This window comes from Bubalus bubalis, chromosome 13 (assembly GCF_019923935.1).
Source record: "Bubalus bubalis isolate 160015118507 breed Murrah chromosome 13, NDDB_SH_1, whole genome shotgun sequence".
Taxonomy (NCBI): Eukaryota; Metazoa; Chordata; class Mammalia; order Artiodactyla; family Bovidae; genus Bubalus; species Bubalus bubalis.
This window is the reverse complement of record NC_059169.1, coordinates 72,739,080-73,019,759: the sequence shown is the minus strand read 5'-3', so window position 1 is coordinate 73,019,759 and position 280,680 is coordinate 72,739,080. Positions and strand designations below refer to the sequence as shown.

The 280,680-nt window shown below is 42.4% G+C and overlaps 1 protein-coding gene and 1 long non-coding RNA gene across 4 annotated transcripts; one reads left to right on the top strand and one right to left on the bottom strand.

Annotated features, from left to right (window-relative positions):
* Window positions 1-26,013: 26,013 nt before the first annotated feature.
* On the bottom strand, window positions 26,014-30,628 carry LOC123328836. Its single transcript, XR_006543824.1, has 2 exons — window positions 30,517-30,628; window positions 26,014-26,164 (listed from the first exon to the last, which is right to left on the bottom strand). It is a non-coding gene; the product is annotated as an uncharacterized LOC123328836 (long non-coding RNA).
* Window positions 30,629-62,638: 32,010 nt separating this feature from the next.
* On the top strand, window positions 62,639-278,552 carry LRCH1 (leucine rich repeats and calponin homology domain containing 1). Of its 3 annotated transcripts, XM_025263001.3 has the most exons (20): window positions 62,639-63,166; window positions 170,466-170,610; window positions 195,314-195,440; window positions 207,081-207,186; window positions 212,648-212,784; window positions 213,585-213,712; window positions 215,240-215,303; window positions 218,474-218,576; window positions 221,089-221,216; window positions 225,216-225,283; window positions 226,862-226,948; window positions 231,701-231,790; window positions 231,890-231,926; window positions 236,359-236,412; window positions 237,157-237,229; window positions 240,040-240,144; window positions 249,193-249,302; window positions 253,524-253,661; window positions 256,873-256,950; window positions 267,484-269,394. In XM_025263001.3, exons 1-20 carry the CDS (start codon window positions 62,872-62,874, stop codon window positions 267,688-267,690), a joined length of 2,280 nt encoding a protein of 759 aa, XP_025118786.3. In that variant the 5' UTR covers window positions 62,639-62,871; the 3' UTR covers window positions 267,691-269,394. The 3 variants fall into 3 exon arrangements, with proteins under 3 accessions (XP_025118786.3, XP_044782741.2, XP_025118784.3); XM_025262999.3 differs by lacking the exons at window positions 240,040-240,144; window positions 267,484-269,394 and adding an exon at window positions 276,250-278,552 and having other exon boundaries at window positions 62,644-63,166; XM_044926806.2 differs by lacking the exons at window positions 240,040-240,144; window positions 256,873-256,950; window positions 267,484-269,394 and adding an exon at window positions 276,250-278,552 and having other exon boundaries at window positions 62,643-63,166.
* The last annotated feature ends 2,128 nt before the right edge of the window (window positions 278,553-280,680 follow it).

The window sequence follows — 280,680 nt, the reverse complement described above, 5'->3', positions numbered from 1 at the left end:
GCAAGAACACTGGAGTGGGTTTCCATTTCCTTCTCCAATGCATGAAAGTGAAAAGTGAGAGTGAAGTCGCTCAGTCGTGTCCGACTCTTATCGACCCCAAGGATTGCAGCCTAACAGGATCCTCCGTCCATGGGATTTTCCAAGCAAGAGTACTGGAGTGGGGTGCCATTGCCTTCTCCAATGCATGAAAGTGAAAATTGAAAGTGAAGTCACTCCCAGAGGATCCTAAATAATAAAGCCCTATTTGTCAATTAATTATTAGTTCACTTGATAAACTAACTCCTACCATTTGTTGCTGTTCCTCTTCCTGTGCTGAATTATAGACAAATGAATTCTAATGTAAGAGGAGATTGGTGTTTACCGTTGAATGAAAAGGAATACTCAAACTAAGTTAAATGTACATTTTAAATTCTGCTTATAAGTGATATCATTCAGGATTTGTCTTTGTCTGATTTATTTCACTTAGCATAATTCCCTCCAAATTCATCCATGTTGCTGCAAATAGCAAAATTTCATTCTTTTTTATGACTGACTATTCCATTGTCTAAATATACCACATCTTCTTTAATGGTTACCAACGGGAAAGTGGGGAGGGGCAATTCAGGGGTTATAATGGGAGTGGGAGGTACAAGCTATTGGGTGTAAGAGAGGCTTGATGATACATTATACAACATGGGGGAATATAGCCAATATTTTGGAATAGCTGCAAATGGAAAATAACCTTTGTATAAAAATTTTAAAATCTTTTTAAAAAGCAATACAAAGCTTTTGATATTTGGCAAAACTAATACAATTATGTAAAGTTTAAAAATAAAATAAAATTTTAAAAAATAATAAAAAAAATAAAAATAAAAATAAAATAAATAAAAAAATAAAAACAACCTAACAAATGTAAACTCTTCCTATAAATTCTAAACATACCTAGCTCTTCCTTTTATTTTCAAAGGTGAGGTGTCGATTGATTTTCTTTCATCAAAACTCTTTTTCTGGCATCACCCAGCTTTGCCATGAGCCCCAGCCCCACTCTCTGCCTCATGCCAGCCCCTCGTACCCACCACCCCCAGCTGTGAACTCTCCCTGGCCCTCTGGGGATGGGCTTATGAGAAACTTTCTGCTCACTGCCAGTCTCATTTTAATCACAGTCTCTTATTGATAGAGCAGCTGAGGTTGAGAATAACTGACTATAAAACCCTATCACTGCAAACATCTCTTTATCCTTATCCAAAACACTCAAAGGAAGCCATATACCCAGCTACACTACTTTTGAACTTATACAGTGCTATAGAATTCAAATAATCTTTCATTCAGTAATAACAACAAAAAAAGTTGTCCTACATTATGGTGGAGTGGGATGTGCATGGACTAGATTTTATCCAGGGCAAGTGGAAATGAAGAGGAACTTTGGGGGAGGGATGAGAAGGAGGCAGGAGGAGGGGAAGGACATCTAATCACTTTGTGCTGGGATTTTTCTTTTGTTAATCTGATGGCAGCCAAGGAGAGGACAGAGAGAACACAACTCCCAGCCCCGCTTGGGTGTGTTCCTAGGTTGCACAGGTAAAATCAGCTCTGAAATTAAACTCTCAGCGCTGATGGTTTTTTTTTTTTTTTTTGACATGGACCATTTTTAAAGTCTTTATTCAATTTGTTACAATATTGCTTCTGTTTTATGGTTTGGTCTTTTGGCCTGGAGGCATGTGGGGTCTTAGCTTCTCAGTCAGGGATTGAACTCAAACTCCCTGCATTGGAAGGAGGCTTCCCTGCATTGGAAGGAGGCTTCCCTGGTGGCTCAGACAGTAAAGTGTCTGTCTGCAATGCAGGTGACCTGGTTCGATCCCTGGGTTGGGAAGATCCCCTGAAGAAGGAAATGGCAGCCCACTCTAGTATTCTTGCCTGGAAAATCCCATGGACGGAGAAGCATGGTAGGCTGCAGTCCATGGGGTCGCAAAGAGTCGGACACAACTGAGCAACTTCACTTTCACTTTTCTTAACCACTGGACCACCAGGGAAGTCCAAGCACTGACTCTCTGAGGGTTGTTCTTGTTCAGTTGCATTCAACTCTTTGCCATGGTCTGTAGCCCTCCAGGCTCCTCTGTCCACGAGATTTTTCAGTAAGAGTACTTGAGTGGCTTGCCATTTCCTTCTCCAAGGGATCTTCCCAGACCAGGGATGGAACTCAAGTCTCCTGCGTTGGCAGGCAGATTCCTTACCACTGAGCCACCAGGGAAGCCCTATTGAAGGGTATTTTTACATTAAATTCTGCTGTATGAAGTTTCCAGAAGTCACAGGATCCCACTTCCATGGCTAACGCAGACAACTTCAGTTGCTTTTTGCAGTCACCCAATGTCCCTCTGCATGGAGCCACCCGATGTCTTTGCTTCAGGAACTTGAAGTCTGTCTGAAAACAAGAAGTCATCATAAACTTCATGTTTCGTTTCCTCTTTTTTCCTGTATTTGATAGCCCACAAAAGGGTATGTGAAAGTTAATCTCACCCCTTCCTTATCTTATTGGTAAGAGAATTTTCAGCTGTGCAAGGAAACCAGGGCGTGTGGGTATGCCTGGGAATGCGGTGCTGCAGGTTCGTATTCCTGAAAGTCAAGAGTATTTGGGGGCTTTTCTGGCAGTCCAGTGGCTAAGACTCCATGCTCCCAATGCTGAGGGCTGGGGTTCGATCCCTGGGCAGGGAACTAGATCCCACATGCTGCAACTCAGGGTTTGCATACTGCAACTGAAGATTCCGAGTGCTGCAACTGAGACCTGGTGCAGCCAAATAAATTTAGAAGAAGAAGTAGGGAAAAAAAAGAGTGTTTTGCTAAGATTGCACAGTCAGACCCTTCTTCAGACCTCAGCAGCTGGGAGCTTGGGTAAGAAATAGAACCTGCTGATGCAGACCTTTGTAACCACCACACTCTGGCCCAGGCTGCCCCAGTGCAGAGCATGAATGAGCTTGGAGCAGTGGGTGCATTTATGCAACAGTTTCTCCAAACCACAATGGAAGTATCTGACTTGATTGCCAATATAAGAGGTTTTTAATTTTTCATTTTATTTTTTTCATTCTCTGCCTCAAAATGACCACACTCAGTTTAAGTCAGTTCTGAGTGACATCACTGATACAGAAAGCTGTCTGGAGCAACGACAAGAGGCGAAACTTTCATGACTCATGGCAACAGAGAACACACTTGGGTCCTATTGATAAAATTGTGTGACATAAATATAGCTGCACAGCAGGCTTCCCAAAAGTTTCAGCTTGAACCAAACACTCGCTCACATCACTACTTTCAAAAAGTTGTTATAATCTAGAATTATACAATCTCAATATTCTTTAAGCGATACAAATATACTCTAGAATTGGGGTACTTCAAAATGTGTTAGTGTGTACCCTTTTAAAGCCCTAGAGAAAAGCTTTTCTTCGTAAAAGATTGTTAGTTGCTCCAGGTTGGTGGTTATTAATCCAAGATTAGTCAACTCATCAATATCCTTTTCCAACCTCAGGAAAATGGCCTGAAGAATTCTCTTTCATTGTCTATAGAATAAGAGCTTGTATATTTACATGTGTGTGTGAGGCAATGGCACCCTACTCCAGTACTCTTGCCTGGAAAATCCCATGGACGGAGGAACCTGGTAGGCTGCAGTCCATGGGGTCGCTACAAGTCGGACACGACTGAGTGACTTCACTTTGACTTTTCACTTTCATGCATTGGAGGAGGAAATGGCAACCCACTCCAGAATTCTTGCCTGGAGAATCCCAGGGACAGGGGAGCCTGGTGGGCTGCCGTCTATGGGGTCGCACAGAGTCAGACACGACTGAAGCGACTTAGCAGCAGCAGCAGCAGTAGCACGCTTAGTCACTCAGTCGTATTGACTCCTTGTTGTCCCATGGACTGTAGCCTGCCAGCTTCCTCTCTCCATGGGATTCTCCAGGCAGGAATACTGGAGTGGATTGCTATTTCCTCCTCCAGGGATCTTCCTGACCCAAGGATCAGATCCATGTCTCCTGCATTGCAGATGGATTCTTTACCATCTGAGCTACCAGGGAAGCCCTGTATATTTACATACTAGATACCAATGCAAGTCATTGGGCACTATTCCAAATTCGAAGATGCAGAGATAACAAAGCAGCTTACAGGGGACTTCCCAGGTGGTCCAGTGGTCGACTCCCTGCTTCCAATGCAAAGGGCATAGGTTCCATTCCTGATTGGGGAACTAAGATCCCACATGGCTCATGGTGTAGCCAAAAAAAAAAAAAAAGCCAGAAAGCATCTAATGTTCTTTGTTTGGTTGAAGGGATGGGTAGTAGGCAGCTAGTGGGGATTTAGAGTCTGTGTGACTATCAAGCAATCTGGAAAATAGCAATCAACTCCACCTGTAAACTGCAAGTCACATTTCAAGGTAAACCTGGACTGACAGAATGGTGAAATCAGCAATAGTGTTTCTTGCCAGATCAGATCCTGATACTACAGGCAGAACGGCAAAAAAGGAGAATGTGTTTTAAGAACGACAACAATTTTTCTGTCTTGGAAAAGATAATTACCATCAAAGAAGTAGACATGAAAAATACATGTGTTTTGTTTAAATTTATATGACATTCAAAGTAGACAAAACTAAACTTCAGTTTTTTGAGATATATACATAAGTGGTACAGCTATAAAGGAAAATGAAGAAATAGAAAAGTCAGGGGGTGGTTCCTGGTAGGACTTGGGATAGGGACAGGTTGTGACTAGGCAGAAGCATCAGTGGGTTCCTTGATTGCTGGTCATGTTCTAGGTTTTAATCTGGGTGGTAGCCATATGGGTGTTTACTATATAATTATTATTAAATGCCACATATGTGCTTTATACATTTTTTTCTGAGTGCATGTTTTATTTCACAATTTTTAAAAGAATATGAAACAAATGGCTACTTTAATCATCCCTGTGGATACTTGCTCCTTGGAAGAAAGTTATGACAAACCTAAACAGCATATTAAAAAGCAAAGACATCACTTTTCTGACAAAAGTCTGTATAGCTAAAAGTATGGTTTTTCTGGTAATCATGTATGGATGTGAGAGTTGGGCCATAAATAAGGCTGAGCACCAAAGAACTGATGCTTTCAAACTGTGGTGCTGGAGAAGACTCTTGAGAGTCTCTTGGACAGCAAGGAGATAAAACCAGTCAACCCTAAAGGAAATCAACTATGAATATTCATTACAAGGTCTGATGCTGAAGTTGAAGCTCTAATACTTAGGCCACCTGATGCAAAGAACCGACTCATTGGAAAAGATCCTGATGCTGGGAAAGATTGAGCAGGAGCAGAAGGGGACGACAGAGGATGAGATGGTTGGATGGCATCACTGAGTCAATGCACATGAGTTTGAGCAAACTCCGGGAGGTAGTGATGGACAGGCAGCCTGGCTTGCTATAGTCCATAGGGTCGTAAAGAGTCAGACACGACTTAGTGACTGAACAACAACAAGGATGAAATTTGAACACTATTGACTATCCAGTGACTGGCAAACTCTGGGTTGCATCTGAGGGAAGCTCTCATTTGGAGACCTCTGAAAGCCCTTCATATTTAGGACTAGAAACTGAGAGTGACATTGACCTTGATGCTGTCTTCTCCATGGCTGTCCTGGGACCACAAGCAGCCAGGGCAGGTGCTGTAATGAGGAGGGTTGGCCAAATGGTGGGAGATTAAGATAAGGCAGCTCTGAGAAGAGCTGACTCATTTGAAAAGACTCTGATGCTGGGAAAGATTGAGGGCAAGGAGAAAGGGACGACAGAGGATGGGATGGTTGGATGGCATCACTGACTCAATGGACATGGGTTTGGGTGAACTCTGGGAGTTGGTGATGGACAGGAAGGCCTGGCGTGCCGCGGTTCATGGGGTCACAAAGAGTTGGACATGACTGAGTGACTGAACTAAACTGAAGATAAGCCAAGCAGATGGCACAGTGCAGCCAGGAGACCCAAGGTCACAGAGAAGTTGAGGGTCCAGTAGGTAGAGCTATTGGTGGTAAGAACAGTCTATACAGGCAAGCATAGGTCTGGACATGTATGAATGCTGGCAGATTTTCAGAATGTAAACTTAGTGCTCAGGAGATGAGATGTGGAGTCTCCTGACACTTGGCCAACTGAGCTGGGGAAGGAGAGAGGTGGGAACTGGAAATTACACACACCTATTGTGATGGCTAGAGCACGGCATGGCAACCCACTCCAGTATTCTTGCCTGGAGAATCCCATGGACAGAGGAGCCTGGTGGGCTACCATCCATGGGGTCACAGTCGGATGCGACTGAGTGACTTGAGCACGCACACAGGCTCTCTGTTCCAGTCCTGACCCTGTGGACAGGGTCCCAGTCAGAGTGCCCCATCCATCTTCTGCCGCAAAGCCATGCATCCCAAGCTTGGCCAATCAGAGTCCTTCCTCAGAGGTTTTCCAAACTGGAGTTCAAGCAACTTTTATATTCTCTATAGTTTATGCTGCTGCTGCTAAGTCGCGTCAGTCGTGTCCGACTCTGTGCGACCCCATAGACGGCAGCCCACCAGGCTCCCCCGTCCCTGGGATTCTCCAGGCAAGAACACTGGAGTGGGTTGCCATTTCCTTCTCCAATGCATGAAAGTGAAAACTGAAAGTGAAGTCACTCAGTCGTGTCCGACTCTTCGCGACCCCATGGACTGCAGCCCACCAGGCTCCTCCGTCCATGGGATTTTCCAGGCAAGAGTACTGGAGTGGGGTGCCATTGCCTTCTCCGTCTCTATAGTTTATAGGTGGAGCTTTAATTGTGTCTCCTAACTATGTAACCATTCACCCTAAGGTATGGAGAAGCCGAAAAGAAAACAGCTGATGCCCAACGAAGTAGCAGCTGTGGAATTACAGCTTCGTGCCCATTCTGATTCCATTTAACCCGTAAGGGTAGTTCTACTCCTGTCTCCACTCAAACATTATGCCCTTATCTCACAGTTCTATATGATTTTTTTTCTCCTCACAAAGCTGCTTGCAGGTACAAGGAAATAGAGTGACATACACATTTAAGAAATGTGAGTTATATGTTGTTGGCCCAAAGGGAGGGCACACAGTTTAAATAGCCAGGAAAATCATTCATCTGACCTGAGGAACAAGCAGAGCTGGAGTTCATTAGTCAGCTCTTCCACACATAGCTCACTGGTGATTTATGAAAGCGACACTTCCCCTTTGTAGGGAGCAATGAGAAGCATTCCCTAAGCCAGTCTGAGGTTGTCTGATATGCCTTTCCTCCACCCAAGCCCTCAGGCTTTACTGATCTGGTTCTCGCTTCCGCTCTGACCGCAGTGGCACGCGCACTCACAGACTCAAGATGTTCTGTGCTAAAACTGGGTCAGTCCCCACAACCTGGGGCAGACGGTCGGGCACCCCATCTGATTCTCGTTCTGTCTCGTCTCTCCTGTCCAGCCTCCATGTTTGTCATCTGTGTGGGTGTGCCCTGTTGAAAAGGATGAGGACACACGGGATGTATTTATAGCTTGGTGAAAGGACTGTGAGGAACTTCAGCTGATTTTTTTATCCAACCTTCATACTTAGATACTGTTCAAGAAGCAATGTGGCCTTATGATTTGGTAAAATTAAAAAAGAGGTATTTTGCCCTCTAAGTCCCCACCTAACTACCATACTGTGAACTGGGCAAATAATAAACTTTAAACCGTTGTAATGCAGATGGAGAGGGGACCTATTTTGAGTATATCCAGGACTTTCGCATGGACTTGGAGCATGCCCTTATAACCCAAAGTCTCTGAAAACAGCCTCTATTCCTTGTCTCCTCCCTCTGTTGTCTTGTTTATACGTCCACAGTTAAAACACAGATGTTTTCTGAAGGTTATCAGAACATTTGATCATCAGAGTTCATGAAGAACACATATAAGAATGGCTGGAAGTTAAAAAGCCTGTTGTACGAAGTGCTGGCAAGGATGTGAAGGAACTTGAATTCTCAGACACTGCTGGTGGGAAGGAAAAATGGTACAATCGGTTTGTAAAACAGTTTAGCAGTTTCTGAAAAAGTTAAGTATAGCAGTTTTTGAAAAAGTTAAATATACACATACCCGTATAAGCCAGCCTAAGTATTTACCCAAGAGAAAAGAAAGCGTGTGTTCACACAAAAACATGAATGTGAATATTCAAAACAGCTTTATTTGTATTAACTGCAAACTGGAAACAACTCAAGTGTCCACTAATAGGAGGATGGCTCAGCAGAGATAGGGACTTTCCTGGCAATCCAGTGGTTAGGACGCCAAGCTTCCACTCCAGAGGCCTGGGTTCAATCCCTGGTTAGGGAACAAAGATCCTGCACGTGGCACAGTGTGGCAAAACAAAAATAAATAAAAACAAACTGGGATATAAACATTAAAAAAAAAAAACATTTAAAAAGCACCAAAGATATATCCAGATATCCATGGTATATCTACAATGGAAGACCACTCAGCAAAAAGAAAGACAGACAGGACCAGAAGGCAGGGGAGAGAGCGAGGGCTGGAGAAAGACAGAGAGCTATCTGATAGATGCTTCAACAAGAATGAGTCTCAATCTCAAAATAATTAGGCCAATTCTCAAAATAAGGAAACCAGATTTTAAAAAGAGTTATGATTTTATTTATATAAACCTGTATGATTTCATTTATATAAAACTCTAGAAAATCTAAACTAGTTTACGTGGGTCTCTATGGAGGACAGATAGGAGAGGGTGGGGAGGAGGGGTTACAAAGAAGCAGAGGGAAATCTGGGGGGTGATGGATGTGCTCATTAGCTTCATTGAGGTGAGGGTTTTAGGGTGTGTGTACATATGTGAGAACCATCTATATGCTTTATTTTTTCTTAATTAAAAATATTTCATTACTAAAAATGCTATTATCTGACAACACAAATCATCAATTACCACAAGTCATTAATTTATAAAAACCACAATATCTGTGATACACAATAAAGTGAGCTATGCCTGTATTCCAAAACGGTTTCTAAACAAGAATAGTTCTACAGGGGATGATTAAGTCTATTCTCAGAGAAGAGCGATTCCTTCATTTGTTTTATAAATATGAATAACTCTTTATAGATGAAAAAAGTCTTGAGATATAACATAATAATCCTGAGACCTAATGTATCAGGAATTATACCAAGAATATCAAGAAAAGAGATTCAGTAAGAAAGGGATCAAGTTTAGATATCGATATTTTTATAAAACCCCATTTGAAAATCACTGGCCTAGAAGATGACAGATGTACATAATGTAAAAGTTGAATAATAAATGAAATTAGGACTGATAGCCCTGTACCACCAGAATTTTGATAAATACAGGAAAACTTTTAAACTATGTGCTTTAAATATGTATGTCTTACTCCAGGTCAGTACTTCAATAAAGTTGTTTCTAAAAGCCCCACGCACTTACCAGTCCTATAGCAACTTATCTAGATAAGTTGGTCCTATACTGACTTATCCAGAGTATTTGGGGAGTCTGACAATGTTATTCTCTTCCAAATGCTTCCCTTTCCAGGCTCCCCTGATCACTTCCTGCCACCCCACACATGCAGGGAGAGGCTACAACAGTAGCTGTATAGATGAGGCCAGGGTCTGGCCTGCTGACTTTCAACATATAGGCCTATTTTTCTGCCATCATTTTGAGCAGCCACAATAGTCAAAGAAAAGCAGTGGAACTTCCAATAAACCTGCAAATCCAAATGACTCAGTAAACACTTTTGTATTTTCTGGCTGCTGTACATCAGCAAGGAGGATGTGGGTGAGTGTGTTTAGGGGATACTTGGTATTTTTCATCATGTGTAAATGACTACATTAAATTTTATAAAAAGCTAAGATCATGGCATCCGGTCCCATCACTTCATGGCAAACAGAAGGGTAAAAAGTGGAAGCAGTGACAGATTTTCTTTTCTTGGGCTCCATAATCACTGTGGACAATGACTGTACCAATGAAATTAAAAGACGCTTTTGCTCCTTGGAAGGAAAGCTATGACAAACCTAGACAGGGTATTAAAAAGCAGAGGCATCACTTTGTCAACAAAGGTCCATATAGTCAAAGCTATGGTTTTTCCCATAGTCATGTACAGATGTGAAATTGGTCTATAAAGAAGGATTAAAAAAAAAAAAAAAAAAGAAGGTTGAGTGCCAAAGAACTGATGCTTTTAAACTGTCATGCTGGGGAAGATTCTTTGAGAGTTCCGTGGACTGCAAGGGGATCAAACCAGTCAATCCTAAAGGAAATCAACCCTGAATATTCATTGGAAGGACTGATGCTGAAGCTGAAACTCCAATACTCTGGCCACCTGATGTGAAGACAAGACCCTGATGCTGGGAAAGATTGAAGGCGAAAGGAGAAGAGGGTGGCAGAGGATGAGATGGTTAGATAGCATCACCAACTCAATGGACATGAATCTGAGCAAGCTCTGGGAGACGGTGAAGGACAGAGGAGCCTGGCGTGCTGCAGTTCATGGAGTCGCAGAGTCGGACATGACGTAGCGACTGAACAACAACAACAAAACAAGTTACTAAGAGTCAAGAACAGGCTCCCAATTAATCCAACAGCCTTCCAACATACTTCTCAGAGCTGCAGAGGGCAGAAGTTTCAGCACACTTGCCTGGATGAGCTTTCTGGGTTTTCATCCATCGCTCCAGTAAATCTGGTGCAGAGCGTGGGGCCTGGCTGGGCTCCATCTTTCTTAGAGGCAGCAGACACAGCCCTGCCTGGACCTCCACACCCTCCTCTTCACCCACCCAGGAAGAGAAAAGCAACTTTTTCAGTCTTCATCCACCCTGCAGCTGCTCACATCGAGGATTTCAAGAAGTGGCAAATGGCCGTGCTTTCAAAAGCCACCCTACATTACCAGACGATGGAGTAACTATCAGGAGATCTGCTGCCAACCTTCTCGTTTGCCCAATAGTTACCCGGATATGTTATGACAAATGCTTCTTTAATAAGTCACTACATGTGGTTTGAATTTAAGAGAAGAAGTCTACCAGATTGTGGGGCTGCAGTTTAACCAGGACACTGGAGTGCAAAGTCAGGAAATATCAGCCCAAGTTTCTGTCTACACACTTCTGGTCACAGTTCTAGGGCTCCTTATAGGAGTCACGTGCTTAGGTACTGACAGGCGCCTGTTTTGAGATTCCTCTGTTTTATTAAATTCAAGGTTGTCATGGGTAACAGTCAAGTCTGTTTAGTCCCACACTTCATTTTTTCATTTTTTTCTAGGAAACTTTCGGCAGCATTCCACTTTAAAGTGGTGTCTTAAGGGTAGATGTTCTTAAGACTTAGTTCAAAGATCTCACCGCAAATCCATTTGTTGACTTCTTCCAGATAAAAGATTTAATCCCGTGCTCTGGGAGAGAGACATTCTTTTCACTTTCTGGGGCGAAAACGCACACTGTCTGATGGAACCAATGTCTGATGGGAGATTGCGTGTGTTAAGATAAAGGAGGTCTGCTGCATCCAACAGTGAAAGGGAGACTCTGGGAGGTCAGGGAGCTGTGATTGCTAGCGGGCGTTTTTGGATACAGAAGTCAGCTGGCCAGAAGGCACTATTAGTTCTGTGATTCATCAAGGGCCATTTGTATCACGAATCGGTATTAAAGGAGACGACAGGTCACAGCGATGGAGCCATTTTCAGGGAAATAAAAATAATCAAATAATGCCCCAAGACCCAACTTCCCTTTGGGGGTGAGTCTGAATAGAGAACAGCTGCCTCTGGGAGGCAAATAGGCAAGGCTTTCTTTTTCTGTATTGAAAGAGTCTTAGCCAGTTCTTTAAAGAGTGTCTTACCTTAAGCTCCTGAACCTTGGAAACAGGATGGACGGAAGAGTACAGAAGGGCTTACCCTACATGAAATGATGGTATTGAAACTGTTTCTTAACTTTGAAATCAAAAGAGAGAGACAGAGAAAGAGAGGGACCAGATGGTTCTGCTGCTGTATATAGCACAGTAGGTAAAATAACTGTGTGTGTGCACACACGCCTGTGTGCTCAAATATGCTTTCTTTAAAGAAATCACCCATCAAAGACTATAGCCAATACAAAGAAACATTTTAAATTGCGCAGTGAGTTTCAGCAATGTGGACAGTCTGGAAAAAAAAAAGTCAATTCTTTAAATAATAGCAATAATAGCTAAAATTGATCAAATACTTGACTACATACCAGAACTCACCGAACTCTCTCCACACACACAGTTTTTAATTTATTTTATGTATGAAGAAGTGAAGGCAGAGAAGAATCAATTGCCAAGGCCCACAAACAGGTAAATGGCAAAGCACAGATCCAAATGCAGGCCCAGGGAGCCTAGATTCCTCCATCATATTCCTGATATTCTGCTGATCCTCTAGGAATGTGCTCTTCCTTGGTGGGGCTGTTTCGTTTACTTTAGTTGGGGGTGGGACTGCCTGGGCAGTGAGAGTTGCCTGTGGTATCTAACAGTATCTTAATGTTTACTGAGCTATTGTGTGTCTGTGGTACACAGACAGTCGAAATTTCCAGATCAGTAGTAGAGCCCCCCTGCCAGGAGGAGGCCCTGCACGACACAGCGAATTGAGTGGGGAATTGGGCATCCGGGGCCCACGTTCCGGTCCTGGCTCCATCACTCAAAAGCCACATGACGTAGGTCAAGCACAACCTCTGAGCCTGTGTTCTTTACCAGTGCTTCAAGTCCTGCCCTCCTCACATATTAGTATTACAGGAAAAACACAGTGCTTACTAGCTCTCTTTAACCTTTATTTGCCTCAAGAGTTTGGCTTGACTCAATGCTTTCCAAAGTGCAGAGAGAGGCGATGGAAAATGGACATTTTCCTCCCTTGTGAGGCCAAGGGGATCTGCCGGCAAGTGATGCTGCCTTTTTAGAGTCTCTACCAACAGCTGGGTTAGTGAGATCAAAAGGAAGGGGAACTGGGAAGCCCTTGGAGACAAATACAGAGAAGCCCAGGTGGCACAGTGGTAAAGAATCAGCCTGCCGATGTTGAAGACCCGAGACATGGGTTTGATCTCTGGGTCAGGAAGATACCCTGGAGAAGGGAATGGCAACCCCCTCCAGTATTCTTGCCTGGGGACTCCCATGGACAGAGGAGCCTGGTCAGCGCCAGTCCATAGGGTTGCAAAGAGTTGGACACAATTGAATTGCACACATCACACCGGGACAACTATTAGTTTTTGCCTGTTTTTTGCTTCCATTAGAACTTTCTGCCTTGATCTTCAATTTACAGTAATTCAACCAACATTAATTGCATCTCTGTGCTAAACACTGGGTAAATGGGCATGAGCAGATGCCTCATCTCAAGACATAAAGTCTGCACTGAAGGACAACAACCCTTAAAGAAGGACTCAGATAAACATAGCACAGCAGCACAGTGGTTGCTGGCCATCACTGAAGGTCGGAGTGGGTGAAGCACCAAGAAAAAAATAGACACTTGTTGTTCACCTAGAAAATGTTTTAACAAGGAAATGGCACTTCAGTGGTCTTGCAAGATGAGCCGCTGGTTTTCTGAGGGTTGAGAGGCATGAGGATGGGGACAGACTGGAAGCAAGACGTGGGTTGGATCATGATGGTCCTCGTATGATACCTGGGCTTGACCTGTCAGAATTTTGGAATCATCTCATTTAAGTACTGTCTCACTGTGTCTCACTGTATCTCACCATTCGCTGAACCCAGGGCAGGCAAGGCGAGGGCAGGGGAAGCTGGAAGAAGATGCGAGGAGCTGTAGGAACTGCAGACATTCTTTATTTACCATAGCAAGACAGAGATGCTTTACTCTCTAATGGTTAACAACAACGACTACAAGACTTGACCTCCTACAGGAGATTTTCTGGTGGTGCTTACATGGGACCACACCAGGATTCGCATGCACAATGCCGCAAATGACCCCAGCTGTAGGATGTGAGTGGAGTGGGGTGAGAGAGCCTGACCACCGCCACCTAGCCAATTGGTCTCTCCCTACCAGTACATTCTCTTTCTTTACAGAAACTCCCTTGGAGAAGGAAATGGCAACCCACTCCAGTATTCTTGCCTGGAAAAGTCCATGGACAGAGGAACCTGGCAGGCTACAGTCCATGAGGTTATATGACTGAGCACGTGTGCATGAGGGTGGAGGATGAGGGTTGGTAGCAATAAACTGGTAGAACTAAAAAAAAAAAAAAAGAAAAGAAACTCCCTAGGACCTCAAAGTATCTGCTCTAGCTGTTGTTGTCCGTTCAGTCACTCAGTCATGTCTAACTCTTTGCAACCCCATAGACTGCAGCACACCATGCTTCCCTGTCCTTCAGCATCTCCCGGAGTTTACTCAAACTCATGTCCATTGAGCCAATGATGCCATCCAACCATCTCATCTTCTGTCATCCCCCTTCTCCTCCTGCCCTCAATCTTTCCCAGCATCAGGGCCTTTTCAAATGAGTCAGCTCTTTGCATCAGGTGGCCAAAATATTGGAGCTTCAGCTTCAGCATCAGTCCTTCCATTGAACACCCAGGACTGTTCTCCTTTAGGATGGACTAGTTGGATCTCCTTGCAGTCCAAGGGACTCTCAAGAGTCTTCTCCAACACCACGGTTAAAAAGCATCAATTCTTCAGTGCTCAGATTTCTTCATAGTCCAACTCTCACATCCATACATGATCGCTGGAAAAATCATCTAGTCAAAAGCCTTGACTAGACAGACCTTTGTTGGCAAAGTAATGTCTCTGCTTTTTAATATGCTGCCTAGGTTGGTTGCAGCTTTTCTTCCAAGGAGCAAGCGTCTTTGAATTTCATGGCTGCAGTCACCATCTGCAGTGATTTTGGAGCCCTTGGCTACTAACAGAAAAGTCCCAACCAGTATTACTACATCTTTGGTGGGTAGCATATGCCTATCTGAAGTTGTTGAGAGACACGGCTAGCAGTAGAAGCAATGATTCTTGCTCAAGGAAGCCATCTTCCTCCAGAGAGACGCCAGATGCGATTTGCTGTTGCTGTTGCTAAGTCGATTCAGTCGTGTCCAACTCTGTGCGACCCCACAGATGGCAGCCCACCAGGCTCCCCCGTCCCTGGGATTCTCCAGGCAAGAACACTGGAGTGGGTTGCCATTTCCTTCTCCAATGCATGAAAGTGAAAAGTGAAAGTGAAGTCGCTCAGTCATGTCCGACTCTTAGCGACCCCATGGACTGCAGCCTACCAGGCTCCTCCGTCCATGGGATTTTCCAGGCAAGAGTACTGGAGTGGGGTGCCATTGCCCATTTAGTGGAATAAAAATTTCCTAGCACAACAAAATGAAAGGCCACAAGAGGGCACCAGACTTCACTTTTCTAGATGAAGAAACCACGTGGGCAATGCAAGGTACAAATGCAGGTCACAGTGGAAGGGAATTAGCTCCTCTTACTTAACATGTATTTTTATTCTCTCATAAAATTAGAAATATAAAATATTCATAGCGTTTTGCATAAGTGTGAGTTTGGGCTGAGTGGTTTTATTTCTTACAGTTTTGGGGTCAGGGTGCCAAGCATGGTTGGGTTCCAGTGAAGACTTGCTTGCGAGTTGCAGATGACTGCTTTCTCCAGGGTCCTTGCTTGGCAGAAAGAGAAGGAGATAACTCTCTGGGGTCTTTTCTTATAAGGGCACTAATTCCATTTGTGAGGGTGGCGCCCTCATGACCCCATCACCTCCCAAAGGCCCACCTCCTAACACCCGCACACTGGGGGACTAGGATCTCAACAGAGGAATTGGCGGGGACACAAACATTCAGCTCACAGCATCTCCTAACCCGAAAGAGTGGCAACACGAGAGGCCAGCAGTAAAACGGGCCGTGTGTCCAGGGAGTTTCGAACCTGAATACTCCATTCATGCCATTTTATCAGAGACCAGAAAGCCAAGCATGGGAAATGTGGTCTTAATTACAACCATGTGGAATTGCTCAGTGATGTGGTCGTGAGGAATTAGATTTCTGAGAGAAGGAGAAAAATCAAAGCCAGTTTGTTCGAAGAATTTTATTTCTTACTCAAAGGTAGACGAGGCACATAGGTGACCCACTGGCAAAAAGCACTGCTGCTGGAAACCAGACAAGGAATATATTGACTCAGAGAGCATTTGCCAAACCTACAGTAAAATAATATGGTTCTATTTGCAGAGTGCCTCAGCTGTGTGACTTTCTTGGAGGTTTGCAGTTGCTTAAATCCCCACTCGGCCGGAAAACTTTCTGGAGGGAAAGAGTGAAATGGCAGAACTGGGGTCTGGGCACAGTTCACTGCGAGGCTAAAAGAATTCCACATTAAAAATAAAGGGCATCACTGGTACAAAGCTCCCCTTTCCCCCTAATTGAAACAGACGGCTAACATAGGATTTCATATTAGTGCATTCTCAATGCCTTGAGCCTAAGATAAATCAGGTTGGTTGAATAGAAAACAGATGGCAAGTCTTTTGCCCTCATTCCCGGAAGCCTGGTTTTGTGGGTCGGCTGCAGGAATATTGTGGGGGTTAGGTGGGCAGGCCCTGGAATCAGACTGCCTGGTTTAAACCCTGGTCCAACCTTTCCAAGATGTATAGCCTATAAGCTAAAGTCCCCAAGCTTCCATTTTTTATAAGGTGGAATCATAATGATATCCTAGGGTTATGAGAATTACATTAAATGATAAATGTCAACTCCCAGCACAGTGGTATTGTTGGTTATCACTATTACTACTAAATGGCTTTGTGATTGGATCTGTTTTCTCTTATTCTTAAGCAGATACAATAAGGTAGCATGCAATAGAAAAATCCAACAGCCTTGCCATTACCTGACCTTGGAGAAATCGTTAAATCACTAATCTCAAAGCTTAGTGCGATCATCTGTATAATGATGAAGAAGCAGATACCAATTGACTCCATAACCTGGGGTGCACTAGATACTAATCTTTTGTTTTTCTAAAGCCAAGTTTACTCTGACCTTGACCCTATCTGGGAGGGAGGAAATTTAGTCTCAGTCTTGTTAATAGGCTCCTCTGTCCCCAACCAACACCGGAGAAAGGGCCTTCTGTGTTTAGTCCAAGAGTTGCATTGGTGGTCTGTCCTTTGTCCAAGCCTTTTGAAGACGGGTCACTCTGCTCCTTCTCAGCCAAACCAGCAGAGGGTGCTGGCTGGGTATGGGAGCCGCCATGTAGGCTGCCCACCCAACGTTGCTGTTCCCACCCTTTGAAAGCCTGGTCACCCCCTCGTGATGCTGCAAAGGATGGAGGTTCAGGCCATCATTACTGCACCCCATCCACTTTCCAGGCTCCGGAGAAGCCTTCTCCCCACCCTGTTAGCACAGCTTCTACCACTTACTTCCACAAAGGCATTCGCTCCTCTCCTCCCTCTCCAGGAAGATACTTTAGGCTTTTAAGAGCAAATGCCAGGAAGGTAGTGGTTTTAGAGGAGTTGTGTCTAAGACACCTGTGCTTTGGGTCTCGAAATACAAGAATATAAGGCCCCAGCCATCTTCTAGAATCAAAAGAGAAGGTTAGAATCCAAGGAAAATAGGACACAAATTAACCTTTCAATGAATAGTATCACTTCAAGGTAATGATACCATTTTAAGGAGAGGTTGAACTAGGGGAGGTTCTCAATTCTGTCTCCCCAAGAATTCCTTCCATTACTTAATTTTGTCCCTAAATATCAGTTATTAAATGCATACTTTCAATGAATACCATTGTACCCATGTTTAACACGACAAATGTATTTGTTTCTTTTCCGTTAACTAAGTTGACTGGGCTTCCCAGGTGGCTCAGTGGTAAAGAATCGTCTGCCAATGCAGGAGACGTGGGTTTGAGCCCTGGGTCAGGAAGACCCCCTGGAGGAGGAAATGGCAACCCACTGCAGTATTCTTGCCTGGAGAAACCCACGGACAGGGGAGCCTGGTGGGCTACAGTCTGTGGTGTCACAAAAGAGTTGGACACAACTGAGCAACTAAACGATGACAACAAATGGGGACCTACCCCACAAACCAGCCGCCAGCTCACGCTGGATCCCACTCGCAAAAGGAGTTTGACAACATCCCAACTGGGCCACGCCCTGCTCAGTAAGACGAGTCTGGTGACCAAACATTTGCATTTCACAGCAATACTAAAGCCCGACAAGTTTCTAAATGCTTCCTGTCCATTTCTAGAGCTATCTTGGGTGGGCTGGTAGCAGTTCTGCCACTGGGAGAACCACACTTTGAGTAACACTGCTCCGCAAGCACTTCACCTAGGCTCTCTGTGGCTCTCTATAAACTAACAGAAAGGGATGTGAACTCCTCTGACCTCTTTCTCCTCCTCTGGAAGAGTTCTGTATTTTCATCCATAGGCAACTTCTTCCTTCCAGTTAGTTATTCAATAGGGAGACAGTTATTCTCTCTCCCCTGCCTCATACGGGTTCTACAGGTGTATTATCTGAATGAATGTGTTGCTCTGAGTTCACTTACAGAGTTTCAGGTAACCCTTTGAGAGTTAAACTATTAAATAGTAAAAATGGACATGAGTTTGGGCGAACTCTGGGAGATGGTGAGGGACAGGGAAGGTTGACGTGCTGCAGTCCGTGGGGTCGCGAAGACTCAGACAATGACTGAGCGACTGAACAAATTGACAAAGCAAAATTGTTTTCTATGTCCTCTTCCATATTCCTTTCTCTCCAGTCTCCTCTGTCGATTCCTCCTCCTCAGACAACACACAAGGGTTAGCATCTGACTCCTACTTGTTATTACTCTCCATTTTTAGGGATATTTTCTATTTCCAGGGCTTTCGATCACCACGTGTATGCTTGTAAGTCTCAGATCTATGTTTTTGACTCAGGTTTTGTCTCAATTCTCTTCCAGTACTTTGGACTTAATCACCTTTTTGTCTTTCTTGCATTTTGCAGGTCAGGAATTCAGGAAGGGCTCATCTGAACGGTTAGTATGTATCTCTGTAGCATTAGCTGAGTCACTGGGGCTGGAGGAGCCACTTCACGATGGCCTCTTCACTTCCATTTCTCCATCTGGGATGGGATGATGGCAGTTTCGGCTGAGTCTTGAGTCAGAGCCCAGCTGAGTCTGTCAATCAGAGCATCTACCATGGTCCCTCCATAGGACCTGGGTTTCTTATAGCATGGGTACAATAATGTTTAATTTTTAGGTGGCTCAGTGGTAAAGAATCCTCCTGCCAATGCAGGAGACCCAGGTTCGATCCCTGGGTGGGGAAGATCCCCTGGAGAAGGGAATGGCTACCCACTCCAGTATTCGTGCCCAGGAAATCCCACAGAGAAACCTGGGCGGGCTACAGTCCATGGGGTCACAAAAGAGTTGGACACAACTGAGCGATTCAACAACAAATCAAATTCATCACATTTTGCCTCACAGTTTATGTTTTCAAGATGCATTCTGAAATCCCTCGCCACTTCATGTCACAAAGTAGGGGGCAAAGCGTAAGTGGGCAGCCACATGCCCCAGAAGAATGAAGAATGCATTTTTGCAGACACTTTTATGGGGTTACATGTGGATTTCAAGGTGATATTGGATCCTTAAGTGATTGTTCAGCAGCAGAACTGCCCAGCCAACCTGATTATTCACTCAGAAATTATTACATGTGCTAGAAATGAGCTTCTAGATTCTTTAGGGGGATGCATTTTTAAGTCTCTTTGCTACAGCAGATTAACCTAACACATACATCCATCTTACAGACAAGGGAATGAAGTTCGGAGGACTCATACACCTTCCCCTGGTTTCCACAGCTAGAATGCAAGCTGCCAGGTAATTCAACTCCAGGTATCAGAGACTGTTTTTCCCTCCTGAATTGGTTTTGCTCTGCTATCTCGTCTCAGAACTTCAAATCTTTCCATTTGCTTCCTTATGAGTTTTACTGCTCACTGAAGGCAATTCATAAAAACTCGAAGTCAATATATGGTTTACACTCTGAAAGGTGAGGTGCTATTAATAAACAAAATATCAAACATTGTTTCTTTTAAAGGACCTCTTTCTTATCTGAATGTTACTTATTGGGTAAACTTTGGAGAGAGTCACAGTTAGCTTCCATCTGCTGAAAGGTCTAGTCTTAGTGATGGTGAGAGCCCCTAGAGAAAACAAGTTCAGTTCAGTCGCTCAGTCAAGTCCAAGGAACCGCAGCACGCCAGGCCTCCCCGTCCATCACCAACTCCCGGAGTCCACCCAAACCCATGTCCATCGACTCGGTGATGCCATCCAACCATTTCATCTTCTGTCGTCCCCTTCTCCTCCAGCCCTCAATCTTTCCCAGCATCAGGGTCTTTTCCAATGAGTCAGCTCTTCACATCAGGTGGCCAAAGTACTGGAGTTTCAGCTTCAACATCAGTACTTCCAATGAGCACCCAGGACTGATCTCCTTTAGGATGGACTGGTTGGATCTCCTTACAGTCTAAGGGACTCTCAAGAGTCTTCTCCAACACCACAGTTCAAAAGCATCAATTCTTCCGCACTCAGCTTTCTTTATAGTCCAACTCTCACATCCATACATGACCACTGGAAAAACCATAGCCTTGACTAGACGAAACTTTGTTGGCAAAGTAATGTCTCTGCTTTTGAATATGCTATCTAGGTTGGTCAGAACTTTCCTTCCAAGGAGTAAGCATCTTTTAATTTCATGGCTGCAATCACCATCTGCAGTGATTTTGGAGCCCAGAAAACTAAAGTCAGCCACTGTTTCCACTGTTTCCCCATCTATCTGCCATGAAGTGATGGGACTGGATGCCATGATCTTAGTTTGAGACAGCAAAGCTGATGGACTATTGAAGAAAAATTTAAGTTAGACATCAAAAAGGACTCTCATCCTATACAGTCAGATGAAAATACATATATTCGTATGAAAAATTCTTACAAAAAATCTGGAGAACTTGATGTGTTGGGTTTTAGCTATTATGACATCTGGGAAATAAGTACGTTTTGTAATAATTTTAACACTCTTTACTCCCACAGTCCTCCTGTGAGGTAGAACACTGTAACAATGTAAGATACGAAGTAACTGAAAAGTTCAAACAACTCTGCAAGGTGTAGTCACTCCTAGGTACACCTCCAGGAGTTGTTTGGCTATTAGGTCATCAGTGATCAAACCTGCCTCTCTGATGGGTGTAATTAGTTAAGCTATAATGGATCTAAATCAACAAGACCCCGCCTGAACTGGAATAAAATCCAGTTCTCTTAGTCAGCCATGAAATCTAATGAATGGGCATGTGCTCAGGTCTATGAAGAAGGTAAGAAAAGAACCCTGACATACAAGTGAGACAGATCTAAATTCTCCTCAGAACACTTTATGGTAACTCATGGGTCTATTTCCTACAGTTAATTTTTCTTTTTTCAATCTGGAGAGCATATGAAAAGTGAACATAGTTAAGAAGCAGAAAAAGACATTGCTAATGGAAATCGGAGCTAATTAAATTCATAGATGCATTTTATAAGCATCAACCTAAGAAGGATTGGAGATAGAGAAGCAGAGAGCTTATCTGCAAGTGTGCAAATAAGCTTCAGGGACTGGGCTGACCATGGTAAATTCCTCACCATTGTAAGCAGCACCCAGTTCTCCAAGGGGGCTTAGCAAATTGGCGCTATCTATGGAGCCAATGGCACCCCACTCCAGTACTCTTGCCTGGAAAATCCTATGGATGGGGAAGCCTGGTGGGCTGCAGTCCATGGGGTTGCTAAGAATCAGATATGACTGAGTGACTTCACTTTCACTTTTCACTTTCATGCATTGGAGAAGGAAATGGCAACCCACTCCAGTGTTCTTGCCTGGAGAATCCCAGGGATGGGGGAGCCTGGTGGGTGCCGTCTATGTGGTCCCACAGAGTCAGACATGACTGAAGCAACTTAGCAGCAGCAGCATGGTCTCCAGATTGTATACACTTGGAGATTGTATACTCTTTGATTTTGCTTTAAATTAGAAAGGAACTGGTGCTGGCCAGCAGCTTTACATTCTTAGAAAGCTGAGCTTTGTTTACTTAAGGAGAACCTTCAAATGCTGATCAAGAACAGTCCTTCTGATTACCGGTACTAAAAACCAGTTACGAGAATACTTGGAGATAGTTACACACAGCTTCATTTTGTCACTTACATGTAAAACATTCCAGGAATCCAAAACATTGAAACCTAAGTCAGCAGGTACCCAGGCCCTAATCATTTGCCTGGAGACTCGTGAGGCCTTTGCAGTTCCCACATTTGTAGGACAGAGTAGTAGGTGGGTTTTCAGATTTAGACTTAAACACAGGGTACAAGATTCGATTCAATGACCAGAACCAGAGTGTTGACTGCAATGGGTCTCAGGATCAAAACACAAGCTCAGGTCTCAGAATGGGAAGAGTGGCCTGAAGTTAGACCAGTGATGAAGGCAAGCTGATAACTTTGGCTAAGGACATAGTTCTTGAGCATTTTAAATCCTTAAGTTCAAAGTCAGAGTAGATGCTGGAACTTCCCTGGTGGTCCAGTGGCTAAGACTCTGAGCTCCCAATGCAGGGGGTTGGGGTTCAATCCCTGGTCAGGGAACTAGATCCCACATGCTGCTACTAAGACCTGGTGCACCCAAATAAATAAATATTAAAAAAAAATTCAGGGTAGATCTTTCAGGTTAGGGCAATGGTGAATCTATCATTGCAGGCCTAATTGCCTGATTAGTGAAAAAGAGGGACAAAAGGCTTAGGATCCCAAGCAGGGCCAGCCACATGAGGTTTACTCTCATTCACTGTGGGAAGACAGTTTCAACTCTAGAGATCTGAATTCTGGTATGATGGATTTATATTGAAAAATAAATCTTTGCAAACCTCGTTTTTCTCTGGGGGCTAGGTCTCAAATGTGAATCAACATATTGTTTAAGTCTATCTTTATTCCTCCATCTAGCAGAAAGCCAAAACATCCTTTAGAGCAACAGTCTCTAAACTTTTTTTGAAAAATTGTGTACAACCATCAGTAAAAAGCTTTTGAGTACCTTCACTTACATTAATTTATCCATGTATAAGTAATATATGTGTACATTTTCCCTAAAATATTATGTATATTTAAAAACAAAAATAGAAACTTAAAAAAGATGAAATAAAGAATGCACAGGGCTTCCCTGGGGGCTCAGTGTAAAGTATCTGCCCGCCAAAGCAGAAGAGGTGGGTTCCATCCCTGATCTGGGAAGGTGCCACATACGGCAGAGCAACTAAGCCCATGCACCACAACCGAGCCTGTGCTCTAGAGCCTGAGAACCGACTACTGAGCCCTCGTGTCATAACTACTGAAGCCTGAGCTCTGCAGCAAGAGAAGTCACAGAAATGAGAAGCCTGTGCACCACAACTAGAGAGTAGCCCCCACTTGTCACAAGAAAAGCCTGCACAAAAACACCCAAGACATCCAGATAAATAAATCAATTAAAATAAAAAAAGCATAGAAATTCTCATATGATGTTGTTGTATCGCAGTAAATCTTCCTGCCTCACTTTGAGGGGGACACCTTCCATTTTGGAGATCTCTCCTTCGGAATATTAATGGTGAATTACATGGTCTGAATGGCATGACTGAGTTTTCAAACTACTCACACCAGGTCTGGAAACATGGTTTTTATTCCTCCCATTCATTAATTTGACAGGGTAGGCCTTACAGAGCTCTATCTTCGGTATTCTGAGTTATTCTGATTAATGGCAGACAGGGCTGGCCTCAGATGGCAACAGTATTCTGCCCTGATCATCACAGCAAACCTAGAGGCACTGATTCATTTTCTGCACAAAGAATGTTAGGCTCCAGCTGCTGAGGTCAAAGGCCAAATGAAACGTCACCAGATGCTGAATCCAGGAATTCTCCTAACACCTGGGGCTCAGGTTTGATCTCTTCCCTGGAGATCAGGGGCCCTGGGATCTGAGGACAAGCACAGCTGGGCCCACATAGGCTGCTAGAGCAAATCCCAGAGGGGTCACCTGGGGCTGCAGTGTCGTGCCCGCTACCACACCTTAGGTCCTTAAACCTGTGAGCCTGAGCCTTGAGTCCCAGTAGAGTCTCTGCTGAACCCCAGACTTGCTGAGGAGTTCACAAAATCATCTTGTTACCCACCTCTCCATAGACTTTTAAATAACACCTTTATGAGATATAATTCACATTTCATCACATTCACCCATGTAAACCAAATGATTTTTAAGATATTCACAGATATATGCAAGCATCACCACAGTCAATTTTGAAACAGTTTCATCATTCCAGAAAGAAATTCATTGGCAGTCACCTCCCAGCTTTCCTCAACAACCCTTCCCTCCTTCTCTCCAGCCCAGGGCAACCACTAAGCTACTTCCTGTCTCTATAGATTTGCCTGATCTGAACTTTCAATATAAATGGAACCTCAGAATATGAGGTCTTCTGTGACTGGTTTCTTTTACTCAGCATAATGTTTTCAAAGTTTATCCATGCTGTGGAAACCCACTCGTGTTCTAGCCTGCAGAATCCCAGGGACAGCGGAGCCTGGTGGGCTGCCGTCTATGGGGTCACACAGAGTCAGACACAACTGAAGTGACTTAGCAGCAGCAGCAGCAGCAGCATGTATCAGTATTGAAACTTTTTATTTTCAAGTAATTCTGCATTGTATAGATATACTACATTTTATTTGTCTATTTTTCAGTTGATGGCTATTTGCACTATTGATTTTTGGCTATTATGAATTATTCTGCTATGACTATTCACGCACAATTTTCTGTACGGACATACTTTTTCATTTCTCTTGGGTATATGTCTAAAAGGAGAATTTCAGGGTCCTGAGGTAGGTAGCTCTAAGTTTACCCTTTTGCAGAACTGTCAGGTCGTTTTCCAAAGCGCCTACATCATAGTATGTTCTTACTGTGAACAATGTGGAGAGTTCCAACCTTTCTACCTCCTAGCCAACAACTGTTATTAGTTGTCTTCTTGATTATATCATCCTGGTGGGTACTAAGTGAATATCATTGTTGATTTGATTTGTATTTCCCTGAGAATTAATGATGTTGAGCATCTTTTTATATGCTTCTTGGCTATTTGTGCATCTTCATATACAAATGGGGAATGTCTACTCAAATTTTTTGCCCATTTTTAATTGAGTCATCTTTTTATTATTGGGTTGTATGAGTTTTTCCATATATTCTAGATGCAAGTACTTTATTGGATATGATTTACCAAAAATTTTCATTCTGAAGGTTGTCTTTTCACTTTTTTGATGGTGCCTTTTGAAGCACAAATGTTTTTAATTTTAATGATGTCTAGTTTTTTTCTTTTCTTGCCTGTGCTTTTGATATTATGTTTAAGAAACTCATTCAAAACTATGTATGAATATTTACATCCAAGTTTACTTATAAGAGTTCTATAGTTTTAATGCTTATATATAGGTCTTTGATCAATATGAGTTGATTTTTCTATATGGTTGGAGGGAGGCATGCAATTTCATTCTTTTGCATATAGATAATCATTTATCACAGAACCATTTGTTGAAAAGACTGATCTTTTCCCCCACTGAATTGTCTTGGCATCATTGTTGAAAATTAATTGATCATAAAGATGAGGGTTTATTTCTGGACTCTTCATCTTTGTGCTTCACAGATCTACATAGCCCTTCTACTATTTACTTAGTAAAACTTAATTAGGTTTTTAGGAATGCTTCTAATTGAAGCCCAAGAAGAAATTAACAATCAATAAATTATATTTTACCTATGTAATGGAATGTTATGAAACCATTAAAAAGTGTTAAAAGTTCTGTACCAATTGATATGGAAAGATAACCACAATACATTTTTTGACCAAAATCAAATCAAAACCAAACCAAAAAAACTCTGACCCATATTATAAAACAGTAAATGGCCCCTATATATGTATATACTTCTATATACTTTTACATAGGTCACATTTTATAAATAATGGACAGAGTGTATGTATGGAGGGAGGATTTACCTTGTAATTTATTTTTTCATTTTATTATTTGTGATGAAATAAATATGTTAACATTGAAATTTTAAAAGAAATTAATGATCCAGCTTTCAGAAGGCAGAAAGGAAGACAACACCAAGAAGTCAACAGCATTGCTTTCAAGTTCTGCTGAATCAGCTCAGAGGATTCCCCAATCTTTGTGAGATGTCTTCCCTTAAAGTCCATTATAACTGAGGACACAGTTGCACAGAACAGACATTGTTCCTGGGGGCCCACTTTTCTGTTGTGAACCACACAAAGACGACACATTCAACACCTGGGCCACTGAAGTGCCATCTTAACTTGTCTCCCTGTCTCCAGTCTTCATTAACTGGAAGAGAATGAAGAACTAAGCCCCACAGAAAGTGATGTGAGTGACATTTCTCAGTTCTTCCAAGTCCATGAAGTGAAAGTCACTCAGTCATGTCCAACTCTTTGCGACCCCATTGACTATACAGTCCATGGAATTCTCTAGGCCAGAATACTGGAGTGGGTAGCCATTCCCTTCTCCAGGGGATCTTCCCAACCTAGGTCTCCCACATTGCAGGCGGATTCTTTACCAGCTGAGCCACCAGGGAAGCCCAAGAATACTCCAAGTCCATAGCTAGTTCCATTCTAGATACATAAGAGAGAAGTTGATTTATTAAAAATACATCAGATGCCTTAAGGCATTAAGGATTAATGTTATGGGGGAACCCCAGCTTAAAAGGGCTGGTAGACTTCAAGGAAGTTAGCTGTCTAAGCAGGCGCTGTTGGCTGGTGGGTGTCCAGGAGTAGTATCTCCAGCCCCATCCCCACCCTCACTCACATAGGTATATCCACATGCACGCATGTGGGTGTGCTTTGCATACACAAGCAAAAAGGGAGACCTGGAGCTAGATGGAACCAGACTTTCACATCCCAACAGCAAGCAACATTTCATAAACTATATAATCCTATATAAATTGCATAATCCTACTTGTATTTATAGTACCAGAGTGCAATAATAGAAGTTCTGGATATTTCCATGAAAATAAAAGAAAGCAGCAGTTTACCTGATTAAAACCCTCTCAGCAGATCATCACTATTTGCAGGATAACATTTAAACTTCCTGACAAACCTAGATAGCATATTAAAAAGCAGAAACATTAGTTTGCCAACAAAGGTCCGTCCAGTCAAGGCTATGGTTTTTCCAGTGGTCATGTATGGATGTGAGAGTTGGACTATAAAGAAAGCTGAGTGCTGAAGAATTGATGCTTTTGAACTGTGGTGTTGGAGAAGACTCTTGAGAGTCCCTTGGACTGCAAGGAGATCCAACCAATCCATCCTAAAGGAGATCAGTCCTGGGTATTCATTGGAAGGACTGATGTTGAAGTTGAAACTCCAGTAGCTTGGCCACCTGATGCAAAGAGCCGACTCATTTGAAAAGACCCTGATGCTGAGAAAGATTGAGGGCAGGAGGAGAAGGGGACGACAGAGGATGAGATGGCTGGATGGCATCACTGACTCGATGGACATGAGCTTGGGTAAACTCTGGGAGTTGGTGATGGACAGGGAGGCTTGGTGTGCTGCGGTCCATGGGATCACAAAGAGTCGGACACAACTGAGCGGCTGAACTGAACTGCACTGACCTAGCCCACCCAACAGTCACCCTGCCCTCTTCCTTCCCTCCCCTACACCCATAGCCTAAACTCATACATACCTTAAACCCATGGCCTTCTCACTCTTCTTTCTTTGCCCAGGCTACCTGTCTTCCTCTTACTTGTCCTTCAAAACCCTGCTTTAATGACACCTCTACTATGAAGCTTCCCAATCCATCTCTTCTCCTTCCCACAAAACTAGCATGTCTCTATTCCCCTCCCCGGGTTTCCCAGATGGCTCATTGGTAGAGAATCTGCCCGCTAATGCTAGAGATGTGGGTTGGCTCTCTGTGCAGGAAAGATCCCCTGGAGAAGGAAATGGCAATCCACTCCAGTACTCTTGCCTGGAGAATCCCATGCACAGAGGAGCCTGGTGGGCTATAGTGTATGGGGTTACAAAAGAGTCGGACACAACTGAGCGACTAAAACAACAGTTTCACGCCCACTTGGCCCTTTCTACATCATTCTGTTACATCACTCTCACGCTACTTTCATCACTATATATCTGTTTCCTGCCAAGAACATGTATTTCCCAAGAGCAAGACTCTCTCCACCCCAAGCATAATCTGTGTTCATCATACATGTCAAGGAATGTTATTGATTGAATGTGTGTAAAGAAAATGCACTGATCATTTTTCTGTTAGGTGGAAGTCCACCAGTTATCTCCAGCAATCAAATACAAAGGGTATGTTTACCTCCATTATGAAAAACCCAAAGGATTTTCCCAGAAACCTTTTCATAAAAGTATCATCACCCTACAACAAATACTCTGTTAAATCAGGAGAAATGACTTTCACCTGAGCTACTCAAGTAACTGAGGGTGAAGGATGGTCAACTAAGAGAAACTATTCAGATTAGTCTTTTTATTCCTGAATTTCACTAAAAAAAAAAAAAAAATGCCAGCATTACTTCCTGCTGCACAAAATCTCTGCAGGAAGGCTAAAGGGCTGATGGTCAAGTTTTTTTTTTTTCTTTGTCAAAAAGAGGAGAAAAATGAATATTGTTATAATTTGAGAGAAAACAGGAGGAACCACAAGTGATTTGCCTGGTTAGCGACACTTTATTTCTCAGCACAAAATGTCACATGAATCCTATATCCTGTTCAGTGCAAGGAATTGCTATTCATCACACACAGGGCAGCATTTGGAATTCATTTATCTGAGTTTCCTAGCCTTGGGTTCATAATACCTATAGCTGGGGGCTCTGATTTCATTCTCCAGAGCAATGAAGGGACCTCACAGACAGCGATCTGCATGCATTAGATTTAATACAAGAGTCAAGATTTGGTCTCAAGAGGAGGACAAATAAAACACACACACACAACAAAGCTAAAAGGAAGAGGGGAAAAAAAAAAAAACAAACCAGCAACCTATTAATCGAGGAAGAAAACACATACCATCATTTTCATGATTAGAACTCCCTTGTTTTTCACCCTCAATCGATGCAGCCAACATGTTTCCTTTCCCATTTAATTCCCAAGGCACATTTTTGGGGTGTCCAGGAAAAACGCCAAATTAAATGGTTCAGAAAATCTATTGACTCCGAGTAGAAATACTACACAGGAGACCATTTTTGTTCTTGCTCTCATTTTCCTCCTTCTCTTATTTCCTATAGGGATCGGCATGAAAAACCCAAAACTGAAGGCTTGCGTGCCACATCCAGGAACTACAGAGAATGGAGACCAGAGCAGTCACATCCTATTCCCCATCCTGCTGTGGAGGGAGAAGCGTGCTGGGGGCTGGGAGGAAGTGTGAAGAGAGGATGGGAAGGAGTGCCCGGGCCTGCTCCCTAGAGGAGCAACACTGCAGAGCTGACCTGACCCCACTCAAACCTGGGCTTCCCAGGTGGCGCGAGTGGTAAAGAAGCTGCCTGCCAATGCAGGAGACATAAGAGAGGCGGGCTGGATCCCTGGGTCAGGAAGACCCCCTGGAGGAGGGCATGGCAACCCACTCCAGTATTCTTGCCTGAAGAATCCCATGGACAGAGGAGCCTGGCAGGCTATGGTCCATGGCGTCGCAAAGAGTCGGACCTGGCTGAAGTGACGGAGCATGCGTGCACTTAAACTTACAGGTTTCAGGAGGGCTTTGTCCTGTAGTTTATTCACAAATTTAGAGGAACAACCACTTACTCCTGCACTGTAGCTCCAGGTCAATCATATGTTTCCTAGTTGGTTCATTTTGCAATTCATTTCCTAAACTTCAGACTCATATAACTAAATCCCCATAAGATGCCTGGCTCAGCCTGGGCAATGCTAAACTCCTCCTCCTCTTTCCTAAACGTCCGTTTCTGACTATCTCCTCTGTCCTCTTTCTGGTATTGGTACCACCCCAACCCTACCCACACAGGCTAAAAATTGAGAGACCATCTCATCCCTACACTCTCCTTCAATCCCACCCCCAACCCCAGCACAATGTCACCAGTTACTAAATTCTGGCTAATTTATCTCCTAACTCATTCTCAGTTCCTCCCACCAGCCTTCTCTCCTTTTCCATTGCTAGTTCAGCATTTCTTCCTGTAGAGCAGTCTTAAGACACCCTTATCAATCCTTGTTATTGCCTGAATTAAAAAGGATCTTCCTGTCTGTTTACTATGGGGTAAATGACAACCACATTCTTTTACAGTTGAGCTGAAAAGGGAAAATAGAACAGGATTTCAGGAGATGTCTGAGAGGAAGGCATGATCAAAGGGGATATAACCCAAATTTCCTCTGCTCTCCTCAGCCTCTCATTGAAATACTTCAAAGTTGATCCTCTGCCCTGTCTTTTTTTATTTTTTCCTGACACTCAGAACTTTATTGGTGAGGAACCGAGGTCTGAGAAAGAGGGGGCTGGGATGGACAGGACTAGCTCCCATTCTCGGCTCCCTGGACATCGGGCGGTCCTCCATGCACGTTTAGAGGAGGACGGATAACAGATAAAATCCTAACAGATAAACTCCCCAGGGAGCAGCCCTGTGACTGCTAGGCAACAGGGCTAGGAGGGGTGCCCTGGGCACAGCGGGGCCCCGGGGAAGCGGGCCTTCTGTATCGATATCAATGTCTAGGGTCAGAAAGCGGCGGCTGTACCTGCGCAAGGGCCCACCAGGAGGTTCCTGGAAGCTCCAGGCGAAGTCCCTGAGGCACACCGGACACCAGGGGATGAACCTGGGATCCTTCACGAGGGCCGTGGCAGCGTCACTAGGCATGCGCAGGGCCTCGCCAAGGCCGGCAAAAAGCCTGTGCGCCTGCGCGCGCCGGGGTCGCCCGGGGCTGTAGGCAAGCAGAAAAGGCCACGTGGAGAGACGGGAGAGCCACGGGCTAGAGAGCCCCTCTGCCCTGACAAGGCTTTGACAGCTAGGCTCAGCCTTGCAGTAGTATCCAGAGATCCTAATAATCTGTAGGCGGTTGTTTGGTCGCTCAACATGTCCGATTTTTTGCGGCCTCAGGAACTGTAGCCCGCCAGGCTCCCCTGTCCATGGGATTCCCCAGGTAAGAATACTAGAGTGGGTTGCCATTTCCTTCTCCAGGGGACTCTTCCTGACTCAGGGATCGAACCCAGGTCTCCTGCGTTGGGAGGAGGATTCTTGATCACTGAGCCTCCTGGGAAGCCCAGTCTCTGGGTTACAAGAGTGCTTGTCCAGAAGGGCAATTGCCTGGAATCTCATTGAAATGCAGACTCTAATTCAGGAGGTTTGGGTGCAGCCTGAGCTTCCCAAGTTCCTGGTGATGCCTAGGCCGCTGGGTGGCAAAAGCTTAGATAATCTGTTTCGGAGTAAAATTTCATGACCACAAACCAGAACTCTGTCGTGATTGAAGCATAAAACTAGCTCTAGGCTCTGCAAGAGCCAGGTTATACGGTGTCAGAGCAGGTCAGAAAAGGGCGGGAAATGGATAGGGGCTGGTTAGTGGAGAACTTAAGCAGCTCATCAGTTCTTAGAATAAAAGCTTCAAACTGGATTGTGAGTTCTCATCCTCTTTGTAGAGATGTGTGACTGTTTTAAAACAGATCATCCATAAGGACAGAGTGGGGATAAGGTCACTCTTGACTGGCCTCTTGGACACCCTGACCTCCAGGAAGCAAACAGTAGGTGGGGTGGCCATCTCAGGATAGTTCCCTCCCTGCCTGCTTTGGCTGCAGACACTACACAGAGAATCTGACCTCCAACTCCCACTTCACCTGACAAGTCTTTTAAAGGGCAAGTATATATGGTTCAGACACTATTCTAAATATTAGAAACGGTGCTGGGTTTTCCAAGTAAATTCCTGCTTTCTTTTCCAAGGAGCACTTTCATATCTAAGAAAATATAAATAGGAGTGAATGATTTCCACACACTAAGACCTACTCCATATGTGTTGTAAACTCAAGGAAGAAACCAGGGCAAACTAATTATTGGAAAACACAGAGGACGTTTGGATCACAATGTTAAGCCTTCGAGTTCATCCTCCACAAAGCCATAGAATGCAAACTGCTGAGGCTTGGACCATCCAGCTTAAAAGGAAAAAGGATTTCTCTGACCTCATTGCCTCAGAAAAGCTCAATAGGTCACATTTCCGGCTTGGGCCACCAAGCCCTCCTTTGGCTTTTCCTTCCTATGCACAAAATTTCAGAAGTCACTGTGTTGCTGAATTTCCTTTGGTAACAGAAAAAACAGCCATTATTGTTGAATGCAAGGAACTGATCTGACCTGGAGTCAATGATTTCTTCCTGCAAGTGACAAAGCCTGTTTCCTCCAGCTGATAATGAAACCCTGGAAAGGCCTGCATTTTCAGAAGCAAATCATCCCATACAAGGGTGCAGTCCTGGACCCTTTTCAATCAAAATTTGAAGAATCTAACTATTCCAGGAAAACATACATAACATAAATTGACCATTTAAACCATTTTAAAGTGTGTAATTCAGTGGCATTATGCACATTAAGAATCATGTTTTTAAAATAAATATAAATAGGTCCCTAAGTCTCTCTGAAGAAATATACTCAATAAAGGCAACCAAAAAAGAGCTACAGTTTTTATTCTAGAGAAGGATGGAAAAGTGTGATATTTTCATATGAGTAATTTACAGGCCTAGAGCAAGGGGAAAAAATCCCATATCATTCTTTTCATGGTAGGGAAGGTGAGCTAGGGTATTAAGGGGATCTCCACTCACCTCTCAGCTTCAGGCAAGGTTCCTCCAATATTTTCTGAGCGTACTGGGTGCCTGACGAGCAGGCCAGTCCTGGGCTTATACCATTTGAAGATTCACTGATAGAAAGTACATCTTCCTATGTGTGAAGTCTCTTCAGTCATTCCCCCATCCGACATAAAGGAGTATGGATTAGGGTAAAACTGTACTATGTCCTCTAAGACCTAGGCTTTGCAGTCAGAAAAATCTGAGCATCAGCTCTATTGCTTCTGTTGTTGTTGCAAGTTACTTAAGGTCTTTGCTACAAAATGAGGATTAATATTAGTATCTACTTCTTAGGTTGGTTATAAGGCTAAAATGACAGTTTTCTTTTTTTGAATTCAATTAAAAAATTTTTTTTGGCCACAGTGTGTCTTGTGGGATCTTAGTTCCCCCACCAGGGATCAAACCTGGGCCCTTCGCAGTGGAAAGCTCAGAGTTCTAACCACTGGACCACCAGGGAATTCCCAAGACTTAAATTAGATAAGAGGATTAGTCAGGATATTATAGGTTCTGCTGCAGTAACAAATGAACCCCAATATTTGAGTGGCTCTACCTGAAAATCTTTACTTCTTTTACAGTCTGAGGGGTGGGCAGGTGGCTTTCCTTCAAAGGTAATCAAGGCCCTGGGCTGCTTCCAGATAGCATCTCTGACGTCTTGAAGGTCTTTGCTTCCCAGTGAATGTAGGCCCTGCATTAGCTCTTTACATCCTTGGTCTCAAAGTAACTATGTCCTTTCTGCTTGTAGTCCTTTGGAAATAAGCATGTGGATCAGTCATAATTGGAGTAAAAAGTAAACATCCTGTGGAGGGCCACTTATTGAATGGGTTATTTACAAAACTGTAAGCAGGGTTAAGGGAATTACCTGGTGAATCAGTAGTAAAGAATCCACGTGCCAATGCAGGAAACATAGAGATGTGAGTTCGATCCCTGGGTCAGGAAGATCCCCTGAAGGAGGGCATGGTAACCCACTCCATTATTCTTGCCTGGAGAATCTCTATGGACAGAGGAGCCTGGCGGGCTACAGACCGTAGGGTCACAGAGAGTCGCACACAAGTAGTGATTGAACATGAGCACGCAAAGCGGGGTTAAAAGAAACCACAAGAGATGATGAAACCTACCAAGGCTGCCAACAACTCAGTGGAGGTCTTGGATTTTCAGTAGCTGCCACTCAGGGAGCAGATGTGAGATGGGAGACTGGGAACAAATAGCCTAACTTCTCTGTCCTCCCATCCTTCTGACTCTTGCTGTTGCCCCTCAATGGTCAAACTACAAACCAGAAGACATTGGAGCTTAGAGGATGCCATCCACATGAGGTCAGCTTCCTGGGGCTCAGAGCAGGGTTTGAAAATCTATCTGGAGCAGCATGTGGAGAATCCCCAGCACAAAACATAGAAGGCTTAGCAGTGTGCTGAGCACATAGTCGACACAGAAAAATAAAGAAGAGTGAGTGGTCGGGGGAGCTAGTTAGGGAGTTTGGATTGACATGTACACACTGCTATCTTTAAAATAGATAAGCAACAAGGACCTATTGTATAGCACAGGGAACTCTGCTCAATAACAGACTAATAAACAGTCTAAATATAACAAACTAAATGGGAAAAGAATTTGAAAAAGAATAGATACATGTATGTGTATACCTAAGTCACTTTGCTGTACCCCTGAGACTAACACAGCATTGTTAAGCAACTCTACTCCAGTATAAAATAAAAAGTAAAAAAAAAAAAAGATACAAATTTCTAATTATAAGATAAATAAGTATGAGGGATGTAATGTGCTATGTCACTAATATAATTACACTGCTGTGTGTTATATACAAAATTTGTTAAGAGAGTAAATCCTAAGAGTTCCTTTCACATGGGAAATTTTTTTCTTTTCCTTTTATTTTGTATCATATCAGATAATGGATATTCACTAAATTTATTGTGGTGATAATTTATTAACGTGTGTAAGTGAAGTCATAATGTTGTTCACTGTAAATTTATACAGCACTGTATGTCAATAAGGAAATGGCAACCCACTCCAGTACTCTTGCCTGGAGAATTCCATGGACAGAGGAGCCTGGTGGGCTGCTGTCCATGGGGTCACACAGAGTCAGACACGACTGAAGCGACTTCTCATGCATTCATGCATTGGAGAAGGAAATGGCAACCCACTCCACTATTCTTGCCTGGAGAATCCCAGAGACAGGGGAGCCTGGTGAGCTGCCGTCTATGGGGTCGCACAGAGTCAGACACGACTGAAGCGACTTAGCAGCAGCAGCAGCAGTGTGTCAATTACATCTCAATAAAACTGGGAGGAAAAAAGGAGTGAAAGAATTTAAGAAAACGTGAAGAAAAATATTTAAAGAAAACTTATGTTTCTTGAAGTCTTCACAGTTCACTTTACTTCTGACAAAGAGAAATTCACATTTTCCAAAGAGAATTTTTCTCTTCACAACACTGATTTTTCAACAAGGGCTCTGTGTCCAAAGCTGGGCTGTCCTTTCTCTCTCCTAAAAGCAAGTTTGATGGAAAGAATGGCATTTTGTTTGCAAAGTGAGAGACATTGATAGCTCCACCCCAAAGAACTTTATCTGGGCAGCCAGTAATTACAGCCTAAGTGAGGCTGAATGGCACAGCTACCCTGATAACCGCTATTACTGTTTTCAGTCTTTCACTTGCCAACAAGATCCTCTGGTCCCTTATCTTGTTCTGGGGCCAACCCAACAAGAGCGGGAGAAGCTGAAATTCTGACACTTTAAAGCACAGGACATTGTGAACATGCTGGTGAGTTGTTTGTGTTAGGCTTTGCTTAGTAATAGTCTGGGTTCGGAGCCAGTAAAAAGCTTTGGAGAGTCGCGTTTGATGTTTATTCATATGGAGTTTCTCATTCTGCACGTAAATGAAATGATCTTTTTCCAAGAATCAAGTTTAGTTCTTGCTGCTTTCCTCCAATTGAATATTGATGTCAGAAACTCGGGGAGGGGGCTGTTGAGGACTTCCCTGGTGGTCTAGTGGCTAAGACTGAGCTCCCAGTGTGAGAGACCTGGGTTCAATCCCTGCTCAGAGAACTAGATCCTGAATACTAAAACCTGGCATAGCCAAATAAGTACATAAATTAATTAAAAATTAAGAAAAAGGAACTCAGGGGAGTTTTGAATTTGAGGGACATTTAGAAATCATTTTGCCCAACCTCCTTACACACCATCAATGCTTTGGAGGGACTGGGGTTCAGCCTGTCCCTGATGAGAAGCTTACCTGATATCAGCAGCTCCTGTGTGTGTGCTCTGAGCCAGGTATGGAGCTTTGGTGCACAGGCTTAGCTGCCCCAAGGCACGTGGGATCCTAGTTCTGGGACCAGGGATCAAACCATATCCCCTGGACTGGCAGGAGGCTTCTCAACCATGGGGTCATCAGGGAAGTCCCCTATGCTCTTTTCATTACGCCATGCTAGTGACAGCAGAAGATGAAGAAAGGAGGTATCACTCTTGCCCTGGGTTCCAGACTGCTTCCTGTATTGTACTGATGCACTGCAGCTTTCTGAATTGCATTTCTATTGCATTTAAGAGGTTTGGTCTGTCTAATAGATCTGCCCCACATCTGCTGGTTAGATCTAAATCCAGTGAAAAATTGTCTCCATTGACTTTACTACCTGACCTTAACCCAAGCTAATATCTGCCCTTGCTTTGTCAACAGTGTTTGTGGGACCATATCTTATGGACAGTGGGCAGATCAGACAGAAAGCAGTCTAGACCCACAGTGGTACAATGATGCTTCTATTTGGTCCACAGGTTGCCAAACAGCTGCTTCTAAGTATCCAGATGTTTGGCATCATGGACAACAAAACTTTGATTCTTTGGCCAAATAGTCCATTGTCATCTAAATAATCAACATATGCTCCAGTGTTTTGTCATTCTGCAGACTCGTTGTTTGCTTAGAAGTGATTAGATTTTAATATTTCAGCTTCCCCAAAGTAGCCCACAACAAAAGGCCCCCACACACTCTATTTTCCAGTACATCGATCGTCTTTCCTTGTTGCTTGCCAATCTGACAAAGAGAAAAAGGTCCCGCACATTTTACAAACTCTTTAATCAGCTAAACACATCTGCATCAAAGGCCAGTTTGTTCTTCTGTTGAGAAAAAAAATGAAATCTTGGTTTTCCCCAGTGTGGTGAAGCCCAAACTGATGTAAACAAGACACGTTAAACCTCCTTGACTCTGTCTTTGAGTTTATTTAATTTAATTTATTCTTTATTTAGGATTAATTGACATGTTACATGATACTAGTTTCAGGGGGTACAATGTGATGATTTGATATTTGTATATATTATAAAATGATCACTGCAGTAAGTCTAGTTAACATCTGTCACCATACATAGTTTCAAGACTTTTTTTTCTTGTGATGAGAACTTTTAAGATTTATTTGCTCTCTTAGCAATTTTCAAGTGTCTTTGGGTTTATATATTTTACATAAACTATTCAATGAAACTTATCTCACTGTTTTTCCTAATAGTTTTTCTCTTGCACGGCTACCTGGAAACACATTTCCAGACAATTTGCAAGGTGGACAGGAAATGATGTCCGGTGACCAAGATTTCTAAACTTTCTCTACAGAAGTGGTGATAGTTTTCTCCTCCTTGGGAGATCCGTGTTATTGTTTGGTCACTGAGTCACATCTGACTGTTTTGCAACCCCATGGTCTGTAGCCCACCAGGCTCTTCTGTCCATGGGATTTCCCAGGCAAGAATATTGGAGTGAGTTGCCATTTCCTCCTCCAGGGAATCTTCCTGACCCAGGGATCAAACCCAGGTCTTTTTCATTGGCAGGCAGATTCTTTACCACTGAGCCACCTGGGAAGCCCTGCGAGATCCTTAGATATACCCTCAGTGTCTTTACTCCCTTTTGGAGCCATCAACCTACTGCTACTCAAAGGACTAATAGGATCTACTTTGTATTAAGCAATCAGTACAGTTGTCAGATTCTGTGCTAAGTGCTTTCAAAACACGACTCATTTATTTAATTCTCTCAAGAAGCCTTTGTGCTATATACCACGAAGAGCACCAATTTGCAAATGAGAAAGCTACTGCTTAGAGAGGATCATCAGTTTATTCAAGGTCACACAGCTACTGGCATCAGAGCTGGGACTCTGAACCCCAGCCTAGCTGCCCACAGACCCCATGTGCTTAACCTCTTACTCTTCTGCCTTCAAAGAAATCATCCTCAAACACAGGATGGAGTCTATCAGCCCAGAGCAAAGCCCAGCACAGGATGGCTCTTCCTTGACTTTCTGCTTCCTGTCCTTCTGTTTCCCTGAGGGCTCCTGTTCCTCCTGCATCCTGAGGTTCATCCCCACAGGCTGCAAGTCTTCCCCCAAACACCACACTTTATTCTCCTCCGTTCATTCACATACCCTGCTCTCCCCACATGGAGCATTGTACACACCCAAACTCAGTGTCTACATGCCCAGCGTCTTTCATCAGAAAACCCCACTCATCCAGCAAAGATTGCTCAAAAGTTAATGCCTTGGGACCTCCCTGGTAGAGTTCAGTGGTTAAAAATCTTCCTTTCAATGCAGCAGACTTTGGTTCAATCCCTGATCCAGAAAGTAAGATCCCACATGCCTTGGAGCCCACTACGAGAGCATCTGAGTGCCACAAGGAAAGATCTAGAGCACCTGCTACAACTAAGACCCGATGCAGCCAGATAAATAAATAAATTTTTAAAAAGACCTTATTTTTTAAAAAACGTTAACACCTTCTTGAAGTTCATCTGACCCCATGCTGGGCCCCTCTTCTTCCATAATCGTACCTTCCTTGGTTATAGTACCTAACACATTTATTGTCCTTAGGGAGCTGGTCACGTGTATTGAAATAATTTGTTTGCCTGCCAGGCTCTCTCATCAGCCTTGAGGAAGAAGCTGATTTCATCTCTGTGTCTCCAGGGCCTGGAGTGGTCAGTTCTCAGTCGGTGTTTATTGACTAGAGGATGAACTAAATGTACGCAAGTTTTGATGATGTGTGAGTGATTACTAACATTTATTTAACTCCTTCTTGAAATTAAAACTGCTCAAAACTTGTGTTTTTATAGGTTTCTTTAGAGCTGGACTCAATTTTTGTCTTCCCAATCCTCTGAGCAGAGAGTTTCTGCTTTTGCTTTCAGTAGGACTGTAAAATTAGTTTTTAGTGAGCAAGAGAAAAAAGGAGGTGGGGGAGGGGGGTATCTTTTTCTCTGCATCTCAATCCCAAAGTCTCAAGATAGATTTGAATAACTCAATCCTGACACTAGAACGATCAGCACCAATAATTATATTATTCTAACACGACCGTTTCCTTAATAACCATGTCACTGGGAGGGAGAGGCAATTCCATTACGTGAGAGTAGGGGTAGGGTATGGAGCAAAGAAAACAGCAGATGTCTGGTAGCCCATGCACATCAAGGACTGGAAAACAATCTCTTGCTACGTTTAGCAAAACCTTGTTTATGCAGTCATCCCTGTCAATGTTTTGGAGATTTTAATAAGGGCCTCTTAAAGACCAAAAGGTCACCCAAGCTCAGAGAAATGCCTTTCTAATAGAGGCATTGCAGGAGGCCTGATGGATGGGATATTTAGGAGCATAAAAGACTTCTCAGAGTCTTCAAATTACCCCATATAGGGGGCTGTGAGGTCCTTTCATAAAACCAGAGAGCTCTGCTTATTGACAGGGATACTTGTGTCACGGGTAAGAAGTTATTGGGCAGTTAGGTTCTAAAAGTAAAGCTCTTCCAGAACCAACATCTGCAAAGCAAATGGAGTCTTGAGCCCTGGAAGCGCAGGGCTCAAGTCAACACCCAAGGCCTCTAGGCTCTGTATTCAAAAACAGGTAACTTCATCTCTCAGAGTCTTTCTTTCTTCAGCTGTGAAAAGGAAATGAATAACAAAGTCATCTTCACGGAGTTGCTGGAAGCCTCAGGCGAAACAAAGTGTAGAACTCCTAGTTATACAAACGTTATTTACTTGTGTTATTTTATGGAGAAACGGAGAATAATGGAAGTACTCATTTTGTATACTGACTCATGAAAGTTTTTGCATTGATTTAACTGGAAACCAGGAGAAGGCAATGGCAACCCACTCCAGAACTCTTGCCTGGAAAATCCCATGGGTGCAGGAGCCTGGTAGGCTGTAGTCCATGGGGTCTCGAAGAGTTGGACACGACTGAGCGACTTCACTTTCACTTTTCACTTTCATGCACTGGAGAAGGAAATGGCAACCCACTCCAATGTTCTTGCCTGGAGAATCCCAGGGACGGCGGAGCCTGGTGGACTGCCGTCTATGGGGTCGCACAGAGTTGGACACGACTGAAGCGACTTAGCAGTAGCAGCAGCAACTGGAAACCATGGGGAAATGACTGTGATACAAGTTGAATGAAGACGATTCATGTCACGTTTTTCTACTTTAACAAAATTTTATCTTACGTATTTTTTTATGGCTGCACTGGGTCTTCGTCGCTTTGTTCGGTCAGGTTTTCCCTAGTTGTGGAGAGCGGGTTGCTCTCTCATTGCAGTGGCTTCTCTTGTTGCAGAGGATTGGCTCATTATTTGCAGCTTCCTGGCCCTAGAACTCAGGCTCATTTACCATAATTTTATAAACAATATGGATGCGTATGAAAAAGAACTAAAAAGGGAGTTCAGATAAAAACTATTTGGTATTTTGGAGGACGTAGAATGGCAGCCCACTCCAGTGTTCTTGCCTGGAGAATCCCAGGGACGGGGAGCCTGGTGGGCTGCCGTCTATGGGGTCGCAGAGTCGAACACGACTGAAGTGACTTAGCAGCAGCAGCAGAGTTGGCTGAATTTTTTTTTCTTCTTCTACCTCAATTTCTGTTAGTGTTGTCTGTGTTTGAAATGATACTTTTTAAAATTTTTCCTTAAAATGAAAAAGAGTGTTGTTTTGTCCCTCATCACTCATACAGGTGACACTTTATGGCAGCCGTGGGATTCTTGTCCCTTTGCTTGAATCCTAAGGAATTCTGTTAGTCTTTATGGAGTCCTGCACCCAGTGAAGATACTTCAAAGTCGAATTGTCCAAGTGTTGAAGTGGATTAAGAAGAATAGCACCAGGGACTTCTATGGTGGTCCAGTGGTTAAGACCCCATGTTTCCAGTGCAGGGTGCATGGATTTGATCCCTGGTAGGGGAACTGGATAATTAAGATCCCCACATGCCGCCTCATGGCCAGAAAAAAGGCAGCATCTTAAGCAGAGGTGGAGCATGAAGGTAGGGCACACACGGGCAGATGACACGGTTCCCAATTGTTTTTCTGCTCACAGTCCATCTGCCCTTCTGGTGTCTGCACCCAGCCTTCCTCTGAGACACCACCCGCCTCCAACACCTCTGTCAACATGTTCCAAGGGCAGATGCGCTAGAGCAGATTATTGAGGTCCCTAAGGTGATTTAACTTCACAATGTTTATTCTCCAGACTCTTGGGGAAAAAATGGGGTTGTTTAATGAATCATTTATTGATTCATTTCATCCAGGGTTTTGCAGGGGTTTTAAGAACTTAAAACTATTGTCACACAGTTGTGTTGTTCCTTAGACTAGATTAAGCCCGCTGGGTAAAACGTTTCTTTCTGTTATAAGTGCTATTCGCCCATACACATCTTTCCTCTTCCTGAAATAAAAATAGGACCAAAAAAAGAGAGGGGAGAGAGAAATTTTCAAGATAAAAATCTGTTTGGATTTTCTCATGCTATTTTAAGTTCATAATCCTGTCCATTTGATATTCATTTTGCATGGCTGGCTTTCATCACAATGATTACCATTTAATTACATTTTAGCTGAAACAGCCAGATAGCATTTCAGTGAGATTGAGGGAAGACTGAGCCTTACTTTTTTCCACAGCCTTATGTCTCTGTGTTAACTTCAGAGGCTGCTTTTTATAATACAAGGGCTACGATGTAGATAATTCGTTTTCTGAGGATGTCAGGTACATTAAAAATTGGCTTGATTTCATCTCCATTCCACACTCAGTTTTTCCCCCATTAGAAGCTTCTTCTCATGGAACCCAAAGTCCATCTGCCAGGGGACCAATCAGCCAAGAAAGAAAGAAATGAATGAATGAAACCTAAGTCACGATAGAGTAGGATTTCTTTTCATTCTTGAGCAGCGCTCTGCCTCCTTGGCTGTAGAGTACAAATTCCGGGACACTCCCGGAGATGCTGAGGAACTCACCCAGCCCTTCAGCCCTCTTCGAGAAGAGCTGGGAGGAAACATTCTAGCTGGTTCCTCCCCATGGTGGAGAGACCCATGGGAATAATGAGACCAGGACTCTGGCTCTTATCTGCCAACAAGCAGAGATCTCCTCCCTCCCTCCTCCTCTTATTCCGTCAGCCCAACAGAGAGCTTTCCGACCCTGAGTCCTGGGTCATTCAGTCTGTGACTGGTGCATTGGTCAGAGAGAATAATGCTAGGGAGGGACAAAGTAGGTAATTGAAGAGTTTATCCCTCTAGGGGGTTGTTAGTAAAGAAGAAAGTTTGGGAGATCCCTGGAAGTTAATGATCACTCAAGAAAGAAGGTTTGCTTAACCACAAAACCAGGCAGACTTGCTTAGCAACCAAAGCACGCAACAGAAGCACGAGGCATGCCCCAAAACAATAAAATAATGGTGGCATGAGACCCACATCCTGCCCAGTGAGCTCAGTGAGTTAGTGATCCCTAGACATGCTCTCGGCACCCATATAAAAATGATACTTTATGGAAAGGTGACATTTTAAAGTGAGAGAAGATGTACTTCCAGTAGACCTTGAGCCTCCATTTACGCTCATTTTAATACGTTAGCATATGCTAAATGACAGACCCACCAGGTTCATGACTATTCTGAGGCTGACTATAAAATGCCAAAAAGTGGGTGGTGGCCCAGTTCCTGGAAACCACTGCCCCTTCCCCCCAGTGATTGGAATAATCCCCCCACTCATTAGCCTATGAAATTACCCAGTCCATAAAGACTAACCATGCCAGGGACTTCCCTGGTGGTCCAGTAGTTAAGAATCCACCCGCCAGTGCAGGGGACATGAGTTCGATCCCTGGTCCGGAGGATCTCACCTGTCGTGGGTGGCTCACTAAGCCCGTGGGTCACAACTACTGAGCTCAGGCTCTGTAGCCCAAGTGCTGCAACTACTGAAGCCTTCGTACCCGGAGCCTGCGGTCTGCAACAAGGGAGGCCACTGCCGTGAGAGACCCGTGCAGCCAAAAATAAATTAAACAATGAATAAACAAAAATTTAAAAATGAACCACACCGTATTTCAGGATTCTCTCGCCTTCTGAAATGGTCCACACTCTGTGGAGTATTTCTCTCTAAATAAATTCACTTCTTCCTTTCACTTTGTCTCCAAAGCAAGAGCCTCAGATTCACTGGGAATGCTCTGACAATCTCTTTTTTTATTATTTCTTGGTGATGGCAACATCTAAGAACAGTCATCCAAATTAATGACAGTGCTGTTCACTTGTGTCATCGGAGCCACAAGATTCTCATCTCTAGTGATGGCCCAATAGGTTCTGAATGTTACAGGAAGGATAAAGGAATTATGTACCATGATTGGAGCAGCTTACCACCTTGCTTTCACATCCTGAAATTAAATTTTGCTGCCTGCATTTTGAGCCCAGGACTACAAGGTGACATAAAAAACTTCTACTCTGTGTATAGTGTTTTCCGCAGTTGAAAAAAACATTCCTTTCAAGCATATATGTTCCTTTAATAGCTATAGATTATTAATGTTTTTTTGTTTGTTTGTTTGACTTCCCTGGTGGCTCCGAGGGTAAAAGCGTCTGCCTACAATGCAGAAGACCAGGGTTCGATCCCTGGGTGGGGAAGAGCCCCTGGAGAAGGAAATGGCAAACCACTCCAGTACTCTTGTCTGGAAAATCCCATGGACGGAGAAGCCTGGTAGGGGTCACAAAGAGTCGGACATAACTGAGTGACTTCACTTCACTATTAACTCTTTTAAAAAACAAGACTGTGCTTGAGACTGCCCTTGTGCTCCAGTGGCTAAGATTCTGTGCTCCCAATGCAAGGTACCTGGGTTCGATTTCTGGTCAAGGAACTAGGTCCCATGTGTTGCTACTAAAGATCCCACATCCACAGCTAAGACCTAGCACAGCCAAATAGATAAGGAAATAAATAAATGTATTTTTTAAAATGACTGTGCTTAAAGGATAAAATTGAAATAATAGAAGTGTGTGTATGTTAGTCACTCAGTCATGTCCGACTCTTTGCAACCACATGGACTGTAGCCTGCCAGGCTCCTCTGTTCATGGGATTTCCCAGGCAAGAATACTGGAGTGGGTTGCCATTTTCTTCTCCAGGGAATCTTCCCAGCCCAGGGATTGAACCTGGGTCTCCTGTATTGCAGGCAGATTCCTTGCTGTCTGAACTACCAAGGATAATAGAAGTAGTTATGTTAACAGTGACTATCAGTCCTGAGGTCTTAGGACTCAGTAGGTACCAGGAATGTTATAAAAGCATTTAGCAGACAGTGTGGCAGGACACTGACCAATGAGAACTGATATTGTCCTTAATCCTGCCCTAGGATAGCTGGGGTCTGTTGCCATGCGGGGCACTGACCTGTAGTTACTGGGTCCTGAGGAAGTGTGAGGAATCTCAGGGGGAGGGTGTCTGTGGTGGGGAGCACGTGCGCAGAGAAGGCATTTGCTGAAGGGTAAGGAAGTGATCCATATTTGAATAATGGTCCAGATGCACCAAGTATGCCTGCTGAATATCAGAACTGCCACGCCCTGTGCCCACCACGGCTCTGTGAGGGAAGATCCTACATTTATATCCCTTTTACACAGAAGGAAGTGAGACCACAGGGTTTAAAGGTCTTGCCCAAGATCACACACTCAGTACAAGGTAATAATTAATTTTTAAACAGTTAATAGATTTTGAAGGGAGCAGTTTTAGGTTGACAGAGAAGTTGAGTGAAAGGCGCAGCGAGTGCGCACTCACGGCCTCACCTGTGCGCTTCCGTGTATCCCTTAACATCTCGCACTAGTGTAGTACATGTGATATTTGATAAGCTGGCATCGACACATTATTATCACCTGAAGTCCATAGTTTGCATTGTAGTTCACTCTGTTGTTTTTTAACTTTTTCTTTTATATTATAGTCGATTAACAATGTTGTGACAGTTTCAGGTGGACAGCAAAGGGACTCGACCAGACATATACATGTATCCATTCTCCCCCACATTCCCCTTAGAGTTCCTCTTAGTGTGTACCTCCTATGAGTTTTGAAAAATGTATAATGATGTGAACCCAGCATGAAAATAGCACATAGCAGAGTTTCAACGCCCTTAAAATCCCCTGTACTCCTATTGATCCCTCCCTCCCTTCTCACAACCCCTGGAAACCACTGATCTTTTAATTATCTCCATATTTTTGCCTTTTTCAGAATGCCATATAACTGGAATTATACTCTATGTAACCTTTTCAGATTGGTTTCTTTCACTTACCAGTATGCATTTAAGCTTCCTCTGTGACTTTCTGTGGCTTGATAGCTCATTTCTTTTCATCACTGAATAATATCCCATTGTGTGGATATACCTCCATTTATTTTTCAGTTGAAGGACATCTTAGTAGTTTTCCAAGTTTTGACAGTTATGAACAAAGCTGCCACCTACATTCCTGTGAAGCTTTGTGTGTGGACATAACTTTTCAGCTCATTTGGCTGAATACTGATGAGCATGATTGCTATATCATATGTAAGAGTGTGTTTAGTTTTACAAAATTGCCAAACTGTCTTCCAAAGGACTATATAATTTTCTACTCCCATCAGCAAATAATGAGAAATAACTAAGCTTTTATATATGATTTTTGTAATTTACAGAGCACTGTTACCTCTATTTCTGGATTCCAGAAAGACACATTTCTTCAACAATAAAGCCATATTATCTCTTTGGTATGCTATGGACTTTTCTGTGTAATTATTACTGCCAAATAAAGGCAGTAATAATAAAGGCACTTTTTCAGAACTATCTGGTGAATGGCATTCATTTCTTTATACGTTTACTTTATTTAGCCCTAATAACAACTCTGAAATGTAGGGATTGTCATCCCCCATTTCTCAGTCTCATCCCCCTGAGACTCAGAGGAGTCAAGTATATTGCTCAAAATAACAAAGGAATTCAAACCCAGGGCTGCCTATGGCCATGTCCTGGGTTCCTTATGTTCTACAGCATTACAGCCCTTCAGTGTAAATTGGCAGGAAAAATTGTGAAAGACTTGGAAGGAATTAAAAAAAAGAAAAAAGATTACTGAATGTTCTGTCCAGTGCATTTTTTCTGAGTTATCTCCCTTTTTTTTCTGCCTCAGAGCTATTTTACAACTCTGTAAATTGTAGGAAACCAGTAATAATGAAAATGATTCTTGTCCACAGAATTGCAAATCAGTTGTATCTGGTGGAGGGCAATTGACAATTGCTCTGTGGATAGACTACTTTTCTACTTATGCATTCACTTCAGCATTCCTTATCTGTATCTATATATGTGTATTAATTTTTAGAATATTTATTCATTTATTTTATTTGGCTATGCTGGATCTAATTTGCAGCATCTGGGATCTTTAGGTATGCCATGCGAACTCTTAGTTGAGTGGCATGGCTCTTAGTTGAGGCATGTGGGATCTAGTTCCCTGACCAGGGTTCAAACCTCGGCCTCCTGAATTCAAAACAGAGTCTTAGCCCCTGGACCATCAGGGAGGTCCCTAATTTGAATTCACCTCCAAAGCAGCTGAAATATGATTCATTAATGAGTTAAATTCCTTGATGTGTTTATTTTATGTACGGATGACACTCATGATTTTACACATAAAAGTTATTTTAATAGAATTTATTTTGTGTACATGCATCAATATAATCAGAAACAATGTCAGCGTTATTTCACTATCATGGTTCCTTCTTCATAACTTAGGTGCCCACAACATTAACATATCAAGCCGTATGAAAATTCTGGACTTTCCTTAAACTCACTCAACTGGCTAGCTTTTGAGATTGACGTTGAGATGGTCTTTCCCTCAGTTTCTTCTGCAGTGCTAACATTGCATCCTTTTATTTCCTTCTGAAATGGATTTTGTTTTCTGCAACATTAAGATTCCTTGCTTACTGCTTCCAGAGAAACAACACAGTATTTAAAGGGGGAAGACTCAGTGATTCCCTGGTGGTCCAGTGGGTAAGACTCTGTGTTCCTATTCAGGGGGCCAGGGTTTGATCCCTGGCCTAGGAACTAGATCCCACATGTCACAGCTGAATAGCCCACATGCAGCAAGTAAGACCTGGCACAGCCAAATAGATAAATAAATATTCAAAAAAGTAAATAAAAGGGAAAGATCCAATAATAGTCTAATTATGATGAATCTTAGAATTAAATTTTCCTGCAATACTTCATACTCCTCATTGTATGACAGATGATTACGTGTTTCCTGGCTTATTCAAGATACTAGTTTCTCCTTCTGCCAGTCTTAGGCTCCTCGTTGTCATGAGGACTCTTTAGTCATGTTGCTTCAGTCATGTCTAACTCTTTGCGACACTATGGACTGCAGCCAACCAGGCTCCTATGTCTGTGGGATTTTCCGGGCAAGAATATTGGAGTGGGTTTCCATTTCCTCAGGCTTCTCATTAGCCATTCCTAATTTTACCCTACTCTGTTCACTGCAGCACTATTTACGATAGCCAGGACGTGGAAGCAATCCACAGATGAATAGATAAAGAAGTCGTGGTACATATATATATAATGGAATATTAGCTATAAAAAGGAATGAATCTGAGTCAGTTCTAGTGAGGTGGATGAACCCAGAGCCTGTTACACAGAGTGAAGAAGAAAACAAATATCATATATTAATGCATATAAATGGAATTTAGAAAAATGGTACCGATGAACCTATCTGCAGGGGGAAATAAAGATGCAGACATAGAGAACAGACTTGTGCACACAATGGAGAAAAAAGAGGATGGGATGAATTGAGAGAGTAGCACTGAAATACATACATTACCATATGTAAAATAGCCAATGGGAAACTGCTGTATAGCAAAGGGAATGCAACTGGATGACCTGTGACAACCTATAGGGGTGGGATGGGCTGGGTGGTGGGAGGGAGGATCAAGAGGGAAGGGACAGATGCATGCTTATGGCTGATTCATCTTGTTGCATGGCAGAAACCAAAATAACATTGTAAAGCAATTATCTTCCAGTTAAAAAAAAAATCAAATAGAACTAAAAAAAAAAAAAAAAGAAATGTGTCTTTTTCTAGATAAGTAGTACTATCAAAATACTTTTGGTAGTACAGAAACTTGAAATAATTGATTAAACTATACTTTTGAGAATAATGACATTTTAGAGAAAAAGGATCTTAGGTATGCACTGTGCAATCCCTTCATTTGACATAGCAGACACTGAATTCCAGAGAAATTAAATGACTTGGTCACAGTGACACAGCTCACTGTGGGCTTTGCTAGGAAGAGGGCTGCCCCCTCATTTTCAGTTTAGTTCTCTTTCCATGACACACAGCGTTTCAATAACCTTGGCCTTCAAGAATTCTGTTTAGTTCAGTAGTTAATAACTGAACTATATAACTATAACACACATTATTTTCCTGAACTTCTCTGATCTTCCAAAATCATGCAATTTAAAAAAGCTTATTGTTTTAGGTACTTGAAGGAAAAATCAAGGGCAAGGTCAATGGCAGCAAATTTGCATTTCAATGACGACTTGCAAAAATAAATTTTAAGTGAACACCAGATTTTCACTGTTGTTGTGAGAACAACAACAAAAATAAATTTTAAGTGAACACCAGATTTTCACTGTTATCGTGAGAACAACTAACTGGACTAGATCTTATGACTGTCACACATTCCACCTTCCTCCATGTTACAAAGGCCTTCTGGATTTTTCCTGGGCTTGCTGAAGTTAGACCAGATTGGCCAATGGATACTGACCACACATTTGTTTGCCTACTGAAGTCAACAGTTCAAGAAAATGGCCCATTATGAAGAGTCTTGCATTTAATACCGCTCATTTGCATTCAAATAATTATTTAGTTGAAAAGGAAGCTTGGGCCAGGGGAAGTGAAGGAAAGCCAGGCTTTATTTTCTGAAAACCTTAAGCCTAGAGGATCTCTTGGATTTTCAAGAATGATAAAAGGAAACAGCTAAGACTTAATGCAGTCATGTGGACCCAAATGGTTCTGTTCTATAGGAAGAGGCTCATGTAATTAGAAAGAGCCAATGGAGGACAGCATAGCCTAATCAAGGACCTGGAAGAAGTGTGTTTCTCCCCTGTCTGATCACGAGGCTACCATAAACCTGCACTTTTCGATTCCCCTATTCTGTTTACACATAGAAGCGCCAGTCACACAAGGTAACCAACACACTTAACAGTTTTCCCGTCTGATGAAGAAAGTACCTGCTTCTGTTACAGATATCTAGTATGTTTTTAACATCAGGCTTGAAAAGTGCGTTTCCTCTCAGTCATAATTCACTGCATGACCTGAGTAATCTGGAACCCCTTGGGGAGGGTGTTGGATGTTTACCATAGCATCTACTGAGCTCAATAATAAAGTGTTTGCCTCTTGATTTTTTGGGGGGTGGAGGGGATGCTTTCTAGGTGGTGGAGAAGGCAATGGCACCCCACTCCAGTATTCTTGCCTGGAAAATCCCATGGACGGAGGAGCCTGGTAGGCTGCAGTCCATGGGGTTGCGAAGAGTCGGACACGACTGAGCGACTTCCCTTTCACTTTTCACTTTCATGCATTAGAGAAGGAAATGGCAACCCACTCCTGTTCTTGCCTGGAGAATCCCGGGGACGGCGGAGCCTGGTGGGCTGCCATCTATGGGGTCACACAGAGTTGGACACGACTGAAGCGACTTAGCAGCAGCAGCAGCAGCAGTGGTAAAGAACGCGATCTCCAATGCAGGAGACTCAAGAGACAGGTTTGAATCCTGGGTCGGGAAGATTCCCTGGAGGAGGGCATGGCAACCCACTCCAGTATTCTTGCCTGGAGAATCCCCATGGACAGAGGAGACTCGTGGGCTACGGCTCATGGGGTCGTAAAGAGTCAGGCACAACTGAAATGACTTTAGCATGCACCCACTTCTGATTTTTAACCTTGCAGGGGTAATGGGTTGCTTAGTTAGATAATCTCTGGGCCTATATGGGAAGCAGCTCCGGGTAAATGGAAGGTGATGGATGACTTGAAGGGAACGCAAACACATCTATGCCATCTACCACCACCTCAGTTCAGTGTGGGAGGAAGCTCCGTCATCTGTGTCCTAGGTGCAGACTCACGTAACAGAAATGCCTTGTACCAGTGGGGAGTGAGCCACACACTGGGAAGCCATGCTGTTCACAAGGGCAGGTCTGCGCCCCAACCCACAGGCGGGGACCCATATCCTGCTGCTGACATATGGCGCCCCGTCATTAGCCAGATGGCAGCAATGCTGGGAAAGGCCTGAGCACACATGAATAATCTAATCTGGGCTGTGGGAGGCAATTAGGACCGGCTGGGTGGGGATCAAAGCCGGTGCGGGGCTGGAGAAGCTTGAGCAGGTGTTGAAGGTGTTAAAAATGGGGGTGCTGGGGGAGTCTTCAGCATCAGCCTTACCTCAGCTATCCCCTCTTCTACTTCTGAGTGGGAAGACAATTCCAACGTCACCCAGTCCCCCTGTGCCCAAAAGAAAGGTCAGGGGTTCGGGACAAGAAAAACTTGTTGCACATAAAAAGTAGAATCTTCTTTGAGATTGCATAATGGAACAGACTGCTTGAGAATTTTTTTTTCAATGAAGGCTTGGTCAGAGTTGAATAGTGATGCTTGATCTGCCCTAGATGATTCAGAAAGCCTCAAATACCTTTGAAATTGTGTCCAAAGAACCTCGAAAGATCCATGACTCCAAAATATTTTGTAGCCACGGGAATAAAGGTCAGAAGAGCTCAACTTTTCTTTAATTTTTTGAACTCAGCCTTTCTGATCATAACAGAAAGAATCCTGGAGGGTCACTGCACACGAAGTGGATGTGGGATGATTCATGGTCTTGTATTTCACCTGGTCCCTGGGTACCTCCATCTTCATCACCCTTCAACTGGCCCAGGGTGACCTGCCTGTGCCAGAGTCAAGTAGCTAGACCATCTCAGGCCCCTCCAACCAGATCCCAACACAGCTCTTGTCCAGCATCACCCCTGTGAGCTAGTGCCCTAGATGACACCCCTATAATAAGGTTGCACTCAGGCAGAAAGCAAATGATCCATCATGATGGGAGGACAAGAGCAGACCTTCCAGCAGGGTAGATCATGGCAGGCAGTTAACTTCCAGTCTCACGAGGGACAAGGAGAACACAGCGGACAGGAAATGGATGCCCGAGTCCTGGTCCACATGTCTGCACCGGCCAGCACGCAGCACTGGGCAAGTCACCCTCACGTGTCTATTTCAGTTTCTTAGTCTGTAGAATGGGGAAGTTGGACTGGATTCCTGAGGCCTCCATGGCTGAGGACGTGACAGGCTGTGGACAAGCTTTGTGGTGTGGCCCTGCCTGTGGGAGGCATTCAGAAAGGAATGGGTCTTTTATTAGGAGCCCGTTTATTCTTCCATCTTAAACACCAAGCTACGTGTTTTAAGTCATGTTGGATTTTGTGATTAGGGAAGGATTATAAGAAAATATATGAGTCCAGGAGGAAACACATCACTTGAGCACACCACCAAGGTTTCAGTGATGGGTCAATGTGCTCGTTAGATCCGAGAGTCACAGATCAAATATTTCTGATTATACTGTGTGTTTTCTGATTTGGAAATATTGTTCACACATCTCCCTTCCCGCCTCCAACCTCCAGTTCTGTTCTTAGCAGATCATATACATTTAGATTCTAAACGGTTCATCGTATAAGCCCTAAGTGCTCTGAACCAATACTTTGGCATATCAGGTGTACTCAGGTCTCTTGACTTTTTCACTCCAGGCTCAAGGGGGGGGCTCTGCGTCCTCTATTCTCTCCTGGACTCCACCCTTCTCATCTCCACCCCCTTTATGGATGTCCCACTTCTAACCCTCCGCCCCACACTCATGCTGCTTTCTCCTATGGGGGCTCCAATCTTGCCTTCCCCACCGGCTTTCCATTCTCTTCCCAGGTCTTCTCAGATCTTCCTTATCTTAAACATTAAACCAGTTTCTCTGTTCTGTTTGCCTTTTTGTACATGCACGCATACTTGGTGCACCTCAGTCGTGTCTGACTGTGACCCCATGGACCGAAGCCCGCCAGGCTCCTCAGTCCGTGGGATTCTCCAGGCAAGAAAACTGGAGTGGATTGCCATGCCCTCCCCTAACGGATCTTCCTGACCCAGGGATTGAACCTGCATCTCATGCATTATAGGCAGATTCTTTTCCACTGGGGAAGCCTACTTGTCTTTTTAGCCACTTTTCAAACTTTTTCCTTCTCCCAACCCCCTAATCCTTCGAGTTAATAGCTGTGTGCTTGAGTGCTCAGTTGCTTCAGTCGCGTCCAACTCTTTGCAACTCCATGGACCCGCCAGGCTCCTCTGTCCATGGGCTTCTCCAGACAAGAATGCTGGAATGAGCTGCCATATCCTCCTCCAGGGAACCTTCCTGACCCAGGAATCGAACCTGTTTCTCTTATGTCTTGTCTTCTGCATTGGCAGATGGGTTCTTTACCATTATCACCACTTGGGAAGCCCAGTAAATAGTTTATACCTCCTGTTTCTGCTTCCCTTGTCTTCTTTCAGTGTCTGCAGTCTGGATGTTCATAAGCTGCTCTGTATTTGCTCTCTCCAAGCAGGGCTTTCTACATCTCCTCTTTGCCTCTGGCATCTGATATAAATGCAGGGTATAGATAGGATGTCCCTCCATTCACGTCCAGTGCCTAGCATTGACCTGACTTAGCAGAGGCTCACGGAGAAGGCAATGGCACCCCACTCCAGTACTCTTGCCTGGGAAATCCCATGGACGGAGAAGCCTGGAAGGCTGCAGTCCATGGGGTCGCTGAGGGTCGGACATGACTGAGCGGCTTCACTTTCACTTTTCACTTTTCAGCATTGGAGAAGGAAATGGCACCCCACTCCAGTGTTCTTGCCTGGAGAATCCCAGGGATGGCAGAGCCTGGTGGGCTGCCTTCTATGGGGTCGCACAGAGTCGGACACGACTGAAGCAACTTAGCAGTAGCAGCAGCAGCTGTGACTCAGCAAACCTTGGCTGAAAACTGAGGCTCTGTCGCCTCTTCCAGGTATTTCCCATCCTGTGTCTCCTTGCAATCCAAGCCCTTCTCTTCTCACCCCCCTTTCACTGCAGCAATATTCTGGCTCACTTCTTCACTTCTGATTTATTCCATAGAGCACTGTTCCTCAGGACTCACCAACAGTTCCCCAGGGACTATTGACCCAAGCTCCATCTTCTCAATGGGTATTTTAAAAAATGTAATTAATTGCTTGAAAAAAAGAGTTCTGGAGTGGGTTGCCATTTCCAAGGGATCTTCCCGACCCAGGAATCAAACCCGAGTCTCCTGTGGCTCCTGTAACAGCAGGCACCTTCTTTACTGTCTGAGCCACCAGGGAAGCCCATGGATGCACAAATGAAACATTTAAACTGAACAAAAGGTACCAGAGAAAGATAAAATCTCTCTTTTCTACCCTTCTCTGAGTTTTCCTTCCAGGAGCAATCACTGTTAGCAGTTTCTTATACATCCTTGCCCATCTTTGCAGAGATGGTTCGTGGATGCAGTTCGTGGATGCTTCCTGATTGGCCTGCAGCTCACCATCGGGCCTGGGGCTCCATCTTCCAACCACTGGGTTGGGGAGCCCGTTTGCCTCCTGGACACTTCTCCCAGAGCTGGGCTCTAAGGACACACTCCTTGCAGCTTGCTTCAAGCTGCAGACCTGAAACTATCCTTGTTCTCTCTTGATTGTCTGGGGCTGCCGGTGTCTGGGAGGGACCTTCAGACCACATGCCCCCTGTGGCTCCTGTGAGGGATTCTAGCACTGCTCACCCTCCCTGGAGTGAAGCTCCTTTCTGGTCAGGGGTCCAGTCTGAATCCCACTAATCCTGACTTGGCTCTTTTTGCACGAGAAACTGCCGGAAGTTCTAACTGGTTTTGCTTCTAAACCCACTGTAGGTTGCGCTCCCCATTGATATGGTTGCCAGGAGATAAGCCTGGGATGATACTGTTCTGTTTTTGCAATGTCACTTCATCAGGAGGCCTTATTCCTGGGTCCAGGTCTGACCCCTCTTCAAATGATGCATTGGAATGATCTGAGATACAGCTCGGAATGTCCTCAGAGCCAGAGTGCATTTCCTACTAAATTGGGGAAGAGCAGCCACTCTGGGACGCCACCCCCCAACCCAGTTCTGCATCTGACAAGGCAGTAATGATAGCCTTGGCTTTGGAAAATAGCCCTGTAATGACATCAAGAGTCTTAAAGCTGTCTCGAGGGAACATATAAATTACTGTTTTAGTTAGATGCAAAGTACCTTAAGTATAAATAGGAAGACTTTTTAGTTCCTTTAAAATCCACCTAATGAACAATAGGCCTGGAACGGTATTTACTGGAGGTGTTGCGTTAGTGACACTTGGCCTATTTAAAATATTGATTTGGTGGTAAATTCTTATTTATTATATACATAGTTATGCTATATACATGTGTTATTTATTAGGTATGTTGCTGCTGCTGTGTGTGTGTTCTAGTCGTGTCTGATTCTTTGTGATCCCATGGACTGTAGCCACCCAGGCTCCTCTGTCCATGGAATTTTCCAGGCAAGAATACTGGAGTGGGTTGCCATTTCCTAATCCAGGAGATCTTCCCAACCCAGAGATCAAACTCGCATCTCTTGCATCTCCTGCATTGGCAGACGGATTCTTTACCACTAGCGCCACCTTGGAAGCCTCATTATGATTGTTACACATATGCTAACATATATAACTAAGCACATGTTAGATATGTTAATGTTATATATATTGAGTCAGCCAAAAGTTCGTTCGGGTTTTTTGTTTACAGCTCACTAGAAAAACCCAAATGAACTCTTTGGCCAATCCTATGTATTTATACATGTAAGTCATGTCCGACTCTTTTGAGACCCATGGACTGTAGCCTGCCAGGCTCTTCTGTCCATGTGATTTCCCAGGCAAGAATACTGGAGTGGGTTGCCATTTCCTTCTCCAGGGGATCTTCTTGACCCAGGGATTAAACTGCTGCATAGCTGGCACCCCAGAGATGTACACCCTCTCTCCCTCTTGCATATTCACAATGCATGTTAGCATATCAAAGGCTCTGAGAGGTCCTAGAGTAAAATAACTTCTAAACCTTTTGAATTCAAACTTATTTGGCAATTAAGCCCTTTATGCACAATTCCTGAGTGTTAGTTTCCCAGTTGTGTCCGACTCTTTGCAACCCCATGGACTGTAACCCGCCAGGCTCCTCTGTCCACGGGATTCTCCAGGCAAGAATACTGGAGTGGGTTGCCATCCTCCTCCAGGGGATCTTCAGAGGTACATATAAAGGATAGTGCTGCTTCAGTTTCTGCATGCAATTTAAGCAGTTTATTTGTAAACGAACAGCTGGTTCCCTTAAATATTTCATACATACATTACACTACACACCAATAACATAATATGCATTATGTATACACCAACAAGCTAATATAAAGAATAGGTGAATTTTTGGAAAAATAAATCACAGTAAAGCTATTATCTATTCCTACATATGACCTAACATTTATACAGTCACATCTTTAAAAAGTCAGTACGTAAAATACATTTCTTTATAAATCAAAGTCCAGTTAGCTGGGCCCCTTCTGTCCTTACTGTCCCGTGATTTTTTCCCTAGTAGCCACTTAACAAACTTCCAGCAGGAACCAGAGGGTCCGCTGTTGGTCACTGACATTTTTTTCCTTAAGGAGATATCAACCTCATTAAGCCAAAGAAAGTCTTCTTATTACATTTTCTCACCTGAGTGATCCAAACTATATTTTCCTCATAGTTTCTTTCCAAATGCTATATGTCTCATAAGTACTAGGTCAGAATGCTATCTTTCTGCTACACAATTGGCTATATCATATATACATGTACTTTTAAAAATATTATTTAAAAATAATAAAAGTCATGCAAAATTGGCATTCTATCCTAAGCCCAAGTATGTTTATGAACTAGCACACAGATTAAAGCCCATAAAACCACTCATTCACAGATGGCTCCTCTCTGGTCATTCAGAGAGCCTCTTAGAGACTGCTATCTCGATGGCCCGGATTTTGTGGTTTTTCCATTTAATAGAAGTTGCCGTGGAAAGGAAGCCGTAACTAAAGATTCCCTGGTCAAGGAGCTAGAGCTCTGCTTTATCTTGGAGAGAACCGGAAGAAACAGCTGAGCGGGGCCTGGCCACTGGAGTCACTTCTAAGGCTTTCTCGTTGAGAAGTGAAAATAAGCCCCTGTGAGGGGACTGAGGATTTTTATTGGGAGGTTGGAGTAGAAAGAAAGTTTTGATCTGAACAATAGTCATCTGTGAAATATTTTTAAAATCCAATGGCAGACAATATTTTCTTTTGAGACTTAATGATAAACCCTGGAACGAGAATGCCTAGAAAATACATTAGATTACAGTTGGTGTGAGCAAAGCTTGAGAAAAAGCTTGAAAGCAGGTAGCTGGAGTGCAGTATGACTAACTCTCTTTTAAGAAAACCAAGAATCTATTAAAATGGAATACCAGCAAGGTCCTGCTGTATAGCATAAGGAACTCTGCTCAAAGTTATGTGGCAGTCTGGGTGGGAGGGGAGTTTGGGGAGAATGGGCACATGTATATGTATGGCTGAGTCCTTTGACTGTTTACCTGAAACTATCACAATGCTGTTAACTGGCTATACTCCAATACAAAATAAAAAGTTTATTAAAAAAAAAAAAAAGAAAACCAAGAATCTAAGCAAGTGGTTTATAGACTTTTTGATTTCAAGGATAAAGAAAAAAATTCAATTAAAAATATTGATTTTGAAAGCCAACTCTAGTAGCCCATTTTTCTTTTTTTCCCGAATAAGGATAGACTAATTTGGCAAGAATTTATTATTACCATTGTTTTATTTTTTCCACTAGGAAAAAAAATAGGAAACCATGATGTCATATTTACATACACAGTTGAACATTTATATACAATTCTTAAAACTGAATGCATTTGGCTTTAATGAAAAACTCTGGACATTGTTCTAATTTTTCTCACGTAAGTTCGCTTTGTTAGATTAGTGTTTTGGAATGCAAAATAGAATAAAATAAAATCTCCTAAACATGCCAAGGAAGTAATGATTATCTTCAGAGAAATTCACATTGGTATTATTAGTTGCCTTATAATATAAAAATATCTCAAACATTATTTATTGAATTTCTTAGGGAAAAAAAGAACTGAGCTCTGCATTTGATGTACTTAAAAGTTAATGAATGTACTTGAAAGTTAATGATGTACTTGAAAGTTAATGAATATAACCTACATACCCTGATCATTTACAGATAAATATTTACTGATAAATATTTACAGATACAGTACAAAGAGAAAACTTTAGTACTGAAAGCCTGTGGAGGGAGTAAAAAAGGTGGTATTAATCAGGAAATATTCTTGGTTCTTTTTTAGGAAGGAGGGAGAAAACTGAAGCTGAGAGACTAAAGAATAATATGAAGCAGGATAAAAGAGCTTCCCTGGTGGCTCAGACGGTAAAGAATCTGCCTGCAGTGCGGGAGACCTGGGTTTGCTACATGGGTTGGGAAGATCCCCTGAGGAGGGCATGGCAATCCACTAGAATATTCTTGCCTGGAGAATCCCCATGGACAGAGCAGCTTGGCAGGCTGCAGTCCATGGGGTCACAAAGAGTGGGACATGACTGAAGCAACTTAGCACACACAGCACAGCCCTGATGTGCTGCCTTTGGAGTCAAAAGCTTTTTGTTATTTGCCTATAGTTTTGGAGTGCTTTTCCTTCACTTTTCAGGAGAGTTTGATGGATGCACTTATCTACCTGTGGTTGCAGGGGACAGTCGGGACTATGACAGACACAACTGTCTTGGCATATATCCAGAGAAAATTCCAATTTGAAAAGACACCCACACCTCAAAGTTCATAGAAGAATTATTTATTAACACAATAGCCAAGACATGGTAGCAACCTAACTATTCCTTGACAAATGAATGGATGAAGATGATGTACACATATATATATAATGTGTACATCACATTATATATTATATTATATAATATATAATATATTATTATATATTATATATATTATGACTGAATATTAGTCATAAAAAAGAATGAAATAAGGCCATTTGCAGCAACATGGATGGACCTAGAGATTATCATACTAAGTGAAGTAAGTCAGACAGAAAGACAAATATCATATGACATCACTTATATGTGGAATCTAAAACAGAAGGATATAAATGAACTTATTTACAAAATCAGATCACCTTACCTGCCTCCTGAGAAATCTGTATGCAGGTCAAGAAGCAACAGTTAGAACTGGACATGGAACAACAGACTGGTTCCAAAACGCCAAAAGAGTACGTCAAAGCTGTATATTGTCACCATCCTTATTTAATTTATGTGCAGAGTACATCACACGAAATGCTGGGCTGGATGAAGTACAAGCTGGAATCAAGATTGCCGGGAGAAATATCAGTAACCTCAGATGAAGCCACCCTCATGGCAGAAATCGAAGAACTAAAGAGCCTCTTGATGAAAGTGAAAGAAGAGAGTGAAAAAGTTGGCTTAAAACTCAACATTAAGAAAATTAAGATCATGGCATCTGGTCCCATCACTTCATGGCAAATAGATGGGCAAACAAGGGAAACAGTGGCAGACTTTATTTTGGGGGGCTCCAAAATCACTGCAGATGGTGACTGCAGCCATGAAATTAAAAGACGCTTGCTTCTTGGAAGAAAAGCTATGACCTACCTAAACAGCATATTAAAAAGCAGAGACACTACTTTGCTCACCAAGGTCTGTCTAGTCAAAGCTATGGTTTTTCCAGCAGTCATGTACGTATGTGAGAGTTGGACTATAAAGAAAGCTGAACGCCGAAGAATTGATGCTTTTAAACTGTGGTGTTGGAGAACTCTTGAGAGTCCCTTGGACTGCAAGGAGATCAAGCCACTCAATCCTAAAGGAAATCAGTCCTGAATATTCATTGGAAAGACTGGTGCTGAAGCTGAAACTCCAATACTTTGGCCATGTGATGCAAAGAACCAACTCATTGGAAAAGACCCTGCTGCTGGGAAAGATTGAAGGCAGGAGCAGAAGGGGACGACAGAGGATGAGATGGTTGGATGGCATCACTGACTCAATAGACATGAGTTTGAGCAAGCTCTGGGAGCTGGCGATGGACAGGGAGGCCTGGCGTGCTGCAATCCATGGGGTGGCAAAGAGTCAGATACAACTGAGCAACTGAACTGAACTGAACTGATTTACAAAACAGAAATAGATTCACAGACATAAAAAACAAATTTATGGTTACCAGTGGGGAAAGATGGGGGGTGGGGAGGTAAATTAGAAGTTTGGGATTAATATATACACACTACTATATATAAAACAGATAAACTACAAAGACCTACTGTATAGCAGAGGAAACTATATTCAGTATCTTGTAATAACCTATAATGGAAAGGAATCTGAAAAAGAATATATAAATCTCTCTGTATATCTATATAGCTGAATCATTTTGCTGTACATCTGAAACACAATATTGTACATCAACTATAATTTAATTAAATAAATAAAAATAAAATTTAAAAATCTAGAATACTACACTTTCAAAAAAAGAGATACCCCTAGATGGCCATGCTATCGGCCATTCTTAATAAGCTAGATTTTTACAACTTGCCCGCAACTCCATTTTCAGGTGAGAGTAAAAGAGCTGGGTCTTACACATGGAAGACTCTGTATGATCTGGTATGTTCACTGAGGACAAAAATTAAAAAAATAGGTTCTAAATTTTTTTTGATTTGTTGATGAAACTGATCGATTTCCTTCTAATGGTCATATTATTTTAGCAGGGGGCATTTCTATTTCCCCAGTTTTCTTAAGCATTTGAATTCTATTAACTTTGTGAAATGATTGGAAAGTACTAAAGACCAAGCCTGGTAAAAGGTTAGCTGCCATCATCCAAATAGTTGGTACAAGATTATTTGTGGACCATCCCCAAATGAGGCTATATTAGAAAACAAGGGGGAATAAAGACTAAGATAAAAGACTAAATATTTAGAACCTTTGGTTGCACTGACAGAAAAACCAAATGAAACTGACATACATAAACAGCACAATGTATTATCAACACACCACTGGCTATCTCATAGAAACTAAAGATGTGACTTAGGAACAGGCAGAATCTAGGGTTTGAACAGTCAGCATCCTCTGATTCTCTGGATGTTCCGGCATTTGGTCAGAAGTCCCCTTCCAAAATAACCAAGATGGTTAACTGGGTTGATGTGATAACACAGCAGTTATCAGAAGACTATGTGCATGGATGGTGTGGAGAGAGTAGAACAGGAAGAAGATTCTGTTTTCAGAAGAGATTTGTATCAAATAAATCAGAGATGTCCACCTGATTGAAAAAATAGTGAAGAAGCTAGACAGCAAGAAAAAATGGCTTGTCAAGTTTCTTGACTCTTTATAAATAACCAAGATTAGTTTCAAGGGTAAAGTAACACCCCCTCTCCGCCCATTTAAAGAAAAATTTTCTTCATTTAAGGACATCCTTTGAAAGATGTACCAACAAATAGCAACCTGTAAGGCACTTGGCCTATTGTGCAATGCTTAATTACCAATCTTCATTGCGCACTCATCATATGCAAAGAACTTTTCTGGATTTTGAGCTATGGGAAAGAAGTTGCAAACATGACTAGGTCCCTCCTTCAAGGAGTTTACACTTTAGAAATCTGGAGAAGGAAAAGTTTAAAGCAAGCTATCATAATTAAGTCAACCTAACATAAGGACAGATTGCTATATCCCATATTTTCCTCTAAAAAAAAAAAAGAATTTGTGGTCTTAAAATATTAGATGATGCACCACGATTCACAGCCTGAACTACATTTGAAGTCAGTCAGAAGGTGTCCTCAACCATACCCTGCAGACTGATCACACACATTACTAAGTCGCTTCAGTCGTGTCTGACTCTGTGTGACCCCATAGACGGCAGCCCAACAGGCTCCTCCGTCCCTGGGATTTTCCAGGCAAGAACACTGGAGTGGGTTGCTATTTCCTTCTCCAATGCATGAAAGTGAAAAGTGAAAGTGAAGTCGCTCAGTCGTGTCCGACTCCCAGCAACCCCATGGACTGCAGCCCACCAGGCTCCTCTGCCCATGAGATTTTCCAGGCAAGAGTACTGGAGTGGGTTGCCATTGCCTTCTCCATCACACACACTATCACCTGGATTTAGCTGAAGATTTTCAAATGCATCTTTTTCTGTGTCTCTGTTTCTCACTGGCTTTTTGGAAAAATACCAGAGAGGAAAGGAAACCGTAGGTTATTTTTATAAGTGTGCTTGCACATTTACCATCATCATTATCATCCACAAGCCTGGCTTTTAAAAGCCTGGGACTTCCCTGCAGGTCCAATGGCTAAAACTCCAAGTTCCCAATACAGGGGTCCCAGGTTCAATCCCTGGTTAGGGAACTAGATCCCACATGCCCTCAACTAAGACCTGGCACAACCAAATACATAAATATTAAAAAAAAAAAAAAGTCTGAGGGGCAGAGGGGCGAAAAAGGAGCCGGTGAGAGGAGGTTTTGGCGGAGGATACCAGCAGGTGGCGCTTGTCTCGTCCTCCGAGGTTAGAACTTTGAACTCACCCTAGAATCCCGTAGGAATCAAGGGCTACTTACTCAGCGCCCAATCAGTGCAAATGACATCGATCATGCTGTACTTTAGATTCATCACCTTTCCGCATCACCACTTAAAACACCATCTCCCCCTCCACCAAGGGTTGAATTATTTTCTTATTTGACCTGCATCCTCTTCCCCTAGCTAAGTCCCTCACAAGGTCGCTGCTCAAGATTGGGTATAGAGCCTTAGAGAGTTGGAACCGAAACTTCAGAAAGGAGGGGGACTTTATTAACCTTCCACCTGTTCTACTCTTATGCTGTCAGAAGTTCTGATGCCCCTGTTGTTGGTCTGGGCAGAAGGTGATTTCAACTGCAGACGGGGACGTCAGCTCCCATGCCCCACAGGGGCTATTAGAAGCTCACAAGGTCACCTTGACGAACACCTGTGCGCAGGCTCCAACCGGGACCGAGTTATTTTATAGTTGGGGTCACTGCCTTTCTGATCCATCCAACTCCACCCAATTCCGGGCTCAGCCAGCCACAGCCAGCCCCTCTTCCTCACACGACAATGGGTTCTATCCACCATAGAAACGACCTGCATCTTGAAAACTCCTTCCTTTCTGTGCCTGTAGTTTTCTGCCATCGCTCAGAAAACGCTCTGCTCCACTCCTAAGCTGTTCGCAGCGGCGTCCAGCCCTGGCGTTTACAGAAGGAGCGCAACCCTCGAGTCCGAAGGCTCTCCTTTCAAACCCAGCTCCGCCTCTGACTGCCTGGGTGACCTCAGACGGGTTTCTTCACTTCCTCTGTGGGCTCAGGGAAACAATTTTTCCGCTCACGGGGTCCCCTAGATTCCTGAGATCAAGAACGCCAACAACAGAGACCAGCGTCTGGCCCACTGGAGGTGCCCAAATGCTAGGGGCGGGGGTCGTCTGTTAGCCTGATCCTACCGTGAAACACTGCCTCTGGGGGTTGGGAAGGGACTCGAGGTCAAAGAATCCGAATACTTCGCAGAATTGAGATAGCCTCTCGCCTACCCCGTGATCTCCCCGCGTCCAGCCCCAAGCGAGTACCGGGGCAGCCCGGCGCCGGCGCGCGGCAGCAGCCGGGGCCCGCGCCCGAGGCGGCGGAGGCAGGCTCGGGGCTGGACTGACGGCTCCGCGGGAAGGCGGAGCAGAGAGCGGGCGGCGGAGGAGGGGAGAGCCGCCGGGAGGAGGGCGCAGGGGCGGGAGGAGACACATGCGCGCTGCCCGCCGCCGCCGCCGCCGCAGTCCTTAGCTTCCCGGGGACAGGAAACCTTCGAGACCGCGCTGCCACGGCCGCCTCCGCCTCTCGGCTCCCGGTTCCGCGCGCCTGCCACACCCTCCGCCCCTCCTCCGGCATCTCTCGGCGGAGCGCCGCGGGGACTCGGCCCCGGGCTGTCGTCTCCCGTTCCGGGGGAGGAAAGGTGTGACCTCCCCCCGCAGGAGCGGCGCGGCGGGGCGGGGGGGCCCGGGAGAAGATGGCGACGCCGGGAAGCGAACCCCAACCTTTCGTGCCTGCCCTGTCGGTGGCTACGCTGCACCCCCATCATCATCCCCACCACCACCACGGCGGAACCGGAGCCAGCGGCGGGGCCGCGGGAGGCGGCGGCGGCGGCGGCGGCGGGGGCTTCAACCTGCCCTTGAACCGGGGGCTAGAGCGCGCGCTGGAGGAAGCGGCCAACTCCGGGGGCTTGAACCTCAGTGCCAGGAAACTGAAGGAATTTCCCAGGACCGCGGCCCCCGCTCATGACCTCTCGGACACGGTGCAGGCAGGTGAGAGAGGGCCGAGGGCGGGCGGTGGGTGTGGGTGTTTGGCGGGCTGTCGTGCCTTCCCCGACGCGGTGGCCAGTCTGAGATCTGGCCTGACCTGGGGGTCCAGCGGCCCGTGCTGTTCCGAGGCAGGGACCCGCGTGGGCGGTCGGGCCCGAGGAGAGGGGGGCTGCTCCGGGCCGCCGAGCCCGCGGGCGCGTGGGTCCCCCCCGCCGCTGCTGCGCCGGGGAAGTGGCCGCTGGACTGGGACTTGCGGGCGCGCCGCGTGCGCGCAGTGGAAGTGGGAGGTTTCGGGCGGCTGCGGCCGCTTCCTGGGCCCGGCGCAGGGGCTGGGGACCCGGGCGCCGCGTCTGCGCCTCCAACCCGGGCAAAGCCCTCTTTGCGCCGAGGCGCCGCCCGTCCGGGTTGGGAAGCCTCTAGACAAAGGTGGCGCGCCCTCCGCCGACCCGAGGGCACCGGCGCGGTTCCGCCGGGCCCCCCTCGGCGACACCACCGAGCGATCAGGCAACTTGTGCCCGCGGCTTCCTCTTCCTGCGTCTGTGTGAGGGAGCGGCGGCTCTGGTCGCGAAACCAAATCGCAGCCGCTTCGCCGGGCTGTCCGCTCGCTGGTTCTTTGCCTCCAGCTCACCGCCCACGCGGTTTGGTCCTGCCACCGAAGCTACCTCGTACTCAGTAATCCGATCTTTGCGGGGGCCCTGGAAGAGACGGCAGGGTATATTTAAAAAAAAAAAAAAAGTAATTAAAGTGCGCCGGTTTCCACCCGTGAGCCCGACAAGTTGTAACTCGCGCCAATGAGCATACAGCGTTTTCAAGTTATGTCGTGTGTTGACATATTTCTGAGAGGTCGGCTTTCCCTTTGGTAGTTGGAGTTACTGGAGCAGGATCTATAAACAGGAAGGAGGCTGGTGGAATGTGATTCGGGCCTTGGGATCCAGGTAGAACTGCCTGGGTTCCCCACCGTCTGGTTTCAGTTCTCTGGAGGAGGGTTTGTATCTTGCCTCCCAGCATTTTCCAGAGCAGTGGGTACCCCATTTGGGAACCACCGACCAGACCTCCTGGCTGTCATTGCGTCACAGGCCGAGTGTCAGACCCCTGGGATCCTGGATGGCTTGATGTCAGCTCCAGATCCGTTTCCTCCGCTGCGGGAGGGTGGGAGTGGGGAGAGGGGACAGACAGTGGCCTTTTGGAGCTAGATTCCAGCGCTCCCCTCTTTAATTCAATGCACGTTTATTAAGAGTCCTAATGAATATTCAGACAAGACTTCTGAGTTCACTAGAGGCAGAAAGCACTCTTTGGGGTCATTAAACTTTGCAATTTGGATCTAGGGATAGTCAGGAATGGGCAAAAAGGAGGGAATTTCCAGAGTTGAGTTGTCAACAGCTGGGGAGGTTCTTGATTGGACCACTTAGATGCAGTTTCTCAAGTGGAAGTTATTCCAAGAATTGCCTGAATCATTAACTTAGAAAAAAAGTCCGTTGTTAAGTTGGACTTCCCTTTTGTGGCAGATTGTAAGGTGAGCTATGGCAGGATTGGATATGACTGCTGAAAATGTAGCTGGCAGGATATTCATTTCATTGGATATGAACATGGAGCTTGCAGGACCAATAATAATCTGTGTCTGTAAGTTCAGAAGGAGGCACTGAATAGTGTTCCTCTACTTCTGAGGTTTATTTCACAGTTGGGTGAACTTGATGTGTTTGCCCAACTGGTGTTTCTTGGAGAAGACCGGTGCTTTTAAAAGCAGAGACCACCTCTTTCAGTTCAGACCTAACCGTGTGAAGCATGGTGGTGTTTAAAACACGGTTTCCGTTGTCCTTTCTTTGCTTGTTTGTGGTGAGCTTTGGTTGTGAGTTCTGCAAGATTTTAATTCGAAACCTCACTTGCACATGTTCTATGTGCAGAAAATTCTAACTAGTTAAATCTTGGAGGCTTAACCTTAGTCACAGTGAACTGAAAATGTTAGTTCCTCAGTCGTGTGTGACTCTTTGAGACCCCATGGACTGGGCCCACCAGGCTCCTCTGTCCATGGAGCTCTCCAGGCAAGAATACTGGAGTGGATAGCCATTCCCTTTCCCAGGGAGGGATCGAACCTGGGTCTCCTGCATTGCAGATAGTCTTTACCATCTGAACCATCAGGGTTAACTCCCTACGGACAAAGGCAATGTTAATTATGGGAAGAGGAATGTCACTGGAGTTTGTAGGAAGTTAGGAAAACTCATGAAGTAAAGAGTATTCAATGTAGACAGCTCGTTTACATGAAATTTCATTACCCAAATGTGTTAAAGAGTTGCTTTTGCAAAAACATTTTTGCCTCAGGTCAAAGCTGGGTGTAAACCAATTGTGTTCTGCCCTTTGCTCTGTTTACCCAGAACACTGTTCCTTATTTGGAAGAGCAAAACTCGAAATAAAGCAAGAGTTAAAATTACCTCCAGTGCGCACAGTGCTGACATTTCCTGCATATAAAGAGTTTTAGAAGAGTGGAGTGTCTGAGGAGTAACATATACAATAAAGACAGTGGATTCTCTGGGGTTCATATTTAGTTTACAGAACATCTCTTAAATTCAGAAGGACACACAAAGATCCTTGAAGACCTGAGATGTAAAGTGGACTTTTTCATAAATTTTGTAAGACAGGGAGTGACAGAGAAAGCTTTATCTCCCCATTCAGTTGTATAATTCAGGCCATTTGGTTTATGCCTTGTAAAAGTAACTCTTCTGGCAGCCACCCTAAGCAGAACTGCCCTCTTGGGTAATGTAGCTTATCTGGCCAGGAGTTGAAAACCCAGATGTAAACATAGAAATATAGAAGCCCAGGGCTGCTCAATAGATGTTTAAGCTCTGTTAATCAAATGCATACATCCCTTTCATAGGAAAAAAACCCAATACTCTTAGGCCTTCCCCCTTTCTTTGAGCCAATCAATTTACTCATATTTGAGTGCAAATAGTTTGGTCGTCAGGATCTAGACTTCTGGCTGGTGAGCTGGGGAAAGAAGGGCTGTGTGTTGGCACAGGTGACCCTGGCTGAATGGAAGAAGAGCCACTATGAGCTCTCGGACTGGGCTTTGCATCTCCCTGCTGGGTCCTTGTGAAAAGCACGTTCAGATCCTCCTGTACAGCTGGGGAGAGTTGAGTAATACATGCTCAAGGTCATCGCTCTACTTAGATGCTAAACCAGGGATGGAACCCTGATGAGTTCACTCTAGTGTGTGTGTTCTTGACCATGGTGCTAGTGGTAAAGAATCTGCCTGCCAGTTTAGGAGACATAAGAGATATGAGTTCGATCTCTGGAGGAGGAAACAGCAACCCACTCTAGTGTTCTTGACTGGGAAATCCCATGGACAGAGGAGCCTGGGAAGGCCTACAGTCCATAGGGTTGCAAAGAGTTGCACACGACTGAAGCGACTTGGCACATATGCACACAGGGAAGGGGTGGAGAGGAGTAAAAACCAGGAGGGTACCTGGAGACTCATTCAACCAACATTTGTTCTGCAAGTACCCACCAAGCACTGCTCAGTGCCAGGCACTGTTCTAGGTACCAAGGATACAGCAGAGTCCAACAGAGACTCCCTTGACCCCTTCTGATGGAGTTTTCATTCTCCTTGTCAGTGAGGGTGGAGATAATTTAAGAAATAGATTTTGAAGGATGAACTGGGAAGACTAATAGGAGATGTACGCTATCCTGGTTTAGAAATATACACTCTGCCTTGTATTAAAGGTGACTTGCAGTAGCTTGTAAAATAGCACAAACGGTAGTAATAAATATGAACTGAAGCAGAAAGTCAGGTCTGAGAAAAAAGTACACAAATACGTTCATTGGGAAAGCAAACTTGTTGTTGTTGTTGTTCTAGTGCTGATTTATTCAATAGTGTCATTTGGGGATAAGGAAGTTCCAAAGGGTGTTTGTATGACTGAAATGAAGTGACTTGAAAAGAGGAGTAAGAAAAGAGTCTGTCTCAGGCTGATTGCTGGAGGTCCTGGAAAATGAAAAGGAAAATCTTGGATCCGATGTACAGAGCAGTTGTTGAAAGTTGGTCACATTAAGGAGAGAGTTGGGTGTGTTATTGCTGATATCTCTTTTGGGGGTGGCTGGAAGCAGGAAAGGCGATATGGGAAATGCAGGGCTCGCCCAGGCAGGAATACAGATGAGAAAAGTACTCAGCGAGGTCCTGTAAGTGCCAGTGCTGGTCCTGGAGGAAGTGCGGAGAGTAAGGCACAACAGGAGCGCCCGTGAGATGCCAAGTGACCTTTTTTTAAAATAAAATCCCTGCATCTTCTTTAAATATATATGTGTGTATATATATATAATTTTTTATTTATATGTTTATTTACTTTTGCCTGTGCTGGGTCTTGGCTGCTGCACGGGCTCTTCTCTAGTTGCAGCAAGTGGGGGCTCCTCTCCAGTTGCTGTGCGGGGGCTTCTCGTTGGCGGTGGCCTCTCTCGTGGCAGAGCACAGGCTCGAGGTCATGCGGGCTCCATTGTTTCGGCTCCCGGGCTCTAGAGCGCAGGCTCAACAGTTGTGACCCACCGGCTTAGTTGTTCCAAGGCATGTGGGATCGTCCCAGATCAGGGATCAAACCTGTATCTCCGTCATTGGCAGGTGGATTTTTTTTTTTTTTTTTTTACCACTGAGCCACCAGGGATGCCCCCTTTATTTTGCATCCTTTAATTTCAAAACAAAACACGAAAAACACCATACACAGCCTTCAACTCCCCCTGTCAAATGTGGAAAGTAACAGGGTTTGAGGCCCTGGTATCCTGCCTTAGACAGAAGGATGGAAATAAAACCACTGGACATCAGCAGAGGGGAGCAGGTGGGCCAGGCCGCTGGGGCTGCTGCTGCTGGGGCGGCCACGGGAACTGGGAAGCCGTGGGGACCTCAAGGTGCGACGCCAGTGGCACAGATAGACATTGTCTGCAAAATTCAGAAAAAAAGGTCATTTTAGTTAAACTGGCTTGGAAAGACTCTGCTAACCTGAGGTTTGGGTCAGGTTTTGTAGGCTGGCTCGGTTTTGGATGGAAGTCCGCATGCACATTCTGTGGTTGGAAAGATGGTGTGAACGTGGGGTGTGCCTGACAGTCTGAGATCTGCTGTGCGTACAAGTGAGACGGGTGTTCAGGCCGGGAACGTTCAGGCCGTCACCGTGCAATGGGGTGACGCGGCACAGGGCTCTTAGGACCCTGTAGGGCACTGCGGATTACTGGGGCCTGGGATATGTCAGCCTGTGGGACTAAGGCCCTGGTCTGTCTGCGATACCTCTCTCAAATATCTACAGAGGCAAAGACTCTTGTCTGAGATTTGTGGCTTCTCTGTTGAAGCCTGAGTCCCCCTGCCCCACTCCCATTCTGTCTCAACTGAAGCCTTGGGATATTAGCTTCCTTTAGTCACTGGGATGCACCCAAGACTTGATGAAATCTATCTGGTCTCAAAAACTATTCCATAATTTTGGCCGTAAAGATTTTTCATTATGAATGTAATGAAACTTGAAATCACACGTGTTTTTGTAGAACATGATGTTCTTTGTAGTTATGCTTTGTTTCAAATTATGTTTCTGCTATTGAATTGATTAGTCACTGTGCTATAACGATCATTTATAGTGATAGTCACTCTCATTTAAATGGCTATATTCATCACATATATTTTGACTATTAATACTTCAAAAACAAGGAGTCACAGCTTTTCCTCCCTTTTATTATTGTTGTTGATCAGTTTCACTGTTGTTGTTTAATCACTAAGTTGTATCTGACTCTTTGCAACCCCATGGACTGTAGCCTGCCAGGCTCCTCTGTCCGTGGGATTCTCCAGGCAAGAATACTGGAGTGGGTTGCCATTTCCTTCTCCAGGGGATCTTCCAGGACCAGGGACTGACCCCATGTCTCCTGCATTGACAGGCGGATTCTTTACCGCTGAGCCACCGGGGAAGACCAGGTTTCACTGTGGTTTAGTCGCTCAATCATGTCCAATTCTTTGTGACCTAATGGACTGTAGCTGCCCGGCTCCTCTGTCCGTGGGATTTCCCAGGCCAGAACACTGGAGTGGGTTGCCATTTAGAGGACTGAGCGCTGCCAGGCTTCCGTGTGCGCGGTGGCTCTGCACCACAGCCACGCGTGCTGTCCCACGTTTCTGTGTGTGGCAGAAACAGTCTCCACAAACACACCTGCATTCTCGTTGCTTGCATCATGGGCCGCTCCTTATTGAAAAGGCAAGAACACGATAATCATGTTTCCAGAATAACAGCATGCAACCATAGGCCACAAAACCTCTGGGAATTTCTGAGCTGTGCCAGTTTATAAAGGTCAGCCCAGGGTTTGACCATCATTGAAAGTATTCCACTGGCTAATTTGTTAGTCACTGCGACATCTTATTTGTTTTTTTGGTGAGTGTCAGTTATTAGGCAAAATTTTGGCATAACCCCACTATTTAAAGATTTTAACTTCAATTGTTGACTAAGAATTTTTTTTTTTGAGTTCTGTTGCAACTTAAAATTTTCATGTTGTGGTTTAGCGGTTCTTTGGTTTTAGCATAAAGGGTAGGTAAGCATTTAAAATGTAAACACTAACATTTGAAATCCATGTTAGTGTTGATTGGTGCAGAGGTTAATTACCTTTGCTCTTGCTGTCCTGCTGGTGTGAACAAAGGCTTAGAAGTTGTTAGTCAACTTCGTCATTACTTATCAGTATTTAAACACAAGTTGCTTCCTTCTTTTGCATGCACTTTTCTGTTATTCCCCTTTTTCATATGTACCTATCTATATCTATTGACCTATATCCATAGATATAACTATTTACTTATACCTATAGGTGTATTTATATACCTGTATTAATTGGTATATATCGATATACTTGGATGTACTGGTGCTCAGATGGTAAAGAATCTCTCTGCAGTGTGGGAGACTTGGGTTCGATCCCTGGGTTGAGAAGATCCCCTGGAGAAAGGAATGGCAACCCACTCCAGTATTCTTGACTGGGAAATCCCATGGACAGAGGAGCCTAGTGGGCTACAGTCCATGGGGTTGCAAACAGTCAGACATGGCTGAGCAACTAACACACACACACACACACACACACACACACAGAGATCTATATATTTATATCTATATACATTTATATGTGTGTGACTTGCTTAGCCAAAAAAGAAAGCCCAACTATATTTACATATCCGATGCCTTTATTTATGTACATTTTATAAGTTGTGTGGAGGCATTTACTATTGCTACAAACTTCTTGTTGTATGAAAGTTCTGTGGCACCCAATTTTTCATTTGCTATATAAAGTTCTTTGGCTAGAGATAATAGGTATAAAGACTTATTATATTTATGCTGGGCAGCATTTACTTTCTCTTAATATCTTCCCAAAGTCATCTCCTCCCGGCGCTGTGTTGAGTCTGCTTTTCCAGAGACTTGGCGATTTAAATGGCAGAAATGCTATGAACTCTGCTTAAGGTGCTTATGGGGTCGTTGGTTGGGTCACATGACTTGAACTTTTGTCCGTGCCTCATAGAATTCTGTTTGTGATGCTACTTGCCAGATCTGGCTTAGCTTTTTGGAAAATTAGACTTCTGCCTTTGAAAGGCATTGGGGAAAACTGGCCTGGGCTTAGGTCTGGTACTGCCACCACGATTACCATTTGTGAGCTCTTTCAGTGATGGTGTCACTTGTTGGAATTCAGGTGATTTGGAGTTAACTGTGATGTTTATTTCAAATATAAAATTATGTGTGTGCTCAGTTGTGTCTGACTCTTTGTGGCCCCATGACTGTAGCCCGCCAGGCTCCTCTGTCCATGGGAGGATTTTCCAGGCAGGAATACTGGAGTGAGTTGCCATGTCCTTCTCCAGGGGATCTTCCCGACCTAGGGATTGAACCCTTGTCTCTTGTACCCTGGCAGATTCTTTACCAATAGCACCCCCTAGGAAGTCCCTATCGTAAAAGGCTTAAGGATGTAAGACCCAAAACCCAACTATATTTACATAGCTGATGTATAATTTATAGAAAGTCAAGAGGCTTCTGTTTTATTGCTACTATTTTTCGTGAGTGGCGTGGAAGGGTTTTTGCAGCAGAATTTTCAGTTGCTATGATATTTCAGAGAAGTTTTTGTGTGTATGTGGTGTGAATTGTTTAACCAAAAAAAGAAAAAAGGCAAGAGAGAAAAGAAAGAAAAAAAAATAAGAATGGTGAGGATTCCATGTAAGCCTTAGGCCTGCCAATAGAGACGCAGGCCTGAAGCGTGTCTGTGTTCTCTTCATCTTAATTTCAGAGTTCAGTAGTATTGCTTCCATATACTGTAGTAAGAAGTCGTACATTTGGAAACCATCTGTTCCCACAAAGTAATTCAAAAATCGAGTGAGATTGTTTACATGGATAGAAAGTCGAAGAACTGTGAGAATTTGGCTTCTCTTGCTTTTACTGCAAGCAAGTAGAAGTGAGATGCCTTTCTCAAAGTCAGATTCCTGGGTGTGCTCCTACTTTTTCCTATCTGGGTCCTCCACTGGTCATAAAGGAGGGATACTGGGACCAAAAAAAAAAAAAAAAATTGGAGACAAGCAGTGTTTGGTTTGCATCATAGAAACGTTTTAATTTGGGGTTGCTGAGAAATTATTGCTCCTATGTTCATAGGAGATTGATACTGAGCCAGGCTAATTTATGGTACCTGGAACCCTTCCAGGATGTTCCGGGGTCAGGCTTTATAACTTTGGAAATCTTCTTTGATATTTGCTTTCTTCCTTCTGCTGTGCTTCCTCAGTCTCTTTGCTGGAGGGGCCCTAAGACCTTGTGACTCGAAACACAGTCCGTATCTCTCTGGCCCAGTGAGCCTTGAGGTTCCCCTTGACTGTTCTCCCCAGAGGGGCAGAGGGAAGCCCTATCTTGGTTTTCTTAATCCTCTGGCTTCTCATGTGGTCTTGCTTTTGACAGCTGACCTCTGCAGCTCTGGCCATGGAGTTTTGCCACCCAAGGTATTCCTCCGATGTTCCTTTTTTTAAAATATTCTATGTATTTATTTTATTGGAGTGTAACTGCTTTACAGTGTTGTGCTGGTTTCTGCTGTACCACAGTGTGAGTCAGGTCTGTGGGTGCATGTGTCCCCTCCCCCTTGAGCCTCCCTCCCACCCCCATCCCAGCCCTCTAGGTCCTCAGGGAGCACTGAGCTGAGCCCCCGTGCGATATAGCAGCTTCCCACTCGCTGTCTGGTGTATATGCCAGTGCTGCTCTCCCAGTGCATCCCCACGCCCTTTGCCTCCTGTGCCCACATGTCCATTCTCTACACCCTCCAATGTTCTTCCCTATTTTTTGATGTTGATGCTGCACAGCCTTACAAGTAGCGTCAGTACATCTGACCTGGTTCCATCAGCCTGGCTCTGATTTACTGCATTTTCTCTCTGCAGGCAACTGCGATGAGTTCAAAGATAGCATCTCCCCTTGCAGACTGCCTGACTTGGCCTTCCTTCCCATTGCCCGCATTTCCCTTTTCCAGGTTATTTCCCTTGCTTCACCCCTTCACCTCCCCACCTTCTGCCCTGGAAAAGCATGAAAGTGAAGTTGCTCAGTTGTGTCTGACTCTTTGTGACCCCACGAACTGTAGTCTACCAGGCTTCTCCATCCATGGGATTTTCCAGGCAAGAGTACTGGAGTGGGTTGCCATTTCCTTCTCCAGGGGATCTTCCTAACGTAGGGATCGAACCCAGGTCTGCTGCACTGGAGGCAGACACTTTACTGCCTGAGCCATCAGGGAAGCCCTTCTGCCTTGGACGAGTCTACTTAACCTCGCTCCCATTTGGCCAGTCCCCAGCCTCCTCAAGACAGGGGGCTCCCTGGCAGCCCTTCCATGTAGATCTGAGCACAGAATCAGGCGCAGCTTTAAGACACTTTGGCATTATTTCCTTATGGTGCTTTTTTGTGAATTATTGCCTTCCTCTCTGGTATTTTCCCCATGCTTAAACTCTTTCCTCCTTTGCTGGCCCGTGAGGTCTGGCTCGGCAGGGATTTTCCCTTAGTTTCGTGTGTGCCCTCCATACAAGGGACAGAAAGTGCTAGATTAATATCAATGCGCAGCTCCTCTCCTCTTTCCTACTCGCAGCCGTCTCTTAGTCCCTGCACTTTCAGTCCGTCATCTTGGATCTGCCACGACGCACGGTTTGCTGATCTGATGCCGTTTTTTTTGGTCCTCACCTTTTTTTTTTTCCCCACACTGCATCTTTTTGCTTCTCAGCCATCACCCCACTCTACTAGTTGGCTCAGGCTGCCGTAACAAAATACCACAGACTGGGTGTCTTAACAGAAATTTATTTTCTCACTGTTCTAGAGGCTTAGAGTCCAAAGTCAAGGTGTCGGCGGGGCTGGTTTCTCCCGAGGCGTCTCTCCTTGGCTTGTTGGTGGCCAGCCTGCCCCTGTGCTCCTGTGGCCTTTCCTCTGTCCTTGAGCGTCCCTGCTGTGTCCTTGTGGGTCCATGTTTCCTCTTCTTATGAAGACACCGGTCACACTGAATTAGTGCCTGCCCATAACCCACTCGTATAACCTTATGAGCGGTTATACAACTTGAGAGGCCTGATCTCCAAATAGATCGTGTTCTGAGGAACTGGGGCTTCAGTGCACGAATCTAGGGGAACTTGATTCAGCCCAGCACACACTCCTCCTGGCCTGGATAAAGTGACTGTGCTGTGTAAGCCTGCCCTCCCAGGATGCCTGGGCCAGGCCTGTCTTATTCCCCACAGTAAATGTTTCTGAGTACCTGATGTCCTGTAAAAGGAAGGGGCCACATACACACTTAAAAATGGGTGACTCTGACTAAAGTCTGGGTCCCCCTTCTCCCCACCACCTCGCTCAAATTTAGAATCTTGTTTTTGGTGGTTGGTGGGTCCCTAGAGTTATTCTTTCTCAACAGGTAAGATTACTTTCTTCGACGTTTGCCAAGTGTTTGATAAGCCAGATTACATCCAGAGGTCGAGTTGTCATGACTTCTGAGAGGGACAGGTGGGAGTTTTATTGTATCAAATGTCGCTTGAAGTTAACAGTTGAAGTGAGTAAACAGGTTTTGAGCACTTAGCAAGGGTAGCAGCTGTGGATGAGGAAAAAAAAATAGAGATATAGTTGTCCCTGTAGATTTTGCAGAATTGGGTAAGGACTCAAGTAACGTATTTGGAAGCACTGTTGTTCTGTTGCTGATGTGTCTGCTTCTTTTGCGACCCAGTGGACTGCAGCCCACCAGGCTCCTCTGTCCATGGGACTTTCCAGGCAAGAATACTGGAGTGGCTTGGCATTTCTTTCTCCAGGGCATCTTCCTGGCTCCTGAATTGCAGGTGGATTCTTTACCACTGAGCCATCTGGGAAGCCCCGAAAGTACTGTATTCTCAGTAACTTAAGTGTCATTTTCAGAAAAAGCCTTTTAGTCCTTAAGGGACTGTCTTCCCCGTTGTGTAGCTTAGAGGTTAAAAATCAGCTCTCTTGAGCCTCAAAGACCAGGGTCCAAATCTTGGTATTGTCGATTATTAACTGTGTCACTCTGACCAGATAACTTAAACTCGGAGTATCAGGTTCCTGTGACCTGATGTCTTACCTGTAAAATGGGAACAATGGATACTGAGTCGTGTTGTGAGGACAATGCTTATAACAATGATAACAACACTATCAAGTTCTTTCCTGTGTCAGGCATTGTTCCATGTCCTTTATATGTAAACAGATATATTAAATCTATGTAATATATACATTTCCTCATTTAATTCTTGCTGAGTGTTGTGTTTTAACTGTAGTAGGAGCTCAGTATCTCCTTACCTTCCCAACTGCCAGCTGGGTTCCACCCAACTTCCGATATCCAGTTGAAATCCACCTGCCTCTGAAATGCCTTTCTTGACCACTGTAGCCTGAAGAGGGAGTTTCTCCATAACTAGAAATCACCCCTTCACATCTCTCCCTCGTTTAATGGCTGAGGACACTGAGGCTCAGAGAGCTTAAGCCACTTGCCCAAGGTCACACAGCAGGGTGGTGGACACCTCCCAGCCAGGAAGCTCCCTCCCTCCTTAGACTTCTCAGGTCAGCCCCACCCAGACCATCCAGGAGGAGCCCCACCCAGACCATCCAGAGGACGGACTCTAAAAGAAAAAAAAAATACCGTGAAACCTTTAATAACATGTGGTCCAAAGCTGGGGAGAAAAAGATAGGAAACGAAGCGCGGTTACAGATTAAACGTGTTAGTTCAGGATTTTACAGCATGTGGTTTGGAGGACATGCTTGGGCTCCATGTAAATTGGATCCCAAAGTACTGACAGACGCGTGGGGCAGTCCCACCCAGACTCAGGCCTGGAGGTCCACCGCTGCCTGTCAGAGCAAGACTTTTCTCAGCACTTGGAATCCATTTTCCTGTGGAAATAAAGTAGTAAGTGGTGGTTTGGTTCCCCCGCCAACCCTCCCTTTAACCCTGGCAGAGCTGGGCCTTTGTGTTGACAGCGTTTCTTTGGAAAAATGCAGACTCCCTTCTGACATGGAATTCTGCACCAGGATGTGAAACTCTTGCCTCTTGGCGATTGCTCTCTTCCCTGAGGCCGTTCTGACCCAATGTCAGAAAGCCCACCTCCCTCCCAGGCCCCTTGGTCAGGGGGCCCAGCAGACTGGGTGTCCCTTCCACCCGGTTGCGGGGAGCCAGCTGTTGTGCTGTGCGTGTGTACTCAGTCATGTCCCACTCTTTGCGACCCCGTGAATCGTAGCCCCCTAGGCTCCTCTGTCCATGGAATTTCCCAGGCAAGAATACTAGAGCGGGTTGTCATTTCCTTCTCCAGGATATCTTCCTGACTCAGGGATTGAACCCGCATCTCATGTGTCTCCTGCACTGGTAGATGGATTCTTTACCCCTGAGCAACCGAGGAACCTCAGGTGGGCATAAGTCAGGGGTCAGCTCTGGGGCTCAGTGAGGCATCCAGACCTGAGACGAGTTGGTCTGGGAAATGCCCCATGCTGGAGACGGGCAGGGATGGAAACGCTTCTCTGCCTAGTTGGTGTATTTTTTACATATTATTCCCCCAGATTATTAATTTTAGAATTTGAAGCAAATTACTGAGTCTGGCTGAACTTCAGGTGGGTAATTTGTTTTGTTTTAATATTTATTTATTCAGGTGCGTAGGGTCTTAGTTGTGCCACGCAGGATCTTTAGTTTTGACGTGTGGGATCTAGTTCCCCGACTAGGAATCGAACCCAGACCCCTGGCACTGGGAGTATGGAGTCTTAGCCACTGGACCACCAGGCAAGTCCCCAGGTTTGTAATTTGTTGATGGTGAAAATACTCTTTTCCAGATGCTCAACATCACTCATTATCAGAGAAATGCAAATCAAAACCACAATGAGGTACCATCTCACTCCGGTTAGAATGGCTGCTATCAAAAAGTCTACAAGCAATAAATGCTGGAGAGGGTGTGGAGAAAAGGGAACCGTCTTACACTGTTGGTAGGAATGCAAACTAGTACAGCCACTATGGAGAACAGCGTGAAGATTCCTTAAAAAACTGGAAATAGAGCTGCCATATGACCCAGCAGTCCCACTGCTGGGCATACACACCGAGGAAACCAGAATTGAAAGAGACACGTGTACCCCAATGTTCATTGCAGCACTGTTTACAATAGGACATGGAAGCAACCTAGATGTCCATCTGCAGGTGAATGGATGAGAAAGCTGTGGTACATATACACAGTGGAATATTACTCAGCTATTAAAGAGAATGCATTTGAATCAGTTTTAATGAGGTGGATGAAACTGGAGTCTATTATGCAGAGTGAAGTAAGTCAGAAAGAAAGACACCAATACAGTATATTAATACATATATATGGAATTTAGAAAGATGGCAACGATGACCTTACATGCGAGGCAGCAAAAGAGACACAGATGTAAAGAACAGGCTTTTGGACTCTGTGGGAGAAGGTGAGGGTGGGATGATTTGAGAGAACAGCATTGAAGCATGTATATTACCATATGTGAAACAGATCCCCAGTCCAAGTTCAATGCATGGAACAGGGCACTCAAAGCCGGTGCACTGGGCCAACCCAGGGGGATGGGATGGGGAGGGGGATGAGAGGCGGGGTTCAGGATGGGGGACACATGTACACCCATGGCTGATTCATGTCAATGTACAGCAGAAACCACCACAATATTGCAAAGTAATTAGCCTCCAATTAAATAAATTAATTAAAAAAAATACTCTTTTACCTTCAGGGCTGTTGTGAGGAGGTGAGATACAGTCCCCAGAGCAGAATTTGGGTTTGGCTTAAGTGAGTGATCAGTAGATGTCACTTGCTTTTCTAGATTCCCAAGGGTTGACGTGTCATAGTTTGTCTTCAGTAAGATAAATAACTGGGTGTCATCAGCCTGTCATTGGCATAGTGGCTAAGGGCACACATGGCTGGCTCTCAGTCCTGGTTTCACAAGAACACGGCTAGTGCTTAATTTCCCTGAGCCTCAGTTTCCTTGTCTTGCAATGAGGGATCATAATCCTAGGATTATTGTGCAGAGGCAATGAATGAATATATGTGTAAAGTGCTCAGATCAATGCTTGGCACTGACATTTGCCATTATTATTATCATAGTCCGTTATTTTTAGAAAAGAGATTCAGTCTTCTAAGGCACAGAAAGACTAAATTCCTAGAAATATTGTGACATTAATAAAATGACTGTGATATCCAGAAAGCTTCAGTATACCTGGTGGCACTGTGTGTAAGCATTATTTATATTCTTTTGACAGTCTTTGGAAGTTGGTAGAGTAGGTACTGGCTCAGACAGAGAAGAATCTGCCTGCAGTGCAGGAAACCTGGGTTCAATTCTTGGGTTGGGAAGATCCCCTGGGGAAGGGAATGGCTGCTCACTCCAGCATTCCTGCCTGGGAAATCCCCTGGACAGAGGAGCCTGGCGGGCTATGGTCCATGGGGAGGCAAAGAGTCGGACATGACTGAGCAACTTAGCACACAGAGAGTAGGTATTATTTATTCTTCCAGAGCTAAATATTCAGATCTTAGGTGTAAGGAAACCCGGATTAGATGGTGAAATGGTTTTCCTTGGGTTGTGTTACCAAGTGGTTGAGCCAAGACTATATCTTCTGAGTTTTTATGTGTTTTCCATTCATTCCACAAATACTTCTCCAAGGAGTGAGAACATGTCTGTGAGGATGCAGAGATTAAAGAATAAATATGTAGATTTCAACATGTGATTGCTTTTCTTACTTTCCTGGTGTCCAGCATTTGGTTTGAACTTTAATCAGAAGGCGTTACATCCAAGGCCTGCTGAGTGGTTCAGTATCACCCCAAAGTTACTGATAAGGGAACCAAAAGGGGAGATGGTCGGGGTCCAGGGTCCTTCAGGCTATTTCCTCTTTCAGTCCCCCCAACGGCCTTGCAAGGCAGGTAGTCTCCTTGCAGCCCAGAAGGAAACATCAGTTATGCAAATCTGAGTACGTTTGCAGAGCAGTAGAGCCAGAGCTGAAGCTGGAATCAGAACTCGGGTTGAAGAAGTGCTGGAGTCTCTTGCCATTAGTAGGAGCTGAATCTGCCACCCCCAGAATAGGCCACTTTGGGATATTGATTATTTTGAACTTTGCTGTTGTTGTTCGGTTGCTAAGTCATGCCTGACTCTTTGTGATCCCCATGGACTGGTAGCCCACCAGGCTTCTAGGTCCATGGGATTCTCCAGGCTAGAATACTGGAGTGGGTTGCCATTCCTTTCTCCAAGGGATCTTCCTGATTCAGAGCTTGAACCCAGGTCTCCTACATTGCAGCCAGATTCTTTACTTTCTGAGCCACCGTTTGCTCAAATTCATGTGCATGGAGTCCGTGACACTATCTAACCATCTCATCCTCTGCCGCCCACTTATCCTTTTGCCTTCTGTCTTTCTCAGCATCAGGATCTTTCCAATGAAGTGGCTCTTCGCATCAGGTGGTCAAAGTATTAGAGCCTCAGCTTCAGCATCAGTTCTTCCCATGAATATTCAGAGTTGATTTCCTTTAGGATTGACTGGTTTGATCTCCTTACACTCCAAGGAACTCGCAAGAGTCTTCTCCAGCACCACAGTTTTTAACTAAAGTTACTTTAAAAACATCCTGGCCTCCTTAGTCTCCCTGAAAACTGGAACTAAATACCTCGTGTGGCAGAGAGACCAAAAGAGACACAGGGATACCCTCCATACCAAAGAGGGAGGGTGGAGATGGCTGTGTAAATAAACTTTACTTCTTCACTCATTTCCTACCCCAAGTCCATACTCATTTGTCTTGTCAATTTTTAGGAGGTTTACTGGTTTTTTTTTTTTTTTTTTTGGTCTAAAATATATATAAAAGCTGTCTGTTTTAGTTACTTCTTTCAATATCTTATATTTATGAGCTCCTATATGTATGAAATTAGTTTTTTCCCCATTGTTGGATAGCAATTTAGTTACTAGGCCAACCAAGAACCTCGAAGGGAAGAAGGAATTAAGTTTTCGTATCCTATACTGTGCTCTCGTGTAGTGTCACTACATATTTAGAGCTGGAGCTATGGATCCATAGACGAGAGTTTGTGATGAGAATCAAGCCCAGAGCATTTTGATAGGTAGTCCCTGGGGTGACTCAGAGACTGATGAGTTAGATTCAACTCCAGACTCATGTCTCCCATTAAAACGAGTGGATACAGAGGATCCAGATGGATGCCTGGGGAGTTCTAGTCCTGATATTCACGAGTTTCCAGTGGCTAATTACCAGCTCCATTTCTAAGAACTGTGCTTTCCAGCAAGCACCAATACTCAAAAAAAATCCTCCAACATTTCTGTTATTTAAAAATTTAAGTACACCTTCAGATTTTTGGTTTTGTTATGAAATTTTGTTAGACTTTGTAGTCCGTAACTTAATCGAACAGCCTATTTAAAATTTACTTGATTTTATTCCCTCCAGTGAGAAATGAATGAATAGTCATTGAGTGAGTCATTAAGTAATATACTTTCTAGAGTGTTCCCTCTACAGTAGGAGTACGTACATTCTCAATGTTGTTGTTGTTTTTTTTTTAATAACAATCGTTGAGTTGATTTCTAAACATGCATTTTATTTTGTAATGAACATCCTTCAATGCATTAATTAGTTGCTTTTATAATCTTATAAATGAAATAACACAGCAGCCCATTTTGACTAAAATGGCAGCACAATGTATGGCTAAATAACCAAAATTTTTTGTTAATGCAAATCGATCTAATTCAAAGGAATCTGATTGTGCAATTGAAGGCAAACAGATCTTTTCTTTGTTCAGTTCCCTTAGAGGTGAGGATGATAATCTCTGCATGCAATTTAAGGCAATTATGTGTAGTTTTCAGTCTTTAGAAAGCCTGGATAAATCAAAGTTAATTTTAGTTGTACCAGTCCTTCCAGTGGCTATCGTCTTGTAATAAACTTTCTGCCGTGGTTTGTTCAGATATTTGCAATGAATGCTTTCTTGCATCCGTGCCGTACTTTGAAGGGCACCATGCCGTAACTTTATGAGTGCTAATGTGCCAAAGTCTGATCTATTTTATGAAATTCACTTGGCAGCTGTGAAGACTTGCTGTTGCTCCCCCTCGCCCCCCTAACCCCTAAAGTCCTTGGAATCAGTATGTTAATGAAGACTTGATTTCTCAATATGAAATTTACACAGTGGGAGTTCCAAGGTAATGTGCCTCGGCAGTGCCCTTAATGTCTGCGTTTTTAGAGAGTGAATGACAAAGACAGGCTAGCCCAGCTCAGTTTTCACCATTAGGCTGCCAGGGTCTTTCTAAGGTTGGTTCATATTTTCAGTGTGCACACCCTCTGGTCTCAGTGGCCTCAGAGGTTCTCTTAGAACCCTCCTCTTCTCTATCAGCCAGGTCTCCTTGTTTGTGATCTCTTAACACAATTGGGTTGGATAAGCCCCATCACCTTTTTTTTTTTTTAATTGAATGAAAGATGCTTTAAATTCTGTAGTGCTTTACACTTTTCAAAAGTTTCATACCCTTGACTTCATATAATTCCATAATAACCCTTTTCTTCCCTACCCCTATATTCCCTCTCCCCAATGGGACTCTGCTTCTTTTTTGTTTTATTCACTAGTTGGTTGTATTTTTTAGATTCTCCATGTGATATCATGTAGTGTTTGTCTTTCTCTGACTTATTTCACTTAGCATAATGCCCTTCAAGTCCATCTGTGTTGCTGCAAATGGCAAAATTCCATTCTTTTTTATGGCTGAGTAGTCTGTTGGTGACTTCCCTGGTGACTCAGTGGTAAAGAATCCTCCTGCCAATGCAGGAGCCTCTAATTTGATTCCTGGCTTGGGAAGATCCCCCGGGGAACTAAATGGCAACCCACTCCAGTACTCTTGCCTGGGAAATCCCATGGACAGAGGAGCCTGGTGGGCTATAGTCCGTGGGATCACAGAGTCAGACATGACTTAGCCACTAAACAACAACAGTATTCTATTGTATATATATACACCACATCTTCTTTATCCTTTCATCTATTGATGGACACTTAGGTTGCTTCCATACTTGGGCAGTTGTAAATAATGCCACTGTAAACATTGGGAACCCCATCACCTTAGGACAAAAGACTTCAGCTTTCAAACATATCACTTTGTATAGTTCTGTGCAACACTCGTTTCTCAAGAGAGCCTTAGGTCACTGTGGACATCACAAGAGGTGCTCTTATGGAACGCTCCTAAGTATCCTATAGACCAGGTTTTCTGGGGTCAGTCTGGTTGATACCATTTGCCCTGGCTTAATGTATAAAGACTGCTGAGTCGCTTCACTCGTGTCAGAGTCTGCGACCCTATGGACTGTAGCCTGCCAGGCTCCTCTGTCCATGGGATTGTCCAGGCATGAATACTGGAGTGGGTTGCCATGCCCTTCTCCAGGGGATCTTCCCAACCCAGGGATTACATCTCCTTCATTGGCAGGTGGGCTCTTCCCTACTAGCGACACCTGGAAGCCCCTTAATGTATAATAGCACCTCCTTATAATGCATCCTGATTTGGATGATAAATTACGTGATCTCATTACTCATGGAACCATAGGCACCGTGTATTAAGATAAACTGAAAATGGAGATGAGGTAAGTGACTTTCTCAGGCCCTCTGGTCACTGAGTTCAGATCAGGTTTAGGATCTGAGCGATTTATTCTGGTCATCTCCATCACCTGCCCAGACTGCTGCCCTTTGATGGGGAATGACAATGCTTGGCTGGTTTCTCTTTTTTTTTTTTTTTAAGATTTTTTTTTTTAATGTGGGCCATTAAAAAAAAGTCTTTATTGAATTTGTTACCTAATTGCCTTCTCTGTTTATGTTTTTTTTGGTTTTTTGACCACGAGGCACGAGAGATCCCAGCTCCCTGAACAGGGATCAAACCCTCACCGTCGAATTGCAACGCCAAGTCCCAACCACTGGACCGCCAGGGAAGTCCCTGGTTTCTCTTTTTAACTTTCACACCAAGGAACCCTCACAGGAAGGTCTTTGGCATTTGTCATTAATTTTAGTGGGCAAATACACCACTCATTTTAAAATCATGAAATACAGCATACATAGAAGAGTCTATACAAAATGTAAGCATGGCTTCAATGATGATAGTGAAATTGTCTTAGGGACAGACAGCAGGTAGGACGCTGGGACTGGGGTGGGGACGTGATGACCTGGGGAGGTACAAGGGCTGATGCAAACAGTTTCTGTCTTGGGTTAGTGGTGAATGCACAGGTAAGTATGCATTTGTCAGAACTCATCACACTCTACACGTAAAAAGATTGCGTTTTGTTATATACTAATTGTACCTCAATAAGGTAGACTAAAAATGCTTCTGTGTGCTCTTATCCAACTTGAGAAGTAGAACAACCAATTCCTCTTTAGCTCTCTGCTTGCTGCACTATCCCTGAATAACAAGCTGTTTCATTATTATTATTTTTTTAACTTTTCAACATTTTTACTTCTTTTTTTTTTTTTAATGTGGAACATTTTAAGTCTTTAATGGGCTTCCCTTGGGGCTCAGCTGGTAAAAAATCTGCCTGCAGTGTGGAGACCTGTGTTTGATCCCTGGTTTGGGAAGATCCCCTGGAGAAGAGAAAGGCTACCCACTCCAGTATTCATGCCTGGAGAATTCCATAAGCTATATAGTCCATGGGGTTGCAAAGAGTCCGACATGACTGGTCAACTTTCACTTTCACTTTGATTAAATTTGTTACAACGCTGTTTCTGTTTTATGTTTTGGTTTTTTGGCCAAGAGGTGCCTGGGATCTTAGCTAACCTACCAGGGATCGATCTTGCACCCCCTGCGCTGGAAGGCAAAGCCTTAACCACTGGGCCACCAGGGCAGTCCAAACAAGCCGTTTTAAACACAGAATAACTGGAGCTTTATGGCTGAATTCTTGCCTACTATTTGAAGACTGACATTTCTCTGTTCTTTGACCTTGATTTTCTTTATTTTGAAACAGCTTATTAACTGTCTATGTGCTGTGCTGTGCTTAGTCGCTCAGTTGTGTCTGACTCTTTGCGACCCCATGGACTGTAGCCTGCCAGGCTCCTCTGTCCATGGAATTCTCCAGGCAAGAATACTGGACTGGGTAGCCTATCCCTTTTCCAGGGAATCTTCTTGACTCAGGAATAGAACCGGGGTCTCTTGCATTGCAGGCAGACTCTTTACCGTCTGAGCCACCAGGGAAGCCCGAGAATACTGGAGTGGGTAGCCTATCCCTTCTCCAGGGATATCTTCTCCACTCTCCTGCATTGCAGGTGGATTCTTTACCAGCTGAGCTATCAGGGAAGCGCAACTGTCCACATAGTCACACTAAATAAAATATTCTAATTCTCTTTATGAGTGGCATTTTAGTTTATTGATAGAAAAACTGAAACTGAGCCAACCTTCCGGGCGTCCTCAGGATCGTGCTGTTTAACGAACTCCAGGATCTGAGAGCACTGCTGTGTACCTGTTGGGTGCCAGACACCCTGCAGACCTGATCTCATTCTTCCCCTTGACCTGGGAAAGGTGTTTACCTTGCATTTTGTGGAGCGCAGATACCAATACCCAGAGATGCTCAGCAGCTTGCCCAGGATTCTAGAAGCCAGGGTGTAACCCGTCCACCAGACTCTAAAAGTGTTTGCCATTCCCACCAAGCACACTATCATTAGAAAGAACTGCCTTTTGCTGGGGAAAGCGGGGCCTTTTGGCGGACTCCCTGCTTGTACCCTGGAGCCTAGGACCCTGTGATGACGTATCACCTGCAGCCTTCCCTTGTGACAGCCCTGAGCAGGCTTGCTCCCCACCCCGCCTCCTTCGAGGCTCTCTCCTTGCAGAGCTCCCATGTCATCTGCCTCTGGGATCCAGCGTGCCCCTCCTTACCCACTGGGTTTCCCCTCACCCTCCTCACCAGTCTTTGTGGCTTCAGCTGCCTCTGTCTCAGTCCCCATATGTTCCAGGTTTAGCACCTCTATTTTGCCTTTGATCTTTTCTTCCCTTTACTCCTGGAGAAGGAAATGGCAGCCCAGTCCAGTATTCTTGCCCGGAGAAACCCATGGACAGAGGAGCCTGGCAGGCTACAGTCCATGGGGTTGCAGAGTCAGACATAATTGATCGACTGTCACTCACTCCCTCCCTTTCCTCTCTGTATGTGCCAAACAAAACACAACAGAAAACAGAACAATCAAAAAATCAGATTCCGAATTTCCAGTCCCTGTCAGTCACCCCACGATCTTAACACCTGCCTCTTCTGTGATGTCCCCAACCACGGCTTCCCTCTCCCCACTCACCCCTGGCTTTTCTGCACTTTAGGATTTTGGTACAAGTGATTGAATTGATCCTTAATTGTTCTTTAACTTCATGTCCTTTCTCTCCGGTTATTGATAACAACAAGAAGAATGATAATAGCTTTTTTTTTTTGAGTCAGATATTGTATTAAGTATTTCTCTCATTTAATCCCCCAAGTAATCTTAGGATGTAAATACATGCATTCTCCCTGTTTCACAGATTAGAAAATGGAGGCCCAGAAAAAATAGCCGCCCATAGCTACTTAAGTGGAGAAAAGTGAAAAAAAGGGTTAGTTGCTCAGCTGTGTCTGACTCCTTGTGACCCCATGGACTGTAGTCCACCAGGCTCCTCTGTCCATGGAATTTCCCAGTATACTGGTGTGGGTGGCCTTTCCCTTCTCCAAGGGATCTGCCAGACCCAGGGATCGAACCCGAGTCGCCTGCATTACAGGCTGATTCTTTACCATCTGAGCCACTAGGGAAGCCCAGAAACTGGGATTCAAATCCAGTTTGACTTGTGTGGTCCCATCTCACCCTTTAGTGACCCCTCGAAAATTCCTTGACGAGCATAGAAAAGAGAAAAAATGGAGGACTCTTATTGTGCCTCTAATATGGCATGTCCTAGAGGTGGCTTACTGTATTATTCTCATGCTAAAAATGAGATATTGTGGTCTCCAAAAACTGAGGCTCAGTTTAAATAATTTCCTCAAGGTCAAGGAGCTAATAAATGAGACATCAAAATTAAAGCAGGTCTTTGGTCCCCTAGAAATACCACCTCTGTGCATGATGAACTCCTACTGGATGTCCCGTTTTTTATTCTCTGCAGGATGTTAGTGAAATTTTTTGATTAGATTGATTGACCGAAAGCAGCGTTTCCTTTTATTCTGTTAGAAGGGAGCATGTGAGAAATAGCCCACTGGGGAAGAGTAGAACCTGCAAGGAATGTTAGTTTTAGAGAAGGGACAGTGTAATAACAAAGGTGAGGTGGAATAGCTTCTCAGATGGCATGGTGCAACTGTAGAATTTTGTTTATCTCGAGAGACTGATTTTAGACCTTCCTGAATTTTACCCTAGTGGAGCAGGGTTGTCTGAAATTAAAGGACGGGAGAGAATGATTTCGTATTTCTGTTCTGATTTTTTTTTTCTTTTTTAAAAACAGGTTTATTTGAAATATAACTCACATTCCATACAATTCCGCTCATTTAAAGAGCGTAATCAGTGGTATTTGGCATATTGAGAGTTGTGAAGCCATGAGCACAATGTTCGAATATCTTGATCACCCTCGAAGAAACCCTGTCTCCACTAGCAGTCACTCCCCGTTCCTCCCAAGTCCGTCCCCACCAGCCCGAGGCAACCCACCACTAGTCTGTGATAGTGAATTTTGCCTCTTCTGGACATTTCAGAAAATGGAATCACATGGTACGTGTTGTTTTGTGACTGACTTCTTGCACTGAGCATCACGTTTTCAAGGTCATCCATGCTGTCGCACATAATCAGCGCATCGTTCCTTTTTATTGTGGAATAATATTCTATTATGTGCATACCCCACACGGATAACATTCTTCAACTGATGGATACTCCACTTGTCTCCCACCCCTTGCTATTGTGAGTAACACTGCTGTGAACAGTTGTGCACAAGGTTTTGTTCGGAAGATCCTGTGTTGTTAGCTTTCTCTAATCAGCTGACTTCCTGCCCTTCTCAAGTACAGAATTAAACGCTAGTGGCCAGTTACCCTGGTTTCTTTCACTGGTAGATTCGGAGACTATTGAAATTCTCCCTAGAGCTCACCTTTCAAATTAATTAACAATTAAAAAACTAAACAAGAAAGGATCCATTTATGTTCTAAAAATATGTTACGATATGTTAGAATTTTGTTGATCAAAACAGGCATCCTCTGACTACCCAATACATCTTGTGGTTAGTTCTTGTTTTTTTTTTGGGCTTCCCTGGTGGCTCAGATGGCAAAGAATCTGCCTGCAATGTGGGAGACCTGGGTTCGATCCCTCGGTTGGGAAGATCCCCTGCAGAGGGGAATGGCTAAAGCACATCGGTTCTTGGTGTTAATATAAGTAAGCCAGCGTGCAGAGGACGGGTCTGCAGCAGACGCAGCTCCTGGGTCTTGGAGTTTGTTTTTGTCAGCAGTGTTTCTGCTTTCTGCGGACTGTGCTGCATGCCAGGGCGCAGTTGGGGGTGGTATTCGCAGAGATGTGTGCTAGCCTGAGGGACAGAGGACACTCAAGTGTGGACTCTTGAGCGATGGGCACCCGATCTGCCCTCCACACATGGCCCTTTGTACTCTCAGTAACTGGAGAAATGCTGGCCATGTCGCTGGGTTTTCTCCAAGCCTGCTAGGGGTGGCATCTCCCAGGGCTGGATGTGAGCTTCTTAGCTTTGTATGTGGTGGGCGAGCTCTTCCGTAATGAACTGCCAAGGGCTCACATCACCATGTCTTTGTCACTGGCTTCCATCTCTTGCTTGCTGTGACCATGCATGAGGATTAAAACGATTATGGCTGTTTAGGCAAAGATCAAGGTCAAATCTCTGCTCTGTCAGTTACTAGTTGGGTGACTTGGGGCCAGTTCTGAGTTCTGACTTTTTATCTATCAAGGGAAAATACTAAAACTTATCTCCTGGGGTTGCTGTGATGATTCAAAGAACAAATTCTCAACATGTGGTACTTGGCGTGTGTGTGTGTGTGTGTGTGTGTGTGTGTGGCATTAGTAGTAGCCGTGTTTTGAACTGTGGTGGCCCCACTAGAGGAGCTATTTTTAGAGAAGAGTGATCTGCTCACTGCCTCCAGCCCACATCTGAGCTGGGGACCTGCATCTGTCTCTGTCACTAGTCTGGGAACATACCTCGTGGCCGATACAGCCTCCCTTCTGCCAGTCCTCCGAGTCATCTTTGCACCCGCAACCCAGGCAGTGCCTGGGGACTCCCTGCTGTACACAGGGTGTCAGTGGTCCTGCCCAGCCTGGTGCTGGCCGCCTATTGATGGAAGGTCTTGGACTGTCTTGCACTTGGCTGCCTGGGTAGCTGCAGCTCCTCTGAGGCTGTGGTTCCCTAACCACATACGTTTATCATCTTTTACGAGCCATCTGGGGACTCCTGTAAGCTCTGTGACTTTAATTTGAGAACCAGCGTGTGATGTGGTGTGGTGTCTTAGCTCTTGGTAAAGGTAAAATGGGAGGGAAAGAGAAAGGGAAAGAGTGAGTGAGAGAGAGAGAGAGGGTGACGTAAAGGCCAATTCTGCTTAGAAATATGAACATCTTAGGGTGAAGATGCTTGATCTGCAGGGATATAGTTTGGAAAATACATTTATGACCATTATTTTCATTACATCGACTAAAGGAAAAGAGTAAAATCTTTCCAACCTTTGGGGGAGTACAGGAGGCTGAGTGAGAAAAATATATTTATGACCATTATTTTCATTATATTGACTAAAGGAAAAGAGTAAAATCTTTCCAGCCTTAGGGGTAGTACAAGAGGCCGAATGAGAAGGCGGTGTACTGGGATGCTGAGTGTCTCAGTGATCTGAGGGTGAACTGAGGCAGTAAAACTTCGCAAGGACTTTAAAAGGCTTTTTAAGTTTTTTTGTTTATTTTGCTGGGCCAAACAGCATTATGAGATCTTAGTTCTGGGACCAGGGAACGAGCCTGTATCCCCCGCACTGAATGCATGGAGTCTTAACCTTTATAAAGTAAGAAATGCTGTGCTATTTTCTTCATTCATTCATCCAGCAAGTGTTTATTATCCAGCACATGTGGGCTGCAGAGGACACGTGGGCTGTGGAGGGGCTGGTCCCTTCCTTCTGCTCATGTCCCTGTGTGATGAGAACCGTGACCCACACCATGACTTGAACCTCACGGCCACGTTGAGGTTCCTGCTCTTCCACTTCCTGGTCTGGTGACCTCAGGCAAATTTTATAATCCCTCTCTGCCCCGGTTTCCTCATCTATAACTAGAAATGATAATAGCACCTATTTCCGAGGGAGTGGAACATGTAAGTACCTAGAGCAGTGCCTGGCATGAGCAACAATCACTTTTAGCTATTATTTGATTCTTCTTTATTTATTCCCTTCTTTCTTATCATTCCCTCACTCTGTCATCAGATGCAGGGAGAGACTTTGTTTTTCTTTTCCTGTTGTAACTAGTGTCCCTAGTTCCCAGGATCCCTGAAGTGAAGTGAAAGTGTTTGCGACCCCATGGACTGTTGCCCGCCAGCCTCCTCTGTCCATGGAATTCTCCAGGCAAGAATACTGGAGTGCATTGCCATTTCCTTCTCTAGGGGATCTTCCCGACCCAGGGATCAAACCCTGGGTCCTCCTGCATTGTGGGCAGATTCTTTTCCAACTGAGGCACAAGGGAAGCCCCATATAACTATATATTGCAAGCAGTTGGAATTTATTGTGGCTACAGGTCCATGGGATTCCCCAGGCAAAAACACTGGAGTGGGTTGCCCATGGTAGGAGCTTAGTAAATATTCGAGCTCAAGCAATGAGTGAATGGATGAATGAATGAACACTGGGCTGGGCTGGATGTTCCATCTACACTGGTGACCCACATGTGGTGCTGGCCTTCATGGAGCTGGGGTTAGTATAGTGAAAGGGAAATTGGAGTGTATAATAACAGATGGTGACAGGGGGCATGCAGGCTGAGGCCCAGGTGGACTATTTTGGATTATGTGGTCAGGGAGGAAGTAGCATCTTCAGACTGTGTTGTGTGTGGCTCAGTGGTAAAGAATACACCTGTGATGCAGGAGACCCGGGTTCGATCTCTGGGTCCGGAAGATCCCCTGGAGGAGGGCATGGCAACCTGCTCCAGTATTCTTGCCTAGGAAATCCCATGGACAGAGGAGTCTGGTGGGCTTCAGACACGACTTAGGGACTGAGCACGCACGCACGCACGCACGCATGGTTGATTAATAAATGGAACCTCTTTTTCCCTTTCTCCATTTGGAAACCTAAAATGATCATTTGTGGCTTCCTTTCCTGACTTTTAAAGCATTTCTACTCAATTATTCCCTCTCTTCAAACAGATAAACTATTATCTGCATGTTCTAAAGTTTTTAAAAGGACGACAAACAAGCTTTTATGATTTAAGAGATTTTAAAAGTCAACCCATGTAACTGAAAACTGATTATGAAACACTCACTCACTTGTTTACTTTTGGTTGCTTGGAATTAGTTTTTTTTTCTTTTTTTTTTCTATTTTGGTATACAGGATATTTGTTGGTTTTCCTTCATCTTTCTCTTGTCTGTTTGGATAAATTCAGCTAGCAAAATTCTTTCTGGGTGCAGTAATAATAAAGATTTTGCTTAGTCTTAGGGTGAAGTTTACATTAGATATTTACAAGTACATTCTTTTTTTTTTTTTTTTAGAATTTAAAAATTTTTATTTATTTTTGGCTGCATTGGGTCTTCGTCGCTGTTCCACCTTTTTCTCTAGTTGTGGTGTGTGGGGGCTACTCTCTAGTTGCGGTGAGTGGGCCTCTCATTGCGGTGGCTTCTCTTGTCGTGGAGCACCAGCTTTAGGCTTGCCGGCTTTGGTAGTTGTGGTGCCTGGATTTACTTGCCCCGCAGCATGTGGAATCTTCCCAGACCAGGGATCAAACCCATGTCCCCTGCACTGGCAGGTGGATTCTTGGCCACTGGACCACTAGGAAAGCCCACAAGTACATTCTTGAATGTTAGCATTAAAGGTTCTTTTGGCCAGTGGATAGTGAGACAATTGAAAAACATTAAACCAAAATATGCCTGATGGGCAGGAACCATCTTCTTTTATTAGATGGGGGTCCTCATTAGGGTGGACTCTTGCATTCCTGTCCTACCTTGGGAATGACTGACGGTGGGCAGCAGAGAGTCGGTAGAAGCACAGACTCCGCGCTGCGTCTCCATCACCGCCAGCGAGAAGGACAGAATTCTCTGCTGCAGCCAGTACTCTTGTAGGTATGGAGGCTAGCTTCAGCTCTGCACCCCAAACTTTGGTGAAGACTGACCATTGTATGGCTTAGCTTCTCGCAAGCAGGAGACGTGTGTGCGGTTAGCTAAAGAAAGAACCATGCTGGGGAGGGCTTTTCATTCATCTGCTCTGCACACAGAAGGTTCTCTCTCCAAGCTGGAGGAGACATTGCTCTGTAGCACAGACCTGCAGAACAGAAAGCTGTGCGTGTGTATGTTTGGCAGATGGGTACAGAGCCGTCTCAGTCCTGTGTGTAAAAATCATCAGGCAGGGATTTTCAAAGTTTTGCCCAGGGCTGGTGATTTTCAGCTTCTAGTGTTGACTATCAGCATAGTTTCTTGAACCCTGCCCTATGCCTTGGGACAGTTGCAGATCTCTTTGTGCTCAGGGAGTCCATTTAAATTGAATTCAAAGATTGAATCCATTTAAATGGAAAGATACAGAAACCATTGCCCGGTCTATATTTAGGTAAATTTATATTTAGGTATTTATATTTTCTTTCTCTCTCTATTTACATTTTTCTTGAAATGCCTGCAGGAACCCCTTCTGGCTGAAATTAGAGAATGAAGCTGACTACTAAGCCCTTGAGCTCATGCCTCTGGTGAGATAGCAGGAAATCTGCAGGGGAGTTCAGAGGGCGCGAGGATAATTAGCAGAAGTTGAAGGAGGAAAACCCCTGTGATACAGAACAGTAAGACATCGAAAGTAACGAATATTTGACTTGGGAATGCGTTTTTATTTTTGGCAGTGGATTTACCTCCCATGTTCAGCCTGGACAAAGATTGGAATTAGTCCGCATTCCTGAAGCACATGCTGATTGCGTGCTCAGTCGCTCAGTTGTGTCTGACTTTTTGCAACCCTATGGACTATAGGCTGCCAGACCCCTCTGTCCATGGGATTCTCCAGGCAAGAATACTGGAGTGGGTTGTCACACGTTCCTCCAGGGGGTCTTCCTGACTCAGGGATTGAACCCCCCGTCTCCTGTGTCGCAGGCAGATTCTTTACCACTGCCCGCATGCTGATTTTGGCTGAAGTCTGAGGCATGCCAGCGACCAGGGGAAGGCCATCTGGGTTTTAGACATTTACCATGGACTTTGTGTTCATGTCTTTGCGTTAGGGCTTCCCTGGTAGCTCAGATGGTAAAGCGTCTGCCTGTAATACGGAAGACCTGGGTTCAATTCCTGGGTCAGGAAGATCCCCTGGAGAAGGAAATGGCAATCCACTCCAGCAGTATTGCCTAGAAAATCCCATGGACGGAGGAGCCTGATAGGCTACAGTCCATGGGGTCGCAAAGTGTTGGACACGAGGAAAATCCCATGGATGGAGGAGCCTGATAGGCTACAGTCCATGGGGTCGCAAAGAGTCGGACACAACTGAGTGACTTCACTTTCACTTTCACTTTGTGTTCATGTAACTTCTCCTTAAGCTGGAGAAATGAGAACTGAAAGGCATTTTCAGCGAGGTTCTCATGCACAACAGCCTGTTTTAATAATAGTGCTTCCTTAGTGTCAGCTTTAAATGAGAACATTGTTTTTCTTCTTCTGTAGGATTCAGGTTGTCAGTGTAAAACTTGTTAGAATTCCCCAGTGATCAGTCAGTTCAGTCGCTCAGTCGTGTTTGACTTTGCAACCCCATGAACTGTAGCACGCCAGGCCTCCGTGTCCATCACCAACTCCCAGAGTCCACCCAAACCCATGTCCATTGAGTCGGTGATGCCATCCAACCATCTCATCCTCTGTCATCCCCTTCTCCTGTCCTCAGTCTTTCCCAGCATCAGGGTCTTTTCAAATGAGTCAGCTCTTTGTATCAGGTGGCCAAAGTATTGGATTTTCAGCTTCAACATCAGTCCTTCCAATGAACACCCAGGACTGATCTCCTTTAGGATGGACTGGTTGGATCTCCTTGCAGTCCAAGGGACTCTCAAGAGTCTTCTCCAACACCACAGTTCAAAAGCATCAATTCTTCGGCGTTCAGCCTTCTTTATAGTCCAACTCTCATATCCATACATGACCACTGGAAAAACCATAGCCTTGACTAGATGGACCTTTGTTGGCCAAGTAATGTCTCTGCTTTTTAATATGCTGTCTAGGTTGGTCATAACTTTCCTTCCAAGGAATAGGCGTCTTTTAATTTCATGGCTGCAATCACCATTTGCAGTGATTTTGGAGCCCAGAAAAATAAAATCAGCCACTGTTTTCCCATCTGTTTGCCATGAATTGATGAGACCGGATGCCATGATCTTAGTTTTCTGAATGTTGAGCTCCCCAGTGATAGGTTACTTTAAATGCCCTTCTGATAACCTGGAAGTTGTAGTGGGTGTTGAACTCGACAGGAATCATTGTATTCTTTTATGCATATTCTATATATTTTGAGACCCAAGAGGGTTTTCGCTACATGGTCACAAGGCTGCTGTTGGTTAGAGCTCTGAGTTTTAAAAGATTGTCAAGCTTCCCAGGTCACTCAGATGGTAAAGAATCTGCCTGTAATGTAGGAGACCTGGGTTTGATCCCTGGGTCAGGAAGATCCCCTGGAGGAGGGCATGGCAACCCACTACAGTATTCTTGCCTGGAGAATCCCATGACAGAGAAACCTGGTTGACCACAGCCCATGGGGTCGCAAAGAGTCAAACACGACTGAGTAACTAACACTTTTACTTTAAAGTTTGGAAAAGTTGGGAGCAGCCTGCTTGTTCTCTACTTTCCCAAACCAGAATGATAGGCTCCTTCACTGGTCCCATTGAGTTCTGTGCTTACCCTTTATCATATATATAAATATACATGCCTCTCTTTGTTCCCCTTCTCTGTTTCTTTGTCCCAACACCCCAGCCGAGGGCCAGGCCCACATGGGCATTTGTGTCGGTTTTCTATTGCTTCATAAGAATTTGTCACAAAAGCGTAGTGGCTGAAAACAGCATGGATTTATTATCTCACAGCCTCCCTGAGTCAGGAGTAAGGGCATGTTTTGCAAGGTCCTCTGCTCAGGGTCCAGTAAGACTGTAATCAAGGTATCGGCTGAGGCTGCTCTCATCTGAGTCTCCGACTCGTCTTCCAGGTTTGTGAGATTATTGGCAGAATTCAGTTCCTTGAGGTTGCAGAACTATAGAACTCATGGTGGCTTTTTTTTTTTTTTTTAAAGAGAGGCACTTCTCTGGTGGTCCAGTGAGTAATATTCCATGCTCCCAATATGAGGGTCCTGGTTTGTTCCCTAGTTGCGGAACTAGATTACACATGCCACAACTAAGAATTTGCATGCCACAATTAAAAAAGACCCCATGTGCAGCAATGAAGATTGAAGACCCCACATGCTGCAACTAAGACCTGGCCCAGATGAAGAAATAAATACAGATAAATAAATAAGTAAATATTAGGGGAAAAAAAGGGTCCAAGTCTCTGTTTTAAAGGCATCACCTGATTAGGGCTAAATAAAAATAAATAAATAAATATTAGGGGGAAAAAAAGGGTCCAAGTCCCTGTTTTAAAGGTGTCACCTGTTTAGGACAGGCCACTCCAGATTACCTTCCAGTCGATGAATTCAAAAGAACCCACCTGCCACAGTGCAGGAGACAGAAGAGACATGAGTTTGATCCCTGGGTTGGGAAGATCTCCTGGAGGAGGGCATGGCAACCCATTCTAGTATTCTTGCCTAGAGAATCTCGGACATGACTCAAGCGACTTCACGCACGCATGTGAATCTTTCTCTGATCCCCTCTAACCACGTGCACATGCTCTTCTTGTTGTTTAGTCGCTAAGTTGTGTCCAACTCTTTTGCGACCCATGGATTGTAGCCTGCCAGATTCCTCCACCCATGGAATTTTCTAGATAAGAATACTGGAGTGGGTTGCCATTTCCTCCTCCAGGAAATCTTCCCGAGCCAGGGATCGAACCTGCATCTCCTGCATTGACAGGCAGATACTTTATCATCTGAGCAACGGGGGAAGGCCATGCACATGCTGTATCCCCTTGGAATCCCTGGGCTGTGAGATGCATTAGGTGTGGAAAGAAAGCCTTCCCTTCAGATCTCCTGGCTTCATTTCAGATCAGTTGGCTGTAAGAAATCACACTGAACTGGGGTCGTCTGTGTTTAATTTGGAGGAGCACGGATTTGTGCTGTGTGGTGCCCACATGGTATAAGAGTCTCCATGATCTAATACCGCTCTGCCCAGCCTTAGAAGCTTCCTCTGCAGACAATGGCCCTGCTTCCCTGACAGTTCCCAGGCGTGGGTGCCACCTTGTGTAAACATGGCTGCTTTTAGTGCCTGCAGAAGCTAAAGGATGACACATTAGTAACAGCTGGAGGATCTCATTCAAATTCGGAGGAAAATATATGAAGGCTAGAGTCTGGTAACATCCAAACATAAGAGAGTCTTTGTCTCATCTGATTAACAATCGGATACATTCTGAGTGCTTTTCTGGATGGTAAGAACCAGCGTTTCTGCTGGAAGGACCACATCATTCTTCTTCATGATAACCTACCCCTGTTTCTCAACTCTCCTTTCGCTTCCAGCATTAATATGTCGGTCCTTTGGACTCCCTTGAGAACTGAAGTAGCTTGGTGGCTGGTCCCCACGAGCTGGTGCAGAATTAGCAGTCACTCGGTTGGCTTTGGGAACGTCTGAAGTATGCAGTCAGATGCTCACATCCTGGGAGCTGGAAGCATAGGGCTTGGCCCTCCTGCCAGAAGGGAAGCACACTCCAGGGGAGCTCCCCAGGGAGAAGGGGCTGGCACTTACACTTTATTAGTGATTTTAATTGAGGGAGCCACACCGCACCCTCCCAACTCTGCAGGGACAAAACCCTAATGCCGGTGAAAATGCCCTTGTTCATGAGTATGCTGAGACATTTTCCCTAGGGTGAAGGTGGGGGACTTGCCCTGTGCAGAAGGACTACATTTTCAACAATTTGTATGTAGAACTTAGAATAAAAAACAAAATACACCAAAGGACTGTTCTTTTGAAACCCTGGTCCAGTTGACTCAGATGAACAGGAATGTTGTTGTATGCTTGCCTGCAGCATCTGATTATGGGCTGCGTTTGCAGCCCGAATGGCCACCTAATGTGAACCTGCAGAGCATAACTTAACTGCCAGCTCTCATCAGTGTTCATTTCTTTAGCTCATCAGAGAAGTGTTTATCACTATGGAAAGTGACTATACATGTAGCCTTCTAGAATTCCATGGAACAAGATGTCAATCTCAGATGGATTGATATGCCCTATGTCTTTTTGCCTATCGTTATTTTTTTCTTTCTTGGTAACAGTTTCTTCACATATGCCAACTTTTAGCTAGTGGGAAAGAAAATGATTTTCCCTTTCTGGCCAACTTGAGTAGAGGGTAGGGTTGGCTCCTTTTCTGGGGTTTATCATTATGGATCTGATGATGTGATCAATAAGGAGGTAATAACACCTCCATAGGCTAACAAAGTAGATAATTTGTACTTTCTTCCCTAAATTGTCTTTTCACCACCACCATATATTTCACAGTTAATTTTTCTGTAGGTTCATCCAAAGGCAGTTGCCTGCTGGTTTGTCCCTTTCGTACCAAAGCAATGTGAATATTGAAATAATTGTCAGTTAAAGAAGATCCGGTTTCAGAAATAGCTGTCCAGTTGTTCATCATCTGGCAACTTAAAATGCAAAAGTATGAGGTGCTTGATCTTAAGATGCTCAGCATTGAGGAGAGAATGTGGAGAAAAGGGGACCCTTTTGTACTATTGGTGGGAATGTAAATTGATGTATTCACTGTGGAGAACGGAATGGAGGCTCCTTAGAAAACTAAGCATAGTGCTACCATATGACCCAGCAAACCCAGAGAGAAAGCCGTCATTCCAAAGGCACATGCGATGCATTGTTCATTGCAGCACTGTTTACAATAGCCAGGCTCTGCATCAACCTAAATGCCTATCAGTAGAGGATTGGATAAAGAAGATGTGGTACATTACACAATGGAGCATTACTGAGCCATAAAACGGCGTGAAATTGAGTTATTTGTAGAGGTGTGGATGGATCTAGAGACCGTCATACAGAGTGAAGTAAGTCAGAAAGAGGAAAACAAGTATTGTATGTTAAGGCATACATGTGGAATCTGGAAAAGTGGTATAGATGATCTTATTTGCAAAGCAGAAATAGAGACACAGACATAGAGCACAAACAAACATGGATGCCACGTGGGAAGAAGGAGGGCAGAGGGATGAATTGGGATATTGGGACTGACATATATACATACATGTATACACTACTGATACTATGTATAAAACAGATAACTGATGTGACCCCAGTGTCTAGCACAGGGAACTCTACTCAGTGCTCTGTGGTGACCTCAATGGGAAGGAAATCCAAAAAAAGAGGGGATATATGTGTACATGTAGCCGATTCACTTTGCTGTACAGCAGAAACTGACATAACATTGCGAAACAACTGTATGCCAATAAAAATTAATAATAAAGAGTGTGGTAACATTGTTAATCTTGTGGGGCTTCAGGGTAATTTGAGAAGACTCGCAGTCTGTACCTGGGCGAGGCAGGTCTAGAAGGAGGCTTCACCAAGGAGTGAAACCTCTCAGACGAGCGGGGTGGGCCAGCGAAGCTCCCGGAGCATTTTGGCATGGACATCTGTTTGCGTTTCTAACTCAAGGCCTTTTTATAGCATTTGTTCCTCTTCCAGGCCCTCCTCCAACTGCCTCCAATTTAAAAAAAAAAAAAAAAAAATCAAGTCCCATCTAACTGCCATTCTTGTTTGATTGTGAGTTAGCGCTGGAAAAGCTTTATATGACTATTTTCAACAAAGAAGGAGTTTTAAAACTCATTCTATCACTTGTCATCAAATTATAAGCTGACTCTAGACAGTATCTCAAGTTCTTAAGTCATTGAAAGGGTTTCATTTATTTCACTCTTCTTATAGGGCTCTTCTCTTCTTACTTCTTTCCCAGAATTGTGTTTTTTAGAGTGAAGAGGTGAAATTATCCTAAGTGTAATTTGCAATTTGCATCCTACGCGACAGTTCAGACAACACTAGCTAAACGGCTAAGAAAAAAGCAAGCCGTGTCTTGTAACGCCAGTGGTTACTGGTAGCATACCCTGCTTTCTGTTTCAGGGGGTACTAACATTGAAACTGGGGACTTTTTGGCCCGGCGCAAATCTGTAAAATTAGTAAATCACCTGTTACTTCACATTTTGAAGTGGGGCTTGTCAGAAGAACTTGTTTGTGAGACCAGAAAAAGCGTCCCTTCGCGTTTTGCTATTTTTGATTCTATAATGTGAGTTAATCAGTGCTGACATGGTGATAAAAGCTACCGTCGCCTGTCTAACCTTCCTGATGTGCAGGGCGGATTAGGATGGAAAAGCTTAAATATATGGGAATGAGAGCAGAAGTGACAGAGCTCTGGGGACAAAGTTCTTTTTACCAAAAAAGAGCAGAGAGCAAAGAGAATTGGTTAAGAATTTTGTAGTTTTTAGCACTGGATCAGTTCTGATGAAGCTCTAGGAAAGGGAATTTATGTACAAAGTCTGACTCTAGGCCTCTTTATTATTATTATTATTAATAGCAGCAGTAATATTTTCATGACACTTGGGATACTGAGGTATGTAGCTGGAATCCATCCTCGTGTTAATAGGTGCATCACTGGTAAGCATCTAATAAGCATGCGCTTTACTTAATGAAGTAAAGGAAAACACAGCCCCCGTGGCACTTTTGTACCAGAAAGTGGGTTCATGTGTCAGCTCCTTGCTGACGTTTGGAATCTTGCTGGTGGGGCTGTGTTTGCTTTTTTGTCTGCTGATTCTCTCATTGTCTCAGTCAACCCCACTGCAGCTAGATACCTTTTACTTCCTTCCCCTAATCCCCATCCAAGCCTCCCAATCTTCTGGGGGCTGAATGGAATATAGTGTTTTTGTTTTTGTTTTTTTGGGGTGTGTGTGTGTGTGTGTGTGTGTGTGTGTGTGTGTGTGTTTTAGCTGTGCCATGTGGCATGCATGATCTTAGTTCCCCGACCAGGGATCGAACCTGTGCTCCCTGTGGTGGAAGCATGGAGTCTTCACCGCTGGACCACCAGGGAAGTCCTTGGAATACAGTGTTAACTGTGCCTCTGAAACATCTGCAATTCAGGAGAGGTAGGTTCGATCCCTGGGTCGGAAAGATCCCCTGGAGGAGGAAATGGCAACCCACACTAGTATTCTTGCTTGGAAAATCCCATGGATGGAGGAGCCTGGCAGGCTACAGTCCATGGGGTCGAAAAGAGTCGGACACGACTGAGCGACTAACACTTCACTTCACTGAACCATCTGAGGGCAAGTGTGGGAAGGCTGGGGACAGAACGGAAGGCAAGGCAACAATAACAACAGCAGCAAAAGGGCCGTGGGAGCTGGGGTAAAGGAAATGGAGCACGGAGGACCTGGAGGGGCAGATTAACAGAGTGGTGACCAGTGAAGTTGCTCAGTCGTGTCCGACTCTTTGCAACCCCATGGACTGTAGCCTACCAGGCTCCTCCATCCATGAAATTTTCCAGGCAAGAGTACTGGAGTGGGTTGCCAGGGGATCTTCCCGACCCAGGGACTGAACCCAGGTCTCCTGAATTACAGACAATCGCTTTACCATCTGAGCCACCAGGGAAGCCCAAGAGAATGGTCGGGGTAGGTAAGACTCCCCAGCATCGTCTGAACAGGTACCACGTGCCAGGCGTGGTCATCTCTGTCTCACTAGTATCCTAAACAGTTATCATTATCATCCTTGTTTTATTATTATTATTATTTTGATAGTGCCTTGTAGCTTGTGGGGGGATCTTAGTTCCCTGACCAGGGATTGAACCCCCAGCTTTGGGCAGTGTGAGTCCAGAGTCCCAACCACTGCACTGTGAGGGAATCCCTCATCCTTGTATTAGATAGGAGGCATCTGCAGCATGAAAGGAAGTCATTTTTCAGTTTCGCAGCAGCCCTTTCTGGGATCAAAGCACAGCAGTCTTGGCTCCTGTTTATATCCTTCACCATTACACTGGAGTCAACAAAGGGTGGGATGAAAATCACAACTAAAGGTGGGGATTTTTCAGATTATTTCGCCTCTCCCAGCCTCCACTCTTCCATTAGTTTTCCATCTTCTCAAACCCAAGTACTCCTGTCCTTCTTTTTGTTTTCCCATTCTCTCCATAATAGGTTGCCTTCCCTTTCAGTTCAGTTCAGTTGCTCAGTCATGTCCGACTCTTTGCGCCCCCATGAACCACAGCACGCCAGGCCTCCCTGTCCATCACCAACTCCCGGAGTCCACCCAAACTCATGTCCATTGAGTCGGTGATGCCATCCAACCATCTCATCCTCTGTCGTCCCCTTCTCCTCCTGCCCCCAATCTTTCCCAGCATCAGGGTCTTTTGCAGTGAGTCAGCTCTTCTCATCAGGTGGCCAAAGTATTGGAGTTTCAGCTTCAACATCAGTCCTTCCAGTGAACACCCAGGACCTATCTCTTTTAGGATGGACTGGTTGGATCTCCTTGCAGTCCAAGGGACTCTCAAGAGTCTTCTCCAACACCACAGTTCAAAAGCATCAATTCTTCAGCACTGAGCTTTCTTTATAGTCCAACTCTCACATCCATACATGACCACTGGAAAAACCATAGCCTTGACTAGACGGACCTTTCTGGACAAAGTAATGTCTCTGCTTTTTAATATGCTGTCTAGGTTGGTCATAACTTTCCTTCCAAGGAGTAAGCGTCTTTTAATTTCATGGCTGCAATCACCATCTGCAGTGATTTTGGAGCCCAGAAGACTAAAGTCAGCCACTGTTTCCACTATTTCCCCATCTATCTGCCATGAAGTGATGGGACCGGATGCCATGATCTTAGAAGACCGGATGCCTTCCCTTTATATAATCCAAAAGAATTTTAAAAATTATTTGAAGAAAGTATAGTAGACACCTAGAAACTGCTCGTTCCATGGGACACTGGCAGTTTTAAAAATTGGAGTGTGCTTAAGATACAAAGGACCCTTGCTGTGTGCTTACTCACTCAGTCGCGCCCTACTCTGTGATCCCATGGCAAGCCAGGCTCCTGTGTCCATGGCATTCTCCAGGCAACAATACTGGAGTGGGTACCCATTCCCTTCTTCAGATCTTCCCGACCCAGGGAGCGAACCTGGTCTCCTGCATTGCAGGCAGATTGTTTACCATCTGAGCCACCAGGGAAGCCCACAAAGGACCCTTATCGCCAAGTTTTTCCACCAATGGGAAAACAACTGTTGCCATCTTCTTTTGTGCCATTTCATCCTCCCAGTGGCTGTGACCAATACAATACTCTCTGTGGTTGCATTGAGTTCTTTTGGATGTCTTCCTGAGGGGTGAGCCTGTTGCCTTTTGATGGAATTAAGCCATAATTGCTCCCAAACACTTCCAGAGATTTTCAGGCTCAGAATCCAGTAATGGCTCCTACCCCAGCTCTCATACCACCGTACATCACAAAGCCTTGTGCTCTCGGAAAGAAAAATAGTGGCAGTTGTATTCAGTCAAAGGTGGAACCAGGAGCATAATACATTTTTCTGAAAAAGGTGTTACCCAAAACTCCACTTTGATCCAGGCCAGAGACCATCCAGTGACTTTGTCCCACCGTCTCAAGGACTGTTCTGCCACAGATTCTCCAAGGATGGATCTTTTTTTTTAATTAATTAACTTTTCCACCCAAACTTTAAACTTTTTGTTTGGTATTGGGGTATAGCTGGTTAACAATGTTGTGGTAGTTTCAGATGAACAGCGAAGGGACACAGCTGTACATAAACATCCACGGACGGATCTTAATGTCAAAAAAATACATGAAAAACCTTTTTATTTATTTATTTTTTGCCAAACCACATGGCATACAAAATCTTAGTTCCCTGACCAGGGATTCGGAGATCGAACCTTCATCCCTTGCAATGGAAATTTGGAGTCTTATCCACTGGACCGCCAGAGAAGTACCCCCTCTTATCTTATAAAAGCTACCAGTTCTCACATTATGCATTTCATTTGATCACTGCAAAGACAAATCAGTTCTAGCTTCCCTTAAAGATCTTGGTGGAATTTGCTGCAGCCACATGCCCATGTTGAAAAGCATGACTACTCTGTCCTTTTCTGGGTGCTATAGAATATAGCCAATGAGAATACTGGCCAAATTAAAAAGAATGAGGTTCACTGGATCAAGGCATTTTCCTTGCTGGATAAGTCCATGACCTCTCGCACGCACTGGAGGTCTTGGTTGGAAGTATGGCGGGGTAGTTTTTTCTTTGTTGGAGTCTTCTGCCCCTGAACTCAGAGGCTATGGCATGAACTTTTGACTCCAAAAGACGCCTTCAGATTTCTGCCTGTGTTCGCAAACATCAGTATTGATTCTAACTTTGGGGTATTTCTAGTCTTTGGGGTAATTGAGAATAACTACATTCCCTAGATTTCTTTTCTATTTAATAGAATAAATGTTAGTGATGTGATTTGATCCAACCAGATTACTACAGACTTTTGACCTTGTCTTCCTTGGTAGCCCAGTTGGTAAAGAGTCTGCCTGCAAGGCAGGAGACCAGGGTTCAATCCCTGGGTCGGGAAGATCCCCTGGAGAAGGAAATGGCAACCCAGTCCAGGATTCTTGCCTGGAGAATCCCATGGACAGAGGAGCCTGGTGGGCTACAGTCCATGGGCTCACAAAGAGTCAGACATGACTGAGTGATTAACACTTTTGCCCTTAATTATTGGCTTGTATTTTTGTTCATGTTTCAACTAAGGTTTCTTGTTGTTTTGGTCACCTAGATTTTAAATTCCATGAAGTTAGGAAACTTACTTTTCACATGTTTTCCCTTTGTGGAAAGGGAAGACTAATTTCTAGGTATTCTGTAGGTAGTGGCTGAGGATATGACCTGTGAAATTTCCTTATTTTATGCAGATCTTGGCCTGACTACTTGCTAGCTGTGTGGCCTTGGGCAAATTCCTTAATATCTCTGGGCCCTATTTTTCTGTTCTGTAAAATGAAGATAACAAAGGGATGCTGAGAGACTTAAGTGAGATAATCCAGCCAAAGTACCTGACAGTCAACATTCAACATATTGGAACTCAAATTACTGTTTCTATTCATTTTTTTTTTTTTTTTTAGCTTTTTAATTGTAAACTGACACATGTAGAACAACACAACGATTTTCTGGATAGAGCAACTAAAATAGTGAAATAAATCAAAACCTTATTATTCAAAGAGTAGTTGAAGAAAACAGATGTTAAGCCCAGAAAAGAGAAATATAGAAACTGTGATAACGCTTTTCCAGTATCTCGGGGGAACACACTCCTTCCATTATAAATTTATTTTAATTATCAGACCACATAAGGTTGGAAACACATTACATTTGTTAGTTAAACTTAATCGATTCCTTTATCTGAAGTATGTATGATTCCGAAATTTTAGGCAATGGAACTTGTATTCAAAGACATGAGAATAATTAAGACGCTTAAATTGTCATCTGTTCATCACTGGTGGAGTTCACATTCTAGTTATAGAGTGCCTTTCTTCCAGGGAACCTAAATTTATTTGCCCTCATAGCCTCATCTCTTTCCATAGTGTCCTGCTGTGTTAATCCTGGTTTTTTTTTTTTTTTTTTACATTTAAGATCTTACTCCCCAGTGTATGTTCCCTGGACCAGCCTCATTGGCATCACCTGGGAGCTCCCAGAGAAATGCAGACTCAGGCCCCACCCCAGACCTCCGGACTCAGAGTCTGTTTTTTGTTTTGTTTTGTTTTGGCCATGTGGCACGTGGAATCTTAGTTCCCCCACTGGGGATTGAACTTGTGCTCCCTGCAGTGGAAGCCTGGAGTCCTAACCAGTGGACCACTGGGGGAATTCCCAGAGTCTGTGTGTTTCACAAGATCCCCTTTTGATTCAAGTGCATGTTAAAATCTGAAAAGCATCTCTCAAGACACCAAAGTTAACTGTGTTTGGAATCACATGGCAAGCAGATTTCCTGCCTAGTCAGGGTTTTGTAGCTTCTGCTATTGAGAGAGCTGAGATGCCCAGTCTTTCTTTCTCACAATGCCCTCTGCCACCCTGGGGCTTCTGAGGGTTCCTGTAGCTCATGTTTCTCCTGTTAGGCTTTGTAGCTATGCCCCTGTGAGTTTTTGCCCCTTAATATTTTGTCCCTTTGATTTCTTCATGTGCTCTTGAACTTTTAAGCTTTTTATTTCTTACTTTTAATACGGTATTTCAGTCGGGTGACAATTTTATAGTCAGAGCCCACATGATACGTATTTAATAATGTCTTATAAAGCACCACTTGTTACGAAAAGAAGTGGATGTTCTTGAGATGAGGCTATAGGTAAAATATGGATGGAATTTGTGCCTCATTTGGGAACTGATGGAGAAGTATATTTTGGTCTGCTATAAAAGTTCCTTCCTCGAACTTCCTCCGTGCAACGAAGCCATGAAAAGCACAGGGAATTCGCAATTTGCTTCACTACTGAAAAGTAACAGGAAATTTATGGGGTAATAGTGACATTGAGAAGAAGTAGTTCTCTAAGAGAACTGCATTTTTCATAGGTAACTGGAAACATTTCCAGCTTTTAAAATGAACAGATGTCTTTTTCTCTCATGATTAGTAAGGTTTTGGAAATGAGCGGGAACAACTTGGTAGCGTTCCTGACATATATTTCAAAACATTTTGGATCTACTTGTTAAGTACGATGTTTTAAAGGGCGCTGGCACTTGTATTTCTGCTACTCATAAGCATACATTCAGCATTTCTTTTTTTTTTTTCTTCAGCATTTCTGTAATTTGCAACAGTTTTGTAGAAATGAGTGTGATCTGAAATGAGTGTTCTCGAACATGCTTTACCCACATAAGTCATTTTCGTTCTTTAGATTACATCTCTCTCTTTCTGGTTGTAACTGGATTTACTGGGGATAAGAATGAACATTGTCATTTTTCCCCCTAGGAATGATAAATGTAATTACAGTACTAAAAAAATCCTTTCCAGCTGAAGGAACAAACCATGAAGACTGTGGTTTAAGTCTTTGTAAATGTATTTTTCCCCCTGTTAAATCTAAACCATACAGTTAGACTTGGTTGTGCTGTGCAGGTGTCCGATTTTAGAGTTTCCTTGACTTTGTGATCTCCCAGTTCTCAGGCATGAGCAGTCCAGTCCTGGGTGGAAAACTGCACTTTCAAATTTATTTTGACTTTTCAGTTTGAGTTTTTAAACCTTAAAAGCATTGTGCATTCTTCTTACCAGGATGACATGTTTATCGCCAGTCTAGCATCTAGAAATAGCTTGACTTAGAGGAGATAAAAGTCAGTGGTCGCAAAAACAGAGATGGGAAGACAGAATGACAGACAGAGGGAAAGATCAGTGGGTATGACCACAGAGATGACACATTTTGCTAGACTCAACCTTGTAATTGTTGCCCAGGAAGGTCTGAGGAAGGGCCACACACAGGGCCCAAGGTCGCCGGTCGCATGTGGTCAGCAGCCAAGGACAGCTCCAGCAAAGGCCGGGGAGAACTCTGTTCATCTGTTTCTTCATTTGGCCAGCTTTGATTGAGTCCCTCCCTGGGGACTCGGGAATTACATTACAGCTGTAGGAGTTGTAGGAGTAAGTGCTGGGGGTCAGGATAGTTCTTTCCATATTGTGTTGTCTTGAGCAGGTTTTCCTAACTTTGAATCTTCCCAAGAAGAAACCTTGGGTCTCTCTTGGATGTTGTGTATAACGTGGTTTGTCTCAGCTTCAGCAGAGGGACTCTGGCTCTCACTGGATCTGTTTCTTTATCAGGAAGATGAGGAGTTGGCCATTAAATGACGTCAGTAGTGGCTTCCAGCTGAGATCCTTGGGATGTCATGTGGCTTGTTGAGAATTAAACAGCTCATGACGGATCCTGGAAGAGGCTTGCAAATGCAGGCCTTCCTTTACCCATCCGAATTTCTTAAGTCGTAAATGTTCGAACCACAGCACCCTGAGGAAGCTGCCTGCTGAAGGTGAAGCTTCGGATCTCCAGTTGGCCTGATTGTCGGGAGGAGTGACAGACCAGTGTATTGAAAAGCAGAGGCATCACTTTGCCTCATGCTGGGAGGGGTTGGAGGCAGGAGGAGCAGTGGGGACAGAGGATGAGATGGTACGATGGCATCACCGACTCAGTGGACATGCGTTTGAACAAACTCCAGGAGATAGTGAAGGACAGGGAAGCCTGGCGTGCTGCAGTCCATGAGATTGCAAAGAGCTGGACATAACTTATCGACTGAACAGTAAGAGAGAAGTGGAAGTTTGGTCTTCAGCAACAACTCAGTCCTTGGCTCTGTGTACCCCACTTCCTTTAGTCAGTGGAATGGTAATTCCTTGAAATGAAACCCCATCCTCAAGTTTGCCCTGTGCCTTCACAAGAGCCAGATAGGTTGCACTGCTCATAGAATGTGCAGGTTGTAATGCTGATTAAGTGAAAAACGTGTTGAGGCTGGCAAGGGATTTCTGGCATTGATGGATTAAAGCAGATTAGACAGCCTTTCAGGACACTTTTAATAAACTTACAGTATGTTAAAGACATTTAAGAAGAAGGATCGGAAGAAAATAAGGGAGTGGGAGCACATTATGGGTGCCCGAGAGAAAGTATTTCACTGAAGCTCAATTTTAGGTTGTCCTCAGCTTGTGAATGGACCTCTTAGTATGTGTTTTCTTTGGTAGTTTTGATTAGTTGGGAATTAGAGACAAATTTTGGGCTTCCCTGGTGGCTCAGATGGTAAAGAGTCTGCTTGCAATACGGGAGTTCGTTCGATCCCTGGGTCGGAAAGATCCCCTGGAGGAGGGCATGGCTACCCACTCCAGTATTCTGGCCTGGAGAATCCTCATGGACAGAGGAGCCTGGTGGGCTGCAGTCCGTGGGGTTGCAAAGAGTCAGACACGGCTGAGCGACTACGCGCAGCACGGCACAGAGACACATTTTAGAGGAGTGCATCGTTATTGTCATTGTTTTATAGCAGTCTTTTGTGGTGAGTTTCAATAAATGACACTGGTTTTGTCGGTTAAAAGTTGAAACAAATCTGCCTTATTTTTAATGTCTGTGATAATAAAGACTCAAAACTATATAACCTTAGCACAGATCAGAGAGCTGTGAGAAACAGTAAAAAATATATATATCACTTTCATTATTAGGCATTGTGTATGAAATTAATAATCGCTCTCCTTCCCTATACGGGCTTCCCTGATTGCTCAGTTGATAAACAATCTGCCTGCAATGCAGGAGTCCCCAGTTCGATTCCTGGATTGGGAAGATCCTCTGGAGAAGGGATAGGCTACCCACTCCAGTATTCTTGGGCTTCCTTGGTACCTCAGCTGGTAAAGAATCTGCCTGCAGTGTGGGAGACCTGGGTTTGATCCCTGAGTTGGGAAAATCCCCTGAAGAAGGGAAAGGTTACCCATCTCTAGTATTCTGGCCTGGAGAATTCCATGGATGGTATATAGTCCATGGGGTCGCAAAGAGTCAGATGTGACTGAATGACTTTCACTTCACTTCACTCACTTCCTTCCCTATGTCAATTGCTGAAATTAATCTTAGCATTTCTGTTTCAATTTTAGTACCACTGAGTAGTTAAGAATTGGTGGGGCTGTAATTATTAGTGCTATGTGGATATTTAAGTATAATTTGATATGAGGAAATTAAAGGAATGTGCAAACTTGAGGCTGTGTTTTTCTCTTTCGGGTAAATCTAGTCATATATCTCTGTTAGAATTGTAAATGCCAAATTATTTGATCTTTCCTGGCTGAGTTGTCTTGAAGTAATTCACATTTACAACATGCTGTGTATGAAAGCGTGAAAACCAGAACCATACAGTTTCACTACCATCTGCAGTCATGAAATGTTTTTTATGTACATAGTAAATCTGGGATTGCTTATAGTAGATGAAAGTGGTAGATACTGAAAGTGGTAGCAACTTTCAGAGATAAATAAGTTACCTATTAGCCTGATTAAATGTTTTTGGTAGTTACATGGTAAGTAATACATGTTTCCTTGTTATTTCTTCTGAGTTTCCTCAGAGATAGATTAACTTTCTTTTCACATATTTAAGGTCTTAGCAGCATTTTCCCTACTCCTGGCCCCCCTAGATTTTTATTACAAAATATGTCAAACATAGAGAAATAGAAAAAATAGTACATTGAACATACATTGAACATGCCTAGGTTTCTTAATTGTCAACCATTATGCTGTATTTGCTTTATCTCTGTGTGTATGTGTGTGTGTTTGTGTGTGTGTGAATGTATACATATATGCATATTTTTTGCTTAACAATTTGAGGCAAACGGGTAGGCAAACATTATGATACTCACCCCCTACGTTCTTAAGTATCTATCTTCTAAAAATAAGGACATTCTCCTACATAACCACGGTAATATTTCAAAATCTGAAAATTAACCATAATTGTCTCATGATTCTCGATAGCCAATCCATATTCACACCCCTCTCCCCCAATTGTTTCCGGAATGTCTTTTATGATTGTTTATTTTTTCTGTGAACTAGGATCCAGTCAGTGTTCTTGCATTGCAGTGGTATGGCTCTAAGGCCTTATTTTTTCTAGTCTAGAAAAGCTCATATTTTTTTTCTATGACACTGCCTTTTTTAAAAGAGACCAGGCCACTTGCTGTGGAGAATGTTCCACCCTGAGTATGCGTCTGATGGATTGTTTCCCTGAGGCCCATTCAGTTTTCCCTCGCCCCCATATTTCGTGCAAACTGGGAAAAGGTTGAAGGTTATTATTTCTTTTACTCTTTTTTGGGGGTAGGGAAGTGATTAGGGGCTTCCCAGGGGGCACTAGTGGTAAAGAACCCTCCCGCCAATGCAGGAGATGTAAGAGACTTGGGTTCAGTCCCTGGGTTGGGAAGATCCCCTGGAGGAGAGCATGACAACCCACTCCAGCTTTCTTGCCTGAAGAATCCATGGACAGAGGAGCCTGGCAGGATATAGTCCATGGGGTCGCACAGAGTCGGAAATGACCGAAGCGACTTAGCAGGCTGGCATGCATGGAGGAGATTAAGAAAACGCTAAGGTTGTCTGTTCAGAGTAAGTTTCCCTCATATACCCAGTCCCCTGTGCTGTTGAGTAGGATGGAGAATAATGGCTTCATTGAGAGGTAATATATATGTTTCTAGTCTCCGGTTGCTCCCACGTGAAGTGATAAGTAGATGTGTTTATCAGTGGATGTGCTAGCTTTCAGGAGTTGATGTGTGTCTTCTCAAAACAGAGTTTTCTGTTGCCTGTGGCCTTTTATTTTCTGTCAATGCTCTGCCAGCTGTAGCTGTGAAAACATGTGGACTTAACTTTCACTTGCCCTGTTTGGACGAAGCTCCTTCCTGCATGGACAGTCCGATTGGCTCTATGGCCTTAAAATGTCAAGTAAGTGCCCTTTTCTGTGTGTCCTGAAACTCAGCCTAAGCTTTGCTATAAATGGCAAAGCTACTGAGTTGCTGTGGCTACAGGCCAAAGGCTGGAAATAATTTAGGATCTAAAAACACAGTTTTCATATGAAACTGTTTATTTTATGGGCCGCTGATAAGCATGCATGTGTGCTATTCATTTTCATAATGAATTGGTTCCTTTTTTTTTTCAGTTGTAAGAATAAACCTTCATTAATATCTAATTTGTTGGGATGGAAATGATTCCAGTAGGGTTATGATGATTTCATCGTGACCTCCCTTCTGGAGAGGCATAATGAAATGGATACTTTAATCAAATTCGAAGGAAGATTTATCTGAATGTGCACTTGATCAATAGGAAAGGTGGCTTTCGGCTTTCACTTTGAAATATTGTTTTCTCAGCGAGGGCTCCAGGCTAGGCCCCAGGTTCTAGAAGGCAGTTAAGAAGGGAGTCAGGATATTACAGAGTTCTTAGTCTCCCAAACCTAATTAAATTTGAGTCCTTAGAAGCATGCTCTTTGGATTCATTTGGATGCGTGGTTCTAAGAGGGAATGTACAGGAAATTTAGCATATATTTATCATAAGTGAAATTCAGAATTAAGATTAGTAGTTTCATTCTTTATGCTGATGTGTGTTAATCAATGGACAACTAAGCAAAGCTCATTTTACAAGTTTTCATTTGGAATTTTTGCTTCAATGTCTGTTTCTTAAGTATGAAGTCACAAAGCCATTTCATTTCCTTCTTATAAATTAGCAAGTGTATAATATATGTATATAAAAAATTGAGTTCTTAGAGCTGAACGGGGCCAGAGAAAACCAGCAGGGCAAGACCTTTCCCTTTAGGCAAGAAATATATTAATTCCTGTTCTCAGGTAAGAATTTGAAAGCAAATGTTCTTTGAAAAAAATGAAGGCACACAGGGGACTGCAGCCTGGGTTGTCTTCTTTTATTGCACTTTTTCTTCTCTAAGAATACTTGTATTTTCCATTCAATCATTAGGCTAACGTCAAGGAAAATAATATTGATAATTTGAGAGATTAGAGGAGTTCAGTCATCTGTTGGTAGCATAAGTCTTCTCCGTGGAGTCCTTCTTGAACTTTGGATAGAATTGGGGGGAAAATGTCCCTGATTTTCAAGGCTTCCCCAGCATCTTGTGGTATTTGAATCAAAAATAGACTCTTGTTTTAAAAACTGTCAGAATAGGCACAGTTCCCACCCAGCCGGGCTGTTCGTGGCTCAGTCCTTGTTTTGAACGCAGCGGCGCAATGATGAGGCCGCTCAAAACTTTCTACTGGTGTGCACCCATTGGATGGACGTTTTCTTTTTGGTATCTAAAATTTTTTTTTAAAATTTTTTGTTGGATAAATTTTTAAAGAGTATCATCGATTTTGTCAAAGCCTCACATAAATGGAGAATGAAGGTCTCCTGATTTGGGGTTGCTAATTTATATTATAAACAGGAGTGTTTCTGTTTCAGAGTGAGCCACAGCTCAGAGGCAGCAGTTTTAGGGAGATTGTGTCCTCAGTTAATCACTTGGCGATGGTGGTTTAGTCACTAAGTCACGTCTGACTCTTTGCGACTGCATGGACTGTAGCCTGCCAGGTTCCTCTGTCCATGGGATTTTCCAGGCAAGAATATTTTCCTCTGAGGGATCTTCCTGACCCCGGGATTGAACCTGGGTCTCCTGCATTGCAGGTGGATTCTTTAGAGACTGAGCCACCAGTTAATCACGTAGGGAGTTGAAAATGTGATGCCTGCGATGTGTCCCGGTGGTCCATGGCACTTTGTCGTTCTATCTCTTTCATTCCTGGATTTACCCTTCCAGTTCAGAATAGGCAGGACACGGGAGGGAAGAGCTCTGTTACTTGCTCTGTACCTTGAGGGATACTGTGCCCTCCACAGGGACATGAGGGTTCCCTGTGACAGTCAGTGCAGGACTCTGAAGTCACTATGATCTGGATATTTTAATCCTCAAAGTCTCATTTTCTTATCTATAAAATGAGATTAAATTGTTAGAGTACATCAAGCATTGAGCAAGTATGCTACAAACGGTACTTAACATTACTCTCTATTGACATTTGTCAGTTTTATTATTTAAAACCACTCATTCGATTGCATCCTTCCTCTTCCCAATCCCTGGTCTTAGAGCTGGAGAACCTTTGGTGACTCCCTCCTGCATGTGGGCTAAAGTTCAAACTCCTTGGTGGGTCCTCTGAGGCTCCCTGTGATCTGGCCCTATTCAGCTTTTCGAAACTCAGACTCCCCTTCCTGCTTGCATTGGACCAGTTGTGCTGAACACGATGCTGGAGTTCTGGCTTCCATAAGTCTGTGTCTTTTCTCCACCTGAAGTTCCCTCATCACTTGAGTTCTTGTGCCCTCAGCCCCCTGCCCCACCATCCTAAGGCTAACTCTAACTTCTGATCCCTAACCCCTAACCTGCCTCCAGTTGCCATCTCCTCAGAGTCCCTAGTCCTTTTTGAGACTTGTGCCCCCAAATAGCCTTTCTTGTTTCCTTCCAAATTGGAAATACTGTCATCCTTCTCTGAATTGCTAACTCTATATTTATAGCTCTCTTAAAAGCCTCAGGAAGTTTATTTAGAATTCAAGTCATTAGAAAAATTAAACAATGTTCTGGACTTCCATTTATGTAATATGAAAGTTTATCAATGTATTTTCAAACACTTTTTCAATGAGAATTGAAACAGCAATGTTTGTTTTTCCTTTAGGGGTTTACTTTACTTTAGGGGTTTGCTTTATTTACTTATTTTTTCATTCTCCTAAGACCTGAATTTGATGAGACAGATGCAGTTAAGTGGAAGATGCCATTCTTCAAACATTTCTGGGAATCTCAGTACTTGGTAGCTGACTAGGTCATGCTCAAAATAGAAAGGCAGAAATGAAAAGTCTGCCCAGAGAGTTGCTGGATCTTAGAGCCAGGAGAAACCAACGTGACTTTGGTGAATCATTATTGTGGTCTGAATTAAGCATAACCTCAGATAAGTGAGGCCGTGTTCTGAAGAAGTTGGTTCTGCCGGTTGATCCAGATGGCTAGTTTTTCTGGTGCTGCCTTGTCAACCAGTGGGCACGCCTGTGCTTTTGCAGGGGGCCCCTGAGGCCTGCTGCCCTGCCAGGAACATGACCCTGGTGGGGACCATTCTGTAGCTGGTGAGGCCCTGAGGTCAGGCCGGTGCTGCCACCGAATCAAGTCTAGGGAGCATGGGATTTCCTTGTTGTGCTTAGTGGCTCAGTCATGTCCGACTCTTTGCGACCCTATGGACTGTAGCCCACCAGGCTCCTCTGTCCATGGGGATTCTCCAGGCAAGAATACTGGAGTGGGTCGTCATGCCCTCCTCCAGGGGATCTTCCCAACCCAGGGATCGAATCGAGGTCTCCTGAGTTGCAGGCGGATTCTTTACCATCTGAACCACCAGGGAAGCATGGGATTTCCTTGGGAAACCATATATCACTCCCAACCCCTATCAGCTTCTACTCCTGCCCTTTTGAAATGTAAACTCACCTTGCTCTGATTTTGTACTTGTTTATTGTCGTAGTTTTGGTTCAGTTGGCTCATCATAATGATTAGGTATTTTTATCATCTATTATTGCACATACCTCATGTTATTGCTTTTGATTTATTTACAGATTGAAGGTTTGTGGCAACCCTGCTTCGAGAAAAGTCTATGAGCACGTTTTTAGCATTTGTTCCTTTGTGTTTTTGTGTCACATTTTGGTAATTCTCACTGTATTTAAAACTTTCGTTATTATTATGTTTGTTATGGTGATCAGTGATCTTTGATGTTACTATTGCAAAAAGGTTCTTACTCACTGAAGTCTCAGATAATGGTTATCATTTTTTAGCAATAAATTATTTTTAATTAAGTTATGCACATTTTTAAGACAATGCTATTTCACACTTAATAGACTACAGGATAGAATAAACATAATTTTTGTGTGCACTGGGAAGACAAAAAACTCGTGACTTTTGTGGTATATGCTTTATTGTACTGGTCTGGAATTGAACCCCACATGTCTCCTAGAGATATGCCTGCATAAAGCTAATTTTAATTTGACATGGTAAAATATAAAGATATTATGAATTAAGTAGTATAACTTCAAATGATATAGAATTTGGAATGCCAAGATCATCATCATTATCTAACCCGCTTCTAGTATTTACCATATGACAGGAACAGTTGTAAATGTTTTACATATTTAGTTTACCCATTTAATTCTCACAGGAATCCTGTGAGGTCGTGGCTATTAGTATCTTCATGGAAGCACAGAGAGTTTAATTAACCTGACTAAGATCACACAGCCAGCAAGTGGCGGCGTTGTCATTTAAACCTAGGCAGTCTGACTCCAGGAAGCAAGTCAAGACATTGACCATCTTTCCTTTCTTGCCTGTATAGTCTTACTGTTTGACACTGGACCCCTCCTTCATTTCAGGGAAAAAAGTGGAAAGTCTGCATTTAACAGTTAAGCAAAATAAGCACAGGATGTCGTAAATTTCCAAGCTAATAGGGAATTGTTCAAGAAGTATATTTACGGATGAGGCTTTTAAGAAAATCATAGGATGAGTATGGGACTCTTGTTATCTGACCCGTGCTGCTTACCCAGAGAAAAATTTAGTGAAGGGATCCTAATGGAATAGCAAGTGATTTTTAAAAAATCTCCCCAGAGAAGTAAAGACCCTTTGGTTTAAAGCCACTATCGTGCTCTCTCCTTGAGGCTGAGAATGCTTAGGGCCATGGGCCAGGTAGAGGGAGAGCTGACTTCCAGCAGAGTTTACAGGAGAATTTAATATTTCACGTTTCTCAAGTTGACTGAATTAGTCCATAGGACTTCATAAGTGACTGCTTCCCTTAGCTTTGATGAATAATAAAGTCACCAAATCATGCGGCTGCACATTCTAAAAAAGACAGCCCTACTTTCAAGTTGGCACCTTTTAGAAATAAAACATATCTTGTCTGAAACGTGAAGACTGTAATGAGATCAAATAACAAGAGTGTCATTTCGGAAAACCTGTTTGCCTCCAGGTTCTGTGGCCACCCAGTCCACAGTGGGCAAGAAAGTCTCATGAACAGATTTTATCTGAGTCCCATTCATACTGTTCTCAGTACTGCTGCATTAACTTCTCCAGCTGTGCAGTTTCTGAGTTTTCTCCCAACCTTATTCTAAACTTGTAGTCTTCATTTAATTACAGTCTTCATGATGATTATTTTTGGGTTTGCCGCCCCCCACCCCCCCAACCCAGTTCACTGTAGGTTTAATATACCTTCTCTGATCTTTTCTAGTTGTGTTCTCTCAACTCCCCCAGCCTCCATAAGAACCATATAACCATATTCCCTTATGGCAGATGGGAGTGAACGGAACACGTTTTCTCTGGGGAGCGAAGAGGATGACTGGGCCTGGTACCAGCTGTGAGGAGGAGCCGTAGCTTTCCGCATGATTGTGCTGCCTGCAAGGCTGCCCCCAGTTGTGTAACACGCTCACTCCCTCTTGAAAGACCCGCTTTGTGTCTCCATCCCATTTGGACTCTGGTCCAGGTTGTGTCTGTCTCCACATTGCACACGCGGATTAGGTAGGAAGCAACTGGGATCCGCTTTTCGATTCGAGTCAGCATTTTCACCTAGGACACGGGATGGCTACAAACCAGCCCTTGTTGTTCTCTGAGGTTTATTACTGACATCCGTTCTGCCTGAACATCCCCAGCTGGTGCCGAAGCCACGTGTGCGCTTGAAACTTCCACCTACCTTTTTGCTTGAGATGTAATTTCAGATTTCGTTTGTTTTTATTGGTGAACTCAGGAGAGAAAGCGGGGTTCCTGCTATGACTCAAGGTGAATTCCTATGTCCACATTCTCTATTTCTGGAGTGTTTGGACCTGACAGGAATTGACTCAAGGAAACAAAAAGAACAGGAAAAGCCCTAGGCACATACTGGTTGATCCAGACACAGAATTTTGCTGGTGATGGGCAAAATCGTGAAAGCTAAACTGTGGCTCAGCATTTTTTCTTTGAATATTTTATGTAGGAAAGGGGATGTTAAAGGTGGGAAAGTAAGAATAAGCATGTCTTTAAAATAGTAAGTCATCATTTTAATGCTCAAAAGCTTTTTTATTTTTATTATTATTATTATTATTTTTTTTTCCCAAATATTTGCTTGCAGTTTATTTTGGTTTTTCTAAATAACATTCACATCTGTAAACAACAGGATGTTGGTTTCAGCCCCAACCCCCAATTCCTTACAAGTGTTTGTTCTCACACATTGGCTAGAACTGCCATTTGTTTTTTAGTCGCTAAGCCGTGTCCAGCCCTGTTGTACTCCATGGACGGTTGCACACTAGACTCCCCATGGGATTTCCCAAGCAAGGGTACTGGAGTGGGTTGCCATTTCCTTCTCCATATTTTTATTATTTTTTTAATTTAATTTAATAATTTAATTTTTTATTTATATATTTTTTTACTTTACAATATTGTATTGGTTTTGCCATACATCAACATGAATCCGTCACAGGTGTACACGTCAAAAGCTTTTTTAAAGTGGATGATCAACAGGGACCTACTGTGCAGCACAGGGAGCTCTGCGCAGTGGCAGCCTGGATGGGAGGTTTGGGGGAGAATGGAAACGTGTCTGTGTATGGCTGAGTCCCTTCCTGTCCACCTGAAACTGGCACAACGTTGTCTGCTTTACTGCTTTACTCCAGTATAAAATAAAAAGTTTAAAAAAGATTTTCTAGTTGTGATGTGAAAAAGTCTTTAAACAACTTTAGAAAAGACTGTAAAAACCAGCATAACTTCTCCCGTGAGGTGTGTCAAATTGTTGACTATTGGAAACAGGATGTCATTTTCTCCTTCTAGGCTTTTTGAGAGACTTCATCTTCTCCTGACCAATGATTTATTAGATTCCACAGGAATAGAATGAAGGTGAATTTTGTTTGAAGAAAAGACTTTAAAGAAGTAACGGGTTTTGAGATTTTTTAAAAAGCGGAAGTTTTGGAGACCCGGGCTTCCTTTTTTAGTGTGACTGGAAGGGGGCGGAGCTGAGAACTGAATGGTGGTGATGGGGGCGGGGGTATTGAAGTGAAAGTGAAAGTTGCTCAGTTGTCTCGGTGACCCATTCTCCAGGCCAGAATACTGGAGTGGGTAGCCTTTCCCTTCTCCAGGGGATCTTCCCAACCTAGGGATCGAACCAGGTCTCCCACATTGCAGGCAGATTCTTTACCAGCTGAGCCACAAGGGAAGCCCAGGGGTTGAGACAGAAGCATGGGTTTCTTTTCTGAAGAAAGTCTTGAGTTCTTAGATTTATTGGGCTGGTGAATTTTATACTTTACCTGCAGCTCTGAAGAAATACCGTGACCCTGTCTTATGCCCCCTGAAAATTTTCAACCTCAGAGGCAGCACAGTTTGCTGCAGTCTGGTACGACGATGCTCAGTTTAGAGTCATTACTTTGGAGAGATAAAAAATCGCGTGTTATTTCGCAAGGAGCCTAAATTAGTTCTGTCTGTTGTAGATTTCCATTTTTTTTTATTGGAAGACACCTGGTGTGGCTGTGAAGAGTAAATAGGAAAAAACTGGGCATCTTTTAATCTTGAGTTTTATCTTAAGCATATGTATGGAAATGAAATATCCCAAACAACAGAGATATCTTTGTTGGAGTGTGAAAGAACGCCAGCGAATTCTAACTGGGAGTTATTTTCAGAGGAAACTTTGAAGCATGAATAGACAAAGGGAGTGATTTTGAGGGTGTGCCTGCTGGAGACGGTGGGAAATCCCGTTGTGGGCAGACAGGCGGCTGGTGATTGGATCAGAGTCCCTCAGACGTGGTGGCGGTAGATGCTGGTGGGCAGACTGTTAAGTCCAGTGATTGGTGCTTTGCTTGGCCTGCTGAACTTGAGGGAGCCAGGGGAGCACTGTCACTGCCTCTGGCAGGCAGTCACGTGTGTGACGTATATGCAGGTCAGAACACCTGAATTTTCAGGTGACTTTCAAATATATTTATTTATCTGTTTGGCTGTGCCGGGTCTTAGTTGCAGCATGTGGGGTCTCTAGTTTCTGCATGCCAACTTAGTCGCGGCATGCGGGACCTGGTTCCCAGACCAGGGATTGAATCCCAGGCCCTTTCCACTGGGAGTCCAGAGTCTTAGCCAATGAACTACAAGGGAAGTCCTTCAAATGACTTTTTTTTTTTCAAATGACTTTTAAAAGGGCCACCATTAATATGTTGAAAGACTTTGTATTTATCACCAGAAGTCTAGGAACGTTCCTAAGTTGGCTGATACAGTTGTTATTGTTGTTCAGTCGCTCAGCCGTGTCTGACTCTTCTTGCGACCCCATGGACTGTAGCCAGCCAGGCTTCTCTGTCCATGGGGATTCTCCAGGCAGGAACACTGAAGTGGGTTGCCATTTTCTGCTCCAGGGGATCTTCCCGACCTAGGGGAGATCAAATCCTCATCTACACTGGCAGGTGGATTCTTTGCCAGTGAGCCACCAGGAAGCCTGGCTAAATAGTGGATGCTCCTTATTCAAGGATTCTCTTTGTGAATTCTCCTGCTTGCTGAGATTTATTTATGGTCCCCAAATCTGTACTCCAAAATAGTGCTGTTGGCTGTGAGTTCAGTGGTAAGGAATCAGCATCATATATCAGATAAGATGTTTTTAAACCAAATCACATATAAAACAAGATCAGTCGACTAAAATGTGATGCCCAGAGATGTGGTATTCAAGGAGCCTAGTCCTTCTGAGTCCTCCGGTAATAATAGTTCGGTGTTTGGTAATTCAGTGTTCAAGGTGATTTTTCTAGAACAGAACTACCACGCATACGGAGGATTAGGTATATGTAGGAGCTCCTCTCCTTCCCCTGCTGCCATGTTAATTCTAAAATTTATATGAATGTAGTCCGATCATAAACCATGTGACCTCATCAACAGCACCCAAAGTTCTGGGAACCTCGAGGAGTTTCTTCTTTTTTTTTTTTTGATGTGGACCATTTAGAAAAGCTTATTTATTTGTTTGGCTTTGTCAGATATCAGTTGCATCATGCGGGATCTTCGTTGCATCATGCGGGAGCTTTCATTGGCACACACAGACTCTCTAGTTGAGGTTCTTGGGTTCAGTAGTTGGGGCACTCGGACTTAGTTGCTCCGAGGCATGTAGGATTTTAGTTCCCCAACCAGAGATCTAAGCCGTGTCCCCTGCATTGCAAGGTGATTCTTAACCACTGGACCACCAGGGAAGTCCCTCTGCAAGGTTCTTGATACCATTTTATAGTTGGTCTATCACTGTAAGTGTGGATAGTTGTTGGTGTGCTGGTTCAGAACCACAGGTATGGTAAAATCACAACAGAATTCCAACTTCACAGTTTTTGAGGCAGTTTCAAAGTCAGTATCTAGTGCCTTCTTTCCTCCCCAGTTTCCAGAAACACCACTATATATTTATGTGTAAAATGGCCTCTTTTGAGCATCTCTGGGGTGGTTTCCTCTGGTCGTCTTGTAGCCATGGTTCCCCAGTTCAGTGTACAATCAGAGTGAAAATAGGCAAAACAGAAACTTGTCTGTCTAGGGGTGGGAGATGGTTGCATATTTTTGGAAGCTTTTGCATCTGAATGGACGATACACTACCAGCTCTTAAAAGAAATCAATTTCAGAAAATTCAAGGGAAAAAGCTGTCTGCCTTTTTAGCCTCCCTAGGACTTTTTCTTTCATAGTCTCACACCCCATTCCCACCCCCGAAATAAAAAAAAAAGAAAAGACACAAAACGGCCCTTTTCTGTGTTTTGAGGAAATGGTTTTGTGAGGCTGTTTGGTTAGACAATGAATTAAAGACTCAGAACTTCCTGGATGGGCTTTTGGGAAAGGAAGTGTGTGCAGCTGTGAAGCCTGAGGTTCGGCCTGCCTCAGGACGCTTGAAAAGTTATTCTCTGCATCCAGAATTATGGGTAACATTGTGGTGCACAAAGCCCCCAGAGATTATATATATATATTTATTTATTTAAACTTGGTAAAATACATTAAAAAATTGCCATCTTAACTATTCTAAGTGTACAGCTCAGCAGTGCTGGGTATATTCATGTTGTCATGCCACCAGTCTCCAAAATTATTTTCATCTTGCAAAATTGAACCTCTGTAGCCATTAAATACTAACGCTCCATTCTCCTCGGCTTCCCAGGTAGCTCAGTGGTAAAGAATCCACCTGCCAATGCAGGAGACATAAGAGACATGGGTTCCATCCCTGGGTCAGGAAGATCCCCTGGAGAAGGAAGTGGCAACCCACTCTAGTATTCTTGACTGGAAAATTCCATGGACAGAGGAGCCTATAATCCATGGGGTCGGAAAGAGTCAGACATGACTGAGCAACTAAGCTCGTACACGCGCTCCAGTCTCCCCGCCTCTCCAACCTAAGAAATCACCATCTACTTTCTGTTTGTGTAAATCTGACTTCTCTATAAATACTTCATGGAAGTGAAATCATATAGTATTTTCTTGTGACTGGCTTATTTCACGTAGCACAGCGTCTTCAAGATTCATCCAAGTTGGAGCATGTGTCAGAATCTCCTTCCTTTTTAAGACTGGGTAATATTCCCTCAGCTAGGTACACTACATTTTGTCTTTCACCTGTTGCTGGATGCTTGAGTTGCTGCCACCTTTTGGGTCTTGTGAATAATGCTGCTATGAATACAAGTGTACAAATATCTGTGTGAATCTCTGCTTTCACTTCTTTGGATATATCCAGAAATAGAATTGCTGGGTCATACGATGATTCTTTTTTTGGCTTTCTGTGGAACTGGCGTGCTGTTTTCCATTGTGGCTGCTCCCACCAGGGGTGCTCAATTGTTCCAGTTTCTCAACATCTTTGCCAACGTGCGTTACTTTCTGGTTTTGATTTGCATTTCCCTAATAATTAGTGTCATAGCATCTGGTCCCATCACTTCATGGGAAATAGATGGGGAAACAGTGGAAACAGTGTCAGACTTTATTTTTTGGGGCTCCAAAATCACTGCAGATGGTGACTGCAGCCATGAAATTAAAAGACGCTTACTCCTTGGAAGGAAAGTTATGACCAACCTAGATAGCATATTGAAAATCAGAGACATTACTTTGCCAACAAAGGTCCGTCTAGTCAAGGCCATGGTTTTTCCAGTGGTCATATATGGATGTGAGAGTTGGACTGTGGAGAAAGCTGAGCGCTGAAGAAGTGATGCTTTTGAACTGTGGTGTTGAAGAAGACTCTTGAGAGTCCCTTGGACTGCAAGGAGATCCAACCAGTCCATTCTGAAGGAGATCAGCCCTGGGATTTCTTTGGAAGGAATGATGCTAAAGCTGAAACTCCAGTACTTTGGCCACCTCATGAGAAGAGTTGACTCACTGGAAAAGACTCTGATGCTGGGAGGGATTGGGGGCAGGAGGAGAAGGGGACGACAGAGGATAAGATGGCTGGATGGCATCACTGAGTCGATGGACGTGAGTCTGAGTGAACTCCGGGAGTTGGTGATGGACAGGGAGGCCTGGTGTGCTGCAATTCATGGGGTCGCAAAGAGTCAGACACGACTGAGCGACTGAACTGACTGAACCGAACTGACTGAATAATTAGGGATGTTGAGCATATTTTCATGTGTTTGTTTGGCCACTTGTGTATCTTCTTTGGAGAAATGTCCGTTTGCCCATTTCTTAATTGGTTTGTTGTGTTTGTTGTTGAGTTGTAGTTTTCTTTTTTTAATGTACTCTGAATATTAACCCTTTGCAGATAAATGAATATGACATGTTTTCTCTCATCTCCTGGGTTGCCTTTTCATTCTGCTCATAGTATACTTTGAGGTAAGAAAGTTTTTGATTTTGATGAAGTACAGTTTACCTATTTTTTTCTTTGGTTTCCAGTGATTTTGGTGTCAATATTGAAGAAATTATTGCCAGATCCAATGTCATGAGGATTTTCTCCTATATAGGGTGAAAATGAGCCTGATAGAACCAGGTTACCTTGTATTACTGTGGAACTGTGACTGATGCCTAATAGATGTTCAGTGAACTTCCATAAAAGGAATGCCAGTGACCATGAAGTCCATTGAGCTGTGTTGTCATGGAGATACATATTGAAGTTGGAAAAGATTTATGATACTTTTTTTTTAACTCCTTGGCTATCTCAAAAACATAAAAATGTTCACTTTAACTATTGAAAGGCACACATTTAATAGATTTAAAAGAGAATTTTAGTAAACGGATTCCAGCATTTCCCAAGGCTTCCCTGTGGCTCAGATGGTAAAGAATCTTCCTGCAATGCAGGAGACCCGGGTTGGATCCCTTGGACATGAAGATCCCCTGGAGAAGGGAATGGCTACTCACTCCAGTATTCTTGCCTAGAGAATCCCATGCACAGAGGAGCCTGGTGGGCCACATTGCATGAGGTCACACAGAGTCAGACATAACTGAGCGAATGACACACACACAGTTATAAGTGTAACCCAACGTTAAATGTGTTAATTATGTTAAATGTGTTAGTTATATTAAATATAAAATACTCTGGTGCTTTAAAAAATTATTCCATTCTGCTTACCCACACTAGGACATTGCCCATGTGATGTTTATCTCTGTGGCATTCCCAGGGGGCCATCTGCATGCTTTTCTTCAGCATGCATTGTCTGCACCACCAGGGTCTTAAACGTAGAAGCATAAACATTTGTTTTCTAGTAGTATCTTTATGGTTTGGGCATGTGGCTTCCTGTCTTTTAATACTTGATGGGATCCTTTGTGTGTTCTTTCTAAACACCTGCATTTTAAATCTTTCAGGTGTTTTCCAGTAGTTTTCTCAGATAGTTGGATTCCATCGGGCCAAGAATAAGAGAGTCCAGACTGTGAACTGTATGGTCAGCCCTTCTAAGGAAGTATTTAATTCATTTTTGTTTGCCATTTCTTGGGTCTCGTTTGCTGCTCTTACCCCAAGTTGAGTTTTCCAAGCTGTCATTGTATGTCCTGACCAGTTTCACACACAAGTGAACCTGAAGTATTTGTTGTAGTACGTACAGGTCTTCCTAAGGATATACGTTTTCATTTTCTTTATATAACATGCCAGTCACTGAATTGATTTATCTTGTCGTACAATTTGACAGACACTGAGCGCTGGCGCCGTAGACCTGTGCTATTCCTATTCTACAGCAGTAGCCAGTCTTTCTGCAGGTGACTGACAGCCTGTTGCTGTGGGATGCCGTCAGCCCCTTAAAGCACTTTGATTGCTGACATCATGCTGGCTCTGGCTGTACATTCGGTATTACCTGTGCAGGCACTGCTCCACAGGAGGTGGGACTCTCAGAGCAGATCGGACTTTCCATAGAAACAGCTTTATACCTGGGGGCAAGGGCAGTGTCCCCAGAGGAAGACTCAGCAGGAAGGAGATCACGTGTCAGCCCACTCTAGCCCTCCAAAGCGTAGTTCCTGGCCACTAGGAATTGCATGCATCACCTGCAATCATCTGTAATCACCTATGATCATTTACTTTGTGGATGCTCTGAGCAGAGGTTCTGTGTCTGGTTTCTCTGTTATCAACAGTCCTTAGCATAGTGACTTGGGTGGAGAAAATGCATCAGCCTCACATGTGGTAGAGTCTCTTCATTCTCTGTCTTCTTTTTTTCTCCAGTGCTTTTTCTTCCTGCAGAAAACAGAATTATGTACAATAAGAAATAATGTGGAATGACCTGGGGGGCAACTTGTTTGGGAGATGGAGACTGCCTGTATGTGAATGCTTATGTTTGAGGCATACTGGGGCAAGAGACCCTTATAAATTAAGAAAAAGTAAGATTAGAAACATTTTAAAATGCGGTAGTGAATACAGGAGAATGGTTAATAGTTATCTCATTGATCGTAGGTAAATAGAGGCTTTTAAAAAGTTAAATGACTTGTCCCTTAAGGTTGATTCAGTGTCCTCTTGCAATCTGAATTTTCTTATCCAATCCTTTTAAATCTAGGTGGGGCTTGGCTCCATATGAAGTACCACAAAACCTTAAGGCTAATTGGATTTCCGTGGCAGTGTTCAGGTGGCCCACCCTCCAGTACCTGTCAAGCCCAGCCCTGTTAAGTTTGTTTTCCTCCTGTGAAGGTCCGGTAGGACTGTCACGCTGTTTGGGGCTAGGGCATGGAGTGGCAGGTTCCTGGCAAGGTCACCAGGGCCTAGGACATTAGGGCCATAAGCTAGGCTTGCATCATGGCATCAGCACTGCTCCAACTCTTGAAATCCAGCTATGAGTCAGAGTTTTCATGTACTTTCTTTTTTCCTGGGAGGAAAGAGTCTGTTAGATAAACCTGGGAATTGATAGCTGGTGTGTTGTATTTGGATTTGTAGGTTGGATGTTTTATGTTGACCAATTTGCACCATTGTCGTGTAAATTAGAGATGATGGATCCAGCTGTGGTTTAATGGTGACTGCTCCTGAATGTGGAGTCAAAAGATCGGAATTTGTGTCTCATTTCTTTCTGTTCTAGCTGTGTAGCCTCGAGGAAGGGTTAACCTCTTCACTCCTTAAAGGTGTCAGGAAGATGAAATGTGACTAGCACTGCTGAACCTATACGCGTTAATTTGAATCAAATGAATTTGGGGATCAAATTGAGTAGAGGCTGGATTCTGGATGTGGAAGTCTTTGAAGATGATCTAGTCTCATTGTGTAACTGAGAGTCTGAGAAATTTAAGTGTGTTTCCTCCGTTTCCTCTGTCAGTGGTCGTGTCATGATTACCACCCAGAACACATTTACTCTGGGACGGGGTGTCTGCTCAGGGTTAAGAGTTTGGGCCTTGGATTGGTCCACCAAGGATCTGAATTATCCCCTCAGTTTACTGTGTCTGGAACCTTAGACAAGCTACTTACTTCTTGCACTTAGTCTTCCTATGAGATTAAATAGAGGAATACTTTTTTTTTAAAAGAAAATTCATATGCATGTGATGAAGATTGAATGAGGTAAATTTATGCAAAGCTCTCAGCACTATGATGGCACCCAGAAAGCATTCAGTATCATTACTGTTTCTTAATCAAAGGACATTACTGTTCATCCCTCAGTGTGCTTCTCTGGATATTAGGCTGAAATTCTGCATTATCAGAAGGTTGGTTATTGATAGGCATTGCTCAGTACTTTAATAATAAGTAAGTAAATTTAAATAAATTTAAATATTCTTATCTTGATGAATAAATGGCTTTTTTGTTGTTGTTGTTGTTGTTGTTGTTGTTTGACCATCCTGGGTCTTCACTGGGGTGCACAGGCTTTTCTCAAGTTGTGGCACATAGGCTTAGTTGCCCTGAGGAATATGGGACCTTATTAATAGTTTCCCAACCGGGGATTGAACCCATGTCCTCTGCATTGCAAGGTTGATTCTTAACCAGTGGACCACCGGAAAGTCCCTAAATGACTGTATTTTTATAACAGAATGTCTGCATTCTGCATCTCCATCTTTTAAATGATTTGTACCTCTTGCACTTCCCATGGTCTAGGAGGCAGGAGGCTCCTTCTTTTTCATTACTGGCATCAAACAGAGATGCGGACAATCTCCTGACTCCTCCTCTTTTGGCGTGGCTTTGTGTTTTGGGCTTGGGTATGTGATCACTCAAGGAGGAACAAAGCCGCACTGCGGAGATCTGAGGTGTTGGGAACCCATCCAGTTTCCTCCTCTGACCCTGACTCAGGTCTTCCCTGAAATCTTCTGTCAATCCCATTCTCCAGCCACCCTCCTTACATAACCCACATGGGTTTCTAAGGCCCAGGTCTGCAGAGGTGTTCTGTGTCTAGCAAAAGAATTTGGGGTGGAGGTGGGGGTCCATATGTGTCACCAAAGTGAGTAATTGAAGTGGAAAGTTCTGGATGCGAACACTGAATGAAAGTGTGAAAGTGTTAGTTGCTCAGTTGTGTCCAGCGCTTTGCGACCCCGTGGACCATAGCCCACCAGGCTCCTCTATCCTTGGAATTCTCCAGGCAGGAATACTGGAGCGAGCAGCCATCCCCTTCTCCAGGTTATCTTCCCGACCCAGGGATTGAACCTGGGTCTTCCTCACTGCAGGTAGATTCTTCATCATCCGAGACACCAGGGAAGCCCAACACTGAGTGCCATCAACAAATCTGAAAATTCGATCTGCCATAGACAACCTAGTTAATTGCCTTAGAAAACTTTTTAAGTACTGGTGAATTTTAAGCATTTGAAAACACTTTCTAATCTATTTTCAGCTTTTTAATCAGATGATTTGATATTCAAAGAGGTTATGTTCTGCAGACCCTAGGGCCTTGTTTGTTTTAAATGGTTATAGGAAGCCCTTTAATTTCCATGAGATTGAGATTTTGGAGGCCAGGAGGGTACAGTGATTATGTCTAAAATCGTTTGACCTTGCTACTGTTGAAATTTTATTTATTTATTTATTTTTCTAACCAGCTCATTGATCCTCCCTCCCCGTTTGTTTCACTGGCAGTAACTACTTTTTATTCTTGTATTGCAGACTACATGGAGGAGTAGTGAAAGGATTGGGGAAGGGGTTGCCAAATTTGGCCAAAAAAAAAAAAAATTTCAGGATACCTCATCCCATTTGAATCTCATACAATGAATTTTTCTGTATAACTATGTCCCATGCCAGAGTTAAATTTGAATTTTAGTGAAACAAGGAAACATGTGTTTAGTTTAAGTATGTCCCATGCAATATTTGGGATATACTTAAATACGGAAAAATTTATTGCTTCTAAACAAGAAATCGACCCATTTGTTTCTGAGATAAGAAAGGCTTACTCTGCTTTCTTAGCACAGAGTAGCACCCAGAAATGTGTGGAAGTCGTAATTCCAACCTACCTTTTTCAATCTTAACTCTTCTGAGTTTAAAGAACTTTTTTTTTTTTGCTCAGGAAAGTTGGATTGACATAAAAAACACACGTGTCTGGAATTATCTCTGAGTCCTTTATAAACAAATGGCCAAGACTTGGAAGGGCACACCTTAGGTTACAGAATGTTTTCCTGGGCTGGGCTCCAAAGCTTCCTGACTCTGGAACAATACTGGGTTCTTTCCATGCTACTTTATGTATTTATTTTACGGCATTCTTGTGCCTTTTATCCCTTCATAGCCACTTGGAAAACATATTTGGATCCTGCAGGAGCATACGTACAGAAATTGTGGAGTGTTTTATGTTCAGAGGCTCCATGTGCTGAGGATGAGGGACCCCCTCCCCCTTCTCCCCCTCCTCCCTTCTCCCCCTCCTCCCTTCTCCCCCTCCTCCCTTCTCCCCCTCCTCCCTTCTCCCCCTCCTCCCTTCCCCCCTCTTTCCCCCTGTCCTCCTTCCTCTCCCGTCTCCCCTTCCTCCCTCCCTTCAGCCTTCTTTCTTTTTCTTTTTTTAAATAATCATAAGAGAAAAAAATCATAAGGATATTATTCCTCATTATGTGCTTGTAAGTATTTTTATTGGAAATTTTTGACTGATTTCTAAACATCCTGATGGGGAAGTAGGGTATTTTTTCATGTGATAAATTCCTTAAGGAGAGATTTGAAGAGTTTTGACCTTTGAATTTTCTTTTTTCTTTCAGTTTCCTTGCTGTCTAAAAATCTTACATTTCTCATTAGGAGGCAAAAAAAAGCTATCACTGATAATAATAATGACTAAAACATTCGATTGGAATTCACATTTTAAGTTTAGTGAAATGAAAGTCATTCAGTCATGTCTGACTCTTTGTGACCCCATGGACTATACAGTTCATGGAATTCTCCAGGTCAGAATACTGGAGTGGGTAGCCTCTCCCTTCTCCAGGGGATCTTCCCAACCCAGGGATCGAACCCAGGGCTCCTGCATTAAAAGTGGATTCTTTACCAGCTAAGCCACAAGGGAAGCCCAAGAATACTGAAGTGGGTAGCCTGTCCCTTCTCCAGCAGATCTTCCCAACCCGGGAATCAAATTGGGATCTTCTCCATTGCAAATAGTCAAAGCTATGGCTTTTCCAGTAGTCATGTATGGATGTGAGTTGGACTCTAAAGAAAGCTGAGCACTGAAGAATTGATGCTTTTGAACTATGGTGTTGGAGAAGTCTCTTGAGAGTCCCTTGGACTTCAAGGTGATCCAACCAGTCCATCCTAAGGGAATCAGTCCTAAATATTAATTGGAAGGACTGATGCTGAAGCTGAAACTTTGGCCACCTGATGCAAAGAACTGACTCATTGCAAAAGACCCTGCTGCTGGGAAAGATTGAAGGCAGGAGGAGAAGGGGACAACAGAGGATGAGCTGGTTGGATGGCATCACCGACTCGATGGACATGAGTTTGAGCAAGCTCTGGGAGTTGGTGACGGACAGGGAAGCCTGGCGTGCTGCAGTCCATGGGGTTGCAAAGAGTCGGATACTACTGAGTGCCTGAACTGAACTCCTGCATTGCAGGTGGATTCTTTACCAACTGAGCTATCAGGGAAGCCCCATTTTAAGTTTAATAGTGACAATTCATTCATAAAATATAACATGTCAGAACTAGGAGGAATCTTACATTTGATCTAGTCTTAACACTTTCCTCATTAGAGGAAATAGAGACTCAGAGATGTGAAGTGAGTTCCCGAAAGTCACACAGCAAAGTTAGTGGCAAAGTTTGAGAGCAGGTACCTGGGTTGCCTAACACGGCAGAGCTTTCTCCCAGCTGTTGAAGAAAAAGTTCAGTATTAAAATGAAAACACTCAAATGCCCAAACTCTGATTTTAACAGTTTTTGGTAGAAGTCTTTCTGAAATACTTGATCTTCTGAAGTTGAAATGGATGGTGTAGCATGCACTTTAATCTTTTCTCAGTCTCACTGTTACCAACATTGTCTTTTGAAAGTCAGTTATTGTTTGTGTTTAACACCTAGATGCCCTTTGTGTCTGTGAATAAAGTCATCTCCCATAGCTGAGGTTTTGTTTTCATTAGTTTTCAGTTACATGCAGTCAGCTGGGATCCAAAAATATTAAATGGAGAACTCCAGAACTTAATACTTCTATTGTTATTTTATTATCATCATTATTATTTTATTGTTAGTTATTGTCCCTGCATTGCAAGGTGGATTCTTAACCTCTGGACCACCGGGGAAGCCTTTGTACTTCTCATATGGTATTTGCTGCTTTGGTTTTTTTCCGTGTGCATTTTCTTTTGTCTCTGAGGCATGGTCCTCTGTTGCCTTACGTCTTCCCCTTAGTGTCTGGTGCTGAGCTGGGGTGCTCAGTCTGTGGCCGGAAGTAAGTGTTTGTTGAGTGACATCTATAGTGGCTTGTCATTGGCCATGATTACTTACCTGCTGGATGTCAGAGTTGTCTTGATAGTTGACGTTGTCTTCTGAGTGACTCCTGGAATGTAAGAAGCTATGTAATACCCGTTAATTGGTCTGAATGTATAAAATGTTATAAGGTATCAGACGGGCCGTGCTCACCATTTCTGGGTCTAATGGGGGTGCTTCTGCATTTTAGAGGTAGAGTAACTGAGGCAAAGAAAGGGAGTTTGAAGTGACCAAGGACATATAATGAAAAACATTGAATCAAAAAGATGTCAGCTTAATCTTATCCACGAGTAGGCAGAAATGATATTTTTCTTTGAATGAAAACCCCCAGTGCCAAAGCCTTCATGAATAACACTGAGATGTAACTCGTTCGTGTGGTGGGTCAGATAATAACATTCTTCTGCCCCCTGCTATCAACCCCCCATAGATGTGCAGGTCCTGATTCCAAAACTTGTGAATATATTACCTTACGTGGCGAAAAGGACTTTGCAGATGTGATTGAGTTAAGGATATTGAGTTCTAGAGATTATGTTGGATTTTCCCAGAGAGCCCAGCATAATTACAAAGGTCTTTATAAAGGGAGGTGTTGGTCGTGGGGGGTCAGTCAGAGGAGATGAGATGGCAGGACAGAGGCAGAGGTTCGGGTAATGCAGGGCCGTGAGCAGCTTCTAGAAGCTGGAAAAGACAAGGAATGAGCCAGGAATCCAGCTCTGCCAGTTCCTTCATTTGCGGGCCAGTAAAACCCATTTCAGATTTCTGACCTCCAGAACCGGGAGCGGATACATGTATGTTGTTTTAAGCTGCTGAGTTTGTGGTAGTTTGTTATAGCAGCAGCTAGAAACCAATACAGTCAGCTTCGGAAGAACTTTATAATTTCCCAATTCCTGTTGGGCTATGAGTGCCCCCACATGCTTGGACTGAATGAAAAGAAGAGAATCTCACATGGTCCCAAGCTTGAAAACTTTGATTTCTACATATTCTCAAAAGATCAAAGGAAGAGCTCTCACACAAACTCCCCCACATGCTCTGCAGCAACACACACACTCTTTCTCCCTCTCTCTCACACATACACAAACACACACACGCACGCCCGCACTTTAGAGGAAATGACTGAGAGAAAGGACGTATGTTTCAGTTGACTTTAATGGCTGAATGCCTCCATTGTGCAGATGCTGCCCAGATTCTGAAAGATGCTGTGGTAAGGAAAGACCCAAACCCCAAACCTTTCATGTACACTGTCCGCATTAGATATTTTCTGTCAGAAGTAACCCAACCCTTCTCTTTTAAAATGTCTGCTCTCCACGCAAACATTTAAATGATGTTTGGCATGTTAAACACTTTTATCAGTATCATTCAAAGTATGTTATGAAATGTACTCAGATGCCTTAGGAAAATGATTGTCATTTCTTGTCTGCTAATCAGGTGAGCAATTTCTGTGCAAGTGAGGGGTGGGGTTTGAAAGGGCTCAAAGGCCTGGGGTTCTCAGAGAGCTGGGGTTCCCTTTTGTAATGAAGACCTTTGGCTGTGGGAGAAGGCTACTGATTATTTTTTTTTTAATATGCTTATTTATTTTTCAGCTTGTGTGGTCTAGTTCCCTGACCGGGGATTGAACACGGGTCCCCTGGACCACCAGGGAAGTCCAGCTGCTAGTTAGTTTTGAAGCAGAGCTGAAGGCAGGGCCTCTTCTGTGCTTCTGGAGCAGTCAAGAGATGAGGTGCTAGTTTTATCGTCAGAGTGGAAGGTGATGAGTTACTTTCTGGGAGTTGCTGGTGGATAGGCTTTGACCATGTGGGGTCTTAGCTCTCCAGATTGAACCCAGGGCTGAACCTGCACTTCCTGCATTGGTGGGGGGAGTCTTAACCACTGGACCTCCAGGGAATTCCCCATATGCAGTGGATTTTTAAGGGCAGATTAGTTTTCCCCGTAATTTGTCACAATTGGTAATTCCTGAAGTTATGGTCTAGTGATTTAAGTTCTTCGAGAAGTTACTACACGTTGTATGTCGTTGTTGTTCAGTTGCTAAGTCCTGGCCGACTCTGCGACCCCATGGACTGCAGCACGTGAGGCTTCTCTGTCCTTCACTCTCTCCCTCAGTTTGCTCAAATTCATGTCCATTGAGTCGGTGATGCCATCCAACCATCTCATCCTCTGTCGTCCCCTTCTCCTCCTGCCCTCAACCTTTCCCAGAATCAGGGTCTTTTCAAATGAGTCGGCTCTTTGCATCAGGTGGCCAAAGTATTGGAGCTTCAGCTTCAGCTTCAGCATCAGTCCTTCCAATGAATATTCTGGGTTGATTTCCTTTAGGATTGACTGATTTGATCTCCTTGTTGTCTAAGGGACTCTCAAGAGTCTTCTCCAGTACCACAGTTTGAATACATATATCTTTTGAGCAAGATGGAGAGAACGCAGTCACCTTCTCTCTTTTGAACTTGGTGTCCCCCTCACTCACTCATCCCACGAAAAGGAAAGGTGTAGCATGTAATTGTGTGATCCCAGCCATGTAACCCTCTTGAATGAACCAGGGAGAAGCAGCCTCTTCCCTATGGTTTCTTAGTGTCCACCGAGCTGCATTGGCTTCAGGTTAGTTGTTTATGACCTTTGCCTTGTCACCATAATTTAAAACAGGTTGATGATTTCTGCATAGAGAAGGCACTGAGCCCTGCCTTGTCTGCCGAGGTTGGCCATTTGGTTACGTGGCCCACACTTGGGCATGAGCATAAGGCATGAAGTCTGTGCCTTTCCTCATTTCTTTCTTTTTTAAAAAAGATTTATTTATTTTTTAAGATTTCTGGCTGTGCTGGGTCTCTGTTGATTCATGCAGGCTTTCTCTGTTGCAGTGAGCGGGGGCGATTCTCTAGTTGCGGTGTGAGGGCTTCTCACTGTGGTGGTGTCTCTTGTTGTGGGTCCCAGGCTCTAGAGCACAGGCTCAATAGTTGTGGGGCACCGGCTTAGTTGCTCTGTGGCATATGCAAACTTCCTGGGCTAGGGATCGAACCCGTGTCCTCTGCATTGGCAAGTGGATTCTTAACCACTGAGCCACCAAGGAAGCCCTCCCCATATCTTGATGTTGTTCTGGACTGGAGGTCTAGGTCTGTCGCCTTAAACAAGACAACTATGCTCTTCATCCTTAGAGAGGGACGGTTTTCCCAGCAAGACCTGGATGTCACTTTTCCCCGAGTTTTCATACCATCCCCTTGCTATTCATAAGTAATCTTTAAGATTAAAAACTGCATCTTGAGAAAGCTGCAACAAGAGTAACAAGGGGAAAAAGTCATGTATTTTTATAAACACTCAGCTGCTGATCTTTTCTCTTTTATTCAAAGGTGAAAGCGTTATATAAGGAAGGTCTCACAGAGAGTTTTAGAATTTCGGAATGAAAAGAGGTCTTAGATGAACGCACCAAATAGCCAATTAATTCATTCAGCCAGAAAGACTTAGTGAACACCCACTGGGTGGAGGATTCTGTGCTGGGAACTATGCTTATTACATGTTGAACACCACAGCGGTGGTCCCTGTCTCACGGAGCTCATACTTTAGGGGGTGATGGACAATATTCAAGTAATTGGGGAAGAAAAATCTCTAATCAGAAGCTTAAGCAAACTATGGCAAGTCCACTGTAGGAGAGGTTAAGGAGCTCTAAGAACATATGAGGGGAAGGGACTAGATCTAGTCTGGGGGAAGGGGGCAGTGGATGTTTGAACAGATTAAGAGGATAATCGGGGATTAATTGGAAGAAGGAGGAGGGAAGTGGGGTCTACCCAAGGTTTGGCAGCCTGGAAGAGGGATCCTCTTGAAGTCTTAAGCCAGCGTCCTTATAGAAGGAAGTTGAGTGAAAAAAGGAGAAAAGGTGATACTTTGTGAGCTGTGGTTGTCAGAATGTCCAGGAGTCAATTTGACAAGATGCCCATTTCTTTTGCCCTCTTTTTTACGGCTGCCAGTTAGACCTTTGTACTGTTCACTGGCTCTACAGGCACATCAAACAAAATCAGAAAGAAGAGGAAGTGACATGCTCACTTCTTAGGCTTTACTTTAAATCCTGGTATGGATTTATTTGGGAGGGAGTTTGAAATGGCAATCCAAAATGATCCCCTCCTTGGGACATCCGATTATTTAAACGTTGTTTTTAACACTTTGCTGTATTCACTTTTTTCCCCCTATTGTTTTATGTTCAAAGGCATGCTTCCTAGGGTAGTAATTGATTTATCCTGCCTCTTTCAGACTGTATCATTGTGTTGTTATTTTTTAATTTGTGAAAAGATATAGTCACCATATTTGTATTTTTCTGTAAAATCTTTGACATTTTATTAATCTACCAAATCTGCATCCTGAGAAATAACACAATACCTTTTCTGATATGGGTTTATCTGACATGCTCTACGCCAGTCATCACAGGCATTTAGGTATGCAGTGTTCACAGAATTGACTGGAAATGGCTTAGGAAAACGACATGGAATATAATTTACCTCGTAAATCACTGATCCTATTAACATACATATTCAAGATGTGACTCTAAAACGTTATTTGGGAGGCAGTTTTTAAACAAATTTTTATTTTGTATGGGCGTATAGCTGGTTAGCAATGCTGTGATAGTTTCCAGTGACCAACGAAGGGACTCAGCCATAGACACACTATAGACACCCACTTCCCCCCAGCCTCTCCTCCCATCCGGGCTGCCATGCAACACTGAGCAGAGTTCCCTGTGCTATACACTAGGTCCTCGTTGGTTACCCGTTCTAAACAGAGCAGTGTGTTGGTTACCCTGACCATCCCAAACTCCCTAACTATTCCTTCCCTCATCCTTCCCCCCGGGAGGCAGTTTTACAGCCAAAGATAGAACCTGCTCTGGAGATGCTGGGTCCAGGAGCCTCAGAGTTTTGGTCTCAGTTAACCACCTCATGCTTTAGGAAGCTTTAGGGTCAGATTCTGGACCCACTGTCCCCTGCTGGCTGTGCCTCTCAGAGCCCGCTTTACAGCTGTCGCCTGATGAGGTAGACCTCCAGTCCGAACGCCATGTGGGTCCTCCAAGGGCCTCACTGTAGAGCACCCATTTACACTAATGTGCTCAGTTGCTCAGTCGCCGGCAACTCTTTGCGACCCCATGGACTGTAGCCTGCCAGGCTCCTCTGTCCATGGAATTTTCCAGGGAAGAATACTGGAGTGGGTTGCCATTTCCGCCTTTCGCAGCCTGCCCACATTGGTTTATCCTATTTGATTTATCAAGCTCCCGTAGCTCCCTTCTTCAGCCTCCTTTGGCTGTTAGAGAATGAAATAATAAGTCTTTTAAGAAACAGCTTTTATGTTCCCTGCTTTTTAAAGTGAATACCTTCATTAAAAATGTGTATTTTTCTAGAGCCTATTATACAGAGTGTAGTAAGTCAGAAAGAGAAAGATAAATATGGGGTCACACAGAGTCGGACACAACTGAAGCAACTTGGCAGCAGCAGCAGCAGCAATGCATATATATGGAATCTAGAAAGATGGTACCGAAGAACTTATTTGCAGGGTAGCAGTGGAGAAACGGACATAGAGAACATACTTATGGACATGGAGAGAGGGGAGAAGACGGTGAGATGTTTGGAGAGAGTAACGTGGAAACTTACATTACCATATGTAAAATAGATAGCCAATGGAATTTGCTGTATGGCTCAGAAAACTCAAACAGGGGCTCTGTATCAATCTAGAGGGGTGGGATAGGGCGGAAGAAGGGAGGGAGGTTCAAGAGGGAGGGACTATACGTATACCTATAGCTGATTCATGTTGACGTTTGACAGAAAGCAACAACATTCTGTAAAGCAATTATCCTTCAATTAAAAAATAAATTAAAAAAACGTGTGTGTTTTATATACATGTTTATAAAGGTGTCAGCAGGGCTTCCCTGGTAGTTCAGCTGGTAAAGAATCTGCCTGCTGCGTTGGGAAGATCACCTGGAGAAGGAATAGGTTACCCTCTCCAGCATTCTTGGGCTTCCCTGGTGGCTCAGACTGTAAAGAATCTGCCTGCAATGTGGGAGAGTTGGGTTCAATCCCTGGGTGGGGAAGATCCCCTGGAGGAGGGCCTGGCAACCCATGCCAGTATTCTTGCCTGGAGAATCCCCATGGACAGAGGAACCTGGTGGGCTACAGTCCGTGAGGTTGCAAAGAGTCGGATACGACTGAGCGACTAAGCATAGCATAAAGGTATGAACACATTAATGAGTTGAATAATTATGAACAGTTGTTTCTATCTTGTAGGGTTTTATTTTTACTTCATAAAATATTTGATTTTTTAATTAAAAATTTCAAGAGAGGAGAGCCTTTTATTTAATAAAGCACAGCTTCATCAGTTTATGATTTGCTCTTCTTTTTAAAAACATTTTAATTTATTTCTATTAAGGTATAATTGACATACAACAACATTATATTTCTATTCTGTAGCTTTAAGTTGTATAAGAAAGAAGTCACTTGACACACCGTGATGCTTTGGAATTGGATCTGTTACAAAATTGGGCTGTATGTGTAAGTTCATAAAAAGAGCCCACAGTTTTGTTGAAACTCTCACCACATAAGAGAGAGATGGGTCTGTATGTGTTGATTTTGAAGCACCAACTCTGTCAGAGACCAGGCAGATCACTCCAAGAGCCACTCTGTTTTTAACCTTTGAGTTTTTTTGGAGAAAATGAATAGGCTAGCATGTTGGAACTGTTTAAGTAGGTTTAGTTTTGTGTTTTCAAAGCAAGATCAGAGAAAAAGGAAAATTCTATACTACTTATGCATGGCTTCCTAGATAAGCAGATGATTTCTAAGAAACACTACAATATTGTTTTGAAGAATAAAGCTATTTCCTTATTCATCTTTAAGGCTGTGTATTTTTTGTTTGTTTATTTGGTCAATTAAGAACAGCAATTTAAGGAAGAAAAAAGTTCAGTTTACCTATCATAGATTGCAGTGGCTAAGTAATTTGAAGGTGCCTGGTTATGAGTACATATATGTTGGTGGATCACACAAGTTGGTGAAAACCAGTATTTCCTACTCATTTCCAAGGCAATATAATTTGCTATTTATGCACTTATTCAATTATGAAGAATCATAGTATAAGGAAGCCACTTTCATTTTGACCTATTGAAATTATAAAGTATCATGCTTAAGTAATCTTCAGTTTTTCTGGTTAAGTGCATATATACATGTATGTACATTGATGGATCAGGTAATTATTAAAAGCCATTGAAAAGCTGCAGAAACCTGTTGTTTGTGCATTAGTATTTCAGATCGGCATAATACATGTCGTCAGGTTTTCTGTATCCTTGGGGGGAAAGAAACACACATGAGCCTCTACATTTTTTTATTTTTTATTTAGTTTCTCTAGTTGCGGCAAGGGGGGCTACTCTTTAGTTGTGTGGCGTGTGGGCTTCTCGTGGTGGTGGCTTCTTTTATTGGGGAGCACAGGCTCTAGGGTGTGTAGCCTTCGGTATTTTTGGCACATGGGCTTACCAGCTGTGGCTCCCAGGCTCTAGGGCACAGGCTCAGTAGTTGTGGTGCACCGGCTTAGTTGCTCCGCGGCATATGGGATCTTCTCGGATCAGGGATCAAACCCATGTCTCCTGCATTGGCAGGCGGATTCTTTACTACTGAACCACCAGGGAAGCCCCCTAAATTTTTACTTACCACTCTCTGCTCCTTCCCTATCAGTCGTCTCTTCCCCCACCCCCATCATTTCTTCCTTGATAATAAAATGCCAACTTTGTTCAGACCTCTCCATCTATGCTCTTTAGGTAGGTGGTGTGAGGCCTGAGGGCTGAAACATGATGGGCCAGAGCTTTCATTGCTCAACTCTGTTCATTAGAATCACTCTGGGAGCTTTAAATACAGATGCTTGGGCTCTGCCCAACGGGATTCTGATTTACTGGTCTGGGGTAGGACATGGCTTAAGCCCTTGAAATGGGTTCTTTGTAACTTGTAGCTAAAAGCATTTGAATTGACACAGCATAAGTAAGGTGACCACAGAATCATCATTCAACTCTGAAATGTTCCTCAATGTCCTCTGAATTCCTACCTCCCACTCTTAGGCTTTTGAAGTGGTTTGGGCCAAGCACACTTTTATTCCAGCGTTAAAACATTAGTGGGTTGTTTTGCTTCATCAACACTTTCTTAGGTAAACCAGGTTGTATGTGTTTTAAGCTCTTGACACTGACTTCATTAATGACACCTTTGAGGTAACATAGTGTGATGGTTGTTGGTCCCTGAATTCTGGGAAGCTGTTTCTGGTTCCAGAGAGATGAAATTGATAAAGACTAGAGGGCAGAATATGAAAAGAGCTTAAAGATGATCTGTGAACAAATCATAAAACTAAAAGTCATAAACATCTGCCAAACAAATCCACATAAGGGAAATATGTTTAAAAAAAAGCAATGCTGAATTCGTAAAAGGCTAAATAACCAAAATGTTCTTGGAGGGAAAAACATGTACGATGAAGAAAACATTTAAAAAAGAGAATCTTGATAAAATCTGATCTCTGGTGGTAAATGCTATTTCTCAATCACATCTAAAATTTTACCCTGAATTATGTGTTCTGGTTGACAGCTTTGTTCATTTTTTCTCTTGAAAATGAATAGTCAGTGCATGCTAAGTTGCTTCAGTCGTGTCTGCCTCTTTGCAACCCTGTGGACTGCAGCCTGCCAGGCTTCTCTGTCCATGGGATTCTCCAGGCAAGAGTGCTGGAGTGGGTTGCCATGCCCTCCTCCAGGGGATCTTGTGGATTCTCCTTATTTCAACTCCCTTATGTATTATTGTGTTAACTTTCCCTGCCACACTCAGATGAAAGGTATTATGATAGTCAAGATGAGTAATGATGTAAGGAGAACTTCCTCTATTGTTTATCAGTGCAATATCAAAACATTCTGTCCCAGGAAGAGACGACAGTGACTCAGAAAATCCTGTTGGAGTTGAATGACATTGTAAGAGACCATTTGGAAATCACCGTCTGGCATTTGGGCACCTGGGACTCTGACCTCATTCCATTGCCCCACCTCCTTATACATTTAATTTTGAGGGTGCCATTCTTTTTAGGGCTACCACTGGTTTCTTGTCCACACTGATGAATTCATTGCATAGCAATGAACCTGAGTTATCACTACTGATGATTTGGTTCTTGCTCTTAGAAATGTTTCTTCCTTGGCTAAGTGGCCTCAAATGCACCTCTAGCAATTTTTGCTTTTTTAAAATCCAGCTTTCAACTTCCGTGTATTCCTTCATCCAGATGTTCCTTGTGGGTATGTATGGAGACTGGCTTTTGTCTTACTGTTATCCAAGAACAAAAGGGGCTTTAGGCCCAAGAGTTTCAGGAACGTTTTGGTCCCCAAGATTGAATATTTTTCAGTTGTATTTTCTACAAGTATTTCTGATGTGTACAGACATGCCCAACTATGGTAGTCTGTGTGGACTGTCTTAAAAAGGAATTATTATTATTAAGGGTTTGATGGAAAAACTTCCCAGGAAGCCTCCTGCTTTGAATGCCGGTGAGAAGAACCCATTAGATGAAGCACACCAAATATTGGTCTCTTTCCTGCCTTGCCTCTCTGTTGCACCTCCTGTGAGGCAACCCCGGTTCTAACGGTTTGTGAACAATTTGAGTAGCTCCCTCATATTTCTCTCCTGGAGTAATTAAACATCGTTTCTTGGAAATGTAAACAAGAGACTTAGAATTCAGTTGCGGTAATGCATTTGGCAGAGGAATTAATTGTGTGTTGGGAAAAGAAAAATATCCTGGAGTGAGTTTCAGTTTTGCAGATAAGGAAACTGGCTTTATTTAGCCAATTGGAACAATACTGGACCTTGTACCCTGATGACAGTACTTTCTCTTCCCAGAGTCTACCTGGGCTTAAGACCAACTTCCAAATAAAACTTGAAAGTAAATGGCACCAGACAGAAACCAAGCCCTATAAACTAAGTTTTTATGTTACGGTTCCATAAAAATAATTTATTTGCCTTCAAAATGAGCTTAGAACAGAACCATGATCTGAGAGACAGCTTTGCCTCTGCCCTTAAGATGACAGCATCCTTCCACCCCCTGGTTCTAAGCCTGGCCTGTAAAAAAATTACAGGGAGAAGGTGGTGCAAGTGCATGTTGGGAGGGGGCTGATGTTTATTATTTAGTGAGCTTCTAAAAATGAAAGTAAGTGTAACTTCTTAAGTCACTTCCAGGTTCCTCCCAGAGAACTTTAAGTGGTACTGTATTGAAAAACAGAAGTGAACTATCGTTTTTTAATTTATTTTTTAACTGGAGGAAAATCGCTTTACAATGTTGTATTGGTTTCTGCTGAAGAACAAGGTGAAACAGCCATAATTATACACATATCTCCTCCCTCTTTAGCCTGCCTCCCTTCCCTCCCCCATCCCGTCCTTCTAGGTCATCACAGAGCTGGAGCTGAGCTTGCTGTGCTACGGAGCAGCTTCCCACCAGCCATCTGTTTTATACACGATAATGTATATATGTCAATGCTACTTTCTCCATTTGTCTCAGCCATAAAAAGGAACAAATTTGAGTCAGTGGTAGTGAGGTGGATGAACCTGAAGCCTATCATACAGGATGAAATAAGTCAGGAAGAGGAAAACAAATATCATATATTAAAGCTTATATGGAATCTGGAAAAATGGTACTGATACACCTACTCACAGGGAAGGAATGGAGTGCAGATGTGGAGAACAGACTTGTGGCCGTTTGTTTTTTTTTAATACCCCAGAATAAATCTCCTTTTCTGTTGTGAGAGAGTAAGTGATCTGAAATTTCTTTCTTATGCACGTTTTTCAGAGGTGGTATCACGAATCTGTCAGGCGAACAGCTTTCCAGGCGGGCTTCTGGGTGAGGGCAGATGTCTTTGGGTTTGTTTGTATTAATACTTGAATGCTTTGGATGGGAAGTCAAGGGGTCATCCTCTCAGGCAGAGGATTGTGGTGAATTTAGACACAACTTTGGACCCAGGGCCAGGAGAACTTGGTTCTCATCCCAGGACCAGTGACCTACTAGCTGCGTGGGCAAGTCAGTTCGTTTGCTGGAGCCTTCCTGCTTCCTTCTGTGAAGTCAGGGTGTCGGCTCCTCTGCGTGGTTGCCTCCAACACTGTGTTTTTGTGAGCTGGAGCTCACACATTTGAAGCAGGAAGTCACAAAGGGTCATCTGAGCTGCATTCCTGTGTGGCTGGGGAGGCTGAGAGAGGCCGCGGTGTGACAGGGGCAACCTGTCTGGACTTCAGGTTCCCCACAGGCTCCATAGTCTTAGATGTGCCCTAACCCTTCTCTTTAAAAGGCAGACTTCAAGCCTGCTCTCTGTTGCAGTTAGGTGGTCTTACTGTCTTAGACTTATTTACTCAGATCTCCTTAGAAATTGATCATTTTAAGAAAGTTCCCAAAAGAAGATAAAAGCTCTCCTCCGAGATGGGCCCCAGAGATTTTTTTTTCCAACTTGATGAATTGCCATTTTCTTCAGGGCAGCAATGGAGAAACAGACATAGAGAACAGACTTATGGACATGGGGAGAGGGGAGACGGTGAGATGTATGGAGAGAGTAACATGGAAATTTACAATGCCATATGTAAAACAGATAGCCAATGGGAATTTGCCGTATGACTCAGGGAACTCAAACAGGGGCTCTGTGATGATCTAGAAGGGTGGGATGGGGCGGGAGATGGGAGGGAGGTTCAGGACGGAGGGGACATGGGTGTACCTGTGGCTGATTCTTGTTGATGTGTGACAGAAAACCACAAAATCCTGTAAAGCAATTATCCTTCAACTAAAAAAATGAAAAAAGTGGCAAAAGATGTCATTTCCTCACATCATATTCATCTATTCACTTATTCTTTCATTTTTTAGATGAAAAAAAATTTATTGAAGTAGCATCAATTTACAATGTTATGTTAGCTTCAAATACACAGCAAAGTGATTCAATTTTGTACACACACCCACCCACACACACATTTTTTAATATTCTTTTCCATTATACAAGATATTGAATGTAGTTAACCTGTGCCATACAGTAGCATCTTGTTGTTTATCTGTTTTATATATAGTAGTGTATGTTAATCTCAGGGCTTCACAGGTGGTGCTAGTGGTAAAGAACACGCCTGCCAGTAAAGAAGACATAAGAGATGTGGGTTCAATCCCTGAGTTGGGAAGATCCCCTGAAGGAAGGCATGGCAACCCACTCCAGTATTCTTGCCTGGAGAATCCCATGGACAGAGGGGCCTGGTGAGCTACAGTCCATGGGGTCGCAAAGAGTCAGAAAGGACTGAAATGACTTAGCACACGAGAATGTTAATCTCAAACTCCTAATTTACCTCTTCCCTCCTTTTCCTTTTGATTACCATAATCTTGTTTTCTGTGTCCTTGCGTCTGTTTCTGTTTTGTAAATAAGTTCATTTGTATCTTATTTTTTAGATTCCACATAGAAGTGATATCATATGATATTTTAAAAATGCTTATTTATTTAATAATAACTAATTATTATTTAGTAATAAATATTTGGCTGCGGTGGGTCTTAGTTGCAGCATGTGGGATCTAGTTCCCTGGCCAGGGATCTAACCTGGGCTCCCTGCATTGGGAGCATGGAGTCTTAGCTACTGGACCCACAGGGAAATCCCCCTCGTTTGATATTCATTAAGTAGTTTTCAGAGTCTACGGAGCTAGTTGGACACAAAGATAAATCAGACATAGCCCCTGTCTTCTGGAAGCTTAACACCCTGCTAGTGACACCCTCAGAGTATCCTATGGGCCATGTATATGAGTGTTCCTCTACTAAAATTATATGTGTGCCAAGTCACTTCAGTCGTGTCCTACTCTTTGTGACCCCGTGGACTGTAGCCCACCAGACTCCTCTGTCATGGGATTCTCCAGGCAAGAATACTGGAGTGGGTTTCCATGTCCTCCTCCAGGGGATCTTCCCAACACAGGGATCAAACCTGCGTCTCCTGCAGCTCCTGCATTGCAGGTGGATTATTTGCCACTGAGCTATGAGGAAGCCCAAATTATAGCTACTTCGAATTTTAGCAGAGCCTGGTGTGTAGGAAAATTATTCTCTTGTGTTGGCTGCACTGAATTTTGCTTTGATATTTTTCCCTACACTTACAAGAATAAAGACAAATTGCTGCCCCGAATATTAAGTATAGAGGTGTCTTCTGCATTTGTGGTGGAGATGATGTTGAGGACATGGGGCATGAGACGACAGCAGCCTTTCAGGAATGTCTCACTGGGCATTTCTTCAAAGCCTATGTTTAATAAAGAACAAAACAGCAACAACAAAACTTAGTGCACCCTGAATCCTTTATAGGTTTTTCCCGCTTGTAATTGCTCATTTCCTACTTCATCTCATGCTTGTTTTTGTTTTTTTAATTTTAGTTTTGGCCATGAGGAGGTGCAGAGTTGAATTCTCCTAGGATCCATGTAGAAACTCACTGCCTCCATGGATCTTCCTCAGTCATGTTATCCCTGTGTGGGTTTTATTAACTTTAGTGCATGTTATTAGGTGAAATAATAACTGTTATATGGATGGTGTTTCACAGTTTACAAAGATGTTTAGGAAAATCTTACCGGATTCTTGGGATTTTTAGCTACTCAGTCCTAGTATTACTACTGGTAACACATTTTCCAGAATTCTAGAATTGCATTTTATTTCTCTTAATATTAAATGAAATATATTTTTAAGAGAAAGAGTACATTTAATTTCCTTTCGGTTCAATTACAATTTAAATTATGAATGGACATCATGTAATTTTGGTGTCTGTATTGGGCTGGTAAACTGTTTGGTCTCAGGGATTCATCTCCACAGTTTCAGATTTGACAGATGCAAAGAGGTACAGAGTGCAAACTCCTCACCAGATCTGTCTCCAGCCACCCAGTTCACCTCCTTCCAGGCAACCAGGTTACCACATTCTCGTATATCCTTACTTAGGTACCAACAAATAGGAAAGGTTATTAGTATTTTTTCCTGTTTTTACACTAATGATGACATGCTGTCTTCCCTCTTTTATGGTGTATGCATTTATGTTCAGTAAACTCCTAAGGGGAAAAAGGACAAGTGTAGAGTAAATCGCGAGTCTGTCGTATTCTCCAGTAGAAACAGGTGTGGGACCCCAAGGACAGGGTTGTAATCATTATAGGAACCTTGCTCAGCTAACTCATCAGGTGTGGAGCTGTGTAGCAGGAAAGTGATCTGTGAATAATCTGCCATATTTTTCTAGAACAATGATGAGTTGTGTTGCTGAAGTCTACAGGGACTTGTTGCTGTTGTTCAGTCGCTCAGTCGTGTCCAGCTCTCTTCGACTGCATGGACTGCAGCACACCTGGCCTCCCTGTCCTTCACCAGCTCCCGGAGCTTGCTCAAGCTCACGTCCATCGAGTCGGTGATGCCATCCAACCATCTCATCCTCTGTCTCTGCCTTCTCCTCCTGCCCTCAGTCTTTCCCAGCATCAGGGTCTTTTCCAGTGAGTTAGCTCTTCCCATCAGGTGGCCCCAGGTTTCCTGCATGGCAGGTAGATTCTTTACTGTGTGAGCCACCAAGGGAAGGCCAGGGAAACTTAACTTTTTGCCTAATTTTGCCTTTGGAATTGAACATTTCTTTTCTCTCTCAGACTTTAAACTTTTTATTTTGTGTTGGCATATGGCCAGTTAACAATGTTGTGATAGTTTCAGGTGAACGGGGAAGGGACTCAGTCATACGTATACATGAATCCATTCTGTCCCAAACCCCGCTCCCATCCACGCTGACACACAACCCCGAGTAGAGTTCCATGTGCTATACGACAGGTCCTTGTTGGTTCTCTATTTTGAATATAGCAGTGTTGGACATTTCTGTGCGTGACTATACTCAGTTTGCACTCCCCCCCACCCCCATTTTGCAGGGATATTGAGTAAATCATTAGCTGATGATAATTTTTGTTTCTTTTTGACCATGCTGGGTCTTCATTGCTGTGCGGGCTTTTCTGTAGTCGTGGTGAGCAGGGGCTACTCTCTAGTTGGCTGTGCAGGCTTCTCATTGTGGTGGCTTCTCCTGTTGCAAAGCACCGTCTCTAGGGTGCTTGGGCTCAGGAGTTGTGGTTTCTGGGCTCTTGAGCACAGGCTCAGTAGTTGTGCTGCACCGGCTTAGTTGCTCCCTAGCACGTGGGATCTTTCTGGATCAGGGATTGGACTTGTGTCTCCTGCATCGGCAGGCAGATTCCTTACCACAGAGCCATCAGAGAAGCCCCTTACTTTATATTGCATGCTGAAATGTTGTGGGGAAACTTGCTTCCTGGTTTTTGTAAGAAATGTATGATTCATTGGGTTCTGACAGCATTTAAGGGGAACTGGTTCTGGCATCCTGGGCTCTGAGAAGAGCTTCTGTGTCCTGGTCAGCCATGCCCACACACGCTCCTTCTCCCCTAGACCTTCCTCTTCATGCTCTGCACCTCAGAACCCAAGAGATTTGGGGGGTCATTAGAGTAGAACTACTTGTGAGCATGTTTTCTTGGACCTAGCAGCCTTTTCACCCCACTTCCTCAGCCCAGACAGAAGGTCTTCCAGGGTAAGTGCAGTCAGTCAGATATTTCTCCACCTGCAAAATGGCATTTGCCAGCCTGTTGGGGGTGCACTGCAGGTTCGGTGTGGCCTCTGCATCTGTCCTTTTCCCACTCAGCCCCGAGTGGCTTCAGGGCCAGGGCTATGCTCCAGTTTCCAGCCGTGCACATTGAGTGGATGGCGGCCAAGCCGACTCTCCAGAGGTCAGCTCTGAGCGTAGGCGGGTGAATGCCATACACACAAGTTCAGACAGCAAATTCTGACTTCGGTTTGGAAGCCAAAGTAGGAAACCATAAAAGGTTATTGAGCAGGAGAGTGACAGGCTTCCATGTGCGACCTCTTAAGTTAATTCTCATGGCATCAGATGAGGGGAGAGGTTGGGGTAAGACTTTTGACAGTCTGGATGAGCAGTGATGGAGTTCTGCAGTACTTACTTCCCATTGCTCTAACTAAATTTCTCAGGAAGAGATAAACCTTATGTTAGATGTATACAATACATTTGATATTATAATACCCTTCATAATATAAGGTTATAGACAGCCTAGTATAGTAAGAGAATATAGGGAGTTAGTCACCACTTTATACTTAAAAAGGATAATATTTTTTAAAATTAATTTATTTATTTTAATTGGAGGCTAGTTACTTTACAATATTGTAGTGGTTTTTGCCATACATTGACATGAATCAGCCACAGGTGTACATGTGTTCCCCATCCTGAAGCCCCCTCCCACCTCCCTCCCCACCCCATACCTCAGGGTCGCAAAAAGGATATTATATTTTAAACAATTGATATTTTTTACAGTGTCTTCTGATGGTAAAATAGGAAAACTCATCAAATGGATGGGAGTGTTGCTTTGAAAAGTTCGCATTCATGAATCCCGCAGAACTTCATCTAATCCCTTCCATATACCTGGAGAAGGAAATGGCAACCCACTGCAGGATTCTTGCCAAGAAAATCCCATGGACAGAGGAGCCTGGAGGACTTTAGCCCATGGGGTCACCAAAAAGTCGGACACGACCGAGCAACTTTCATTTCACTTCACTTCTTTATGCTCTTAGAAGCTGGAAAGGTTTAGAAGGTGGATAAGATGCAGGCTTATTTTACTTGTGTTCCAGACATTGGACTTGAAATATAAAGCAAATGTTGCATTTTTCTTCCTTAGGTAATAGAAATTTCCATGCAATGTTGTGTATTGATCATTCCTGAGTAAATTGAATTAAATGGAATGTGCTAACAGAAGTTGCTGCTTAAAGAAGCCCTAGGATGGGAACTTCCCTGACGATACAGTGGTTAGGACTCCGTGTTCCCGATGCAAGGCCATGGGTTTGATCCCTGGTCACGGAACTAAGATCCCGCATGGTGTGCAGCCAAAATAAAAATAAACACTCTACCAAAAAACTAAGTAAAACAAAGAGGTGACACTTTTGTGAAATAAAGAACTTTAAAACACTGAAATCTAAATAAGCATACTTTCATTTCTATGGTTCTTCCCAAGGCAGGGTATCCTGTATCTTCAGTGTTGACTGAATTCTAGTCGGCCAACCATTTGCTTGGTTAAGAGAGTGTGTGTGTATTGGTCGCTCAGTTGTGTCTGACTCTTTGCGACCCCATGGACTGTAGCCCACCAGGCTCCTCTGGCCATGGGACTCTCCAGGCAAGAATACTGGAGTGAGTTGCCATTGCCTTCTCCATAGTATCATTAACCAACTCAGTGACACTGGAGCCCTCCAAAGGACGTAAACCATCCAACGCTGTACAGTCTCAACCATTAAATAGATTTACATTCTCTTCAGCTTGGGTGGGTGTGATTTGCATCTTTCTTAACAGACAAGCATCTGCAAATGTTTTCCCTGCAGAAGCTCATTAAAAATCAGTGCAAGTCCTGCCAGTGTCTCTAGCAGCAGGCACCAACTTGCAGAACCCTTGTAAGTGGATCGTGTTCCCAGGATCAGTGAAGATTCCACGCTTGTTTCATGCTGCCATGAAAGTTTCGTCCTGGAAGGCATCCTGTGAGTACACCGCTCAGGCAGTGCTGATTTTTCATAAACCCCAGGGGAACTGTCAAAGAACCAGACAACCTGTCACATGAAAGGGAAATAAAAATTCTCAGGTTGTTAATTTGTTGAAATTAATTTATGCTATGAATCAAGCTAAGAAAATGTACTTCTGAATTTGAACAACCAGATAGCCTGCAGAAATTTCCAGCCTTGTTCAAGAGTGCCATGGTAAAGCTGGCATTTCTGTCAAGATCCTTTACCACTCCATTTTTGTTAAAAAAAAAAAAAAAAAAGTTTGCAATTAGTAATTTCAGTGAAGCAGCTTTCTTGTGTCATTCTGCTCATTGAGCTGAAGCCTTTTGGGAAAACAGAATTTGGAGAGAGACCCAGGGTGTCATAGCTGATCCCCCTGGCACGTGTCCCAGAGAAAGCGGGGCTGGAAGCTCTCAGTGTAGTTAAAAGATGCCGGTCTGTCATTTGCTTCCATTGAAACTGAGCATGAGATTTTAGAGTGGGCTTTATATTCTGCTTTCGCTGAGAGCAGCTGGTGAAGGGCTGCAGATTCTGTGTGAGCTGGGGACCTGTCATCTGGTGTGTTTCGCGCAATCCTGCCTCATCTTGGGAGCAATTTCTGGGCCCTAATAATGATAATAACGCATACTCTTGGGGAAGGGTAATGCTTGCGGTTATTTAGAATGACCAGACTAAGTAGGGGCTTTGGCATAAAGATGGTTAATGGTGGGAGAAAGACGATATTTAATAAAAGGATAGTGATGAGGAGAAGGCAAATCTTCTGGATAAGGAAAGCCACAAATACATGATTAACAGCCTTTCAAAATGTTTATAAAGTGATAGCTTTTCAGTACCAGAAAGGCAAAGTGTCCAATCTCTAACTTCCTTTATAAAAATCTACTTCATCCTTGGGGGTGACTCCTTTTGTTGTTCAAAGTCAGCCTTTTTCTCCAGGGATATGTTTAATTAATCCCATCATCTTCCATTAGTGATTGTGCCAATTTGATCTTCTTTTCCCTTCTGCTGCCCCACCCCCTTTCCTTGACTCCCAAGAATAATTAATGCAACCATGACTTTATTTTTAACTTGCAAAACATTTTCTGCAGGCTGAGTTTATGTAAGATTATAAGATAATCTGTGTGGGCAAAATAGAGTACACCATTGTAAGAGCTCCTTTCGTTCGTTTTCGTTCTCTGGTGTTGGGTTTGACTGCTGTGGAGTTTGAGGATGGATGTGTTCTACATCTTATTAAGGAAAGCACTTTGAGAAGCCGCCAGGATCCACCAAAGTGAGTTTCAGAACGACCTCCCCTTGGCAGTCCCTCAGTTTCTCCCCATTCCTAGCCCATCCCTGCTCGCTGATACATTTCCATTTTCAATGGGATTTTTCATTTTTTCCTTGGTAAGAGGACACAACTGCCTCTTAAAATGGTTTGGATATCAGGAGATCCACCGAGTTGGAAAGTCTTGCAGGGAAATCAGTGGAGCCTGAAGGGATTCTGCTGTAAGTAGTCCCAGAACAGGTGCAGGACGGGGAGGGTGGTTGGGGGGGAATTCCTTGCAAAGTTAGAATTCTGCTGCTTATCTTGGGGGCACAATCTGTTTTAGCCAGCATGAAGGAAAAAAGAATGGAAAACACTACTAACACCTTTGGAGTGACCTGGGGATATTATTGATGGGAAAAAATCTCAATGTTGTGAGCTTAATACAGCCACTCCAAATCTGTGAATTACTTTTTCAAGGAACAGTGCAACCTTTGTCGCAACAGCATTTACTTGTAGAGGCGAATGTTACACTAGGAAGATTTATTACAATCAGTAGTCTTCCTCCCGCTGAACCTCTTCCTGTTACTTTCTTTTTAGATTTATTTTTTTCATTTTGGCTGCTGTGGGTCTTTGTTGTGGCACACGGGCTTAGTTGCCCCTTGGTATGTGGAATCTTAGTTCACCGACCAGGGATTCAACCCATGTCGTCTGCATTGGAAAGTGGATTTTAAACCACTGGACCACTATGGAAGTCCTCCTATTCCTTCCTTACTTAACAGCCTTCAGTAGTGGACTTCCCTGGCAGTGTAGTGGTTAAGACTCCACGCTTCCTATGCAGGGGTCATGGGTTCAGTCCCTGGTTGGGGAACTAAGATCCTGCATGTCTTGTAGCCAGAAAAACAAAAACCAAGAAACCTTCAGTATCTTCAGCAGCCTCTGGGTCATGTGCATAGAGAGCCTTGACAATCACCCTCATGTTTGCCATTACCCCTCTTCTAACCGGGTTCTGGTCATACCTGCCGGCTTTGCCTATCTGGATGCGCAGCCTTCTCCCTGCCCACATACTCAGTGGTGCCTTGTGTGCATGTGGGGCTTAAGCTTAAGTGTCTGCTCATCCCCGTCTCCCTCAGTCCCTGTTAGGACTGCCTGCTTTCAAATGCCTCTCACGTCCTCTGCTACCTCTGTGCTCCAGCTCTCCAGCGCTGTGAACAGGTCACCCTAAAACAGCAGCTTAGATCAACAGCCATCATTTATTTTGCCCATCAACCTAGAGTGTTGACTGGGCACACCTGGGGGTTAGTGGCTGGAGTCTCACGTGGTCACAGTCAGAGAGTGCTGGCTGCTCACCAAAGAGGCTCTTTTGCTTGCAGGGATGGTAGGGGGCGGGGAAGTTCCCACCCATGGGGGCGGGAACTTCTGGGGATTCTGGGACCTCTCTTTCTCAGTGTCATTTCTCCACATGGCCGCCTCGGACAGCTAGATTTCTGTGGTGCATGAAGTCTCCTGGAGTCAGTGTCCCAAGAGAGCCTGGCAGAACCTGGCTGGCTTGAAAGTCACGCAGAGTGACATCTGCCACACTGAATTCATCAAGGGGGTCACAAAGTGGGTGGGGGTACATAGACCCCATGTCTGAATGGGAGGAGTATCTTAGAATGAGGGAACATGTCTTTATTTTTAATTGTGAGAAAATATACATAAAATTTACCACCTCAACCATTTTTAAACACACACAGTTCAGTGATACTAGGTATATTCACGTTGTTGAGCAGCCACATCCACCCACAGGGCTCCTATCTCACAAATCTGGAACTCCGTACCCATTAAACTACCCAGCTACCCACTTTCCTGTCCCCCAGACCCTGCAAGCCACCATTCTGCTTTATGTTTCTATGAACTTGAGTACTCTGAGTACGTCTCTTGAGTGGAATCACATAGTAGTTGCCTTTCTGAGTCAGGCTCTTTTTACTCAGCACAAGGTCCTTAAGGTGCATTCAAGTTGCAACATGTGTTGGGATTTCCTTTCTAAGGCTGAATGGTATCCATTGTATGCATATACGGTGTTGCGTGTATTCTCTGCTCATGGACACTTGGGCTGCTTCCACCTGTTGGCTCTTGTGAACAGTGCTGTTATGAACATGGTTGAGCAGCACAAGACATGTTTTAAACTCACCAAGCTGTTATGGTTCATTCTGTCTTTTGAGGTCATTTTCTTTAGACTGGAAATACCTGAGAGCAGGAACAGTGAGCTTCCGTCTTTAAATCCCTAGGGCACAGCATAGGCAACAGAAGTATTTATCGGATGAGTAATGTATGGGTGGATAGATGGATAGAAGGATTGGTGATAGCTACTCTAAGTGGAAGGTGGGAGGTTTTAATTTCCAAAGCCTGACAAGGGCCATATTGGGTCATACTGAAGATGGGGCCATCCCATAATGTGTCAAGTCCTGTGCTGTTGTTTTGATAGACCTACTGGCTAGGGTCTGGCACAGAGTCAGCTTTTATTAAATACAGATTGAGTTGAGTTAAATTGCAATTGGGAAATGGGCGATGAACTCAAAAGGCTACATTTTAATACTTTTTCATCATTATAGTCTTCCACTGTGCTTAATACACAGTCTTGTATTGAGAAATTTTCTGGGTAATTCAAGGAGTTGTAAAGTAGTCGTTTCCTTTGTTGGTTAGTTTTTACTTAATTTCGTTTTAAGCCTGACAACCTTGATAATGACTGCAAAATCATGTGATGTTAGACTCAATTTTTATTAGATAAGTTTTAGCTCTTTTTGTGTGCTGACATGGATGGAAAAGAGCACATGTGTTAAATACAAAATTAATCGCTACTCTTGCTTTTCGTTGTTTTCTTTCATTATTCGAATGCCCCTGTAAGTGGGTTTATGCAAAAAAAAAAAAATCCCCCCAAAACAAAAACAAAAGTGAATGTGATTGTAATATCCTGACTTTTCTGTTTTATAGTAAATTAGATAACACAAGTTTTATCGTAATAGAGCGGGGCAGGTGCAGCCCTTGGCATGCAGCCGTTGCTGTGCATCGTTGTTGTTCAGCCGCTCAGTCGTGTCTGACTCCTTGTGACCCCATGGACTGCGTTATGCCAGGCTTCCCTGTCCTTCACCACCTCCTGGAGTTTTTTTCAGATCACCATCAGACATGTCCGCAGCCGAGTGTCGCTTCCGCTTTGGTTCAGCCGCTTCATTCTTTCTGGAGCTGTTAGCAGTTGCCTTCTGCTCTTCCCAAGCAGCATATTGGACACCTTCCGACCTGGAGGGCTCATCTTCCGGTGTCTAGTACTGTTCGTGCGTTCTCACAGCCAGAATACCGGGGAGGTTCGCGTTCCCTCCTCCAGTGGACATCATTACCCTGCACCATCACTAGGTACTGGGTCCACCCAGGACCCACTGGTGGTCCCCGCCCACTGGCAACCAGCCATCAAAGATCCACAGTTAGTGGTCCTGTGCCGGAGTGGGTCCCGACCACTAACAAGCCCAGTTAGCGGGGGGGATTCAGACTACGGCGGAGTGGTGGTCCTGAGCTGGAGAGGGGTGAGGGCAGGCCCTGCCTTCTCCCTGAGGCCCCCCAGCTCACCCGACTGCTGCTGTTGTCGTGTTATTGGGCCCCACCGTGTTTGGGGTGCAGGGACTTGTGTTTTCGGTAGCAGTATTTCCTTTAACTTCTTCATATGTGTTCTTCAGATTAATGTTTGAGGAATTGGTTGGGAGTTTTCATGTACCTCACACATCTTTGCCTGGAAAATCCCATAGATGGAGGAGACTGGTAGGCTGCAGTCCATGGGGTCGCTAAGAGTCGGACACGACTGAACGACTTCACTTTCATTTTTCACTTTCATGCCTAGGAGAAGGAAATGGCAACCCTCTCCAGTGTTCTTGCCTGGAGAATCTCAGGGACGGCAGAGCCTGGTGGGCTGCCATCTTTGGGGTCGCACAGAGTCGGACACGACTTAAGCGACTTAGCAGCAGCAGCAGCAGCACACATCTTTTATATGGACATGTGGTAAAATGGGATAAGCCTTGGATTTGGAGTCAGATGGGCTTAGGTTTGCATTTTGGTTCTGTCATTTACTTGTAAATATACCATTTGGAGTTCTTCCCAGGTAGGGTAGTGGTAAAGAACATGCCGCCAATGCAGAAGTCATAAGAGATGCGGGTTCCATCCCTGGGTCAGGAAGATCCTCTGGAGGAGGAGATGGCAGCCCACTCCAGTATTCTTGCCTGGATAATCCCACGGACAGAGCAGCCTGGGGCGGGGGGTGTGGGGTTTCGATCTGTAAGATTACAAAGAATTGGTTTGTACACATACTATTTAGAAGAAGGGGAAAAGTAGAAATAATAATAATCTCTCTTGGCCAGCTGGAAAGATTCAGTTCACCTCAACCAGCCCGTGTCTGAAAGTACATGTGTGTATATGAAATTTGAAAGTCACATTTTGGATTTCAGCGTGCTTCCGCCTATACTGGTATCTGTAAATGTAAATGTAATGACAGGTCCATCTTCCTGGAAAGTAAGGTAGTGAGAAGGGATGGTTCTATTTCTGACTCTTTGCTTTTACCATGGAGCTTTAGATAAGGCTGGATTTTTATTTGACAGATGGGGAAATTGAGGCCCAGAGGAATGAGTGAACCATGCAAGTCCTCGTAACGTGTGAGAGGCAGAGCTGGGGAGCAGGGTGGAGTGAGAGGCAGTCTGTCCAGTGCTCCATTGTATAGCTGGACTGCTGCCTGTCATACTGTTTTCCAAGGCTTCCCCTCTCCTCCTTCCTCTTTCTCAACCTGGTCCACCTTCCATTAGTGTAGGCACATGTGTGTGTACACACACACACACACACACACACAGAGCAAAGGTCTAGAAGGATGCAGCGTCCAGTCTCCTTTCCAACAGAAACTGCTAGTACCATTCCTGGCTACCCATGGCCCATGGTTGTTGGTCACTTACTACGATAGCTTATATTAAAGGGCTAATTCTATTAATACTTTTTTTTCTGGGTTTTCCTTTTCATTTGTAGTTTTGAGACCCATGTGAGATCTTTGAAGTACCCACATTATTTTCTCTTTCTCTCCATGTCCATGGACCTAATTACTATGCCAGGCATCTCAGTAAAAGCTTGATACACACACCCCTGAAAACCTCCCATCCCACAAAATCACACATTGGAAAGAATATGGTTTATAGGAAATAGAGGGTCAGGGCACATCTGAGACATGGGTCTCCACAGGCTCAGACCACGGGGGCATCCGGCAGTGGGCCGTGTGCTGCATGGAGCATCAGCTTCATGATACACCGTGTCCAGCTCCTGTCACTTCCAGGTACAGTGCCGTGATGGGGGCAACGTGCAAGAGCAGTGTGGCTCTTGTTTTATGCTGCAGCCAGTCCCCTGTTGCCTGTCTGACCCATGTGACAGAAAATGTCAGGTAGTGACGGACAATACCTAGTGTTACTGATGCCGCTAAACAACACTGAAGATACCCGTTGGATTTCTCTTAGAGTAATGAAGACTCTTGAGAGTCCCTTGCATTGCAAGATCAAACCAGTTAATCCTGAAGGAAATCAAGGCTGAATATTCATTGGAAGGAATAATGCTGAAGTTGAGCTCCAATACTTTGGCCGTCTGATTTCGAAGAGCCAACTCATTGGAAAAGACCCTGATGTTGGAAAGATTAAAGGCAAAAGGAGAAGTGGGTGGCAGAGAAAGAGATGGTTAGATAGCATCACTGACTCAATGGACATGAATTTGAGCAACCTGCGCGAGATCGTGGAGGACAGAGGAGCCTGGCGTGCTACAGTCCATGGGGTCACAAAGAGTCGGACATGACTTAGCAGATGAACAACAATGTTTACAAAACATTTTGAATGTTTATTCATTCTGAACATGACAGTGGCCTGCATTAAATATCCCCCAACACCAGAAAGTAAACATATCTCATTGGGTTTTCTCAAGAAATGTAATGCAATGTTCCTGGTAAACTATGGAAACAAAAAAAGGCCAAAGGCTGTAGTGCAGAGCTTCTTGGGGGTTTTGAACCTGTGGTAAAATCAATGAGCTGAACTGCAAACTGGGAGACCAGGATAGGATCCTTCATAGGGACAGAAAGACATCTTTCCCCATTTAATAAAACAGTAGTGATGACAACTGTCTTCTCAGGATCTGTAGTCAATGTCTGTCTTTTACTTTTCAGAGCTCACTTGTTATTTTTTATTAATCCTGTGGAAATGTATTTTGTATTATCTTGCATGCCAGTCATCATAAGATGACACGTTGGTCTAATACTGCCTTTCAGGAGTCCCACAATCTGACGAGCGCTCCACCCAGAAGCCTGTTCTGTTTTCTCATTCATTTCTTCTCTGCTTGGCTTCTGTGTACATTAAGAAGTTGGGAGAGGGAAAGGACCACGTTGTTTGTCAAATGGAAAGTATACTCAGCACTGAGGCTTTGAGTGCTTGGGGAGAGGAGCGTTTTGACTTTCCTTCCTTCGTCAAGTGCAGTTAGACTGATACTCAGAACAATGATGAGAAAGTTCTAATTAACTCAATATTTGAAACATGGTAAAATAAACGAGATGGGCAGTTCTTTACAGAAGACTTTTATGAACTTCACTCTGAAACTGCAAGCTTTGGGGAGCTCTGGTTTTCTCCGGTTTTCTGTGGCTGCCTTCCAGTTCTGCTCCCTAGGTTTGGGACTCTTTCTGTCCAAAGGCCACTGGGAGACCTCAGCACCAGGATCTGTTCCCTCCTTTCTCTCTCTGAACTCTATTTTAGATCTGCAGTCAAGTTTTGAGGCTTTTTGCAAGCTTTCAACTCTGAGGTATTTTGGAAAACTGTAATTGTGTTTGTTCTCCGCTGTATGTGTGTGGTTTCTTAAAACACGAGTGTGATTATTTTCTGCATCCTTTCCATAGCAAACACTTCCCCCTAAACTACAGGTTTCCAAAGTGGGTTCTCTAGTGCACTTGGCAGTCTCCCTTGAAGTGCTCTCACTGAGAAACTGTCTCCACGACCAACAACTTGATGCAATTTTGAGGCTTTATAAAAGGTGGCTTCCAACCTTGTGTTGGGGTTTGCTCCTCAACGGGAGATAGACCTGCCCAAAGCATTGTATTTTCCAGCAAGCCATGCAGTGCTATTGAGTGATTATGAAACTTAATTTGATGATGATCAGGGTGGTCTTTAAAATTGCACTTTGGGTAGTTTTTATCCATAAAATAGCAATTTGTGGAAGACCATTAGCATGGAGCCTGGACTCTGAATCCCAGCTTTGCAACTTTTTTTTTCTAGTACTTTTATTGTTTCTTTTTCTTGTTAAAATTTCAGTCTACCTGAAATTTACTTTAGTATGAGGAATCAAGTTTGGCTATTTATTCTTTTTTAAGTAATATTTGATGTTGGGGGTAAAATATTACATAATACAGAGTTTACCATTTTAACCACTGTTGGATATACCATTCAGTGGCATGAAGTACATTCACAACTTTTTTAGCCGTATGTTATAGATCAAGTTATTTTTACTTCTTTCTGTCTCAATTTCTTTATCTGCTAGTAGGTATCCCTGTCTCTATCCCTATGTACTCTCCCTACATCTCCATTAAATTTTTTCCTTAAATTATATTTTTTTGGACTATAGTTGTGTTACAGCGTTATGTTAGTTTCTACTACACAGCAAAACGAATCAGCCGTTCATATGCATGTACCCCCTCCCTGTGGGTTCCATTCTCATCAGGTCACCACTGTGCAGTAAGTACCGTACCCTGTGCTATACAGAATGTTCTCGTTAGTTATCTATTTTATACATGCGTCATTCTCAATCTCATAATTCCTCCCATCCATCCTCTCCCCCGTGGTATCCATATTTTTGTTCTCTATGTCTGTGTCTCTGCTTCTGCTTTGCAATTAAGATCATCTACACCATTTTTATAGATTCTACATATTTGTGTTGTTTTTTCTCTTTCTGACTTACTTCACTCTGTACGACAGTCTCTAGATCCATCCACATCTCTACAAATTACCCAGTTTTGTCTTTTTTGTGGCTGAGTAATGTTCTACTATATATGTATACCACATCTTCTTTATCCATTCCTCTGTTGATGGACATTTAGGTTGCTTCCATGTTGTGGTTACTGTAAATAGTTCTGGTATGAACACTGAGGTGCATGTATCTTTTTGAATGATGTTTTTTTTCTGTGAGGTTTTTACGAGATGATGAGTATTTGGAAAACACTTGGTGTGCCTGGGAGACAGTAAGTGCTGAGTAATGATTTGTGGTCATGGTGACTTGTAGTCCTGGCAGGCTCTGAGTTTGCTGGTCAGAACTAGTGCCATATGTGTGGTGCACCTATATAAATGTTTAGATGGGGCAGTTTTTGCTCACTGACTCAGTGTGAAGACTAGAGAATTCTCATTGCAAACCCTGGGTCATTTTACATCATTTTTGTGTCCACTTTAGCATGGGTCTAACATGCAGTTTGAACTTCAGGAGGACAAAAAGATTTTCTCAGATCGGGATTTCAAATAGTTTGCAAAGCCATTAATAGTGAAAAGATAAAATCTATTTTGTCTTCAAGTTTAAGGCATAATTCAAGAGACCTAGAGAGGGTAGACTTCTGAATCTATTCCATGCACACTAGCTCTTTTCAGAGCCTTTGATAAGAGCTCTTGCTTTAAAAATTAGATGTGAGCAACAGTTGTTTGTTATGCCTGAACTCTAGATGAAGTAAATCATGTGACCAAGAGGAGAAAGAGAAGTCACACGAAAATAAGCGTGTTGTTTACATGCTTTCAGAAGCATTTTTAAGTCTTTCAGAAACCATATTTTGGAAAATAATATACCAGTTTAACATGCTTTCTTAAATAATATAAACTGTATTTCTATTGTAGTTGCTAGTAAGTGATAATGTGAAACAGTTTCTATCAACAATCTTAGTACAAAGGATACAGAAACCATCTGAAATAAACTATTTCTAGACTTAAAAACTGCATGTTCTTACAATGGAATATACTATATTCAGACACTGTCACAAAAATGCCATTCTTATCAGTGCTGCCCTAGCTAAATGTGAACTTTAAAAATTGGAAATCAGGCACTTTGTAGACAGTTCGTGCTTTGTTTCATATTTTAGCATTAAGAAAAAGAAAAATTGCCCAAGGAAGTGTTTCTGGAAGGAGTCAAACTTCTCAATTCCCTTGGTGTGTAGCCTACAGTATTTTTGTTGTTTTAGGAATTGATTGTGACTCTAAAGTATAACTGAAAGGATATTCATTTCTAAAGCATGGATCCTGATTACTTCCTAAAAAGTGAGCGATAATACAGCAATTAGATGCTGTCATCGTATTACACACACTTGGTCCAGGTGCCAGGACAAAACCGTCATTATCACTGAACTGTGTAATAACATGTAGGGCAGAGTGCAGGAGTGGAAATAACATTGGATTTTGGTTCACTAAGTCTGGGTTCCAGAACTCATCATGGCTCTTGGGCCATGGGACCAAGCCTTTAGGTTTCAAGAAACCGTGATGGGAAGGAGCATTGGCTTTATGGAGGCAGCTGCTAGAAAGTCCTTTGCTAGCTCATTTTCTTTCCTCAGTTTTCATGTTTTTCCTAGGACGATGTCATATATGAACACCGCTTATTTACATGCTGATGTCTTCCAATCTACATTTTAACCAAGACCTTTATCATGGGCTCCAGACCCCAAATCTCATGGCCAACAGACCACTCTACTTGGTTGCCCCCTAGATAATATTAAATCAGTGTATTGAAAACTAAACTCATCATGGCTCTCCTCTCCCACCATTGCCCACAAATCTGGTTTTTCCTCCCTGCATTCCTTTTCAAGTAGCATGCTTCTGGGCATTTCCCCAAGCCAGAGACCTCAAGATGCCCTCAGCTTTTCTTTCTCTCTACTTTCTATATTTAACAGATCACTAATTGGCAGATCACTCTGCCAATTCTACCTCTTAAATATCTCCCTGATCCATTCCCTCGTATGATGATGTTCATTCTTCCATTGCAGATGACTTCACCTTACTCCTGGCCCTTCTCATTTCTCACCTGGATTTTTGTGTCCAGTCTCTCTAACTACTGTTTCCATGCATGCCTGCTGAGCATCAACCCCATGTACCAAAACCATAATGCCAGTGACAGTTCCTCAGCGAGCTACCCCCTCCTCCATTCTTCACCTGGGCAGCACCTGTTGGTCTGGAGTGAATTATCTGTTCTGCCCCTGGTGCTCTCCCAGACACCGTCCAGAGACTCAGCTTACAGGTCAATGCCTCTCTGAAGTCTTTCTCAGCCTGTCAGACAAGTTGGTATTTAACCATACTGATAAATATAGATCTTGTGTATGTGTTGTACATTTTCATTGTATGTTTTTCTTTGATTTCTCTTCTTCCTCTTTTGGACTCTACTTGAGGTTATGAACCGAGTCCTAAATTCATGTCGCTCTATACACTCGCTGCATAATGTGCCCAGCTTATAGAGACCTCCTATAAAACAGACTGAGTGTGGATGGTCTTCCTTGCGGCGGGAAGGGTTAGGGAAGATGCCGTTTAACCTTGAGACTGCCCCTACCTCCTCGCTCACCCCTGCCAGCATCTGGGACTTACTGCTGAGTAGGCTCACCCGTGGGGACTTTGCTTGGCTCTCCTCACTTAGATACGTTGTATTATGGGATCAGAGCTACACGTGATAAGTCAATACTTTTTTTTTTTTTTTTCATTTCTAGATGAGTTTTTTTGATGGGCAAAGGCACTAAGGTTGGACATGACCAGAGGGACACAGGCAGTGTGCGCCTTCTCTCAGGCATCTGTATGCACCCTGGCCATCCTGGCCATCCCGCTCTCAGCTCACAGCCAGTCTTCAAATCACCCGGCACTCACTCTCCACTCGTCTGGTTTGGCCACTTTCCTTCTGTCCTATTGACTGCTTCACATTTCATCTCTCCTAAGACCTTGACCATCTCCTGCTCCTTCCCTCCCAGCTGGGCTTGGCGGCAATCGTTAGGGGAACTTCAATGGCTGCCCACCACCGCATCCACTCAGATATCTGCATCTGTGCCTCAGTCGGCTGCCTTCCCTCCTTTCCTGGAGGGGAACCATCCGTGGCCCCACGGAAGGCTGCTTTCTGAAGACTGTCACCCTCGTGAGCCCCGCTGGATCCCCTGCTGTCTGTGCCGTAGGCCCCCCTCCCCCTACTTCAGCACTCTCCTGTTCGCTGTTCATCCTGGAAAAGGTGCCTCCCCCAGATGTTCCCATGACTTCCTGTCTTCCTTCCTTCAGCTGTTCGCTCAGTCACTTTATTTGTGAATTCTTCCTGATCATCCTGTTCAAATTTGCGGTCCCCTGCCTCACACTTCCTATTTCCTTATTCTACTTTATTGTTCTTGTTAGCGCGGACCACCATCTAACATGCAATATATTATCCCTGTTGGTTTTGCGTAGATCACCCCACTAGAATGTAAGCTCTGGAGGGCAGGAATTTTGCCAGGGGTCACTGCTGTTTGCCCACCATGCAGAACTATTCCTGGCACGGGTGCTCAAAAGTATTTTTCGAGTGGTTCTGTCAAGAAGGAGCTTTCTCAAACAGAAAAGCACAATAAATTGTCTGTTTCCCTCTCTTAAAACTATAGGCTTCATTGGAAACTTCAAGTTTTTATTTTATCCAAAAGATAACAAAGCTGAATTTAAAATTCCCCCAAACACTATTTCAAAGAAAGACATGAAAATGAAATAATAATTTAAGGCTTCTCTGAACATTTTTGTACATAAAATACCACTAGTGATTAAAAAAAAAAACAGTATTTCTATTATGTATAAGGAGGTTAGTATGGATTTTCAAATGGACTGGTACATAAGATTGGCTTTCTTATAGAATATTACATTTAAATATTATGCTAACTCTTTAGATTTTCTGAATCATATCTACTTAAAAATATCACTGGTGATATCTTTAAGGTTTTTTCTGTCCAAAATAAAGTTTGTGGTGATGATTCCTTTGACCTTATAAGCAATATGGTAAAACTGGCTCACGACTTGTGGATAGGTTTTAAAATTTGGCCGCACTTGAGATTAATTACCATCGATATAATTGACACCATATGATATACACTTTGAATTCTGTGTGATTTCTGTTTCAAAGTGATGGCTATTACCCACACTCTGCTTGATGTTTAACACAAGTATTGGGGGAACTTGAATAATGGATTATCTGGCTAGTGGACCTGTACTTTAGAATTGATAAAAGGAAAAATTCATTTCTTTATCTTAGAACTCTCTAAAAATGTACTAATTTTTTTTTTTTTTTTTTTTGCTATTTAGAAAGTCTCTTGGAAGGTCAATAATTTTATCTTTGATAAAGATCTTACATGGTCTCATGCCTGAGATTATTTATAGGACTGTAAAAAATGATACTTGATTTGCCTCTAAAAGGGTTCCTTTTAATGAGAGACCAAATCAATAATATATGTGAAAGGGTTGTTTAACTATAAGAACATTCCATCCTCTCTACTTTTGGTGGGGGTAATGTTAACTTTCTTAATGTTTTTATTTGCTATTTAAAAAATTTATAGTAAAATAATCTGGGACTTCCCTGGCAGTCCAGTGGTTAAGACTGTGGGCTTCCAATCCAGGGGGCACAGGTTTGATCCTTGGTCTAGGAACTAAGATCCCACATGCTGTGTTGCATGGCCAAGAAAATATTAAATAATAATATCATCATCATCTAATTATTGATGATTATGGTCATCTGACATTCACGACTGAGCACACACACACACACAGACTCTTTTACAGTATATTTGATTTCTAAAGCTAACAAATGTAAAAATTCTGGGAAAAATTTATGATGAGGTCATTTTTATTATAAAGGGCTTTCTTTCCACCAAATAACATTTCTTTTATGGTTGAGAATTTTCATATTTATGTACTCAAGTCACAACAGTGCATTGTTTCATTCTTGGTAGTAAACCTGGAATGACTGTAAACTCCAGCCAGGCTGAGGCCATGGAGCTCCCGGGTAGCTGCTCTGTGTTCCTCCCTGTTCCTGGCTCTGTTTACAGCAAGTCCACTCCTTTCCTTTAACTCCAGTATAATCATGTGAGTTTGATCCATTAGGGCCCTTGGGACTCACCTTCCTTGCCTTCCCCATATTACTCATCTTGCAGCACTTGTCAGATCCCTTAATCACTAATAACTAGTTTTCCTGCAATTACCGTGTAACAGAGACTGTCCATGAACTGGCTGGTGAGTAATTGTCATCAGCTGCTCAGCTTTAGTCCAGCAGCAATCATGTGCTTTACTGAAGGGCCCCTTGAGCTCTAGAACCTCCCAGGGAAAGCTCCGGAGATCCGGTTCTCCCTCTTGCCATTCCAGAGAACCCAAGGTCTGCTCACAGCACCTGAGCAACTGCCCTGGGTCTGACCTGCCAGAGGACTGGCCCACACTATCTCCTGTTCCTCAGAGCCCCTTGCTATGTCTCCCCTGGGCTTCCCTGCACTCTGGGGGACCCCATTCCTGGGAAAGTCTTTGACTGTGTCTCTTCTCATGTCTGCCTAGAATTTAACCATCAGGCTCTGTGTCTGTTCCTTTCTGCTCTGCGAGATTGTTAAAGCCGAAGCCATGCCCTAATTTATTTCTTTTCTCAGTTGTCATCTGTTGAGTTCCAGGCACTGCTATTCACTCTTCTTTCCAACATTTATGAGGTCCAAGTGTATCCAGCATGTACAGTCGTTGGCATTGTGATGAGTGAGGGTATCTGTCTATGTAGATCAATGGATGGAGCTAGAGAACACTGTTGGGTAAGGTGACTGCTGAGTTAGTGGTACTTGGTCATCAGTCCCTGGGTTGGGAAGTTCCCCTGGAGGAGGACTTGGCAACCCACTCCAGTATTCTTGTCTGGAGTCCCATGGCCAGAGAAGCCTGGCGGACTGTAGTCCCTGGGGTCCCAGAGTCGGACACGACTGAGCACCCACGCACGCCCAGTCGTAGAGCTGCCTAATAGCATTTATAGTGTAGATGTGCTGTCTGTCCTTGTGAGATTTCCCAGACCTGTCCCTTTTACTTATGCCTCCCACCTGATAGGGTTAGTAATTTCTGTTACTCTGGGAAATTTCAGGTTCCAGGATAATGTTTGTATTTTATAATCATTTTTAAAAGCATTCATTTTTTAAAATTGTAATAAAATAACAACATGTCACATGAAATTTACCCTGTTAACCATGTTTAACTGTCCAGTTCAGTGGCACTAAGTACATCCACGTTGGTGTGTACCGTCACCAACATCCATCCACAGAGCTCTTTTCACCTTGCGAAGCTGAAACTCTCTCCCTCTACACAATTCTGCCTTTCCCCAGCTTTTGGCAACCATTGTTCTACTTTCTGTCTCTATGAGTTTGACTCCTTTAGGAACCTTGTGTAGATGGAGGCATACAGTATTTGTCTTCTGGTGACTGGCTTATTTCACTTAGCATAATCTCAGTGATTATCCATGTGGTAGCACGTGGCAAACTTTCCTCCCTTTTTAAAGTCGAACGCTGTTCCATTGTGTGTGTAGACTGCGTTTTGCTTTTCCATTCATCCCTTGGTGAAGATTTGAATTAATTCTACCTTTTGACTTTTGCAATAATGCTACTTAAAGCATTCATGTTTCATAAGACAATTAGTGTTTTCCCTTTAAATTGGTATTTCTCATTTTAAAGATGAGCTGTTTTTATTATGTCTCAGAGCCAAAATTCTCTTAAAGGAAGTGGGAAATGATTCATTAGCTAAACAGAATCACTAGGGAATGGGTCATTTCACAGAAGCTGTAACCATTTAAGATGTTTTGTTTTGAGTAATTTTACATGAAAACATTAAAAAAAATAGATACTGCTCTGCTCTCTTGAACATTTTTAAGTTAGTTTAATTTTCGAATGTGTTAACTAGTCCTAGATTATTCAACATTGAGAGTATTACTTTGGTGCTAAAACTACATTGTGCTATAATATTTAGAAGGGTTTTGACCATTACATTTAGAATTTTTAAATTTAAAATACTGAAATTTTAAAATGTGTATGTATATTTTACTTTGTTATTTTTTTTCTTGTTGTTGTTAGAAGCACACTTTCTTATGACTGCTTTTCTTTGTAGAATCTATTTGTTGCTTCTAAAACACAGAGGTGCTAAACAGGCAATAATATCATTTGTTAGAATTATGTTGAAGAGTAAACAGCCTCTGAGTGAGCCTTTTAGAGATTAAGTAAAATGATTATACTTTGGGACAGGAACCCCTTCGCCCACCAATTCTATCTATGGTGGTCTTTTACAATTTTATTTCCTTATTTTTTTGGCAATACTTTGGACAGGAGAGGTACCATAAAGAAATCAATTTTTGCTATCAACATTTCGACAATGCATTTGTTCTATAAAAGACTGTGCATGTGTGCTAAGTCACTTCAGTTGTATCTGACTCTTTGCGGCCCCGTGGACTATAGCCCACCAGGCTCCTCTGTCCATGGGGATTCTCCAGGCAAAAACACTGGAGTGGGTTGCCATGGCCTCCTCCAGGGGATCTTCCCCACCCAGGGATCAAACCTGCATCTCTTAGGTCTTCCACATTGGCAGGTGGGTTCTTTACCACTAGCACCATTTGGGAAACCCTCATATGTAATTACCTCTTCAGTATTTTGTGGGCTTAAATACGTATCTACTGTTAATAAATTCACCAGACCAAGAGTCTGGATCTGTCATATTTTTTTCGGCATTTACCAAAACTAGCTTCTATTTCTTATTTCCTTCTTCTGCTTGGGAAGGGTAACGTTCAAACTAACTTACAGATTTTTCGCTCATAATGCACCATTGTTTTTGTCTATTGTTTCATCTCTGATTTATTGTTGTGAAGCCTTTGTACATATGGTGTACTTCTTGTGCTTGTTGCCTAGATTTTAAACTCCTTCCCAGCCCAGGCCTTTTTTTCTTGCTAGAAATACTGTATTCGGAACCCAGCATTAGCTAACATAATGACAGAGACGATTCTTCGAGTCCCTCCTCTGTGTGGATGCTGCCGTAAGGATTTGTGTGTGTCATCCCATGTAGTCCTTCCAGTGACTCAGCGAAGCCAGCGCCAGTACTATGCTCATTTACAAGTGAAGAAGCTGAGGCATAGAGAAATTAAGTAATCATTTCCAAGTGCACACCCTAAGTAGTGGAATCAGGGTTTGAGCTCAAGCTGTCTGACTGAAGAATCTCCTTTGCTACTACCTTCATTCAATGAATATTTACTAAACTCTTACTGTATACCAGTGAACAATGCAAAGATCCCAGCCTTCACAGAACTTACATTGTGGTTGAGGAAGAGAGAAAATGAACAACCAAAATACATGAATAAATGGTATGCTATATTAGAAGGCTATCCAAGCACTAAGACAGAAAAGAAAACGTAGAACAGAGGAAAGGGCGGTAAGACAGACAGGTTGACATTTTAAGTAGATAATCAGGGAAAACTTCATGGTTCATACAGAGGAACTGTTTAACAAGTCTCTAGTGTTTGACAAGATGATTTTTTTTTTTATTGATCTCTTAGAGATGTAGCCTGAGATCTTGACTGACTCACTCAAAACTTTCATGAATCTGTTTATTAGTTCTGCCTGTTTAACCCTGGAAGTGACATGTGGTTTTGTCTCCAGAGTCAAGGATGAGGCAGCCCATGGGCTCGCTTCACTGCCTGGAGCCAGTCTCTTACTCCGGAGCACTCCCAAGTGTTCAGGTGTCTGGGGAGCTGGCTGTGGGTGCTGAATCGTGGGGCCGGGTGGGGTGTCTGTCCTGGAGTAGGGAGGGAGGGGTCATTAGACCCCTGGGACATTGTGCAGTGGTTCTTTAGAGAAGGATATCGCTGAGATTCTTCTAGAGAGACCCCTGCCTGCCTAGGGGAGAATGGATACGGATTGTCCAGACAGGGCAAGTGGCCCCAGACCATCCTTCCATCCAAGGATTGTCTCTGAACTGTGGACCCAGCAAGGGACTGAGCAAGAGGGCGAAGGTGGCCTGGCCCAGAGGGTCCCGTCAGTATTAGGAAGACAGTGGGGCCTGTATGCTTGTCTGTGGGTCAGGGGGTTAGATTTATGTGTGAAGGACACACACTTCACCCAGTTACTAAGGCATCATGGAAGGTGCTAATACGCTAAAATTAAACTTCCATTCCCTGTTCCTTGTGCTCCAGTTTGTCAGTCGTGCCCAACTCTCTGTGACCCCCATGGACTGTAACCCGCCAGGCTCCTCTGCCCATGGAATTTTCCAGGCAAGAATTCTGGAGTGGGTTGCCCATTCCCTTCTCCAGGGGATCTTCTCAACCCAGGGATCAAACTCGTGTCTCTTGTGTCTCCTGCATTGGCAAGGCAGGTTCTTTACCACTAGCGCCACCTGGGAAGCCGTGATCACATATTTACTCTCAGCTTAAAAGATGGATCATTCAGTTTTTCTGGAACTGGGCATTATTGGACTCCAACAGGCCTTTCCTTCAGACCAGAAAGCACGGACGTTGCAAATGAGGTTCCCAGCTGTCCTGGTCTGTCAGCCTTCTGCTCGTGGCTGTGGTGGCTGATAACTCAGGATGTTGTTGGAGGGGTGCGACTGGTGGGGGGTGGTCATCCAGCCCCTCCCAAGGCACCACTTTCCTTTTTTATACAAAAACAACACTGTGCCTCCGAGGGTGCTGGCTGCACACCAGATTCCATTGACTGTTTTCCTACGCTCCTCTGCTTATTTTTATTCATTTGGCTACTTTATTTTAGGGCTTCGCAGAGCTTGTTTTGGCCCGAGCGAAACGTATTGTTTTATTTCTGGCTGCCCTGCTCTCATGTGAACGCTTCAATTAAGAAGCAGACGCGGGGAGGACGTGGTTCTGGGGTTCCGGTTTGCTGCCCGGCCGTTTGCCCAGAGCTGCAGTCGACCCCACTCCCCAGGGCAGGCTGAGGCCCCTGGGCAGGTTTCCAGCAAGGACGGACTGAATCCGGCTCGGGATGGGCAACCCGAGCCCATGACACAGGCTCATCTCAGTGGAGAAGATATTAGGACCTGGTCAAAGATCACTTACTTCTAGTCCAGAGCTTTGACATCATTTCATGCCTCCTCACCAGGTATCAGAAATGGATTTTTTTTTTTTTAAAGAAAAAAAAAAAAAAAGGATCTGTTTTTATTATTTTTTAAATTAGAGGTACCCCACAAGAACAACTGACCTTCCCTAGCTGCAGTCCTACAAGGCTGAATCAACGATGTTTGAAAACAGGGCTTTGGTGTCCTGCCTGCTGGTTTAGTTCTTGCCTCTGCCACTTACTAGCTCTGTGTCCTGAGGCAAATTGCATAACCTCTCTGGGCCTCAGTATCCACACATACTGGGAGTGATCATTGTACCTGTTTTCCTAGGTTATGGTGAAGATTCAACAAGGAAAAAAAACCTAATTTTCTATGATCATAGCCAACTGATAATGATATGTAAAACTCCATTGCAGATCGGATTTTTGTCGCTCCAATCGTATCTGGAACTAGTTGAGCTGGAATTTAGACTAAGAATCTAATCAAACTTGGTGCGGTTTTCTTTCCCAAGACTGTTGTCTAAATCAGACTCTTCCCAGACCCAACCACTTGCCTCTAGGAGAGCGCCACCTGTTGGTGGGTCTTGGTTTAGATAGGAAGCTGAGAGGGTGGATCACCTGCGTTTCCCTTGGGATTATTGTTGTTCAATCGCTCAGTTGTGTCCGACTCTTTGTGACCCCATGGATTGCAGCATGCCCAGCTTCCCTGTCCTTCACCATCTCCTGGAGCTTGCTCAAACTCGTGTCCATCAAGTCAGTGATGCCATCCAACCATCTCTTCCTCTGTCGTCCCCTTCTGCCTTCAATCTTTCCCAGAGTCAGGGTCTTTTCTAATGAGTTGGCTCTTTGCATCAGGTCGCCAAAGTATTGGAGCTTCAGCTTCAGCATCAGTCCTTCCAGTGAATATTCAGGATTGATTTCCTTTAGGATTGACTGTTTGATCTCCTTGCAGTCCAAGGGACTCTCAAGAGTCTTCTCCCACTCCACAGTTCAAAAGCATTAGTTCTTCGGCGCTCAGCTTTCTTTGTGGTCCAGCTCTCACATCCATACGTGACTACTGGAAAAACTATAGCTTTGACTAGACGGACTTTTGTTGGCAAAGTAATGTCTCTGCTTTTTATTATGCTGTCTAGGTTTTTCATAGCTTTTCTTCCAAGGAGCAAGCGTCTTTTAATTTAATGGCTGCAGTCACCATCTGCAGTGATTTTGGAGCCCAAGAAAATAAAGTCTGAAAATAAAGGGATAGTGGGGATCAACTAGCCATCCAGGGATGCCCAAATCACACCCTGATACTTCTGGCCATGGACCCCAGGCTTCAGGATTTTTAAAAGCCTTCTTTCTAAGTGATCCCAGTATACTAACACGGTTGAGATATACTAGAAAGATATTTTATTTAGGAAAAGATTTCTTAAGTGGCTTCATTCATAGCTCCATGTATTTATAACAGAATTAGAGCAGCACACAAGAAAAATAAACACAAATTCTTCATCCCTGTTTATTTCGAGTTTAAGAACTGACATATTTCTATCATTCAGAACTTACTGGACTTTTCACAGCTCCTGATTCATTTGCCCAAGCTGGTTTGGGTTGTATTTCAAAATAAAGATACAAATTGCATTCTTAACACTTGCCTGTTATCTGTGAACTCTTATTCTTCCCGTCTGTCTGTAATTATTACTACAACTGCCTGGCTCCTGCTTCGTTTCTCTCTGCCTCCGGCAAGGATCTGCCCTCTAAGAGTCCCAGTTAGAGACACTCACGTCTGTGTGGGCACCCTGAACTGTCTGCTCATGACTTTAATTACAGCTAAATCCAGGATTTCTTTCTCTTCTTCCTACTTGTGTGTTTTGTTTTTGTTTGTTTTTGGTTCTTTTGTTTTTAAAGAGGGTTCAGACCATATTTTATTTCTTTGTTTTCAGCTGACAGGAAAATTTTTGAACCAATTTGTATGACATTTTTCCCCATTGTTTATAATCGGGTTATCCACTCTGGATTATCAAAGTCAAAATGTCTTAATCCAGACTGACTTTCCCAGCCTTTCTGGGCATCTTTCCCATGGTGAGTTAGTGGATGCCCAAGGGTACAAAATAATGTCTGCAGGAACCTCAGTAAATCATAGGAAAGCAAACCTGTTCCTTTTTTTTTTGTACCCTCTTTCTTCCAATAAGAAAGCTAGTTGAGACTCATTGGAAAAGACTCTGATGCTGGGAGGGATTGGGGGCAGGAGGAGAAGGGGACGACAGAGGATGAGATGGCTGATGGCATCACTGACTCGATGGTTGTGAGTCTGAGTGAACTCCGGGAGTTGGTGATGGACAGGGAGGCCTGGCGTGCTGCGATTCATGGCGTCGCAAAGAGTTGGACACGACTGAGCGACTGAACTGAACTGAACTGAGATGATATTCAGACCCAAGTAGGAAAAAATAAGTGACATATTTGAAAACTCATTCTAAACCCTTCAGTGAAACAGAGTGCTTATGTAAGATTAGGATAATTGGCAGTTTAAACCAGTTTCTGCTCACCAAGTTTCCTGTAACCACTTCCAGAATTTAGTCCGTCAGGTGCCATTGTTTTCAGTACTTTCTTTTTTGAACGTAATGTTTCTAACTTTCTTGTCCTCAGGGTTTTTACACAGAACATGTCGTTCACTTGATTTTTATTGTATTTTGGACAAATGAAAATGCAGTGAAGATTTAATCGCCATATCTTCCTAATCATCTAGCTGTGGGATACATGATCTGGCCATTGCTCCAAGGAGAAAGGGTGGGGAACTTGGTCAACCTTGGAGTTAGACATACTTAGCTGTGAATATGGTTACTGATTTCTGTGGCTTTGGGCAAGTCACAGAAGCTTTCTGAGCCTAGTTTACTCATCTGTAGGTTGGTGGTGCTCCTTGCCGTTGGTTTAAATGAGTTACTAGATGCAAAGCTCCAGATACGGTGTCTGGCTCAGTGGGAGTGCTCAAGGGGTGATAACAAATACCCATCTGGATTTTACCTCTTTATTTCTATCTTTTTTTTTTTTTTAAGCCCAATTGGAACCTTTTATCTCTGTGGTTGAGGGTTTGCCTCCTTGTATCTATCAAATTATAAACTTAAAAAAAAAGTAGTCCTCTGTGTTTTTCTTTTCTGCAGAAATCATGTACTTAGTAAATGTTGATGAATCTGTCAGTAATTTATCATCTGGATAGTGAATCTAAACAAATAGGAAAGGAAAACTTGTGATTTTTCTGTATTTCAGTTTTGTTTTAACTTAACCTAGCCAACTGTTTCTCTATAGGGATTGAAAGAGTCTAAGCTCCCTGTAGGTTTTGTTATTTCTTCCCTTTTAACGCAGAAACTGGAACCCAAACCCAGGATGATAAGGGCGTGTTACATAGGTAAATTCTCTCTAACTCAGTGGACACGGAGGTCTGTTCATTGCAGTCTGGGCATTCATGTGCCCACTGTTAACACCTTATACCTTTATTTATAATCAATAATACTCTCAAAAGAAAGAACTGGAAAAATCCAAAATAGCTCAGTTAAAGGATTAGGGTGCTCCTGTAGGCCAGATCCTGGACAGCTAATAGTTTTGCATGTGACTTTCCTATTGAAACTCTCAGAGACTTTAAAAGATGTTTATTGTAATGTGACTCATAGGAGAAGGGAAAGAAAGAACTTAAGAGGAGAGATGATCATAAACTATTTCATGTGTCACTCTTTATTTGATGACGTTTAGATAATTTAGAAAATACTTATGTTTCTAGAATGAATCCTACTTGAGCCTAGTATGTTAATCTTTCTAGGTAAGTGTTTAATTCTGTTGACTCATTTTAAATTTAGATTCACACATGTATTTAGAAAGGAGATTCATAGGTAGTTTTCCTGTTGTGTACTTGTTTGTTAGATGATGGTATCAGTATCATGTTACTATTTAAAGAAGAATTTGAAAACTTTCCTTCCTATCACATGGTTTGAAATGGTTTAAATATGATCAGAGTTGTCCCTTAAAATTTTCCCAGAATTCTTCCTCTGAAGACATCTAACCTGCTTTTGTTTATTTGTGTGTTTATCTATTGGAAGGTCAGTTGGGGAGGTAGGTTTTTGATTTGTGTTTCATCAGTACACACAACATGTAGTGTGATTCCTTAAGTAAATCTGAAATATTGTTTACTGAACATCTTCAGTTCATACTGATTAAGTCCTGCCTAACTAAGGGCGAGGTGATTTGTTACTGTTGAGTTACTGTTTCAAGAGTGGCAGCTCTTGTTTGTATTCAGTGTTTTATGGCATTTTACAGTCGTGTATACCATTCCTAGATTTGGACATTAAGGACTATTCCACATTTTTATTGTTGAGATGGTGATGCTGTCAATTGTATGTTTATATTACTGTGTAGACTGTTATTACTCTTTATTTTAAATTTTCTTTATTTATTCCTTTGTTTATTTGGCTCCATGGAGTTTTAGTTCAGCATGTGAACTCTCAGTTGTGGCATGTGGGATCTCGTTCCCTGACCAGGGATGGAACCCGGGCCCCCTGCATGGGCAGCGCAGAGCCTTAGCTAGTGGGCCACCAGAGAAGTCCCCACTGGTACTGTCTTTGGTACACTTGGCCAAGGGAGCCAGTTTTACCCCAGATCATGCAGCAGATACGGTATCCATCCTTAACAGACAACAGAGTTGTCTAGTACATTGTAGGTACTTAGTAATTCTGGTGAATGAAATACTTGTTTAGTATCTACTATGTGTTTGGAAAAGGTATAAAAGACATGTTCAGAGACAATATGTTATGAATGCAAAATTGAATTAAATAGTTTAAATATTAAGGCAAATGTGTATTCGGATACATTAAAGGATTCGATTTACATACTCATCTGGGGGAGAAACCATTTTCAGATGGAGAAAAAAGTAAATATTGATTCAGTTACCCTGTACCTGGCCTGAATTTACAAACTGATACAGAGAGCTAAAACTGTTTCAGTAGTATTTTTGTTTTTCTATATGAATTGGGCTATAATGCTAGGAAATGGGAATCACAGCTCTGTAGTAAGAGTGGTACAAAAAATAATGTTGATCTAAATTTAGATTATAATATTTATTTTAAAATGTGTTAAAGAAAAGGTATTGATAGTTGATAAGATTGTATTGGATTATGTTGAAGATATATTGACAAAATATTCTTTCCTTTTCTCTTAGATTTATCTAAAAACAGACTGGTTGAAGTTCCAATGGAGTTGTGCCATTTTGTATCACTGGAAATTCTTAATCTGTATCATAATTGTATCAGAGTCATTCCGGAGGCCATCATTAATCTACAGATGCTGACTTACTTAAATTTAAGGTAGGTTTAAAAAAGAAAAAAGATCACTTGCATTGCTGTCAGTTTTTTTCTCTCTAATCTTTTCTGATCACCCTTTGAAATAAATCACATGAAGATTATTGAAGAAATATCTTTTATAATACGTTTGTAGTGCCGTTAATATTGTTTTTGGTGCTCGACTTCTCAATGTCAATAGGGCAAGATGTTTTGGCTTCTTAAGATGATTGATACAGCATCATTTATACTTTTTTTCTGATACTTGGAAGGTTGTTGGTCTGTTTTCTTCGGATATTGATGTAGATTTTGGAGGAGGAAGGCTGAAGGAAGTGAGAAAGGATTGATGGTTGAGGCAGATTAGGGCCTTCCTGGTTTTGAAAGTTTTTGGAACCATTGGATTTGCTACCCAGGGTTGATTGAACCTGTTCACCTTGGGTCACTAGAGAAAGCTGAGGAGAGGAACACTGAGCCACTCTAGCAAGATATGACTTTGCTGTCTTTAGCCCATTAAATTAGGTCAGTGTTTGCTGAGTTTGGGTCAGTGGTCTGTACTGACTCTCTGATTAAGCACAACACAGTGTGACCTATTAATGTACTGAGTAGCCCTGAAGTTAAGAAAACTAAGAGTTTTAAGGCCTAGCTTTTAGCTGGGTTTAGCAGCTTTAGCAGCTTTTCGCTGCTGTGACTATCAGCTTTTCTGGCCTGGTTTTGACTCCTTGATACTTAAATCCTGGCTCACATCTGGGATATCAGGCCAGAGGGGGAGCTGTTCTATCAAGTCTGTCTCTACTATTAAAACAAAGTTGCAGAGTTCAAGCCCGAGCAGCCATCACGCTCGTCAGTTGCATTATCTTACTCTGCAAAGGATAGCGCCTGACTAGCAGGGTTTGTGCTGTGAAACAAATATGCCAACCTTCAAAGTGCAAGATTCCCAGTAAACCAGGTATAGTATTAATTTATGATAGAGAATAATGTCGTTTATATTTTAGGGTTTTTATTTGTTTGTTTGGTTTGGTTTACCACTGATAGTTAGAAGTCTTCTGTAGCTTTCTTTGTTGTCAAAAATGGGTTTCCTTTGCATTTCATTAGGACTGTATATCTTTTCCCTTGGGAGTGAAAAATAAATCCTAGCCATGTTTTTAAGTGGCCTTTATTTCATTTTTGGTAAATAAGATGTAAACTATTATTATTATTACTACTAGAAGCTCAACAGAGCCAACTTTCATTTTTTCCAGGTTTCTAGTTCATTTGAGTTTTCTTGTGTAAGAACCATTCATACCATTTCTGTTGCAGCCGAGTATTAATTACCTGGAATTGCCTGATGGAGCCAGCATAGTGATGTCTATAGACATGGCTTATTATCTCCCTAAAACATCTGTCTTCTAGTCCCAGCCCACATAGGGGAAATAACCCAAGAGCATATGTAGTTGGTCTGTTTATTTTACTTACCTACTCCTGATACTTTCACCTCTAGCAGCCTGCTTTCAACAATTAAATAGATTTAACTTTGCATTATTGTACAGTATTAAATATATATATATATATATACACACACTGAGAAACCTTGGGGTAACAGATGATGTATTTCTTCTGGCATGATATAAACTATAAAATCTATAAATACTAGGGAATCTAATCTCAGCATTTATATTTTGCTTTAAAAGCAGTAATAAAATTGTTTTTGATAGGATGATTTTTATGTTGAGGCTAGTTGAAGGTAGAATAATGTTACTGTTCTCAGATGGTAGAAAGACTATATTGGAATATGAATCTCAGGAGTCTTTCAATTAAGAACAGAGAGAATTTATTGGAACTATTAATGGTTGAAGTTGTGTTTGGCATATTGTAAACAGAGTTTTGTGATGTATTTCTAGGTAAAAGAAAGGAAAGAAGTAAAGGGGTCATTAAGCACCCAACTTTTTAAACTTTGTTTTCTTCTTATAATGGTTTCATTTCTCATTTGATTTAATTTCTCTATTTTTGGTCCCATTTATATGGTGGTGGTTTAGTCACTAAGTCGTGTCCGACTCTTACAACCCCATAGACTGTAGCCCACCAGACTCCTCTGTCCTTGGGATTCTCCAGGCAAGAATACTGGAGTGGGTTACCATTTCCTTCTCCAGGGTATCTTTCCAACCCAGAAATCATTTATATAGGTCATTTTTATTTTGTTTTGTTTTGTTTTGCTCACATTTCCTACTTTAATATTACCATCTTTTAAGACATATTCTCTAGTGTTGAATCATAACTCTTCAAAGGAATTGGTAAATAAATGGAGGAAATTAAGAAAAATATATCTCTTACTTTTCAGAGATACTCTTAATATGTCAAGGTATATGAAATATGTATGTGTTTCCTCTAAAATCTTTGAAACTCTGGTGCTATATGTACATATGTGATTATCTTTGGTGACTTCTATCACATTTACTTTAAGAATGTCACCTAAAATAGCAACACAGGGCAATTTTTAAAGTGAGCAGGAGATGGTCATCTTTTCTATTCATTTATGAGGCCTTTAACTCCTGTTTGATTATTAGGTTTTTGAAATGAAAATTCTAGGAATAAGACCTTTGGAACTGAGTTTTTCCTTTGTGGGAGAGATTTGAGGTAGAATGTTAAATTTGCCTAAATGGTTTATTTGTAGCTTCTGAAATGGTGGGTGACTGTCACATCTGTTTATCTATAAATGTGTAATACAATAATATCTAGAAAATGCCAGTGGCATCTAGTTAAATGGTAAGTCTTCTAAGAGATGTTGAGTAATGACATCCCATGATAGTAGTGTTGTCTGTGTGAGTTCTTCCTGTCTTCAGGCTACCATCTCCACTCCCAGCCACCACCACCCCGACTTTGAAGGCAGCTGGTAACCAGAAGGAATGTAGAATGTTGTGTTTGTCTGTGATCATGACAGATGTCCTCTTCACAACAACCAGGGTTGGGCACTGTGGCCTTTTCGTGTCTTTCTCATGAAAACTTAAGTCAACAAAATAAAATGAATGGGTGTGGTGAAGAGGCATGGTAGAATTCTCTTGACTCCTGGCCTTCAGAGAGAAGCTGCCAATCCACTTACTAGGAAAAGAGGCAAGATGCTCAGGATGCTGCAAAAAGTGCTGCTTTGTAGGAGAGCTGCTGATCCCCTTTCAATCCAGGCTTTGTGTGTGTGTGTGTGATAATTACAAATTGAATATTATGCCAATGCAGAAAGCTCTTTTTTAATAGTCCATCTAATGGAGTGATTATTTTTTAGTTGAAGTATAGTTGATGTACAGTGTTAGATGTTACAAGTGTACAACACGGTGAGTCACAATCTTTAAAGGTTATGCTCCATTTATAGTTATTATAAAATATTGGCTATATTCCCTGTGTGATACAGTATATCCTCATAGCTTTTTTATTTTATTTTCTACACCTTGTTTATTTGGCTGTGCTGGGTCTTGGTTGCAGCATATGGGATCTTTGTTGCCATGTGTGGGTTCTTAGGCATGTGAGGTATAGTTCCCTGACTAGGGATTGAACCCAGGCCCCCTGCATTGGGAGCTTGGAGTCTCAACCACTGGACCACTGAGAAACTCATGCTTATTTATTTTATACATAATATTGGGTTGGCCAAGAAGTTTGTTTGGGTTTTCCTGCAAGATGGTACAGAAGAACCTGAATGAACTTTTTGGCCAACCCAATAGTTGGTAGCTCTTAATATCCTAGCCCCGTATTGCCCCTCCCCATGCCCTCTTCCACTGGTAACCACTAGTTTGTTTTCCATATCTGTGAATCTGTTTCTTTTTCATTATGTTCACTAGTTTTAGATTGCACATATAAGTGGTATCATACAGCATCTGAAAAGATATATTCTAGATAGAAGCATTTAATCAAATTAAGCATTTAATCTAAACTGTAACTAATTTAGATGTGTTGGGGAAGTCAGTATACATTTCAGAAAATTAATAAAATCCTGTAAATTACTTTTGAGTGCACAGTGTAGACTGGGTCAGATATAGCACGGTCTGAAATAGCTTTAACGGATAGGCAAGTTCAGCAGACTATATCAATAAATACCCCAAACACTTTCTTTTCCATAGTACACTTAGGATTTTACTCTTATTTTTATTAACTAGAAAGAAAGTGCTGCTCAAGAAAATAGCACAGAGAAGCTGCTTTTCAGATTCCACAGATTTCATGTTTCTGTGCATAACATTACACATGGTCTCACTGTATTTTTAATTGTTTTCTCTTTTAAAATAAATCACATGGAGAAATTGCTGATTTTTGTGTGTTCCAAAACAAGAGACGTGTCCTGTGAAGCCACTTTGAATGTATGGGAACCATTCAAAATTGATGACGCCCTCTGGGATGCATTGCATATTCCAGCCGAGTGAACGGTCATAAATATTTGATGGCGCTGGTGATGAGGACAATAGAGGTGATGGTGGTGTGTGTCACTGCGTCTGCAGCTTCTGGTAGGATCTCTCAGCGACATTGTCTTTAAATGTCAAATGGCTGTTTGGTGCCAGCAACCCAATTCCCATCTTAGACTAGAGATGGGTTAAATTAGTACATGGAAAGAAAACCTTTACTGTAAAACACAGTTAAAAACACTTCAGCGTTTCCTATTTTTGCTCTTGCCGTAGAAATGTCCTGTTTGTGGAAAACATTACTTTATTGCTGTTTATGTAGTGTGCCTTTGAAGAAACTGGACTTGTAATCTTTTCTTCTTGGTGTTTACAACAAAAGGTTATGTTGATTTAATATACGTGCCACTGTGTCTTTTCCTGTTAGAAAGTGTCTTAATCCAAGAAATGTGGCCAAGAACAATATAAGTGATTAAACAAGACTTGTTCCTATATCGGAACAAACACTTTGAACCTGGTACACGGGAAGACCTCACAAAGTGTAAAACTTATTTTAAGCAGTTGGAGAGGTTGTTGTTGATGAGACTCTTGAAGAAAATGTACCTTAGAAAGTTTTTAGAAGAACACAGAGCAGAAAAGCTTTTGGCAAGTGTCTGGGTGTTGTGAATGAAACTAAGAATAGGGAGCTTAGCTTCAACGTTTCATCTCAGAGATTTGGGGGAGCAGAAGCTGCCCCCAAAAGGCACATTCTTCACAGCATTTGATCATAGCATTTCCAGAACTCTTGGTTAGTGGTTTTACTGTTCTGGGGTGAAACGCGCAGAGCCAGGAGCTGGTTTATTCATTAGAAGCCCCTTTCTCTGCCAGCATCTTAGGTATTGCCTGTAAAGAAGGGGGGCTGTCTCTTGAGCAGAATGTTATCACACCATACAAGGAATCTTTATTGGCTGCTTTTTCTGAAGCCTGGCATCCTTTTTGGCTGCTTAACAATGTGCAGAAAGAGCCAACTTCCTGATGGCCGTATATAACTTGTATCCCCACATTCCTTTGGGGGCTCATTTGGAGAATAATCTTTAATCCTCAGACTGTAGCTCTCTATTTGAAGGACTTGGGGGAAGCATCCTGCATGCTAGGTTTGCCTTAGAAAGCATAGATTTTATAGTTTTTGTTATGAACAAAAACTAATTTCATTGTTTCTCAGAATCTTAATTTTATCCCTGAGAAACACAGCTTCTCCTTGCATTGACCTTCCTGAAGAAACTCTCAATTATAGGATAGTATTTTTGTCTTTCTAGAAACAGAGAAAATGGGTGATGTCTTCTTAAACTGGAAAAAGGAGAGGAGTTTTGCTCATTCAAGCTTGTATCACTCTTTCTTTTATGAAGATCATAGGAGTTTTTCCTCATTCAGACTTGTATTGCTCTTTTATGAAAATCATATCTGGTTCAAAGGGGAAAGGAGAATATTTAGGTATGTGTGTATATATATAAATACACACGTATACACACACACACATATATATGTGTATATATATACATACACACACACACACACACACACACACACACACACACATATATATGTGTGTGTATATATATATTTCGGAGAAGGCAATGGCACCCCACTCCAGTACTCTTGTTTGGAAAATCCCATGGACGGAGGAGCCTGTTAGGCTGCAATCCATGGGGTCGCTAAGAGTTGGACACGACTGAGCGACTTCACTTTTACTTTTCACTTTCATGCATTGGAGAAGGAAATGGCAGCCTACTCCTGTGTTCTTGCCTGGAGAATCCCAGGGACGGGGGAGCCTGGTGGGCTGCCGTCTGTGGGGTCGCACAGAGTCGGAAACGACTGAAGTGACTTAGCATAGCATATATATATTTGGAACTTGCCTTTGGTAACTAGGTTGTGCTTTGTGAAATGACTGATCAGCAGGAAGACACCAAAATACAATAAACCGTGTTGGAATTTTGAAGTATCATCTTAAAATTTGAAAATATTTTCCATAGACTGCTGGAGTAGAAAGTGGTCATCAGAGTCACCCGTCGTAGAAGCAGCAACTTGGGGTTTAAGCCTTGCCTTTTCTAATGCACTTACTGGGCATTTGTTTTTAAGGTGGAACCTTTAAGCAACAGCCCTTAAAAATTTTAGTTCATATTTATAAATTATTGTGCCGGGAAAGTTATTAGCATTGGTAGTTGAAGGGCTTTATTAAATGTGAATATGTTCATAATAGGTATTTCTTATCAGACTCCATTCCTGTTGGTATAGCCTAAGTTTGGCAAGACTTCCATAAGGGATTTTTCCATTCTACATATCACCTGATCACAGACGTGGTTTTAAATCAGTGTTTGTATGAAAAAAAAAACCAGAGGAACACAAAAGGGGCATTATGGCTTATGACAGCTAGACTGCTGTCAGAATTTGTTGGGTTTGTTTTCAGTTCTGTTTCTGATCTTAATAAAATCTCTAAGATCTTTGTGCTGCAGATTTGCTTTCTGAAAATAGGATGAACACTCTCTCCCAATGCACTGTATAAATTTTCCTGTATATGTTCATTCTCAGCGTTTTTTCTGCAAGCCCCAAATGAACATGCTGCAAATTACATTTCTGTTTCTCATCGGATGGACCAAAGCTCTTTGAAACATTGCCATTTCATCAACAACAAGCTTATAGTTCCTCCAAGAACGTTACAGTTTACCAAGTCTTAAAACAAGTGTCGTAGATGGAGAGAGGAAAAGGAAGAAAAGCAGAACGTAAACACGTGAAAGGAGGTGTGGAAGTCTGGAAGAACTTTCACCATTGTCATGATCATCACCTCCACCTCATCACTTCTTAACAGCTAAATGTGAGCTGTTACACTGTCATGTTTGAGCCCTTCAACAACTCTTTACTTGAGATGGGAGAGGAAAGTGATGCATCCCTAAAACACATTATTTCGTAAATAAGAATCACGGGAATTAGGGAAGCTTATTTCTGTGGCCTTTACTATTTGCTCAGCATTTTCCCTGTTGTCATCTTGTTTAACACTGTGCTCTGCTGCAGTCCATGCCCTTTGGACCATTTCAGAATTGTAAACATAGTTTATGAATTAAAACATAGAGAATTTTCCAGTAGGCCAACCTAAATATTTAAATAAGGGAATTAAAAATATTCATGCTACTATATCCATGCTTTAAAGTTTTTTAATGCCTATAAATTTGTGCCTTTCTTTTTCCCTTTATTTATTATTTTCAGAAGTTTGTTTTTTGTGTATGTTTTAAAATTTCAATGACCAACTCTATTGATATTTTCTTTTTCATGAATTTCTGATACTGTCATATTTCCCTTGGTCTACTTTCTAATAGCTTTAGTCTTTTAATTTATGGAGTTTCTAGTTATTGTTCTTTTCTTATAGGAGCATTTAAGGCCATGGATTTCTCTGTTTTTAATGTTTTAGCACTAAAGTTTTGGTGATTCTCAGAAGTTTTGATATATAGTATTTAAAAAAATCACTCCTAAATCATTTCTGATTTCCCGTGTTTCATTTTTGACCCATGAGTTTTCTATAGAACAGATTTTAATAGTTGTCTTTTAAAACTGATTTTTAATTGCATTGCATTTGGAGGATGTTTTGTTTGACATTGTTTCTTTAGGTTGGTTGATATTTGCTCTATAGCCCACGCATAGTTAATTTTATAAATATTCCACATGAACTTGGAAGGAATGTATGCTAAGTGTTGTGGACTGGATTCTAGTAAACCCACTAAGTGTAACTTCCTGTTGCTTTTGCATCTCACTTATTTAGGGGTTTCCTCTTTTATAACATGCATTCTTCAGTATTGCATTCACTGAGAGTACTTAAGTGCAGTCTTCTTCTGAAATGACTTTCTTTACTCATTTTTAAGATTCAACTATTTATACAAAATTTTCATTTGTACTAATATAAAGTTTTAAGTTGACAGCTGTTTTCTATTGTGTTTCAAAGATATTAGATTTTCTGGCCTCTGTTTTACTATGTTTTAAGTTTGTAGAAAATCTTCTATATTTTTTCCTTTGGTTTCTTCTCATATCTTTATCTTTGGTGTTTCTGCACTTTATGCTATGATATGCACAGAGATATATTATTTTGATTTATCTGACTGTACACTTAATTTTGCTTCCTAAGTCTAAAGATTCATGTCTTTCATCAATTCTAAAAACAAAAAATAGTTATTACCTTTTTAAATACTGCACCTTCCTCTGTTTCTCTATTACTTCTATTTTTTTAGTGTACTCCCTGTTGGTTATATGTTAGACCTCTCATTCTCTCTTTCACATTTTTTGTCTCTTTGTTAGTTCTCATTTGTTTATATTTGGGTAATATTTTTTTAAGCATGAATATGCCTTTTACATATCAAGAGTGAAAGTGCAGTAATACTGTGAAAGCAGGAAAAATGGTAGTACCATGAGATTCCGAACTGGAAAAGAGTCTTAGTGATTGAGATGCATGGCATAAGAACTGTGCATTTTGACTCATTAGTGAAACCTGATGCACTCTCTTCTGCTTCCAGTGGTATACTTTGTTGGTTGCCTAAAAACAAATCAATACAGTAAGCTCCCTAAGTGCAAAACTTCAAGTTACAAACTTTCAAGTATGCGAACTTGTGTTCGCATGTTCAATCACGTAAATGGGTTGTGTGTCTGGTGTACATTGTCATGTGTGTGCATCCTCTACAGATGGTTGCAATTTTGTGTACTGTTCAGTATTGTATAGAGTACGGTAGTAGCATCTCCCGCCTCCTCCCCTCCTCTAGTCTGTAGCTCTTCCTTCCTGCTTACTCGATGCCAGCCCCTGTATGCCAGCTGTTGTACTGTTCTCCTTTACTTTTCAAGGTACTGTACTGTAAGATTAAAAATGTTTTCTTTTTTGTGTTTGTTTTTTATGTATTATTTATGTGAAAGGTACTGCAAGCCTATTACAATGCAGTACCATATAGCCAATTGTGTTAGCTGGGTACCCAGGCTAACTTTATTGGTCTTATGAACAAATTAGACTCAGGAATGCACTTTTGGAACGCAACTCATTCATTTGTGGAGGACTCTATGGTACTGAATTTCTTTGAGTTTTTTTTTTTTTAATTAAAAAACTTGATGAGAACTAGTCTTGTTCCTTTTGGCTTTATATTGAAGTTTGTGACAATTTGACTTCCTAATCTCCAATCTTGTCTTTGTTGAACTCTGTCCTCCCCCCCTTTTTTTTAATCTTTTTGGCATCCTCCATACTTTCTTCCCTGAAATTAGGGCTCTAAGGAAGTAGGTTTTGACTGCAGTTTGGAGGTCTAGTGGCCAACCCAGGGTTTCACTTTGGTTCTCTTTGCATTCTTACTTGCTTGCAGTAACAATTACAGTAACTGGACAAATAAAATTTTTGTTAAGAGTTGTTTTTGAGAAAAAGAGACACAGTATTGGTTTCCTTGGCTTCCCGATCCAGATCTAAATGCATCACTTTGTGTTCAAAAGTAATAAAATGTATGCTATAGTGGCTAGAACATTGCAGAATACGGTGTTAAAAATATTATCCTATTTCTGAACAGAATGCTTGTGCTATGAGAACTTAGGAAGGAGAAATGTTGATAAAATAATGTAGCCAAGAGTTTCAGCATATGTAATAGTCTCAAATGACATTTTTTTCAGGGATGAGAAATAAAGTCAAGAATAAATATGTATTCTGTAGTTCTTTATCTACAAAGAGTTGAGGGATTGGGTGCTTAGGGTTCAGGAGGACTCATTATGAAGAGGGCAGTTTATTCTGTAAGGCTTTGTATTTCATCCTCTGTCATTTCTTGGAATACCTTTATACTCTCTGGAGCAGATGGACTGTCAGAACAGATGCCATGAGATGATCCCTCTGAATTCAGTTCAGTTGCTCAGTCGTGTCCGACTCTTTGCTAGCCCATGAATCGTAGCATGCCAGGCCTCCCTGTCCATCACCAACTCCTGGAGTTCACCCAAACTCTTGTGCATCGAGTCAGTGATGCCATCCAGTCATCTCATCCTCTGTCATCCCCTTCTTCTGCCCCCAATCCCTCCCAGCATAAGGGTCTTTTCCAATGAGTCAACTCTTCGCATGAGGTTGCCAAAGTATTGGAGTTTCAGCCTCAGCATCAGTCCTTCCAATGAGCACCCAGTACTGGTCTGCTTTAGGATGGACTGGTTGGATCTCCTTGCAGTCCAAGGGATTCTCAAGAGTCTTCTCCAACACCACAGTTCAAAAGCATCACTTCTTCGGCGCTCAGCCTTCTTCACAGTCCAACTCTCACATCCATACGTGACCACAGGAAAAACCATAGCCTTGACTAGATGAACCTTTGTTGGCAAAGTAATGTCTCTGCTTTTGAATATGCTATCTAGGTTGGTCATAACTTTCCTTCCAAGGAGTAAGCGTCTTTTCATTTCATGGCTGCAGTCACCATCTGCAGTGATTTTGGAGCCCAAAAAATAAAGTCTGACACTGTTTCCACTGTTTCCCCATCTATTTCCCATGAAGTGATGGGACCAGATGCCATGATCTTCGTTTTCTGAATGTTAAGCCTTAAGCCAACTTTTTCACTCTCCTCTTTCACTTTCAAGAGGCTTTTTAGTTCCTCTTCACTTTCTGCCATAAGGGTGGTGTCATCTGCATATCTGAGGTTATTGATATTTCTCTCGGCAATCTTGATTCCAGCTTGTGCTTCTTCCAGTCCAGCGTGTCTCATGATGTACTCTGCATATAAGTTAAATAAGCAGGGTGACAATATACAGCCTTGACGTACTCCTTTTCCTATTTGGAACCAGTCTGTTGTTCTATGTCCAGTTCTAACTGTTGCTTCCTGACATGCATATAGGTTTCTCAAGAGGCAGGTCAGGTGGTCTGGTATTCCCATCTCTTTCAGAATTTTCCACGGTTTATTGTGATCCACACAGTCAAAGGCTTTGGCCTAGTCAATAAAGCAGAAATAAATGTTTTTCTGGAACTCCCTTGCTTTTTTTCTTATGCTTATTCTCTGAATGGTGAGATCCAAATAGCTAGAAGCTTTGGGTCATTTTGAGAGTTGGATTGTGTGGAACTGTGTTATCTTTTAATCTCAGCTTATCTACCTTATCCTCCTGGAATCAGGCAGTGTTTTTCTGAAACTCCATTTGGCAACTGGCAAACCTTCGCAGAAAGGGATGGGAAAATGATACAAGAAAATCGATCCATTCTACTGAGTGAGTAGTCCTTCTGTTCATAAAAAGAGAATAAGAGAACCAGAGAAAATCTGCTTGCCAAATTCCCTAGGAGAAAAGAAGCTACTTATTTCCAACCACAGTGAATGCCATTAGCTTCATTAGGGTGTAAGTAGAAGATTGTTGTTTAGTCACTGAGTTGTGTCAGACTCATTGCAACCCCATGGACTGTAGTTGGCCACTCTTCTGTCCTTGGAAGTTTCTAGGCAAGAAAACTGGAATGGGCTGCAACTTCCTACTCCAGGAGATCTTTCAGACCCAGGGATCGAATACATGTCTCTTGCATTGGCAGGTGGATTCTTTACCACTCAGCCACCAGCATTTCCTAAAAATACATTCTATGGAAAAGCTTCTGTTGGATGGTAATAGGTATGCCTACTTAAGAAAAGTCCATGTATCGTGCTATCAGAACTCTTCTCCTTTCTCTGGTGAAAATGAAAGTGTTAGTCACTCAGTTGTGCCCGATTCTTTGCAACCCCATGGACTGCAGCCCACCAGGCTCCTCTGTCCATGGGATTTCCCAGGCAAGAAGACTGGAGTAGTTTGCCATTTCCTTCTTCAAGGGATCTTCCCTACAGGGATCGAACCCAGGTCTCCTGCACTGAGCTATAGGGAAGCCCCCTTCTTTGGTGAGGTCTGTGTATGAGCATCTCCTAGAAAGTGCTTTTCAGAACATCTGTTTCTAAACACTGATTTAGCAGAATGCTGTATCACCTAGAGAACCCTTTAGGAACTGACCTCATGCCTGAAAGAGAATGAGGTTAAAAAGCATATGCCTTAATGATGTCTTGTTCAGAGGCCAAAGAATCTGTATGGACTGGATATGTTGAAAGATAAGATGAAATGTGAGTGGAGAAGAGAAAGGCCCTGGGAAACACTATAGCATACAGTGTGTTCACAGAGCTGCCACCCAGGCTGATTTAGTCTTTATTTAGCACATTTTAAATATGTATTTATTTATTATTAATGATTAATTAAAATAGGCAATTCATTTTGAGAAACAAACAAGTACTGAAAAGTGCAAAGAGTGAAAAGTGCATCACTCGCTAGTAGACAGGTTTAAGATTGTTTCTTTCTCCCGAGCTCCTTAGTAAGACTGAACTTTCTCTGGAGTGGGGTGGGGGATATTTTCAGTTTCTGAGAGCTCTGTATTACATAATGAGGAAAAGAATCACCTCGACCAAAAGTCTGTAGCAGCTGTGTCTTGAAATTGAATTGTCTGTACTGAGATTTTATTGGTGAAACACCACCAGACTTCTTCTTGTTAAAACTAATCACCTGTTAAAGATAATTCTTTAAAAAAAAGATAAAATCATAACTCTCATACAAATGTAAAATGTACATCTGTGAAAGATTCTGTTTAACCCAGTAATTGATGGAGAACTGATTGAACGTTTTATTTTGTTTAAAGGAAAATTCAGTGTGCGCGCGCGCGCACACACACACACACACACACACACACACAAACTCTAGCAGACTTGCTGAAATGAATTGACAAATAGTTCCAAAGCTGGTCAGTATCCAGAGGGCAGAAGTCAGTTGCAGCTCCTCTGCACTCATCATGATTCATCTATATTTCTATGAACAGAAATGATTTGCACTATGATCATTTCTGCAAACACAGAGTTCTAAAATAACTTGAAGTCAGTGAAAGACAGAGGTCATCTGGAAGGATGTGCTAGACAAGACCCCAAGACCCCCCACGTAGTTTATGTCTGTATCAAAATTACTTTCAGTTTTTTCTGATATGCCAAGTAATTTATATTACCATGTGCAAGAACTGTGTCACTCTGTGAACTATTTGAACAGGACTGTAGGTAGAAGAGGGGCTTTCCTGGTGGCTCTGCAGTAAAGAATCTGCCTGCCATGCAGGAGACACAGGAGATGCGGGTTCGATCCCTGGATCGGGAAGATCACCTGGAGGAGGAAATAACAACTCACTCCAGTATTCTTTTTTATTATTATTAATTTATTTATTTTAATTGGAGGCTAATTACCTTGCAATCTTGTGGTGGTTTTTGAAAGATGGTCAGAGACATTACTTTGCCAACAAAGGTCCATCTAGTTAAGGCTGTGGTTTTTCCAGTGGTCATGTATGGATGTGAAAGTTGGACTCTGAAGAAGGCTGAGTGCCAAAGAATTGATGCTTTTGAACTGTGGTGTTGGAGAAGACTCTTGAAAGTCCCTTGGACTGCAAGGAGATCCAACCAGTCCATCCTAAAGGAGATGAGCCCTGGGTGTTCATTGGAAGGACTGATGCTAAAGCTGAAACTCCAATACTTTGGCCACCTCATGGGAAGAGTTGACTCATTAGAAAAGACTCTGATGCTGGGAGGGATTGGGGGCAGGAGGAGAAGGGGATGACAGAGGATGAGATGGCTGGATGGCATCACTGACTTGATGGACATGAATTTGAGTAAATTTCGGGAGTTGGTGATGGACAGGGAGGCCTGGTGTGCTGCATTCATGGGGTCACAAAGAGTCAGACACAACTGAGTGACTGAACTGAACTGAACTGAACTGAATGACGACCCTATATGCAAGACAGCAGAAGAGACACAGATGTAAAGAACAGACTTTTAGACTCTGTAGGAAAAGGTGAGGGTGGGATGATTTGAGAGAGTAACACTGAAGCATTTATATTACCACTCTAGTTTTCTTGCTTGGAGAATCTCATGGACAAAGGAGCCTGGCAGTCCAGAAGGCTGCAAAGAGTAGGCCACAACTGAAGTGACTGAGCACGCATGCACTCATAGGTAGAAGAAAAAAAATAAAGAGATGTTCAGTAGGGATTGGGAAACTTCTTCTTTCACATCCTGTATTCTAGACTGTGAGAGGCCATTTGCATGTAGTAGGTGAGGAAGACCAAAGAGATAGTGGGAGTGTTTTAAAGGCAGCACATTGCTTTCACTTTTGTGTGGCCAGTCATGTAAATGGGTGATCTTCAGGGAGTTTGAGAAAACTGATACCTCGGGTGCGTTAGTCCCAGTAAGAGACCCTGTGACCTCAGGATCAGGAGAGAACAGCCTAGGGCCTTGGCAGAGGCAGCCTTTGAGCATCTGACAGCGGTGCCCAAATCTGCAGACACTTGTTTCAAGAGTTATCACCACCAGTCTGGAATCCTTCATTCCCCCTTACAGGATAAGACCTATACAGGATGTCTCGCTTTCTTTATTCCTTGTGCTCATGCTCAGTTGCTTCAGTCGCGTCTGACTCTTTGCAACCCCATGACTGCAGCCTGCCAGGCTCCTCTGTCCATGGGGATTCTCCAGGCAAGAACACTGGAGTGGATTGCCATGCCCTCCTCCAGGGGGCCTTCCTGACCCAGGGATTGAACCCACGTCTCCTGTACTGCGGGCGGATTCTTTACCCACTGAGCCACCTGGGAAGCCTGAATATATGTGTACATAGAGCTGACTGACTTTGCTGTACAGCAGAAACTAACACAACACTGTAAAGCCACTATAGTCCAGTAAAATTTTTGTGAAGAGTCACTGAATTTTTAAACGCAGTAAGAAATATTGGTTGTTCCAACACTTAAAATCCCTGATCCACGTTCAAGTCGGAGGTAGGGGATCACAGCTCAGGGGGATGTGGCCTGTCTTGGTAGGAGTTACGCTTTAAGATTCCTGTGCATTTCACATTTTATCAGTGCACTCAGGCAGCACAGCACTCAGTAGGTGTAAAAACTAACTGGATTCCTTTCAACATTTGACGCCATAGCATCTTCTTTCCTTGGTTTGGTCACATGCTTTCCTGCCCACTCTTCTCCTCCTTTCTATCTCTTCTCTATTCCTGTGTCTGGATGTTCTTTCTCTTCCTGCACCTAAATGCTAGTGTTCCCCAAAACTCCATATTTGGTCCCTAAATCTTGTCTCTCAGACCTCATGCCTTATGTGTGTGTGTCCAGTACATTCTCTGTCACTTTGACTTATTTTAATGCTAGTCCTCATTTTCCCAGTTGACTAAAATCCAATTTTTCTTAGATGTCTTTTGACGTCTCAGAATTCAACATGTGTTAAACTGAGCCTTTTCTTTTTTTTTCCCAAATCAGTGTATTTGGAACCTGGTTCCTGGCCATGCTCCTACGGCTTTTCTCCAGTCCCTCACCCACCAGCTTGGAATCTCAGAGACAATCTTTGACCCTTTCCTCTATTGCTTTTTATATAAAACCAGTTATTGAATCGCCAGCCTAGCACCTCACTCCATCTTGCTTAAAATTCAGAGGCCTTTTCCTACTGCTTTCTTGGTTTGCCTTTATTATTTTTTAATTAATTTATTTTAACTGGAGGCTAATTACTTTACAGTATTGTAGTGGTTTTTGCCATACATTGACATGAATCAGCCATGGGTGTACATGTGTCCCCCATCCTGAACCCCCCTTCCACCTCCCTCCCCATCCCATCCCTCTGGGTCATCCCAGTGCACCAGCCCTGAGTGCCCTGTCCCATGCATCGAACCTGGACTGGTGATCTGTTTCACATATGATAATATACATGTTTCAATGCTATTCTCTCAAATCATCCCACCCTCACCTTCTCCCACAGAGTCCAAAAGTCTGTTCTTTACATCTGTGCCTCTTTTGCTGTGGTTTTTCCTTTATTTTTTATTCCAAAGTAAAATGAGCAGAGGCTATATTGTGTTGAGGGAAAACCACAGACTTTGACCTGAAGCCCAGCCCGCCTGATTTCATATCTTAGCACAGAGTGACTCGTTAGTTAGACAACTTGAAGCAAGTGATTTAAATTCTCTGAATAACCTAGTTTTGTATCTGAAAAGTGTGTGCCCATGTGCTCAGTTGCTCCGTTGTGTGTAACTCTTTGCAACCCCATACACTGTAGTCTGCCAGGCTCCATCCTTGGGATTCTCCAGGGAAGAATACCCCACTCCAGTACTCTTGCCTGGAAAATCCCATGGATGGAGGAGCCTGGTAGGCTGCAGTCCATGGGGTCGCTAAGAGTCGGACATGACTGAGCGACTTCACTTTCACTTTTCACTTTCATGCATTGGAGAAGGAAATGGCAACCCACTCCAGTGTTCTTGCCTGGAGAATCCCAGGGACGGCGGAGCCTGGTGGGCTGCCGTCTATGGGGTTGCACAGAGTCAGACATGTCTGAAGCGACTTAGCAGTGCAGCAGTAGGGAAGAATACTGGAGTGGGTTGCTATTTTCTCTTTCAGGGGATTTTCCTGCCACAGGGATCAGACCCGTGTCTCCTGTGTCTCCTGCGTTGGCAGGCGAATTCTTTACCACTGAGCCACAGGGGAAGCCCCCCGTCTGAAAAGTAAGGGGATTTGATACTTTTATTATAGGATTATTGTGAATATAGATAAGATGATAGTTGTCCTGCCTAGCACAATGCCTTATCCGTAAGAACCATGTAAGAAAAGTCCATTGAATTGTTGAATTAAGTTTGTAGCATGCTTTGTCTAATGAGTTCCAATGTGGGTTAAGAAAAATAGTAGTAAAGGTCTAGTATTTGAATAAAGTAAGTGGATTCTATAGTATTTTTAGTAATGAGGCTATGTTACTGATTTGTTGAGTAGTAGTGGAGAAGGAAATGGCAACCCACTCCAGTGTTCTTGCCTGGAGAATCCAAGGGAAGGGGGAGCCTGGTGGGCTGCTGTCTATGGGGTCACACAGAGTTGGACACGACTGAAGTGACTTAGCAGTAGCAGCAGAACAGTTAAGTGGAACTGTATTATTATTGGCTGTCATGAGGGAAGCTTTCTGAAGGCTCACTTCCTTGGAAGGACACATGGGAAGAAAAGGGTGTACAGAGACTTATATTCCTACATGTCTACCTGTATCAAACATTCAAAAATTCCTGGAAATAGAGAGGCACACATCTTCAAATGATAAAGCTGTTCAAGCACTTTAAATTTCATTATGAATATGTTTTGTTCACTCGGTGTCCCTGGGTAGAAGTTGATCTGAGCAGCCAGTTCTCATTTAAATCAGTGTCAATAGCCTTTTCTTTTTTAATAGGGAAAAATGCTAAAGTAAAAAAAAATATGTATTTCCTTGGTTTTGGTGTGGAGTGGCAGAGAGGAGAAGGCAGGTAAATGAGGCGCACCTTCTTGGGAGCAGAAAGGTGGTGTCCATTCTGCATGGAAGATGGTTCTCGAAAGTGGGAGAATTTTCTTCAGTGCTGATACATCTTTCCCAGCCACTTAGGGATCATTTTCCTGTTTGCCAGCGACAGTGTTTTACAGGAGGCTGTGGCCTCTATAGTCTTAATACTTAAAACCTCAAATCCACGTTGTTGCCCCTGGTGGTGTTCGGCCAATTAATATTCTTGCTAGTGTCAGGTTGTACAGTTCTCGTTGAAATTCAAAGCTTCCTTGGTTTTGAACATTTAGCTCCATTTTAGAATGAAGGAAGGACATGATCAATATTATAGAGGAAACTTTAAGGAATAGTTTTTAGAGCCTTGTCGTTTCAGAATTGAACTCTTAGAAAAAAGGAGAGAAAATATAACTGAGAAAGGGACAAGTTATCAATAACTGTACTCTGAAATCTAAGTACAGACATCGGTAGTGGCTGCTAACCGTTAGGGGTGTCAGAAACCAGAATATTTTAAGCAAGAGTTTATTTATACTCAAGAGGATACTGGTGGCTGTTATTGTGGGAAACCAGTTCAGTTGCAGAAACCAAATATGGTGCAGGTATGCACAGCAAAAATGCACAGCAAAATGGCTGGTGCAGCAATTTGCCTGAATTTTGAACTGCGTTAGTTGCTCGTTTTTTGTTTCTTCCTTTTCTTTTAGTTTTCTAAAGTTCACTTTTACCTTCTCAAAGCATGGCCCTTATGTGGAGGGTGTGAAATGGATTGGTGTAGTGTTCAAGAACTGGTTTAAGATTCACTTGAAACCATGACTCTGTGTTTCTAGTTTTACAGCATTTTAAGTTTTCAAATGATTGTCATCCTCAAGTGGTAGGTAGCAGAACTCCTTTCAAAGTTAGATGTAAATATAGACTCCCAGATTTTATGCACATACAAAGTTTCAAATTTCTATCTAAAAATACCATATAAAATATTTGTAAAATTAAATTATATTTGTAGAATTTATATTTTTAAAATTAAAGTTGACCAAGATATCTCCAGGCAACTTAAAGCCAGGATCTGGTTGTTGTTGGTCATTTTTTCAGGCATATGAAGATGTTGGGAATGAAGGGGGCGGGCTGGCCAAGAGGGGAAGTATTAAGTCACTTGGGGAAGTGAGGGTGAGAAATTTTGCTGTGGTGGGTTTTCAGAATGAACCAAGCAGGAAAAAGGAAATCGTTCTCTATGGGTATTGTTCACTGTTGTGTTGACATGAAGACAATTAACAGTCAAGTGTCATATGCACAACAGAAAAAAAAGTTACTCTGCCTTTGATGAAAGGGGAACAGGGTATGCAGAAAGAACATAAAATTAAGAGAGGTATTCTGTGCAAGAGGAAGCTTACTTGGCTCAAGTGAAGTAGCTGCTCTTCACTGCAGTTCAGGCACAGACAGTGCATTCAGAGAAGCAGTTATACAGTAACTCCTGTGTCCTTGTTTATTCCTTTCCTTCACAGAGACTCACGTCGGGTGAGCCTGGGGCGTTATCACCATGAAACTGACCCTCCTTTCTTTGTGTCCTTTCTCTGCAGTCTGTGACATTTTCTTCCTAGGTTTGTGATGGTTAGTGATTTCACATCATTATTTCTGTTCCTTTTTGGAATGTGTGTGTGTTCAGGCTCAGTGGTGTCCGACTCTTTGCGACCCCATGGATTGCAGCCCGCCAAGCTCTTCTGTCCATGGAATTTTTCAGGCAAGAATACTGGAGTGGGTTGCCATTTCCTTTTCCAGGGGATCTTCCCGATCCAGGAATCAAAACCATGGCTCTTGCATCTCCTGCATTAGCAGGTGGATTCTTTACCACTAGTTCCACCTGGGAAGCCCTGGAAGCCAAGTAGTCAATAGAGATGATGATCCCTGGGTATTCATGTTTTTCCAGAGAAATGGCAGGATCTTAGAGAAGATGGGAGGGAAAAGGTCAGTTGTGTGATGACATGTTTTAGTCCTGGTTCTTTAGACTGGAACAAGTAACTTGGTTTGTTTTGGCATGAAGTTTTATAGCCCGGCCTGGTTCTCCACAGCATGCCTTTGAATGGTCATCTTTAACTGGCTTACGTTTTTAAAAAATAGAACAAGAAGCCATATTTTACCAGTGGCTGAAATTTTAGCAATCAGGAAATAAAATACATGGCTAAAACCTAATTAAGTTCTTTTTGATCCCTTCCATTGCTTTGCCACATTAGTGGTGTTGGGTATGGTTTAACCTTTATGTACAGATTAGGTGTTGGGCCAAGCACTTTTATATCCATAAACTAATACATCATATTAGGTAAGTATTATTATCTATGTTTTATGGATGACAAAGCCAGAGAGGTTAAAGTTACAGAGACAATTATAGTAGAGATGAGATTTGAACCCAGGTTTTCTCCACAGTTAGTGACCTCTTTACCAATTGCATAGGTGAATCTGTTATAGAAATCTTTCTATAAATTATTTTCTGTTAAGTGAAAATTCCATGTTTCATTTTGAAGTGAACCCATTCACTTACAAAAAAGATATATTCCCGTAGAATAAAAAATGTTTATGCTGCCTGATAATAAAATCACATGTATATAGCCATGTTTTTATTATCATATACATTAAGGAAAATAACTGAGAAACCAATAATAAATAATGTCAAATACCAAAATTAGGTCTGGAAGTATTGATATTAATAAGGAAGGCCATAGTCAAAAATGTATTAAAATAAGACTCTAAAAGAAACCATACAGAAGTGACTTGGTTTGTGAATTCTTTAATTTAGGAATTAAATGAAGGGAGTGATACTTGACGAGAAATTTAGCCTGCAGACTTAGGCTATCAAAAACATTCAGATTATGGTGAGCTGCCTTTTTTCATCCTGAAACGGGGAAACAGATCATTAAGTCTGGGAAGAAGTCATTCGGCTGAGAAAGATGACGACAAAGCCTTAGCAGTAGTCACGGACTCGCAGGGCCCCCCGTCCCCCCGCCCCTCCTCACACCATCGTCCACCTGCATCATCTCCATCTCGGACGCCAGGTCCACCCAGCCCGGACAGGGAGAGAGACGGGAGGCGCTGGGCAGCCCTTGCTCTGCGATGGCAGCAAGGCCCAGGCCACCATGGCCGAGTCTGTAATTTCTACTTCTGAATAAGTGGCCCTCTTTTCCTCCACTAATTTACTCTTTTGTAATGAGTGAGTTTAAAAAATCTTTTTTTTTTTTTTTAATATTGCTTTCAGATGTGACTCCAGGCTGGATTTGAAAATAAATGTTGGCCATTACCTTATCGGATGCTGTTAGGGCCTTATTTTTAAACCCCCTTTCCTCCGAGGGCCTGTTGGGAGTGCAGAGGGCTGCCGCAGACAAGTGGGGGCCGGGAGGGTGGGTTGTGGCCTGAGGCACTTATTTGATTGAGAAAAATTGCTGCCAGATGAGTGGTTTTTAGAAAGCTCTGGCTGCTGATGAGGTCTCTAGTAGGGAGGGGATTAAAGGGAGTGCAGTTTCTCCTCTTCTTTATAAATATTTGCTGGAGAGCTAATGGGTTTTTGTGTGCCTGTGTATTTCCTTTTTCTATTGGGGAAATTACCAGTAATACAGGAACATCCTGTGATAAAATATACGGAGTACAGGCTGAGGGAATGGATGGATGAAATAGAGGAAATGTGCCCCGGGCCTGTGGCATGCCGTAGTATGACTCGTCCTGGCATCTTGATTTGCTTACAGGTGATTAATGACAGTATAAATAGAGGAATGTGTAGGGCATAAATAAATAGGCTCTTCCATCAGCTGCTTTTAGCAGAAAAAGCATTCATCCCCATCAAAGAAACCACAAATGCTCTCCCAAGCCTAAATTTTATTTTCAATTAGTTACCTACCCTGGAAGAATGCCAGTGGGAATAATCCCATGTAACTTCAAATGCTCCCGTGTCTGAAGGGGCAGAGCCTTCCGCACATCGCTTAAATGGTATATAGATGCTCTCCCAGTGCAATACCTGTTAATCTGATTAGATGCCTGCATTGAGGTAGTGAGACTGGGAATACTGTAAATCTGAGTTTCCAGGCAGACAAACACAGGAAAGATCTCCAACTGTAATTGCTGATTCTGTGGAAAATAGGAGCATAAAAACTTCTAAAAATACTTACCTTTGTTCTCCTTATCCTGTCTTCAAAGGGGAGTCCAAAATGCAAGGATTAGCTTACTGTGTTTTAATTTACCAATCCTCACTATGTGAAATTATATATTAATAAATATTTTAAACCACAAATTGCATTCCAAAATATTTACTTGTTGCCTTTTAAGAAGGGGCTTCCTGGATGGCTCAGCGGTACAAGATTCTGCCTGCAATGCAGAAGACGCAGGAGATGTACGTTCGATCCTTGAGTCAGGAAGATACCCTGGAGAAGGAAATGGCAACCCACTCCAGGATTCTTGCCCGGGAAAATGCCATGGACAGGAGCCTGGCGGGCTATAATCCATAGGATCGCAAAGAGCCAGACACGACTAAGCAGCTGAGCGTGGATGCATGCCTTGTAATAAACTGAGTTCTTTCCAGGAGTGTGAAGAAAGCTTGAAGAAAGCTCTCCCAGCAGGGCACATGGAAGGCCCCCTCCTCCAGCCAGAGGAACCCCGCTGGGTTCCTGCAGGTGTGCGAGGGCAGCAGGAGGGCTCTGAGGGCAAGAATCACAGGCTGGCAGCCCTGGTCCCTTTGTCAGCTGCCCCCAGACAGCAGGAGAGAGTGTCAGTGCGAGCCCACCACCCCAGTCCAGCCTGTTATCCTCGCCGGCGGAGCTAAGAGCTCTCTGGTCCTTCTGGTGCCAGGATACAGCCCCAGGCTCTCACTCTCCTCCCCTCTTTGCCGGACCCTCCTAGAGAAAGCCGTCCCCCTCTCTGGAAACAGTTTTCTTTGTAGGCCTGCGCAGTGGAGAGAAGATACAGCTGTACGTTTTCTTGCTAAACCCTGGTTACCTGGCACTGGGCACCTGGTCAGGGTGGTCGCTGGAGGGCACCCAGACAACCCCTTCTTTTTCTGAGCCCGTAAGTTAGAGATACCCTTTGACTAACCAGCTACCCACCCCCTCATATGGTAGGGTGAGGAAGTGAAAGATTCAGTTGAAATATAACATACAGAAAAGTGCACAAATCTAAGTGTACATCTTTTTTTTCTTCTTTTTAATTTTTTTAATTTTATTTTTTAACTTTACAATATTGTATTGGTTTTGCCATACATCAAAATGACATCTTAATGAATTTTCACAAGTAGAAACGCCCATGTAACCAGTATCCTAGTGAAGTTTCCTTTTATAATGATTTCTTCCTTAATTATGGAAGCAATTTGTAGGAATTTTTGAAAAATACATCAAAGTATAATAAAGAAAATACAACCCATGCATTGTACCTGCTGCTGCTGCTGCTGCTAAGTTGCTTCAGTCGTGTTCGACTCTGTGCGACCCCAGAGAGGGCCGCCCACCAGGCTCTCCCGTCCCTGGGATTCTCCAGGCAAGAACACTGGAGTGGGTTGCCATTTCCTTCTCCAAATACATTGTACCTACTCCCTCTAAAATGATCACTGATTAACATTTTGGTGTGTTTCCAGCCTGTCTGTTCCTCTTACACACACAAAGATATATATACATGTCCATAAATACACACACGATCCCGCAACCTCTGAAGCTTCATACACGTGTGTGTGAATAAACACAGAAGTTCCAAATAATTGCAATAACATGACCTACAGATTTGTAGATACTTAACTGTCCGGTGGTTGGCTTCCTCAGCAGAGTAGCCAAGATATAAGGGGAAATGAAAAACCATCTGTCTCCTTGCTCGATAGCAGGAAAAGAGCTGCTTATGAAGGAGGGGATAAATAAATGGCTGACACACACTTATGGGTGATTCATAGGTTTCATTTATTCAGTATTTTCCTTCTCTCTCCTAGCATTGGGGATAGGAAGTGTAAAGACTTTTTAATGCAGGGCATTAAGTAGAGACCTTTTCATGCAGAGCAGGGGTGAGACCTGTACTCACATTTTTCTGGCTCCTCTGTGAAACTGAACCCCTTCTGGCTCCAGCTTCACTTTTACCAAAAGGCCAACTTTCCTTTTTCTTTTTTTTAATTAGCTCTCTCACAGATAGCCAAGCAGAATTTAACCACAGAGCTCTTGCTTTAACAAAAGGAAGCGGAATCAAAATGTTGGAAATGGGCCCGGTGGTTTTGTGAGTTGCAGCAAAATGATCTTCCCCATCACGACGAAGATGGATGCGATGGTGCTTCACTGCACTGAAAAGCTGGGGGCTTTGGTGGTCGCTGAGTCTCCCACTCACACTGTCAGGAAGGGAACAGCTGGCACCAGCTTCCCATTGCTGTTGGTGGTACAGCCTGTGCTGTCCATCTGCTTTCGGGCTGGCCAAGTCTGCAGGGGGCTTGATAGGGTCCCTTGTGCTGAGAAAAGCTGCTTCCATCAGAACTGCCTGCCTTTATCTTTTTTACTTATTTACTTTTAAATTTTTTGTTTTATTTTTGTTTTGACTACAATATGCAGAATGTGAGATCTTAGTTCACCAACCAGGGATCGAACCTGTGCCCCCTGTATTGGGAGTGCAGAGTCTTAACCCCTGGACCCCCAAGGAAGTTCCTGCCTCTTGTCTTTTAATATCTTTTATATCCTTATGCACTGGGGATTTGAATTTTTACACATATAGAAAGTTTATTGGACTTCTTGTATTTGCAAAATGTTTTCTTAGATCACACCTTTCTCCTTGCTCGTTAAAAACATGTTCACAGGAGCATCCGTGCTGGTCCAGTGGTTAAAACTGCACCTTATACTGCAGGGAGTGTGGGTTCAATCCCTAGTTGGGGAGCTTACATCCCACCGGCTCCCCCCCAAAAAACAAAAAACAAAAGCAAAAAAACATAAAACAGAAGCAAGCAATAGTATAACAAATTCAGTAAAAGCTGAATAGTCCATATCAAGGAAAAAAAAAAAAATCTTAAAAAAGACCATACGAGTCAAAAGACATTAAAAACAAATATGTTCACAAACAGTATGAAGTAGCCTGCATGTTTACCAAAGTTCTTATGTTTCTTTGCAGTCGGAATCAGCTGTCCGCCCTGCCGGCCTGCCTGTGTGGTCTCCCTCTCAAAGTCTTAATCGCAAGTAACAACAAACTTGGATCACTGCCTGAAGAGATAGGTCAGCTCAAACAGTTAATGGAGTTGGTATGTTACTGATTTTTCAGATGCCCTTCGTGTTTGTTTGCTAATCATAGCCCATCAAGGTAATCAGAAAGACTTTTTCCTACAGGGGGTCAAGGAGAAGATCATGTTGTTGGAGGTCTGTATATGATAAAGACATTAAGTGGGGAAGGGAATAATCATGGCTTTGCTGTGACAAGGAGTTCCTGAAATTTACAGGTTTCCTGTAGTTTACACTTCCTGAAGTTTGCAGGATTTATAGTTCCTCAGGTTCACAAATTATCCTATGGTAGTTAGATCACTTTTTTTTTTTTTCAGATTGGATAAGTAAGTTTGTAATGAAATATGGATTCACTGGCAACATAATCTGCAAATTAATTAGTAGGCCACACTTTGTAAAGGTGTATAATTAAGTCAGAAAGAACAGTGTGCTCTGATTCTGTAAGGATTTTAGTAACCATTGCCCCAAATTGATGTAACTTTAGAATGTGACCATAACCCCAGGGATAAGAAAGAAGAGCAAATTATAAATAGGCAGAGATGGGTTGGAAGCATGTACCTGAGGCCAAGAGGTCAACTCTTTCACCACTAATTGAGTTACTGACCTTGTTTCTAAAAGGGGACAAGAGTGAGTTCTTTCTTGACTTCCATTGAGCTAAGGTATCTTGGGTGAATGAAGAGGCAAGAACAAGCAACTGGGCTCAACCATAATCATCACAATTTATCCTCCAACAAGCATCCTTCCGTACTGTCCCTGTTGTTGTCCAGTCGCTCGGTCATGTCCGACTCTTTGCAGCTGTCTCTGTGTTAAGCACAAAACAGGATGTTCTGATTACAACCACGAAAAGGACACAGTACCTTCCTTGAAACAGACTCCAAATCTAGATATTGATGGCCAATAACTTTCCTCTTGCGTGCCAGTTCCAGTTCATGTCTTTGTGGCTACCTGGAACATTGGGGTGATGGCTTATGGGGCCCAGATAGAGCTGCTGGGACTCAGGTGTGCGTCTGGAATCGGCTCAGAAAGGAACAGCACCCATGTCATGTACGTATCCACTTTGACTTTAGGAAAGAAGTAAGTAATTGCGGCGTAAAGACAACAGAGCTCTACAAAGAGTGCCTTTTTCTGTGACAGCAGAATCTGAAGCTCATGCCCACTAGCTCACACCAAGAGCTGGGATGAGTCGTAAGGATACAGGGGTCATCACATCACGGGTACCACGGCATCTGGTCAGGCATTATGAGTGACCGGCAGAAGACACTAGAAAGGTATTGAGAAGCATGGCGGCCGTTGGTTTTCTTACTCAGCTTTCCATACTTTTCTGTACGGTGGAGAGGTTGCCTCGCCCACAGATCCCAAGGTTAAATGTTGTTCAGCTAAAGCATTTAGCAGGACCTGCTAGCATGTTTCAGCCCTGGTTTCTGAGTGAGAGAGACGAGATCTGGATCCTGTGTCTTCTCCTGATTCGGGGTCAGCGATGCCAAGGGCCTTCGGCCACACTGCTCTGACGTGGCTGCTTGAGTGCCACCTAGAGGGACGATTCCGAAAGAAGACAGATATTAATTTGGGCGGATACACTCCTCCTACAAAGTTTCTATTACAAGAAGTAAGTGCTTGGCCTGAGGACTGATTGATTCAGTCCCGGGTTGAGAATGGTTTGTACGGGAAGAGACCTTTGAGAGTCTCCTTACATAAGTCCATGTAAGGGACAGACTTGTGAGCACTTTTGAGCACATCACTCTTTCTGCAAGGACTGTTTCTTCCTTCTCTTCTTTGCTTGGTCAATTTTTAGCCATAATCGATTTCACTTCCTCCAAAAATCCTTCCCAGATTCTCCAAGCCAGAGTAGGGTGCTCCTAAGGCCAGCACTCTCTACATAGCACTGAATTTTCGTGGAACCGCATTTGTCTTCTCACTTGGCGTTCTCTAGGTCAGTACCCACTAAACCCAGAAAGCTGCTTCAGCACGGGATCAGCGTGTTACTTGTCGTATCCCAGTGCTTGACACAAGACGTTGTTTAGTCACCAAGTTGCGTCCGACTATCTCTGACCCTATGGACTATAGCCCTCCGGCTCCTCTGTTCATGCAGTTTTCCAGGTGAAGATACTGGAGTGGATTGCCATTTTCTTCTCCAGGGGATCAGGGATCAAACCCACGTCTCCTATGTTAGCAGGATTCTTTACCACTGAGCCACCAGGGAAGCCCCTGACACAAGATTGACATCCCCAAAACATGATTGCTAAGGGCTACTATTTAGGTTGGGGAGAGTGGGCTTAGAAGGTGGCTTGGGATAGATTGGGAAGACCCTCACGTGCCGTGCCAGTGAGGGGCGACTCTGTCTTTCAGTCCGAGTTAAATTCAGAAGTTTCCATATTAACTGATTCCAGAAAACAAAAAGTATACCAAAAACACTTTGGATGAAACTGAGAGTTATATGCCTTTAAAAAGAAATGCTTCTTTTAGGAGTGTGATAAACACTCAAATCTAAGTTTACTAGAATTTGGATTAGGTCTTGCTGATCCAGTGTGAATAAGGAGTTGGGTTTTTTCCACTGCTCAGGCTCCCATGGAGAGGATGGATGGCACGTCGGTGAGGTCAGTCTTTGGCAGCCAGCGTGTGTTTCGGTCCTGCTGCACCCGGGCTTAAGCCGACAGCGTGCCCGCCCTCAGCTGTGCGGCTACCGGCCTGCTCATCCGCTAAGAGGGGCGCACGTGTTGAGCCCTGGAGCCAGCCCCACACGGAGCAGGGCTTTCCTCGGATACTCTTGTCAGCTGCTGGGCTGGCATGTGGCAGAGGTGGAAGAGCACTGTCTGCAGCCTCAGGGCACATGAGCTGCTGGCTGGCTGTAAGGGGTGCTCTGGGGCTTTTCTTTGCTCCCTGACCAGACCCCAGCTCCAGAGAAGGCCGCTCTGCTTCCTGGATCCAGCACCGTCATCAACCCCCTCCCTGTGTCTTTTCTCCACTAGCAATAAACTGTTGAACGCCTGAGCCCTGTAATGTTAGATCCATAGGGGTTTTTTAAAAGACATCTAGTCCAGACTTTCAACATCTTGCAGAAGAAGAAATCCAAGGCAGAGAGATGGTGAGCGACGCCTGGAACGTCACCCTGGCGTAACTGACTTACAACCCAAACAGAAATGCACTCAGTCAGCACGGTTCTGTGAAAAGACTATGCAGGCAGCAAATGTCATTTTATTTTTTGTTTTTGCCTTAAAAAAAAAAATTGGGATATAGTTGATTTACTACTTTTTGCTGTATGGCAAAGTGAATCAGCTATACATATATCCACTCTTTTTTAAGGTTCTTTTCCTATTATAGGTCATTACAGAGTACTGAGTAGAGTTCCCTGTTCTGTACAGCAGGTCCTTATTAGTTATCTATTTTATATTTAGTAGTGTGTACCTATCCCAGTCCCAGTCTTCCAGTTTATCCATCCTCCCCTTTCCCCCTTGGTAATCATAAGACTGTTTTTTACATGTGTGACTCTATTTCTGTTTTGTAAATAAATTCACTTGTACCTTTTTTTTTTTTTTTAGATTCCACATATAAGTGATATCACACAATATTTGTTCTTCTGCAAATGTCATTTTAAGTGTACTATTAGCCACATTAAAAGAACAGAAGCAAGTGAAAGTCATCTTTACAGCATATTTTAGTTAACCTTAGATAGCCAAAATATTGTTTCAGCATCTCTACAATATAAAATGGATGAGATATTTTACAGCCTTTCTTTCATCCGAAGTTTTTAAGGTCAACTGTGTATTTTCCCCTGGCAGCACATCCAACACAGGTTGGACTGGCCACACTTCTCTTGGCCAGTAGCCGCATATGCCTCATGGTCACCCTTCTTGGGCAACCCTGTATTCTGTGCTCTTTCTGCTCTATGAGCAAGCATGATCTTTGCAAAAAGCATTTATTTGCAAAGTTGATGAATATTTAATAAGTTGCCATTATTTAACCACAAAGGGTGACTGGCCTTGCTTAAGGTCACAGACTAAAAATGACTGGTTGCCATCCGTTCTTATTTATCTTTCATATCTCTTTGCTTAAAATAGTACTGATACTATAGGTAACCACATCAGAGGATTTTTAGCTATCAGTTGGGAAAAAAAATTCCCTGGGGAGCCTGAAATAATTCTGGAATTGCATGGGAGGCTCCTGTTTTGTAGTTACATAGTAACCAACTTGCAAAAAAAAAAAAAGAAGAAGAAAATTTTGGGAGCTCCCCAAGCATTCAGGCTACATGAAGCCACCTAAGTGCTGATAAAAATCTCACAGTTTATTATTAGGCTCTGAGCATTGTTTAACTATTTTGGAAGAAATATTTTGAAAATGTTCATGTTAGACTCAAAGAGTATCCTAAACTGAGTTGTAAACTCTTCTCTTCCAAGAGTCACCATTGGCTTAAAAGACAAAAATGAATGCGCTGTGGCCATCTGTAAGAAAGGAGGTGCCCTCTCTAATTTTTGAGAGGAGTTGGAATACAGTATCTTACCTTCCTGAATATATCAGTTACCTAAGAATCTTAAAACACAAAGCATTGGCATTTAGTGATTGTGCGAAGATATGGATAAGCAATTTTTCCTCCTTCCCTGAAGACTTTCAATTAAGAAGTACTTCTGAGATTTTTTTTTTTTCCTTAAATCCACAGGAGAGGCCAGGATGGATTAACGCATCATTTCAGGTGCTGGAAAACTTAGGGAGCCTGAGCCTAAGCTCTATTGAGTTTGTGCCTCAAAGCATCATTTCTGATGGGAATGATGTAGGACTTTTTGACCTCCTTAAAGTAAAGCACTGCATTACTTCTATACTGCTTGTCTCCTTAGAGCTGTAGCAGTCTGTGTTCCTTTGTTAAGTCTTTATATCTGCATGTTCTTTCTATCAGGGACAGATACACGGCACTGGCATTCACTGAGCACTTACATTGTATGCCACACACTTCGCTGGGTATATTTGACATGTGTTCTCTCATTTGATCTTGACAATCGCCCAGCAAGGTGGATATCCTGTCTACCTTTCCCAGACAAGTTTGGGTTTCAGAATTACTTACCCAAAGGCATGGGGCTACGATGTGGTGAAGCTGGAGTGAAAACTGAAACCTTTGCACGGCACAACGGCGGCTGAGCTCACCAGGCCCTCATCTGGATTGCAAACCTCTAGTGGAGAGAAGCCGTGGTTTCTTTCTGTGGAGCTTCCCTGTTTCAACTTGCAGTGGTTTTCCCATTAAAGTTGTGGCAGGGCATAAACAGCAGGGAAAATGTTACAAAAACAGGGTGTGGTACAAAGGGAAGGTGTCTGTGAGAGTCTCCTCCTTGAGGGACCACAAGCCAGGCGCAAGGGTCAATAGACTTCTCTTGAGTTGACTAAGCATCATTTTATTCTTAAAGATCCTTCAAACTTGTCTTTTGTTGTGTTTTTTTGTTTGTTTGTTTTTTTTTTTTTTTTTACTTGTCAGATCATACCTGAAGGATAAGGTATATTAAATATTTGGTGGGAAATACTGTATGAAGCCATGTTATAATTAACAGATGGCTCTGCAGAAGACAGGCACACAAAGAACACAATAATTTGAGAACCTTTTATGGGGTATTTGTCAAAGGTCACTATCTTCCCTGGTGGCTCAGACGGTAAAGCGTCTGCCTACAATGCGGGAGACCCGGGTTCAATCCCTGGGTCGGGAAGATCTCCTGGAGAAGGCAATGGCACCCCACTCCAGTACTCTCGCCTGGAAGATCTCCTGGAGAAGGCAATGGCACCCCACTCCAGTACTCTTGCCTGGAAAATCCCATGGACCGAGGAGCCTGGTAGGCTACAGTCCATGGGGTCGCTAAGAGTTGGACACCACTGAGTGACTTCACTTTCACTTTGGTCTCAACTGGTTCTCTGATTGTGCTGACTCCTTGGGGTCCACAGGTGGTCCATCTTGCGTTTGGTTTTTCTGAATCCTGTCTTCATGCTATGGGTAAAAATTGTCTTCCAGTGCTTAGCTTCACGTAAGAGAACATAATACCACTGTTTTAGAAACCTGCTTTTTCAACCCCAAAACTCACAGGGTCTGACTCAGGTAATAACTGACTAGAAGGTGCATTTTCTGGCCCTGAGTTAGACACACTATTGTTTTTTTTCCCCCTCTTTTTTTGTGTGTGAAATGTGTGGTTGTGTGAAGAGTTGGAATTCAAGGATAGAGTAGACACAGGATGTATTGAGCAGCTTCTAAGGAAAATCTCTTCTTTATTATTTTTCTGTGCAGCATGCCGGTCTCTGAGGTAGATGTAATGGAGATAGGAATTCATGTCTAATCAAATCCTAGGTCCTTTCGTAGTCTCTGCAGATGCCTCCCAGCCCCTCTGGTTTCTGTTAGAGAATTGGAGAACCAAGGCCTGTTCAAGGTCCCTTCTGTAGCTTTTACCTCTGCATTTCTTATGGAGAGCCGGGGGGTGAGGTATGTGTTTGTGGGGACGTGGAAGGGTGTGAACTAGAGTTTTATACTAGAAAGAGACTCTCAGTAAGTGTTGAGAGGTAATAATTTATCATACCAGAGGTTGCTTGAAAACATTTTGAATTTAAATGAACATACCAATTTGTTTTAAAAAGTTCTTACTGCAGGCTTTTAGATTTTTGATTGCTAAAAACTCAAAATCGACATTACTCCTAAGTCAGTTAAGTATCTATCTTTCAACAGATTTCTTCATTATTTCTAATGTGGTAGAAGGCTTTTCCTGATGTTGTAAGGAAACTATAGTGATCTATAATCTCATCTCTTCTTTTTACATAGGAACAGAGAGGTTAAGATATTGCCCTCAAGTTGCACAGTGGAAGTCACACCATGACATTTCCACAAAAGGACATGGCCACATGATGGGAGGCCAGTAATATTAATAGCTTGTATTTCCTGTTAGAATGTTCACATTTTCTTCTGTTAAATAAAGAGCAAGATTTTAAAATATGACTTAAGCCATAGTGTAACAACACTAAGATTTTGAAAACCCAAGAGTCAGGGGAAGATAGCTCATGAGAATCCCACATGTAGTTTTGCAGCATAGCCTGGTCTCCCTGGAAACCTTCTCTAACCAAAAATCATCTTGACACACTTAATTATATTGGCTTTCATTAAAAGTTACAACTTGAAAAAACAGGTCTAGTCTTTCTAAAAATGTTATATTCTGAAAATGAACCTTTCCTGCTTTAATAATCTTGAACCTATGCTAATATTTTAAATCCTTGTCATTTTTGCATTCTGAAGGTAAGTTTGCAACTAGCAGTCAGTCAGCTAAAATGTATTAATCTTGAACATGCTTCTAACCCTTCTAGAGACTTGGTAATTGCCCAGAAGGGTTGTGATGAATGAGAATCTTAACTTATAAAGTCTTTCTTTGGGTTGCTTCGGAGCATTTTGATTTAACCAGCAGAAAATACGTGTATTTTAAGTCATTGCTGGAGTTCTGAAGTTCTTTGTTTTTTTAATCTAAATGAGAAAATTGGCTGGCCCATAAAACTTGAGTTTGAGTGTTTATGTGATTATGTAATACATAATGATTAGATTCATTTCTGTTTCAAAAAGAATAGATTTAAATATTTATGACACATTTACGATTTTTGCTTTTGGGCCTTTCTGTATATTTACAATATTATAATGCTAAGTATATGGTTTCTGTATAGCTTGCAGTAATTATTCTGTGAGACATAGCTTAGGGCTAATAGACAATTCAGAAGGGATTCATTTGATTAGCTGAAGAAGCTACTGGATCTGGAACTTATAACTTGATAAATTATCACTACTGAAGCAATATGGGACATTAATGTTTATTTTTAAAATTTATTTTTTAAATCATATCTTTTAAAAATGAACTCTCCCCCCTAAAAAAAACAAAAACAAAAAACATACTTTCTTTTACACCAAGTGGGGAAAGACATGTTCTAAAGAACCAAGCTATTCTAGGAATGTTGCTTTTTTAGTTTCTAACCTGAAGTATCTTATCCAAAAACATCTAGACTATTTTCCTCTCTGTCCTCCTCCTCATTCCCCAACTAATTAAGACATAATTACCTATGTGGTTTTATTTTTGTGACAGAATTCATAACCTCTTTAAAACTGGGCAGAGTTTAGTAGCTGAGAAGGAAGAGGTTAGCACGGTTTTTGCAGTATTGATCATACAAGAGTGAAAAGTCTTTATCTCGCTTTCCCCTCATTATTTTGGCAGAACAGGAAGTAACTGATGGCAGTGCAGAGTGTTATTAAAATAATGTGACCTTCACCATATACCCCTCAACCTGTGAATGTTCACCATATACTCCTCAACCTGTGAACGTTCACCATATACCCTTCAAAATGTGAATGGACAATTGGACTTTGTGTTTCTAATGGTCTACAAATGTCCTGTCTTGTAAGTTAGAAGGAAAAGCTTGTTGTTAACATTATGTGAAGTTCTTTAAAAAAATAAATTAAGAAAGCATTTCCCTTGCTGGTAAGTAAGTATTTAAATATAACTGAGGGGAGTCTACTTTCTTTGATAAAGCCATTTAGAAATATATGTTGGAAAAATTACTTCCAACATATATTTGGAAGTAATTTACTTCCCTAAATTATATTTAGGGAAGCTTGGGGAAACAGCAGACTCTTAATTTCATGACTTAACCAGTGGTAATCAACAATGTGCAAGGTGAATATAGTATACAGAAAAAAAGTAGAATAAAAATGCATTTTATCTCAGACTATTTCATAATGCTGCCTAAATATATCTGGTTTCTCTTGGCTTGCCCTTCCCACCTCTCTTGTTTTAAGAGAAAGATTTTTTAAAAATCATGTGTTTGAAACCTCAAAGTCATCAGTTTCACATAGAAAAATCTGCAGTTCCCATATTCTGCAAAAGTATCTTTCTCATGCAATCATTCACAGACTTATAAAAACATTTCAGCTGTCATCATAAATTCTCCTTAAAGGTGGAAAATAATCGCACTAATTCTTCCTCCATGACCTTCCCTTCCTGTCAGCCATCAACAATCTGACTGTGCCTGATCCTGAGTCCAATAAAATAATTTAATTTCATATATTTCTAGGGCTCACCTGTGTACCATTTCTGTGAAGGCTCTTAGATTTTAAAATGGTACTTCTTGCGAATTTGTAACTTGGTTGAAGCAAAGAAAGATAAAACGTTCATTGCACGGGTTTGGTTGTTGACTTCTATGGCTGATGAGGTGCTATAGCAATCGGGAAAAGATGGCATTTCACTTTTCACTTCTCATACATGGAAGTATATTCAGAAAGGCAGAATAATTTACTGACTCAGTGAGGGGGTAAGAGTGACTGAGCCAATCTCTAGACCTCCTGTATGTAATTACTTCCTTAGACTTTTATGTCTCTGCAGATGTGCTTGTGGGTTTTTTTTTTTTTTTAAACATTAGGGAAGCCTTTCATAAAATTTGGCATGACTTTTCTGGGCCAGAAGCAATGCAGCAACAGCCAGCTTGGGGGTGATGCCATCAAACATCTGATGTCCTTAACCTATCACCTGCCAGCCCCCCGCCTCTACCCCAAGTCAGACCGCTGAGTGCAGAACAGCATGGTGGGCTGATTGCAGTGTGTGTGCCCAGACTTCATAGATCCCAGCTTAAGTGCCTTCAGTAGGAGTGATGTTATTCCTTTCATCAAGTGATATCCATGTAACACCTTCATGACCACGACAGATTGGCAGGTCACCTGAGGATATTGAAAAGAGATGGGATCAGAGGACAGCGATCCACTGTGCTCTGTGCAGCCCTGCTGTTACACAGAGCCTGGGGGTTTCAGGGAACTGGTCAATGAGTTCCTCTCATATAAGTGATTATGAAACAAGGCTTTGTTCCTTCTAAAAGGACGAGTGAAGGGGGAGTTTTCTTATAGATTCAGCAGTGGTGTGGGATGTTTACAGACTTGATCTCACTGGGATCATTTGTAGTCCAAATATACCTATGGTTCTGTGACACCAAGCAAGACCTTCAAGAAGTTTGGTGTGTGTATTGGGGCCTCCTGGGCTCCCAGCCAGAGACAGAATAAAGTGCAGCGTCATGGAGCATCAACATAAAGCAGCTTAAGACGTTTTATCCAATATTTATTGATCTTGTACTTTCTACCTGGCATTCTGCTTGGCACCAGGAGATCAAAGTGGCTAAGAAATAGTCTCTTCCATCTAGGAGCTTGGGGGCTTACAGGAGGAGGCAAACAGTTGAGCGGTTTTGAGCTTGGTACTTTATCCTAGAGTTTCTAAGGAGCTGCTGCAGATGTTTGAGCTGGTGGATGACATGGTGAAGTTCAGGCTGTAAATCTTCACTGTGTGTAGGATGGATCCAAGGAGGAGCTGGATGCTTGCAGACAACCAGGAGACCATTATAGTGTCTGGCTGAGAGATGCTGCTAGTCTGGACTAAGTGGGTGGCTGGGGTGAGGGAGGTGGAGGGCAGGGCAGAGCAGGGCAGAGCTACCAGGGACAAGAGGAAGAGTGGGTTTAGGGATGATAATACGATAGAAGATTAAAGATATCATGGCCACCATTTTGCATGTGTCCAGGTGGTTCTAATCAATGATTCAGTTTAGTTCAGTTGCTCAGTTGTATCTGACTCTTTGCGACCCCATGGACTGCAGCTCGCCAGGCTTCCCTGTCCATCACCAACTCCTGGAGCTTACTCAAACTCCTATCCGTCGCACGGGTGATACCATCCAACCATCTTATCCTCTGTTGTTCCCTTCTCCTCCCGCCTTCAATCTTTCCCAGCATCAGGATCTTTTCCAATGAGTCAGTTCTTCGCATCAGGTGGCCAAAGGATTGGAGTTTCAACTTTAGCACCAATGCTTCTGATGAATATTCAGGACTGATATCCTTTAGGATTGACTGGTTGGCTCTCCTTGCAGTCCAAGGGACTCTCAAGATTCTTCTCCAACACCACAGTTCAAAAGCGTTAATTCTTCTGTGCTCAGCTTTCTTTATAGTCCGTCTCTCACGTCCATACATGACCACTGGAAAAACCGTAGCCTTGACCAGATGGACCTTTGTCGATTGCCAGTGGAGTATTATTTTTTCCAAGGCAGAGAAGACACAGTCTCCATCCTCCACAGTCGTGCTTGTAAATGTTTATAAACATGTTCCAGTCCAAAGTTTTCAGCCTTCTGATAAGAATTACATTTAAAATAAATAACATATCTAAACAATGCATTAATATACATAGTTATACACTGTACATTGTGAGCCTCTGGTGAGGTAGGGTAGTGGCTGAACAGTGGGTTGGGAATTGGTTCTGAGTGTTTACTCTGCAAGCCTTGGACAATTGACAGAGCTTTCCCGGGCCTCATGTTTCTGATCTGTGCATATTAGGCCAGTAATATTGTCCCATGGATTTGTTGTGAGAATTAAGTAAGACTGAAGCACGTAAATGCAGCAGCCCAAGAGTAGCTACCAAAGGCTACAAACATGCCTCTTTTCACCTTTTCTCTCCCCAGAGGATGTTTTTAAAACATTGTACTTTCTTCTTTTTCTCTGTGCTAAGCCTCACTTGGCCTCGGACCTGGAGACCAATGTATAAATGTACCTGTATAGTTATCCTAATATTTAAATTCCTTAAGGAGATTTCCCCTGAAATGCTTGATTTCCCAGTGAAAGGCCTTTATTGTTTGTCTTTTTGTTTGCGATGCAGGACGTCAGCTGCAACGAGATCACAGCCCTGCCTCAGCAGATAGGGCAATTGAAATCCCTACGAGAACTGAATGTCAGAAGAAATTACCTTAAAGTTTTACCACAAGGTAAAAAAAAAAACAACAACAAACAAACAAAAATAGAGGGGAAAATGAATCAAACAGAAGATTTTATTATTTTTTAATAACCTTTGTGAAGGTAAATCCAGTCATGTTTGTGTGTACCTATTAATTATAATTTGAATTTCATGTGTAGATAACAGAGAAGTTACATTCACGTTGTAATTTTAGTCAAGGGTTTCAGTAACAAAATCATTCCCCCGTATAAAGCCGTGTGTGTGTGTGTGTGTGTGTGTGGTGTTAGTTTGCTCAGATTCCCATAACAAAGTACCAAGGACTGAGTCACTTAATGTCACTCAGTGGAAATGTATTTAATGTCACTCAATGGAAATGTATTTTCCTGCAGTTTGGAAGCTGTGAGTCTGAGGTCATAGTTCTGGTCGGTTTTGTCTCTTCAGAGGCCTCTCTCCTTGGCTTGCAGGGGCCATCTTGTCCCTGCGTTTTCATGCCGACTTCCCACTGTGTGTGTGTCCTAACCTCCTCTTCTTGTGAGGACACCCATCATATTGGGTTAGGACCCTCCTTCCCTAATAACCCCATTAACTCACTTACCCCTTAAAAGCCCTGCCTGCCTCCAAATACAGTTACATTCTGAGGAACTTGGGGGAGGTCACGGTTCCAACATAGGAGTTTGGGGGGCACAGAATCCAGCTGCTATCAGGAGGCAGCATGAGTTGCTGTTGGTGTGGACGTGCGATGTCCTCAACTGTCCAGCCAACAGTTAGCTGCTATGCTTGGTCCTGCAGGTCCAGGATTCACCTTGTGTCTCGGATCCATGCTTCAGGCCAGGGTGTGCCTCTGCTGAAGTGAAATTTGGACCCCTAGCTCTGGTGGTTTTGAAGAATTTCTTGAAGCCTGGAGCAAGGATGTCTTGGATCCATGCTTCAGGCAAGGGTGTGCCCCCTGAAGTGAAATTTGGACCCTCAGCTCTAGTTGTTTTGGTGAATTTCTTGAAACTTGGAGCAAGGATGGCTCTAGAGACTCAGGTCCCCAAAGACTGAGCACGAACTTGGAGCCCTGCAGATAGCACCGCCTAGGAGCCAGACTCAGGCAAACGCTTCTCTGCGTCTCTGGGCTTCCATATTATGCCCTCTGATATGATGTTGTGTTGAGGTTCAAGTAAAAAGATACTCAATACAAAAAAATTGTCAGTCAACTTTACTTCATATAATAAAAGTAAATAAAAAATTAAAGATATATATATTCAGAAGTGTTAGGCCATTAAGAACTTTGATAAGCAGCCTTGTAGGTGGTGCTGGATCTGAATTTCACATTTTGAGATCCTCATTTGGACCTGAATCAGGGATGAGTTGATGAACAATGTGATGTTGAATGGGTTCTCCAGAACATATTCTAGTTTTCCAAGATGACGCTGGTTTCTGTCATTTTTCATATGAGCACACTGGCCATGCCCAATTTCAAATTTACATTTGCAAATATACCTCAAAGCTAAAGTGTTTATTTGGAAATGGCATTTGGTTAATCTGACCCTCACACAGCTATTTTAGAACTGCCTGATTTTTATTATTCTGTTCCTGTTTCATGATCTTTGGCTTGAAATGCTTCGTTATTCAAAGCAAGAAAATGGAGCTAATGAAAGGGAAAGAACTTTATAAAATGTCATCTGCTTTTAGTGTTATCTTCCATCTTCACCTTTCTCATCCTGACTAGTATTTTAAAGAAGGAACATTAGAAACTAAGCATAAAGATTTATCACTTTATTACTTGAGATGACTTGGCATAAAAACAGTAATTTTTTCATTTTGTCATTATGCAGTTCTACTTCTCAATGGATGAAATTGTTTCCTTGGTTTGAGCAAGTACAAAGGAAAAACTTATTATATAGACAGCAAATCTGTAAGCATATAACCTTTCATAGCATTAAGGAAAACTTTCATTTAAACTTAAGCTCTTATGTTAATTATTGAGAAATCATCACTAATTATTGAACTCTTCTTTTTTTTAATTTAATCATTCCACAGTTTTCTGTAATAGAAACATGAGGGAAGAAAGTGCATCTGTAAAATCAAGAGATTTGTTTCTGACACTGTTCCTTGCTCTCTCTTAACTTAAAAACATTCCTTCTGAAAAGATCGGTTACAAATTCCTATGCTTTCCATAATTCTGTTTTCTCAGGTTCCATATTTTAATAAACACCAAGAGCTAAAGCTTTAGTTTACTGGAAAATCTTTTTTTAAAAAAAATTTCCTGAATATCAAGTGTCTTTTTGCTTCACTCTGGAGAACTCTGTTAACAAAAGAGCATTGATTATGCTCTGAGGCAGTGAATTTAATGACTTTTAGTATTTACTCATTTACTTTTCCTCTTTAGTATCCCTCCTCATATACTTTCAATCTGAGGAGCAGGGGAAACATTTGTGGCCTTATTGCCCAGATCAGTTTTATGGTGTTTTTCCTAATGCAGCGGGGAGACTCTGACTTGGTACTTTCCGGGACCAGAACAGACAAGAGTGTTAAGGCAGTCATTCATTGCTTCTCTTTGCAGTGGACAGAGAGCAGTGGGATTCATTTTTATTTGTTATTTCTTACCACCCCTTTTCCTATTCTTTTGACCTTTTCTGAGCAGAGTTACCATTTTGTCTTCCATTTCCTTGTGAAACTATCGGGTTCTTGCGTTCCTAAACTAAGATGGTAATTGTGTCCCCAACAGGCACTAAAAGGAACAGTCATTATAAAACCCGTCTTTTACTTTAAGTCACCTTCTTTCCCCTTCTGCTGTATCTTCTCTCTTCTGCTGCTAAGTCACTTCAGTCGTGTCTTACTCTGTGTGACCCAATAGACGGCAGCCCACCAGGCTCCCCCGTCCCTGGGATTCTCCAGGCAAGAACACTGGAGTGGGTTGCCATTTCCTTCTCCTAGTCTTGCTTAAAAGTCTTCATTTTAAGTGGCAGTTTGTTGAAGAGCCAGAGTCTGGCTAAACTCCATCCTGATTTGCCAAGCTAACTTGGTGAGAGTCGAGTCAACCATTGGAGAGATGGATTCATATTACTGGAAGTTACAGCAAAGAGATATTCTTTTTATATGTAGTCCCCCTAATTCTCAGCTCTGTTTTTAGAAACAAACTATGAAGTGGAAAGAGCTCTTCCTTTTAAGTTTCTTGATTCCATGCAGTCCCAGGGCTCACCTCCTGCCTACCTCCCACTGCTGTCCAAGCACTTCATCAAGGCAGCTGGGACAAGTGAGGCCTGGGGAAGGTCACTTGTCCTGCTATTGGTCAGAGAGATGGGTTTGAGCAGAGAATTCCTTGGGGGCAATTTAAAAAAATACACATCCAGCTTGAATTAGATTTCAAAAATTCTGATTAGAAAAGATATATGCACCCTAATGTTCACAGCAGTACTATGTACTATAGCCAAGACATGGAAGCAATCTGACTGTCCACCAACAGATGAATGGATAAAGAAGATGTGGTGCATATATATGATGGAATATTACTCAGCCACGAATAAGAATGAAATAATGTTGTTTGCAGCACCAGGGATGAACCTAGAGATTAGTGAAGTCAGACAGAGAAATGCAAATACCTTATGATAATGCTTTTATATGTGGAATCTAAAAGACGATACAAATGAATTTATTTACAGAACAGAAATAAACTCACAGACATAAAAAAAGAAACTTAGGGTTACCAGAAGATTAATTAGGAGTTTGGGACTAGCAGATACACACTGTTATATATAAAATAGATAAACAACAGAGCCCTGCTCTATAGCACAGGGAAGTATATTCAGTATCTTGTAATAAACTATAAGGGAAAGGAGTCTGAAAAAACATATAGTAGTTGTTCAGTCACTAAGTCGTTTCTGACTCTGTGAGCCCAGGGACTGCAGCATGTCAGGCTCCCCTGTCTTCCACCATCTCCCAGAGTTTGCTCAAATTCATGTCCATTGAGTCAGCGATGCTATCTAACCAGTCTCATCCTCTGCTGCCCCGTTCTCCTTTTGCCTTCAATCTTTCCCAGCATCAGGGTCTTATATATACATACATACGTATGTATAACCAAATTGCTTTGCTGTACACCTGAAATACAATGTTGTAAATCAACTATAGTCCAATTAAAAAACATACACATCCTGGGTTTCTCTTACACAACTGCCTGCCTATCATGGACCTGAGTGTGGGAGCTGATGAGCGATGACCCTGTTCACTGTCCCAGCATTTCAGTCTCATGACTCTTGTTTAATATAGAGCAGTTCACTAAGGTATGAAAGAGGGAATGTCCCTCCACACCCAGAGCAAGCTGACTTCAGAAAAGGGATCAGTTGCTAAGCTTCTGTTGGTGGAACATGAAGTAGTCCAGCTGAGTAATGTGAAAACCCTCAGGCAGTACAGGGGGAGTGGAGGGATAGTGTTATTAGGAATACTTTCTCAAGGTCCTGCCTTTGGTTCCTCTTCTTCCTATAGTCCCTGACCTTCATCTGCTTGAGAACTCCTTGAGTATTTGAAAGCACTGCATATCATCCCTTACCAGATTTCATAACAAACGTGGTGAGGCCCGTTCTGAAATGAACCCTCTGTCGCCTCTCGTACAGAGATCTTAGTGATTTGCCCCGTGTCACCCTACATGTCTGGCATTGCTCAGCCTCTTTGCTCTATGGAATATATTTGAGTTCGTTTCTTGCAGCTGCCAATGTCGGTTGGAATGCTTGAAATTACTGAGTGTTTGCTATGCCACTGGGTGGGGATTTTATGCTAAATATAATGTTCTGTCTTGTTTGTGGAGCTACAGAAGACCTCTTTTAAAGCAGTAGAATAAAGCCTAATCAAATCAGAATTACAGGGTCTGTTGCAAAATTCCAAATTTGATAGCATTTATTTTTTTAAAGTGGTGTTAAACAATCATGAACATATTTTTAGTAACTTGTTCTGAGATTCTGCCAACCCACATACACAGAATACATAAGGATATGTTATAATTAGCATGTTATTCATAAGCTAGCAAGCTGTTTGAAAACAGTTGGAAGTTAAAACATAAGCATGTCTTGGTGTGGTGTGGCTTATGTGATTGTTTTGCTGGAAAAAAAGCCTTTTTAAACAATAGATGTTGTACATGTATAGCGTTTGCAGCTCTTATCAGAACTAACAATAAATTAAAACTTTTGGGCCCCCAGTGAAAGCTTTCCTCTCTTCTTTAGTAAAATGTTATATTGAGCTGGCCAAAAAGTTTGTTTGGTTCCTGAGTATGTTGTTCAATAAAGTTCTTGATGAAAATGAAAAACATGTTTTTTAGTTTTGCTTAAACCCAAACGGACTTTTTGGTCAATGCAATATAAACATAATGTATATTCTTCATGCAGAACTTGATTTTAATTATGCTAAATGATATATTTCCTGAGAAGCAGAAACTTTTTTGAATGTTTAGCCACTTAATCTTGTTGCTTTCTGAGTTTTTTTCTTTTCTTTTTTTTTTTTTTCCCCTGTTTTTTTAGAACTAGTAGATCTTCCCTTGGTAAAGTTTGACTTTTCCTGCAATAAAGTGCTCGTGATTCCCATTTGTTTTAGAGAGATGAAACAGCTGCAAGTATTACTGCTTGAGAATAACCCTTTGCAGTCTCCTCCAGCACAGGTGAGGGCTCTCACAGCAGAGTTGTTGCTGCTGGGGGCGGTGGGCTGTGTTATCAGTAGCACCTAAGCAACTCTCAGCAGAACCGTTTTTTTTTATATTCTGCAGAATTAATTTGTGAGACATGAGCATACACAGTCACAGTGTTTTAAAAACTGAAACCTCGGGTACATCTGACTACAATATGTCATCTTCTGTGACATCAGATTGTTTATCAGCATTGACCTCGCTGTTCTGGTCACTGCAACTCCAGAATTATGATGTTTGATTATTTCACTTACTCAGTTGTATTGGATCATTTGTGCGTGCATTTGAAACTTTTTTCATGGAGTGTATGGTTTATGAAAGGAGTAATAGAGTCTTTAAAGTTAGCTGAAAAATGGAGTTTGACCATTTTAAAATATGACTGTCAGTTATTTAGAGACAAGATTCAAGCTCAAATATTAAACTATGTGACAACAAAATTAAATGTACACACTTTCAGAATTGGAACATTTCTATGTCAGTCATATGACATACATATGTTTTACACTATTTTTACATAAATATATTTCTGTTAAAATTTTGCAATTTAGTGCAAAGAAACAAGAAATTTCTTGAGCACAGTTTCCTATTCAGGTAGAATTTGAGGAGATGATTGCCTTAAAATCTTACCTGTTTTGGAGACGTCAAGTTTGTTGATCGCTGTTGACATATTACTTAAAGTGAAAATGCAAAAACTAAGACATACGGAGTGAGATGTCTGATGTTTGCTATTGTTTTGTCTTTAAAAAAGGAGCTACTTATTATTAATTTTCCCTTAGATTTGCACCAAGGGCAAAGTGCATATATTCAAATATCTGAGCATCCAAGCATGCCAGATTAAGACAACAGACTCCCTTTATCTCCACACCATGGAACGGCCACATTTACACCAGCAGGTGGAAGACGGGTGAGTATGAAAACCCTCGACTGGAAGCCCCATTTAGAATTTGCTTAGCCCAACACACTCCCAGTAAAATACATCAGATCTCAGCCACTTTTGGAATAAGAAAGGGAAAATTGATAATGTTGATAATATTTTGTCATCTTTCAATCTCATCTACCTTCTAATCAATAATCAGTCCTTCTTGAGTGCTGCCTATGTGTGTGTGCCCATGTATATACACACCTGTTTATGTATAGGCTTGTAAATAAGATCTATAATTTGAATGTATGTATATTTTACTTAGCAGTTCGAACAAATGTATCAAACTGAGACACGGTTTTCTAAGTTAATTTTTACTGTGCTTCTGGAACATTGTTAAGAAACAGTGTTTCTTAACTGTTAAGTTAAACTGTTAAGAAACAGGCTTTATTTTTTTAATTGTCTTTTAAAAATGCACTGTGCATGGTTTTTGCCATTTTCTGTTTAGAATGGGAACTTTAGAATCATTTCGTGTGTCCTTGACCGTTTTGTGGCATAAATTGGGCCTTGAATTTTCAGAGAACAGAATTCTCACACTGAACACACTTGTAGACATGCAGGTTGTTTTTGAGATGTATTCGTTGCAGAAATATTTCCTGAACTTTTTACTAAAAAGTAAATACAGTGACTTAAGATCTCAGCCTACCTTAATGATACCTTTATATAATGCTTAAAAGAAGTATTATTTTATTGTTTTAAACATATTATCAAATTTATTTAGTCACTGGATAAAAGTTTACAGAATTATTGAAAGTTAGGACATTTCATAACATAAGAGGTAAGAGCAACTGACAGATTTTACTTTTTTATATGCTAGAATTAATAAAATAAGAAAATTTGTTATCTGATTAAAAAATGGGCCACTCAGGTAGAATGTAAATCCATGAAACTCCGGACACAAGGAATTTATTTTACATTCTATTTAGACAGTACAGGGACTTCCCTTGTGGTCCAGTGCTAAGACTCTGCTCTTCCAATGCAGGAGTTGCTGGTTCAATCCCCAGTCAGGGAACTAAGATCTCATGTGTCGGTGGTGAGGCCAAAAATAAATTAACTAATTAATTAAATTTAAAAATTGTCCAACAGACCATTCAAGTATCTGATTTTCATTAGGGTCTTGTCTTGGTGGTGGTGGTTTAGTTGCTAAGTCGTGTCCAACTCTTGCAACCCCAGGGACTGTAGCCTGCCAGGCTTCTCTGTCCATGGGATTTTCCATGCAAGAATACTGGAGTGGGTTGCCATTTCCTCCTCCAGGGGATCTTCCCGACACAGGAATCGAACCTGGGTTTCCTGCATTGCAGGCAGATTCTTTACCGACTAAGCTATGAGGGAAGCCTAAGTTGGGCCTTGTCTTAATATCCTTTAATATTCATCTGATTTGTTGCCTTTGGATAATAATAAAAATTTATGTAACAAAGTCATTATTTTGATATAAGTTGATATATGTTGTTTTGAACTTTGTCATTTTGATTCTTTTCTAAATAAATTCAATATCGATGGCGTATAACCCAGCAAGAAGGATTCTGATTCGGGCGTTGGGAGTGATAACGGAGACAAGCGATTATCTGCCACAGAGGTAAAGTTCGGGATCAGATTCTTTTCCTTCTGTGCCTCTGGGTATATCTACTTGCATTCACTGGACTCTTGGATAAAGGCAATTGCTTGAGAACATGTGATAAAGTTTGTGAAAGTTATTTGAAATTTTCCAAGTGTTCTATAAATATTAACTGTTGTTAGTTTTTTCTGCATCTTTAATATTTTGTAAATGTCTCAAGAATATGAGTCCCTGTCTCCTTCCCCTCCTCCCACCCTCCTTACGTTGTCCAGAATATTCTTGCATGCTTAATAAATATTATAAAATGACTAAGTGGTGTGCAAGTACCCAGGAAGTATTTTTATAAATATCAGTGTTTGTTTTTAAATGACAGAGTAACTTAGGAAAAAGCTGTTAATATGCCTGCATAAATGTTAAGCAATCAAATGTACTTTGCATTTTCCCCACAGGAAATGCATTTTTGAGTAGCCATAATTTTTACAGCAATATTTGTTTTTCGGAAAGTCTTAGATTGTGTTCTTTTCAGATAATATTGGATAAAAGTTTGGTGATTTGTGACTTAAGAGGCCTCCCACACTAGAGTTTTGTAAAGTGGTTATAAATAACTCATTTAGAACATTTTTTATATATATAGTTTGTTAGGTTCCCAAACTCTTTCACTAATAAATTACATGAGGTTTCTTGACCAGCAGAGCTAAGAGGGACAGCTGGGCTAGGGGTGGATGTATCATGATGCCTTCACACACACACGCACACACACACACATCATGATGCCTTCCCTTTTTGAGGGAATTTACTGAGTTGGACTGAGCGACACATGCATACACACTCACACACTGAGTTTTTGTGGTTATTGAATTATGAACCATTGTAATACTCTTTTAAGGGCTTCCCTGGTGGCTCAGTGATAAAGAATAGCCTGCCAATGCAGGAGAAATGGGTTTGATTCTTGGGTCGGGAAGATCCCCTGGAGAAGGAAATGGCCACCCACTCCAGTATTCTTGCCTGGAGAATTCCATGGACAGAGGAGCCTAGTGGGCTACAGTCCATGAGGTCACAAAAGAGTCAAACACGATTTAGCAACTGATAATACTCTTTTAAGATGTGATTAGTAGCTCAGTTACTCTAAGAAATCTGAATTTTTACTCTTTGTATATATAAATCCAGGAAAATTGCCTTTTCCCAGTTCTCTTTAAGGCATTTGAGATTTAATATGTAGCTAAAATATTTAAATTTATTTCCCACAAAATATTTCATAAGGCAATATATTAAAAATTAGTATGCCTTAATATTTTTCTAATATAGAATGTTTCAAAAGGAAGAAGAGTTTATAGGCAGAAAAAGAAGGCTAATATCTATAAAATGAAATTACCCTTATGAACCTACATGAGTAGTTTACTGTGGTTCCCTGGGGGAAGAAATACTCAACACATTGCTTTGTAAGTTTTATTTAATTCAGCTCCCTTAGCTGTATTAAAACTCATAAGTCCCCTGAAATAGCCCATTGTTTCAGAAATTACTCACCCGAGCTTATTTTCTATTAAATTAAAACAGACTCTGCTTTATCCTTTGTCTGTCTTCTAGGGATAATTAAGTTCATTAATAAAACATTAAACAAAGAACTTCATTATCCTTTTGTTCCCACTTGGTATAAGTAGGATGCTAATATTCTAAAAGGAGGCCAAAGGTTTATTTTCTCCTTTTTAACTAGATGCATATCTTAGAATTTTGCTAAGTTTTTAAAGGTGGGAGGAGGATTAGAAGGAAGGACTGCAGAAAAGATTATGTTCAATAGAATAAAGTGTGCACATTTCTCTTTGGCTTTTTTCTTCCTGTTTATTGCACATGGTAGTCTCATTACCTGAGAACACCTCCAAGAAATGTGTGTTTTACACGGATAAAGGTTGTGAATTATTCTATGTAACTTTTTATTTTCACTTTATTTGGCGAATATGTTATCATCTGTGGTCAGTCAATCTTGCTCCCTACTTAATATCTCCTTGTGGGGTTCAGAATTCACACCTCATCCCCCTCTTTGGCTGTTGCCATTGTCCGATTAATTTTAACATTTGTTACTCAGATAAACAAGCAGAAAACAAATGTGAGGCCCAGTAAGGAGCTGGGTAATGAATGAAATGCACATTTGTTTTCTGCCAGTTTCTGAACAGTCTGTGCGTGTGTCCAAAAGTAAGACGAACACGGTGTGGTACAAGTCACAGCCTCGGGAGTTTAGGAGCAAGCCACAGTCACCTGAACTTGTGGGGGTTCCTAATCCCTGTGATTGGAAAAGCTTTTCACGAAACAGTGAGGCTAAAGCGGAGACATAGGAAAATACATGAGGCTTCATGTTTCACGTGTGACAGAATCATAGATTATCTGAACAAGCTTCATCAGTTAGTGTGGGAAACAAGAGCCCAAGGGAGAACCAAGTCTGATTACTAAATAGAAGCATTATTCTGAAAATTGCACAGAACCCATGTTCCTTTTAAGTACTATATTTAAACTATATTTAAAACAGCTTCCTCTACCTAAACAGGGAAATAAACTGAAGCTTGATGTTGTGTGTAAGATGCACTGTGAATAAATGAGGTGTTTCAGGGGCTGGCTGCCTGCTCTCTGTATTTGGCCCCATGAAGCCTTAATGTACTTTTGGTAAATCAGAATTGTTGTCAGATCTCAGAGCACCATTACCATGATAGCGATCGATTAGACTTAGGGCTAGCTTGGTAGTGGATTTCCAGTTATTTCTTTATTCTGTCAGGTGTTATCCAGTCCTTCTCAGCGTCCTGACTCTTAGATTAGAAAATATCATTAGGTGCCTGAAAAATTTTCTAATCAAAACGTACGTACAGAGAAGTATGTGTGTGTTAGCTTGATGAATTTTGAACAAGCGAGCACACTCATACAAACAGTTCCTAGTTAGAGGAAGAGAACTGTACCAGCCACCCAGGAAGACCCCCTCATGAACCCACCCCCCAACCCAAGAGCAGCCACTATCCAGACTTCAAACACCATAGATTAATTTTGCCCGTCTTTGAATTTATGTTTTAGTGGCATTGTCCTTTGGTCTCTTTTAATCAGTACTACGTTTGTGAGAATCACAGTACTTTTTTTTTGATCACGAAACATTCTCTTAATCTGCCTTGATAACACTTCTCCCTGGAATCAGACAGTGCCTCGTTTCTTTTCAGCCTTCTGATGAAGACGCTGTTAGCCTCAACGTGCCAATGTCAAACATCATGGAAGAAGAGCAAATCAAGGAGGACTCCTGCCATCGCCTTAGCCCAGTTCAAGGTCTGAGAAGGAAGGATGGGAAGAAAGTGCTGGTTTTGTTTTGTTTTCAATATGTGTTCAGTTGTTTGGCTGCACTTGTCTTAGCTGGGACCCTGGGGATCTCCCGTCTGTGTTGTGGCATGTAGGAGTTCATTGTGGCTCATAAACTCTTAGTTGTGGCATCAGGATCCATTTCCCCTACCAGGGATTGAACCCTGGACTGCTGCACTGGGGACATGGAGGCCTAGCCCTGACCACCAGGGAAGTCTGGCGAAAGTGCTTCTTTTTAACTTCCAAATGCTATGTTTAAAATATGTAGAAATATGGCAACAATAATACAGTAGTTACTGTTTATTGAGCATTTCATATGCACCAGGCACTGGCTAATCTGTGAAGGTGATCTCATTTAAAATTCAAAACTCTGACATGGATACTCTAAGCACTCTATTCTATCGCTGAGGAAGTTTGGTTCAGTTCAGTCGCTCAGTCGTGTCCGACTCTTTGCGACCCCATGGACTGCAGCACACCAGGCTTCCCTGTCCTTCACCATCTCCTGGAGTTTACTCAAATTCATGTTTATCGAGTCATTGATGCCATCCATCCATCTCATCCTCTGTCATCCCCTTCTCCTCCTGCCCTCAATCTTTCCCAGCATCAGGGTCTTTTCTAGTGAGTCAGCTCTTCACATCAGGTGGCCAAAGTATTGGAGCTTCAGCATCAGTCCTTCTAATGAATATTCAGGACTGATTTCCTTTAGGATTGACTGCTTTGATCTCCTTGTAGTCCAAGGGACTCTCAAGAGTCTTCTCAAACACCACAGTTCAAAAGCATCAATTCTTTGGCGCTCAGCTTTCTTTATGGTCCAACTCTCACATCCATACATGACTACTGGAAAAAAATGTAACTTTGACTAGATGGACATTTGTCGGCAAAGTAATGTCCCTGGTTTTTAATATGCTGTCTAGGTTTGTCATAGGTTTTCTTCCAAGGAGCAAGCATCTTTTAATTTCATGGCTTCAGTCACTATCTGCAGTGATTTTGGAGCCCAAGGAAAGAAAGTCTGTCACTGTTTCCATTGTTTCGCCATCTTTTTGCCATGAAGTGATGGGACTGGATGCCATGATCTTAGTTTTTTGAATATTGAGTTTTAAGCCAGTTTTTTCACTCTCCTCTTTCACTTTCATCAAGAGGCTATTTAGTTCCTCTTCACTTTCTGCCATAAGGGTGGTGTCATCTGCATATCTGAGGTTATTGATGTTTCTCCCGGCAATCTTGATTCCAGCTTGTGCTTCTTCCAGCCCAGCGTTTTGCAGGATGTACTCTGCATGTAAGTTCAATAAGCAGGGTGACAATATACAGCCTCAACATGCTCCTTTCCCAATTTGGAACCAGTCTGTTGTTCCATGTCCAGTTCTAACTGTTTGCTGTGTTCTAGAAGTGGCTGTTTTTTGCTGGCTAGAAGGCTTTGAGGGCTTCCCAGGTGGCACTAGTGGTAAAGAACTCTCCTGCCAATGCAAGAGACATAAGACATGGGTTCAGTCTCTGGGTGGGGAAGATCTCCTGGAGGAAGGCGTGGTGACCCACTCCAGTATTCTTGCCTGGAGAATCCCATGGACAGAGGAGCCTGGTGGGCTAGGACTCGTTGGGGTCACAAAGAGTCAGAAACAACTGAAGCAACTTAGCAGGCAGGCAGAAATCCTTGAAGGTGATGTGGTCCTCCTTGGTTCTTTCCAGCGTCCAGAGCAGCTGGAAGAGATCCCCCTCTGCTCCTTCCTCCTGTCCTGCAGCATCTAGAGCCCAGTCCGGTTGGATGAGCTCTGACAGACAGCGCTTTCCCCTCCATATGGCCCTCATCATAGTCACTTTTCATGTTATGATTTTGGGTCCTTATTTTTGTCCTTTCCCACACTTTCTTACCATGTTCACTAGTTTTTCAAATTCCTAGAATGTTTAGCATTATACCTGCCATTTATTTAGTAGTTGCTCAGTAACTGTTCACTGAATTTTGAATTTGACATACTTACTTGTCACATGTTGCTAAGAGTGCAAAAAAGTCCACTTTTATGTTTTTGTCTTCTCTGTTCCTTAAAAAAAATTACAGCAGATTCTGTCATATGAAACTAAGCCATAAAGAGGCTGTGACTTTTAAAAATGTTATTATTTGGAGGATAATTGTTTTACAGAGTTGTGTGAGATCTTGCTGCACAACGAAGTGAACCAGCTATACGTGCACCTATATCCCCTCCCACTTGGACCTTCCTCCCACCCAGCCCATCCCACTGCTGTAGATCAAGAGGCCTTGATGATTAGATTGGGGGTTTTCTCTCTCTTTTACTTTTATTCCCCTTCTTTCTCTTTTTTTCACCTTGTCCTCACATCCGATAGGGAAGATAAAACTTGGGTCACCATATGCCTCCAGAAGAGATCGGGGAGAAGATTGGGAAGCTAGATGATGTCTTTTAGAGTCGTCTATGTGTTTGTTCATCTGTTTCTTAGGTGATGCTTTGTCTCTCTCTCTCTATTTTCCTAACAGGGGGATTTCATCAGGAATTTCAGCCAGCGCCTTCGCTTGTGAGTGACGGTGACAACTCAGGAGAAGACAGAGGCCAGTTTTCCCGTGCAGCAGATGTGCTCCATTCGGAATTTATAAACTACGTGAAGGCAAGTTGAGGATCAACTGTTAATAATTTCTTAACTTACTGAGTTCTGTTTGGCGCCTTAGAGTTTAAGTTCAAGGTTTCCAACCCATCGCCTTCACTCTCGGCTTATTGCCACCTTCCTCAGGCCTCTGTACCATCTTCTCAATGCCTCGTGTGTCTGTCTGCTGACATGAGGACCTGATCCCTGCCATCCATGCCTGTCTGTGTTTATGTATGATTTTCTTTTGTATTTGGAAATTACTAAGCTTTCTAGTAGTCAGTGCATCAGGTAAGTCAGGAAATTTATCAGAATTGCTGTGACCATCCAGTAAAAGCTAAAACGAAGTTTCACGTGCTTTTCAATGTATCCTAGGACAATGCTTTTCTTGGGAGTGTATTTATAGTCAAAGGAGGAAAAATGAAGACTTTTAGAGGAATATATTCCCTTTTTAGGAAGGTTTCTCTGAGGTCACTTATTCCTGAGCAGGGTTAGTGGCGCTGAGATGTTGAAAGGTTGGATGAAGTCACTAAATTGTCAGAGGAACCTTCATCAGAGGAGCGGCAACAATGAGGGGAAAACCAGCCCTTTACAAAGCTGGCGGTTAAGGTTCCACTTTGTGACAGGATTACGTGCGTTGGTTTGTTCCTGTCAGCGCTTTGGCCTTGGTCATGGCACCCAAGGATCACAAAGATAATCCTTTTGGTTTAGTTCAGATACCTTGTGGGTTGCGAGAGACAGTGGTCTCTGAGTTGCCGTGTTAAAGTCAGGCCTGGGGTCTTCAGGTGCTGGTCCTTATTCCTGAGGATGGTGCTAGGATGGCTGGGCTCTATCTAAACGAATGTCTCTGAGCATCACCTTCGAGGGAACTGGGAGAAAAACAGCTGAACGGTACGCTGTAGGAGACTTGGGTGTGCTCAAAGCAAACACAGTGATCCTGGCATATGACGCACATTTGCAGAAAACCTAATTCGTTATTCTGTATATTTAATCCATCAGCTCTTATTTCAAATTATCTCACCCACACTGCCTCCTTCTGTCCTCTGCCTCCTCTTATGTGGCTTCAGTGGAGCCTCATCACTGCTTATTCGGATGACAGCAGGAGTCCCCCAACCCCTGCTGAGCATCCAGCATCCCACCCTGCCAGGCATTCTCCTAAAGTGAGAATCTCAGACTGTGACTCTCCAGCCGGTGGCTCTCACAGGACGCTCCCACATTTGACGCCTGTCTGTCAACTCTGAGACAAGTCTGTCACACAAATGTGGAAAAATGGGCTTTGGTCCTTCTTTTATGAACAGTTCAAGTTAAGGGTCTAATGGTGGAAGCCCTGAAAGAAAACAATTAAAGTGATAATAAAATAAAAAAAGCAGGTTGTTTCAGAAAAGCAAGTTTCCTAGATTTAGAGATTTCAGGAGGCACTGGGTCCATGGAAATGGCTACTGTACAGACTGGGTCCTGTGGGCGGAGTCTAGGGGAACAAAGCTGAGTGTAGAAATCTACCCCAGATGTTTCCCGAGTAAACACTCCTGCAGGAGGCTTCTCTTGGCAGGTAGAGAACTCTAACAGTAAAACAAAACCTAAATCTACAATGAAAAGTTGTACACCGAAATCAGGCCCGTTTTAAAGTTTGAGTGTGTTTAACTGCTATCCAGTGTACTGAATTATTCAAGAGCTCTGTGTTTTATATAATCGTGTCTCCTCTCCTTCACTGAAGGAGCATCTTGTGCTTTTGTAACTACAGTTGATCCTCATTCACATAGTTCTGTTATATAAAGTCTCCTCAAACACTGAATTGTCTAATCCTGAACTGTTGCTCCCATGGGAAATACAGGGTTAGGTTCCTATGAGCCTCTGGTCACACATTTTTGTTAGCTGGTTGGTACATAACTTGGTTTTATGTGTGTTCCTGCCTCAAGACACCTTATTTAATGTGGATTGTTGGTTTGTTAACATTGAATTTGCAGCCAAGAAAGACCCTGTAACTCATGCAGAAAGGAAGCTTACCTAACACAGGTATTTTCTCCTTAGGGTACATCATAGCCTTCTCATGCTTAGGATAATAAGACAGCACTCTGGTACTACGCTAGGGGGCATTTTAAATGCAAAATCACCAAAGAAAAGCGTCAAAATGTGAAAATCTGATACTAAGTAGACTCTGAAAAGGACTCTTTTTTTACAGTCTGAAAGCTGAAACAAAAAAGCATGGGTGACCTCCCCTTGTTCAGCCTCAACTGCGGAAGTGTATGTTGGGGTTGGGGACTCTGGTTTTTCACCAGGCTCTGCGTGTGTCTACAAAATCACCACAAGTATTGATTTTGGGGTGACAAATAGATTTCAGATAGTAGAGAAATTCATAAATACCACATCAGTGAATAATGTTTATTGACTGTATAGCCATCTAACTTAGCAAAAGTAACCCAGAATGCCCCTATTTTGTGTACTGAAATAGATGTTTTATACATTTTTTGTTTTATATTGGCTACTTTTTATTGTGAAACTGAAACTTAGAAGGAAATACCCATGGCTCCTATAGTTGAAACCCAATAGGAAGAGACAAGAACATGTTTTCTTGGTTATTTCTGGTTGTATATTTTCACCCATAAATTTCACTATCACTTGGATAGAGGTGCAGTAATTTATATATTGATTTTTATTATGCACAAAATGTGTAATCAATATAGAAAAAAATCTAAGTGTTTTTCTTTTTTTTTTTTTAAAAAGAGTCAGTGTTTTTCAAGCCAGTGGTTGGCATCAAGCAGCTAGATCCCTCCTTAGAAGGAGACTTGTTCTCCATGACACATGTGGAGAGTTGGCTGGGCCTGAGTTAGTTAATAATGTGTCAGAACTTTGACACAGAAAACAATCCTGTCTGTTGTACCTTGCTTGCTAGGGGAATGTTCCCACTTTCAGGGATGGCTTCCGTTTTAGCTGTCAGCTGAGTTAAAGCAGTATTTCTCTGTGTTGGAGATCAAAGTGGAGAGCAGCACATGGAAGTTCCAACAGGGGAAAGAGGCCTTTCTAAAGATTCCCACCAGAGTGCTTCTTTGGGATCAGAGGAGAGGGATGCATTTCAGTGAAATCTGGATGTTTTACACATGAAAACCATCAGATGCAATTTGAGGCATTTTCTGTCGTTAAGTCTTTTATGCTTCCCTTTTTCCTAATAGCACACGCAGGCACACGCGCGCACACACAGACACACACACACACACGGTCCTCACAAACAGTAGAATGCATATTTCCATGTAACTGACAAGCTCAGGGGAGGAATCTGTCAACATCAGGAGGTACTAAGAGGGCGATGAGGAATCGAGTTAAGCTTTGCATTTCTGACTCTTATCCAGAGTCCAGAGTCAGGCTCTCTTTTTTTAAATTTTAATGTTTTGTTGTTGTTATTGTTGAGTTGCTAAGTCGTGTCTGACTCTGCAACCCCATGAACCGCAGCACACCAGGCTTCCATGTCTTTTATTTTTAATTGTGGTAAAATGCATATGACCTAAAACTTACCATCTCAGCTGTTTTTTTTAAGTGTACAATTCAGCGGTAGGTATATTTACCTTGCTGTGTAACCATCCCCACCATCCATCTCCAGAGTTCTTTTCATCTTGTAAAACAGGAGCTCCTTACCCATTAAACAGTAACTTCCCAATCTCTCTCCCCTCTCCTCTGGCAACTACCATTCTACCTTCTGTCTTTATGAATTTGACTATTCTAGGGACCTCATGTATGTGAAATCACACAGTGTTTTTCTTTTCGTGATTGATTTATTTCACTTAGCATGTTGTCCTTAGGGGCATCTATGTTGTGACATGTATCACAATTTCCTACATTCTGAAGCCTGGACGATATTCTGTTGTATGTCTAGACCACGTTTTCTGCATGCATCCATCCACGGCCACTTGGGTCGTCTCCGCTTTTTGGCTGTGGTGAGTAGCGCTGCCATGAACATGGACGGAGGCAGGTTTAGACTGCAGACTGTCACAGCCAATGGCTCTCAGGAGACCCGTGTGTTCTGCCCCATAGGAAAGGACTGAGGCCTGTGAAGAACTGTTACGGATAGAAGAGGACGCACACTGGCCTTCCGAGGGGACGTGAGTACCCAGAGCTGGGGATGAGCCTCCATCCTGTAAAGTGCACGTGACAAGTGGAACAGCAGCTCTGTCATGATAGAATCGAGGGCCACTCTTCTTTGGGCAAGCTGATAGTCCTGTCCAATGGTATTGATCAGAGGGTGCAAGTTTACCCGCGGTGCTTATTGTCATAGTATTGGGACCACACAGTACTAGGCCATACCCCTTCCCTGGCCGTGAGTTTTATCTGATATGAGGCTCTGGGTAGAATGTGATTCAGGAAATGAGATAGAATTGCTGCACTAAAGATTTCAGCTTACTTTCCTTTGTCTGAACCAACCAACAGATGGACCTAAAATGATATATGGTCCTGTTCCCACTTCCTTCCCCAGAGTCCTCAAGGCCTGAGAAAACCATATACTTCTGAGGTCTTGGACCTAAGTCTAATAGTTGCGCTAGCTAATGTTTTCTAAATACCACGTGCCATGCACTGTCCTAAGTACTTCACAGGTTGTAACTCATTTCCTCTTTACAACAATCCTATGGGATAAATTCTGTTTTTATCCCTCATTTTGCCGATGACAAAACTGAGGCACAGGGAGACTGATCATCTTGCCCCAGGGTTACAGAGGGCTAAGATTGAACCCAAGGAATCTCACACCAGATGGCTATCCCTTCCAGTCTATTGCATATACAGATTTACTTGGCTAGCTTTATGCAGGAGGGCATGAGTGATCTGTCAAGACAGTGAACCTTTTCCAGGGCGTTGAGTTTGGACCATATGGCATAGGGTAGATTTTTGGTTCCCAGGATTTTGTTTTCCATGATCCAGCATATAGGCCTGGACCTTCCATCAAACTTCTTGAGGGTTTTCCTCTTAGTGAGAATTTACTCCATCATTAAAAGTTTCCCCACTTATAGAAAGACATTGACTAATGTTTGGTAGTGGAAAGCAGTAACCGTGATCAAATCTCTCTTGCCTTTTAAAAATATTGCAGAGTTCCTTTCAAATTACTGTCTAGTACAGCCAGCTACTCACTGGATATGGTGAGGAGGAGGAGGACTAGCTTGATTATAGAATCATAGAATTATAGGGAAATGGATTTTATAGAGAAAGAGTTTTTAAACTATGTAAATCTTTTGAAACCCCATTTTCAATCTTATATCTATTGTTCCCAACTCTGCCTGTAAATCAGTATCATCTGTAAACCTTAATAAAATGTTCAAGCCCTAGACAGCCTGCTTGGGAGTATCAGACCTGGCATTTTTTTAAAGCACCTTAGATGATTTTACTGCTTAAAGAGCCTGGACTGAGAACCACTCAGCTTGTCCATTGCGCTCGTGTTACAGTTGAGCAGGTGGGGGCCCAGGGGCATAGAGACTTTGAATGATGTGTTTTACAGCCAAGCTGGCTCCCCCACCCCAGCAACTCTGGAAGCCCACCCCACAGAGTTCTGACACATCTCCATTAAAATGCTGAGTTTGTCAAAATCATTTTTGTGATGTGAGGTGGATTTTTGTAAGTTTGCTCTTGAGAACCCAGGTGCTATCCGTGATCTAGTGGTCATTTTCAGTCTCATGCTTGGTTTCGTGCTGCAGAATAAGTGCATCCAAAGACCAGGACCTCAATATAGCAATGATTGAACAGCTGAGGGAAGCGGTGGATTTGCTGCAAGATCCCAACAGGTATGTGTGTCTTTCCTTGGCCCAGGTTCCATGGGTCCATAATGTACACTGACTTATTAAGTGCATTATCTCAGTTTTTTAAGTATCTGTAACACACAGTATGGGCTCACCACTAACCACTGAAAAAAAAAAGTTAGTTTTAACTGTCTGTTTTCCCAAGATGCATAAACAAAAGAGTCAAACTTCTGGAGGGATTGAGATCAATTACCCGCTGTTTGTCATTTCTAGAAATTCATTCATCCTTCATGCAATTCATAGGGTGATTTTTGTATAATGTTTAAACAACAGAAATAGTCAAAGTACATATTTTATATTAATGAAGTTTAAACCCCTGGAATATAGAAATATAAGAGATTTTCTAAAAAGGGCAAGTATTAATTTATCATGTGCTGCCATATTTATTTCTTTTTAAAAATTTTTATTGAAGTATAGTTGATTTACAATGCTGTGTTTAATTTCTGCTGTACAGCAAAGTGACTCAGTCATCCATACATATGGTGCCAAGTATATGTTAACTAAATTAAATATTTCCAAAGATTTGGGTGATAATTTTTTAATTGAATTAGTCATTATCAATAGGCACTATATGCAATCAGTATAGTTTTTGATTTTTTAGCTGAAGATAATAGGATGCCCATGGACAAAATATTTTTCAGTAATGCAGTACTGATGGAGAAATAGATCCAAAGGTTATCCCTGGTAAACTGTTCAGGGTTTATGGGGATTTAAATGTGAAGATGATGTGGTCTTGTAATATGGTGGGTGTGGAAATCACACCAGGTTCTGGGAATTTATGGAAAGAGTTATTAGTGAGTCCCAGAGTGCCAGGGAGAGTGCACCAACACTGTTCCTGGCTCTGAAGGAATACTCACACGTCAGGCTGAGCATGGCTGGAAACCTTCAGCAATTGATTTGAAAAGCATTTCAATTCTGCCGACATTAGTTGAGTGCTTAGAGTGTGGAAAGATGTGCAGTGTGTATGTTGGGGGATATAAGGATGAACAAGACACAGCTCTTCCTTCCAAGAACTTAAACGATCACAACAGACGTTGCCTTGAGTAGTGATTTATAAGTGTAATGGATTTAAGGGCTTGAAGTGAAGGAAACAAGCGATAGAATGAATGCTTGACTCGGGATGGAAAAGCGGAGGTGGCTCAGCCAGCCTTCTGAAGTTTAGAGTATTTCACCTGGGCCTTTAACAGCTAGCACTTTCAAGGAGAAAGTGAATTCTGGACTGAATGAATTAAAAGCTCATGCACAGGCATGGAGGTCAAGAAGAGTGGAGCAAGCTTGGAAAATCTCAAGCGGAAAAGGTGATCTCCCACGCTGGCTGTGCTTCAGCATCATTTGTAGAAGTTTCAAAACACAGACGCTCTGCCTGACAGCCAGTGGTGCGGGGGGCCTGGCCATTTTCATTTTTTAAAAAGTCCTGCTGGTGCTTCTGATGTGCAGCCAGGAGTGGGACTTCCCAGAGGAGCTGTTTGGAGTGACGCAGGTGTGACTTCAAATTCGGGGTTGAGAAGCTGAGACTTAATTTCATATGTAGAAGGAGGCAGCGATGGCTTTAACATGTGATGATGCGTGTTCATTCTCCCTCATGGTTGGCTCAGAGTCTGGCTTATTTGTAAGCACCTAACCGAGGTGTGTTCCTTAAAAAGCTGAGTTTCACATTCTAACTCAGAGCAGTCAGTGAGAAAGGTGGAAACTGGGAGAAGGGAGCGTCTGTGTGTGTGTGTGTGTGTGTGTGTGTGTGTGTGTGTAAGAGAGGGAGTTTGAGATAGAGAGAGAGACAGAGAGAGTAATTATATGGAGCGAGGAAATAGTACGGCTGGAGGAGAACACGCCTTGGTCAGCCAGACACTGGTCGCAAGCCCGGCTCTAGCACCAGTTACTCTGGATGAGTTACACAAGTTCTCTGCACCCCAGTGTTCTCATCTGTAAAATGGGCTATAAGTACTTGTCTTTTACTGTTGTGAGGATTTGAAATAATAAATAACTGCTGGTGGAAAGGTGCACTGGCAGAACCGTTCTCCAGAAGGCACCCTTGTAGTTTCTGCCATAGCCTAAAAATAGACAGAAAGCTTTTGAATTAATTCCAAAAATGTATCGTAAGGCACAAAGAGACATGAACAGCAGTTGTGAGAGAGGTGTTTTTCCTAGCAAATATTTGGGAAAAAGGCAATGATCTAACAGTTTGGAGATACTTAAATTATGGTCCCTAATAAGATGAAATATGCCACCAATACATTTTTTTTAAACTTTCCAATGTATTTTAGGTTGCTCACTATAAAATGTTAACTTTAAAAAGTGTAAAAGTACATAAAATTTGATCCCAATGATATAAGTGGAATTAGTGGATAGTGAAAGTTACTCAGTCGTGTCTGCCTCTTTACGACCCCATGGACTATAAAGTCCATGGAGTTCTCCAGGCTGGAATACTGGAGTTGGGTAGCTCTTGCCTTCTCCAGGGGATCTTCCCAACCCAGGGGATTGAACCCAGGTCTCCCGCATTGCAGGCAGATTCTTTACCAGCTGAGCCACCAGGGAAGCCCAGGAATACTGAAGTGGGTAGCCTATCCCTTCTCCAGCAGATCTTCCTGACTCAGGAATTGAAGTGGTTTCTTTACCAGCTGAGCTACCAGGGAAGCCCCAGGTCCCATTAACAATTGAAACTAGAAACAAATATATCAAGATGGAAGTTTTCTCTGAGTGTTTCTAAATTATGGATTTTGTTTATACTTTTAAACATTGGAGATACTCAGTAGTAGATACTGTGGTAGTTCTTTGGTGATTGTTTGAAGTGGGGGCGAGGATGGAGGGAAACAGTCCAAGGGGTTTTGGACCTGACCCCTCCTGTCTCTATCTGAGATGGGGAACCATGGGGTGCAGCCAGTTTGAGAAGGAGGGTATTGGGGTCAGTTTAGGACCTGCTGCACAGACTCCAAGGTGGCAGTGTGATAGTGTCCATTCAGCTGCTAGATGTGTAGGTCTGGGGCTCCAAGACTTAGACTTAAAAGTTACTTTCAGGGACTTCCCTGGTGGTTCAGTGGTTAAGACTCCGAGCTCTCAAGGCAGGGGCCAGGGTTCGATCCCTGGTCAGAGAACTGGATCCCACATGCTGCAATTAAGACCCAGTTCAGCCAGATAAATTTTAAAAATAAATAAAGTACAATAAAAGTTACTTTCATAAGATATGTTGTAATGGAAGCAGTATTATAAATGGATGGAGTTCCCAAGGGTGAGCCTATCAACAGGAAAGGAATTTGAGTCCGAGATAGAGCCTCAAAGACGTGATGTGGCAGAGAAAAGACCCCCACGTGGGCTCAAACTTTATATTGTTTTAATATTTCTGCCTTCTTACACTTTGTATCACGTTTCCAGTAAACCTTGCTTACAAATTCGAGGTGAATACGTGAGCCCCAAAGTGAAAAAGAACGGCTTTGTTTGGTGAAAATAGCAGCGGCCAGGGAATGTGGGACTGGAACCCAGAGTAAGATCGGGGTGCCCTGGCGGGTGTGGCTCCTTCATGAGAAGTGGGTGAACTGAGGATCTGGAGATACAGCTCCAGCTTGGAAAGGTCTGAGGCAATAAGTTGCCAAGGATGCCAGTCAGCATAGTTGGTGGGCGTGGAGGAAAATAGCTTTGAGTAACCGTCCCAGGGATAGTTGATTTGCATCTTTGTGGATTGTTATTTTAAAATTATATTATGTTGTAAAACTTTTTATGGATTTGACCTCCTAAAGTAATCGACTGCTTTGGCTGCTATAGATCTTTGTTGTGCGTCCTGAAATAGATATTCTGCTGCTACAGTTCTGACTTGATAATAATGTGTCTGTGAGTCTGTGTAATAAATAGGGATAAAGAAAGAGCCCTGTTTTTGCTTCTGATAAAGAAAGGGCACTTCAAGAGGTCAGTTATTTCTAGCTGCTTGAATAATAGTCATAAAAAGTTTATATACACATTAAGATTTCCCTTTATCTCATTTCCTTGAACCAGATTGCTTTGTTTGTTTTAATCAAGTCACTGATCATAGGATTAAATTTTAGAGCTTTACCTTTCATGCAACCTTAACATCAAAAAATTTAGTTGAATATTGCTTTCCTGTTTTGCCTTTGTTGATTTCTTCTCTCAAGGATTTCTGATTGTTGGTTAGATATGATTTTCAATAGGATTGTATACTATGAATGCATACCCACCTTTTAAAATAGCTTTGTAACTTTTATATGACTTTTAGAAATTCCTGGTTTTATAGATCTTAAAAAAAATTCAGCTCTTAAAATTAAAGAAATTCAGAAACGGTAAGACAATTTCAGAGATAAAATGCATACCTCAAATTGATTTTGAAATTTTTTATTTTAATATTCCTATTAAACAAATGCCGTTGGGACATATCTATAGTATAGTGTATGTACAATGTAGTAGAGAGAAACTTTACTTGTTTCTACAAACTTATTAAGTTCTTAATAAAATTTAGTGTGTGCTACCTATGACTTTAATGACCTCATCAGAAATTGCTATTGTATTTCAAATAAGTTGGATTTTGATACCAAACTAGATTGAAAATTATATTATATTTAAAAAATATATATATATATAGTCATGGTGAGGAAACTATATAGTTTGAAATTTCTACCATAAACCTTTTATTACTCAATTCTAATGATAAACACAACTTTTAAGTATATAACTAAAAGCAGTAGGATTTATTAAAGTTTAGTAATTTGGTAACACTTTCCCCCCCCTACTCTTTAGATTAAGCACAGATATTACAGAGAGAAGCGTTGTAAACTTTTACCCTGTGGACCCAGCAGATGACTTGGAATTGCAAGACTCCACACTAAAGTATGTTGACTTTTCTATAACAGTATATTTTCTCTTTTTACATTGAAATATTTTTGCTTTCAATTATATTTATATCTTTTTATTCTGTAATTCCTACAGTGGTCAAATACAGCTGGAGAGGTCTCCAGAATGTGAGGTAAGGCTGCTCTTGGATGAACCAGAGTTCTGGTGCAGTATTCTGCCACAGATGAGTGGCTACCGTATTCTGTCAAGATGTATCATGGGGTAGAACATTCATTATAGCACTTTGGCCACCTGATGCAAAGAGCCAGCTCATTGGAAAAGACCCTGATGCTCGGAAAGATTAAGGACGGGGGAAAGGGGGCAACAGAGGATGAGATGGTTGCATGGCATCATTGACTCAATGGACGTGAGTTTGAGCAAACTCCAGGAGACAGTGAAGGACAGAGAAGCCTGATGTGCTGCAGTTCATGGGGTCGCAAAGAGTCAGACACGACTGAGTGACTGAACAAGAACTTTAATTAGTGATATTGGTATTCAAATTTGTTCAAGATCTGTTTTTCAATTTTTTTATACTTTTAGCTTCTTTAGTTTTCCTACTTATCTATTATATTTCACCTCCCATTGAAGATGAGAGTTGACTGTTTCCATTGAATTCTCTAAATCTTTATGTCAGACAGTTTTAAGTCAGGCCTTGGCAAATAAGACCCACAGGGAAACCTGGCTCTGTCGGAAACTGGAGGTAGGACCAGCCAGTGCCAGCAGCCTATGAACTGACCAGCTAAATGTAAATTAGGAAAGACTTGAAAGATAAGGGTAAGTGATTTGAGAAATGTGTAGGAGGATTAAGAGACTAGCAAAGATGAACTGATGGGGGAATTTGGGGACAGGTTAAGGTAGGTTAGGTAGCTATGTAGGGTAAAATTCAGGTGGCTGCAGAGAAAGCAATTTTGACATAAAACTAGAGATAAGCTTGGAAGGTCACAAAGATAAAAGTGGGGAGAGAGAGAGGTCTGAGTCAGTGACACGGGAGTAAAACATTGGTTACAGCCTGTTTCATCCCTTCTTACTGAATGGGTTTAGGATGGCTAATTTCAGTACAGCCAACTTATGTTCCTTGAGGTATCTGAACAGGCACCATAGTAAAGCAGTCTCACACTCTTAAGTAGCTAAGTCTCTGTGTTAAATAAGTAGGAAAAGAGCTATAGTTTAAAAACCCATGTTCCTAGAGAATATGGTTTCATAGTTGAGTATTGTGATTTGGGATTACATTGAGTTTTCTTTCCATCTCAAAGGCTTGCTAACTATGGACTCCTGTGGGCTACCTCTCTAACTTCTCCTTGATTTTCTGTAAGTTAGGATCCGTCTTATAACCCAGGACACCTGACTTTAGCTGTGACTGTTCCTCCGCTCTGTCCTTAGAGTCACTGCACTCCCTCCTCCCCAAGTGGAGGGTCACTCAATGACCCAGGAGTGGGACGTCAGGGAGCCGCTTAGGTGAAGGCTGTCCTGGGTCTATTTCATGAGACCCTCCTTTTGAGACATGCTCCTTTTGATTCTGTTCAGACTTACTTTTGTATTTGGCTTTTTACTTGGAAATAATTATAAAAGGTTAAAAAATTACAGAAGTCTGCAAAAAGTTACAAAAAAATTATAACCTTTTATCCACATTTTCTGTAATTAACATTTTACCACTTTTGTGGTATCTCTTCCTCCCCAGAGTTCTTTTTCTGAGAATCAAAGGATAAGTTTTGTACGTCATAGTCCTTTTCCCTAAACGTATCAATGTACCTTTCCTAAGAATAGGGATTTTATCCTATATAACTCGACTTCAGTTATCAACTTCATAAATTTACACTGATAAAATAGTTTCATCTAATCTGCTCTCCATAGTCCAAATATTCAGATTGATCTAATGACGTTTTTCATAGCACTATTTCCCCTTTAGTAGGATCCAGTTTAGAAGCAATAGTTGTCAGGTACCTATAGTTTCCTTTATTCTGGATATTTCTATAGCCTTTCTTTGATTTTTTTATGACCTTAAAATTTTAAAGAATATAGTGCTCTTCTTTTTTAAAGAATGAACTGCCTCTTATTTTGTGGGACAGAAATCCTTCGTATTTCCTCGTGATCAGATTGAGTCTCCGTGTTCTTGTCTGGGATGCTGCCCAGGTGACGTGGTGTCCTTCTCAGGGTATCACCTTCAGAGGCACATTGTGAATGTCTGAGCTTCGCTGGTGATGGTAACTTGATCACCCAGTGGACGTGGAACTTGATTTCTCCACCATTTAAGTATTGTTTTATTTCCCCTTGCAACTAGTAGTCAGTGAAGAGATACTTTGAGACCACGGTAGAATCCTGCTGCAGACCCACTTTTTTCATCTTTTTTTTTTTGGCTGTGCCGCATAGCACACAGAGATTCTCACTAAGATGTGGGACGTAGTTCCCTGACCAGGGGTCGAGCCCACGCCCTCTGCATTGGAAGCACAGAGTCTTAACCACTGGGCCACCAGGGAAGACGCTGCAGAACCACATTTGATTCCAGTAAAATAGATGCCCTCCTCTGTGCCTGGTTTTAGGAGTATCAGGAAGACACCAAGCCTCTAGGGGAAAAAAAATCTCCATTCCATCTCTGATTTACAGTATTAATTTTTTTTTTTTTTTTTTTTCTTTTTGGTGGAACAAGGAGTCACGTTTGGTGTAAGGAATTCTTATTCCTTATCTTCCTTCTTTGGGCAATTCTCTGTCCATGACAGATATGTATGTCTTCATGCTTTTAAAAAGGGAGGGAGAATTTCTGGCTCTGGTGGAAAAAAAAAGTCGCAAGAAGGAGGAATGGAAAAGAAAGGAGGAATGGAAAAGAAAGTGGTGGATGAGCAAGGCCAGTGCCCATGATATGTGGAACTTAAGTGGGCCCCTCCTTTATGGTCTGGTTATTTCTGTATTATTTCTTCCACCCAATTCAGGAAGAAATCAGTTTCGTAAGCAGAGTCTTGCATCAGTTAGCCAGTCTGTGTTGAGTCCTTGTGCTGGATGTGGCCTTGTTTTTAGTACCCAAGACTGGAATAGGAAGGAGATGAAGTTGCCCTCACTTTTAAGGCATTTAAAAAATTGTGGAGGAAAGAAGCCATAGGTACTGAGAAAGCAGAGAAGACTGTGAGATGGCCCATAATCCTGGGTGTTTTAGGTACTCTGGGATAGTAGGAGAAGGGATAAGAGTTTAAGGAGAGAGAGGTTAATCTAGATTTCAAGGGCGATTTGCATTTGGATGGGTCCCAGGAGGCTGTGCTGGGCAGGACAGCATGTCCATGATGGAATCAGCATGGAGCATAAACCGGACAGAAGCACCACGAGGGAGGCTGGTGCCCGGTTACGTTGGTGAGACCAAGATTGTGAAATGGCCTGTAATTAGCACACCACATTCTCTGCCTTTTAACACACTTTAGATGACTGTCCCCGTTAAGTTTGGGTAGCACTGGCATCCATCCAGGAAGAACTGCAAAGTATACTCTCATACATAAATAATGTCCAGTGGGGAAGGATGTTGGAGGAGCACAGGGAAAACTGGAGAACAGAGTTTTTGATAGAGAATCAAAACTGCAACTTACTTGTTAGCAGTTAAGACATTTAATTGGGTAGGGAAATCAATGACATTTTATTCTAAAAATATGTTATTCCCTTGAATTTGTCACAGTTGGGAATGTTTTTTAATAGCAGTCCTCAACAATAGGAATAGACATCTTAAATTTATACTAGTTTGATGATATGTATGAACATGTTTATATTAGTTATCACCAAATTTTTTATAGGGTGGATCAATGGGATTTTGTTGTTGTCATTGGCCATGTCGTAAGGAAGTATCTTACTTCCCTGCTGCTGCTGCTGCTAAGTCGCTTCAGTCGTGTCCGACTCTGTGCGACCCCATAGACGGCAGCCCACCAGACTCCCCCTTTCCCTGGGATTCTCCAGGCAAGAACACTGGAGTGGGTTGCCATTTCTTTCTCCATTCGTTCCCTGACCAGGAATCAAACCTGGGCCTTCGACTGTGAAAGTGTGGAGTCCTAATCACTGGACCACCAGGGAATTCCCTGGGGTTCTTGATTACCTTATAAAAAAGGCAGATCTGGGTAAAATAAACTATTGAGTTTTCTCATTGGTTGTCAAAACAAACTGATGTTGAATTGATAGCATAAGACTTTCCTAGGTCCAGGCATGTTCGTTCATTAAAAAGCTCCCAGTGAGATTTTGTGTATTTGGCAACTACTGCCTTGGGCCATTTCTGAAAACCCTTATGCTCTCAGCACGTGGGAGCCTGCAGGTTACTGGGTAACCTGGCAAGCTGATGTTCACAGGTACTTTGGGCTGAGCTCTTTACTCTGGGAAATCCCTTTTCTTAGTTTGTATATTTTAGATGTATTTTTCTGTGAATATAGCTGCATGTTTTTAGAAAGTGTACAGTAAGAATGGCCTACTTAACTACAAATTAATTCCATGTATTAGGTATTGTATCCCTGTGTGCCTGGGATATGATACAAGTTAGACTCAGTTCTTGCCTCAAAAATTTATAGTCTGATGGAACATACCATGCATTTTTTTTCTTTCTTTAGGTGCAAAATGACCTAACATTACAGAGTAATGGGAGCGAGTATTCTCCCAATGAGGTAAGTTTCCTGATGATTAATGAAAGCTGAGGTGTTTTGTGAAACCTGAATTGGAATATCTTTTACAAAAATCTGTAATCTGAGACTGTTGTGATTTGTGAGTTAATTGTATTGCAGAATCTCTGAGGGAATCTCTCATTAGTTCTCATAGCCTGATCCAGCCCTATCCATAATTAAAGACTCATTTTATAAGATATATTTTGAAAATTAAATATAGCAGCATTTTTATAGAAAGCAGAGTGAAAATAGCTCAAATAGGCAACATTTAGAATGTCTTGTTAACCATAAATGATTCATGGGGTTTCCACATAGCTGAGACATCTGTTCAGTGTCATCTGTTTTCTCATCTCACTGTGGTATGAGAGTCTTTATCAGATGTGCCCTCTGTGAGGTGATGTATGTGTGTGTGTGTGTGTGTGTGTGTGCACGTGCGTGCGTGCACTTGAATGCACACATCTATTCTGGAGCAGAAAAGGATTACCAGTATCACACGATTATAAACTCTTTTATAATGAACATATAAAAATTGAATAAATCTCCCCCCAAATAACATTCTGTTGATTCTACCACAAGAATTTGCAATGTGAAGATGCATCCGTTATCATGTTTTTTAGTCAGGACTTCCTCACAGCAGCCAATGCAAGGAGGTCGTGGTTTTGTTACAACCCTTGATCCGATCCTGGAGAAGCATGCATAGTTCTGCTCCAGTTCTTTAAAAAGTATCCTTTCCTTCTAACACCACAGATGAGAGAGAACTCCCCCGCCAGCTCTCCGACCAACACCAGCACAGCTCTGTTTGGCCTGAAACCTCGATCAGGTAAATGGAAACCCCAGTGTTGTTGCCCACGTGAAACAACTCCTGAGTTTCTCTTTAGCTTTTTACGTGCATTTGTTATAATGGGAGCAGCCTTGTCAGCGCTGGTGCGTTTGAATCCTGGCATCAGAACCTTGCTACAGCTTGGCGAGGCCACATTTTCCAGCTCTGTTGTCAGTGTATCTCCTCTTAAGGCTGTGTTATCAGCAACAGATGATCTTACCTTCTTTTGAATCAGAGCGAAGAGAGGAAAATGTTGGGGCATGTATTGGTACAGAAATGCTTTTTGGATAAAATAGCCGCCCCTTTGCCTCGGCGGCGGCTGGTACCTTGCTGCATTAAGGATGACGACTCTTGGTGAGACACCCCTCATTTGCTCTGTGGACCTTGGAAAGGTCTGTGTGTTTACTTCTGTGACAGGGCAGTCATTCCAAGACTCACGTGAGTGGTCAGGAGAGATTTTAAAGGCCTTTTCTGGTTATATTACGTACTTTATTTTAACTTATTATTAGTACGTTCACAAATGTAAATTATAGCAATGGGCAAAATAACTACTGATTTTAAAAAGGAGTATGCATAGAAAAATTTGGTTCTTCTGATGTCTCCACCTAAAGTTCTAGCACTGTCTACCTTCTTTTAGGTGCTTCTTTGTTTTAATATTTTTCATTCTTAGGTCTTTTGCAAATATTCTGTACCAATGCTTTTCAGTTAAGTGCTAAGAAGGCACTCAGATGCTTTAAGCAAAAGGTAGTAAAGAACTTAGATATTCTTGGGTTTATTAGTAAAGCATTTTGGCAGCAGTTGCAGATACACATACGTATAATTTTTTACCCATAGGAGAAAAAAAGATAATTCTTTTATAAAGGAATGTTTTTTCATTTTTGGAGGAAGTTGGTTGATGGGTAACGTGTGGCCAGATGTAATGGTTTCCTGGCATTTTGAATGGACTATAAGACAAAGCTTTTTGAGAACATGCTTGGGTGTGTGGTGGGGCTTAGGAAGTGTTTTATGGAGAGCCGAACTGTACTTGAAATTGTACTCAAATGACTGGCCTCACCATTTACAGACCTGAGTGTATGCAGCCAGAGATGGGCAGGGCTTCAATTTGCAAGGTCTCAGGTTGTGCTGGGAGGAATGGGGGCACCCATGCCTTGAGTGGTGATCTACCAGGAATGTTCTCTACACACCGAGGGCCTCATATTTGGCTAGGCTTTCTCCTGTCCCTTATAGGCAGTTTTAGCCAATTTTAAAAGTTCTAATAACTGAGCAAATCAAAAGTTGAACGTATCTCCACAAAATAATATTCTTTTACATGTGCATCTTTGTAGTTTAGTCATAAAATTGTCTCCATGACTTTTCCAGTTCTTTTTATGGGGTCCAAATTCAGCTTATCAACTTTGTGCCCACACTGTTGAACCATTTCTGATCCTTTGCAGTGGTGAAAACTAAGTGAAATATTCATTTTGAATAGCAGGAAACAAAGATAATTTCCTCTCCTAGCTTCCAGCCTTTCTATAATGCTGACTAACCAGTGTGGAAATTGTGCTAGCTGTTGAAAGCTTTGTGGAGTTTGTTGTAAATAATACTGATTTTTCTTCAGAAACATCAGATGGCATGTTGGAACTTTATGAAACTAGCATCATCTATTGGGAATGTTTAAATTATCATTTATTAAGTTTAAAATATTACAGTATGTATTTTTGACATTTTCTGGAAAATATATAGTAATCTTAATTGAAGATCATATCATTCTTTTTGATTAAGTAGCTTTGGATCTTTAAAAAGTGATTTTTATGTTAAAATTAAGTATATGAATTCATGTGATTTCTGTGTTATAAATAAAAACAGACTTCTCAAATCAGAAATTTGGAATAGAAACTTAGATTCTTTAAGTTGGCTGGTAGTTTTTTCCAAAAGAAATTTTTTTCTATGTTTTCCTCCAAGGAAAGACAAATAGTCATTCCTAGAAACATGTCCATGTATTTTACTGGCCTTGCCTTAAGATTGAATAAAAATTGTATAGGTATTTTCTAAATATCAAAAACTACTATTGAAAAGTTAGTGCCCCCAAAAGAGATGTTATTTCATAAATGACCGACTTAGAATTTCTTTGAACTGGTATATATCTATTGGTTAATTAGGTTTGTTGTTAAGGAGACTCAACTAGTGTCCAAAATTGGTTTTATACTGATCAATATCTAAGACAATATTGAGAGGTATATCTATGGTTCAAGGGTTGAGCAGAGTTGACTAGTTTCAGCTATCATTATAGATGTCTTTAAAGAGAAATTTTACACTGCCTTGGGGAAAAAAATTCACCAACTGTAAATGCCGATTCTATAATAGCTTTATTTATAAATAATAGACATATTTACACATATTAAACTTTGCATAGCCAACTTTTATGGTGAGTCATATTTGCTAAAATTGTTATTTAGAAGGTCTTTGGGAAAGGTATCTGGTAGGGCTTTTGCTTTTTATCTGCATAATCTATGGGGGCCCCTTCTTTCCTCTGACATGATTCATTAGTGCTCTAAGTCTGTGGGCTTGAGAACTGTTAACGATGAATGATATTAACTGCATGCCAAGTCTATGATTGATAAGTACTAACACTCAGTTTTTTATCGTTCTTTTTATTCCATGCGCCATCTTTCATTCTCCTGCTGTATTGTACATTTGAAATTAAATCCCATAATTTGAAATTCGCTTCATTTCCATACAACCCGTATGCATTTGTGAAATGCTGCCGCCCCTTTGGTTTTTCCTGGTCCTTGTGCGACTGTACGCGGACTGGCTCTCTCGCTGTCCTGCAGACCCAGCCCTCACTCTTCCTCCTATCTCCTTCAACAAACTTACACAGGCACAAACATGGGACAACTCTAGCTACTGTGTTCCCTCCGCAGGAGACAGTGACAATGGTAGGTGGCTTTGTACCTGTTCTTCAATGTGCTCATTAACAAGCCAGTGAATGAATATACTGAACATTCATTTCTGTGCAGCTGAAGATAGAATGTGTTCTCCTGCATGCCTGACTTAAGAGATAACAGTAAACCTGGAAAGTCCAGAAAAATGCATGTGCATTGTTCTCTGGCAGTTTGTTAAACTATGTTTAATTGTCTTGAACATTCTGAATTTTGGAAGGACTGTACAATAATGTCTTCTCTATTCTTTCTGCTTGGGTTTTTTTTTTTTTTTTTTTTTTTTTGGTGTGTTTGCTTGCTTATAAAAATGTGGGTTTTTGTATATTTGGATAATCTCTTCTGAACTAATGCTTTTGGAGTTTTATCTTTTATTATCTAGGCTTTCAATAATGAGATTTTTAAAGTAATTAAGATATACTGTGACTGATCTGAAAGGAGTGCACTGAGAATGGTTAGAAGTAAGGAATTTCTAAAAATGAAGAGAAATCACTTGCTTTTTTTTTTTCTTTGCAAATTATTTGCACATTTTGACTTTTAATAACTTCAGCCCTTTCATCTATATAATATTCAAGAGGGCTTCCCTGGTGGCTCAGTTGTAAAGAATCCCCCTGCCAACGCAGGAGATGTGGGGTCGCTCGCTGGGCCTGGAAGAGCCCCTGGAAAAGGAAAAGGCAGTGGACTCCAGTATTCTTGTCTGGGAAATCCCACGGACAGAGGAGCCTGGCATGTTGCCGTCCATGGGGTTGCAAAAGAGCTGGACACGACTTAGAGACTAAACAACAACAAATATTCACGAGTGGTAAATTGGCTTGAGAATCAAATGTGCAAATAAAAAATTGAGGACACCCAGCTAGGATTAATGTGGATATTGTTTGATCTCGTGCCACTGTATATCTAAAGTAGCCTAAAAGATGAAAATAAAATACATATAGTTATTTAGATACACTTACTACAGATATCTCAATCTCCATATTGATCTGTTAGTTGAGATCTTAGGCATTTTACTCCAAGATACAAAGCAATAAAAGTAATGTTGAAAGAAATAGAGAATATGATTCATAGGGAAGAGAAGTGACGTGTGGGGTAAAACCACAGTGCAAACACAAGAAGATATATTTTCTAAGTTATTTTTTTAATCTCAATATCAATATGTTACATGTAATGAATATAAACCATATATGTAAAACATTTGTTGTGATTTCTGGTCAAAATTCAACCAAAAAATGCTTTTTTCAGACTTCATTACATAGAAGGATAATGTATATTTTGGCAGGTTAGTATTCTTGCCTGGAAAATTCCATGGACAGAGGAGCCTGGCAGGCTACAGTCCATAGTGTTGCAAAGTGTTGGACATGACTCAGCACACATGCACTCCCTATATCTTTCCTGATATTATCACTATATCTTTCCTTTTTCTAGACCTCTGTAGCAGAAGACGTTTTATCTGATAGTACTGGAGAAGGCAATGGCACCCCACTCCAGTACTTTGCCTGGAAAATCCCATAGATGGAGGAGCCTGGTAGGCTGCAGTCCATGGGGTCGCTAAGAGTTGGACACGACTAAGTGACTTCACTTTCACTTTTCACTTTCATGCCTTGGAGAAGGAAATGGCAACCCACTCCAGTGTTCTTGCCTGGAGAATCCCAGGGACGGGGGAGCCTGGTGGCTGCCGTCTGTGGGGTCACACAGAGTCGGACACGACTGAAGTGACTTAGCAGCAGCAGTAGTTACAAAAGGAATTTTTTTATTTCATAGATTTCTAAAATTTCAAACCAAAAGCAAGTGTGATTAAACAACAATAACAAGGAAACCAAAGTTCCTTCTTGTATCACCCCACTTTAAATCCTGGAAATTGAGGAAGGCTAAGTGGAAACTTTCTTGATAAACTATTCCTTTACTTAAAAATAAAGGGGAGAGAATCATTTTCATTTCTCAGAAAGCATGGCTATTTATGGATCTGATGATGTTTAAAGGGAGTAAAGCCTAGAATGAAAGATTTATGTGTGATTTGGTATTTCCTTAGGAATTATATCTGAAAAAGACTTTTTAAAGCTAGGTAAGATTTAGATGTAGCAGTAAAATTTCTATCTTTATAAATGAACCAACTGAAACAAGAAAGGTGGGGTGACCTGCCTAGCTCACGCTGCTAGATAGAGGGGGAACTTGGGCCATGCCCAAGGGTCCAGTCTCTTCTCCACCATCTCTACCTTCACATCTATAGCTGTTTATTGAGGATTCTTTGTGCAAGGTACTTTGTACCAGATAAAGTCTTAAGATTTCTACAGAAAATAATCATTGTGAAAATCTTCCTGAAAATAAAATAACCATCCAATACTTATCTGATATTTTTTCTATGAGTGAAAATTCTAGGGATTTACATGTAGGTATTATAATGTACTACACACACACACACACACACACACACACACACACACACACAAAATAACAAAGGGATTGTTTTCAGTATTAATCTACCTGGGTCAGACATTGGGTAGTTGTTATTTTCCCCTTTTTGCAATTTGCCTACAGTATGCCCTAGGGAAGGGATAATTTTCTGTTAATTATCTGATAATTTTCTGGCAGCAGAAGTCTTTTCAAATATTTGTGTAGGTTCCCAAATCTGACCTTTCAAATACAATCTTCATTCTCTTTGAGCTAAATGTTGCCTTCTGATTTGAATACATTTTCCAATACATTTAAAATTTTTTTCAAACTTTAAACTTTTTATCTTGTATTGGCATATAGCCGATTAACAACGTTACGGTAGTTTCAGGTAGACAGCAAAGGGGCTCAGCCATACATACACACGTGTGCACTCTCCTCTAAACCCTGCTCCCATCCAGGTGCCACCTAACACTGACTAGAGTTCCCCGTGCTATACCGTAGGTCCTTCGTTGGTTATCCATTTTTAATAAAACAGTGTGTACATGACCTTCCCAAACTCTGTAACTATCCCTTCCCCTCCCCCAGCAACCATCAGTTCATTTTCTAAGTCTGTGAGTCTCTCTCTGGTTTTTTCCATGGGGTGGCAAAGAGTTGGACACGACTGAGCGACTTCACTCACTCACTCAATTACTTTACAGTATTGTGGTGGTTTTTGCCATACGTTCACATTCTCTTTCTGTTTTGTCAGTGTTTTTTAATTAATGAAGAAACACTGTATGTATCCCCAAGTATGTGAGCTGAAGTTGAAAGAGGGAAATAGCCTACTTTTATGTTGTTCTTCCTGGTTACTCTGAAACAGTAGATCCCATTCAGTGGCCCCTCATGGCATCTCAAAGCTGATTACCCCATCAGTTTTGTTTCCTCATAGTTGCTCCATTGTCCAGTATCTGTGGTTATCTCAACCTGTGAAAATAAATGGCATCATATTCCCACTCTACCGAGCATAATGCAACTTGCCTTTCATTTATGATTTTTATTAATTACTTTTGGTAAAGTTGGCTTGTTTATTCCTTGTTCACTGTCATGCTTTATATTAAAATTCCCACTTTTTTAAAATGACAATATCGAAGTAAAATTATTTAAAGAAACACATTTGAAATAATAAATATTGCTTTCTAATATTTTGTTTCAAATATATGTCATTTCAAATTCCCATATCTTCCCTAAACTCATTCTTCAAAGAAATAAAAATGACAAACTGGCTAGGAAGTCCTCGGGAGTTTGAATTTCTACAGTCCTCAAGGTCCTGCCTCCTAAAATGGCTGGAGAAGGATGTGGACCTGTGTCTCTATGTCCACCCCCGGGGCTGGGAGAGGGCAGCTTCATTTCAAGTTGTTCTTAACGTGAAAGCTTCACTTCCGCTCCTTCTCTTGTGCCCTCTTAACTACTCTGCCGCTTTCTTTCCTTTCCCCCTTCATTTTGAAATTAAAATTGTTCCTGCCTTCCTTTGAAGTATTTTCTCTTTTTCATTTTCAACAAATTGGTGGGTGCTAATTTATACTTAAAATTGATCTTTAAACTGTCACTGGAAAGGGAATGAATGGACGGACATACCTATCTTGGGCCAGTTTTCAGACATTTTCTGGAATTGTTTTTACCATAATCTTGCACTTCTAGGTATTTTTTTCCCCATTACAAAAATGAGGAAACTGAAGCTGGGAGGGGTGTGGTTCTCAATCCTGGCTTTATATTAGAATCACCTGGGCATTTTTCAAACAATGGCTGCCTGTGCCCTCAGATTAGGGCATCAGAGATGCTAATTTATTTGGTGTACCATGGAGTCTTCGCACTGATTATTTTGCTGACTTGATGTTCTGTTTAAGCAGGTAAACACCCCTGGGTTAAATAAACTGCCCAAGACAATAGAGAGGAAATTTGAGCCTTCTGAGGGCAGAGAATTTATCTAATTCATTTTTAGGCACCAGAGGCAATAAATGAATGATTTAATCGGATTTCTGATTCACATTAACTGGATCTACAGCTCATGATACTTTTTCCAAGCCACCCTATTGTTGCCCTCGTATTGGTATGTCTTTAACATCACACCCTGTCCAGGTTTTTTAGTTTCCAAGGGGAAGTGGAGAGCTGAATTCCAAACCTCATATGTCTACAGAGAAGAAATCTGGAGTTAAATTTAGATAATAAAGGTTAATAATATCCACTAATAATTTCTATGCAAAATGCTTTTCTTGTAATAGCATTTCAGGGAATTTTTAGAGGAGTGGGCTTCTTTGCTTAACTGAAAGATACTTTTATAACATGTTAAAAAATAGTTTCTTGTGCACATCCTTAAATATCTGTTGAAAGTTGCTCAGTCGTGTCCAACTCTTTGCGACCCCATGGACTATAGCCTGCCAGGCTCGTCTGTCCATAGAATTCTCCAGGCAAGAATACTGGAGTGGGTAGCTGATCCCTTCTTCAGGGCATCTTCCCAACCCAGAGATCGAACCCAGGTCTCCCACATTGCAGGGGGATTCTTTACTCTCTGAGCCACCATGGAAGCCCAAGTAAACTGGAGTGGGTAGCCTATCCCTTCTCCAGGGACTCTTCCTGACCCAGGGATTGAACCGGGGTCTCCTGCATTGCAGGTGGATTCTTTATCAGCTGAGTTACCAGGGAAGTTCCAATATCTATTGAGTGCCTACTGTGTGTTAGGCATGATGCCCTTTACTGTGTACACAACTCTGAAAAAGACAGACTAAATCTCTGCCTTGGTGGGACTTTTTATTTTGCAGTCTAAGGCATTCAAACCTGGAAATTAAACTTTAGGAGATTTTTTAGGTGACTGCTTATATCAGGGTAATCTCTGCCAACGTACTCTCCAGATAGACTGATCTTTGTTTTCTTGCTTGTTTGTTTTTTAAGATGTTTTGATGTGGACCATTTTTTAAAGTCTTTTTTGAATTTGTTACAATACTGCTTCTGTTGTTTATGTTTCTTTCTTTTTTTTTTACTATGAGGCATGTGGGATCCTAGCTCCTTGACCAGGGATTGAACCCATACCCCTTGCATAGGAAGGGGAAATCTCAATTGCTGGACCACCAGGGAAGTCCCAGATTGTCTGATCTTTGAGTGAGGGGGTTTTTGAAACACTTTTTTGTTGTTGTTGTTTATTCATCGAACAAGCTGCTTTCTTGGACAGGGGTAGAGGTTTAAATTGGAAACAGACATAAACTCCTTATTAGAGAGTCCTATGGAGAAAATCAGATCTATACTGTGAGACAGAAAGTGATGAGTGCCATGAGAGGCACAGATAAGGAACGTTGTGCATTCATAGCTGACAGACCATTCCCAGGTCAGGGATGAAGATGATGAAGAGAGTGAAGGAGGAGGTAGAGATAAGGGGAAAATAGTAGAATTTGACCTGTACCTGCAGAATGAATTTGATATTCTGCCTAAACATATTCATCATTCCCTGCAGAATTTTTGCTTAGAAATTTGTCTCTGTATGTATGCGTATGAGCAAAACTGCAAGTATGAGCAAACCATCCTTTTCATTCTTTGAATGTTATTTGATACATAGTAACTAACCAGCGAAGCAGGACTCATTTTTTCCCTGCATCTTAAATCTCCTATTTCCTTGGCTTTTCCTGCTGATTAGGCATATATACATGTGTATACACACAGGCTTCCCTGGTGGCTCAGTGGTCAAGAATCTGCCTGCCAATGCAGGACCCCCAGGAGACATGGTTCTATCCCTGGTTAGGAGGATCCCCTGGAGGAGGAAATGGCAGGTCACTCCAGGATTCTTGCCTGGAGAATCCCATGGACAGGAGCCTGGTGGGCTACAGTCCATGGGGTCGAAAAGAGTCGAATACAGCTGAGCACACACACTCACTCCCTCATATACACCCTCCCTCTGCTCTCTTGTCCCAGCCTTTTTTCCTTCTTATTTACATTAATCAGTGTGGCATTTGCTTTGAAAAATATTTACTATAACAGGGCGGCTCTTGTAGCCTCAAGTTAACTTTTATTCCCCCGAATTAAGTAGGGGAGTTCTTAAATATAGTGATAGAAAATTAAGGAAAACTAGAATAATTCCTCCATAGATCAATTTCCTGAAGCTCTGACCAAACTGGTCACTGTATTTGTTATTTAAATATGACTTGAAAAGAAAAAAAATTGTAGATAGTATAATCAGAGCTCCTATAATGATCCTATGAAAATTAATTCTGTCATAACAAACATGTGCTCTGTAGATTTATTATCAGTCTAAATAATTCATTTTAAATTCTCATATATTCTACAATAATTAATCTATTTAGAAAACTAGTAGTAGTCAAATTTCCAATAATTTTATATACATTAGAAGTGTTCATTTTAAAAATAACAGTTCACATATGTTTTAACATTTTTTGACTGCTTATATTCATAAAGCAAATACCCAAGCATGCATTTTGTATTTTTTGAGATGTATGGGCATTTAAGATGAAAAGCAAGACCAGGTATTTAAAACCCAGGCACCTTTGCGTTATCTTGTAATCTCACACAGGGCTCTAACAGGGCATAGATACTCACATAGAGTGTCCTGTTAACCAAAAGCTCACAGTTAATTTAACTGCCTGATAGCTTCGTATTCAGAATGAAGTCTGCCAGTAAAAACATATTGGAAATATTAAACATGTAGTATTAGATAAGATTGCCCCCAGAAAAAAAGCCGAAGGAAAATAAAACCTCCAAAGAAAACACCGGATTTGTTTAAACGGAGCTGGGGCTCCCCCTTGCGGACCAGTATGTGTATTACTCAACTAAGTCCACATTCCTTGACTTTTTTGGTAAATTTGGTTGATTTCTTTGAGGGTGTGGATTTTTTCTGGACTTTCCATTTTAATGTATCTCTCTTCTGATCACTAAGCTTAAGTGGGTAGATTTTTTGACTGGGCTCCATATGGTGCAAAGGCAACTTGATCTCATCTCTCCCTGCTAGTTGGTCTACCCTACTTCCTCGGCCTGCCTTGCCTTTATTTTTGAAACAGTTGGTCTCACTTCCTGTGGGGTTTGGTTTTTGTGGGTCTTGGTGACAAGACTTTGGCTCTTTCCACCTGTGACTTCCTTAGGGGGCTTGAGGCAGAAGCCCAGGCCCCAGGCTGACTTCTCTCTGAAGTTCCAGAAGGTGTTTCACGTACAGTAGTCATCCCGTTGCTCCATTAACTTCCGTAAGTCAAGGATTTCTTAAGATGTGTCAACTTTCTGGTCCTCTGTAGAGCACCAGAATGCTGATTCAAATATCCTAGAACTGATTTAGAAAGGAAATACCTAAATGTGAAAGGTATAGTGTAAGACATTCATTAGGATGTTTTGATTCAAAGATACAAATTGGGATTAAAATGACATAGTTGTATGAATGTAGGATAATTGATTATAGGGTGGGCCCCAGTTTTTAATTCAAAGTGTATTTGTAAACCGTATTTAACAATAAATAAATTGAATTAGCTTTTAAAGTGGCTCATAGAAAATGTTTGTCAGAATAGAATAAACATTGCATAATCTTCTTATTCTATATTATTGAAGATATGGTGATTGAAGCAACTAGAATCGCAGTATGTCGGTACAGCCTTCTATGTGGTACTGATTTTTAAAACTGGAGTTCTCTGCCCCAGATTTTCTGAAGCCCTGCCCCCCCATCCTCCCATCCCCACCTCTCCCAATCTGAAAATCTATGGGACACAGAGAACCAACGACAGCTCTTAACCACTCTTTGCTCCCTCTGTGTGCATGGAAAGTTGATAGTCTTAATAAGAATCTAAAGGCAGAAAAAGATTCAAGTTTAAATCTTCCCTGTGCTTTGTATCCTAATATAAATTGCTAGAATCACTGCCCATAGGTAGAATATTTCGTGCTTTCTTGATAGTCTTTAAGAGATGTTATCCTTCAAAGTTTGAGAACATTCATTTTGTCTGCAGCCAGAGACTTAACTCCTTCCAGAGTTGCCACTGTGAGTTGCTCTTCCTGGAAGGTTGTAATTTTAAGGACCTGCAGGCAAAGATGATCTCTTAAGACTGCCTTCCATCTTGACAGCTTTTCTAAAAGGAATCTACGGTCATCTTTGAAGAGCTGACTTAGGGATGCACTTTCAGTGACATGATAGAAGCCAGAATTTCCCCTCCACACTCAGATAGATAACGCTTGGGAGTAGATAGTGTGTATCATCACTTGGTTCTTAATCCAGGCTGATGGAAAAACCTCAGCCAACAATATCATTGACCTGTGCTTGTTTATAACATGTAAAGCAATTCTGTCTTATTACTTGAAACAGAGTGTTCAAGTTTAATGAAAGGATTGTGAAACCTGGAGTGTAGATGAAAGCTTGGAATAGAAGCAGTGGAAAAATTAGAGGAGGAGTCTGGAATAATACCAAGGATGACCAAGCCCTTTCCTGGATTCAGCTGATCATTCGTCCACACAATGCAGAATAATTGAAAACATAATTTTCTCTAGAATATTTGAATCAAGCTTTTCATGTAAAGTCAGAATTTCCTGTTTTTGTGAGTGGTGAATGAATTATTTGGGATAAATAAACTATTTGATTCAAACATGAGCAGCCCGATATGGCAGTCTATACTAGACACTCCATAAAGGCTTTCCCCCTTTCTCTTCTAGTGTTTCTAAGACCACAGAGAAATTTGGAATCTATAGACCCACAGTTTACGATTCGGAGGAAAATGGAACAGATGAGAGAAGAAAAAGAACTGGTGGAACAACTCCGAGAGGTACCGGGAAACATTGTATTACTGAATAATAATTTCCAGCGTTGAAGCAGCATTCTGTCTTTTTTAAAAGTAGATTTTGAAATACTTCAAACAGACCTGGTTTCAAATCTAGCCAACTCGCCTACTGACTGTCTGCTACTGGGCAAGTCACTTAACATCTCTGAGTTTGAGTTTTTTCATATATTAAGACGGTAGTAGTTCCCATCTACCTTTGTGGGATTTTGTGAGGAATCTATGAGGTAATATAAGTAGAAATACTTAATACCTATGTATAAAAGTTAAAACTTGTAAAAATGCATTGTTATTAATTTATTTAATAAGATTACGTGACTTTAAAGGATGTTTATAGTTATCCCTACTAGGCAGAATTTTCCAATGTCATATAATAGGCAAACCATTTGAGTTCCTACCAAGAGTGAAGTCTTGTGCTGGGCGCTAGGGGAGCTTTTAAGCTTGGTGATGGCAGGAGCCATGGCCATCTTAGTCCATGTTGTAACTCTATCCCCAGCACAGCTCCTGGTGGCAACTGTGTATATATTTGTCTACCCTCATGGTCTTTGTGTCTAATTAGGAGGATCTCACATAAGTATGTGGAAGGTCAAACGGCCGGCCAAGGATCAGTTACCAAAGAACTCACTGATATTAGTTATTAAAGGCAGCATATCATGCATTACTACATAAGTTCTTTTATATTCAAAGAGAAGTACCATAGCCATTAATTAGAAGAATATAGGAAGCTTCTTGAAGAGGTGGATTTTATACTATATCTTCTTCTTTCACTGCTGCTGCTGCTGCTGCTAAGTTGCTTCAGTCATGTCTGACTCTGTGCGACCCCATGGATTGCAGCCTACCAGGCTTCTCCGTCCATGAGATTCTCCAGGCAAGAACACTGGAGTGGGTTGCCATTACCTTCTCCACTAGCAAATGGTTATTGACTGCTGCTCTGTGCCAGGCTGTATAGTCTAGGTGATGGAGAGACAAAAGAACAAAAAGGTCTCTGCTTTCATGAAGCCTATAGTCTATTGAAAAGAGAGAATAAGTAAGAAGGAAACAAATATACAACTTCAAATAACAGTGAATTTTACAAATGAGCAATGAATTCTGTGAGTAAAATTAAAGCTGAATTTAAGGTAGGTTAGAATCTTTTTTTGTTGTAGATGATACTTCATATATGGTTATATAAGTCGCTCAGTCGTGTCCAACTCTTTGCGACCCCGTGGACTGTAGCCCACCAGGCTCCTCTGTCCATGGGATTCTCCAGGCAAGAATACTGGAGTGGGTTACCATTTCCTTCTCCAGGGGATCTTCCCAACCCAGGGATCGAACCTGGGTCTCCTGCATTGCAGGCAGATGCCTTATCCTCTGAGCCACCAGGGAAGCCCCAAAAGTATATATATAGCAGGTAGTCCGGAGGAAAGAGATGAAAACCCAGAAACTCCTCACCACCACTTTAAGCCGCTGCGGTTGCCTCAGCAGTCACGTTGGACAAGTCAGACCTCGGTCGTTTGCCTCGAGTATTTGGGTGTGCTGTAAACTTGGGAGGCGAACTTTCAGAGATACGTAAAAATAAGATGAGAAGTTGAGACAAGCCTCTCAAAGAGTGACATAATTTTATCTTAAAGCCTGGGTCATATTGATAACTTATGTTTTAATTTAATTAGAGACTGAAAGCAAGGTTAGAAATAAAAAATCAGGTGTCTAGACACAGGACAGTTCTGAAAGAGAATTATGCAACACTGTTACAGGCACTGATTTTCAAGTGCTTTACTTATTGCAAATCTCCAAATTAAGTCATCCTTTCTTACAGTGTTACGCGATTATGAGGAGCTTTTGCTGTAAAGCAGAAATTCGTATTTGAAGTTTAAAAAATTGATTTTCCTGCTTTTGAGGAGATGGAGTAGATGTACTTTTCCCCATTCCTCTCACTAAGTACAACTAAAACCCTTGGCAAATATATATAAAATAAGCATAAGAGCACTCTGCAAGGTGGAGAGAATAATTCAGACCAGCTGGGCTCCTTGGGACTAGGAATGACTTGGTGGTGAGTCCAGTGTGTTTTCTTTTTTGCTTTATCTTTCTCAGACTTGGAGCTGAAGTAGCTGGAAACTGGAAATGCTCATGGGAACAGTTTTTTTTTATTTATTATTTTTTTTAAGTCCCAACAAAAGCTTGCTTACTTTACTCAGAGGACCAGAAAAAGGACAGCCTAGGGAGACAGAAAACTTTTACAATTTTTTTACATTTACAACATCTACAACAATAAATGCTGTACTCCAGCTACAGAAAACCTGCGGCCCCAACCCTACCCATGCCTGCAAAGATGGAATAGGCAGCTGACTTTCACCTCTGCAGGGATGATATCAGAGAAGGCCAAGTTGGGAGCCAGGAATTTCATCCCTACCAACTAAAAACAATCCCATCCCCTCCCACGGTGTCCGTGGAACCTATACACGGGGAGTCTGGATTTCTGTCCCAGTCCCAGTCAGCTGACACCAAGTGGCAATCTGCGTTTACACAGCAGCAGCAAGGTGGTGCCTTCCCACTCCCTGCCAGAGCAGTGTCCAAAATAGCTAGCCAAAAGAGAAAGTTTAAATAGGGTCCAAAGTCTCATAACATAATACCAGAAATGTCCAGTTTTCAACAAGGAAAAAAAAATCATTCATTCTACCAAGAACCAAAATGAATGTGAAAAGGTAATCAGTAGATAACAGCACTGTTACGGCAGAGATGTTAGAATTATCTGACAAAGATTTTACGGCACTCATCGTGAAGATTCTTCCACCAGTAGTTATGAACATGGCTGAAACAAAGGGAAAGAATTGAATGCCTCGACAGAGGAATGGTTAATCTTAGCAAAGAAACAGAAGACATAAAGAAGGAGCAATGGAAATTTAGAACTGGGAAATACATTATCTGCAGTGAGAAGCCCAGGGCATGGGCTCAACAGCATCACAAAGCATCAGTGAACTGTAGGAAGGAACAACAGGGATTACCTAGTCTGGGCAGCAGAAAGAGAAAAAACAGATTGAAAACAAGTGAGCAGAGAGCCTCAGGGACCTTTGGGAGTTACTGTAACAGATGATCTACATTCTGGTCCTGGGAGTCCTGGAAGGGGAGGAGAAGAGAGCAGGGACAAAGAGGTACTTGAGGGTGGGAGGAAGTGGGCGTGACTGCAAAAGGGCAACACGAGGGGTCCTTGTAGTGAGGGACGTGTTCTATCCATGTCAATGTCCCGGCTGTGTAGGTACTTTTGCAGGTTGCTCCCTTAGAAGGAAACTGGGTAAAGTGTACCTGTGATCTCTCTGTATTACTTCTTATAACTGCCTATGAATTTATAATGACCTCAAAATAAAACACTGAATTTTTTTTGCTGCTGCTGCTGCTAAGTCGCTGCAGTCATGTCCGACTCTGTGCGACCCCATAGACGGCAGCCCACCAGGATCCCCCGTCCCTGGGATTCTCCAGGCAAGAACACTGGAGTGGGTTGCCATTGCCTTCTCCAATGCATGAAAGTGAAAAGTGAAAGTGAGGTCACTCAGTTGTGTCCGATTCAGCGACCCCATGGACTGCAGCCCACCAGGCTCCTCCATCCATGGGATTTTCCAGGCAAGAGTACTGGAGTGGGGTGCCATTGCCTTCTCTTAAGAAGGGAGAAAAATTGCTTTTTCAATGAAAGCAGAGTCTGAGAAAAACACCCCTAATCTCTCTTCTGCCCCCTGCAGGCTACCTGAGATACATTATCCGAAATAATAAGTTTGGGTTGGATTTGGGTTTTTCATTTGATTTTTGTTTATGTTTACTTATTTTATTTACTTTTTGTTAAAATATAGTTGACTTACAATATGATTTTAGTTTCATGTGTATAGCATATTGATTCGCTATTTTGTACATTGCAAAACAGTCACCACCGATTTGGCTTTTATTTGTCAACTCATTCTGGTTTTCTATTTTAATTGCTAAGCCTGAGGCAATATTGAACTCAAGAAGTGATTCCATTATTTTAAAAATTCTACTGATTAAAAATTTTTGGCATAACTGAATTTATTTTTCTACAGAGGGATTTTTATTTAATATCTTTTGAAAAGTTTAAATCATGTCAGTGTTTTCCAGGTGTTCTTATCCTTTATGGTGAAACTTAAACTTCAGTTCATAAATACTCATAACCTGTATTTTACCCTCAGTTGCCTGAGAGCAATTGACTTCCTGTTGATCTCTTTTCAGAGCATCGAGATGAGACTCAAGGTCAGCCTGCACGAAGACCTGGGGGCCGCCCTCATGGATGGCGTTGTCCTCTGCCATTTGGTCAACTACATCCGCCCGCGATCCGTCGCAAGCATCCATGTCCCCTCACCGGCAGTCGTAAGTAACACCGTTTAAGGAAAACTAACTCTTACATAAAACAAACTCCTTTGGGACAGGACTGCTGGTTAAAGACACTGATGGGGATCACCAGGACTCTGTTCAAATCCTCTCTTTTGGGCCCCAAACAACTCAAAAGAGCAGAAAAGGAATAGCGTGTCTGTTTTGTCTTTGGGGATTTTTTGGCCATGCTGTAGGGCATGCAGGATTTTTAGTTCCCTGACCAGGGATTGAACCTGTGCTCCCTGCAGTGGAAGTGTGGAGCCCTAACTAGTGGACTGCTAGAGAATCCCAGGGATAGCATTTCTGAATGAAGCAACATTTTTACTATAAAAAGGGAAACTATTTCAAGTAAATATGTAAATGAGAGAAAATGAACTAGTTTCAAATATAAAGCAAATCACGTTAAAGAAATGAGTGCTCTGCTCGCTAACTTTAAGACTGTAGAGACAGAGATTTATTCCTCACAAGCATTTATTTAAGCAATGAGAAGTCCTTTCGGAAAACATTTTTTGGTTGGTAGGTTCTCTTCTAATGGAATCTATTATTTTATAATTATTGAGGATTTTAGGATCACTCTGAAAAGATGTAGGTTCTGCATAAAATATCATTAGTAACCTGTCAGCCCGGAGGTTGGTTAGCTGGTCATTAATTCAGTAATTCCTTGACTGCTAGCCGTGCTCAAGGGTCGGTTGGAGATACCAAGGAAACGGAAAAGATCAGAAAGAGTGAGTGAAAAAAAATCCTTGTCTCGGCTGTTGAGATAAAGCCAGCACTGAAATCTTTGCCCTGTACTTCATGGAGCATGTTACCATCGAGAAGAGAGGAATCAAAGATAAGCTTGTCTTTGAAGCCCATGCAGGGTTCATTGGACAAGTAGAGAAGAACTTCTATCCACACTATTGCTGTTAGGTGAAGCAGAAGAGTTTAGGGGCTAAGAATGTAGTGTTGGGATTCCAATTCCACATCTTTATGAGCCACATGACTTTGGGAAAGTTATTTAACCTCTCTTGAACTTGATTGGCTCTTCTCTGTCACAGAACTGCTCTCATGAAGACGAAATGAGGTCCTGTACATGATAAACACGGGAATGCAAGCCACTGTGATCATTAGTGTTTATGAGCAGATTTGCAAAAGTCAGAGCTCCCAACCTCAAGGCACAGTGTTCATAAAAGGTCACACAAGGAGTGTGTGGAATGAAAGCCTCATGTGAGGCTGCCCACTCTTGACCCCTCAAGGAAGGCATCTCAGTGGCACTATTTGTCTTACTTTCTTTTCTCTTGGCAGCAGGAAAAATAAGCTGATGATCCCGTTTCATCTCTCAGTTTTCTTTCTATACAGTTAAACATAATTTTTGTTTCCTAAAGACTGACCACATTTTGGCTTCAGAAAACACAGGGGAAAAACAGACCAATTTGTCTTCTGACTTAAATCTGCTTTATCTGCCTTAGTTTGGACAGTAAATTCTGTCCTATAATCTAATATGCAAAAGTTTTCAAGTCCAGACAGCTGTAAAGTTTGAACTGTGTACCAAATTCTCATTCAGTAATTTTCCTCAAATTATAAGAAAGAAACTATCATTCTTCAGCTCCCAATTTAAATATACAGTTATTGTTTTATAAGGTGTTAAGAGACACTATGAATCATGTATCTATACACATTTGTATATTTTGTCAGTTCTTCAGGGGAAAAAAATGCTACATTCTTTGTCACTTTTTATCTTTTTCAAATAAAAAATTTTAAATTGAAAATGTCATGTGAAATAATGCCTGATTAGAGAAAAAGAGATAATGGAGAAATGTAGGAGGAAGATAAATAATGTCTTATCCCACTCCCTAAAGACAACCACTGTTTACATCTTGGCTTTCCTCCAACATAGAAGTTGTTTTGAATTGTGAGCTTCACATATATACTGTTTAGTAGTTTTTAAAATTTATGGAAACCTAAGTATTTCCCTGAGTCATTAAAATTCCTCGTAACCATGTATTTTAACAACTGTAAAATATTTTGTGCTTAGTTGCTCAGTCGTGTCTGACGCTTTGCAACTCGATGGACTGTAGACCCCCAGGCTCCTCTGTCCATGGGGATTCTCCAGGCAAGAGTACTGGAGTGGGTAGCCATGCCCTGCTTCAGAGGATCTTCCCAACCCAGGGATCAAACCCAGGTCTCCTGCATTGCTGGCGGATTCTTTGGTTTTCCTTTTTAGAAATGTTTCTGAATTTAGTCCACTTCTTAGAAATTCTTCACTGAGCATCTTGAGCCCCCACTGACCAGACCCAGCTGTGCTGTAGCCGTAGAACCTGGTCTGCCTCTTCTGTGCCTTCACTGTCCACTCCCGTGTTTGCACAAGCTGCTCATTCTAACCTAGAAGGCTGCTCCCCACCGCGCCTCTAAATTTCTTCCCCTTGAGGCATCAGCAGCCTTCTAATAAAACCCGTTGCTTTGAGGAGAAAGATAGTCATTAGCCTGGTGAATCAACCCTTAATATAGAAATATATTTGCTCATGGGAAAAGGTGATGTTTATGGTGTGCTTTTGGAGAAGGCAGTGGCACCCCACTCCAGTACTCTTGCCTGGAAAATCCCATGGACGGAGGAGCCTGGTGGGCTGCAGTCCATGGGATCGCGAAGAGTCGGACACGACTGAGCGACTTCACTTTCACTCTTCACTTTCATGCATTGGAGAAGGAAATGGCAACCCACTCCTATTCTTGCCTGGAGAATCCCAGGTATGGTGGAGCCTGGTGGGCTGCCATCTATGGGGTCGCATGGAATGGGACACAACTGAAGCGACTTAGCAGCAGCAGCATGGTGTGCTTTTAAGTGAACTAAAGCAGGTTACACAGCAGTATGATCTTATAAAAATAGCATGTGTATGTGTATCCACATGTATACATTCACATACATATGCAGAAATTTTGCACATGTATGCAAATATGCAGAAATTCTACATATAAACACATATCTTTGTGTGTATACACCTGTTATATCACACATGTACCTACACAGTCTCTAGAAAAATATAATCCATATATTAACAGCTGTTCAGGTGGATGTTCCTGGATAATTCTTTTATTGTCTTCTATTTGTTTATATATTAATTTTCTCCAATAAACATGTATTACTTGTGCCATTTGGAAAGCTTAAAATTTTAACCTGTTATTTCAGTTATTCCTCTTAATAACTAATTACTTCTGAATGTTGCATTTATAGCCTAAACTTAGCATGGCCAAATGCAGAAGAAACGTGGAAAACTTTTTGGAAGCGTGCCGAAAATTAGGAGTACCAGAGGTAACATCAAACTTAGTTCCAATCACTATGTTTTAGTAACGGTTTTATTTAATATATGTTTGAACCCACTGAATAGGAATACTCCTTTGTCCCTCCTTTTTTGTGTCAGTCTTTCTTGAGGAATGATATGAGTAAGTTATAAAATTTTAGTTTAAATTACTCTATTGCAGTGAAATAAAAATGGCTTAAAATGGTATGGTCAATTCTGAGGAAAAGGGGAACATGAAGGTTTTGAAATAAATGAGAAAGTCCAAACTTAAAAAATTATTAGTCAGAATGATTCTCCACTCAGAGAGCAGCAATTGCTGAAGCTTCAAGGAGCCTTCTTTGGGGTTACATAGAGTAGAATTTTGGAGATGATGTTTTTCCTTATCCAAAGTTCTTAAGCAGAGCAGATCTGTAGTTAACTTTTCACACCCTGTGGTTTTGGGGTATGTAGATCAAAATAATCAGCATTAATTGAAAATATTATAATTATTGTTCTTATTATCATTAATCATTACCATTAATAATAGAAGTGTTTGTATATTATTTTATAGTTTGTTAACTGTTGCACTTATGTTTTCCCCTTTAGCCCACTAAAGTAGCATAAAATGATTTCTTAGGGAGATAAAAGCCAGTCCACTCAATTTGGGTGTAATTTGACAGACTTTTCATCATTGTGATAACAGAAATGGACAGAAATTACATTTCTTAAATGTTCCAGGATAAAGTAACTACAAATGCTAGAACATTTTTGAGCATGTGAAGGAATTATATTTTCATGTAATTCTACTCAGAGATAACAGTTAGTTATTGGAATTAGGGTTTTTTCCCTCTTCCTCCCTTTTTTCCTTCCTATTTTTCAACTTGGTGAGGTTTGAAGGTGAGGGTTAGCAGTGGGCTTCTAATCTTATTTGAGGAAAAAGGGAAAAATTTTAAAGCATCTTTAAATCAAAACTGTATCAATTAAAAGAACCTTACAAATTCATTTTGTAAAAGAGTATAATCTTTATATAATGTACTAAATGCCTTTATGATCTATCCAGATGTCTTTCAGCAATGTTAATCTGTGTGTCTATATTGTATGTGTATATTTTACTATTGCACATACATTCCTGGCTACAAATGTTTGTGAAATTCTCATACATGTACCTCTTTTAATAATTTGATTCCATCATGGGTTAATAAGATTTCCCATGTGTGAATCAAAATTATCATACCAAGTTTCAGACTGTAAATTATTCGTGTCTGTACTCAAAAGCACTGATGAGTTATCACCTAATTCCCTGTGATATTTTAAAACTCATCAGCGTTTTCTTGGCTTACAGTGATACAAAATGAAATGGGAATGCCCTTAACTATTTATTGTGAGTAAAGGTTGATAATTATGGTTTCCTTTTAAAGTGAGGAAAAGGAAATTAAATTAGCATCAAAATGCAGAGAAAATTTTATCATAATTTCTGAATTATGCCGCTAGCACTAACAGGCAACTGATAATTCCTGAGATGATTGAACTGCAAGGAGTAAAGCGTCTTTTTTTGCCAGTATTTCACTTAACTATGCTTAGTAAGAAATGCATCATTAAGGCTATTTTTGAAATTATTTTTTTAAGATTTGAGATGATTTTCAAGTTCACATGGTATATGTGTGTATGTGATTGTGTATACATCTATCTATATCCATCCTGATGGATAATCCAACAGCATTTTACTGGTAACTGGAGTAATAATACATTAAGTTCATTGCTACTAGCAAAAGTCTATTGGCTGGCTAGCAGTTGTACTTCTTTAATAAGATATGTTAAAGGGAGGGAGGAATATTCTGATGGAAACCAGAAATTGCCAATTGGAGGGCAGTTGGCAGATCTTCTGTACACATAAAGGAACATGTTTTCATCTCTTGGAATGAATGAGGAATAAATTATTGGAAATAAGGAAATGTTTTCATCTAGTAATATGATACTAAGTTGGGGGAGGGTTGGAATGACTCCTTCCCACTTAGATAAGGATCCTTCTTCCACTATTTAAGATGGTTGATGAATTGCAGTGTATATGTTGCACACTGCAGTTCATGATTTATAGTGAAAAGGAAGTTATATCCCGAATCTAGTTGCAGAAATTTCCCCTTGCAATCAGGTATTTTAAAAGGCTGGTACTTAAGAGCAGAGGACCTTTAACATTACGTTTTCTTTTTGGTTTCAAACTTAATACTTGGGTAAGAAAATATTCACTGATTGCCCAGTAGCTTAATGAATTCCTCCTAATGTGCAAGCTTGTCCTCTCTTCTCCATTCATAACTTATCTACATAAACATACCCAGAAGTCACAAAGATTGGGAATTCTGTATTTTTTAAGCTAAATATCTAATTGGCAATGATAAACCATCCTGTAGAGACTGAAAAGCCACAGCTGTGCTCTAGCCCGAGTTTGTTGCCCTTTGTAATAGAATTACAGTTTGAAACTACAAACCAGAGTCAGCTTATTCACTTTTATTAGGTTCATCTGGGTGGAATGTGGTTGCTGAGAAGTTAAAACTGTTGCACATACAGCAATACGGTGGGAAGAAAGCAATTTTTAAACTGTTCCACTTGTTATAGTTTATTTTATTTTCTTTAGAAGTCTCCAGGGACACAGTCCCAGGGATCTGCCTCGGTGTTGGTCAAGGTTCATGAAGCATTTTATTGTGTGTTCAGTGGAGTGGCTTACCTATAAATGTGGCTTCTTCGAATTGGCTGCCTTCAGAATTGCAGACAGTGTGAGCCTAGTATCTCTGCAGAAGGTTAGAGTACGTAGTAGGTGTGTATGGTGACTCTAGACGTCTGTTATTTGTGATGCTTGGATAAGGCTGGACCTATGCATTTCCGAGTCTAGGGTACAGTTAGGATTTGGCACAACTGATGCCAATGATAGGAGTTGACATCACAGAAAGTAGTTGGTGTTGGAATTCTGGAGAAATTCTGTTAGGGTTACACCTGGCATATTTGCGGTCTCTGAGGGATTCTGGGATGAGGTAGAGGTTTGCTAATGAGAATGCCAAGGAAAGATCCTTAAAAACAAATTGAAAATGGCCCTCCCTGGCAAGTTTCTTGCCTGGTGGCAGAGTTAATATTTCTTCAGGTAGTTATTTCAGCCTGGGTCACTTCTCTTCCTGCTTCCCTGTGCCTTAGGTTTTTGTTTTTGATTTTGTTTTCTTCTGTTTGGGGCCAATTCCCCAACTAAAGGGACAGCACCTGGAAGGCAGGGCGTGAGGGTGAGCGCAGAGGATCTGTGAGCAGAGTGAGGGACACGCGGGGTTTGGGATAAATTAGCCGCACCTGTGTCATTAACTGGTTATGTGCCCGGAGGCAGCCTGTGGCAGCCTAGAGCCATTAAAGCCATTTGCTGAGAACTTCTTACACCTGCCACGTCTTCTTGAATGTTCACTGTTGAGGATTAGAAGTATTTTATTACCATACAATGAAGAAAATGAGGTCCAGAGAGGTTACACAATTTCCTAACCTCACATTTGCAGCTGGGAGGCAGCAGAGCTGGCTTTTGAACCCAGGTCTGTCGGGTTCAAAAGCATCAAGCGCCTGCCTTCTTTCTGGCATACATGGAGGGTCTCTTTGATGGAGTTCCCTGCTCTGCAAACTGCAGGTGTTGGACTTAAGCGATAGATTAAGCCACATTCTCCAGAGCCCTGGATTCTTTCCAAGGCCCCATCCAGGAGGCGAGGAAAGCCACATGGGGAGGTTACAGATCATAACTGCCGCCTTGCTTCAGCTACAGCAGTTTCTCCTTTGCCTGTGGCATATACTGACTTTCCAGTTAAGACTTCCTTTGGGGGACAAGTGTTCTGTTGCTAATTATAGTTTGAAAATCACTGAACCCTTAAGGTTTCTTTTAGCCAATAATCCATGGATGCTCTGCAGCCACATGATTTCAGAATTGTTCCAGTTGCTTTCCGCCATCAGCTGCTCAGCTGCAGGAAAATTATCTCATGGAAATCTGGGAACTGGGAGATTTTGCTGGCTCCATCCCAGACACCAGTAATGTTGATGCCAGTCAGACTGTGTGCTGTCTCTGACCTCTGGTGCAAGTGTTAACTTGATCTTGAACACAGGCTTACCCTTGGTGGGCTTCCAAGTTCTTCAGAATATACTTTCAATCACCAAAAGTCTGACTTCAATTAAGCCTCCGGGTCATGAGGCATTTTGTGAACATATTGAGGCTTTCTTTGCCTTTTCTGAGTCATCTTGGTCATTCCTGGTCTCTGACCTTGATGTGGAGAATTCACAGTTGGCTATTGGAGGGTTCTCAAGTTTATCCAAACCTAGGGCTGTTTTAGGACTCCTGCTAGTCTCAGGTCAAGAGAAATCTCTCATTTGTGAAGCATCAAAAATACTAGAAAATATTTTTTTTCTTACCAGGGAATGTTTCACCTTGATTTTTTTGGGGGGTGAGGGTTGTGGAGAGGGAGACACTGAAATCTTTATATGGACAGAGATCCTGTGGTCTCTTTGTCTGAGGGAAACAGCCTTGTCTTTTTCTGAAAGATATTGCCCTAGTCTCTCAGCCTGCTGGGAAGCACCCATGTCTGTGTCTGAAGAGAGAAACGGTGGTCTTTCTCTGAGAAAGGTCACTTAAGTCTCTGAATGAGGGGAGACACTCTGGTCTTTCCTGGGAGAAGTCTGAGGGGGAGACACCCTGGCCTTTCTCTGGGAAAAGCTACCCAGGTCTCTGTGGGGAGATGCCTTGGTCTTTTCTCTGGAGGATGTTGCCTAGGACTCTGACTGAGAGGAGATGGCGTGGATTTTCTGTGGGAGATGTCACTCAGGTCTCTGAGGGGAGGTGCCAGGTCTTCTCTGGGAGAAGTCACTCAGGTCTCTGAGGAGAGGCACCCTGGTCTTTCCTAAAGAAGTTGCTCAGGTCTCTGTCTGAGGGGAGACACCCTAGTTTTTCTCTGGGAGAAATTGTCCAGGTCTCCCTATGAGGAGAGATGTCCTGGTATTTCTCTGAGAGAAGTCACTTAGGTCTCTCTCTGAGGGGAGACACCCTGGTCATTCTCTAGGAGAAGTCTCCCAACTCATTGTCTGAGGGGAGTCACAGTGGTTTTTCTCTGAGAGAAGTCACTTAGGTCTCTGTCTGAGGGGAGAAGGGTCCTGGTCTTTCCCTGGTAGAAATCACGTGGGTCTCTGAGGGGGACAGCCTGGTCTTTCTCTGGGAGAAGTTGCCCAGCTCTCTGTCTGAGGGGAGATGCCCTGGTTTTTTCTCTGAAAGGAGTCACTTAGGTCTCTGATTAAACAGAGAAGCTCTGGTCTTTCCTGGGAGAAGTCGCTCAGGTCTCAGACTGACGGGAGAAGCCTTGGTCTTTCTCTGGGAAAAGTCACTCAGGTCTCTGAGGGGAGAAGCCCTGGTCTTTCTCCGGAAGAAGTTGCTCAGGTGTCTCTGTGAGCGAGTCACCCTGGCTTTTTTTATGGAGGGAGTGCTTGGGTTTCTGAGGGGAACTGCCCTGGTCATTCTCTGGGAGAAATCCCTTAGGACAAACCCTGGTCATTCCTGGGAGGAGTCACTCAGGCGTCTCTCTGAGTGGAGACACCCTGGTTTTTCTCTGGGAGAAGTTGCTTAGGTCTCTGAGGGGAGGCTCCCTGGTCATTCCTGGGAGAAGTCACCCAACTCCCTGTCCAGGGGAGATGCCCTGGTTTTTCTCTGAGAGAAGTCACCCAGATCTCTTCATGAAGGGAGATGTCCTGCTTTTTTTTTTTCTGGAAAGAGTCCCTCAGGTCTCTGAGGGGAGACACCCTGGTCTTTCCCTGGGAGAAGTCCCTCAGGTCTCTGACTGAGGGGAGACGCCCTGGTCTTTCTCTGGGAGAAACTGCTTGGGTCTCTGACAATTGGAAAAACCCTGGTCATACCTGGGAGAGGTCGCCCAACTCACTGTCTGAGGGGAGATGCCCTGGTCTTTCTCCGAGAGAAGTCTCTCAGGTCTCTGGCTGAGGGGAGACACCCTGGTCTTTCTCTGGGACAAGCTGCTTGGGTCTCTGACAAGGGGAAAAGCCCTGGCCATTCCTAGGAGAAGTCGCCCAACTCACTGTATGAGGGGAGATGCCCTGGTCTTTCTCTGAGAGAAGTCTCTCAGGTGTCTCTGAGTGGAGACATCCTGTTTTGTTTTGTTTTGTTTTTTAATTGAAGGAGTGCTTGGGTCTCTAACAGAGTGGAGACACCCTAGTCTTTCTCTGGGAGAAGTTGCTCAGGATTCTGTTTGGGAGGCGAAGCCCTGGTCTTTTTCTGAGAGAAGTCACTCACATTTCTGAGCAAAGAAGACTTACTCTTTCTCTGGGTCAAGACACTCAGATCTCTGACTGAAAGGAGATGCCCTGTTCTTTTTCCAAGAGAAATAGCTCAAGTCTCAGTCTGAGGGGAGACACCCTGTTCTCTCCTGGGAAAGAACAGGTCTCTGTCAGGTGTCTGTCCAAGGTGAGACTCCCTGGTCTTTGTTGAGAGAAGTCACCAAATTTTCCAAGGGGATTGTCCTGGTCTTATTCTGAGAGGAGTTGCCGAGGTTTCTGTCTGATGAGGGAACCCTTGGTCCTTTTGAGAATGGACACCTTGTTCTCTGTCTCTCCAATTTAAATGAGAAACCTTGGCCTCCAACCTCTTTGTGAACCAAGGTCCTTCATTTAACAGACCTGGTTCTCTTGAGAGGAAGAAGGAACTTGGAATTAAATGCACCTCGTTTTCTAGCTGCCTAGCCCTTCCTATTCATTACTAACTCCAGGGAGGAAACAGGCAAGAGGATTAGGGCAGCAACTCCATGTACTGTACAGGGCCTCTGCCTGCCTGGGCAGCACAGAGGCCGGGGTCCTTGCTGGACTGTGGGAGGGGAATGTTTTCATTCCATGTCCACGAGGCAAGTCACTTGGTGTCCATCCTCTGCATCAGCCAGATGAGTTAAAAATAAAATCCTAAAATACACTGAGAAGCTAACGATGACTGTGTTGATACAAATGGAATTATGATTGAATCTTCTTGTCAGTACCTTTCATATTTGTATTTTTTTTACTTTTATATGAGGTATTATTTTTGAAAATAATTGTAAAACCTTTCCTACTTTACACCCATTTTTGAGGGTTTAGGACACTATACATATAAAACTGATCAGAAATTTTTAATTGAAACACATTTTATATATTGAAGCTACCTTTTTTGTTTGTTTTAATCTTAAAATAGGAGGTATGAGTTCCTTTGCCTCTTTGAGCCCGATGCCTCTTATCTTCCCCAAATCAATGACTTTAGTGTCAATTTAAATCCTAACTAATAAACACTTTTGAGGGGTGGTGAGATTATTACAAGATTTATGTTTCTATTTGCATTGATTATCTCTGAGATTGGATAACCAGAGGTCCAGGTCCCTGATTATACACCTGATTATATTAAAATCAGTTTTTAAATTCATAATTTATTAAATAGAGCTAATCTCTAGCTTGGAAAACCAGTCATCCCTTAATAGTTAGTAGGTGTTTATCACCGTTCATGTAAGAATCCTCTCCCACTGGGTGTCTCCTGGTGGCAGAACAAAGTCTGGTCAGTGGTCTGACAGCCTTTCAGATGTACATGGTTGAAAATAAATATTTTATTCCAAAAGCTTACATTTCTAGATAAATTATCATACCAATATTAGAGTTACTCTCTAAGTGCATAAAATTAGTGATTAGTTCTCATATCTGGGGGAAAACTCTGGAAACCTCTTTCTAATTCACTCTGCCAAATAATACCTTGTCAATTAAGACTTTAAATTTTCAGAAAAACCATCAATGTTCCTGTGCTATGATATTTTAGATTCAAAATACTTTGTATTAATAAGTATACTGCCTTTAAAATTAAATGTAAATAAACAGGATATTCTAAATTTCTTAGAATTTAGTCTATTACACTCAGAATGCCTATAAACTAAAACCTTTTGCCAGATCCATGTATATATGTGTTTGTATCTGTAGTATTTGGGGGAACCTGAGTTAATCTTTAATAGTACTTTTAGCCACACACATGTTGCCTTGTATCAGAACCAGTTAACCTCTAGTAATGGTGATTTCTGTTCACTATAACGGAAATTAGTATTTGCACTTGCCTCTGGGGACTCCTGAGTGTATTAATTATGTTTTTCAAACACCTTGCAACAATTACTAGCGCTCTGTAAATACATGGTGAAATTTGGCCTCTTTAAATTTCCTTCTCTTTTAGTGTTTTCTGATTTTAATTATAAGAAAAAAAAAGCATAATCTGTAAGTCCCTCTTATTAAGACTGAAATTGGGGAAGCACAAGGGTCAGAAAACCCCCAGGTTCTCCTGGCAATTTCAGCCCTGGTTCCCGTCACGGCATCCTTGAGGGGCTGATTTGATGGCTGTGAGCTGTGTGACTTGGGTGGAAGCAGAGGCGCCCGTACTCCACCCATTATGATTTTTGCCTGTCAGCCAATCTTAGACCCATGCCTTTTTCTTCAGAGATTGTGATTTAATTTAAACCACCCGCCATGGACTGGCTAAAAACAGCCCTACCCACCATAATCTAAATAAAACCCAGAATCTGTGGCATCATGAAAATTATTTCCAGAATGAGAAGAATGGTCTGTGTTGCCTACCCATGTGAGAAGTGTACTGTTGGATAAATACACTGGAAACCATAGACAATCTGAGTTCTTTGATGGAGTTGCAGGAAAGCAGACCAGACATTTTCCGTAGGGTTCTGGGAAATGTATTGAAATACATACTGGAGATATATACTGCTTTTACCCATGGAAATACCACTTTTGTGACAATCACATTTCAGTATGCATATGCCTTCTGTCTTATGTTCATTTTGTTCAGAGTTCACTGATTAAGCACAGCGTTGCAATAGAAAATTGTTATTGCAATAGGAAGCTACTTCTCCTAGATGTTTCCCCATCTGTTAATTCTTGAGTCCATCACTATCCTAGTGAAATACATTCTATTAGTAGCCTGGTGGTTCAGATGGTAAAGAATCTGCCTGCAATGCGGGAGACCTGGGTTCAATCCCTGGGTCAGGAAGATCCCCTGGAGTAGGGAATGGCAACCCACTCCAGTGTTCTTGCCTGGAGAATCCCGTGGACAAAGGAGCCTGGCGAGCTACAGTCCATGAGGTTGCAAAGAGTCAGACATGACTGAGCAAGTAACACACACACAGTAGCTGTTTTAATTCTTGAGAAAATAGCAGTGTTCACTTGATTCCTCCTAATGCACTGAGAAAAGATGCATGATCTGAATAGATATAACACGATTTGTTAATTCCCTTAAATGTCTTTTGTTAAGAGTATCTCTACCTTCATAAATTAAGATTGGGAGGTTTATAATCTTATTCAACCCATTTACACTGAGTTTGCCTCCTTACCAGGGGGCATCAAGCTAACTTCAGAATATATGAGAAAGACATAGTCTTTTAGAATCATCTTTCAGTTGCTCTGTGATTTGCCTCTGCTTAGCAGTGATGCTAAAACAGAGGGCAATGTTGTTGCAAAGTATATCATAAAATATATATTATATATATATATTTAAATGCTTTGCCTAATTTGGACATAAAGCTGCATTTATGAAAGATATTACAAATATTTTCAAATATTTTCTTTTTCAATTTGGAAACAAAACCAGAACTTTGGTTTCATACTGACATATCAATTATAATTTTTAAGTTGAAACTGTGGTCAGGAATTCAGGGTATCAGAAAACCATTTTTTTCTTGAGAGCATTAGGCATCCAGAGGTCAACTCAAGACTCAGCGTCTAATTTATGCGTTTAGTTGAGAAAGGAAGAGTTCTGCCTCCTTGCATGGTGACTGTCACATAGACAAAACCTGAAGGTCCATGCCCGAACCATACCTGTTTAGAGGTGAAGAAATTTACATAATAATGCTATGCAGGAATGTACTATTATTTAACTGCAGATCTAAGAAGCTCTGCTAGACTTTTGGTTTATGTCAATAGCAAAAATGTGAAATTTAATGTACTTTTGGGGCACATGTAGGGATATAATTAGACCTAGCAATGCCCAGAGTTTATCAAAATTCTAAAAGAAAAACAAATTAGGTGCATTCATTACCTTTCAGAGAGAAATACTTTATATTCAGTCTTCATAGACCAGGATAATGGCTTAAATTTTAAAGTTTATATTTTTCCCTTTAGTAAGGTGAAGACCTAAATGTGTCCCAGGTGAAAAGCTCTTATTTTAATGCCATTGTTGACATATGAGAACACTTGAATATTAAAACTCTTTGAATACCAGAATGACATAAAAATTACAGAACATTCTATTCCTCACTAGCAAGATTGGGGGTAAAGAATTTCTTTGTCCTCTTTGTCCTTGGGTATGCTGCTTTTCTTTTGTAATTAATTTAAAAAAAAACACGAAACTTTGGTGAAACGGTTTTTACCTGCTTGAAATAAGGGGTTACTCTTGCCATTTGCTAGTAAGTAAAAATGTGTGCTTCTCTCCAGCCATTGTTCTGTGTATTTTTAATTGTATGCACTGTCTCTTTCTGTCCTGATGGCTGCCCCCGGAATAGGCTGACCTCTGCTCTCCGTATGACATCCTGCAGTTGGATTTTCGTCACATTCGAAAGACTGTTGACACTCTGCTGGCAGTTGGGGAGAAACCCCCACAACCAACTTCTGCCCTCCGCTCCAGGGACCTTATAAGCTTCTGTCTTGTCCATATTCTCTTTATAGTGCTGATCTATATCACTTACAGCTGGAACGCTCTGCCTCCGTAATGCCTGCATGTGCATCCTTATGCGCTGGTCTGTCCCCTGCTCTGTGACAGGGTCCTTCTTCCCTCTGAGCCTTTGCCTTGCAAACTTCCATCCCTGTCATCTCTTCAGTAATCTCTCAAGTTTTGAAGCTGAACGTTTATACATCAGGTTTTCCAGAAGCACGAACTTTATAGATTGCGGTTCCCATTAAATAATTTCACTTGCTGAGAAACAGTGAGGACTAGGTGTACACACACCTCGTGTTTCCTCGTCCACGTAGGGCCAGCAGCAGTGCTATGCGGGGCCTCTTCTCTCTCCCAGTGAGCTTTGCTGCCCTGGGTAGAGCAGAAGTTTCCAGAACAGGAGCAAAGGGGATTTAGCGTATGAAAATCTTGCTATTGGGTCAGTATTGAAGTTGAATCCTAATTCAGGATTGGGCAGTTGAACTGTAGAGGGGCCACCTTGCCAAGAAGACAGAAAGCAAGCATTTGGGGTCCAATTTGGTCTTTAATAATAACCACTGTTGACCAAGTTGAAAATTACCATCTGGAAAATGACTGCTTTGCTGGCTGTCCATTTGGCTTCCTCCCTGCTTCCTGCAGCGGGAGCTGTGAAGGGCATCAGGGAGGGTGACCCTCTGCCCTGCTGCATGAGAGCTGGGCTGAAGGGTCGATGGGGAGAAAGGGGCTCACACTGTCAGAGCGCCCCCTGGAGGATCCACTGCACACCACTCTTTCTGTATATTTTTACTTCTTATTTCCTTGTTTGGTCTACTCTGAGGCTCTTAGAAAGGATTTTCCAGAAGGGATTTCTATTTTTAAATAATATAATGGGTCATTTTGCCTTTTTTTTTTTTTTTTTTTTTTTTTGTTACATCACATCGTAACTTCAAGTCTAGAATGTGATGGATTTGACAGTGTTTATTTCCAAATAAAGCCATGAGTCATGGAACATTCTTGGTCCTGGGGCTTGGGTTACTATGGTAGGAGCCAATGAGATTGCTTTTATTTTAGAAGAATGTAGTTTCTCCAGTGACTTGAAATTTCCACTTAGCCTTTGATTTCCAGTGACATTAGCAAGCTACTTCTATATTTAATAAACTTAAAGGATTATATGTTAATTATTATATCTGCTTTCAGAAGAATGTTATCAGTTTATAATTAAAGAAAAGGACATTGTGATCTTATCTAGACCAAGATATTCCTGGTTTGGGGATGTCATTTTATAATACGAGAAGGCCCTACTCCAAGGTGAAGACAGACTCCCCAGTTCGATTTACGTCCGGCTGCCAAATATCTTTTCTTAGGTTGGGTGGAGGGGGAGAATGGAGTTCACTTCCTCAAGATAAATTTCTAATTTACTCAGATGGAAGCAGTATTTATAGATGGCTACTAAGAAGATAATTTTATTTTTCTGAACATTTCCATGAATCTAGGGGAACTTGAGAATGTGGAAAACTTACATAGTTAGAAGAATATGTTTTATAAAGATGCTTTGTTGGTAAATCATATCAGATTTTCTAACAGGAGACAGTCTTTACATGGTAATATCTTGAGTTAACTGAGCTTTTCCCTCCTGATTTGTGTTGATTGGTGAAATACGGGGTGTGTGGAAGTTGTCTAATTCACATCGGTTGTGTAATAAGTAACCTGCAGATGTACTGAATTGCCTTGGGTGCTGTCTTGTACTCATTAACTTGTAACAATAAAATCCCTTTGTACAATGTCTAACGAGCACCATGAGCCATAAGTTGTTAATAAACACATTTTGGGTGATAAATCCAAGTTTTTTATCAGCCCATCAATACATAAATTTGTGCACCCCCAGAATTACACTCAAGCACTTATGTCCAGCTCTGCAGTGCATTGAGACTTCCCTTCCATGGTCATAGCTATTTGGTTTTTTTCTTCTTAATTAGGATGGGGGCACAGAAGAAGAAGAGAAATGACTTACTGTGTGGCCATCTGAAAGACAATGCTGTCAATAAAAACTAACTAGCACAATGCCACGAGAACAGATTTAACTTTCAACGCTGACCTGACATCATTCTTTGGCTGCCTTCCTATTTCAGTTCTGGCTTCCGAAGTAGTTTTTTGGATCCACTTTTATTTCTTGTGTCATTAATGCATCTGTACCCTAATGTGCTGCTCCTCCAAGCAGAACACAATTAATTTAGCCCTTTAGGCAAAACTTGGAATGAACTCTCTTGCCCATTACTGTTCATTTCTATCCAGAATATTATTAAACCTCCCCGTGATTCCTCCCCCAGGTACCCACGCACCCAGCTCATGTGCTAGCATGGTGCCTGCCACTGCCATGTAACTAGGGATACTTGGTCAACCCACTTGATATCTGAGAGGTGGTTGGGGATTTAGTTGTGATTTATATATGCATACTAAATCTTCCTTTCACAAGAAAGACTTTTTTTTTTAGTTATTTCCTTCTAATACCTGATAAAAATGATCAAGTATTTATTTACACATTCTTTTTGAAATAGAAAGATCTATTTGAAATAGAAACTTCTCTTTCTCCAGTTCTTCAGTCGGTGGCAACTTGCCACTCAGTGTCGGGATTTCCAAAATCTGTGACACTGAGTTCTCTTAGTTCGTTCTACTTATGGATTTGTGGTTCCTAGGTAGCTCACTGCCCTTGGGGAGAAACACTTAAAAGCGGTGCTGATGAAAGGACCCCACGGAACTCAAAAACAAGACCACTGAGTGGGATTTTCATCACCGAGTAGATAAGTAAAGGCACTCACAAATAAAGGCCAATTATTTGTGAGTAAGAAATTAAATTTAGTGTACGGTGGCTAGAGTTATGTCTCTAAATTCCATGCTGGTCTCTATCATAAGGAAAAAGGATGTTTTACCTACAGGGTAAATATAATGGACAGTAAATTAAAATTTTATGATTTTGAAAATGGTTCTGGATTAGGTGAAAAATATTTTAATGGGATTTTATTTCAGGAGATTTAAGTTTTTTAAAACATGTATTGAATTTGTGCAATACTATTTCTGTTTTATGTTTGGGTTTTTGGGCCACGTGGCATGTGGGATCTTAGGTCCCCCACCAGGGATCAAACTCACACTCCCTGTATTGAAAAGTGAAATATTAACCACTGGACTGACTACCAGGGAAGTCCCAGGAGGTTAGGCTTTTAAAATTCGGCTTCAGATTTTGAAATTAGTTCTCAATAAATAATCAGGTATATAGAATGTATGCTTTTTTCCTTAAGACTATCAGGATCCAGTTCTGTGGCTTTTCCCCTGGATTTTGTTTATGATTGTGTTCATTCATTCATTCTTCAAATATTGAATGAAAATTGTTTGTGCAGCACCCCACCTTGGCAATAAAAAGGGTGACCATGACACATGACTTTGTCTTCAAAAAAACTTACATTCTAGACTAGGAGTTGGCAAACTTTTTCTATAAAATGCCAGTGAATATTTTAGGCTCTGTGGTCTAAAACCTACCTTTAGGACTCCCTCGCTCAGCTGCTATAGTATGAAAGCTGCCACAGATGACTCATAAATGTGTCTCAATAAGACTTTATTTACAAAAACAGACCACGGGCTGGACTGGCTTACAGGTTTTTGGATCTTATATAGCTGACTTAGTGGACAATTAAAGAGTTCAATGGATAAGTTTCTGTGATAGGTCAGCTACAAGATTCTCTGTGTGAAACACATGGACAATCAGGACTGACCCTCATGAGAGTGTGTGGTCTTTGAAGCCTTTCTAGAACCATGATGTTTACACTGAAGCCTTAAAGATGTGTAGGAATAGCCAGGTGAAGGGGGTATTGTTTAGAAGGGTGAGAGAAGGGGTAGATAGGTATAGAAAACAAATATTCTAGACAGTAGCTGGGCTGGAAAACAGAGAACCAAATGAAGATTTGACAAATTCTCCTGGTCTAGAAGCAGTTGACATGATCTGTATTTCGTGTCGGAGGAAGCAGCCCCTGAGTTCTCATGTGGCAGAGCAGGAACTGAAGTTCTCTTTCCCATGCAGACAGTTTCAAGGTTCAATCAGCTTAGTGCCAGGACTTTGCATTTTAGACAACAGACTGAACCACATGAAATGTGCTGCCTGGGTGACTTCATTTTGTCTAGTGGGTGGCCTGGCAGGGGCAGCGTGCTTCTTGGGGAGCATAAGAAACTAGAGAAAGAGGAGAGTCAGGCAGGGACAGTGATCCGCCTGCTCCCACAAGGCATTTTCTGCGAGAACAAGACGTCTGTCCCTCACTACAAAGGAAACTAAGTGAGCTAACCAGCAGAGCCTAACGCCTTTCCTGTGTTGAGGGTTCTCTCATGCCCACCTGATGCTGAATTTGGTGGGACTTACCTAGAGAGAACTCCAAGGGGCCAGGGGCCGTTTCCTGTCTTCTGGACACGGAAGGAACGTACTCATTTCTCAGTCAAGGACCTCGCGGGAAGCAGCATGATGTCGTGGAAGGGGCTGCTGCTATAAGATGAGACACAAGTTCAAATCCTACTTTACCTACTGTGTGACTGTAGCGAAGTTAAGCTCTCTACATCTCCGTTTTCTCCTCTCTAAAACAGAGTATTCTGTTTATTGGATTGGCCAAAAAGTTCATTCAGGTTTTCCCATATGATGTTACAGAAAAACCCAGTACCTCGCAGAGTTGTCAAAAAGAAGAAAGGAAAAAAAGCAACGTAAATCTATAGCATTGGGACCAGACCTATAGGAGGTACCCCAGAAGGCTTGCAGAGTTGGAGTTGAATCTTTATGGCTCACCTGCCTTTTTCAGCCCTACTTGTTGTGGCTCAGAAGAGGGATGGGTGTAGGGATAAGAGTGAATAATTGTTTCACGATCGGAGAAACAATGCAAAGGATAGGACGAGTTCTTCAGAGTTTTTGTATGCAGGATACTACTTTATGATTCTGCTCTGTGCTTTAAAAAGAAACAGCAAAGGAGAGCAGTCTGCTACTACATTCTCAATGGAAGCCACTCATCTCTAACAAGATTTTTGTGCATTTAAACCCAGTGTAAATGTTCACCTCTCTCTTTTAAGTTTATTACACAGGTGAGGTGAAATCATTTCCCATCCAGCTATAAATTCACAGCAGTTCCTTCCCATCACAACTTCTATAGGGATTCCCTCCCTGTGGGATATGCAATGACAGGACTCGCGTGACAGAAATGGCCTCTGGCCACCCCTGAAGCACCTCCGTATTTCTGGCAGACTCGTCCTGTCAACCAGCACCTCGGGTTGTAATTCCCATCAGAGATGTCCTCCTAGTCCTGTACTAGAATAACTACAACTTCTGATTGTTTTTATAAGGTTTCTATGATCTGATGCTTGTCTTCCTAGGTACCTCCAACCCCATAATGTAATCTGAGGGCACCTCGGGGATTCTTAGGAAATCTAAATGCAAAGAGAAAGCCTGAAAGGATGCAAGGGGTACCTTTTATATATGCTGTTTGCTCCTTGTCACCAGCTGCAAGGGTGGAAGGGAGAATCTGGAGCTCTGTGGGAGGACTTTGAGCTCACTCGGTGTGTGGCAACCCCAGTGTCCTATCAGCAGGCAGCCAAGGCCTCATATCTTGCCGTCCTGTCCCCTGGAGCCCCAGCCCTTCCCCAGCATGACTTCTGTCTTGGAAACTCAGCTCTGCAGACCACTGGAGCCATCACTCATCAGTGGGACCGGGCGGTCACTGCTGGACACATAACCCTCAAGCAGGACTCAGGATAGCCCCGTCGAAGCCATGTTGCACACAGAGGTTAGGCTTTGTCCACCTATTAGTTGTAGAATTCAAGAACATCTGCTGCTACACACAGGTGAACGCTGAGGTCAAGATGCAGAATATCTTGTTCAAAATGCCTTGGGCAAATCCCTCGTTTTTAAACTTCTATTCATGTTCCTTCCTCAGAGCTCTATTGATTTCTTAGTGGTTTTTTTTGCAATGATTTGTTGAGCTTATGTGTCAATATAATCCCTTTGTAATTTGATACAGCTGATTTTTTTTTAGTTTGTTGTTTATCTTTAAATTGAGTGTTTTTTGATACACAGGAGCTTTACACTTTCAGGTGATCAATTGTTTTTATCTTTTGTGATTCTGATATCACATTTTCATCCCCATCTGTTTTTCAGAGAAAATATTAAATACATACCTATATTTGATTGGAAGGAGTGTTTGGGGATTTTCTTTTTAACTCTTCAGTTCATCTCAAATTGTTCTTGGCATCTGGTATAAAGTGAAGATTTCTTTTTTTCCCCCAAGGAATTCCTTGCACCAGGTGCTTAATCATAATTAGTAGGCATTTATAATTTCCTACTTGGATTCTGTGGAAACCATAAGAATGAGGAAAATACATTCCTGTCCCTGTGGTATTAGTCTTAGCAATGAAGTGAGATTCACAAGCCATGGCAAACAGGTGTTGGGTACACACTGACCTCAGGCTGTGGCACGAGGAGGAAGCCGCTGTGGCCTAGGGCCCCATTCATAACCTGGACGGAACCTCCTGTTCTTTCTCAAGTTGACATTTGGCTACTAAGTTGGCGAGCAGCATAAGCTTGCCTCTCCACCGAACACACCATTGATGACAAGATAATCCTGTTTGATACACATCAGCCACTTGAAACGGAGAGAGCGATGGCACCCTACTCCAGTACTCTTGCCTGGAAAATCCCATGGACGGAGCCTAGTGGGCTGCAGTCCATGGGGTTGCGACTGAGCGACTTCCCTTTCACTTTTCACTTTCGTGCATTGGAGAAGGAAGTGGCACCCCACTCCAGTGTTCTTGCCTTGAGAATCCCAGGGCTGGGGGAGCCTGGTGGGCTGCCGTCTATGGGGTCACACAGAGTTGGACACGACTGAAGTGCCTTAGCAGCAGCAGCAGCAGCCACTTGAAATAACTGTTCAAATTGTGTTGAAAAGAATCAGCTGTTTTATATTGACGAATGGCCATTACTTAAGGCCCAGAGTCAGAGTTTGAAACACTCTGAAGTTTACTATAAGTTGGGGAAGTGGGAGGGATGGGGGATGCTAAGACTGCGAGATTAGAATCTACAGACATTTCGAGGTTGTGGAACAGGTTCTTGCACGTGTCTTTTAAAGATCTTTTTAAGAGCAGAATGCCTGTACTTGGGATAACTTACGGAGATTCCTGCACTGAGGCAATAGGAAGATCTGGTTCCTCCAGCAAGAGTCACGTGAAAGGAAGCAGTTCTGACCAGTGACCCCAGTTGGCTTCAAGTTAAACACTGCGTCCACCACCTGGGGCTTAATGCAGCTTTCATCTCAACTCATCTTAAAAACGGTGGCCACTGAGAAAGGAAAAAAACAATAATATGCATATATTAATGCATATATGTGAAATACAGAAAAGTGGTACAGATGAACCTATTAATTGCAGGGCAGGAATAGAGATATAGACACAGAGAAGGGACATGTGGACACTGCGTGGAAGGGAAGAGTGGGATGAATTGGGAGATTAGGGTTGACGTATAAACACTACCATGTGTAAAATAGCGAGTAAGAGTCTGTCGTATAGCACAAAGAGCTCAGCTTGGTGCTCTCTGGTGACCTAGAGGGTGGGAGGGAGGTGCTATATACACAGACATACAGCAGATTCACTCTGTTGTACAGCAGAAACTAACACGACACTGTAATGCAATGATACTCCAGTTTGGGGAAAAAAGTGGTTACTGGACTGTGGAGAGCACACCATCTTCGGGTACACGAGAGGGAGAGTTTGCTGTGGAGTCATTTCCCCGTCAAGCAGACAGTCTCTGGAAGGAGATTCCCTTGTATGGTATTAGCCCAGGGTCAAACAACAGAAGTGTAAAATTATTTTGTCTTTGCTCTTTTGTAAACCGTCAGTTGAGCATGCAGGGTGCCACACACAGGGAGTGAGTCGCCTTGATTATCTTTCTTGAATAGTATGTGCTGGACATTTCCCAAGAGCAAAAATACAGCGCGAGAAAGTAGCAGAACATTTTATGTCTTTGATAGTTTTATAAAAGAGTCTTGAAAAGGAGGCTATTAAAGGCTGTTGTTAACATTACTTATTTATAAGGCTGTTTGCAAACTGTGAGAAAAGATGCCTCCATTCCAGAGATCATGGGAAATAAAATGAACTAACTCAAGATTAATGGCCAGTTTAAAAAAAGATTTGTAAAGGTTTATGGTCAGTAGAACCTTGTGTGGTCTGTATAAATGAGTATTCAAGTTCTCTTAAAATGTGTGAGAGGCTGTCTGCAACTTTGCTTTGTAAGAATATAAGCTAATATGTTCCTGGTGGGTGGTTTCCAACTGTATGTAGCTCAGTTATTTAGTGTCAAGGATTTTTTTTTAATGTTTAGATCTTTTGCACATTTCAGGATGACTGGAAGTCTTTCTAGAGCAACCCTCACTGTGGAAAAAATCATTGTTTTCTTTGCCAACACAGAACAGGTCTTTGTAATGGTTGAAAGCTAGGGAGAGAGCACAGTCTGAGGTGATCAAATAGGCAGACAACAGAGCTCGACTTAACTCCTATCAGTGGTGTCTCGAGGTTTTATCATTAGAATCTAGTCATCTAAAAATCAATGCTTTGTTCTTCTTCCTTTTAGGAAAAACTGTGTCTACCCCATCACATCCTTGAAGAGAAAGGCCTGGTCAAAGTGGGCATTACTGTTCAAGCATTGCTAGATGTAACTGTAACGAAGGCTCTGTTCACATGAGACCAACTCCTCTCTTTGGGTCGGCTCAGACGCTTTTCTGGTCAGAGACCCTGGACTCTGCTCTCAGCACCTGTCCCCTCCACCCTCCCACTCCCTGCTCGTCAGTTCCCCAACTCGAGTTGAATTGACGGAAGGACATGAGAGAAGATTTCCTACCTTTCGTAACTGACTCCGACATTAAGGTGAGACAAGTAATTACCTAAAACCCATGAGGGAGCTGGTTGTGAAGAACGGAGCAGCACATCAATGCCTTCTACAGCCTCCTTCATCCCTTCCATGCTCACCCACTGCCATTACCAAAACACCAAGCACAACCGTTTTGCGGCAAGATGCATTTGTTTTTATTAAAACCAAACACATTGTAATATTTCGTGGGGGAGGGGGGGTGGAGGGAATGACACTCAATCAGGTTTTTCGCCACCAAATTTTTCAAGAAGTTTCTTGAGACCATTGCCTTTAAAAAAAAAAACTATTTTCGACATACAAAATATTTATATAAATATTATTTATTAGTGAGTTGTTATTCATCCTTTGGATGCAAATTGTAAACTAGGAAACTATTTTATTACTGCTTTTTTGTGGTTAAACACTTTATTTTAATATTATAAATATTGAGTTATTTTCTATCCTCTTTGGTGTGCAAGTAGTTCTAGGTCCATAGTCATGTTTTCTGATGTATATGATTCAAAAAAAAAATTTAAGCAAAAAAAAAAAAACAGGTGCTTCTGTGGCAAAAACTCTTTTCTGGGGAGCCATTATTTACACTTTGGTTTATGGAACATTGGTCTTATTTATATTTCTGCATTCCATCCAGCTTCCTACATTCCAGCAGCCCTGTTGTCCCTTGATATAATGAACTGACTGAAATCGAGAGAGCACCCCAAAGTTATTTGTAAATAGCTGTGATGGAAAAAAAAGACATATTAAACTTGAATATAAAAATGTGAACAGTTCTTTTTTGGGTTCATACTTATTTTGCTATGCACAAAACATTCACGTTTTAACACAAAGAAGTAACGAGTGTTGGCCTCATGTGTCTTGTCATGTAATTTTGCACTGTAACCTGGGTAAAAGACTAGCGCCAAAGGTAGGTAATAAGGAAGTGGTGTAGGAGAGTGGAGAGGAGAAAAAGATGATTCTGTAACCAAAAAGTTTTTTAAGGGCAGCTTCATTGAAAAGTGATCAAGAAATAACTTGAGATACAGGACCTAGGTCAGGAAACCAGCACTTTCCACAGCTGCCTGTTTTAAAAGAGGCAACAATTCCGAGATGTAGACGTGCTTATTTTATTGCAGCTTAGCTGGTGGCTTTCAAAGTAGCCCATAAAACACTGTAAGACTCACGATGCCTGGTGTGAAACCGCAGAAGTGAGTCAGTGAATTGGTGGGGCAGATGGATGCCACGCCAAGGTGGGCACAGGAGAAGGTGAAGTAAGTAGTATTTGTGAGCCTGAAGGGCCCAGGAGGGAGCAAGTTCAAACAAAACAACGACTTGAGAAAACCCAGCAAAGGAGAGGGATCCGTGTTGGTCTGAGGGAGTCACGTAAGACTTCACAGACACACAGCCTATTTTAGGCAGTTACAAGCGTGTGCACTCACCCTGCAGGTACAGATTTCCCAGGAATTCGTCTTTCCAAGTCTTGTGAATGCTGACTGCATCTTTGCCTCTGTGAAAAGCCATTGTTGAGTTTTTAGAGCAGCAGCAGCCACAAGTTGTAAGACAGATGTGAACACAAAGAGACTAGGAGGACAGTATGCGTTGAACACAGACTTACATCAGCCAATGCCAGGGCTGCCCGCCCGTCTGGGCAAGGGGGGAGGGGATGCTGAAAACAGTCGTTTGGATTGGCAGCTAGCAGTTACTTCCTGTCAAATGTACTGTGCACTTTAACCTAATTGAAAATATATTTTAATGTTTTCCTGTACTGCACAAATACCTGTTTTGTCAAATAGCATAACAATGTAAAAAAAAAAAAAAAAGAAAACACTTTGAACAAAGAGCGTATTCAATGTTAGCCACAGTCAAAGGTTGATGATAGAAATAGGAATTCAGATGGCTGCACCTTGATGGGCATTGAGAATGCAGGGTCCTGAAATATTTTTTTTTTACATGTATATATGGCAATATGAAACTCTGTAATCCTTGTTTTGAAAGATTTTTTTTCAGAATTAAAATATTTCTTTTGATACTAATTTTCAGTATTTTCTTGCAGTTGGCTGTATAATATGAATGGCTTCAATATTTTATAAAATGCGCTTTTTTTTTTCTTCAAAATGGAATCCTTTGTGTGGCTGAGATGTCTTCAAGATCTTTGTCCATTGCTTACACGTGCAATAAGATGTGCATGGCCAGCTGACAGTGCCCTAAGTGGACAGAATATGCACAGTGCAAATATCCTTCCTTTTATGACTTAACAGCCATTAAAACTTTGAATCTGTACAGACTATCTTCTGATTGACTTACCCATCAGATGCAGAAAAGAAATCATACGTAGAGTGTCACTGATGAAACAGATTGTGGCAATCATCTAGTATATATGTTTTTATGTTATGTATTGTGAAATATAAAAATAATATGCATATATAGGATAGGACAGTTTTTATTCAAACTAAGATCTCTCCCAGAACCCACAGAACATACAGCACTCAAAAGCAGAGTTGCTATGATTGGGAGGGGTTGGTGAGGGAGGGCAGTTGGAGTCCATGTGTACATCAGACCTCTCCACTTGTCCCTTGGGTAGTGGCCCCAGGAGTGTCCTTGAGGAAATCTGAAGGTTCTGTGGTGCTTGCTGTGAAATCCTGGGGTCTGGTCCTCCCTCCCAACTGTCTACTGAGGAATCCGACCCTCAGGGAGCACAGTGCCTTCCTGATTTCACCTCCCATGAGTCCAGGTCGGCGTTACCATTGTCCCCACACGTCCAGCCTCCCTCTGGGAGAAGAGCAGCTGTTTTGAGGGATTCAAGGGAAAACAGGGACAGATCATTTCTGCTTTCTTGCCCCAACCCACACGCAAGAGCCGAGACCCCAGCCTGAGCAGGGATGGCTGGGACCGTATCTACCGAGTCAGGAGGCGCTATGCCCGGCCTGTGAGGCTCTTGACTGCAAGTGCTGCGACTGTACCCAAAGCGTAGCCATCTTGGCCTCCTGCACATTACAGGAGTCCAGTGCCTTGCAGATGCTTTGCATTGTAAGTTGACTGGAATGACTGGGAATGTATGAAGGGCAAGGGGAAGGATGGAAGCGGGAGCACTACGGGGAGCCTGGCAGGGCATGTTTGCATTAGGGTCACCCACGCAGTTCAGCCACACGGCACTGACCGCAGCTGGGGACTGTCCCAGAGACTGAATTCTAGTCACCTGCTGTGTCTGAGCACTTCCTGGTTTCTCCTGGGGTGAGATTAGGCAGCAGTGACACCAGCGGGACTGGTTATCTAATCTTCTGTCTTCCACTGGAGGTCAGCTAGCAGAGATCAGGTCCCGTTGGCTGTGGGTAAGGCAGGATTCCCCTCTAAAGAGCTCTCTCTAGTTCCCACACTCATGCTAATGGGCCACCTAAATGGCCAGAATTAATGGAGTGGTTCCTGTGATTCCAGAATTTTTTCTGAACTTTCAGTTCAGTCGCTCAGTCGTGTCCAACTCTTTGCGACCCCATGGTCAGCACGCCAGACCTCCCTGTGCATCACCAACTCCCAGAGCTTGCTCAAACTGATGTCCATTGAGCCCGTGATGCCATCCAACTGTCTCATCCTCTGTCGTCCCCTTCTCCTCCTGCCTTCAATCTTTCCCAGCATCAGGGGCTTTTCCAATGAGTCGGTTCTTCACATCAGGTGGCCAAAGTATTGGAGGTTCAGCTTCAGCATCAGTCCTTTCAATGAATATTCAGGACGGATCTTCTTTAGGATGGACTGATTGGATTTCCTTGCAGTCCAACAGACTATCAAGAGTCTTCTCTAACACCACAGTTCGAAAGCATTAATTCTTCAGCGCTCAGCTTTCTTTATAGTCCAACTCTCACATCCATACATGACCACTGGAAAAACCATAGCTTTGACTAGAGAGACCTTTGTTGGTAAAGGTTCTGAACTATAAGCTCTATTAAAACACGGCTGCTTGTCTAGTTGGTTCTTTGCTGGCTCTCCATTGCCCAGTACAGTGCTTATCGTGCAGTAGGCATTGGAGAGATGTCAGTTAGAAGAATCAATGAATTTTACATATATTATCTTAAAATCGCTTACCAAAATGCAACAAGGAAAGGACTTGCAGTAGACACCCATGGTGAAATGAAAGTCGCTCAGTTGTGTCTGACTCTTTGCGACCCCATG

Excerpts from the sequence above, each read along its gene's own strand:
- LRCH1 (XM_025263001.3), top strand. The coding sequence starts at position 62,872 with ATGGCGACGCCGGGAAGCGAACCCCAACCTTTCGTGCCTGCCCTGTCG. Across the intron at positions 231,791-231,889 it reads TTGCAAGACTCCACACTAAA|TGGTCAAATACAGCTGGAGA; the intron begins GTATGTTGACTT and ends TAATTCCTACAG. Across the intron at positions 253,662-256,872 it reads ATGTCCCCTCACCGGCAGTC|CCTAAACTTAGCATGGCCAA; the intron begins GTAAGTAACACC and ends TTGCATTTATAG.